We start from the raw sequence: 275,525 nt of genomic DNA on the forward strand, positions 1-275,525 counted from the left end.
TTTTCAACAGTGGAACTCAAACGATGGGAGGATGCTATCAGCAAAGTGCTGGAAGAAAAAGCAATTGTTGTTTAGTTACAGGCTCAGCAAATTTCTTTCAAATGCCCTTAGATTTTTATTTTTTATTTTTTAAATGTTCTTATTAGGGCCACATCTAGTGGCATATGGAAGTTCCCAGGCCAGGGGTTGAATCGGAGCTGCAGCTGCAGTCACAGCAATGCCAGATCCGAGCTGCGTCTCGCTGCACATCTTGAGGCAATGCTGGATCTTTAACCCACTGAGCAAGGTCAGGTATTGAACCCACATCCTCATGGATACCAGTTGGATTCTTAACCCACTGAACCACAAGGGGAACTCCTCTGCAAAAATTTTTTTTTCAAAAGAGAGGGCAAAATAAAGGCATTTCTGGACAAAACAGAATGATTTACCTTCATTTGACTAAAGAAGCTACTAAAGGTTAAGCATCTTTAGATGAAATAACATCTTCAGTAGTCATGAGGGAACTCTAAAGTCACAACGATACTGTTACACGCCCACTAGAATGGCTACAATTTTAAAAGACCGACCACATCAAGTGCTGAGGAGAAAGTGGAGCAGTGCCGACAGGAAACGCGAAGTGGTGCAGAACCACCTCGGAGAACAATTTGGCAGTTTCTTTAAAAGTTAAATAGGAGTTCCCTGGTGGCCTAGCAGTTAAGGATCTGGCATTTTCACTGCTGTGGCTTGTCGCTGCTGGGGCATAGGTTAGATCCCTGGCTCGGGCACTTCTCCATGCCATAGGCACAGCCAAAAAACAACAGTGAAGCATATATCCCACCATAAAACCCAGCCATTCCACTCCCTGGTACTTACATAAGAGAAAAGTGTATACATATGTTCATACAAAGACTTATACTGGTATTTATAGAAGCTTTGCAATAACAAAAAGCTGAAAACCATCCAAATTCATAAACAAGTGAATGGGTAGATAAATGGTGGATAGTTCTACAATGGGGTACCATCTAGCAATGAAAAAGAATGAGCGATTGGCAGTCTCACTGTGGCTCAAAGGGTTAAGAACCTGAGGTTATCTCTCTGAGGATGTGGGTTCAATCCCTGGCCTCGCTCAGTGGGTCGAGGATCTCGCACGGCCATAAGCTGCCGCATAGGTCACAGATGTGGCTCAGATCTTGTGTTCCCGTGGCTGTGGCATTGGCCTGCAGTTGGCTGCTCCGATTTGGCTCCTAGCCCGGGAACTTCCCTTTGCCACAGGGGCAGCCATAAAAAGAAAAAAAAAAGAAAGAGCTGTTGACGTACAAAGAATGGCTGCACACAACACGATCGTGGTGAAAGAAACCAGGCTGTACACTGCTGTTCCTTTTGTAGAAAACTCGAGAATATGGAAGCTAATCTTTAGTGACAGGGAAACAGATTAGTGGTTGGGGATGAGGCAAGGGAGGGGTGGGAGGGAGAGATCACCCAGGGTCACGAGGGAACACTTGTGGGGGATGGGGAGTTCACTATCTTGATTGTGGTGCTGGTGATGTCAGAACTTATCAGACGGGCACTTTAAATATACACGGTTTATTGCATGTCAATTACACCTGGATAAAGCTGTAAAAAAGAAGGCAGGAAGGTATGGGAAGGAGGAAGGGAGAAAGGCAGGCAGGCAGGAGGGAAGGAAAGAAAGAAGGAAGGAAGGAAAAGAAAAACTGAACTCCGTGGTGCGCTGGAGCTTGTAAAGCTTGACTGTCTCCTCCCACATGCACATTCAGCGAGGTTACACTGGCAGCTTGGAATAGACTGTGGTGGGAGTACATTTATTAACTACAAATCGGGGGTCCTCCCACCCCCGTTTTACTGCTTACCATTGGATGAATATGGGCAGAAGGAAACCAATTCCAGAAGGCGTGCCTTCAATGCAAGAAAAAAATTGTAAACAAAGAACATGAAAAACGCATGAATAAATTTAAAAATAAAATGTAAAAGGGTGTTAATAATCTCACTTCATGGGCTTGAAAACAACAAGGTAGATCTAACATACAAACCAGCGAGGGCCGCAACAGCGCGGGGGTCTGAAATAGGGCGGCTGGAAGGTCAAATGTCCCAAGATCCACGGATTCACTGGGAGGAGGATGGAGATACCAACTGCAGACCTTTTCAGGTGAAATATAAACGTTAAAATGTTTACAGTAACTACCAAATGCGTGTAAATCAAGCGTGCACTTTCAAAACTAGTAAAGGAGAAAAATGCAATGAAGGAAAAAAAAATCCGTACGTCCAAAAGAAGGCATGAAGTGGTGTGCTACAGACAGCGTGTACTAGCTCCCGAGAGCCAACTGCTCAACTGAAAATGTTCGGGAACCCGTTGTTAAACCAGTTTGTTAAACTTAGCTGTGATTAGAAATTAAATTAGGTAACTTACAATGAAACATACAAAGTTCATTCAAAATAAAGGTAATAAATATTCAAAATCCATCCCTTCCTCATTATGTTACTATTATCTGTGCTCCTGCAGTACTGACATGTATTTCATTGGTCGGGCAGACCTGCCATGTGCGCCATTGCCCATCTCTTCCAAACTCCGTACTTAGTGATATCCTGTTGGCAGCTTGCAATGAGCCATGATGGGAGTAATTGCAACCAGAAATCAGGAAACAATACAAATCAGGGCTTGGTTTGTTGTGCTGTTGATTACCTAGACTCAAAAAGTGATGGAGAAAAATGTTAACGCAGGTTAAACGTAAAAGTATGTTCCGCCTGTAGCCATTACCTTGCGAATAGCACACAAAATATTGAGGGAATATTCTTTTTAAAATTTGAAACATCAGCAAAGAAGATGTTCTCATTAATGTAAATAAAAATATTAGTTGGGTTCAGCGGTAATGAACCTGACTAACATCCATGAGGATGCAGGTTCGATCCCTGGCCTAAGGATCCAGTGTTGCCGCAAGCTGTGGTGTATGTCAGAGACACTGCTTGGATCTGGCGTTGCTGTGGCTGTGGCATAGGCTGGCAGCTGTAGCTCTGATTTAACCCCTAGTCTGGGAACGTACATATGCTGCGGGTGTGGCCCTAAAAAAAAAAAAATATATATATATATGTATATGCCAATATTGATGGCGGAACTACACTTAGAGAGTTGGTGGTTAAACTTTTCCTATTACACCCCTGGAAGAAGAGATATATATGTGTGTTTGTATTTGTGTGTGTATCTGTGTGTGTCTGTGTGCGCGCGTGAGCACGTGTATCTGCATAGCAGGACAAAGTGAAAGCACAAGACAAGAGCAGAAATTATTTCAACTATTTCAATAATCACAATAAAAGTAAAGGATTAGCCAGCCTATATTTAGAAACAAACAAAACCCAATAAATCCAGTTACACGATATTCATAAGAGACACACCTAAAACATAAGGACAAAGCAATGTTGGAAGTAATAAGATGGAAAAACACATAACAAACACTAATGAAAAGAAAGCCGGTATAGTTACATTAATATCTAAAACAAAGTAGACCTTAAGGTGAAAGAGGATGCCAAGAATAAAAACAATCAGATAAATATGATAAAATATTAAACTTGATAGAGATAACATTTCTAAATATATACGCATTAAATAACATAGGTTTATATTAAGCAAAAATCAACAAAACTACAAGGAAGAATAGATAAATCCATTATAATTGTGGAATTTTTTTTTCAAGATAGAATTTACTTTTTAAAAATTTTTTTATTTTTTCTGTTTTTGCCATTTCTAGGGCTGCTCCCATGACATATGGAGGTTCCCAGGCTAGGGGTCAAATCAGAGTCATAGCCGTCGGCCTACACCAGAGCCACAGCAACGAGGGATCCGAGCCTCGTCTGCGACCTACACCACAGCTCATGGCAACGCCGGATCCTTAACCCACTGAGCAAGGGTAGGGATCGAACCCGCAACCTCATGGTTCCTAGTCAGATTCATTAACCACTTCACCACGACAGGAACTCCTAGACTTTATTTTTTTTGGTTGTGTCCATGGCATGAAAAATTTCTGCTGCCAGGGATTGAATTTGTTCCATAGCTGTGACCTGAGCCACAGTGGTGACAATGCTGGATCCTTAACTCACTAAGCCACTGGGAAATGCCAAGATAGACTTTATTTTTTAGCACAAATTTTTATTTATATTTACGGAAAGCTTGAGAAGACATTATGGAGATTTCTTATATACCCCTTCATTCAGTTTCCCTTGTTAGCATATCAGTATGATACATTTTTTATCATTAGTGAACTGATATTGATACATTATTATTAAATAGTTTATTCATATTTCCTTCGTTTTTAACCTAATATCCCTTTTCTGTCCCAGAATCCTGTCCAGGATATGACACGACATTAGCAGTCATGTCTCCTTAGGTAGGCATTTCTTGGATGTGACAGTTTCTCAGATTTTACTTATTATTATTTTTTTTATGGCCACATCCATGGCATATGGAAGTTCCCAGGCCAGGGATTGAATCCAGGCTGCAGCTGCGACCTATGCCACGGCTGTGGCAATGTCAGATCATTTTAACCTACGGTGCGCAGGGCCAGGGATGGAACCCGTGCCTCCACAGTGACCTGAGCCGCTGCAGTTGGATTCTTAACCCACTGTGTCACAGAGGGGACTCCAGGCTTTCCCTCTTTTTGATGCCCTTGGCTGTATTGAGAAATACCATTAAAATATTTTGTAGGGTACGCCTCTGTTGGAATTTATCTAGTGTTTTCTCATGATTAGGTTGGTAATATGTTTGAAAGGAAGGCCACAGAGATGAAGTACCATTCTTATCATTTCAATCAAGGGTACGTACAACCAGCATGCCTGATGCCGCTGATCACGGGGGCCTTGACTTCTAGCTGAGTGAGTGTCGGTCGGGTTTCTCCCTCTGAAGTTACTCTCTCCCCTTCCCGTCTAACTCCGCTTCTTAGAATGAAGTCACCATGTACAGCTCAAGCCAAAACAATCAGGAATTATACTCCCCCTTTCTGAGGGTAGAATATCTACATAAATTATTTAGAATTCTGCAAGGGAGATTTCTCTCTTCTCCCTCATCTATTTACTCATTCAATTATTTATATCAGTACAGACTCATGGATATTTATTTTATACTTTGGGCTGTAATACAATGCTACTTAATTTTGTTGCTCATGTGGAAGATTTTCAACACAAATTTATTAAAATTTTAAAGATTGAATGGTCAGAAAATCAGTAAGGATAGAGAAGAGTTCAATAAAACAACGGATAGTTTGATCTTATGGACGCAATTAAAACATTGCACCCAGAGACTGGAGGATAAGAATATACAAATTATTTCGAAGCATACCTGGGACATTTATAAAACTAATCATGTGCTAAATCGTATATTAAGTCAGTAAATTTCAAAGAGGAGTTCCCTGAAGGCCTCGGAGGTTAAGGATCCGGTATCGTCTCTGCTGAGGTGTGGGTTCAATCCCCAGCCCAGGAACTTCTGCATGCCATGGGTGTGGCCAAAAAGCAAAACAAAACAAAGCAAAAATAAATTTCAGAGCACTGATAGCGTTCAGGGCCCATTCTTTGACCATGATACAATCACATAAAAAACTTTAAAATCCCATAAATTTGAAAATTTAAATGCATACATCTGAACAATTCCTTGGTCAAAGAGAAGATGAAAATGTAAATGAGGAAGTCTTTAGATCAAAATATAAAAGAAACACAACATACAAAAACTTGTGGGATGCTGCTAAAGGGAAATCTGGAGGGACCCGTAGAGATTTTATTTGGAAACCTGTACAAGAAAAGAAGAAAAGCCAGACATAAATGAGCTAACCATTTAACTTGGAAAAAAGAACAGAATAAGCCTAACGGAGCAGAAGGCAGTAATAAGGCAAAGAGCCAGTCTTACTGAAATAGAAAATAATGACACAATTGAAAAAAATCAAGACGGGTGAAATACTGTTCTTTAAAGATGACAATGAAAAGCAAGTTGGAAGCCGCCACTACCTCATCACAAGACCCCTTCAAAGGTGGTGTGATCAGGTCTGCGTGGCAGTGGAAAAAGGATGGGCGTATAGATGAACAGAAAAGAACAGAGTTCAGAGACGGACGGGCACACATGTGGGAAACATTTTGTACAAAGATGCAGATGCAGATTAGGAGGAAGGAAATTTGTTCAACAATCGGTGCTGGACTATCAACTGCTCATGGGCAGAAACGGAACCCTGAGCCTACCTTTCACTTTATACAGAAATGAACTCAAAACGGATTATAGGCCAAAGGTAACACAACCCAAAGCTACAAAACTTCTTGAAGAGAACGTACAGGAAAACCATGTCCGTAGAGTAGGCACAGATTTTTAACATATGACGCCAAACATACGCGTTCCCACTGTGGCACAGTGGGTTGAGGATCCAACTGCAGCAGCTCAGGTCGCTGCAGAGGCGTGGGTTCGATTCCCCAGCTCGCATAGTGGGTTGAGGATATATGGTGTTCCACGTGCTGTGAGTGCAGGCTCTCCTGTTTATGGTGACCTCAGTTTGAGTGCTGTGTCCTTTTCTTTCTTTCTTTTTCGTCTTTTTTTTTTTTTTTTTTTGGCTTTTGTCCTTTTAGGGCCGAACTCTCAGCATATGGAGGTTCCCAGGCTAGGGGTCAAATCGGAGCTGTAACTGCCCGTCTACACCACAGCCACAGCAACTTGGGATCTGAGCCTGTCTGCGACCCGCACCACAGCTCATGGCAACGCTGGTCCTTAACCCACTGAGTGAGGTCAGGGATCAAACCTGAAACCTCATGGTTCCTAGTCGGATTCGTTTGTGCGGAGCCACAGCAGGAACTCCTCTTTTTTTTTTTCGTTTTTTTTTTTTTTTTTCTTTTAAAGGGCTGCACCTGGGGCATAGTTCCCAAGTTAGGGGTCGAATGGTGGCTGCAGGATCCGAGTGGCGTCTTCAACCTACACCGCAGCTCACGGCAATGCCAGATCCTTAATCCACTGACCAGGGTCAGGGATTGAACCCATGACCTCAGGGATACTAGTTGGGTTCGTCATCATTGAGACACGATGGGAACTCCTTGATTGCTGTGTCTTTTTGACATAATGTCATATTTATTTATTTATTTGTTTTTAAATTAAATTATTGTTTTTTCCTTCTTTCTAGGGCTGCACCTGTGGCATATGGAAGTTCCCAGGCTAGGGGTTGAATCAGAGTTGCAGCTGCTGGCCTACGCCACAGCCACAGCAACGCCAGATCCGAGATGTGTCTGCGACCTACGCAGCAGCTTGCAGCAACACTGAATCTTTCAACCCACTGGGTGAGGCCGGGGATCAAACTTGCATCCTTTGGATAATTGTCAGGTTCTTAACTCTCTGAGCCAGGACGGAAACTCCATCATCTTTTTTTTTTAAAAGCACTTCTGCACTTTCGCAGCACGAGATGATTTAGGTTCATCTTACATATTTTCTGTCCCAATTTTAGTCAGCCATTGCTCCAAGGAGCCGTGGTTTCTTTGATTTGAGCATGGTATTAGAAACCACGGTCCGAGGAGTTCCGGTCGTGGCGCAGTGGAAGCAAATCCGACTGGGAACCATGAGGTTGTGGGTTCGATCCCTGGCTTCGCTCAGTGGGTTAAGGATCCGCCATTGCTGTGAGCTGTGGCGTAGGTCACAGACACAGCTCGGATCCTACGTTGCTGTGGCTGTGGTGTAGGCTGGCAGCGGTAGCTCCGATTGGATCCCTTGCCTGGGAACCTCCATGTGCCACAGGTGTGGCCCTAAAAAGCCAAAAGAATAAAATAAAGAGAAACCAGGGTCCTCGCGCCAGCTGTGCTTGCTGCTCATGGGGTGTGGTAACGTCCAGGCCCTCTCAGCTGCCAGAGTAAGGAAGCATATGTGTGTATCCCAGCCTGTGTACTCACACATATGTATGTATGTGTGTGTGTATGTAAATATTTATAAACATATCTTTCTATATCTGTATCTATATTAAGCTAAAAATGAGTTCATATGGATGTAAGGAGATAAATCCAGTCTCTATGGTAACCACTCGAAGAATAAGAAAATAATGTAAAACTGACAAGGTTGGAGGGGGAAACACGGAAAAATAAAAAATTATTAGTCCCAAAGCTGGCAAGAAAGGAGAAATAAGGGAACAAAAACTTGATGAGACAAATGGAAAACAAATAGCAAAACGGCGCATTTGGATGTAGAGAAAAATAAACAGTAAAAGGGTCAGAAAAAAACTAGCCGCATGGTCACCTCTCTGGATCCACCGCCTGCATTCGTCCACCCGGCTCTTTGCCTTGGGGCTGACCTTCGTGGCCCATGTCAATGAGTTCCTCAGCTTCTGGCTTCTCGGTGGGTTCAGCCAATGTGGATCCCCCAGCAAGACTTCTCCCATAGAAGTGTGCGTGGGCTGGCTCTGTCCTTCAGTCAAAAGTCATTGCTTCTGGGGGCACAGGCTTTTTTTTTTTTTTTTTTTTTTGGCTTTTTGCCTTTTCTAGGGCCGCTCCCCTGGCATATGGAGATTCCCAGGCTAGGGGTCCAATTGAAGCTGTAGCCACCGGCCTACACCACAGCCACAGCCACAGCAATGCGGGATCGGAGCCGCGTCTGCGACCTACACCACAGCTCACAGCAACACTGGATCCTTCACCCACTGAGCAAGGCCAGGGATCGAACCTGCAACCTCATGGTTCCTAGTCGGATTGGTTAACCACTGCACCACGACGGGAACTCCCTGGGGTCATAGTCTTTAAGGCATTCTGCTGTGGCCCCCTTTCCTGGCAAAAAGCAATCCAGCTTTCTTTTTCTCCTTCACCCCCCACCCACCCTCCCAAAGTCCTTGCTTCTTCCCAGTTGGTCGACTCTACCAGAATTTCCTTTTGGATTACAGAAAACCCTCCCTCACCTCATCCCTTCAGGCCTAGGGGTGTTAACAGCTCTGCTGTTTTTAGTTCTGGATTACTGTGTTCTCCCATGTGCGTCTTTTACACACGTACACTGCCCAAACCTTAATAAACAGGCCCTTTACAAAACCCTCCGCAGAGTTCCCGCTGTGGCTCAGTGGGTTAAAGACCCAGCGTTGACTCTGTGAAGATGCAGTTTTGATCCCTAGCCTTGCTCAGGGCTGAGGATCCAGCATTGCCGTGGCCGTGGTGTAGGTCAGAGCTGTAGCTCTGATTTAGCCCATGGCTCAGCAACGTCCATGTGCCACAGGTGCGGCCATAAAAAGAACAAAAAAAAAAAAAAAACAACCCTCCATGAATTATCCTAATTTCAGTGAGCCATCTGTTTCCTATTTGGACTCAAAATAATACAGTGATTGTGGAATTAGGGAAGAGTCCCTCAAAATGGGATCCTGGAGTTCAGTAGCTCACATATTTGAGGAGGGCAGTGGTAACTTTGCTGGGGAAGAATTAGGAAAGAAGCCTCGCATGTGGCCTGTGGCGGTATCGTCATGGCTGGAATGACCGACGGTGGCAGCACGTGATGCCACGCAGACGGAGGGCAAGGCGTCAAGTGAGCAAATGGCTGTGACACCTCACTGCTCTGGCGCGTGGCAAGAACAGAGCAGAACCAACTGGGTGCTTTTCACCACCCTGAAAAGTACATACAGGAAAAAGAGAAAATAAGAGCGACAGAAATACAACGAGAAAGACACTTGGAAAACCAAGACACCCGTGGCGGCGCTGCAGGAGTCCCCTGGGTCCAACAAGTGCAGAGGACATGTGCCTAAGAACCAGTCCCAGGGTGGGTGTAGGGACTGTGGATGTGCAGCACCCACTGACTGCGTGGCTCTGCCAGGGCTCTGACACCAGGTCAAGGCTGTTGGGCGAGGACTAAAACTCCGAGAAAGAAGTTTCCCTCCTTCCCACTGGAAGGGGAGGCATGACGTCCAAAGCGCACATACGACCTGGCTGAGCATTCTGACCCTCTGTACTCCTCTGCACCCCTTCTGCTGGCTGAAAAAAATAGCTCTCCTCTGTATAAAAGCCTTACCGTAATTGCACCCGGGGCACTGGCCTCATGAGCTGAGGTCCGTTCTCCTGAGCTTCCATCTCCTCATCTCTTATCATTCCCAGGCCCGTGACAAGGCCCGATGGAGAGGTGTGAGGCCCGCTCCAAAAGAAGATGGTTTATGCACTCAGAGAACGCCGAAGCTTTCCCAGGATGTGGAACCGAGAAGCGAGGGAAAGTGGGAGTTTCTGCTGTGGCGCGCTGGGATTGGCAGCGGCGTCTCTGGACCACCGGGGTGCAGTTTTGACCCCTGGCCTGGCGTAGCAGATTAAGGATCTGGCATTGAGGCAGCTGCGTGCAGTGTAGGTCAAAATGGCAGCTCGGATCTGATCCCTGGCCTGGGAACTCCATGTGCGGCTGGGTGGCCAAAAAAGGAAGAAGAAAAATGTTTTTAATTAAAAAAAAAATAAAAGAATCTAGGGAAAATGCACAGTAGCGGTTTATAAGGCTATTAGAGCGAGGGGAGGGGGAGGTGCGGGATGGACTGGGAAGCTGGGGTTAATAGATGCGAACCATTGCGAACCGTTGCCTTTGGATAAGCAATGAGAGCCTGCTGTGCAGCACTGGGAACTCTACCTAGTCACTTAGGATGGAGGATACTATGAGAAAAAAGAATGTATACATGTGTGTCTGACTGGGTCACTTTGCTGCACAGCAGAAAATCGACAGGACACTATACACCAGTGGGTTGAGGATGTGGCGTTGTCACTGCTGTGGCACAGGTTCGATCCCTGGCCTGAGAGATTCTGCGTGCTGTGGGGATGGCCAGAACAAAAAAGTAAATCTTTGCCAACTTTGGTGATGCCAATCACAACTAGGGCCACAAAGGAGGGAACTTGACTCTGGCAATTCGACACAGTCCGTGGCACCTGGCATGCAGCTTTTGACCTGGAACACGTTTTCTGTCCAGGAAAAGCTGAAGCAATTTGCACTACGGAGCAAGGAAAATAATATTCCTTAACATGCTCACAGGACAGTGGCAAATCCCATCCTCCCGTCATGGGAGCCCGGTCACCTTGACATTCCCACAGGGTGTCCTGGTTCCTCACTGATGACGTCGTGCTGACTGGACCTGTGAGCGGAGGTGCCCAGCCCTCTAGATGCCTTCGTTCAGACCAATATGTGCCCGAGGCTGAGGAGCCCACCATGTAGCGGGTATTCCCAGGGACCCTTTGGTCTGGGGCATCCTTCTGAAGGGAGAGACAAATTGCTGCCCCTTGAATTTCACGCCACGGACAAAGAGGCGCACGGGGTTGGAGGGAGGCCACTGTGGAGCCTCCGTCTGGGAGGCAGCGGAGCTTGGCTCTCATGGGGTAACTACATGTTCCAATTGTCTTCTCTGCCTGAAGTTCTTCCTCCAGAATCATTTGCAGACTTGCGGAATGTTTGCCCCTTCGTCACGCTATCAAGTGTAACATCACCTCTGACAAGGGGACAGCTACAGCCTAAGCAGTGTGGCAGCTGGCTCACGTCCATGAAATTCCCTGCTGTTATCCCGAGGCTCATCACCCCGAGCCCGCCAGCCTGAGAGGACGGGAGGTGGATTGCGAGGGGCTCGGTTGTAGCGCCAGCAGGAAGGAAGCACCTGCCAAACCGCGTCTGTTCTGAAGCCGTGGTCGGTTTGGGGTACCATCTCCCTCCGTGGCAGGATGCGAGCATGGTCAGAGCCTGGCGGCCCGCGGTGGGAGTGGCCCCCTGGCTACGGACCGTGATCCTTCGCTGGGAAAGTATTTGCCGTCCCTGTAACCCCAGGCTCAGTAGATCTGAAGGTTCTAGCGCTCACAGCAGTTATTCTTCCACGGGAAACCTGGTCCTCTTTCCAATGAACCAGACGCTGAGATGTACCCTCTGCCCTTGAGGCTCCTCATGCGACGAAATCACAGAGGAAAGGCTCTCCAGCTCGGCTGGGGTGGTCGATCCTGATCACTCAGGAAACTGTGCTGCTGCGACACCGCGGGAGGGCGAGGGGAACTTGGCTCGGATGCCTCTGACTCCTCTCTTGCGCTAAAGTGCTGCTCAGCGGCAAGTTGACCTCCGATCCCATGCAAAGGTATGAGTGGTTCCAGAAGGTAAAGACGCTCATCCAGCCGAGGTGCTGGGTGAGGACGCAGGGCGATGGAATAAGATGGCTGTGGTCGCCAGTTTGGGCCCTATTAGCAGCTGCAAAAATGGGGACCATAACAGCTGTGTCCGTGGTACTTTACGATTTGCCCCCCGAAGGGGCTTCTCTTGCTCCTTGATGAATTATCACAAATTTAGCAGCTTAAAACAATGCCCGTTTGGTAGCTCACAGTTCTCGAGAAGCCCAGGCGTGGCGTGCAGGACTGGGTTCTGTGCTCAAAGATTCCAAAGGCTGAAATCAAGGGGATGAGCTGCACGTCCCCATCTGGAGCTCCAGGTCCTCCTTCGAGCCCCAGGGTTGCGGCAGGACTGGGCTCCCTGTGGCCGGAGGACTGAGGCCTCCGTTTGCCTGCTGGCTGTCAGCCGGGGGCTAATCTCAGCCTCTAGGGCCACCTCCATTCCGTCTCCATCTTCAAAGCCACCAGTGGAGACCTTCTCATGCCTTAGCTTCGAAGCTCTCTCATCGGGAAGAACCCTGGCCCCTCTAAGGGCTCACCCGGCTTAATCTCCCTTTCCTAACAGATCTGGGACCTTCACAGCATCCGCGCAATCCCTGCATGGCAGCGCCTGGACCAGCGCTAGGCTGAATGACGGCAAGCAGGGGCGTGCCCCCCGCGAGCGGGACTTTGGGGAGGCCGTCTCGGGATTCTGCCTCTCCTCACTTTAACCTGACCCCTCATTGGTAGTGAAGCCTTAGGTTTCAGAGGGACCGTGGAGGTGGAGGTCACCCCGTGATAAACTGGGGTCCGTGCTTCTTTGAGCGTCCTGTGGCGGGGGGCACGGGTTCTCCCCCCAGGTGGAGGCTGAGCATGCGTACTGAGGGAAGAAAGAGGGGGCTCTGCCAGATATTTTCAGTTTGCCCTCATTTTGTCTTCCTCCTTGCCCTCGGCCCGAGAGGATGCAGGGATGGTGCCCCCGGCTCTGTTTAGCTTATCAGTGGCGGGGGGGGCGGGGGGGGGGGGGTGCGGCTTAGCTGATCTAGTGGAGGGAGGAGGAGAGTCAGGTAGGGCGTTCAGAGTAAATACCAGGCTTCCTCCCTACAGGCTGCTTCGAGCTGCCTGGGTCCTTCAGCAGAGGGCTTGTGCTCCTGGTAGGACAGCCGACTCTACACAACCCTTGCCTCCCGGATTTCAGCCCCCAGTCCCCCACCCCTTCACCCTTTGAGGCTGAGGCGTCGTAAGGGCTCTGCTGCCACTAGCCCTAGGCTGCTGCACCATGGCAGGCCTCTCTCCTCCTCGCTGCCCACGCCTTTGTAATAGTCCCTTTATTCAATCTTCTGAATTATCCTAATTTGAGTGTGCCATCTGTTTTCTGTTTGGACTCTGACTGATACAAGAACCTATTAAGAGATAGGCACGGGAGTGTGGCAGATGGAGATACAAATATTACCTTTCTTTCCACCACAATTGATACCGGGCAATATGGCTTAGGTCTGCTCGGCAAGCCGGCTGCTAATATGTCACCCCTGAGGTCGGCCCTGTGACGGCTGAGTCCTGAGAAACCTAGGCCACGGGGAGGCAGGGCAGGGATGCGATTTTCACAGACGGGAGAGGGGAGGGAACGGAGCTGAGCAACTGGCCCCTCCTTTCTGCCAAAGGAATCCCTCTCGGTCTCCTGGGGAAGACGACTGTGAGGCAGATGCCCGGGAGCCTTCTACAGAGGGCTGGCCTCCCCCAACACCGATGGCCAAGCCTGGTGGGAAGGCAACACTCCTCCAACACGCTGAACTGCAAAACGATACTTTCAGTAAAGCCAAAGATAAGCAAAAACAAAGACTTAACATCCAGAATTTCTTTTCTCTTTTTTTTCTTTCTTTCTTCTTTTAATTTTTTTTTTTTTTTTTTTTAATTTTTAGGGCCAAACCCAGGGCATATGGAGATTCCCAGGTTAGGGGTTGAATCGGAGCTGTAGCTGTTGACCTATCCGCCACAGCAACACAGGATCCAAGCCGCATCTGCCACCTACACCACAGCTCATGGCAACACTGGATCCTTAACCCACTGAGCGGGGCCAGGGATCAACCCTGCATCCTCAGGGATGCTGCTAGACAGATTAATTTCTGCTGAGCGATGACAGGAACTCCAACAACCAGCATTTCTATAAAGAACCCCTATGAACCGATCAATTAAAACATTAAGAGTCCGACTGATGCGTGGACAAAGACTGCAATTAAGCCCCGATTCGCAGCAGAGGCGCGGTTAACGGTAAACACCTGGAAAGGTGCTCCGCCTCGGAATCATCAAGGGCTGGGTTCTCTAAAATGCTCCTCCCCCCTTCAGACTGGCAAATATCCAATGTGGAAGGAGATGCGGGGAAGCTGGCACTCATAGGCTGTCAGCATGAATGTGGACTGAAAAAGGGTTTTGAAGGGCAATTTGGCAGCGAATTAGAGCTTTAAACGTGCACATCCTTCGGCCAAGCTAGTCCACTTCCAGGGGTCTACACACACTGGAGAAATACACACATTTGTACCTGCACAGGGAAGGCGTATAAAAGGATGTTTATTGCTGTACTAGTGACAAATTTGAAGCAGTCATTTGGTCTGCCAATAGAGGAATGATAAAATCTTTTTGGGGGGGGGGACTTTTTAGGGCCATACCTGCCACATATGGAGGTTCCCAGGCTAGGGGTCCAATTGGAGCTCAGCTGCCAGCCTACACCACAGCCACAGCAACACCAGATCTGAGCCGTGTCTGCAACCTACACCACAACTCACAGAGCCTTAGCCCACTGAGCGAGGCCAGGGATCGAACCTGTAACCTCATGGTTCCTAGTCGGGTTCGTTTCCGCTTCGCCACGATGGGAACCCCAGGAATGATAAAATCTTCATAGTCTGGAATGAAATGCAGTTAAAAGAATGGCCAGAGAAGAATTCTCTTGTGGCTCATCGGGTTAAGGATCCAGTGTTGTCACTGGAGCGGCTCAGGTCACTGCTGGGGCACAAGTTTGGTCCCTGGCCTGGGGAGAACAGTAAGGTAGCCTGAGTGTATACACACACACACACACACACACACACGCGCGCGCGCACACACACACACACACACACACACACATATTCCAAGGAAAGATATCCTATATATAGCGCTAAGTGGGGGAAAAAAAAGGTTGCAAAACATATATACCTAACACCATGGGTAGCATTCATGAGTGTAAAAATTAAATAAGGGAAGAATAAGATTCTGAAGTTCGGATTACTGAGATTTTTCAAAATTCCAAATGTGAAAAAAACCCTCTGACTATCCACACCGGTGCCCTTTGAGTCATCCATAGCCTGGTTGTACTTAACTAAGTTTAAAGACTGCATGTGGGTGGCTGTGTAACTAGTTGACACTCCGTTAACCAATACTTCGTGTGTTACTACCAACGTGCACATGCAGGGGAGGGCACGCGAAGCGTTTCTGGAGGGGATCCGGCCATTCAGCAGCAGAGACGAAACTAAGGATAAAGGGCCCCTTATGGGAGCCTCCTTTTAAAGATAAGGCTGGAGAACATGGAAGAGCAGATATTACTAGAGTCTTTCAAGAGTATAATGATCACTCGGGCAAGCACAAACTTTGTAAAGTGAATCAATCCTGTTTTGTGCAATGACGTTGTTACTCAGCGTACTGTGTGTGAGATGACTCTGTTTAAATGTGCTGAAATTTTATAGAGTCTTAATGCAGATGTACCATGGGTGTTCCTCTACGACATCCTTGGATACAAGAGAAACCCGTGAAAGAAAAATTTTACCGAAGATTCAGTTTCCTTTTTGACACAGTTACAAGCTATCATGAATCCATATGATATGGACTATTACTGGTAAAATTGAGTAAAGTGGGAACATTAAATTCCAAAGCCTCAGAAATGCAGGCTCAATGGCTCAAACAAATAATAATAATAGAGCGACACTCGATTCTTAAATCTAGGCAGCTGTAACCGAACACATGGTTGGAAGTGAAAATATGTAACATGACCAACGGCGTCTGATTCGAGCAGGCTATGCAAAAGTGGTAAAAAGAGTGGGAGCTCCAATGAGAAAGTTAAAAAAAAAATGCCCAAGGTTCAGGTCTTTAAACTGCTTTTTACCAAAAGAACCAAGTGGTTTTCTGAAACGTGCACAATACCAGATCTTGGGGTAGGAAACGCAAGTGGCTGCTGAGACGGCTCTTCTTCGGAAAGAGTTCCGATGAAGCAAGAAGACCAGCCTGGTGCTTCCCTTGCAGAGGTTCCAAGTGAGCACGATGCCTCCCTTGGCTTTTTCTGCCACGTCTCTCTGCGCATCAGCTTTATTCTCTACTCCCCAGGAGGTGTGCTTCTATCAAGAGGAGAAAAGAGGGGACCGCCTTGGGTCCGCAAACCGGCAACGCGTACAACAGGTGCCCACTCATTGACCCATCACTGAGTCTGGGTTGAGAAAAATCTTATGGTGGCAGCACCTATTTATACTTCAGAGGGAGGAGTGGTGAAAGTCGCATAAATTCCCCAAACAAGGGAAATGTTCCCAGAAAGAGAACCTCTTTATCTACTGCTGCTAACAAATGACCCCAAAGCTCAGGGGCTCAAAACCACAAATATTTACTATCGAGTAGTTTCCAGGTGGCACCCAGGAATCGGGGGTGTGGCCTAGCTGGATGTCCCCAACGCCAGCCTTGCCTGTGATGAGGCTGCCGTCAATGTGGTGGTTGGAGGTACAGTCATCTTAAGGCTCAACGAGAGTGGACTTGCTTCCAAGCTCACTCACAGGCTGGCCTCCGGTCCTCGCTGGCTGTTGGCAGGGGACGTCAGCCCACGGACACAGGCCTCCCATGGGGCCGCTCACAATAGGGCAGCTGGTTTTCCCCAGAGCTAGTGAGTGAGAGTGAGAGTGGGTACCCAAGACACCAGCCATCGCCTTTTTGCAACCTCATCTCGAAGGTGACATGGCACCATTTTTGCTAGGTTTGATTTGCTAGAAGTGAATTGCTAGGTCCAGCCCATATTCAAGGGGAGGGGGCAGGAAGACCAGGAGGTGGAGATCACTGGGGACCATCGGACAGGCTGCCCGCCACAGGTTCTGAGCAGGTGACGCAGCAACAGACCACTAGCCTGAGCCGTGGCACAGAGAATCTAAAAACTGCTATTGTCTAATAGAAACGAGCTGAGTCTGTAGAACATCCTTGAGGCGCTCAGGATGCTGCGACGATGGTAACATAAACCGTGTTGACAGGTGGTAATAATGCACACAGAACGTTTTACAATTTTGTTCTTAGTAAATACGGAACAGGGGTTCCTGCTGTGGCTCAGTGGTAATGAACCCGCCTAGAGTCCGTGAGGGTGTGGGTTAGGTCCCCGGCTTTGCTCAGTGGGTTAAGGATCCGGCATTGCCGTGAGCTGTGGCGTAGGTCACAGACGCGGCTCGGATCCTGCATTGCTGTGGCTGTGGTGCAGGCCGGCAGCTACAACTCCAATTCGACCCTTAGCCTGGGAGCCTCCATATGCCTTGGGTGTGGCCCTATTAAACACACACACACACATATATATGAAACTGATACAAAAATGATATTTAGAAAATACTTGTAAGATATAAAGAACAGGCATAAGACAAAGCTACATGATCAGCCACCCCCGGAAAAGGGATGGACTGTTACTTCCGAAGTCTCCAGTGCCATCCCCTCCCCGCCCCCTCCAGAGGTCGCTGTCATCCTGAATTTTGCGATCGTTGTCACTTGCTTTTTCTCTTCACAGTTTTACCACAGGTGTTTGTTTTCCTGGGCAAGAGATGGTTTGGCTTTCCCCGCTTTTGCCTGCCTGTAAATGGAATCACACCATGTAGATTTCTCTGGGACTTGCTTCTTTCACTCACGATTATGCTTCTGAGTTGATCCCTTTGATGTGTTCGTGCTGATGTTTTCGATTGGACCCCAACAACACGAAGCTCTTTCTGTGTTACTCTAATCCAAGAGCAAACTCACTTTCATCGTTTGAGCAGCCAGCTTTCTCTTCACTTTTATAAACAACACTATATGGCTCCACCATAACTCATCTGTATATGTACTGATGGGCATTTGAATTCATTCCATATTTGTGCAACATAAATGGGGCTGCTATGACATCACGGAACTTGTTTCCTGGCACACCTGTGCACAAGGTTCTCCAGGAGATAAGCCTGGACAAGGAGTGGCTGGATCAAAGTTCTGCGAATGTTCGGGTTTAAGAGGTCAAGGAGTTCCCACTGTGGCTCAGCAGTAAAAAATCCGACTAGTATCCATGAGGACGCAGGTTCGATCCCTGGCCTCCCGCTCAGTGGGTTAAGGATCTGGTGTTGCTGTGAGCTGTGGTGTAGGTTGCAGGCACCGCTCGGATACCACTTTGCTGTGGCTGTGGTGTAGGCTGACAGCTACAGCTCTGATTCAACCCCTAGCCTGGGAACTTCCATATGGCACACGTGGGGCCCTAAAAAGACAAAAAAAAAAAAAAAAGGTAATGTCAAATTATTTTCTAAAGTGGTTGTAGTGATTTACACTCCTATAAGCAGTGAATAAACGGTCCATTGTTCCAAATCCCTTCCAATATTTGGCATTGTCTGACTTTGAAGTTTTTGCCAATCTGGAAGGTATAAAATGAAATTTCATTGAGGTTTTGATTTGCATTTCACATGAGCCGTAACCTTTTTTACGAAGTTGGCAAGTGCAATCCAGTTCCTGCATGAGGCTCTGCCTCTACATGCACGTTTCAGCCACATCATCCACACACTCATTTAAAAGTCATTGTTACTTTAACCGATCATCATATATCTGTAACACATTTTTTTTTTTAGGGCCTCACCTGCGGCTTATGGAAGTTCCCTGGCTAGGGGTCGAATAGGAACTGCAGCTGCTGGACTACGCCACAGCCACAGCAACGCTGAATCCAAGCCACATCCACAACCTAGGCCGAAGCTTGTGGTAACACTGGATCCCTAACTGCTAAGTGAGGCCAGGGATTGAACCCACATCTTCATGGAGATTAGTCAGGTTCTTGACCGGCTGAGCCGCAACAGGAACTCCTCTGTACAAATTCTTTGATTAAAAGTTAAGTACAAAGCTAGTTTCTGCCGTGGCACAACAGGCTGAGGATCTGGCGTTGCTGCAGCTGTGGCTTGGATTTGATCCCTGGCCCTGGAACTTCCATGCTGCGGGTGTGGCCAAAAAAGAAAAAAAAATTTAATGCAAAGAATCAATATTTGTAATAACAACTTAGTGTAATGCTTATGTTGCAAAGTGGGATAAGGTATAGATAAATGGTGAATACACAAAATAATTCTCATGGGCATGGCCCTTCTCATGTGCACGTGTGAGGGTGGTTGCAAGGGAATTAAGGGGGAAAGTGAGTCGTGTACATCCAGTTGCTATATCAACTCTGCTGCCCTAAAGGGTATACAAGCAAAACAAGAGTGGGTCATTGGAGGCTGGGCAAATTTCGTGCCTACTACAGACCCCAGCAGATGGTGGGCTCCGAAATCCGCATGCTCAGCGATTTATCGTGAAGCGTCAATAAGGAGTTACCTGCCTTCCATGCTGCTCTGCTTTGGCAGCACTGGATTGTAAACATGCTGACGTTGGGACTGATTAAGATGGTACTTAGTGAGGTCACATCCTGATTGGACTGGAACCAAGGAGCACGTCAGCGTTCCAAGCATAAGGGGCAAGAAATCAGGTGATCAGTCATAGCTGGTGGCAGCCTGTGTTTGGAGGCGGAGCCGGAGAAACCGTACCTGCCGGGCACTTGGATGAACTCGGAGATCTGGACGCCAGATGTCGGGGTGGGCCTGATTTGGGACGCAGGCAAGGAGTGGCAGGAAGACAGTGGAGGCCAGGTGCCCCTGAGGCTGCACTTCGAGCTGCCTTCCGTCAAAGCAAGCACAGGAAGCAGGTCCAGCTGACTTCTATGCATGGATTGTCTCAGTGTAAACTTACTTTTTTTTTTTTTTTTGTCTTTTTGTCTTTTCTAGGGCCACATCGAGGCATATGGATGTTCCCAGGCTAAGCGTCTAATGGGAGCTGTAGCCGCCAGCCTGCACCACAGCCACAGCAACGTGGGATCCAAGTTGTGTCTGTGATCTACACCACAGCTCACGGCAACGCTGGATCCTTAACCCACTGAATGAGGCCAGGGATTGAACTCGCAACCTCATGGTTCCTAGCTGGATTCACTAACCACTGCACTGGGCCATGACGGGAACTCCTCAACTTACATTTTTGAGATGCCATCTAGCACAGTCGGCAAGAATTTAAGCATGCTCCTATTTTTTCACCATGTAACACCAATCTGGCATCTGCCCATTCAGTTGGGTTATTGGGGCTGAAATAAATCCATTTGAATGATCTCAAGAAACATTAAGAGGTTACAGACACGTGAACCATGGAAAGTCTAAACACTCCAGCCTTGAGAAGTGCAGGTCTGGGAGCAGCCATGAATTTGGCCAATCCTGGGAACGCTACAACAGTGGTGTCTCAACATGTGATTTCTACAGATAGTACTCCGTTCCCTGGTCTCTGCTCCAGCTTTTCTTTACCACCTGGCTCCTGCTTTTTCAGCTTCAACAGCCACCACCATCTCCTGGCAAACCCACATCTCAACTGACTCTCAGTCTTTCCTTGTTTGAATTCTCTAAACAGGGAATCTGGCCAGATGATCTTTCCAAACTAGGAAGGTAATGGATCTTGGGCCAGTCTATGGATTGGCTACCTTTGACTCAGATGTCCCTCTGTGGTCCAATCAGCTGGGACTAAGAGGGCCCAGCCTGTCCAGAGCCGCTCAGTGCAGAGTCCAGGGGTGGGGGCAGTTTTCCTATTAAAGGACTTTGGACCGGCCAAGTCCTCTGGACATCCCTACAAAAAGAACCTAGGGAGGTGACTCAGAGGTGGGCCAGGGGGCGCATTCAAGTGCTTTTCTAGCCCCCACACAGGTAGAAAACCCGCATGTCCAACGAGAGGGCAGTATGATAGATTCTGGGCTGAGTAGGAGTAGAACAGTGAGCAGCTAATCCAAGGTTTTCAAAGGAAAATGCTCACAAAATAATGAGAACGCAGGCCATAAACCGCATATACAGTACAATCAGGATTTCCTAAGAAAAGACCGCCCGTGTTCAGTTTTTGACTTGTAAGGGAAAGTTGACGGGTGTGTTAGACGTCCCTTTTTCGGACACACGGCTTTCAGTCGTTCCGTAGGGAAAAGACACTCTGCTTATAATAAGGGGAAAGCACTAAGCGTGCGTTAGCATCCACGCTCCTTCACGTTAACCCGGCCTCGGGGCGGCCGACTCGCCCACGCCCCCTTCCCCGCCGCCCTCTCCGGTCTGGAAAAGGTGCACTTTTTTGGCCTGTCCACAGTTTTCGCCACGACAGACGGCTTTTCTCCCCCGGGACGGCCGGCAGCCAGCTCGCGGCGGCTTGCGGGGCCAGCGCGCCCCCGCTCGGCCGGGCCGGGCTCCTCCGCGGCCGCCCCCGCCCCGCCCCTCCGCGACCGCCCCGCCCCACCCCCTCCGTGGCCTCCCGCGCCCCGCCCCGCCCCCTCCGCGGCCGCCCGCGCCCCGCCCTCCGCCCCCTCCCCGGCCCCGCCCGCTATCGCGTTCCGGCCTCACGGACTCTGCCCCGGGCGCGCGCGCTCCCGGCGGCCATGGCTCCGCTGCGCTTCTCGGCTAACGTGTCCTGGCTGTTCCCGGAGCTCGCCAGCCTCTCGGCGCGGCTCCGGGCCGCGGGCAGCTCGGGCTTTCAGGCAGCCGAGATCGGCTGGCCTTACGCGGAGCCACCCGAGGCACTGGCGCGCGCGGCGCGGGAAGCAGGGCTGCAGCTGGTGCTGATCAACACGCCCCCGGGTGCGCCGTGCGGGCCGGGCCGGGGCGGGGCGGGCTGGGGCCCCGAGCCGGGAGCTGAGGCCCGTTCTCCCCGCAGGAGACCGCGAGAAGGGGGAAATGGGGCTGGGGGCCGTTCCCGGGAGGCAGGCGGCCTTTCGAGAGGGGCTGGAGCAGGCCGTGCTGTACGCCAAGGCGCTGGGCTGTCCCAGGTATCCTCCCCTCCCCACCGCCCGCCCCTTCCCCTCGGTGACCCCGGGAAGAGGCTCACGGGCCCGAGCGCACTGGCCCTTCCCCGCCCCCTCAGTCCCAGTCTCGTAAAGTGCCTTTGGCATTTTATCTGTGGCGTCGCTCTCCGTTTACAACTCATTCTTGGCCATCTCTTGCTGGGAGTTCAGTCTGGCCGGGGAGATGCATTTGAGGACGGGTCAGTTCTAGGGGGCTCTGGGAGCCGAGACAGCTGCTTACAGTAGTGAGGCGGCACTGGGTCTCAGAGTGGACACTTGCTCATGGAAGGCGCATTCCAAAGAGGGGCTTGGTGTGTTCAGAGTTGATGAGGCGGATGTGGCCTGTCTGCGTTGAGGTGGCTGAGAAAGATCAGGCAGTGAAGGGAGGAGAGGTGGGGGCTCTAAGTGGGGCTGATCAGATAAATGTCAAACCCTGCAGCCTGCAAGCAGGCTGAGGAGGAACCGACAACGTGGGGTTACTGGGGGGTGGGTTCAGAAAACAGATGGGAAGAAGCTAAGAAACACTGTAAGGAGGAGAGACAATCTGTGGAATTGCTGGAAGGATAAGGGTTCAAGGTAATTTTCAGGTGAGACGAGCCTGTTCACGGGCTTGAGGGAAGGACCACGTCAAAGGAGAGGCTGCCCTTACAGGAGGGGCCAGGTGAGGGCCTGAGGCCCCAGGAGGGAGGATGGGTTGAGTCCCAGTCTCTAGGAAAAGGCTTGGCCTTTGGCGGACAGTGGAGCTGCTGGGGGGCCTGAGCATCACGGCCAAGTGGTCCTGACTCGAGACCTGGGGAGGTGGGAGGCCGGCACGGTTGGAGGGCAGCTGGAAGAGGTGCACTCAGGGAGCCTGGACCCCACAGCCCCCTCCAGTCCCGCTTCCCCCACAGGATTCATCTGATGGCTGGCCGGGTGCCCCAGGGGGCCGATCGAGCAGCAGTCAGGGGTGAAATGGAGACAGTTTTTCTGGAGAACTTGAGGCACGCAGCTGGGGTTCTGGCTCAGGTGAGACAGGGAAAAGTGAAGACACATCCAGACACACGTACGTCATGGATGTCTGTGTGTGGTGGGGGTGCTGTCAGGCACAAGGCTGGGCAGTGGCCCAGGTCAGGGGGACCTGACCGGTGATTGATGGAGGGGGACGGACCTGGGGAGAGCTTCCTCACGGACCCCGCGTGGCGCTAGGAGAACCTCGTGGGACTGCTGGAGCCCATCAACACCCGCGTCACGGACCCCCGGTACTTCCTGGATACGCCCCAGCAGGGTAGGACCCCCCCAGCCCGTGCCCTCTGCTGTCCCTCTGCTTCTGGTGCTGCCCTTGGTCTCACGGTCCCCGCCCCGGTCTGTCCCCAGCGGCAGCCATCTTACAGAAGGCTGGGAGCCCCAACCTCCAGTTACAGATGGTAAGTGGGGGAGCGGGAGCACTTCTCGGGCCCCTGGGGGGGGGATGGCGCGGCCCGCAGGGGCTGTGACGGTGATGTCGCTGCCCCAGGACATGTTCCACTGGCAGATCATGGATGGGAACCTGACTGGGAACATCCGGGAGTTCCTGCCCATTGTTGGTGAGGCCCCTTCCTAGTCCGCCCTGCTTCCTCTGTCTGCCCCCCCCCCCCGCCCCAATATCAGTGCCTCAGGCCTCAGCAGGAGCCGGAGCCTCACATCTGCCCACCTCTGTCCCCAGGGCACGTGCAGGTGGCCCAGGTCCCCGGCCGGGGGGAGCCCAGCAGCCCCGGAGAGCTGAATTTCCCTTATCTGTTCCAGCTGCTGGAAGAGGAAGGCTACAAAGGCTTTGTGGGCTGCGAGTACCAGCCTCAAGGTGACGGTGGGCAGAGGTCCCGGCAGGTCCTGGGGAAGGGGCTGTTCTCCTTGTGGGTTGTGGCTTGATGCCCGCCGCCCTCTCCCCTCAGGAGACACGGTAGAGGGCTTGAGTTGGCTGCGTTCGTACTGGGATAAGCGGGGCCACCCACGGGCTGGCCACTGAGGTCCCGCATTCCACCCACGCCTCCGGGACACTGATGGTGCATCCTGAGTCGGAATTAAAGACACCCTGCGGAGCATTTCCGTGTGTGTGTGTGTGTGTATGTTACTGGAGGGGGGGACAGGGACACACAGTGTCTCACTTTGCAGTTTCTTGGGGTCGCTTCCCTCCTGCAAAGAAGGGACGTGCAGCTCAGATTCAAGTCCTCCCATCTGCGCCAGGGTTGCTCTGGAGATGGGCGAGCTTCTGAGTCCGCCTCCTCATGTATGGATGACAAACCAAGGGTCGAGAGCAAAGGGCCACAGGTGCTTCGATGGCAGAGCTGGGATTGGAACCAGGGTGTCTTAGCTCAATGGCCACGTCCGGCAGTGAAGTCCCAGTGGGAAGTGAAGACCAGCGGACTCACTATGGGGGTGGCTGACAGCCATCCAAGACTTGGAGGCAGGATCCATGGAAGAGGAGCTCTAAAGGGCCTACGTGCCACCTGATGCGAAGAATTCCCAGACTCCCCCAGGAGAGCAGGAAGGAGGCGGCTCCTGGAAGGGCCCAGAGCCGGAAGAGACACGGGCACCTCAGGCAGAGCACTGGACCCTTTGGCGCCCTGGCTGGTCAGTGGCTGCACGTGTTTAGGCAGGGTGGCTCTTGCTACCAGCCTCCCAAGTCAGAGTCATAAAACCTTGGGCGTTCCTCAGGGTCTGCTCTTGCCCTGGTGCCCAGAAGGGCGGGTCAGTCCTGCTTCAGGTGGGCAATTACAGAGGACGCTCGGTGATCCATCCCTCAGAGGAGGCGGGTCCAGAGGGTGAAGCAGGCTGTGTTGATGACCGACTCCAGGTGGTGGTAGGTGGAGACCAGCTGGGCGGGGGGGCTCTCGCTGTCCTGCGGCTGTACTGGGAAGGGCTCTCGGAAAACTACCGTCAGAGACTGTGGGGAACACGGGGGCGCCGGGGGAGGGGGGTGATGGTGAGAGGAGGGCAAGCTGGGCCCAGGAAGCAGGCTCCTCCAGCCCAGCAGGCTGGGGTGGAGCACGTGGGGTACAGCCCTCACCCCCATTCTTACCGTCTTTCCCAAGTGGGAATCCAGAAACACTAACACGAAACAGTCTGTGAACTTCTGATTGAGCACAACCTGCAGCAAAAGACAAGGTGAGAGGGGGAGCGAGGCACTGACTGTCCCCGAGGGCCGCCTGGACGCGGGACCCGTCCAAGGGAGGCCCGCTCCCACCACCCCACTGGCCCCACCTGCGCTGCCCGGTCATCCAGACGGCTTCTCCACATCCCACCTCGGTCGTCATCCTCACTGGCTCCCATCAGCCTGTCCAGCCTCGTCAGAGTGGCGCAGTGCAGCCCACCAACGAAGGGGAGTTCTCTGCCCTTGACTCCTCCTTGCCCCTGGGTTTCGTATCCTTGGCCCCCCTTGGGACCCTCCCCTGATGTCTGTCCCTGGCGCTCAGCACTGCCATCTCCCCGGGCTGTTTCCTCTACGCCTGGGCCTTTAGTGACCACCTGTTCATAAAGACGCTCCTCCGTTTCTCTCCTGAGCTCCAGACGCCGCTGCCCGTACACCTCCTAGACCCCAGGTTCATGACCCGTCCCCCAAACCCACTCCTGCTTCAGTGTCCCCACCCCCCACAGAAGGACGCCCGACGTGCTGTCTGCGCTCTGTGGCCTGTGCCCGCTGGCCTTGGCTTCCCTGGGCGATGTCTCCTAACACCCTGAAACCGGTCCTCCCCACAAGTGCTCTGTCGCAGGACCCCCACCACGGACCGAGTGCTTTCACTCTGCGCTTGATCGTCTCGCTGGGCGCGTCCTTTAGCCTCTCCCTCCCCAGGCCGTGCCCACTGCACGGCTCTCTTCTCTACCTGCCCTGCCCTGCCCTGCCCAGCAGCGCTTTCAACCTCGGGTGTGCGGATCCGGCTGAAAGGCAGGTTCTGAGCCACAGGTCTCGAGGGGGCCCAGAGAGCTGCACTTTGGCCAGCCCCCGGGTGGTGCTGAGGCTGCTGGTGTAAGGACCACACTTTGGGTGAGAAGGCGTTAAAGCCCAAGATGTCCCTGCTGGGGCGTGAACCTCCCAAGACCAACCCACTCGCGAGGTTCCAGAGCTTGGCCCTCAGGATCCCGCGCCAAGATGTGTGCTTTTGCGAGCCCCTGAGGGCACAGCTCCTGGTTATTCTCAGAGATGCACGTGCCGTGGCTCCGTGCTTGAAGGCTTTGACCTCTGCCTTGTCCCGCTGTCCCAGCCTCCCTCCGGAGCGGAGCCTGGCCAGACAGGCTGGGGCTCCTGGGGGACCCTGTCCTCTCTCTGATGCGTATTTCTGTTGTCCCTCCCCTTTCAAAGGCAGGGCAAGGAGACTCACCAGGTACTGGGTTCCCAAGTCTGGGCTCTGGAAGTGGCGACAGCTCTGGGGAAAGCGGCTTAGGAGAACCTTGATCAGGCTCTGGTACCAGGAGACCGTCATGGACAGGAAGCAGTCCTGGGGGAGGGGCCACAGGTGTGGATGTGCTGCCCCAGAGCCCCCTCTGAGACCCCTGCAACCGCCTCCTGGCCTGCCGGTGGAATTCCTAGCATCTGTCCTGCTGCTTCTGGAACCCACAGCTGCTTACCAGCTGGGGGTCGATGTCCCCAATGGATTTGGCATGGACTGCTTCTAGGAGCTCCTCCAGCTCGGCCAGGGCCAGGCGCCCCCCTAGCCGCAGCCGATCAGGTCCTGCTGGTTCCAGCAAGAAGAGGCGCTTCCAAAGGGTGTCCCGGCGACAGTGCCCTCCAGCCAGCCGTACCAGCTGAGCCAGCCGTGCCCGTGCCACGCCCACCTCTGCAGCCAGTGGAGGGAAGAGGGGGGCTGGTCCAGGGGCCAGACCAACCCCGGAGACCTCCCCAGGGCCACCAGCTGAGCTCCCGGGAGCCTCTGGCTCAGGGGGCAGCCTGGGCGGCTTCCGGAACCGGCGCAGGTCAGCGGTGAGTCTGGGGAAGAGCTCTCGTTGGCTGGTGAGCACCACGAAGAACTGCAGCCTGGGGGCGGGGGGGGTGGTCACCAGTGCGATGGTCACAGGGCAAGGGCGGGGGCGCGGCTGGGCAGCGGGCTTGTTCAGTGGGGCGTGCTCACCGCAGAACGTGCCTCTCGGCTTCCCCTTGTTCCTCGAAGGGTGCAGCCCAGTGGCAGACAAGCAGAGACACGTCGAAGTCGTCCTGGTGGCGACGTCCCTCCGCGTCCAGGTAGGAGCCGGAGCTGCGGTGGCGGCGGGGCGGGGGATGCCGATCCTGAGGTTCCGGGGGAGCCCGCCCCACCCCTGCTGCTCCTTCCGCCCAAGAAAACACGGGTCTCCATCTGCAAGGACGGCCCGACCCCAGCTCCGCTGCCCCCTCACCTGTGCCACGCTGACACCAGGGCGTACTCGTTATGCTCGGGCCCCCCAGGCCGGGCCATCCGCAGCGGCTTCATGTGGTAGGAGCTGGCGTGGTCGGCCACGTAGTTGTACAGCTGGTGGGCGGCAATGAGTGGCGTGGGGAGCTCCAGGGTCCCTGAGGGGCGAGTTGCAGGAGACACTGAGCCTGGGACTTGCTGATCGGGGGGTCGGGGGGGGCGTCCCTGCGGCCCTGCCTGACAGGCAGATTGGCTCTGCCTTCCTGGAGGGCTCCTGTGGGACGTGGAGACGGGACAGAAGCGGCTCGGGACCCACAGGGGGCAGGTTCCCATGAGAGAGGATCTAGACTTTGCTGCAAAACAAGACTGGGAAGGACTCAGGACGGAGACAAGGTCCAGGTGATACGAGGCAACGGACAACGTGGGACAGGAGGGGCAGAGACAAGGCCTGGCCCCCAGCAACGGCCCCGCCTGCCCTGGCTTGCCCTTGGGCACCGACCTTGGTAAATGTGATTGCGGCCAAAGTGGGGCCCGTCAGGGTGGTGGGCCAGGAAGTGCCGCAGGAAGGTGGTGAGGTGGTAGCCGTGCCGCAGCACCAGGTGGGCGCCCAGCACGTGCTGGTGCACGAGGCGCAGGTGGAAGTCGTAGCTGAACGAGTGCACGTGCATCAGGTCCCGCACCTTGTCGCACTCCTCTGTGAACAGCATGGACAGCTGCGGGGGTGGCACAGGGCTGGGTCAGGGCCCAGGGCCAGGCTGCCCAGCACACCCCCACTCCCCTCCTCTGCCTGAAATGCTTCCGTGGGCAGTCTCGTAACATCGTCCTGTACTGGAACTCTCCGATACGCGAAACGGCCCGTTCTCAGGGACGGGCCTTCGCCCTCTGCAGCCCAGACGCCACGCGAGTCGGGCTCAGATTCATGGTGTAACACATACTCGCCGAGTGCCGGCCACCTGCCTGCCTGGTACTGTTCTGGATGCTGGGGGTACAAACCCCTGCCCTCAAGGAGCTTCCATCCCAGGAGTGGGGAGATAAGGCACTAGATACGAGACAGTGGTGAGCACACAGCGTGCTGGGACATGGTCGTGGAGGATCAACAGCTGAGTCCTTGTGGTTTTAAACAAGGTGGTCGGGGGCAGGGCAGGTGTGTCGTTATTTTCCGGCTCCTTCTCATTGATCCAGCATGATCTTCCCAGCACACTGCTCGCTCTTGCCAAGCACATCACATATTTTCTCTATGCTTCTGTACCTGCTCTTCTTTTTGCCTGAATGCTGCCTCCCTGACCGCCGCCCCCCAAGCTGGCTAGCTCCTCCTTGCTTGTAAAGCTTCATCTGGGGTATCTTGCCAAGGCTGGGCCAGGGTGGGCCTCCTCTAACTGGTCTGTGAATGAACCCCTGATGGAGGAAGAAAGGAAGGCAGAGACGCGGAGCTGGTGCTTCTCTTGGTGGAAGTAGCTTTGCTGAAAGTACGTTAACAGCTGGAGAGGTGATGCTGGAAGGGCGGAATCTACAGGCCCACTCCCTTGGGGACACTGGGCATAAACGTTAACAGGAAAGGAATTCAATGATGGTAGAAGAAGCAGTTGCCTGGGAGGCAGAGGAGCTGCGTGGCCTTGGGTAAAGTCAAAAGCTCTCTGCTTCGGTTTCGTCATTTACCATGAGAGAAAGGCAAGGGCCTCAAAGTTAGGGCCGTGTGAGAAAATGCAATAACCAAAGGATGAGCCTCCGAGTCAGAGACCAGACTCAGCCCCCGTACTGCCCCCAACTAGCTGTGCGCCTGGGGCACATCACTTAACCTCTGTAAGCCTCAGTTTTCCTTATCTGTACAGGAGGAGCCAACTCCGCACTTGGCTCAGCATGGAGACTAAGCACTTAATGATAATGACAATAATAAAGCACCTTCAAAAGCGAACGTAAGGTTAGAGGTTAGACACGTAGGGGCACAGAGAGCCAAGCTGGGTGGAGATCATGGGGCAGGGGAGTCAGAAGGACTCCAGGAAGCTCTAGAGAGCAGTGGGGGTGGGTGTTTTCACACAGCCAAGCGTGGAAGAGTACCCACCCGCCTGCACCGTCTCCCTTCTGAGCACGGCCGGGGCAGGCTCCTGCGCTGACGTCACCAAGCTCTGCTGGATCGCACCCTCCTGTGATGACCAGACCAGGCACCCACACCCAAGTCCAAGGCAACTACCGACGGGCTGGACCTGAGCTGGCCACATCTGGGAGGCGCCCCTGCTGCCTGTGCTGGAGGGTGGCAGACGGTGCCTGTCAGACCCTCATCTCTCAGAAACTCAGCGAGAGGCGCGAAGAAGACCGAGGCCCTGGTGCTGAAGGGGCGCATCTAACCTGAGTCCGAGGGCTTCCGGTCCCTGACTGCCCTCCGTCCTGACTCATGTTCATTCTCAACCCTCAGGGTGCAGCGGTTCTGCCTCGAGGCCGGCAGACAGGCACAAAAATGCTGACCACGTGACCCGTACGTCTGTGGATCTCGTCACGCTAGTCCCCATTCTAAGTGTGACGACACAGGCGATGCCAGGCCGTCCCCAGCTCTACCTTAGGCCCGGACTGCCCATGGCACCGACCTACCCGTGAGCACGTATGTACCCACCGTGCTCACAGGTCTTCACTGTCCCATCAGCTATGTCGCAGTGTGACCGCAATGCCAGGCTCCTGTCAGTGTCAGACCAGCCACCGTGCTACTCTGCCTCCCGCCCCCAGTGCCATGGCCGAGTACAGCCCTGGACTACCGTGGACGGGGACTGGTGGCGGTCCAATCACAGCACCAGAATGGCCCGGCCACCTGCAGCACCAGGTCATCTCTGGGGCAGCCTGCCACAGCACACTGGGGGCGGGGGGACTGACCACACCTGAGGCCCCACAGCCCTCTGTCCCTACCACACACCTGCGAGTTGACAGCTTGCCCCATGGGGATTCGGGAACATTCCAGAGCAAACTGTTTGACACAGAAGTAACAGCCCTGCAGAGAGAGTGAAGCCGAGGTCAGGAAGGCGAGAGACAGGTGGGTCTGGCTCTCCCCACTTCTCAGTGTCCTCCTGCTCACCTGGAAAGCCAGCTCCATGAGGATGATGCCCCCGGGCAGTGCCCGCTGCAGGTGGTATGTGGTGACTGGAGAGCCAGAGCTCTGAAGAGAGAAAAGAGACTGGGGTTCACAGGCAAGGGTCAGGGGCCCACCAGCCCCGGACCAGCAGGGAAGAAGTCTTCTGGGTCAGTGACTTCAGTGGTGCCAGGCTGGCATCAATGACCTCAGTCCTCACCCAGCATCCCTGACTCTAGGCCCTGGGCAGATAATTCAGGCTCAGTGATACGGGTGTCTGGGCAGCACTGATTTCTCTGATGGTGGTTACCTTGGGGCTCCCGTCGGCCTTGGCTTTCGGGCAGGAGAAGGAGCCCCGACCCTCTGTTCCAAGGATGGCCATGGCCCGCAGCCGGCTGGTGCTGCAGAACAGGGGGTGAGGCAGGCCGGTGGGTGAAGGGTTGCGGCTGTCAGATCGCGAGTGCAGTTCATGTGGGATAGTTTTGCAGGAGAGAGGACAGGCCCCGAGATGGAAGGACCTGCTCAGGGTGAGTGGGGCCCAGGGCTGGACTGCAGGGCAGGGCTCTCTCCACAGCAGCTGCTGCTTTGGGGGGAGGGGGAGGCCAGGCCCCTCTTCCAGCGGGAGGACGAGGGTAGGGCTGGCGAGGCTGCCAGGACTAAGGCGAGACCCCTGTGAGGGGCTGGAGGCATCTGCCTACTGGGGGCAGCAGAGGAGGGCAGGAGGGGAGAGGGGGACGTATGCCTGAGACTTCCTGGGGCAGATTCAAGGAGCTGCTTCTGCCCTGGTTAGGGGTGTTCCTCTGAGAGGGAAAAGGGGTCCTGTTTTGCTCTGGGAAGAGTAGTTGCAGCGTTCCATGGGCCTACTGTTCTTTACTTCTCAACCAGGAACTAAAGGGAAAAAAATATTGCAAACACAGACAAAACAGAAAGGGCCAGTGGGACCCACTCATTGTATCGGGAGCTATAAACTGCCAAACTTCTGCCAGGGGGCCAGTGTCCCACTGAATCCTCAGGGAAATAGGGACTAGACCCAAAGAGTGATTGGTGAGGAACGGAGGCCTGACTTCAAATCCTTCTCTGTAAATGTAGGTTTAAATCTAGTGTCTATGGTCTTAAAAGGGAATTCTGATTTCTGGGAAGAACATAACTGAATGGGAAAATGCAAACTCCAGAAAAACCCCGACAGCTAAGACCTGGCTGTGGAGGGCAGTGCAGGGCTCCTGGGCTCTGTCACTAAGAAGAGAGAGGGGCACCCACAGAAATGTCCCAGAGGCTCAAGCCAGTCCGTTCTTCTGAAGGCCTGGCCAAGGGTGGGAGGCCTGGGAGGTGGCGAGCTGGTTACAAAACACCAAGTAGTCGGAACTGGCTTTCTGCACCAAAGGGGGTCCTGAGTAAGGAGGCACAGCTTACGTTTGCCAGCCTGAAAAGGCATCAAACTGAGAACAGAGAGGAGGGAGAAAACAGACTCACGCATCGGGATACATGAACGTCAATGCATAAGCTGAGTGGACTTTCTCCCAGGCAGCCACGGGGAAGCGGCTAGAAACCCAGAACCTGCAGACTCAGATGCTGAGAGGGGCAGAGAGCATGGGCCACAGAAATGGGAACTTGAGACCTGGCGCAGGATGGGAAGGGTGGGTGCCGAGGCGTCACTGTGTGCCGGGGAGCCGGAAGGTGGGCCAGGGGAGCGTCTCCTAGCGCCCAGGACTCAGGCCAGTGAGTGAACATGACCGAGAACAGGCCAGAAGACAGGGATGGGAGGGGGCCCAGGGCAGGGTCCTTGGGGAGGAGAAAAACCAAGCACGGTGCGAAAAGGACTCTTCCCAGGCCAGGCGCCACACGGGGCTCAGGAGAGGTCAGGGAGCCATCGGGACAGCAGCTACGAAGGGCCAGGCCCAGGACTGCTGTGTCGGATGGACGTCAGCGTGGAAGCACAGAAGCCGCACGCGGGCATCAGCTCTGTGAGAAGGTGCGCGGCTTGTGTCTGAACGTGGCCGTGACTCCCACAGGGGGTGTGAGGCTTACAGAAGGAGCACGAGGGCGGCAGGCGCAGGGCCCGGGTCCTCATGTATGTGTGCGGGCCTGTGGGATGAACGCGCACGAGGCCCGAGCCGCCCAAGGGGGACCCAGGAGGAGGGCGCGTGGGGCCTCACCTGCCGTGGAGGAGGCGGGGAGGGCAGGAGAGGTGGGCTCACCTGCGGGCGGGTGAGGGGGGCCGCAGCGGCACCAGCACAAAGCCCATGCTCTGCAGGTACTGCACGTACTGCTGCAGGAAAGCCAAGCTCAGCTCCTTCAGCCAAGGCTCCTCCCGGGCGCCTGGCGGAGGCCCGTCCGAGGAGTCGCAGCTTGCGGGGCCCTCTCGGCTCCCAGACCCTGACTCAGGGCGATGGCGCCGCTGTGGGAGTGCAGATAAAGAGAGGCTCCAGCCCACAGTGGACTCCCCTCTGGGCCGTGGAGGAAAGGAGGGCCCCAGGGGGCAAAGGGAGGTCCCACAAGAGAAAGCCAGGCGTCTGGAGGCTCACCTGCCCCTCGGGGGGCCCAGAGGTCTCCGGGGGCCCGTGCAGCCAGGCCGCTGGGTCGAAGAGCAGGGCCGTCGCACAGTAATGCACCAGGCGGGACGACTGCTTCAGGGTCTCCAGCTCCCCGGCCTGGGGACGTGGGCAGTGAGCACTAGGCGGGTGGCCAGGGCGGGGTCAGGGGACGCTCCTGGCGGGCGCGGGTTGGGCCACTCACACTGATGGGCATGCTGGCTGGGGCGGAGCGCTGCTGCCACGTTACAAACAGGTTCTCCATCTTCATCTGGCGCTCCAGCTCTGGGGGTTGGAAGCATCAGGAGGGGCCCCCAGAAGCGGCCACCCCTCTCCCTGCCCGCTGCCCGGCCCGGCGCCCTCACCTCGGCGCTCTGCCATCTTGATCTCCAGGAACTGCTGTCCGTGGAAGGCGACGGGGTCGGGCGGTCTGGGCGCAGGGCCCAGGGAGGAGCTGGGGCGGGCGGCCGCGATGTCCCTCAGGGCCTCGTCGAAGGGGAACGTGTCCAGCGGAAGGGGGCCCCCGCCCCGAGAGGACCCGCTCAGCCGGCCCTGCTCGCGGCTCAGCGGGGGGCTTGCGCACCGGATGAGGGTCTCCGCTTCCACGGTCGGCAGCAGGAATGGGTTGGGCTCCTGAGCGAGACGGGGCCGCACAATGGGTTCCACAGGCTTTGCCCTCAGACCTCGCCTCCCCCCCAGCCTCCTCCCTCACACTCTCCCTCCCACCGCCTCTGCCCTCAGTCCGCCGCTCTCCTGCTTCCGAGCTGGTACTGCCTCTAACTGACCCCCGAGGAGAGGAGGGCCCCGAGCAGCAGGCACCTTTTCGTCCCGCACCGGGAAGTCCAGCTGGCCGTAGTGGTGGAAGAGCCCAAGCTTCTGGCTGAGGAGGCAGAAGATGAGGTGGGCCCGGGCGTTCTGCCACTGCACCAGGCGGACCAGTGCTCGGCCCAGTGCCGCCCCCAGGTCTGGAGCCCAGTTGTAGGTCAGCAGCTGGAGCTGGAAGTCAAGGCTCAGCGTCAGTGGGCTCAGGGCCCCCTCTCCCCCCCCCAGCTCCTGGCCCCACGACTACCTTCTTGTCCGTGACCTCCAGCAGCAAGAACCTCTGCCGGGGAGCACTCCGCCCCGAGCTCCCATCGCCTCCCGGCTCGAAGCGCTGCACGGCTTTGGCAGCTGTGGGGTCAGGGAGTGGCAAAATGGGGGGCTAGAGGCAGATCCCCCAGGATCCGTCACTCTGAGCACCCCCCCGCCCCAGGCTGTGCCCTCACCCTGCTGGGTGGGTCTCCTCCACTGCAAGAAGTTCCTTCCCAGAAGCAGCAGATGCCGCTTGGCTGCTGGGCGGGGCGCTGGGCCCAGCTGTCCAAGGGAACAAGGAATGAAGGTCTCTGGCTCAGAAGCCCTAGTGGGAGGGAGGGATGGACAGAAAGCAGACCGGGGATGGCCCCCTTCCCCGGCCACCTGCTCCCGGGCCTAGGCCGCCACCTCTCCTCGCTCAGCCTCCGCGAAACCCCAGACTCACAACTGCTGCTCAAAGATGCGGACCCTGGTGTCTCCAGCCATCGAGGTGACCAGGGCGGCGAACTCCGACAGGACCGATGGCAGGAGGAACCGTGACACCATGTGGGTGGAGCTCTTGGACACCGAGGCGCATCCTGGATCCAGGACACCGAGGTCACGGGGGGGGGGCTGCAGGACGCGGACCCGGCCACGGGGCTGAGGGTGGGAGAGGGCGCTGGGGTCTCACCAATCTGAACCATGAACTCCATCCAGCGCTGAGCGACCCAAGCAAACACAGGCTGCAGGGCCCCCACTTCGCCCTCCTCCAGCTGCGTGGTCCTGCGTCTGAAGACAGAGCAAGAGTAAGAGCCTCGCACCCACCCACCCACAAGATGTGTTCACACACACCCCATGCTGCCCGTGACTTCACACCACACACACACCTTTGTCTCTGGGCTCCGGACTCCGGGCCCACTGTCCGCTCAGTCCCACCGGGAGTCCGGACACTTTCTGTTTTATGGCGCCTCCGGCCCCGAGTGTCTTCTGGCCGATCCAGGACGATGTCATCCGTAGTTTTGGGGGAACCCAAGTCCCCACATTCTGTTTTACTCTGGGGGCAACGCAGTGAATGAGGAGGGGCTCTTGGGAAGGGGGATGGGGCAGAGGATGCAGGCATCATGGGCGGGTGACGCGAGCCTGGAGGATTTGGAGGCCTGGGTTCAGGCCCCGGAGGCTAACTGAGCAGCCCTGGGCAGCCTGCTCAACTTTCTGGAGCCTCAGCTGCCTCACTGGGAAAAGCCCAGCTGACGTCTTTGGCAGGCTGTAAGGACCTGCCAAGAGAAGTGGACGTGAAGGCGCTCAGTAAGCTGCGGCTCTCTCTGTGTCCGTGGGAACTTGTCACGTTCTGCAAGCTTCTACCCAAGAGACAGGGTAGTTTTATACAACAGGTGATCTGGGGCAGGGCCTGCAGGGGAGCGGAGGAGGAGACAGGAGGCAGGCAAGAAGGCAGATGTCACCTTCACCACCTCCCCTTGCTCCCATTACCAGCATGTCCCAGAAGCTACGGCGGCCGGCTTTGCTGGGGGGAGTCACAGGCTCGCCAGGGCCAGGGCCAGGGCCAGGGGGAAAGGTGCCAGCGCGGCCTGCAGGGCTCTTGGTCTCCAACGGCCCGCTCTTGAGACCTCCTGCGGGCACCAGAGAGTACAGATCTCCATCACTGACCATCGTCAACACCGCGAGCCCCAGGACTGGTGTCAGAGTGACGTGCCACTTACCCTACCTGCTGCCGAGGGCCAGTGTTTGCAAGTGACAGTGCGTGGCTGAGCGAGGGGAGCTCCCGATCGCACGCCCCCTCCCTAAGCGAGTGACCGATCGCGTGCGTACCTTTCTACCAAAGGTGTATCACTTTGCTGATGCCGGGAAGGGCACCGACAACTGTGAATGTGCGCTTCGGGGGGGACCCCGCAAGGTCTCCCACCCCCCCCCGAGCACCCTCACCTGCAACACTGTCCGGCCCGCATACCTGAGGCTGCGTCCTCGGAACAGAGCGAGGCTGGCAGCAGCCGGAACTCCATGACGGCGTCGGCCAGGGCCTGGCGGGCGGCTGCGCGGAGCTTCTCCTCCAGCTGCACGATGCTGATGTTCCCCTTGCCCCACACATCCAGTCGCAGCCGCGGGGCCCCGTCCGGAGCTGCAGGAGAGAGCCGGGGCTGCTTGAGTGTGTCCCTGTTTCCACGGCATTCACTGACCCCCCTGCCCCCCGTCCTACCTGAAGAATTGTCTGGCACAACCGAGCAGCGCGTGACTTGAGTCAGCTGCTCAAATTCCTCCTCCTGCAGTGAGTCTGGGGGTCCCGGAGAAGAGGGGGGCCACGATGCCAGTGAGATGGGGGCTCCTCCCTCATCCACCAAAGCTACAGTGATGCAGGCGACCCCTGGGGAGACATCCATGGGAAAGCTCAGGTCTGGGACTTCCAGGCGCTGCCCCTCCCCGCCCACCCTCCTCGGCCGCAAGGCCACGTAAGGGCCTCTCGGCCACAGGAACAGGCTGCCCGGGCCCTGCGCTGTACCTTTGCCCCCAGTGCCCTGTCCTCCAGGCTTGTTGTACAGGTAGATGTCCCAGTCAGGAAGGCCGCCCTGGGGTGGGAGTGGGTGCTGGGGAGAGAACGACCGCTGAGCACTAAGACCAGGCAAGGGGACCAAAGCCGTCAGGGAACAGGTGTCCCCCGCGGGGGATGGGGGACAGGTGTATGCGGAGGCATCGGCAGACACAGGTGGATAATAAAGTGGGGGCACAGGTGTGCCCAGGTCCATGGGCGAAGGTCGTGTGAGGCGGGGGGCATCTGTGGGAAACGGCGACACAGTAAGGGTGCAGAGGTGGGGGCCGTCGCACCTGGAAGTGGTTGCGGCTGTTGCTGTCCGTGTACTTGGGGGAGTGCAGGAAGACGAGCAGGTTCTGCCGCAGGTACCAGGCCAGCGCAGGGAGCCAGGGCCTGCAGGAGGCGGGCAGCGCCAGGTGCAGCACCTCTGAGGGGAGACTTCCGGGGGGCTGGATGAACTGCAGAGGGGGATGGGGGGTCAGCGCTGAAGGAGGCGGTCCCGGCAGAGACCGGCCCTGCGGCCGCGGCAGAGCCACGGAAGGACGCTGAGCCCGGGAGGAGCTGACCTCCACATCGGCTGGGGTCAGCTTGCAGTTCCGGACAAGCATGACTGTGATCACGTCCAGCGTGGCCTCGTCCAGGCGCCGACGCAGAACCCGCACCAGCTCGTCCGTGATCTCGGGACCTGGGTGCAGCCGTGGTGGGAAGGTGACCGAGGGTGCAGCTCGCCCATCCCAGCCCTTAGCGCCAGACGCAAACATCTCCCCACACGCCAGAGGCCGGCGCCGGGCGGATCATGTGACTGTGGACCAGTGGGAATTACTTCTCGGAGGCTCAGGGCCTCCTCAATTCATGGGAATGATGATGGCATTTACCTCAGAGGCACCCGTCTTAGCCCAAGACTAGGAAACATTAACTGAGCCATAAATAAATTAAGCGTGCCAGCCGCCTCCTAGACACCTCAGGTACAATACGTCCCACAGCCAACCCATCCGCTTCACCCTAAACCTGCCTTGTGGCTGGCCAGTGGGGCCGCCATCTAGCCCCAGGTGAGAGACCCCAGTGTCAACTCTTACGGCTCCTCTTTCCCAAGCTGCACTTCAGTCAGCCGCGGGTCCTACCCTCCGCATCACGGAGCCCGTCCTTTCCCAGCCGGCTCCTGCTGGAGGGGAGCCCGGAGCAGGGCACGAGCTAGGGCAGGAAGATGTTCCGGCGGATTTGGGGACCTCATCCGGTCACGCCCGGGCCCTCCCCGCAGCCTTACCTGCCTGCCCTACGCCGTGCACCAGCAGCTGGATGTGTCTGTCCACTTGGCCCACAGGACGAGCGGCGTCTGAACCGCGGCTGGAAGCCACGTCCAGGGGAGAACGAGGGCCCTGCAGGGAAATCCTGGTCAGGGCCCGGCTCCAGGGGGCATCGGGGAGCAGGGGCCACCAGGGAGCAGGGGGGATACGTGCCGAGGTGTCCTCCGAGTAGATGGGCTCCTGGCTTCGGGACAGAGCTAGAGACGGGGGCAGGGTGTCACTGTCCCACGAGCGTTCAGTGCAGGACGTCTCCAGGAGCCTGGGCAAGAGCGGCAAGGGCTTTGGCCACCGCCCCTCCGGCACCGTGTCTGACCCGAGCGGCAGCCCTTCGGCCCGGGGCCACTTACCGCAGGTAGTACACAGCCTTTGTTGCTCGCTCCTGATACACAAACATGTTCTTCCGGTTCACCACAGAGAAGGCGTTGAGCACGGAGCGCAGGGCTTGGATGGCTACGGGGGCACACGGGGGGCACACGGGCTCAGGAGGCTCCCTTCTCCAGAGGCCCCCCCCGACCCCCAAATCCACCTGCCCTCTGATGCCAACCACATACCCCGAGAGACCCCCATGCTGGGCCCCATTTTGAGGCGGGAATGGACCCGGATCACGGTTCCCCACACCACGTCACAGGAGAAATGGCCAGGGACAAACTGCATGGTGGCGGCCAGATAGCCTCGCGGTCCACAGCTGTCATCCGCAGCATAGTCTGGGGGGAGGGAGACGGCGGCTCAGGAAGGGGACACAGCCCTCTGCCCTCAGAGCCTTCTCAGCTGTCCTCACCCCCGGACTCCTCGGGCCTGTTACTCTGCAGAGGGCGAGACGGTCGTTTGGGGTAACAGGGCAGGACCATGCCCTGAGGAAGTCAGGTCACGGCACGAAGGTTTTCAGAACTATCTCAGGGAGACCTGGAGAAGCTAAGAAGCGGAGTCGGGACGGGCAGAGCATGCGCGGGTCCTGAAGATAAGGCCAAGACACCCTGAGCCTGACACAACGTAACGCGTAATGTATACCCTCCTGTGTATCCTTGGGACCTGCGTCAATAACCCCACTTGAACAAAAAGGGTGTGACCCTTACACACGCGCGCGGCAGAGTGCGGAAACTACGTCCTGTGCTTTGGAGGGCTGCTAACCCAGAGATAAGGGCGGCATGCCGCCATGCAAGAGCCCACGGCCTTGATGGACCCTTTCCCAATTTCCAGGTTGAGGAACCTTCCAGCAGGTCCAGGTGGCAATTTGGTTTCCCAGGGAAGCTGCTGTCAGATGCGAACAGGGGACTGGATCCCCAGGAGGCTGCAGAGTCTGGAATGGGATGCTGGTTGCTAAGGGTTTCAGTGAAACCATACGGAGACACTAAAATGAGGACGGGCTGGGTCTGGGTTCCGGCTGGGAGCCCTCGTGAAGTAGAGCGTTAGGCTGTCATAGCTCATTCCCAGTTTGCAGAGGGTGCCTTCAAAACCCTGGGAAGCCCCCAGTTACGGGGACTCGGCTTTGATACGAACGCATCCTAGGATGCGCTGAGGGACACACTCCCCGGATCTGTTAGGAACGTCTGTCTACAGACTTGCTAAGCATGTTAAAAATAAGGAGTGATCTGACGTTACTTTTAGACCAAAGACAGAACCGCACAGGAACGGCATGCTCTGGCTCTCCGCCGTGAGCGGGGTGAGAGGCCCTGAGGAGCAGGAGAAGGGAGCAGAAGCTGGAGACGGCAGTCACCGCCTGGAGTGGATGACCGCACCACCTAACCGCGGCCACAGGTCTCAGACATCCCCAAAGCTGCCGCGCCTGCCCGTCTGGAGGGACAGCCAATCAGAAGGCACATCCTCCTACCAGCCCTCAGGCTCCGCCCCCCTGGGTTTCTCACCTGGGACCTGGCCTACCTGTCCACCATCCCTGCCCCCTTCTCAGCCCTGTTACCCCGCAGGCAAAAGTGGTCCTTTTAGAGGACAAGGGAGGCCAGGGAGACGCCTGCCCTTAGGAAGGCAGGTCACGGCCGGTGCCCCTGTCTCCTGTTTTCCTCAACCTCCCCCCACCCCGTGGGGCATAAACGAACTCAAGTCTCTGCCTTGCTTTAAATTCCTGCCTTGCCTCCCATCTTCCTTTCGTTTCTGCCGTATCGACTTTGTCTCTCCCTTCACTGCCAGGCTACTTGAAAGAGAGTGACTGGCGGCTCCTCCTTTCATGATTCTATTTCCTCTGGCTTCTGCTCCCAACTCTCTGCCGACAGCCCTTTCACTAAAGTCACTGATGAACTCGCAGCAGCCAAATCCGGATCCTTCTCTGTCCTCTCCTCCATGCCTGCCCTGTGTCACCTGGCGCCGACGACCAAGCGACGGTGACTCTGCCCGCAGCGTCTCCCCCGGGTCCTGAGTAAAGGAAAGGGCAGCAGCATCCCTCTGTGCGGGGGGCTCCTGCGTGGGCCTTACCGTCGCTGGGCGGCGGCGCCCGCTGGCGGGAGTGGTAGGGGGTCTCGCTGCGCCACAGATCTTCCTCGCTCTCGGCCACCAGCAGAGAGTTACACACGTGACTGTCGTGAAGATCCTGGAGCAGCAGCCGCTGGTGGGGGTGGGGGGGCGAGGTCTCAGGGACGGAAACAGTCCCTGTCCTCGGGCGGTGGTGGTGAGGGGACGCCCAAGATCGCCGGGGTCAGAGGTCAAAGAGGGCATCCGGGAGCCCTGGGAGCCCAGCGGGGGTGTGTGAGCGTCGCTGGGCTTGGGGCCCTGGAGCCCAGTTAGGAGCGTGTCCCTCTTTGCCAGCGCCTGTTCACCATCCTTCGGGTCCCCGCCTCAACATCTCCTCTCCCGAAGCCCTTCCCTGAGCCTGCAGAGGGTCGGATCCCTGTCTTGGGCCCTCACAGCCCTCTCTGCTTTGCCTCTGGAGCAGCCTTCACAAGTGCGGCGGAAACAACTTGTGGGATTTAGTTGTTCCATGTCTATCCCCCCTCCGCACGAGCTCCAGAGTCAGGGTGTCCCTCTGTTTTGGTCACTGTCAGGTCCCTGATACCAGCAGAGTGCAATGAGAGGGGGCGCCTCGCGGCCACTGGGAGGAGAGGAGGGAGTAGCCCCTCTGGGGGTGGGTCAGGGAGCTCCCCAGGCTGCAGGGGGTCTGGGGAGAAGCAGCATCTCAGTAACTGGGTCAAAGAAAATGTCCGAGACGGAGCCGCAGCCTCTGAAGGTCGAGTTCCTGGGAACCCCTTCGGCCCCGGGCGTGTCTCTTGCCGGGAGAGCCCTGCCCCGGCTGCCTACCTGGTTGACCTCCCGGCAGATCTCCCCGACTCGCCGCACCAGGAGCTGCTGCAGGTGGCGACACTCGGTGCCTGGCCCCCCATCCTCCCGAACCAGGCTCCTGGGAGGGACAGACCACACAGCGGATTGCGGTGGGGGGTGGGGGGAGGGGCCGCGGGAGCTGGGTCGAGAGGAGCCATGAAAAGGAAGGGAGACTGGGCAAAGGGAAAGAAACATGACGGGAACTGGGAAATACGGACTTCTCAATAGCGACTCTGGAAGCCTGGCTCCACGCTCGCCTTACAGCGTCCATGTGGGTCCCGCACTGAGGCTTCCGTCGTGCAGCTTGCATCTTTTTTATCCTCACATCTTTTTTTTTTTTTTTTTTTTTTTTTTGCTTTTTAGGGCCACACCCACAGCATATGGACGTTCCCAGGCTAGGGGGTCCAATTGGAGCTGCAGCTGCTGGCCTACACCACAGCCACAGCAACACCAGCTCTGAGCTGCGTCTGCGGCCTACACCACAGCTCGTGGCAACGCCAGATCCTTAATCTGCTGAGTGGGGCCAGGGATTGAACCTACAACCTCATGGTACCTAGTCAGATTCGTTTCCCCTGCGCCACGACGGGAACTCCATATCCTCACATCTTCTTTCTCAGAATGGTAGTGCCCCCCTGCTCTCCAGCCCCCCAGTCCTGTGATGAGAGCAGTATTGAACCAGATGCCTAGGTATGAGTCCTGGTGCTGCCACTTGCAAACTGGGACCTTGGGCAAGTATTGAACTTATCTACGCTGGAGCTTCTTCACTCAGACCCAAGGATAACGCTTCGCAGGGCTGTCACAGATTAAGTAAGTTGATCCACGTGACACACTTAGAACAGTGCCTGACGACAGTAAGTCCTCATTCGATACTCTTTATTTTCACTCCGCAGCAGCTCCTGAAGCTGCTCCGATCTACAGATGTTTTAGTGCTCGGCCAGAAGCCCAAATCCTCGTCCACTCTTTGACTCCGTCAGGAGAGGGGAGTGATGGGCTTTGCTACTGGGGAAGTGGTCAGGAGCCCCCCCAACCGTAGAATACCGTCAGACCACCACCCAAACCCTCGGTCCCAAGTCTAGCCTTCCGACGACACGGAGGGGGAGCTGTGGGACCAGGGAGAGGAAGCTACTGTCAGGGTCAGGGTGCAGGGCCGGGCTTCTCCTTACCGCGCGTGCGCATACACTTCCACGCGGTCCTGCAGCACCCGGACGATGAGCCAGAAGTCAGGCAGGCAGGGCCCAGGGAGGCCCGTGAGCGAAGGCTGTGGAGGCGCCAGCCCAGGGGGGGTCCTCAGCGTGAAGGGGGCCTTCTCCCCCAGGGTCTCACTGGGACCCTCACTGTCTGAGCCGCTGCTGCCACCATCATAACCTGTGTCAAATGTGCTCAAGTTCAGCCTCATCTGCGCCCCCAAGTGCGCCAGCTTGGCGGCCCCTGCAGCTTAGTCCCTTCCCATGGCCCCGCCCAGACCTGCGCTGTGCAGCCCCGAGTCCCCTTCCCATCAGCTCAGTCCTCCACGCCCCCCCGCCCCCAGCTTACCTAGGTGGTCCGAATCCACACTGCCCTGACTGGACATGAGGCTGAGTCCCTGGCTGGGCCCAGGCTGGCTCCCTGGGAAGCGAAAGGACATACCTCTTTCAGTCCTGCCTAGGACGCCCTCTGGACCCAGAGGCAGGGCCAGGGAGGGGCAGGTCCTCTCTTACCTCCCTGAGACGGGCTGGGCAGACTGATGAGCAGGGGGCCCTCGGAATCCTCTGGGGAGCCAGGGACTTGGGGGCTGGCTGCCAGGGCCTGAGGGGCAGGAGGTCAGGATGGAGTATAGGCTCCACGGCCACCACCACTCGCTCCATGCCATGGTCAGCCCAGAAGAGACTCACCTCCCCTTCGACGCCTTCCGCCCTGTCCTCAGGGCTGTGCCAAGCCCAGGCTGCCGAAGGGGGCCCCCCGTGGGACCCGCCTGGCTGCTGGCCAGCTGCCACAAAGAAGAAGCCGCTGTCAGGGTCCTCGAGAAGAACGTGACCAGGGAGGTGGAGGCGGCGGAACTCCTGGGGGGCAGGAGCCAAGGGCAGAGTTGAGGCGGAGCAGCCCCCCCGTCCGTGGCAGCCCGCACATCCTCAAGAGACCCTCCCACCTGGTGAGGCAGACACGAGCATCCCCAAAAAGGTGCAACAGCTCCGGGGCAAGGAGGCGCTGGGTCTCTTCCCACTGAGTGGGGCTTCCAGGCACAGAGTGGGGGACAGACGGTGTGGGGAGGAGGTGGCCTTAAGAGAGGGCCTGCCAGTTCTGCAAGTGGATTCCAGCGAGGATGGGCCCCTGGGCCACCAGGGAGTGTTCGGAGGGTAGCATACCTCCTTGAACTGTGTTAGCGAACGCTCGGGCCCAAACACAAAACTCAGCGGCAGCGTCTGGCGTAGGCAGGTGGGGCGTCCGGGGGAGCCGTGGATGTGGGCGGCTGCGCGGTGCAGGGCAGGGCTCTGGGGGATGCCCCCTCTCCGCAGCGCCCCCACCATCTCGTCTTCCAGCAGCCAGCGGATCTACCGTCAGAGAGCAGTCCGGGAAGTGGCCAAGGACGCCTCCCACGCTGACTGGGCATCCCTCATTCCTAGACTAGAAGATCCCAGAAGCTGCCCTGCCTCAGAGACCGAGCGGGGCCTCAGCTGGGGCCCAGGGTACAGGCAGTGCCCAGCCCACCGTCTGAAGGAAAGGGCCTCAGAGCTGGGGGCTGTGACTTAGGCTGGCGGAGGGAAGGCCCTCACCTCACTCACGGTGGTCTCAATAGCCAACCTGTGCGGCCCGGCCAAGTTAGACAGTCCCGGGTGCCTACGTGGAAGAAAAGCCGAGAGACTGGTTTCCAGAAAACACAGCAGACGGGGAGCAAGGCACTCCGAGGGAGAGAAGGCAGCACCTGTCTTCTCCTGGAGGTGGCAGTGGAGGCCCCAGGCCATCATCCGACGGCTGCCCCGGAGATCGCGGGAAGGAAGCGCTGCTCTCAGACGTCGACCTGCACAGGGTGGGCGCGAGGTCAGAGGTCAGCAGCTGTCATCCTCCCGGGGCCTTCTCAGCACTCCTGTCTCAGAATCCTTCTGGTGCCCTTAGTCCCCAGGTGCCCTTAGACCCCTTCATAGTCCCCCTGCCCCAACGAAGCCCCAGACCCCCCACCAAACTTGCTGCCACACCGGTGGTGCTGAGGGTCTGAGGTCGGCGGCAGCTCCACTTCCAGGGGCAAGGTCAGCACGAAGACATCCAGAGTGACACTGAGGTCCCTCAGGGGAACTCGGCCTCCGACGAGGGGACCCTCCAGACTAGAAAGCACCTGGCCTGGGGGAGGGGGACCGTCAGGGGTTGCCGGGCGCCCCGGGACGAGCGCAGATTCCAAGTCTCCAGTGCACAAGAGTTATACTCGCAGGCTCCCTCCAGCCCCAGACTGGCCAGGACCTAGGGCCTTCCCGAGGTACCCCACACTCACCCAGGCAGGTGGGCAGGCTGCTCACGGGGACTGAGCTGTGCTGCCCGCGCAGCCGCACGGAGCACGTGAGGTGCAGGAAGAGGGGTGGCAGGTCATGAGCGAGGCTCTCGGGCCCGGTGGGTGAGTCGCCCCCCAGGACACTGAAGGAGTCCTCGTCGGGGTTCACGGTGTCTGCGTCCGACAGAGAGGCGGAGTCCAGCCCGGCAGGCCCCAGGTCTGCTTCCCGGCTCTCGCGGTATTCCACCTCCAGCTCCGGGTCACTCTCAGTGACCACACAGCAGGCAGATGTGTCTCCTAGAGGTGCATGTGGTGTGGTCAACGGGAGAGGCTGGCGGCGGGGGCCCCCAAACCCTGGCTGGAAGCAGTCTTCCCACCTCTAGCCCTGGCCTACACACCTTCTTCTCCCATGAGCTCAGCCTCTGAAAACTCCAGGTCGCTGACTTTTCTGTCTACTGTGTCCCGGGGGCCCTCGTCCTGGGCCAAAGAAAGAGACAGCTGGGCCCAGGGCGGCGCCTCAGGGAACCAGGAGTCAGGAGGATCTGGGCAGGCCGGGCGGGCCTCTGGGGCTGCAGGTCGAGGGCGGGAGGGGGGGAAGGGAGAGAGCCACTCACCTCGCGCCTGCTGGACGGGGGGCAATAGAAGAAGTAGTGGGGGTTGGAGGGCACTGTGCGGAAGTGGAGACCACTGATCTCCAGGAACTTCTCCTGTTTGGGCGTTGGAAAGAGGCTGTGTCCGCCACTGCTGGGCAGCACACGGCCCCGCCACCCTAGAACAGACACCCGCACCCCCCCCACCCCGGAGAGCCCGCTGCCCCCTCACCCTCCCCAAGCTTCGCACCTGGATGAGGCTGTGAAGGGCATCGTGTGCCTCCCCCCTGAGCTGACAGACGTCTGTCAGAGAGATCTCCAGGCCGGGGTCTGGATGGCCGGGGACTCGGCTGCTCTGAAACTCAGGCTCGCTCAGGTCCTCGGTCTCTATGCTGGGTGGTCGGGGTGGGGCGGGGGCGGAGAAGGGTGAGGAACCATCAAGGCCTAGAAGAGCCTGCTTCCCAGCTGGGGGCAGCACACGCCTGTCTCTGCCTCCAGGAGGGGAGCTCAGCACACAACGGGGGCAGGAAGAACTACCCCTGCCCCCCCACACCCCGTTTGGGCTCTAAGCGCCCCATTGGAGTGGTTCTCAGAGGACTGAGTCAGGATGGCTGGGCCCCGGGGAGAGGGAGCGTTCATTCACCGTGACGGAGGAGCCCAAGCAGGGAAGCAAGGTTTGGTGGGAAGAAAATGCAGCCGTCTAGCGGGCACGAGCGGCGGGGGATCGAGCCCTCGAGACAGAAGCGGGCTGGACTTCCTCCGTGTCCTCGGCCCTCCACTCTGCCGGCCTGTCTCTCTCCCTCCCTTCGAGAGTTTCGGCCTCCGTGAAAGTCAGGTAAGTTTGGGGGAATCATTGCTATTTTTCCATGAATGCCCTCAGAACACGGCTCTACTTTCACTGAGGCCACTGGCAACGCCCTGCCCAGTCCTGCTCAACACGCCACACCAGAACAGGAGAGCTGGGGGAGCCAGGGAGGGAGGCTGCCACCAGTGCCAAACGGGAGAGACGCCTGGGCGGAAGGCGGGAGGCTGGCGACAAAGCACGAGCGCCTCCGGGGTGCTGGGTCCCGCTGTGCCCAGCCACTGCCCTGGCTTGGAAGGCCCCAGCTTACAAGGACTTGGTCTGTGTGCCCCTTACACTCATTCAAGGCCCATCCCAACCTGGACTCGGAAGCCAGGACGGCTCGCTCCCGAGGCTCGGGGCCCTCCTCGACGCTGCTGCTGAAGAGCCCGGGGCTGAGAGGACCAGGGCTTGGGGGTGCATGAGGCAAACCCCGAGTGTGGCCGCACAGCGCGAGCAGGAAGGGGGTGATGTCTACTTCCTGCAGCAGCTCCTCACAGGCATCCACGGCTATTAGCAGGTCCTGGGAGGTCACGCTCTGGGCCTGCTGCAGGCTCCGGAACAGCCCTGGTGGGGACGGACGGGGCCACGAGGGTCATGCCCTGGAAGGGCCTTGCCAGGCTCCATCCCCGTAATCCCGCAAAGCCCCGCTCCTCCCCGGCCACCTGCTCCCGCACGGCTGCTCACCGCGGACGTAGCATCGCTGCGCGTGCTCCTGCAGCAAGGCACAATGGTTGGCCGCCTCCTTGTGCCTGGGCTCCATCCAGGCTGAGGCGGGGGAGGGCTGGTCGAGGAACTGCGTCCTGGGAATGGGAGGAAGGAGACAGCTCAGCCAGCCCCCCTCAGGGAGGTCTTGGACTCGCCGTCCCCCCGCTTCCCAGTGGATGGCCCCTCGCTCCCCTCCAAGTGTATTCACGGCCCAGTGAGTTCCACTGATGCGCTGAAGGAAGCCCAGCCAGGAGCCGGGAGGACATGGCAAAGGAGCTGAGCCCTGGCCACTGACCATCAGCTGGTCTGTCCCCTGAGTGTGTACCAGGGCCGCGGTTGGGGGCCGTGGTTGGGGGCCACGGCTGGCACAGGTCACCACAGGGGGCGCTCACCGGAAGACGAGGTCTCGGGGCGCCTGAGGGGGCTGCACGCCAACCAGCTGCTCCCTCAGCGCTTCCAGAGCACAGCTGTAGATGTAGACAGGACACCGGGGCCGGGGCCCATCGGCGGCCTCTGTCTGTGAAGCCTGACGCCCAGTGCAAGCCTGGACGTCGCGACGGAAGGGCGGGCTCAGCTCTCCTGGATGCTGGGCACTGTCTGTGGGCAAGAAGGAGCACGTGGCCTCGAGCCCTCTGCTCCCGTTTCCGCTGCTGCTTAACTGACCCCAGAGTCAGCAGCCTTACCGCCAGCCGGGGTGACACTGAGGATGGGGACCTGGGGCTCTGCAGCCTTGGCCCCAGCTCCTCCCAGACCTCTCAGGGTGGAGGCCCCGTGCCCGTCCCCGAACTTGGGCCTTGTCTCCTCTTGAGACGGCCCCTCCAGGCCATAGGCAGCCAGATGCTGGACATCTAGAGGGAAAAGGGGCCGAAATCAGCTGCCCGGCGGGCCGTGGACTGAGCCCCTCACCTGCGTCTGAGGGGCTTAAAGAGAGAGGCCGGTGGTTGGTACCTGGGAAGGTGGCGGGGAGAAACGTCAGAAACACGTGCTGGGGGTTCACGAGCCTTGCGTAGCAGCGCCACTGAGGGGGCTGGGCAGAGCTGGCCGGCCTCAGACTTTCGAGAGGGCCTGGCCTCTGTAAGAGAGAGACGCGAGCAGAGCTGTCTGTAAGGGACCGCCCAACGCCCGCCCCCTTCCTCCGCCCGAGGGTCCCTCCTGCGGGTGGCTTGCGCGAGCAGGGACCAAGGAGCGGTGGCCTCCTGTCAGGGGCAGGAGGCACTTCGTATCCCCAGGGATGGCGGCTGGGGTGTGACTGTGCCGGGACCGCAGGAGGTCACGGTGACAAAGGCCTCAAGGGGAGGAGGCACTAGCGCCGACCGGGGCAGGAAGAGCTGGATCTCCAGGCGCCTGGGCCCTGCTGCTCACCTGACCCTTCAGGGTCCCGCCGTCCTCCACTGGTAGCCCCTCTGCACCTACAGTGGGGTAGAAGGGGTGGGAGACAGCTGGGCCGGCAAGAGAGGCAGGGCTCGGAGGTGGAGAGAAGGGGAGGCCAAAAGCCCAGACGAAAGCCGCCTTGGGAGTGAGGGAAGGCGGCCGGGCTGGAGGCTGGCACCGGGAAGGGGGGCTCACCTGGACTGTAACACGTCCGCCGCAGCACCTCGCGCAGGAAGGCAGCCTGGTCGGCGGCGGACAGCGGGATCTCCCGGTCACTCAGCTCCTGCCCCAGGCAGCTGTGCAGCAGGCACAGCACCAGGTCGTTGGCGGGACAGGGCCCCTCGGCGACAGGGACGCCCTCCGGCTCTGCCCGACACACGCTCCACTCAGCACCAAGAGCCGCCTGCTGCCCGGCCAGCCCGGCCCCTCCCGCAGCCTCCGAGCCGCCTCCTGCCCCCGCTGCTCTTGCGCTCGCCCGTGGACACACGCTCTCGGTGCTCTAATAGTCCCGGCTGGCGGCCCGCTAGGCGCGGAGTTCACCCACCTCTGGCGAGCAGGAGGAAGAACATCTGCAGCTGCTGGCACTGAGGCAGCAGGCCCACGAGGTCAAAGCGGAAGGGGGTCTCGTGGACACAGCTGTCTCCACCCGGGTCCAGCCCTGGCGGCGGGGAAGGAGGACCGCAGCGCCCTGAGGCCCGGGATCCCTGCCCGTGGCTGCCGCCTCCTCCCTCCCAGTCTCCTGCTCCTCCCCAGGGCCCCTTCGCCACTGACCATCAGAGACCCTGGGCTCCGGGGGCAGGGGACTCCACTCCTTGCTCTGGCACAGCTGTATCAGGTACTCAAAGCTCAGCATGGAGCCTATGCAGGCAACGTCCCGAGGGTGGAGCTGGGGGACGAAGAGCAGAGGGCAGGGGTCAGCTCCCCTCGGCCCAGAGGACCCCGGCCTCCCGCTCTGAAGAAGCCCGCAGTCACAGACGTTCAGAACACAGAGACGCAGAGGGGCCGGGAAGCCCGCAGGCTGAGCCACGCCCCAGGGGCTGCCCCCCGGCCTGGTAAGAAGGGGTGGGGTACTTCTGAGGCCACTCACGGCGCCAGGGATCTCGGAGTAGGTCAAGTCCCGGAGGTGCCTCCAGCTCTCCGGGCCGGGTCCCACCCTTCCGTACTGGGGCTCCACCCACACCTCGGTCACCAGGTTGAGCTCTGAGTCTCCCTCCAGGGCCTCCACCTCCACGTCATTGTCATCGTCTGTTGAGAAGCTAAAGGAGGAAGGGCTCTGAGCCCGGGGCGGAGGAGAGCCCACCCGGCCCCACAAGGTCGGGGGTTGGCCCGCGGAGGCCGGGAGGCCAGGGCACCCAGGACGCGTGATTCTCACGGGGGCTTTCCACGTCTGCGGGGAAAAGGCCTCTAAGGCAGCCTCTCCGGCCTGGCTCTCGGGGCGGACGGAGGGGAGGGAGCGGGAGCGAGGCGGCTGGGAGGGCGGGGCCTCACCTGTCCTTGGTGGAGGTCGCGTGTGGGGGGAAGAGGATGTACTGGACCACGCACGTGTGCCTCTCTGCCGCCGCGGCCTGCCCCGGGGGCTCGTTCTGCCACAGAATGGAGGGCTTGGGCACACCCAGCCCAGGCAGAGATCTGGCCCAGCCCAGCGCTGCCTCTCAAAACGTCAGTCTGCTCACACCACGCTGCCCTGGGACGGGCCTCGGACCGCAGGACCCCTGCGAGGCCACCTTTCCAGGGGTCCCAGCCCGGCTCAGCCCTGACGACGGATCTGGGCGGCAGGTGTCACGAGGGATGGCACGTACCTGGATCGGCAGCTCCAGGACCATGTTGACGATTCCCTCCCCGCTGCAGGCGAAGTGGAACCCTTCGGAGAGTCGGACTCTGAGGGCCCACGAGAGTGGCGGAGGGGACAGGGTGAGGTGGGGGAGCGGCCCTCAGAGGACGGCCCCTGCCCCCTGCACCACTCACAGACCTTCTGGCAGCCCCCTGGGCACACCTGTCTGTGGGTGGCCCTGCTCAGACCACCGGTCCCTCGGGTGTGGCGGGGCCAGTAGGACCCGCGGTCAAGATAAATCGAGCGGGGGAGGGCAGCGGCTCGCGCCGCTCTGTCCTGGGCCCTCCGCATCACAGTGCAGTGGAGACGGGGGCCTAGAGAGGGCGGTGTCTGGCTCAGGCCTTCTGCCAGCTTCCAAACCCAAAGTCTGCACCTGCTCCCGCCTGCCCCAAGCAGCCTTGCAGGCTGGTGCTGGCCACGTACTCGGTGAGGATGGAGAGGAGCTGGGCGATGGCGCTGAGCGGCAGGGCGGGGGCCAGGCCCGGGGGGACGCTCCAGAGCCAGCGCTGATGGTAGAGGTAGCGGGACAGCGACGCTAGGCTAGAAGAGGCTGAGCGGCCCGACACCAAGGGCAGCGGCCCTGGTGGCTCCAAGGTCAGCAAGAAGGGCGCCCGGTAGTCCAGGGGCAGCTTCTCATACCTGGGCAACGGGGGTGGTTCCCAGTCGGTCTCTACTCCTACCCAGCGCAGCCACAGCCCCCCATGCGCTCCTGGCCCCCTCCCACCCTCTCTACCAACCTGATGAGCAGCTTGTCCAGGGGCTTATGCACGACCACAAGGCAGGGCCGGTCAGACAGGGCCTGCTGTGGCCCCAGCATGGGGGGCGACTTGGAGGGAGAGCTGCCCCCGCCGGCGCCCCCCAGCCCTTTCCGTTTCACCTTGGGCGTCGGCTCCTTGCTTTGTACCCGGTGGGGGAAACGCAGGCGCAGGATTTCCTCCTGCAAGTCTGAGACGATCTGAGGGGAAAATCGCACCAGACTCTCCTGCTCCCGCCTCCCACGAGGTGGACAATGGGCCCATGGACAAGGAGAGGGCCTTCCACCCCGAGCCTCGCTTGATCTAGAGGCTCCTCTCTACGGGCCCCAGCCCCTGGGGGTCTGCGGGGAAGGAGCCAGTGGGCGCCCCAAGGCTGCGTGGCCTGGGAGCGCGTCGGGGCCGGCTCACCTTGTGCCGAGCCTGTGCGGGCGTGCCGATGGGGAAGCCCAGGCGGAGCACCATGCAGGGGGCCTTGGAAATGATGCGGATCATGTAGAAGGAGGAGGGGGGCTGCTCTGGGCCCCTGGGGAGAGACCGGCGTCAGGCGCAGCCCTGGCTGGGCGCCGACGGGAGGAGGAGGAGGGCGGGTCTGGGACGAGGGGACAGCACCTGCCCACCTGGACAGCAGCTTCACATAGGAGTAGCCCTCGACGAGCACGAAGCTGCTCCAGTCGCGGAGCAGGGAGGTCAGCGAGGAGTGCGAGATCCTGCACTGGACCGTGCTGTAGCGGCCGTTGCTGCCCGGGGTGTGCAGGTGCTTGGGGGTCGGCCTGGGAAGAGGGCGCGCCCTGAGCCAGCCCTCCCCGCCAGGCCCCGCCACGGGGGCGAAGAACAGAGGCCGCCTCCCCCTTCAAGAACCCGCCCGAGGACGTGGGGGCTGATGAGCGGGAGGAAAGGGTCGGAGTTTGTCCGGCCCCAGGTCGCTCGGGGCGTCGCCGCCTCCTCCCCCTCACTCGCGCTCCTCCACCCCGACGACGGCCCGAGGAGAAAACCCACGTGTCGTGCTCCAGGATTAGCACCAGGCGATGCATGTGCAGCCAGCGCTGCCATGAGTTGGCATCCATGGAGAGCACTGGCTTCCAGTAGGCCGCAAACTGGGCGTGGGAGGAGTCGGAACCACTGTGCTGAAGGCTCAGCACCTGGGGACAGGAAGGATGGCCCTATGGGTGTATTCGTGAATAACCCCCGAACGGGACTTCCTGCTGTGGCGCAGCGGAAAGGAATCTGACTAGGAGCCATGGGGTTGCGGGTTCTATCCCTGGCCTCGCTCAGCGGGTTCAGGGTCCAGTGTTGCCGTGAGCTATGGTGTAGGTCGCAGACACGGCTTGGATCTGGCGTGGCTGTGGCTGAGGTGTAGGCCGGTGGCTTAGCTCCGATTAGACCCCTAGCCTGGGAACGTCCATACGCTGCGGGTGCGGCCCTAAAAAAGAAAATAAATAAATAAATAACCCCCGAACAGCAAGAGAACCACAGGGTTCGGGGGTTAGAGATGGCAGTGGTATAAGGCTAAAGAAACCCACGGTCCAGCCTGGGACGGAGGCAAAAACTGCCTCCGAAATGAAGCCTAGGGAGAATGAATGAGCCCAGGGACAGGCTGGGTGGCCCTTTAAAGCTGAATCCAGGCAAAGGATGGAACTTGCCCGGCGTCCAGCACTGACTTAGGAGGAAAGCTACTGGGTGACGGCGGGACCTCAGGACGAGAACATTGTACGCTCGCAGAAGCGCCTGCTGGGGCTGGGCGTGGAAAAGGCACGGGACAAAGGGAGCCAGGGTCTCCGGGAGGTGCCCAGTCCTCGGCGGTGGGCAGTGGTGGGAAATGGCTCATGGTGTGCCATGCGGAGAGCAGGCCGGGGGCTCACGGTTGGCTGGGAGACACCACCTGATGCTCTGCACGTCTTCACCTCTGACACCCGCGGCCTGCTGAGGAGCCTCTCGCTGCCGGGGTGCAGAGGTGCGAGGGGCTTCCAAGGCTAAAGCTCAGGGTCCTAGCTTGGGGCCTCAGAGTGAAGAGGGAGGAAAAGGAATCCCCTCAGAAGCCCTGTGGTTCTGGGCTCCGGACGTGGTGCCACTCCAACTCCAGGGGGCACAAGGTGCAGAGAAGGCGCGTCAGAGCCGCTCACCGGGGTGGTGGAGCCGGGCGGGATGTAGAAGAGAGGCACGCCGCTCTTGGTGCTGTCGGGGAGCGTGAAGTGCTCCGGGACCGAGGAGAAGGACTGCAGGTGGGCGAGCATCTGGTCCGTCTGGTTAATGCTGCAGCAAAGGCCAGCCCTGAGCCATGCCACACACGGGTGGGCGCAGCGGAGGGGAGCCCCGGGGGCGCATGGGACCCGGACATAAGCCTGGTGCTCAGGGTGACTCTGCCCGGCCTGCACTGCACGTGGTCCCTCTGCACACGAGACGGGGCTCCCCTCACCGAGCGGCGCCCTCACTCACCTCTGCAGTGTGTTCCAGAACCGCCGGATCACGTGGGTCCGATACAGCGAGCGGATGGGTTGCCTCAGGGCACAGGACACGTCATGCAGGATGTCATAGCCGCCTTCCATAGTCACTTCCACGCGGGTGACGCGAGGGCCCTCGGGTTCCAGGGGCCAGGGCGCCACAGCCACGTACTCGATGCGCATGTTGTGTTTCCACAGCAGCACCAGCTTCACCTCCAGCTGGGACCCTCCTTCGGGGAAAGCAGGGGGCTGGTTAGGGGCTGAGGCCTGCCCCAAGCTGCATCAGCCTCAGGGAACTCTAGCCCGGCCAAAGGTTCCCAGCATGGTTCCACAGGGTTCATGCCCAGAGTCTGCCAACTGACACACTCTGAAGTGTGCAGGGGGATCCGAATGCAAAGCCAAGTTCGGGACCACAACCCCTCAGCTGACTCATCCTGGGCACAGGGAGACGGACTCGGGAAGCTGAATGCTAAGAGACCTGAGCCCTGAGGGCAGCTCAGAACCCACTTGTGTCAGATGGCAGCAGCATCTGTCACTGTGACACGCTTTCATGCACGGGGCAGGAGTGTCTTCCGCTCTGCTCAGACTCAGGGGATACAACAGGGCCAGCGACCCCCACCTTTGGTCAGCGCGACCTCTCGGACGCTGTAGCCCTCTCGAAGCCGCACCGACACGGTGCTGACCAAGTCAGCCGCCACCTCCTTCTCAGTGTGCTTCTTGCGGCGCAGGGCCAGGGCGGGGTTGCTGCTCGCGGAGACCAGGTGCTCGTTAAACAGGCGGTGCTGAGAGCCTAGAGGAGCAGTGAGGACGGGGGAGGGGAAGCGCCTGTCGGTTAGCTGATGGGGGTGGGGATGCGGTGGGGGGGCAGGCTGAATCAATCACGGGAAGGAACAGCGCCCGAGCCCACAGCCCCGGTTAGACTCTCCGTCCCCTGGGACCCCAGCCCCAGGTGGAGTCCCGCATCATCTCTGGGCCCGGCTGCACTCCCCCACCTCCCCCAGGCCGCCCCTCACCGCAGTAATATTCAGGGTTCAGGGCTTCCCCACTGCGCAGGAAGGAGTAGAGGAGAAAGGCCCGGTGGTAAACAGTCAGACCCAGGTTGCCGGGCTCGGGCTCAGGACAAGTGGACAGGTAGGAGCCAAAGGTTGCCATTGCGATGAATTTCATCAATTCCACATTGGGCACGTGGCCAAAACTGCAGTCGTAAGAGTAAACTCCTCCCACCTGAAGAAAGGGAGCGCTTAGAGACCCAGCTCCAAAGGAGCCACCAGAGAAGCACGTACAACAAAAGACAGGGCTGCGCGGCTGCTGCCATGCCCGGCGCACAGTGGGAAGTGGGCCAGCGTCCTCCCAACACAGGCCACGGCTGGGCGGCTTTCCTGCCCTGAGTCCTTCTTCGGTCTGAAGCCCAGCACACCCTTCCTGTTCCACGTCAATGCCAGCCTGCCCCCGTTCACTCAAGATTTTGGCCACTGGTTCCCTGGATTCTTGTCATCATCTTGAGACTGCAGTGTTTAACCAAAGTGCTCCTCGAACTTTAGGGTGCAGACAAAACACCTGGGGATTTTATTATAACCCGCAGATCTGGGGTGTGGCCTGGGATTTTGCGTTTCTAACAGGCTCCCTGGTGATGCCAATGCTGCTTATCCAGAGACTGGCAAACTACCTGTGCCCAACTCTAGCCTATCACCTAATTCTTGTCTTTTGGGGGCTGCACTGGCAGCATATGGAGGTTCCCAGGTGAGGGGTTAAATAGGAGCTGTAGCTGCTGGCCTACGCCACAGCCAAAGCAACGTCAGATCTGAGCCACATCTGCGACCTACACCACAGCTCATGCAATGCGGGATCCTTAACCCACTAAGCGAGGCCAGGGATCGAACCTCGTGGATACCAGTCGGGTTCATTACCACTGAGCCATGACAGGAACTCCTCACCTGTTTTTGTAAATGAGGTTTTACTGGAACACAACCACCTCCATTCAGTTTTGTATTGTCTGTGTCTGTTTCCACGCTACACGAGTGCAGCAGGGTAGCTGTGACAACCACATGGCCCATAAAGCTCAAAATATTTACCAGCTAGCCCTTTACAGAAGCTGTGCAGATATACGCTAGATGGTAGACTTAATACCCTGGCCCCTAGACTCCCGAACCCTCATCTCCAGGAATTTCATCCACACACTTACCTGCTGGCTGCGCATTGGCCCTTGGCTTCACCAGGATGGAACCACTTCCTCTTGGCAATTTCAACTGCCACGTCCCCGATTACACACAATTGTGACCCTTTTTAAAGTTCCTTCCGTCCTTCTCCTGCTGCTGCTCTTTGACCTCGTTAAGGCTCCCAGGCCTTGAACCTTGGCTCCTTTCGAATCGATCCACGTCCCCCAAGCCCTCCTTTCGCAAGCCAGCCCGAACCCCGTGTTAAAGCAGCTTCATCCATGTTATTCTCAGCTTCCTAGCCCTCTTTCCTTTTTCTGCTTCCACCTGAAAACCCCAACTAGGATCACAAGCTCTATACCCAGATCCCATGTGGGAACCCAGTGGATCCCAAAGAGAGAAAACTGCAGTTGCGTAGGTTTGCACATCAAAACCCGCCACGCCCCACCCAGCGGGTCATCAGGGCCTCCCTCCTCCTCCTGCTGCTCTGTCGGCCCCTCCCTTACGGCAGCATCACCTCCTGCCACCTCAGAGAGACGTCAAAGCCCCCCGGCCCCGGGAGAGTTTATCTGTGTCTTCACTTCCATCCTGGTCCCAAAGGAGAAGAGACCCGCTCCTGCTCCAAGAGTTCCTCAATCTGTTTCTTGAGCCAACGCTCTCCTGTCAATTTAGGGACTTTACGCCATCTGGCTTCCTTTTCTTTCCCTTATTTTCAAACTCTGCTTCCCCACGGCTCCTCCGGACCCTGCTGAAGTCTCTAGCTTGAAAGACAAAACCGGACATCCCACGGTGGCGCAGCGGAAACGAATCCGACCAGGAACCAAGAGGTTGCGGGTTCGATCCCTGGCCTCGCTCCGTGGGTTGAGGATCCGGCATGGCCATGAGCTGTGGTGTAGGTCGCAGACTCAGCTCAGATCCCGCGTGGCTGTGGCTGTGGCGTAGGCCAGCAGCTGTAGCGCCGACGGACCCCTGGCCTGGTGGCCCTCCATATGCTGCGGGAGCAGCCCTAGAAAGCGAAATAAAAAAATAAATAAACAAACAAAACAGAAGAGAACACCCCCTCCTTCCAGCCTGTACTTTCCTCCGGCTGCCGTTCTCTCCCACTCCCCACCCGACTGGAACAACCAAATTCCACGCGTCAGCACTTGTCTCTACTTCCTTCTCTCTCTGCTCTTGGATCCTCTGCAATCACCCCCCTTGCCGCCTCTTCGCTGGAAAGGCCTGGAAAAGATCCCCGTGGCCTCCTAAGCAGCAAATCCAAGAGGCGCCTTTCCTTTCTCACTTGACATGATCTCACGCCGTGACGTGCTACTTTCTTCCCCAAACTCTGACCTCTGCGACGCCAGAAGCGCCTGGTTCTTGTCTGACGCTTTCCCTTCATTCTCTGCTGGGCACCTTTCCCACGAAGACCTTTAAACACTGGTGGCCCCAGGCTCTCTGAGGATCTCTGCTCTTTTCAATCAAATCCTAACTCTCTCTCTCTCAACTAGTGTTGTCTCCTGAGTATCAGATCTGCGCATCCAACTGCCGTGAAGAGCCGTCATTTATACGTCATCATGCACCATGCTGAGCGCTTTAAATATATGCCCGCACCCAGGGGGGTAGGTACCACTATAATCTCCCTTCATAGATGAATCCACCCCAGAAGGGAAGGGAAGCGCCCTAGGTCACACGGCCGGTAAGCGGAGCCAGGATTCAGGCCAGGCATGCCTAACTGCAACGGTGACGTCTTACTGCTATCCTGCTGACCCGCGGGCACCTCAAACACAGCACGCACACACCTGGATTCATCGTCCTGCCCTCACTCCACCCCAACTGCTCCTCTCTGTCTGCTTTGCTGGCCACTCAGTCATCGCTGGAGTCAGAAACTTAGAAACAGCCTTTACTTTTCCTCTCTCCCTTCCTTCCTTTTTTTTTTTTTTTTTGTTTTTTGTTTTTGTTTTTTATGGCCACACCTGAGCATACAGAAGTTCCCAGGCTAGGGGTCGAATTGGAGCTACAGTTGCCAGCCTACACCAGAGCCACAGCAATGCCAGATCTGAGCCCTGTCTGTGACCCAAGGCCGCAGCTCACAGCAACATTGGATCCTTAACCCACTGAACCAGGCCAGGGATCAAACCCACATCCTCATGGATACTAGTCGGATTCGTAACTCACGGAGCCACCACGGGAACCCCTAGCCCCTCTTTCTTGCTCACCCCGCTCATCTTGCTCATCATACATGTTGACTCTGTCCCCTCATTTCTCTGTCTCCAGTCCTGCCCCCTCTCTCTTACCCTGAGTTCCCTTCATTTAAGCCCTGATCCTCTCTCGCCTGACCACTGCAATTAGCAGCCTTCCTGCCTCCCTCTTGCCCTCTCCCCAGCAACAGGAGGGATCTTTATAAAACACAAATGCAACTTGTGGTTTTCCTTCTGTGTCCCTGCATCACCCACAGAACTATGCTGGAACTCCTACCACAGCAGAAGCAGCTTTCCGGGCCCATGCCTACCCTCCAGGCTGGTTTCCCACAGCTCTTTGCCTCCTACCCCGCAGTCCGTCCATCCAAACTGGCTGCAGGTCCCAGAATATTCCCACCCCTCCTTTGCTTACGCTAGTTGGAGCTGGGTTTTCTGGCCCCTGCAACCGAAACGGTAGTAACTAATCTAATAGGAGGCGTGGGACTGGAACCAACGGCCAGAATGTAAATCTTGCACTGTTCTCACTGTAACGTACTGCCTCTCACATCCTAGGGAGAGAGGACAAAGGCTTGGTCCTCTCCCACCACTGTACCCATCCTGTTCTAAACATGATGCCCCCAGCGCCCCCAGAACTGTGATTGGCTTTACCTGGGAAATCACTGCCTGCAAGAAAGCAACCAGCCACATCCCACTTTGTGAGGTACCACGCCTCCCTCTCCCCCTTCCCAGCAAGTCCTCACCTGCACAAAGGAACACGCCACAGTGCCGCTGCGAAGCTGGTTCAGCAGTGTCTCACAGACAGCAACATCAGGGACACTGGTCACCCCATCTGTGATCACAATGATGCCTGGAGCGGGAAACATCAGACTCAGACCTGGGACACTGTCCAGACCAAAGTCTCAGGGAGGCATCCAAGCGACGGGGCCCTAAGACCTCGGTGTCCAGCGAGCCCTTCTCCCCCCTCCCCCGCTCCTCCCTCCCGAGGCCTGGACCCTCCTAAGTGATTATATCCTTGGAGCTCTACTCCTCCCGCTCGGGTCCCTGACGGCTGTCGGGGCTGGGGTCCTGGAGGTACACACTGCTAACCCTCACCTTTCACAAACGAGGAAAAAGACACTCTTCCCTGGGCCCACCGACGCCTCCATCTTTGCTAATGACGGCCCCCCTTCCCGTGCCTCCCGTTTCCCCAACCCCACCAACATTCCTTCGACTGACCTGCACTAGAGTTGGAGGGCAGCAACTGCAGCGCCAAGATGCCCTGACGAATCATACTGACCAGCCCAAGATCAGCTGTCACCATGGAGACGCCCACTTTCCGGCCAGGGGGCTCCCCTGAGTCTGGGGACTGGTCCTCTGCCTGACCCAAGTTACAGAAAAGACAGAATGGGACAGATGGCATGGCTGCCCCATCCGCAGCCAAGGAAGAATCTATAGCTCAGCGTTACCCAGGCCCGACAGGCCTAGTCCTGTGAGGACCCTAAACCCCTACTGGGCAGCCACATCCTGATGTGTGTTCAGATACTGACCCTCCCCTAATGTGTGTTCAGATACTGACCCTCAGATGGGCACGGAGTCCAGCTCCACATGAAGCTCCAGACTGTACTGAGGCAGGGCTTCCCACCTGTTGCCAATAAGGTGCCCTGTCCATATTTTTCCATTGCCATGATGAAATATCTCATACATCAATCAAATTAAGTCTGCAGACACGAAACTGTCATCGGCCTGGCTATTTCTGAGATATCTCAAGGAACAAGAGCGAGCACTGCAGTGAGCCTCAGAAGCTTTATCCCTGACTCTGCAAAATCCCAGAGCCCAAAGCCGTCCACGGTCACCTTCTCAGATGCATAGGGGAGAAGAGCGGGACTGAAAAAACACAAGCAAATGGCCTTACATCTCTTCCCAGCAAGGATGCGTGCCGGGGCAGTGCATCTGAGCCCTGAGCCCTCTTCCAGTAGGAACCTGCTGTGTGCACCCACGAGCACTCCTTTCCTTGGCTCCATCTGCCCCTGGCCCTTGGCCCACTCCCTCCTATACTTCGCTTGTCCTCCTCCCCACCCTCTGTCCCTTAACAGCGCCCGTGGCACATGGAGGGTCCCCGGCCAGGGGTCGAACCGGAGCTGCAGCTGCCAGCCTGCGCCACAGCCACAGCAACGTGGGATCCGAGCCACGTCTGCGACCTACGCCACAGCGCATGGCAGCACTGGATCCTTAGCCCACCGAGCGAGGCCAGGGTTCGAATCTCCATCCTTGTGGGTACTAGTGAGGTTCGTAACCTGCTGAGCCACGGTGGGAACCCCCTAGAGCTCCTCCTCCAAAGCGGCCTCTACCCGCCTTCTCTCCCACATACCTGGCTCGGGGGGTCATACTGCTGCTGCAGCATTGTGGCCACCTTATCCTCGAAGAGACAGAGCTGCTCATACACCTGCTGCAGGAACACCTCCCTCTGGGAAGGGTCCAATAGGCAGCCCTGGACCAGCACCTGAGAAGCGCAGGGAGAGGGAGACATGGAGTTGGGGCGACACCGGGCAGTACCCCTCAGCTGTCCCTACTCATCCGCCTCGCAGGGCTTCCCCAAGCCCCCCGCATGGGGGCGCCATGAGACCTTCCAGCTGCTCCCATCTTGGCCCCTGGGACCTTATTTACAAGCTGCCCTATCTTGCCAGGCAGAGCCTTTTTCATTCTGACCCATACTTTTTTTTTAAATTTTAGTTGATATCTAAGCGCTGCACACAGAAGCTGGTCTGGACCTCTTCTTTCTTCAGCTCAACATCTTGTTCCTCCAATGAATGCTCCTCCCTTCCTTGTGCTACCCTCAAAGGATAACTCCCACCCCCTCTTCACAGAGAAAGGACCCCCCCACTCGCCGTAACCCTGAGGATGTGCGACTCTCCAGCCACTGAAAACGCCCTCGGCCTTGGCTGGGTGTTTACATCTATCGTGTTCTTGTCCCTCCTTTGAGGCTCAGAAAATTCCTCTTCCTCCCCCTTCTCCCTAAAGCTAAACGCTCCACCTAATCTTGGATCTTCTGTCTCTAGTATCTTCGTTCTCTCTCCACGGGTTCCTTTCCTTCTACTTCCAACATAAGTAAGTGCGCGTCCCATTAGACAGCCCCAGGGGCTCCTGTGCTGGCCTCGGGATCCCACCTCCCTCCCGCCCGCCCTCCCCACGTCAGACTCCTATGACCTGTCTACTTCTCCCCACCCCTGCCTCCCGTGCAACAGCTGCTCCTTCCCTCTCTAGTCAGAGCTGGGTGAGTGGGTAGGGACAGCCGGAAGACGAGAGAGCGGGATTCTGGACCACTTAAAGGCCTGACTGTGAGAAGAGAAACAGAATCAGAGAAGTAGCGGGAACGGGGACTATGGAAGGGTGAGAAAAATGTTCAGAGCTGTACTGTTTAGAAGAGTGAGAACTGGGTCAACCCAAGAGTCCAACAATAAGGGTTTGGCTAAATATATAAGGTCAGAATATGAGAAAATAGTTAAGTCAAGCAGCCATTAAAAATCCTATTTCCAACGAATATTTAGTGACACGGAAAAAGGCCCCTATTATACTTTAAAAAAGCAGGATGTGGCATTCCCGTTGTGACTCAGCAGTTATGAACCTGACTAGTATCCATGAGGATGCGGGTTCGATCCCTGGCCTTGCTCAGTGGGTTAAGGACCAGGAGTTGCTGTGAGGTGTGGTGTAGGTTGCGGACACGTTTCCGATGCCGCATTGCTGGGGCTGTGGCATGGACCGGCAGCTGCAGCTCCGATTCGACCCCTAGCCTGGGAACTTCCACAGGCCACAGGTGTGGCCCTTAAAAAAAGGCAAAAAAAAAAAAAGAAAAAGAAAAAGAAAGGCAGGATATAAAAAGGTGTGTCTGCAGGGAGCCTGACGTTTCTCTTCTCTCTGGATGGAGGGTCGGTGGTGAGGGAAATAAACACGTACCCAAAGACAAGAAAGGCATATTCGATAACAGGCCAATGACGGTTATTTCTGGGCGGTGTATGATGAGCGAGCTTTGTTTTTCTTTATATTTTATGTATTTTTCAAACCTCCTTCCATGGACAGGAATTATGAATGCGACAACGAGTTTTTCTGTTGGCTTTCTGTCTTTTGTTTGAGGACAGCAGGATCCGTCTCGAGGGAGCTCTAGAGCCAGTGAGGAAGGCACCTACCTACGCAGTGGACTTACTGACAGGCGGCCCTGGGGCTTCCCGACTTTCTCAGTCCTCGCCTTTTCCACGGCTGCCGTCCTTGTTCAGACCTTATCTCTTCTTCCATGTTGCAATAATCTTCTGTTCTCCTCAGTCCAGATTTGCCCTCAATCCATTTTCCTCACTGGCCTCAAACAAGTGTGAGCTTCCCAGGGTACACACCTGATCCTGTTCCTGGCATTCCAAACCTCCCACGGTTCTCTACGCCTGGGGCTGAGAGTTTTAATAGCTCGCATTTGCGTGTTTTCCACGTGGCAGGCACTATTTTCAGGGCCTGACGTGTAGTAATGCACTCGCCATACAATACTGGTCCTGTTGACACCCCATTTTGCAGAAAAGACCCAGATGCACAGAGAGGTTGAATAACTCTCATAAGGGCACACAGCCAGTAAGTGGTACAGCGAGGAAGCAGAGAAGGCGACGTGATGCCAGCTTCACTGCTCTTCATGACCCCACTAGACTCCCCACGGAATAAAGTACAAGTTCGGAGCCATGACCTTCGAGGCCCTTCCTAAACCTGCCCCGTCTCTCTCTCCAGTCTCCCCTTTACCACCCTCCTCCCCCTGCCTCCTCCCCGCGGAAACGTCATCGTGTCGAACTGAGTAACGGGAAGTTCCCTCCAACATCCCTGAGTGAGAGCACAGGCTCACGGCTCTAGTCTTGGCTTTTGCTGGCTCCTCTGCCCCGAAAGCCCATTTCCTTTTCTTTGAAGAGTTAACCTCACTTTATCTTCCAAGGCTCCGTTCAAGTGCTTCTTTGTGCAAAAAGTCTTTCCTGCTGCTCCCCAGGCTTGGCTGGGTTGCTCCCACAGCACCTGAGTCATACCTTATCAGTGTCCTGAGCACATTCAACTGAAATTACCTCTGTCGATATCTGTGTCCCCTACTAAACTCCCAACCCCTCCTATTGGGATAAGGGCCAGTACCTGATTCATCTGGGCCTCCAGGACCTGGCCCAGGCCTGGCATAGAGCAGGCATCAGTAAGTGTTTGTCAAACTGAACCAAGGGTCGAGAGATTACCTAATACCCAAGCTTTCCCCACCTTGACTGTGTGCACCTGCAAAGCTTGACCTCTGTCTGGGGAGGCAGACCACAACCACAGCCCCGACACGTGCACTAGAACACTTTAAACTAGGGCAGCGGGCTTGGATCCAGGCTTGCACCCATCGGCTTGTTGTATATTCCAGCCCCTTAGATGCTGTTCCTTGCATCCCCTTCTCTCAAAGGCAGTGTGACAGCTGTGGTGACAATGTCGCCATCAGGGACAGTTTCGGGGTAAGCCCCTACCAATGAGGGAAGGGTGGTGAAGGGCAGATGAGGGGAAACTGCGCCAATGCTTATCAAAGCCGAAAACAGATATTCCGGTAACAGACTTGGCCATTCTCCAAAAGGAGTGCCTTCTGATAGCCTGCTTGGTGCCGGATAAGCCCTGTAATTATCTGTATGGTCAGCATGACACCCGCCAGTTCACAGGGCTCAGAGAAAATGACCCTCCTCTAGCCTTGGAAGAAATTATTTTTCTAGGTCTTTGTTATGCTTCAAAATCATCAACCTATCCCAAAAGACCATCTCCTGGTGGTAGCGCCAGGAATTAGGACCTTAGCAACCCTTCTGACGGAATTCGAGGGGGTGGGGAGAGAACACGGACATTCAGGGGCCTGAACCAGAGACTTAGAGGAGCCGTGAGACGGGCATTTGTCCATCAGCGCTGCCCACCCTAAAGCTTATGGGAAGGCCCTTTAGGACCAGATCCAGATCCTCAAAAGGAGGAAGACTCACGGTGATGACCAGGGATCAGGTTCAAGAACAGCCGGGGACTTAGGGCACGGGGAGTAGAGATCGGACAAGGACTTGGTCAGTGGACTCTTGGCAACGAGGTCTGAGGATGCCAGCGCGGAGCAAGGATGCAATACCTGGTGGGACTGCAGGCCAATGATCGAGGAGTAGGCCTGGATGGTGACGTAGATCTCAGGCTGGAAGTCGATGCAAGACCCAGGCACTCGGAAGGGCCGGAGCAGCCCGCCCAGGCAGCGGGACAGGGCATGGAAAACTTCATCAAACAGGATCTCCCCTGTGGAATCGTCCTGAGGGCAACGCAGAGGAAGGTCTCGCAAGGGAAACCGAAGCAGCCCTGAGCTGAGGGCAGAAACGAGCAGCTTCCGTGGGCTCAGGGGGGCTCCTATGTTAAGGGTGATCACGCCCCCCAAACACACTGCCACAGATGGAACGGGATCTCTCTTCCACACACCCACGGCTCCTTCACATGCCGGGCTCCTGGCCACACTGAGAGGCCCCCATCCCAGCCCCTCCTTCCTACGTCCCGTCTCGCTATCCCCCCCGACCCCTTACCACAATGCCAGTGGATGGGCTGAGGTCCAGCTCGATGACAAATCGATACTGCCAAGCCAGGAAGGTGACCCGGGTGGAGGGTACAAGGAGGAACGGCCTGGGGACCACTGGTTCATCTGGCTGCCACCCAGGAGGCAGGACACTGAGGACTTCCAGCTCCTGCTCAGACTGAAGCTGCCCGTCCGGACAGAGAGAAAAGAAAGGAGTCGGGGAGGGATCGCCTCTTTCTTTCCAGGACCTGCCCTCCATGTCCAAAATGACACATGTGGGCTCTGTTTCCCACGACCCAACCACACACGCATCCTAGCTGGAGAAATGAGTAAACAAAACTTCCCCTGTGGAATCGCCTTGTGCGCACTCTAGGCCCCTCCGAGAATCGGATCTCTCAGAGTTAGTGTCCCTTCCAGTCTGTTTCTAGCAGCCTCCTAAAAACAGATCCTCAGACCCAGCCCCTCACATCTGGTGTGTCTCTGGGCCTCACCAGCATCTCCTGGGGTGTGGCCTGCACAGTCTGATGCAGGTGATTGAGGAACCAAGCCAGGCGAACATTTCGGGAGATTCGGTAATCCTTTTTCATCAGCAGGAACACATGCCCAGCTTCTTCCACCTGGGGACAAAGAGACATGGAACAAATCTAAAAAAGTGCATTGACTTCCTCGTACATACAGATCACGGCGCAAGGAACTTGTCAAAGAGTTCAGAATCCACACGGGAGAGGTAAGACAGCAGAACTAAAATCTCCCCCCGGCCACCTCCGTGCAAGGTGTCCCCAAGCTTTCACTTCTCAGCGCTCTGCTCCCATTCCTCCTAGAAAGACTTCTGTGTAGACCAAGTGACCTCTGCACATTCTGACACATATGTGAGTTTCTCCTACACACTCTAAGTTCCTTGAGCACAGGGACTGTGTCTTGCTCTGTTTTTGTGTCCCTGTGCTTAGCAAATTGCTTAATGCAGAATAGACACGCAATAAGCCCAGCAGGTCCTCCTAACAAGCCGTGATGACAGCAGGCACAACAACACTCACTGGGTGAATGACAAGCCTACTGGGGAACCTCAAAACCAGACGTATGTGGGTCACAATCTCCCGCTCCCATCCTTCTCAGTTGCCAGCACTCTAGTTCCTTCCACTGCCTCGTGGGCAGGCAGTTCAATAATGTCCTAACGAGCACCAGTTCCCTTGCCGGTGGCCTCATCTGCCGCGACCCGAGGCCAGCCAGATGTTGACTCGGGATGAATCCGACCTTTCCCCTTATCGACACAGAAGTCACGCCAGCTGCTCATTGGCAGAAACGTGTCACACTGCCAGTGGTGTCACCAAGGGTGGCCTTTACCAATCCTTTTCTTTTTCCTTGGTCACTAGCCTTCCCTATTCTGCTCGGGTTTTCCAGTCTCTCAAACCCCACAGTCCTGACAGATAAACTTCTCTACTGTTTGACAGGGAAAATAAGGGTCAACGGGTCTGAAGTCCCCCACGTTTCTCCCTGATTAATCTTCATCTGTAACATTTCTTCACTCACTTGCTCTTTTTCTTACTCTCCTCCTATTCTAGATAAACTGCAAATTTCTCCTCCTGGAAATGCGAGACTGTGAGGAAGTGAGCAAATTCAGTGACTGTCTGTTGAGAAATGTGGTATTGAAAGGAAGTAAAGTTTTGTTTTCGTTTTTTTTTTTTCTAATGATGGGGAAATATATCTGGAAAAGAGATGGGAAAAGTCCTGGAAAAGCAACAATGAAGCGTACCTGATGTTGGAGAAGAGTGTGGCGAGCAGAGATGCCACAACTAAAGATGAAGAAAGTCTCTCTTTTCTGAGACAGAAGGCAGGCATAAAGAGATATAGATGCAGAGGAGTTTCCACTGTGGCTCGGCAGTAAGGAACCTAACTTGTATCCATGAGGACGTGGATTCGATCCCTGGCCTCGCTCAGTGGGCTAAGGAGCTGGCATTGCCGTGAGCTGTGGTGTAGGTTGCAGACATGGCTCAGATCTGGCATTGGTGTAGCTCCGATTGAACCCCTAGCCTGGGAACTTCCATATGCCGCAGGTGTGGCCCTAAAAAGACACACACGCGCGCGCGCGCGCACACACACACACACACACACACACACACACAATATAGATGCAGATACTGGGAAATGACAGGGATGAGAGTAGAAGGAAAAAAGAGGGAAGGAACTCATGCTGATTGGGCACCTAAAATATATTCAATAGGACATTGTCAAGGCTAAGCACAAGAATTTCAGATTTCAGACAGCCTGGGTCTGAATCCCAAATCAGCCTCTTCTGAGCTGTGAGATCATGGGAAAGGTACTTATCCTACTTAAGCCTCAGTGTTCTCCTTTGTAAAAATGGAGATAAATCCTCACGCCAATCTAATTGTGCTGTTCTGTGGATGAAGGAAAACCATGCATTTGAAGTGCTTAGCACAGCACATGGCACTTAATAAGAACATAGTAACTGGAGTCCCCACCCTGGCTCAGTGGTTAATGAACCTGACTAGTATCCATGAGGATGTGGGTTCAATCCCTGGCCTTGCTCAGGGGGTTAAGGATCCAGCGTTGCCATGAGCTGTGGTGTAGGTCGCAGACTCAGCTAAGATCCTGGGTTGACGTGGCTGTGGTGTAGGCCGGCAGCTACAGCTCTGATTTGACCTCTAGCCTGGGAACCTCCATATGCTTTGGCCGCAGCCCTAAAAATATGACCAAAAAAAAAAAAAAAAAAAAAAAAGGAATACAGTAACTATTACAGGTTATTACCAGGCTCAATACTGGGCTCTTTATATAAATAACTGCATTCTGTCTTCACACAAAACATTTAACAAAAGGGGTTCCCTGATGGCTCAGCAGGTTAAGGATCCAGTGTTGCCATGGCAGTGGTGCAAGTTTGATCCCTGACCCACAAACTTCTGCATGCCATGGGCACAAACCCCCCCAAAAAAAAGTTTAACAGAAGAAAGCTGAGGTCCAAAAAAGTTAAGTGACGCAGCATAATTAGTAGGCATAGGGTCAGAAGTCAAATTCTTGTCTGATGAGTGGCTGCAAAGCTCACTCCTGGGCGTGACAAAAGGGTCAAACTGGGGACTTAAGAGCAGAAAATATTTCAAGTGGTCACAAGAATGAATATGACGGGGGTTTATAAATAGAACAGATGCTTTGACATAATCAGAAAGACAAAAGGACAATTTAAATATTGACATGATGTGATTCGATATTGAGTTATGTCTCTTTACCATCTGAAATCACACGGTGGAAAATACTATTCTCTCTTGCTGTTTCCCACACAGGGCTGAGGATTTGGGATTTTATCCAAGAGTTAGGTCAAGCTGCACTAAAAAAAAAATTTTCCCCCTCTGGCTACCACATGATTCAGAAAGATCCCCTAACAACCAGGGAAGGTGACAGTGGCCTAGGCCAGAGCTACACAAAGTAGCCGTCCTGTGAACTGTTTGAGATGCTTCCCCAATGAGACGACCAGCACTGCCTTTCACTGAGGCTTGGAAAAAGCCAGCTGAAGTAACCTTCAAGACAAGCGAACTTAGGTTGTGATGATGGCTATACAACTATAAATAAAATACATTGAATTGTTTTAAAAAAAGACAAGTGAGCGTGGTTGCGTTTAAAGGAATCTTTAGAATAAGATGGGTAAGAACCGGTGACTAATTTGAAGTGTGGAGGAAAGTAACCAAACCAACAGACGAAAGAGATGCTGAGGAGACTAAGTCATATCAGAAACTGGGAAGCAGCAGACGATTTTTCCCAGTTAGCTAGAGAAATCAGATAGTTATTTCCCATCATTGCTAACCACCACCCCCTTCAAAAGGTCCCATCCAATTGCATACTCTTATTGCCAAGCTCCTAAAAAGACAAGGGTCTACGGGCAAAGAAGGCAATTGCAGCAAATTACTTGCCCTCTTTCTCTGATCCTTGGTCTCAGGATGAGATAATCTCACAAACCAGGCAACCTCTCCCTCAGGATTGACTGGGCTGGCGTGAGTGTGATATCAGTGAGCTCTCTTGTCTGTGAGTTGACTATGCTGGATCCTTGCCAAGGCTCTTATCTAAAAAAGGATGGGCTGGGGCTCAATATTATCCGAATAGGAAGGATATCCCAGTTCTGCAGCCTTTTCTGTTTATCCTCTATCCCCAGAGCCTGAGGCACGGCCAGGCGATGGGATGCGCAACACAATTCTGCGGAAAACGTGAATTCCCTCTGTTTTAAGCAAAGCAAATTCGATATTTAAAACGAATCGTAAGCAGTACGCCTCCTCTCAAGGTGAGGCCATTTTAACACTGTTGTTTTCCTGTTGTTCTTTGGTAGTTAGCAAGACTTTTTCAAATGCCAGCCTGGCTCAGTTTCGCAAGGAAACATCAAGGAGAGGAGTCGTGGCCCATACTGCACCAGGATTAGAGAGGGAGGAAACAGGCCTCTCGCACTGGGTTAAGGATCTGGCACTGCTGCCTGGCACAGTGGGCTAAGAGTCTGGTGTTGCCTTGGCTGTGGGAGGTTGCAGCTGTGGCTTGGATCGGATCCCTGGCTAGGGAGCTCCATAGGCCGCAGGGCAGCCAAAACCAAAACAACAAAAAAACAAAAGAAGGAGGGGGAGCACATGTCCACAGTCCACCGGTCAGCACCACAGGGATTTGGGGGAATACTGGGTCACTTCAGCTAGGACGAAAATCTTGGCAATTGTGCATTCATTACTAAACGAACTTTTCAGTGACTCCCTGCACGGTGAGGCATCTGTTAGGCATGCACGAAGCAGCCTGGTCTTTATAGCACCCACCAAAGCTCATAACGAGGTATTTGACTTTTAACGTTCCCCCTACAAGTGTGCATGCTCTAAGGAAGTGGGGTGTCTACACATTGTTCTTTGCTGTAGCCCCAGCAAGTGGCACAGTGCCAAGACACACTAAGGGTTCAAGTAGTATTCGCTGAATGAATGAGGGAAACTCCCCTTGCAAACTGTATTTATTCTCTTTCAAGCTATGTTCTTAATGTCTCGCCAATGATTCCTAATTCTTCCCTTTCATCAACATCTGGTTTTTGTGGTTCAAGAATTCCCATCCTTCCTCATCCACTTTATGGAAAAACGACTCTATTGTTGGGATTTTTCCTTTGCCTCCATGAAAGTTGTTTTTACCAAGTTTCTGTCTCACGAGTACGTTCTTTCCCAGTATTATGTTCTTTTCCACGACCTGGAATCTGGGGAAGCAGGGTTCTGGGCTAAATTCCAATAGATTTATTTTAGACATAAGTATAGTATTATGGAAAGAAAACCGATGTGATGGCTGAGCCTCTGGGCTTGAACTTTAGTTTCCTCCTCTTCAGCTTTTTGTGCTCAGCCCCATAGAGTTGGCAGAGTTGGAAATTTCTTCATACTGAGCCAGGATCTGTCTTCTTGCAATTACCCTGATCTGCTCCCACAAAATTTACCTTATAATGGAGAAAAAAATTAATAATCACTCTAGTTAACATATTATTACAAATTGAGTAAGCGTGCCAAAGGATAAGAATGGGCTTTTTTGAAAGCATGTAACAAAGTAACCTGATTCAGGCTGGGGACTTAAGACAAAATGATCCTGGAGTTCCCGTCATGGCACAGCGGAAAACAAATCCCACAAGGAACCATGAGGTTGTGGGTTTGATCCCTGGCCTTGCTCTGTGGGTTAAGGATCCGGCATTGCCGTGAGCTGTGGTGTCGGTCGAAGACACAGCTCAGATCTGGCGTTGCTGTGGCTGTGGCACAGGCCGGCAGCTGTAGCTCCGATTTGACACCCGGCCTGGGAACCTCTACATGCCACTAATACAGCCCTAAAAAGCAAAAAAAGAGAGAGAGAGAGAGGGAGAGGGAGAGAAAACACTCCTGAGGGTTGAGCAGCAGGGTTTGCTAAGTGAGGAGGGAAAGGGGGATACACCCAGTGGAACGCATAGATGAGCTGTACTATTTGAAAACTTTTTTCGGACGATTTAATGGTAGGCTGCTTAATTTCACTACCGTGCAGCTTCCATTTCTCCACCTTGTCTTGAAGGTTTTGAATGATGGACTGGCACGGCAAGGCCAAACTGAGTCTAGTTCATCAATCGGGTCTTAGAGAAACCCAGGAGTTCCTGTCGTGGTGCAGTGGTTAATGAATCCAACTAGGAACCATGAGGTTTTGGGTTGGGTCCCTGGCCTTGCTAAATGGGTTAAGGATCCGGCGTTGCCATGGCTCTGGCGTAGGCCAGCGGCTACAGCTCCGATTAGACCCCTAGCCTCCATGTGCCATGGAAGCGGCCCTAGAAAAGGCAAAAAGACAAAACAAACAAGCAAACAAACAAAAAGAATCCATTCTCTTAAAACCAGGAACACTTCCTAACTTGGAAGACTCCCCCCTCAAACACGACACTTTAATAACTACATTTCTATAAACACCAGCTCCAAGTTTTCTTCGTATTCAAAATGTAATTTATCAGAACCAATAGACTCAAGGATTAAATTTAAGCACTTAGAATGGTATTTTTCAAAGTGTGATCCAAGGACCAGCTGGCATCAGAACCACCTGAGGTACTTGTTAAAATGCAGATTCCTGGGCACCACCCAAGACCAACTGAACTAAGCGTTGAGAGGGCTCAGCAGTCTATACGCAACAAGTCCCCCCAAGTGATGCTTCCACTCTACTGTCTGAGAATCCCCGAGTCAGGTTGTTCTCACAGCGCCCGCACTCACACGGACCTTTCATCCCTACTACTTAATCCTCCGGGGTCTGATGTGCACGGGAGGAGGCTGGCAAAGAGGAAGCAGGGTTTTCAAGTCAGAGGCCTGGATTCAAACCTGCCTCTACTTGCTGTCTAGGTGGGCTTGGTCAAGTTACTTTTTCCAGTTTCTTCATCGAATATCTACTTGACGGGGATATTGTGCCAGTTAATCAGGAGAGCCAGGACAGTGAAGAGGAAGCCTGTCACTCTTTGGAACATTCACAAGGCCTACATACCATTTACGGCAAGAGGAATAAAACACTGTTAGGCACCGTGCTGCATGCCATGTATGCCACGATGAAGGAAACGCCGCTCATCTCGTTAATCTGTGGCTGTTCGTTGCCCCCATCCCTTGGTGGGTGAGGTATGAATTACTTCTGGAACCCTTTCCAACCCCGTGCTCTTTTCTGCTGACGGAGTCCCACAGAATAACGCAGTTTCCACCTGCACCTGAACCACTGTGCTTACGCCAAAGTACTGAACCTCTGGCACGGCTTCAACCAGGATCTTCTCTGCCGGCCTTATCTCTCACCCATCTCCCGCTGATTTTGAGCGCCAGGAGCAAATGCTGGTTCTCCTGCTTGTTGTCTGGGGCCTTTGGTGAAATTACTTAACCTCTCTGTGCCTTAGTTCCTCATCTGTGAAACAGGTGAAAGAGTGTCTATTTCATGCGGATTTTCCCAGTATTAGCTGGGGCTCAGTAAGCACTCAGTGTTAGCTATTCTCATCTTTACTGCGTCTACACGAGCAGCTGCTTCCTCTCAGTTCTCTGAAGGCTCTAAGCTCCCCGCTTCAGGATCCTCACTATTCCCTTTGCCTGTAATGCGCTCGGCCTCTTCTCAAGGACACCTCCTGCTCCTTCTTCAGGCTTAAACGTCATTCCTCAGAGAAGGCTCTCTGATCCACCCCCACCACTTAACAAAAGTAGGTTAAGAACCCCTGTTAAACACTCGGTTCACTCTGTACTCTTTCTTCGAGGCACTTATTATCATAATTCATTGTTCATTCATTCCATTAAATAGGGAATGTGTCTTACCCTGCTCTGAATCCACCCTGATACTTAGCACAATTCTGAGCCCAGAGCAGCATACATAAAATAATTTAAGTATGTGAGGAATGAATGACTTCTTAAATCTGACTACGCCCAAACTTTCTCTCTTGGGGTTGTAATAACTTCTAACAATCAGTCACTGCCTAGGGCAGAACTCTTTAGTCCCTTTAGCTTCTGAGATAAAATTTTCAGAAATGCAAATCAAGAACTTGACAAATGAATTTCAGACCGAGTGAGACTTCCAGGAGTATATGTTTTGATGCCAAGTTACTTTAGGTTTGCAGTGCTCAATATGGTACCCACTGCCATACGAGGTTACCCAGCACTTGAAATGTTGCAAGTCCAAAGTGAGATACGCTCTAAGTATAAAATACACTCCGGGTTTTAAAGACTTGGTACAAAAAAAAGAATGTTAAATATCTCATGTGTTTTTAAATGTTTTGAAAAATGATGACACTGGGGGAATATGGGGTCAAATCAAATATATTAAAATTACTTTTACCTGTTTCTTTTTACCTTTCTAAATGTGGCTACCAGAAAACTCACATATATTTGGCTTGCACCAGACTGCTATTAGACAATGCTGTTTTAGATTATGTCTAAAAGGTATGCTGTATTTCACTACGACATCGCTCCATGTCCTCTCATTTTAATCCATAACAAAACATACTCCACATTCCTTCATGGATTTTTCTTATTACTGCTATTTCTGATGCATAGGCTACTCCGCCATTGATTCTTTTAAATAGGGTAGTTTCCTACAACCACGTTTAATCCTGGGTCTTGTTACATCACATGCCAAGGATCAGGAGATTTACCATCCTGTGGCAACTGTACTGCTTATACTGGAAACATTATGACCACCATACTACAGCAGACCACCTGTTTGGGAGTCTTAGCTCCGCTACTTAACTAGCTGTGTAACTTTGTTACCCTTAACATTTTGTGCCTCCGTCTCCTCAACTGAAAAATGGGGATAAATAATCACGTCTGCTTCTTCGGGTTGAGGGTATCAACTGATGGGGTAAAGCAGGACGACGCGGCACGCATTCGATATGTTATGACAACTCTTTTGTGTCATTTCATTTCACACGTCTCTCACCCTTCCCGTCTATCATATTCTAATACTGGGCACCTTTCCTGGTGATGTTCTTTTCAAACCAGATCTTCTAACTTCAAAACTTTGCTACTCCCTGGCTGAGGGTAGCACTTGGGTAAGGTACTTAACGTCTCTCACTTTCCAGTGTCTTACATATAAATGAAAGTGGACACAGCCACCTTCCTTGCACAAGTCTGAATAACACAATGCAGATCAAGTTCCTTGCATGGTCCTCAACAACTAAGGGATACCTCATGTGCATTTTCTGGTTTAAAATATGGGATCCTCACAAAACACCCTAAGACAGGTGTTTAAGAAGCAGGAAACAGTCAAGCCTTGCCCGAAGTTGCAGAGATGGCTACAGGGCAGCACCAAACGAAGTGAACGACGTTTCACTCCGAATCAAAAAAGAATCTATATATGTATTTTCCCCACGAAACCGAAGCTGCCTTTCAAAATCATGGCGCTGGAACTAAATTAATTCATGCTGATTATGTCATTCTAATACGTGAAGATATGAAGCACCAGCAAAGTAAAATCAAATTGCAAAATCAAAATAAAGGCTTTGTTAATACCATTAGGAAGTCGGAGAACCCGAGGGCCCCAGAGTTGGCGACGTGAATGAAATCTGAGCAAACAGAACAGAGCGACGAGCTTCTCCTCCAGCCCCCCAAGGAAAGTGCGGACCGCGGGGTGAGGAGATGCAACTGCCGGGCCTTCGGGGCGACCCCCGCCGCCCCCAGACCCGGAGGAGGCCACGGCCGCACCCGGCCGCCGGCCCCTCCCCCGCGGATCTCGGGGACCAGCGCTGCGCCCGCCCGCCCCTCACCTCCGGCTCCGGGCGCTCCGAGGCCATCACACAGCCCTCCCGCGCCGGCCCGGGCCAGAGAAGCCCTTCTGCTCGTGACCCCTGACCCGGCTGCCTCTCGCCCGAAGGAACCGGAAACGAATGGGAGGATCGAATCCCAACTTTCTGATTGGCTGACTTGGAAACCGGAAAAGGAAGTGGTTGACGCAACCTCTGCTCCCGCGATGCAGGTGAGGACCGGGTTGGCGCTCGTGACCGCTACTCAGCGTCGGGGTACCGGGACGGAGAGTGGGCTGGAGAAAGTGAGGAGCTGGAGCTGAGAGGAGTGGGTAGAGTCATCGGCCGACGGCTAAAGGGACGCGGGATGGAGGCGAGGCCCACTGGAGAGGGAGCGGCACTGATGACAGATGGGGGTGGAGCCCGGCTGGGAGACCGAGACGGCCCCTGAGTTGGGAGGGGGAAGGCGGCACCGACTTGCTGGGGGTGGGAAAGGGTCGGTCGTTTGGGAAGGTTAAGATGCAGTCCAACGAAGACAGCTCAAGAAGGTGCCGCATTGGCTCAGGTCCCGGCCCGGGCTGTTGAATGGCCGCTGTTGGCTGCCGACACAGCAGAGGATCGATAACTGGAGAGAAGCCCGAGAGTGGAAGGAATTGTGGGGCCGCAGTGACAAAAGCCAAACTAATATAGTCTGAGGCCAGTGGCTGGAACCCGGAATCAAGGCTACTGTCTTGTATATTGGCGAGTTCGCAAGGCAGTTCTACCTCCTTCCTAGCCTGTGCCCTGTGGTAGTTAAGGATGAAATGAAGTAAAGATGAAGAACCAAGATGGACAGGAAATGCTTGGCAGACAACCCCTCACCAGCATTTAAAATAGTTTAGTACTTAGGGGCATGTGCATTTTTGTTTTTGTTTTTCATTTGTCAGTTTCTTGCACCTGGTAGTCTGTCAGTAAATTTTTATAGCTTGACTAAGCTTGTGAAAGGGGCACAGGAATTTTGGCACAGAGATAAAATGAGTGCAGGTTAATGGAGTTCCTGTCGTGGCTCAGTGGTTAACGAATCCAACTAGGAACCATGAGATTGCGAGTTCGATTCCTGGCCTCGCTCAGTGGGTTAAGGATCCGGCGTTGCCATGAGCTGTGGTGTAGGTTGCAGATGAGTCTCGGATCTGGCGTTGCTGTGGCTCTGGCGCAGGCCAGTGGCTACAGCTCCTATTAGACCCCTAGCCTGGGAACCTCCATATGCCACAGGAGCAGCCCTAGAAAAGGCAAAAAGACCAAAAAAAAAAAAAAAAAAAAAAAAGAGTGCCGGTTAATTCAGCAAAGAGCTTGAAACAGCAAATGCTGAGGACAGAGGAAAGGGGGAAATGGCCGTGGTGGTGGCAGTGGCAGGTGTTCAAAGGAACCTTCACATGTAGGTAGATTTTTCAGAAATTGTGTCATTGGCAGGAACAGCCAGGCTCCCAAGGCAGGTTTAGGACAGCAGAAGTCAGAGTACCTATGCTGCAGAGTGGCACAAGAGATAATGACCCCGAGGCATTAGGTCTGCTGTGTCTGCTCAGTGAGTGAGAGTATAGTGTATGTGATAGGAAACCAAGCACGGATTAGGGGTGATGAGAGAAAGGAACCAGCAGGTAGGAGGAATTAGGCCAGGCGAGTGGGTTGAAAGGTCTGAGGGTTGGTGCTGTCTATAACCCTGATACCAAAGATAGAAAACAGCCTGGCTCTCCCTGTGCCAGTGAGATCCTGTGTCACATGACTGGTGTTGCGCACTGTCATCCTGGCTTTTCAGCCCGCCTCTGTGGGCACCACCCTCACCCTCATCTGAGTAACATCCTATTCCTGTTGGTGCAGAGGGAGGAGAAGCAGCTTGAGGCATCATTAGATGCACTCCTGAGTCAAGTGGCTGATCTGAAGAACTCACTGGGGAGTTTCATTTACAAGTTGGAGAACGAGTATGACCGGCTGACCTGGTAAGCAATGCCAGGGCAAGCTGGGGAGGGCTCCATGGGTGGGGGGGGCCAGGTCACCAGGTGGATAGGACATTGCCAGTGATGTAAACATTTATCAGTTTGCAAACATCTTTTGATTTAAAAAGAGCTGAGTTTCCCAACGTGTAACACTGAAGTTGGCTTTGGGCCTCCCTGGTAAGGAAGCAGAGAAATGCCCAGTTTTCCAACTCAGGGTCTTTCTAGCTTTTGATTCTCACCCTCTGATGTCTCTGGGAGGAGGTCCTCCCACTTCAGTATTCATATGGGATCTCTTGCCTTGGACGTGGCTGAGTCTTTTAGGTCCAGTCTACTTTGAAAATGTAGATCCTATATTTAGGTCGGAAAGGAGGCTTTTAGCTAGTTTCTGAAGTTTGAGTGATAACAGTGGAGCTATGGTTCCTGTTTTGCCGCTGTTCTCACCCCAGTCAAATACAGCAGCCCCCCTTTATTGGTGGGGGATAAGTTTTAAGACCCCCACTGGGTGCCTCAAACTGATAGTATCAAACCCTGTACTGCATATACTACTAACTGGATGGGTATTGTACCAGCAAAGATAGGCTGGGCAAAGCAATGATTAACATCCCAGCTGGGACAGAGCAGGATGAAGCCAGAATCCATCACACTACTCAGAACAGTGCCCAATTTAAAATTATAAATGGAGTTCCCGTCGTGGCGCAGTGGATAACGAATCCGACTAGGAACCATGAGGTTGTGGGTTCGGTCCCTGCCCTTGCTCCGTGGGTTAACGATCCGGCGTTGCCGTGAGCTGTGGTGTAGGTTGCAGACGCGGCTCAGATCCCGAGTTGCTGTGGCTCTGGTGATGGCCGGTGGCTACAGCTCCGATTGGACCCCTAGCCTGGGAAGCTCCATATGCCGCGGGAGCGGCCCAAAGAAATAGCAAAAAGACAAAAATAAAATAAAATAAAATTATAAACTGTTTACCTCTGGAATTTGCCATATGGTATTTTTGGACTGTGGTTGACCACAGGTAGATGGAACCTCAGCAAGTGAAACTGCAGATTGGGGGTTGCTGTTGTAATGCCCTGCCTTCTTTCTCCCATCTGTGTCAGAAAGTGAAAGTATGTCCCTCTTTCTTAACCCCATAATCGCTGTAGCCAGTCTGATTCCCATCCAGAGCAGCCAGAGGGCTGTGAGTCTTTTGGGGGTGGGTCTGGGTATTCCGGATCTGAAAGACCCCTTTGAGGCTACTTTCCTGAGCACGTTCTGACACCTTCTTACCACCACCAGGCCGTCTGTCCTGGACAGCTTTGCCTTGCTTTCCGGACAGTTAAACACTCTGAACAAAGTCTTGAAGCATGAAAAGACACCGCTGTTCCGTAACCAGGTCATCATCCCTCTGGTGCTGTCCCCAGACCGAGATGAAGACCTCATGGTAAGAGGCAGAGGGTGCAACTTGGGCAGTTGAATCCTTAGACGAGGACTTAGAGCACAGCTGTTGGGCGGCTCTTCTGGAAGTTCTGAATGTGCAGTAGGACGTCACCATGAGAAGTGAGACCTGGGAGTTCCCATCGTGGCTCAGTGGGTTAGGAACCCGACTGGCATCCATGAGGATGCGGGTTTGATCCCTGGCCTTGCTCTGGGTTAAGGATCTGCTGTTGCCGCGAGCTGTGGTGTAGGTTGCAGAGGCGCCTGGGATCTGGCGTGGCTGTGGCTGTGGCGTAGGCCAGCGGCTGTAGCTCTGATTGGACCCCTAGCCTGGGAACCTCTGTATGCCGTGGGTGCGGCCCTAGGAAGAAAAAAAGAAAATCAGTGAGGGCTGCATTTTGATTGTGGAGCCCTTGCTTTTTCCTTCTGGAGTTGGGAGAGCCACTCCTAAATAGCATTGAATTTACTCCAGGTCTGCATCACCAGGGCCGACACAGTTCTCGAACAAAAAGTATGTTCTTTTGTGACGTTCTCTCTTTCGGTCTTTGATGAAAGTGTGGCAGAGGGAGGTTTATCCCTGGGTCCCGTAGAGGTGGGGATGGGAGGAGACAGAAATGAAGGCTGGAGTGAGGGGAACAGTGTCCTGGAAAAAGCCGGATATTGTAAGTGTCTGGTTGTTTTCCCTGAAAGTGCAGTGTCTGTCTGGAGAAGGAACGATGTGTGTATCAGGCAAGAGGGAGCCTTCCTGGCCGGCACAGTAGATGAGTAAAATCTGTGTTACAGCGGCAGACGGAAGGACGGGTGCCTGTGTTTAGCCATGAGGTGGTCCCTGACCATCTGAGAACGAAGCCTGACCCTGAGGTGGAAGAGCAAGAGAAGCAGCTGACCACGGACGCTGCCCGCATCGGTGCTGATGCGGCTCAGGTGGGACTGGGTCACTGCCCTGCTGCCCCCTACCCCAGGTTTTATCCTGGGAAGCTGGGCGTTCTCCCTGCTCCTGGTAGGGATGTACAGTTGGTTTCACCCAGGTTGCCCTCGAAAGAGCACAAGGAAGAAACCTCCCTGGAATCATTTCTTGCTTGCCCTAATCTCTGCACACATTTATGTGTTTTACAGAAGCAGATCCAGAGCTTGAATAAAATGTGCTCAAACCTTCTGGAGAAAATCAGCAAAGAGGAACGAGAATCAGAGGGTGGAGGTACGGAGGGAGCGGCGGCAGAGCGGAGGAGGGAAGAGGGCTGAGGTCACTGGAGGAGGCAGGGTGGGTTTTTGTTTGTTTTTGTTTTTGTTTTTATTTGGCCACACCTGCAGCACACAGACGTTTCCGGGCCAGGGATGGAACCGGTGCCACAGCAGCGACCCAAGCCGCTGCGGTGACAACCCCGGATCCTGAACCCACTGTGCCACGGGAGAACTGTGGAAGGGCGGTTTCGGTCGTGGTGCAGGGGGGACGTCAGGCTGTGCTGCTTCGGAAAGAGCCTGCGTGCATTCGTCAGCCTTTTACACTCACGGCTGGCCTGGAGCAGGTGGAGGAGGTGGGCCCAGGGGGCAGGGAGGAGTCAGGTGGTCCGGGGGTCCTCCGGCTCTGCCTCGGAGCTGCCCGGGAGTCCAGGTGCTGCCGAAGTCAGAGCTCCGAGCCCCGGCACTCACACTGGTCTGTGCTGCTCAGTCCGTCCGGGCCAGAGGCGTACCTCAGGGTCCCCTCGCCTTTTGCTTCAGGTCTCCGGCCGAACAAGCAGACCTTTAACCCAGCAGACACTAACGCCTTAGTGGCAGCCGTTGCCTTTGGGAAGGGACTGTCTAACTGGAGGCCTTCAGGCAGCAGTGGTCCCGGCCAGCCGGGCCAGCCGGGCGCCGGGACAGTCCTCGCAGGAGCCTCAGGGTTACAGCAGGTGCAGATGGCCGGAGCGCCAAGTCAGCAGCAGCCGATGCTCAGTGGGGTGCAGATGGCCCAAGCAGGTCAGCCAGGTAAGGTGACAGGGGTTGGCATGGTGGCAGACCTTGGGCAGGGGATGGGAGTGAGCTGGGTTATCTAGGCCCCCAGCAGCTGGAGATGTTCTCCTCTCCTCCCTTGGACTGTGACCCAGAACAAGTTTGAGGAGTAAAGCTCTCATTCGAGCCTCCGTTTATAATAGGCAGCAGGCAGTGAGGAAGACCTCTGACTAGCAGAGATGGCTCTCACCTCGCACCCCACCTCAGACCTTTGTCTCAGCTGCGCTTCTGTCCCCTTCCCTCTGCCATGTGAGGTGTGTTATCCGTGTCGTGTCTTAAGTAGACCTCAGTGAGAACACTGGGTAGGTGCCCTGGGAATCGACAAGCCGGCAGGTCTTCCGGTGCTGTGGGTACTCTCGTCTGTGCACCTGTTTCTCCTGCTCACTTGCACTCCTCACAAGAATAGTCTAGAGGAGTTCAGAGGCCAGCACCTGGCAGAGGTGTCTTCTTCCAAGCAGCCCAGGCAAGGGGACAATGAAAGTAAGAGAGAACATGGCACTCCTTTTCCTGTGACATTAAATGGGGGGTCCCGTAGGTTTAGCTCTTTCTTTCCGGGAGGGGATGAGCAGGAACCTGCTGGGGTGCGTTCTGACCCCTCGCACTGGTCCTCCGCCTGGACGCCGTCAGGCAGAGGGCTGAGTGAGGAGCCGAGTCTCTGAGCTCTGCCACCCGGGGTCCTAGGCCACTGAGATTCTGAGCTGATGGGGGGAGTGACCGAAGGGGGCGTGAGAGACCACGTTTCCGATTTGCTGTGAACGTCTTGCGGTGCCTCAGTTATCCTCCTTCATATTCCTTTTAGGGAAAATGCCAAGTGGAATAAAAACCAACATCAAGTCAGCTTCAATGCATCCCTACCAGCGGTGAGTGTGGCTGGCAACCTCCACTCCCAGGTGCCTTTGCAGAGCTGGGCAGTGAGATTGCCTTCTGCCCAAAGCTGACCTGGATGGGTACGAGAAAAAGAACACGGGCTTTCAGCAGCAGACACCTCCCATCTCCCCTGCTGACTAGCTGTGTGACCTTGGGCAAGTGACCTCATTTTTCTGAGCCTGTTTCCTCATTTTTCAGTGGTGATGAGACCTACCTCATAGGGTTGTTGTGAGGATTAAAATGAGAAACTGAATGTTAAACACTTAGCACAGTCTCTGAAATGAGTATGCAATAAACGAGAGTATCCACAGCCACTTCTCCCCACCGCCCTCCTCGGGCCTCCACCCAGAACCTGCCCTCCTCTGATACTGTTTCACGTCTGTGGTGAGCTGATGGACCCAAAACCGTGGACCACTCAGCTCTGTTTGCAGGCCTGTGCTTATTTTGTGCTCTCAGAACCTGTGACTGTCTCTGTGTCCTTAGAGGCCTGCCGCCTCCCCAGGCCTTTCTGTCCAGGTTCCAGCCTGGCCATCTCCAAGCTGCCGGTGATGAGGCTTCTGGGCTGGGCTGGGCTGGGCTGTCCAGTTGCAGCTCTGGCGAAGCGTGGGCCTGCTCTCCTCTCCTCTGCTCTCCTCTGAGAAGCCCACTCAGCTCTTATCTGGGAAACAGTCTCAGAGTCCCTTCCCCTTTACCCTGACTCACACACATGAAGGAGGAATGCGAAGGCCCAGGAGGCTGGCGCTTCCTCAGGAAGTGGCTCTGCCAGGCAGGACTGTGTGAGAAAGGGTTTTTCTTAGCACATGAAAAAGCCCCTTGTTCCCCAGACTCTTGTCTCATTTTGAAGCGAGAGGGGAATTGCACCTCACACCATCTTTTGTCAGGGTCTAGTTATCCTCATGATATGCCTGGTTCCTGGGCTCCAGCCGGGATGGCTTTCCTCCAGTCCACTGAGCCCCTGTCTCCAGCAGGGGCCAGATGGAGAGTGGGAGGTGGCAGTCGTCAGGACCTTTGCCTGCTTTAATGGAGCTGGAGAGCAGCGTGGGCTTGGGTCTCCAGCATAAGCTGCCTTTCTTAACTCTAGGCAGGCAACGGCAGGGGTTGAGTCAGCAGAAATGGACCAGAGGGTTTCTCTGAATAAAGTTATTTAAGGAGTTCCCATCATGGCTCAGTGGTGAATGAATCCGACTGGCATCCATGAACTTGCAGGTTCGATCCCTGGGCTTGCTCAGAGGGTTAAGGATCCAGTGTTGCCACGAGTGTGGTGTGGGTCGCAGGTGAGGCTCGGATCTGGTGTGGCTGTGGCTAAGCTGTAGGCCGGCAGCTACAGCTCCAAAGAGACCCCTAGCCTGGGAACCTCCATATGGCTCGGGTGCGGCCCTTGAAAAAGGCAAAAAAAAAAAAAACCCAGGAAAGTTATTTTAAAATTGATGGCCACTATGTCAGGATTATCTGGCAGCAGATAAATTGAGAGAGCCATGTAGGGATTGGGTATCATATGTCAAAGGCTTTCAAGGTTGCTGCAAGGCAGTTGTGATTCGTTCGCCATGAAAAGTTTGCTCATCTTTCATTAGCTCTGATCTAAAAGCCCTGAGAGGTTGCAGGCGGGCCTGTTACCTTCCAGCTGCCTTTTTTCTGTTCTCTTCTGTCACACTCTGGTAGTTTGGCATTTGTTCAGTGCCAGGCAGAATTCTGCCAGGCTGTGGCAGCAAAGGACTAGAAAAATGGTCGCAGATGCCACATCCATTCCTGTTCCATCAAGATAAAAAATGGTATCCAGGAGTTCCCGTCGTGGCGCAGTGGTTAACGAATCCGACTGGGAACCATGAGGTTGCGGATTCGGTCCCTGGCCTTGCTCAGTGGGTTAATGATCCGGCGTTGCCGTGAGCTGTGGTGTAGATTGCAGACGCGGCTCAGATCCCGTGTTGCTGTGGCTCTGGCGTAGGCCGGTGGCTACAGCTCCGATTCAACCCCTAGCCTGGGAACCTCCATATGCCGCAGGAGCGGCCCAAAGAAATAGGAAAAAGACAAAAAAAAAAAAAAAAGGTATCCACACAAGCGCATGGAAAGTCATCAGCTCTGAGGCAATGTCAGACCTTTCCCCCACTCTCCCAGGGCTGCCTTGCAGGCCTGTCAGTCCCGTCCGGGTTTCCTCTCCTTCCCTCCTCTTTCCCCTGGAAAGTTCAAGGCGTGCTTCTTTAATTAACCCCTGCAGCGTCTCTTGGTCTCTGCTGCTCTTTTCCACACCAAAAGATTCCTGCCTAGTGAAAGCTTCTTGAAAACCTCTTGAACCTGCTGAAACCAACCCAGGTTTCGTTGTTGTCCCAGGCTTGTGCCGATGTGACTCCCAAAGTGCAGTTCGACCTGAATCCCTTTCCTCCCAGAAGGAAGATGCCCCCCGCCCCAACAGGAACACACATAAACGGTCCTTGCCCCGCAGGCACTCTCATTTCTGTGTTCACGCCGAGAGCATGTGTTCTCACTCCCGACCCCCCAACCGCAGATGCGCTGGAACACACAAGCCTGTGTGGCACTGCCAACTCCGGGGTCCACACAGCCCTGTAAATGCCCAGTAAACACTCACTCCCAAAGGAGGGAATGTACAGCGTTTCCTTTCGAGAAGAATTTGGTGACCTGCTCCCTTGCTCAGAGTTAAGGTTCGCAAGAGATGGCCCTCTTGCTCCACTCCTCTGTGTGGCTCTGTTTTCCCCGGGGCCTGTGCCGCCGCCTCCTCCTAGAGAATGGGATCAGGCCGCAGTCTCCCAGCTGTGTGTCTAGGAGGGAGAAAGAGGCCGCAGCTGAGAAACTTCTATTGATTACTGCACAGAGGTCGTCCCAGAGGCATCCGCTTGCTGCATCCGCGTTCCTGTGACTGGCCACTGCTAGGACCGCTCCCTCTCCAGCTTTGCCTGGAGGCCGGGACTCTGTCCTTGCCAGACTTCCCTTTTGTTCACCGCCTCAGTCACCCTGTTCCCTTGCCCTCCTGGTGTCTATTGCTGCCCTACTTAGGTGGGTCGTCTAACTTGTAGTTTCCTGGAAAACAGCCAGGGTAGGTGGGCTGTAGCTAAGCGCTCCTTCGAACTCCATGATCAGTCCTGGCCCTGGCACTGAGCTGGAGAGGGTGGGGTGCCCACCTTCTGTCCTGCTGTTGCAGGGAAGAAGCTGAACTCTGCAGGAATGCCCCAGTGCAAGGCTGGTCCCCTTTGCCACCCCCTTCTCACCTCCCCCAGGCAGCTGAGAACAACCTCTCCCTTTGTCTGAGCTACTTGTACAGAATAATCCTCCTTATGGACAATGTATTCTCTGTGCCTCATGGACACAGGAGCCGTGTGAGCCGATCCCAGCACCAGGCAGGACGGAGGCGGAATCCTTCCAAGTGCCCACCCTAGGTCAACTCCTGATTGCTGTCCAGAGAAACTACTGAGGGATGTACATTTTCTTCCATCTGTCTAGATTGGGAGGCTAGCCTGTTGAAATTTACCAATGGGCCAGGAGCCGGGGACTAGGGCACGTGGTCCCTTTTGGGTTCAGCCCTGAGGGTTTGCCATTCCATCCTATGGAGGCTTGATGTGGCTCTGGCCTGAGAGCCTCAAACACAGGGGCTGACGCTCGGGAAGGATTTGCCGCCCTGCAGGTGGGGCTTCTGATACAGAAGGCAGACTCTAACCCATCCGACAGGGCCTAGCCCCCGTCACTTCAAACCTACAGGACAAACTTCCTCTCTTTCTCCCTCCTTCTCTCTTGTCCTTGAGCGCCTGTGTGTCACTGAAGCAGCTCCTGGGTCTCTACTGCGGTCTCTTGGTGAGTTCCCATGCTCTCAGATGTCACCAACCGTTTGGACATGGCAGCTGCCCCAAGTACGTTAGGGACAAGGCACCTGACTCCCTGCCACTCCCTCTTCTCACCTGGGTGCTCCCAGGGACCCAGCCTAGCTTTAAAGTCTCCGGCAATGATTCTCCAGCCTGTTCATCCCTGAATATTTTTCGTTATCCTCCTTGAATGACTGTCATTATTATTACAGGCCAAGTTTTTCCTCCGCAACTCCTTGGGCCCCTACAAACTTCCGAGAGTTCCCTCTCTGTCACCTGCAGCTGGAAATACCTACATTCCTCTAGACCACTTTCCCAAAGTTGTTTCCTAGCCTTCACTAGTTCTTGGGCAGACATTCATCAGAGAGGTTGTAAGTTCCCACAGAGACACATGCATTGAAGGCCAGAAGTCAGCTTCCCACTCAGGCACCCTTCTTCCCCCACCCTGGGCAAGGTGTACCGGAGGGACGCCCCCAGGAAAAGCAGTGAATTGTACCTCAGCACGGTGATGTAACCTTTCCTATTGAATCAAATCCAAGGGGCCCTGGGCTGTTCCCCTTCTTGCTTTCCCTCTGCCAATGCACTGCCTCCCCTGGCTCACCCGATTCTCCCTGGTTTACGGTCCTAGTGATTCTGCGCCGCCTTTGGCTCCCACCCCTGCATGTAGACCATCCTTGCTCTTTTAACTGACTTCTCTGGGCTGCGGCGTTGTTGCGGCTCTGGTTCGGCTCTGGTTCGTGTCCTTCCACTTAATCCTTCTTGACCCCACATCATCCCCCCTCCTGGACTCACAGCCGAGCTTTCGAAAGAGCCTCTTGACCTGGCTGCTTCCACGCCTCCCACACTTCCCGTTCACTCTTCAGCCCCACGTCTGCCACTCCCCAGGAACTACCCCAGCTCAGGTCAGTGTTGACATGACAACTAAATCCGGACGTTTTTTCAGTCCTCTTCTTATTTACTTACCTCTGAGGTGTGTAGCAATACTGGCCATTACTTGTTCGCTCTTTCTCTTCACCACCCACCCACTCCGGCCATTCCTTCTCTGCAGCTTTTGGCCTTCTCTCCCTCTGCCTGCTTCTTGAATGGTGTCGTTCTCCTGGACTCTGGCTGTAACCCTCCTTTTTTATTTTACCTGCTGTGTCTGTGACCCATCACCTTTACACACGTAACTCAGGCAGGTTTTACTTGCAGCCCAGACCTCCCTGCTAACCTGCAGGTGCCTGTTGGGTATCCCTGCCCACATGATCCACAGGCACCTCAGGTCCTGTCTCTCTCTCAAACCTGTTTCTTTTCCAGTACCCTAGGGTTGACCAAAGCCAGATCTGTGGAAGATACCCTGAATTCTTCCCCACTTCTGGGTCCCAGTCCTCCCCACCCCCACCCAGGCAGACACCCAATCCTGTCCACTCTGTCTCCCCAGGATCCATTCGCGCTGCCCTGGGCCTTCTGTTTTAAAAGTATGCTTCAGACTTGCTGTGTCCAGTCTTAGGCCAACTCATCTTCCATGTGGCTGCCGGACAGATCTTTCTAAACCGCGGATCTGATCATGTTACTCCCTTGATTAAAGCCCTTTGGGGAGTTCCCATCATGGCTTGGCAGAAGCGAATCTGACTAGTATCCATGAGGACGCAGGTTCGATTCCTGGCCTCATTCAGTGGGTTAAGGATCCAGCGTTGCCATGAGGTGTGGTGTAGGTCGCAGACGTGGCTTGGATCTGGCACAGCTGTGGCTGTGGTGTAGGCCAGCGGCTGCAGCTCTGATTCAGCGCCTAGGCTGGGAACCTCTATGTGCTGCAGGTGTGGCCCTAAAAAGACAAAAAAGAAGAAAGAAAAAAAAGTATTTTTGATAGTTTCCTCCCCATAGTTCTCAAACTGGGGTCCACATACCTGGCAGGTTGGTAGGGGCAGTATGGCAGGTATACTGAAGGCCATAGGATAAAATCATCCAAGAACACCCATTTCACTCGAGGGTAAGTAATTTAAACTGGATACAAAATTATCATGCATGCGTGAAGAGAAAACAGACTTCAGAGAATTCCTGCTAGTCTGAACAACTTCATACTCGGCTACCAGATTCTCTGGGGATTTTTTTTTTTTTTTTTACATTTACTAGAGTGGAAGAGTTTGAAAAACGGCTTAGATTTCCTGGAACAAGTAGGCTTCCGTGTCATCTAGCTCCCTGACTTCTTCCTTATTTTCTGTATTGTCCTGCCCCCCACTCTATTCCCAAGCCATACAAACTGCTTGAAGTTTCCTGAATGCCGCAGCCTCTTTGGCCTCCATTCCTTTACTCCCAAAGTTCCCTCTTCATGGAACACTTCGCCTCATCATCTATGTGATGAGAACCCAATCCTCTTTCAAAACTCAGCTCACAAATCACTCTTCTGGGAAGCCTTCGGATAACGCAGGCTGTCCACAGCTCAGGGCCGCTCTCATCAGGTAAGGTCAACGATCTCGTTTATGCTCTACGTTGTACAAACGTATTCCAGCCCCTGCTGCTCTTTATGGTCCCCCAAGTTCAAGCACCCTGAGCTGCCAAGGTTTGAATCCAGTTCTTCCGTCTCAGAGCTGTATGATCTTTGGCAAGAAATGCGCGTGCCTGGTGTACCGTGGTGTCGGGCCCATCAAAAACACTCTAAGTGGTAGCTGCTGTCATTATTATTACTTTTATGATTTGGTTGACTTTGGACAGAGAGTATAATGGAGCATTTCTAATGCCAGACCGCCTGGGTTTAGATCTTAGCTGTGCCACTTACTAGCTGTGTGGCCTTAGGCAAGTTGATTTACCTCTCTGTGCCTCAGTTTCTTCATTTCTGGGGAAGATAATAATAGTGGCTATTTCAGAGGGTTGCTGTGAAGTGTAAATACATTAATACATATAAAGTGCTTAGAACAGGGTGCCTGGCAATAGTAGAAGCTCCGTGAATATTAGCTGCCCTCAGGGTAGTGTCTAGCACTCTGCCGACAGTCATTGTTGAAATCAATAGTTGGCCCGTCCTCGTATGAAAAGGTAACTGCCTTCCTCTGCTGCTCGTCTCTGTCTCCAGCTGTGCTTGCACTTCAGGAGCTCGGCCTCACAGAAGCCCCTCTGTGCACTTTCACCCCTCAGGGTCCTTGGCGCCTGGTTGCTCGCCTGCCTGGCGTGATGAGTCACTTTCACATCTAGTGTTGGGAACTTTCTTTCTCCCACTTGAGAGAGTGTAAGAGTTGTCCCTTATCCTCTTTTGTTAAAGCCCAGTTGGGTCTTTAAATCATGGGATTTTGATTTGGGACCGGATGACAAGCTCCCTCACCGGACATGTGCCTTTTCATCCCTTGCAAACTGTATCTGGCCCCTGTCCACACCAGCGAAGGACTCAGTTCCCCGGTCTGCCTACAGGCCGTCTCTAAAGGGGCCCCTCGCCTCTCAGAGGTCTCTCCGTGCACACTCGGGGCGTCTTCTCTCCTCTCTCGCCTCCTGTGACCGCGTTTCCTCGGGCGGGGCTCGGGTCTTCAGGCGGCCGTGCAAGTCACTGCGTATCGCAGGCCAGGGCTCCACGCTTGCCTCTCCTCCCCGCACACTCAACACCAGTCCTCTGGGCCTTGTGTTGTTATGGCAACTCCACCCTTCTGGCCACTGCACTCCAAGCACTCCAAGCTGTAGCCAGTACCTGCGGGTCACACCTCCATGCCGTACGCGTGCTCTGCCCTCTCCTTGGTAGGCAGGCCCTGTCTTTTTCCTGCCCCACCCCTCTGTTCCCTGTATGAACAATTCATCCTTCTGGAGGCACCCACCCCTGTGAAGCCTTTACCGCCTCCTCCCCTGTGCACTTGACCATGGGGCTAGAGCCCAGACCTCGAAAAGGTACCTTCCACTGAGCATCTTTAAAATTAAATTTCAGAGTTCCTGTTGTGGCTCAGTGGTTAACGAATCTGATGAGGAACCATGAGGATGCGGGTTCGATCCCTGGCCTTGCTCCATGGGTTTAGGTTCCGGCATTGCCGTGAGTTGTGCTGTAGGTTGCAGACATGGCTTGGATCCCACATTGCTGTGGCTGTGGTGTAGGCCGGCGGCTACAGCTGATTCGACCACTAGCCTGGGAACTTCCATGTGCCATGGGTGCGACCCTAAAGGTTAAATTAAATTTAAACCTTTATGTAGGTCTTAATTTTCTACAGAATAAAGGCCCAGGTTTTTAGCAGGGCATAGAAGGCCTCCAGCATATAGGGAACACTGAAGGCTATACTGTTCTCCTCTCCCTACTCGCTCCAGAGCTGTTTTGTTTTTATCACATGCTATATGAGTCTGTTTTGATTGCAACACATTGAACTTGCTTAACAGAAAACCAACGAAACAAAAGGGACCCCAGTGGCTTTGGGTTATGCAGAGGGGGGTTGAAGGGTGACTGGCTTCAGGCCTGCTCCAGGGCGCCAGTGTGGCCCAGGCTCTCTGCGTTCCTGCGCTGCGCACGGGCCAGCGCATCTCGTGGAAGACCTGATTGCTCTGCATCACTAGGAGTCTGCATCACTAGGAGCTCGGGCTGGGGGGAGTGGAGAGAACACTGCGATTAAAGGGCAGGTAGCGAGGGCGGGCATTCCTTAAGGAAGTGAAAGAAGGTGGATGGGAAAGTGCCTGCATGCCACCAAACCTAGGGCTCCTACCGTCCCCCTGGGTGGTTCCATCTCCGCAGGCCATCCTCTGATCCCCCACCCCGTCCCTGTCCTTTCTGATAGGGCCATGTGTCAGATTGCCCGTGGGATGTGCCATCTTTCCTCAAACCCAGGATGTCCCGCCCTGCTCGTCCTCGCTGCCAAGTCCAGTCCTCTCTCTGCTCCTCCCCCTCGTCTTCCTTCTCACCCCGTTGCTCTAGGCGAAGCCGTCACTGTGTTGCACCTGCGCCTCTGAGCTGCCCGCCACCCGGTCTCCTTTCCTCAGCTTTCCTCTTGAGAGTCTCACTGTTACTGGGCGTTCTTCGTAAATAACAATGGGGATCATACCAACCCCTTGAAAATCTCCAGGGACACCCCAGGACAAACAAAACTCCTTTCTTCTTTTCAAAACACTTCATGATTTGGGGCAAACCTACTTTTTTTTTAGGGCCACACCCGCAGCATATGGGGGTTCCCAGGCTAGGGGTCTAATCGGAGCTGTAGCCACCCGCCTACACCACAGCCACAGCAACACAGGATCCAAGCCGTGTCTGCGACCTACACCACAGCTCATGGCAATGCCGGATCCTTAACCCACTGAGCGAGGCCAGGGATCAAACCTGTGACCTCAAGGGTGCTAGTCAGATTGGTTTCCGCTGCACCACATCAGGAGCTCCCTCCAACCTACTACTTAATCTTCTAGCATGTGCCCGCCTTTCATCACCATACCCTTCAGCTAAACGGAATCACTTGCAATTTCCTCCTCCCACCCTGTGCGTTCCCTCCCTCCTTGTCCTTCAGCCTGGAATATCCCTGTTGCTTCTACCTGACTCACTGTGTGACCTTGAAAAATCCCTCCACCCTTTCTGATTGCATGTTTTCCACCTGTAGGCAGCGCTGCTAGCACTGACGGTGCAGGACTGGACCACAGAGCATATGGAAAGCAGCTGGTCCCATATGCTGCTGGAGCAAAAGTACTGATTAGTGAGCCATGCTTCCTCTTTCCCCTTTGGCCCTTCTCCCACATCTGCCAGACGGTGCTAACTCTCTTCCACCTTGATAACCGCCCCTTGGTTTGCCCCTAACCAAAAGCCGCCTTTTCCTCTCTCCAGAGCTCTTCCTGCACATTCTATCAGCCCTCTCCTCTCACCTGAGTGGCTTTACTTCAGGTCGGTGCACACCCACCGAGGAGACCCACAGCCGGTGGGCATTGGCTACCTGTGGAGGAAGCAGACCTCTCAGGGCTCCAGGCAAACTCCCAAATTCCAGGTGGTGTGATGGGTGTCTGCGTGCAGTCTCTTCCTTCTGCCGGCCGGCCGGCTTGCCCAGCCCAGTGTCCTCGGCCTGGGCTCGCTGACTAAGGCCCAGGGACGTGCCGAATGACTAACTGACAAACCCTTCGCCCTCATTCTCATTCCGCTGACCTGGAGGCCTCAGCCTCCCTCTGCTGCTCCGTGCGGGCCCTGTGTAGAAAGTGCCCTTTGTCCTTTACGGGATGGGCAACCGTGCGGGCTCTGTGTAGAAAGTACCCTTTGTCCTTTACGGGATGGGCAAGGGAGAAGCCTGACACAGGCCCCAAGATCCTGCTGCCCTTTCTCCCTGGCGCTGCTGCTGTCTTTCAGCCCAGACCCTCGGTGCCCCCCACGTCTCCCGCAGCCTGTCCCCTCTGCCGCTCCCCCTGCCCTTCCTCCGCCCCCCTTACACACACGGACACACCTCCTCCCATTGCCCTGCTTCTTCGGTCCCGTTTCCCTTTAACTTTTCTGTGGGACGCCGAAGCCGCAGAGGATCGTGGGAGCAGAGTCGTTGCCGTTCACACAGATGGTTTTCAGACAAACCCTTGGAGAAGGGAATCCGTGGCTTGTCTCCTGAGGGAAGAGGGTGATGGAGAAGGGCCCATGGGGAGCAGTGAGTGAGGCGTGAGTCATAGAGCGTGGGGCCCCGCTGTCACCTCGCTTCCCGCTGGTCCGTGCAGAGGGAATTCTAGCGGCGGGACTGGGTTCTTCCCCATCCACGCGCTCGCCTGGCCTTTGTCCTTGTCAGGACTGCGAGCTGCTGGACCCTTCAGTTCCTCCAGGTTATCAGCCTTCCGCTGCGGTAGGTGGCCTTCAGTGGGCCCTCTTACCACCAGGGCCTTCCAGCCCACTTCCCTGCAGGTCCCAGATGGTCCCATTCTCTCCCAGTCCACTGACAAACCTGCCCCTCTTTTCTGTGTATTTCACCTGTGAGGTGTGCTCCTGAGCCACAGGCTAATTCCTCCATGTGTACCCCGAGCCACAGACTAATCAGTGGGTGCTAGATCTCACTGCCTTCCGTAGAGCAAACAAAACAACAACCCTGCCCCCTTCGAATCAAGTCTCTGCCCAACAAAAACAACCCTGAGAATCCGCCTGGGGTGAGAGCCGGGCATTAGTAGTTTAAAAGCTCCCCCAGGTGATTCTAGCATGGAGCCTGGGCTAAAAAAAGATAAAGAATTGGCGTTCCTGTCGTGGCTCAGTGGTTAACCAATCCGACTAGGAACCATGAGGTTGCAGGTTTGATCCCTGGCCTTGCTCAGTGGGTTAAGAATCCGGCGTTGCCGTGAGCTGTGGTGTAGGTTGCAGATGCGGCTTGGATCTCTCGTTGCTGTGGTTCTGGCGTAGGCCGGCGGCTACAGCTCTGATGAGACCCCTAGCCTAGGAACCTCCATATGCCGTGGGAGCGGCCCAAGAAAGGCAAAAAGACCAAAAAAAAAAAAAAAAAAAAAAAAGATAAATAATTAAATCCAAACTCCTCATGCCCTCTGGGCCGAAGCTGCACCCAGCTACCCAGAACGCCCCAACCTTGCCTCATCTCCTCCTCTGTGCCTTCACACACGTGCTCCCCTCTGCCTGGGACACATTTCCCCACCTTCTAGAAAGCATCGTTTAATGCTCGGCTTTGGTGTCATTTCTGTGACACCTTCAAGAACTAAGCCTTCGAGAGCCCCTCCCGTGGTGCTCTCCTAGCTCTCTGGGTTTATCTCTGTAGGAACACTCACCCCGAGCTACTGTCATTGTTAATTTCCCTGGACTGTGAGTATTTTGCGGGAACCCAGGGCCACAGAGAGGCCTTTTGGTTGGACCTGGGCAGGTGGTGTGTATCAGAGAGATACTTGGAGCTGCTTTCTCCAGCACTAGGACAAGAACAGAAGGAAATGAGTCTTTGGCCGTGTTCATTCCTGGAGCCAGTGAGACTTTATTGAGGGCCTGCTGTGCCCGTTGACCAGTATGGTCTAGGCAACCAATGGATAAAGTTCTCTCTTCCCACTGTATTTGAACTCGGGGACTGTCTCGTCTGCTTTGTCTCTAGATGGACACTTAATCCAAAACCTCTCAGTGGTGCTCTCAGAACAGTGCTCTGCATACAGTAAACATTTAGGAGCTCTTTGTGAGTGAATGCTCATGAGTCTGCCTACAAACGTGTACTCTCTTGCTTCCCCTCTGGTCCACGAACTTTGGAGATGGAGTCCTCTCCTTTAATCTTCACAAGGACCCTCGAGACGGGTGCTGCTGTTCGCGTTTATGGCAGTTCAGCAGCTTTTACATAAAGTCATTATGTACTAACTGGAAGGCTGATTGATTGATTGATTTCTATAATTCCAGTTGCTAACTGGAAGATTTAAAGCCAGGCTTTTGGAGTCAGGTGTGATCCCAAAGCCACTACAGTAAACCTGGAACAGTTTAGGCTTTCAGTAAATATTTGTGGACCCAAGGACGGTAGGAAGGCTTCTGAATTCTTACTACTCCTCCCCACTTGACTCTGGGTCCCTCGGCTTCTCTCCCCTTTCTCAACTTCTCATTCACTCTAATGTTCACCCAGCAAACATCACGGAGGTCCGTTGAGCCAGACACCGGGCCAAACGCTAGTTATGCAGAGGCGACGAGAACATAGGTCTTGCTGAGAGGAATTACACTGAAGGGAGCTTGCATGTAATTGCATTGCAGTAAGACCGCAGGAGCGAAGGGGAGGGTGAACTGTTGCCTAGAAGAGCGGCTTGTACCTCGCGTTGAGTTAGCGGACAAGGCTTCAAGGCGTGGGGATGGGGGGCGTGTGAAAGATGCTGACAGCCTTGGAGAACAGCCAAAGCATAGGATGCGGCCCAGGAGACGAGCACAGGTAGAACAGGAAGCTGAGGCCAGACCAGGGAGGCCTTAATGTGCAGTGCTAAGAAGTTTGAGCCTTTTGAATGGTTGAATTCTTTTGCCGTTGCCTTTCAAGGGGAGGTACTGATGGCGAGATCACCGCTAGTCCACTGGCTCTGGCTGCTCAACCCGAGGACTAAACTCCCACAGAGGTACATCCCCCCTTGATGAACACACTGTTGCTTCCAAACCACCACCTCTTCTGAATTCCGCACGTACGCCAACAATCCTGCAGTCAGTTTTAGGATGACTCTACACACAGCACTGCTCCAGGAGCTGCTGGAGATACGGATTTCATCTTGCCGAGTCCTCATCCCCAGTCGTTCCGTTTCGTGAGGGAGGGAGACCGCAGAAAGCCAGCCAGACAGCTAAGTGTGCAGAGAGGGTCCTGTGACCCCAGGTCTTCGGCGTCTGCTTCTCCGGTCCCAGCGGTTTCCACCTTCTCTGGTCACGCTGCTCTCTCGCCTGGTCTTCCTCCAGGACCCTCATCACATTGGTTGCCAGAGCCAAGTGATTCCGCTCGTCAGTGAACCCCATGCAGCAGCGGCATCTGCCTTGTGCCTTCGCGTGTCACGGGCACTTAACCCCTTCTTGCACGCGGTAGGTCGTCGATAAATGTGTGATGAATATTTAATAATACAGGCCTGCCTGACTGCAGCCTCCTCAACACTCTTCAGTTCCTCCTCTGCTTCCAGCATAAACCAAACCACCAAACGGGGCCTTCAAGACGGACACCGAGCCACAGCTGGCTCCCTTTCCTTCCTACCCAGCGGCCCCTTTAGAGGCAGTGATTCACTAGCTTTCCACCCCAGGCGACGTGGTATTCTCCCACCTCCAGGCCACAGCATCCTCCTCATGCCAGGCTCAGCCAAGTTTATGGGCTTCCCACACAGCTGCTCCCCGGGGCCGAGCCCTCCCTGCTGCCCCACGTTCGCTCTCTGCACCCACAGCTGCCTGCAGCCCACCCCTGCGGCCCCACCGTCTAGAGAAGGAGCTCCGGGAGCGGAGGGCTGAGCCCTGGAACGTTCTCCTGGCTCCCCACCTAGACTGGGTGGGCCGGCCGCAAACAGAGGCCGGCCGGGTCGTGCGCGTGGTTGAAGCCCCGCAGGGCTCCGAACGAAGGCATCCAGGGGCCGAACGTCGGGGAGACGCGGGGTGCGCTCGCGCGGGCCGCACCGGCGCCAGGCCGCGCGCTGCTGCCCGCGGCGGGCTGCGGGGCGCCGCGGCGGGAAGGGGTGGGGAGCCGGGGCTGGGCGGGCTTCCTGCCGGCCCCGCGGCCGCCCCGCCCCCGCCCCCGCCCCCGGCCCCGCCGGGCCGGGCGGCACGGCCCCTCCCGCCTCGGGCCGTGGCCCAATCAGCAGGCGCCCCCCGCCCCGGCCCGCCCTCTCCCCCTCTGGTGACAGAAAGTCGGCCCAGCAGATGAGGAAGTGGCAGGCAGGCCGGCCCTGGGGACTCCTCTCTGGCCCTGCTCCCTCCGAGCCCTCCGCGACTGCCCGCCTGGCCCCCGCTGGTGAGTCGAGACCTCCCAGGGCGGGCCCGCCACGTGCCCGCGCCCCTGCCCCTGCTGGCCCGCCGGGCCCTGCCCTGCCCTGCCCTGCCCAGGCTGTGGGCGAGGCTGTTCCTGGGGCGAGGGGGTGGGAGGTCCCAGCTCTCTGGGGCTGGGCCTCCCCAGCAGCCTCCCTCCCGCGCCGGGCCCCCCTTTGCTTAACTCCAGGCCTCCCTCCGCCGGCTCCTGCTCTGGCCCCTCTCCCGCCTCTCAGCCCTCCCTCCGCTTGGCGCCCGTGTGCACCCCCGCCTCCCCCTCCCTTTGCCTGTCTCCCTTTCCCTTCCATCCCTCCGAAAGGAAGGAAGGGCCAGGCTGAATCCCCCCTGGGGACACACCCAGATATGCCTCGGACTTGGGGAGAGGTCCTTCCCGGAGCCTGGAGCCACCTCTGACCTCCGGAGTGCCTGCGTGTGGGGGTGGGGGAGGTGAACTTGGGGATGGCGGCTGAGAGCCGGGGAGATAACAAGCTGGCGAACTCACATGGGTCGGGGAGGAACTGTGGTTAGAGCCCACGCCTGCAGGTAGGCCCACAAAACGTCCGACTGTGAATGAATGAATGGCCGCCACCGGGAAACGAGGGCTGTCGGTCCACATGACCAGGGCAGGTGTACGTCTGCGCACCGTGGGGGTGACGCTGGGTTCATTCACCTGCAGGTGCTGCTGTGTGAGTTTCTGTATGGGACCGCACTTATCTGTGACTCACAGATGTGCGTGAGTAGGAGCATTTGCACATGGGGACGCGAGTCCTGGGAAGGAGCATGTTGTGTTTGGGTGTGTTTGTCAGCATGAACACAGTCGGGAGCAGACCTGGGTGTCAGAAACCGTGCACGTCAAAGTCCAGGGTGGCCTCTCAGAGGAGGGCACTTGCTGCAGGCAGGAGGCGGGCTCCGGGTGGGCACATGTTTGCTATGGCCACGGGCAGCGGATTCTCGGGCCGGGCCGGGGAGAGCTATGATGGGGAGGGGCGGCGTATGGGAGGACGTGGGGCCTGACTGCGGTGGGGCAGTTGTGGGTCGGCGTGGAGGTGAGCGGGGGGCATCTGCGAGACGTGTGTGTGAGGGGGCACGTGTGAGGCCTCTGCGGCGTTGCACCTGCACAGGTGGTTCTCTGGGCAGGGGGAGCCTGGCTGATGGGAGCATCCTCCATGCTAGCTGTTCAGGGACGCCTGGTCCCTTAGGGACTGTCTCTGAGTCCCAAGCTCTCCTCGGGTCTGGGCCCAGGCTTTTGTGTCCCTGTGAGCCCTCCTCCGACATTCCTTCTGGCTCTGAGGGGGAGGGGGCCTAGCCCATCGGGACCCCTCCCTGAGGGAGGGGAGGATTCCTGAGACTTCCCCACTCCCACCCCCTCACGTGCCACTGGCCTCTCTGCCCCTCCCTGGGAGAGAAGGGCGATGGATCAATCGTACCCATTCTGAGGTAGGACAAACTGAGAATTCATGGCTAGTTGAGGAGAGGATGCTGGGCGTGGGTTTTCAGCAGTTCTCCTTGGGCCAAGGCTCGGGTTGGGGATGGAGTCTCGGGGGTGGGGGGTTCCTGGCTCAAAACCTAGAACCTTAGCTTTTCTGACTGGTCCAGCGTGGGTGCAGCATGGGTGGATGGTGGGACTCAGGCATCACATGGCTTTCTCAATCCTGGTGGGTCCTCCAGGCGCTGACCTGTGGCCTGGACCCACCCTCCACCCCATGCGCAGTTCAGCGGGGCGGGCGGGCAGAGGCGGGGCTGTGCCAGATCTAGTCAGACAGGTGGAGCCGCCAGGGCAGGAGTCTCAAAGAGCCAGGCTCCCCGAGAGGAGAGTGACAGGAGAGCGCCGGGACCAGAGGAGAGGCTGGAGGTGAGAGCCCTGCCGGGCCGAGGAGAGCCTTGGCGGGGCCGGTGCCCAGCTGGGGAGAGGAGGAAAGGCCAGCGGGGACCAGGAGCTGAGGGTCCCCGAGGAGAGAGGAGGGACCGTCTGGGAGCGGAGCATCCTGAAATGGGGCTGGAGAGGTTGAAGTGGGGGGATCCCTGGAGAGAAGGAAGCCCCAGAGCTGGAGACTGAGAGGCTTTGGCGAGGCAGGGAGAGGAGTTCCTGCTGGTGAGAGCTGAGATTCTCTGGAAGGAGACCAGAAGTGGAGCGTCCTCTTGCGGAAGAAGCGGGGCAGCAGGGGCATCAGGAAGTGAAGATCCCTGGAGAGGAGCAGAGTGAGGAGAGGAGAGGAAGGGTGGGACAGCCCTTCCCAGCAGGCAGGATGTGTGGGAAGCAGATGCCCCGCCGAAGGGCCCCTCCTAGCCCGTCCTCAGCAATTGCTTCCTCTCACTGCCCCATCCTTTCTGCAGTGAGGTGGTGCTGTTGCCCATCTGGCCCTGTCCTGTCTGTGGGTCAGGGGTGAAGCTAGGGGGCGGGGAGGAAGGCAGTCGGCCCCGTCTGACACCCATCCCTCCATACCTCGCCAGAACCCTTAGCCGGGATGGAGGCTGTGGTGAACTTGTACCAGGAGATGATGAAGCACGCAGGTGAGATGCTGGCCCCCGGCGCGGCCTCCTTCCCACCCTGAGGCCCCTGGGTCTAGAGCCGTCTCCTAATGGAGAGCCCGGACCCTTCCTTTGTGACCTGACCTCATGTCTGCACACCTGGTGTGGGGGACTCTCGGGACCCTGTGACCTTTCCTGACTCCTCTGACCCTTATTCACAGATCCTCGGATCCAGAACTACCCTCTGATGGGGTCCCCCCTGCTAATGACCTCCATCCTCCTAAGCTACGTGTACTTCGTTCTCTCACTTGGGCCTCGCCTCATGGCCAATCGGAAGCCCTTCCAGCTCCGAGGCTTCATGGTTGTCTACAACTTCTCACTGGTGGCACTTTCCCTCTACATCGTCTATGAGGTGGGCCCCTGGGATGCCTAGGCTTTAATTCTTGCTGGCAGGAGAAGGGGCGGGCCGGAGGCCGGAGCCGGAGCGTGGCCTCTCCTTTGCCGAGAGCTTCAGATGCATTGCTCTGTCTAGAGAATGGGGGGAGGGGGCGGGAAGCCTGGCAGTCTAACCCACGTCCCTTTGTAGTTCCTGATGTCAGGCTGGCTGAGTACCTACACCTGGCGCTGCGATCCAGTGGACTTTTCCAACAGCCCGGAGGCCCTGAGGGTAAGTAGGGGCCGGAGGCCAGGTCCTAAGTAGCCTAGGGATAGGAGCAGTTCGGGTATTCTGCGTGCTCTTGGGAGTCCTAAGGCTGCTCTGACTTCTTGCAGATGGTTCGAGTGGCCTGGCTCTTCCTCTTCTCCAAGTTCATTGAGCTGATGGACACAGTGAGTCGTCACATGAGATTCGAGAACTTCTCGGGGAGAAAGGCGTGAGGCACCCCTGGCTCTGAAACTCCTCTCCCACTCTTCTCTCAGGTGATCTTTATTCTCCGGAAAAAGGACGGACAGGTGACCTTCCTCCACGTCTTCCACCACTCGGTGCTCCCCTGGAGCTGGTGGTGGGGCGTCAAAATTGCCCCAGGTGAGCGGCGAAGGCCCCTGCGGGAGGGGAGGAGGGACCCGCACTGGGGACCCGAGGCCCCACTCTCCTGACCCCGTTCACTGTCCGCGTGCAGGAGGAATGGGCTCTTTCCACGCCATGATAAACTCCTCTGTGCACGTCGTCATGTACCTGTACTACGGGTTGTCCGCCCTGGGCCCTGTGGCCCAGCCCTACCTTTGGTGGAAAAAGCACATGACAGCCATCCAGCTGGTAAGCGGCCCGGGCCCGAGCCGTGACCACCCCCCGCAGCTCGCCCGGTCTGTCCGACCGACCTCGCCTGCGACCCGGCCCTCCCCCCGGCAGCCTGTCTCTCTGCCCCCGGCCTGCGGTCCTCTCGCGGTGCCCCTGACGCTGGCCTTGTCTTAGGTCCAGTTCGTGCTGGTGTCCCTGCACGTCTCCCAGTACTACTTCGTGCCGGCCTGCGACTACCAGTTCCCGGTCATCATCCACCTCATCTGGGTGTACGGCACGGTCTTCTTCGCGCTCTTCTCCAACTTCTGGTATCAGGCGTACACCAAGGGCAAGCGGCTGCCCCGCGTCCTTCCGCAGAATGGAGCTCCAGGGACCGCCAGAGTCAAGGCCAACTGAGACACACGGCCGAGCTGGACGCCCACCTAAGTGCCTCAGGACTGCACCTCAGGCAGCATCTGTCATTGTCCACCCCAGCGACACCTGTGGCCAGGACGGAGCAGGGGACAGGCATCCACTCCCCACAGCTGGTACACAGGGACCACTGCTTCCGTTCCTCCCCACGTCTCCCAGCCAGCCCCAGGGATGTGGCTCATGGCCCTCGGCCACTCCAGAGCTGGGGACCGAAAGGGCTGGACACTTCCTCCCCCCTCCCTGCCTTACACTTGGGAGAGGAGCACTCAGGGCTGGCCCCCACCAGGGCCTCGTGGCCTTTTTCCTCACACTGAAGAGGGCAGCAATAACCTGTCACTGCGGACCCAGGCTCCTTCCATGTCCGCCCCACACTGAAGCAGGAGCTTCTTGGCCAAAGGTCAGGGTGGGTGGGGGGCCTGGGCATACAGCCTGTGGAGGCTGATTACTCCCCGTGTCTTCATTAAAGTGACAGAGGAAAGCGCTGAGGCTGTGTGTGTGTGTGAGTGTGTGAATGGAGCTGGGTCAAGCCTGCCAGCCTGTCTGCAAACAGGAGGCATGTTTCCAGCTCTCTGATCACAGAGATGGGAACCTCTGGGAGGCTGCTGGGACGGAGGTCGCGCAGGAGAAGAGGGTGAGACATGTGGCTTTATTAGAAAAGTAAAAAAAAAAAAAGACAGCACAAAAAAAACCGAGCTGATGCGGTGGTCCTCACCGGATGCCTTGGTGGATGAGGCTGCTTTTGGCTGCGCTGGCCTTCTCCCGCTCCCGCCGCCGTGCAGGGTCCAGCTCAAAGCAGCGCCACAGCCGCAGGGTCTCATCTGCTGCTGCTGATGCCACTGTGGCCCCGTCTGGGCTCATGGTCAGACTCAGGACCCGGGCTGTGTGACCTGGGCCACGAGGAGGGAACAGGTGAGAGCAGTACACACCAAGGTGGGTGGCCACACAGCCCTCCGCCTTTGAGAGCTACCACCTCTTTTGGGGGGTTGTTTGCTATTACGATAATTAACAGTTTACCCACTATCAACGTCATCCTTGCAGGGTACAGTGCATTGATTTTTGGCATATTCACACATTATGCAACCATCACAGCGGCAAGTCCAGAACATTTCCATCACCCCGTAAAGAAAGCCGCTCCTCCTCACCCTCCTCACAGCCCGCCAAGCAGTAATCGCTTTCCACGCTCTGCTTTCGCCGCTTCTGGACATTCCATAGGAGTGGTCACACGATGTGTGCCCCTCGTGTCTGGCTTCTGTCACTTAGCACCTACCTTTCAGCTCAGCCACCTTGGCCATGGTGGGGTACTTCCAAATAACCAGCTGGTTCTGGGCAAAGCCATGGCCTGAAATGAGCTCCTTGTAGTGGGGAGACCAGAGAATGGAGCACACCTGTGGAGAGGGCATGATGTGGGCATGACATGAAACCAGCCCTACTCAGATCAGAACCAGGTCCAGGCTGGTGGTGCCAGGCACCTCACCAGGTGCCACGGACTTAGACTTGAATGAGGTAGGCCTCACAAAAGCCTTTTGAGTTTGAACTTGGTTATTTTACAGATCAGGCAGAAGGAAGTTTAGCAAGTTGCCTAAGGTCACATGCCAGTTAAGTTAGGAGGGGATGGAGCCAGAATTTGAACTCTGGCTCCAGAGCCCAAGTCTAGAGTGGAGGCTGCATGCGCTGGGCGGGGGTGGGGGGAGGGGGGTGGGGTGTTGGGGGGAAAGGGGTGCGGAGGAGGGAAGCGTCAGGGCTCGCAGAGAGACCCACCAGCGAATGGATTTGGCTTACACGCCGTGGGGCCAGGGAGCCCTCGCAGGGTCTAAGGAAGACAGAAGCAGACCCCACTCAGACCAGTGGGTAGACAGACTGGGAGAGAGAAGAATGCTGAGACCTGTGCTGTGAGCCTGCTCCGGGAAGAAAGAAGGATGAGGCCGAGGGGAGGGACACGAGTGGCTGAGGGTCTCAGGAAACCCAATGCGGCCTGGGGACGAGGACAGTGGAAGACGCTAGGTAGGTTTTTCAGGTTCTGAGCAGCGCCCTTCGCACTCGACGCAGGAGGAGGGGGAGCACATTCCAGGAGGCAAAGGGGGGAGAAGTAAGTGTCATGTGGGACACGTCAGTGTGGAGCCACCTATAGGACACGGGGTTAGAGAGAAGCGGCCTGCGGCCTGTTGGAAACGCGGTTCTGGAGCGTCTGAGAGCCAAGTCAGAGGTTTGGAAGTCATCAGGGTATAACACTGGTGAAGCCGCTGGAGGGTTCGTGGTTGCCCAGGAAGACTATCCAGAATAACAAGGCATCTGGGGGAGTTCCCTTTGCGGCCCAGCGCTTAAGGAACCTGACTAGGATCCATGAGGATGTGGGTTTGATCCTTGGCTTCGCTCCGTGGGCTAAGGATCCGGCATTGCCGTGAGCTGTGGTGTAGGTTGCAGACGCCGCGTGGATCCGCGTTGCTGTGGCTGTGGGGCAGGCTGGCAGCTACGGCTCCGATGAGACCCCTGGCCTGGGAGCTTCCATATGCCGTAAGTGTGGCCCTAAAAAGCAAAAAAAAAAAAAAAAAAAAAAAGAGGGCATCTGGGACTGGGAGGCTGGGATAGGGAAGACTACCTGGGAATGGGCGTCCACGGCACTCAGACAGGCCCCAGAGCAGACGTTCCAGATTCGAATGTGTCGATCACTGGTGCCCCCTCCAGTTGCCAGGACATTGGACTGCCAGGGACACCAAGCTACAGCCTAGGTGGGAGAAAGGCAGGGTCAGCAGGTACTAGAGTTGGACAAGGAGCTCAGGGGTCACAGATTAACCCAGTGCGATCCCTCCCGCCCAGATCCCCTTAATGTCCCCAGGTTACGGGTGAGAGTCTGCAGAGCCCCAGCCCAGCCCTCTCACCTTGACAGCTCCTTGGTGCTGCGTGAATGTCTGCAGAGGAACCCAGCCACCCTCTCCAGGAGCACTAGGCCACACATTGACCAAGTTATCGTTGCCACCACTGGCTAGATGTCGACCGTCTGGGGCCCAGCGCAGCCCACACACTTCCTGGCTGTGGCCACTCAGTGTGGCCACATGGTGTTCTGCCACCCGAACATCATGGTGGTGGATGTGGCCGGAACGTGAGCCACTGCAGGAAGGGGAGAAAGGAATCAGGCCCAACACTGCCAGCAGGCCAGAGCTGCTTCCGTTCAGAGGCGTCCAGTTTGGCGAGAGTGGGCCAAAATAGTGGACGGATTTCACAAGAGACTGGCAAAACCCCACTGACCTGGACAGGATGTAGCTGTTCCAACAGAGGGAGCCCACTCGGGCAGAATGACTGGTCATGTTTCGAAGCCGTTTCTGCTGTTGCACATCCCAGAGCTACAGAGAGACCCCATTAGGATCAGAGATTAGGACTGGTGGGCAAGCGGCTGGGTCTGGGGGTCAACAGAGCTGCAGCACGGGGACAGATCTCACCTGGACCTCAGCACTGCTGGTGCCCACAGCCAGGTAGTTGCCCTCTTTGATCCAGGCCACAGAAGACACATAGTCCCCAGGCTGCTCCATCTGCAGCAGCTGCAGGATGTCACCAGAGCTGGCACTCCACAAGTACACGCTGTTGTCCAAGGCCACAGCCAGTACGTTCCCAGAGCTCCAGTCCACCAGGTTCAGGTCTGCCAGAGGGGGAAAGGAAGAGCCTGCGTCCCAGGGCCCTCTTTCTTATCCAGCGAGCAAGGGGAAGGCTGCACTCACAGTAGTCGTTGCGGATTTCAGGGGCATCCAGGATCCGGTCCGGCAGGGAAGGGATGTATCGGCAGGTCTTCCTGCTGGACCCGGGCGTGGCCTTCTGGCTGTAGAGTACTTTCAGTCTGTTCTGGTAACCTGTGGCAACAGAGTGGCTCTAGACACCTCCCCCTGCCCCTGGCCAGGAGGGCCAGAGCAGCCTCTCCCCTCCTCTGTCTCAGGTGGGAAGGGTGGCCAGCCACCTCAGCTCCCCGGAGCCCTGGGGTTGGAAGGACTGGACACCTCCCTCCAAGAGCTGAGAGCTCCGGGTCTTTACCCTCTGGGGCGTTCTGTGGTTTTCCACTGAGCCGGAGGATCTTGGCTTCCTCCACGTCAAAACCGTTCAGGTTCAGAGCCCAGGCCTTCTGATGTTCCTGGCACAGAAGGGTGGTGCTGAGGCAGGGCGGCCGCGTCCAGGAGGCACAGAGCCGTTTCCCGCCTTAAGCCCCTCCGCCGCATACCTTCTTGGTGGGCGTCTGGCTGTTGTCGGGCTGGTTCTCCTTGCTCAGGAGGAAGCTGGCCACCTCCATCTGGGAGGCACTGCGGTGGGGGATATAGCGATCGCCGCCAGGCTTGCTGGGAGTGGTCTGCATCTTGGAGTTGGATTTGCCTGGGGCGGCAAGGGGGAAGCCAGACGGTCCGACCGGGCTCCCGCGGGAGCAGGCACGAAGCTGCTCTCAGCCCTTTCCTCTCCCGCCCTCGACCCGCCGCCCCCGCCTCACCCGGCGTTCGGCCGGGGGTCCTGCCGGCGCTGTGGGATCGGTTGGCGGCCCGCATGGGCGAGGGGGCCGGCCCCGCGGCTTCCTTCGCTTTGCGCTGCCAGCGCGCGGGAGGTGCATTGGGGATGGGCGCATCCAGCTGCAGCAGGGAGTGCAGGTCGCTCTCGAACACGAACTGGGCCATGGGAGCGGCTGGAAGGGGAGGGGTGCTTGAGGCGGCCGCCCGCGAGCCCCAGGGAGACGCGACCGTGCTCGGCGACGGCCGACCACGCAGGGCCAGCCCTGCCGCAGCCTCTCCGGGCCCGGCACCCCAGCCGCCACCCTACCCCTGCCCCCTCGACGCAGCCGCCTCTCACCGTCCGCGCAGAACAGGCTCCGATCCCGGACCGGCCTCGGCAACGCTGACTTCGGCGTCTTAAACTCTCCGCTCCGAGCATTGATTGGTTCCTTCAAAACCCAACCGTCGCAACCGTCGCCCTCGCCCATTGGCCTCCGGGGCGTAGGGGGCGGGCCTTCCGGGGGAACGTTGAGATCTCACGGGAGTCCCGGAGCGGAGCGGGATTTGAAGGGTGAGAGACAGGCGGAGGCGGGTCGGGAGACCCGGCGTCGGGGGGCGGGGCGGGGCGGGGCTGGGCTCCCCGCGTTCCGCAGTCGCTTCCATTCATTCCTCCGCCTCCCCGCACCCGCCCTTCGCGCTTAAACCCGGCTTGCGGATCTCCTCCTGGATGCGTAAGTGCAGACGTCGGAAGGACCTGGAGCCCTGGAGCTGCTTAGAGGTTGTAGGCAGCGCACCGCCGGCCGGCGGGCAGAGGGGAGCGGGCAGGGCACGGAGAGGAGCGAGGAGTGGACTGAGAACGTGTAGATGCAGAAGGGCGGCCGGAGCGTCCACTGTTTGCTTCGTGCCGGCGGGGAGACCGCTGGGAAGGAAGTAGTGCATGTTTCTGGTTTTAAAAAGTTGTTTTGTTTGTTACCGTTTTACAAACAAGGAAAATGAGGCTTAAAAAGTGGTCCATTTCCGTAGGTCAGGGAAAAGGATCAGGATTCAGGATTGGACGGCTCTGTGAGGGAAACCGTGCCTTCCCCCCACGGGGCTTGAGAGGCGCCAGGGATTTTAGCGACCCCCTAGTCTAATCTGCGCATGGTGCACCCTGGTCTTCCCAGCCACACACCCATGTGTGATGAAGACCTCGAGGCTCCGGAAGGGATGTGTCCGAGGTCGCATGTTGGTGGGAGTCCAGATGCTCCAATACAGACTTGAATGGATTGCGTGATAGGCTTAGAAGCAACAGCAGTAAGAAATAATGAGGGTTATCATTGACGGGCCCTCTGCTGACGGCTGTGTTTACATCAACCTTCCGTCCAGTAAGGCGGAGAGATACTTCATCCCCTTTTTACAAAAAAAGAAATGGGGTCAGGAAGAGGTTAGAAACTTGCCCTAAGGCAAACAGCCACTAACAGCAAGTAGTGGAGCCCAAGTATCCGACTAACCCAAGCAATCTAACCATAAGCTACACCGTCCCAGAGAGAGGCTAGAAAAATCACCTTTTCCATCATTAGCCTAAGCACAACTCTGATGATGACAGAGATCATTTGGGGGCTCTTAACCCAAACTTAATATCGTTATTATCTTTGATTTTGAAGCATTCATGTTGTCTATTTCCCATTACCTTGGAAAACAAGGAGTTAAGTGTCCTAGGACTGGAAATGGGGATTCGTAGACACTAGAGAACACAGGAGTCAGGTTGGCCAGGGCCTTACTTTTTTTTTTTTTTTTCTTCCTCTTTTCTTTTGAGGGCTGCACCTGCAGCATATGGAAGTTCCCAGGTTAGGGGTTGAATCAAAACTACAGCTGCTGGCCTGTGCCACAGCCACTGCAATGCCAGCTCACAGCCACATCTGTGACCTACACCGCAGCTTGTAGCACCGCCAGATGCTTAACCCACTGAGCGAGGCCAGGGATCAAACCCGCATCCTCATGGATGCTAGTTGGGTTCCTAACCTGCTGAGCCACAATGGGAATTCTCAGGGACTTAAATGTTAAGCTAAGGAGTTTGGATTTTATTTGCCAGGCCTTGTAGAATCAGTGAGGGAAGGGTCAAAGCAAACATTTCTTTTTTTTTTCTTTCTTTTTTTTTTTTTTTTTGTCTTTTTGCCATTTCTTGGGCTGCTTCTGCGGCATATGGAGGTTCCCAGGCTAGGGGTTGAATCGGAGCCGTAGCCACCGGCCTACGCCAGAGCCACAGCAACGTGGGATCCGAGCCACATCTGTGACCTACACCACAGCTCATGGCAATGCCGGATCCTTAACCCACTGAGCAAGGCCAGGGATCGAACCCTCAACCTCATGGTTCCTAGTCAGATTCTTTAACCACTGAGCCACGACGGGAACACCCAAACACTTCTGAGGGCGGGACATGGCCAGCAATTTGCAGCTTCTGGAGTAAGTGTAATTGTAGAGGAAGAGAACAATAGGGTAGGACTTCCCTGGTGGCTCAGCAGGTTAAGGATCGGGCATTGTCACTGCTGTGGTGCAGGTTTGATCCCTGGCCCAGGAACTTCCACATGTCAGAGGGTGGCCAAAAAAAGGAGTTGCTGCTGTGGCACAACAGGATCAGAGGTGTCTCTGCAGCACCAGGATGCAGGTGCCGTCCTCAGCCGGGCACAGAGGGTTAAAGGATCCTTTGTTGCCTCAGCTGTGGCTTGGATCTGATCCCCTGGCCCAGGAGCTCCATATGCTTCAGGGTGGCCAAAAAACAAAACAAAAAAGAACAATATGGTAAATAAGGGTATTTGTACATTTAAAAATAAAGGCATAAAAGAAGCCAGTGGCGATTATACTGGCAAGGACCTTGAAGTGGGAGGAATTCTAATAAGATGCCAGATGATCAAGTAGCAGACTACTTGCGTGAGAAATTTGGGAGTGAGAAAGAGGGCAGTGCATGGGAGCTTGGACTGCCAGCCCCAAGATGCCTACGCATGGTTGAAGGAGAAGGCAAGAGAGCCAGGGGAGATGAAAGAGGACGGGCAAGGGCCTGCTGGTAGAACCAGGTGTCTGGATACCTTGCCCAGGAAGAAAGGGGAGAAAACACGGGAAGCCTTTTCCGTCTAGAAAAGATAGATCGCTCCCTCTTAAGCTGGAGGGAAGGAGAACAAGGCTTTAGAGATAGATAATTAAGCGGCTGAGGAGCTGCTTAGATGGGGGAACTCCCACTTGAGGGATCTGAATCTAGGGAAGTAAAGGGCAGAAGGGGCTAAAACAGAGGTGGTATTCAGAGGTCGGAACAGTGATCCAAGTAAGTCACTGAACACCGCATCCTTCCCTGTGCTTGGCATTATGTTAACGTGCTCAGTCCTCATCCTTAGAAATAGTGGAAGAGCAAGACATCCGTTTCTGGAGAGTCAAGGCTAAAGATTTCGAGGCAGGGCGTGAGCAAGGTGTGAGAGGAGTAGACAGACCAGTCTGGAGGCAGCACTGGGTTGGATTTAAGGAGAGAGGTTGGAGGCAGAGACGTTAGGTAGAGACTCGTCGTAGCTCAGTGGGGATGGAGGAGACAGAACTTGGGAAGCGAGAGTGGTCAGGACGTGATGGCGCAGTGGGCATAAAGGGGAGAGATTCCGTGGTTTGGCTCTCGTCCCTAGTCTGGAGTCCCTCAGAGTAGAGTTGGCGCCTTGCTCATGGCTGGGGGAGGAATCACGGAACGTGAGTACCCTGGCTGTCATCCGTTTGTCCCATCCACACCCACTCTCCATCCTTCTCTGCTCTGCCCTGCGCCCTGCGAGGCTGACTCAGAGCCTGCATCGGTGGATTCCCTCAGGCTCTGGTTTCCGTGTATTCCACCAGTGGGAGAATGTTACGTGTTAAATTGTGCCCCCCCCCCATTTTTACGTTGAATACTTAGGCCCCAGTACTTCAGAGAGTCACTCCAGGTATAATTCGCTCCGATGAGATCATTGGGTGGGTCCTGATCCAGTATGACTGGTGTCTTTGCTGAACTTCAATTAAAAAACAAAACCAGGGAGTTCCCACTGAGGCTCAGCTAACAAGCCTGACTAGTATCCAGGAGGATGTGAGTTCAATCCCTGGCCTTGCTCAGTGGGTTAAGGATCCGGCACTGCCATGAGCTGTGCTGTAGGTCACAGACAAGGCTCAGATCCCACATTGCTGTGGCTGTGGCGCAGGCCGGCAGCTATAGCTCTGATTTGACCCCTAACCTGGGGCCTCCGTATGCCACACACGTGGCCCTAAAAAAAAAAAGAAGAAAGAAAAGAAAACAGAAGCAAAAAAATGGATTGTTTAAGCCCCCAAGTTTGTGGTACATGGTTATGGGCAGCCCTAGCAAAATAATACAGAGGAGATCGGGGGGTGGGGGGAGCAGGCAGGAACTTTTACTCCCCTGGCTTGTACCTGCCACATCCTCTTTGCCACAGCTCCTCCAGGCAGCCCCCTCTGTAGCTGCTGTGTCCAGCTCTCATAGCCACTCTCCCCTTGCCCCTTGATACGGAGGGTGGGTGAGGGTACCAGCACCCAGCTGTTGTTAGCCCTGGGATACTGCCCTAGTCCTTGATGGCTTTCTGAAATCCTGCCTCATCTTTATAAATATGCCCTTTATTAAACTCTTATCCAGACACCCAGATTGAGTGTGTCATCTATTTCTGCCAAGACCCTGACTAACATAGTGGGTATGTTTGGAGTCAGCAAAAAATGCCATTTGTTTAAGAATTTGAATGGGTCAGGGGCCTCCGTAATCAGAACGGCCTAAGCACACTTAGCGCCGCACGTGAATGGCATAGAGGATGAGGGAGGTTGGCACTGGAGCTAAGGTGGCATTGTCCAGAAAGATCTCCTTCCTTTAGAAAAACATTTATTGAAGGCCAACTACCATGCACCAAGCACTACTCTAGGTGCCAGCGGGGGTGGGGGGGTTGGGGGGGCGGAAAGTGTGGGGAAAGACAAATAAATCCCAGCCCTTGCCCTCAGGGAGCTCACAATCTAGTAACAGAAGACGGACATGTAAATGGCTACCTGCATAAAGCATTGCAGGTGCTGTGATGGAACCATGAGCTGGAGATAAGAACTTTGGAATGATCAGCATACAGGAAAGGCAATGAGAGTGGGTGGGATTGGAGACAATTAAGAATGGACTCTTGAGACGGCAGTAATTAAGGACTGGACGAAATGCCAAGATAAGCGATTAGGAAGCAATAATTACCATAGTTTAGATGTATTAAATACTTGCTATGTCCTAGTCACTGTGCTTTATTTAGATTATCTCACTAAGTGCTCTTTATAACTTTACGAGGTTCTGTTATCCGTGCTTTACAGATAAGAAAAGTTAAGGCTCAAAGACTTTCAGTTATTTGCTCAAGGTCACACAGCTAGCAAGTGGGAAAGACAGGAATTGAACTTAGCTTTGACACCAGAGTTTATGCTCTTAACTGTTGACATACACAGAGAGGCCTGAGCCAGGAGAGATGGTGAGAGATGGTGAGGTTTGCAGGCCATGCAAAGAGAGAATTTCAAGGAGACACGCACTGCCGCCACGACAGGTGCCAAAAGGGAGATCGAATAAATTGAGGATTAGCAGGATCGTTTTGGATCTCGCGCAATGAGAAGGTTTGAGGCGGAGGTTGCCGCGTAGTTCCATTAGCAGAGTGATGGTCGGAGAACAAATCGAAGGAGTCTGAGGAGCAAATGGGAGTGGAGAAGTGGAGGAGTTTGGCATTAAACAGGAGCGAGAGGGAGTTCCCGTTGTGGCTCAGGGGTAATGAACCTGACTACTAACCCCGAGGATGTGGGTTCGATCCCTGGCCTCACTCAGCAGGTTAAGGATCTGGCGTGGCTGTGGCTGGGGTGGAGGCTGGCAGCTGCAACTCCGACTCGACCCCTAGCCTGGGAACTTCCCTATGCCACACATGCAGCCCTAAAAAAAGCAAAAAGAGAGAGAGAGAAAGGAGGTGAAAGTTAAGAGGCACTTAGTCAAATGAGCCTACTCTGAGGAGAGAGGGTCCTGGATTTTTGTCAGCAGCAGTACTGAAGGCTCAGTGCTCTGAAGCCCAGCTGGGAGAGGAGACACCGGGGAAGGAGGTGAGGTCTGCGATGGCTGTGCTGTTGGGATGGGGTGGGCGGAGAAGGTGGGAAGGACTAGAGGGTTTGGATCTGCCCTGGGTACTGGGAGCCAGGGGCCTGCCAGCAGCTGAGCGGTAGGTAGGAATGGTTGGCGATGTGAGTGGTGCAGTAGGACCCCGCCTCAGCCATGGTGGGCACACAGACAGGGGCAGGGTCCCCAGGCAAGAAGGCTGCCATCCTCGGTAGTCCGTCTGGGCCTGGGAGGAACACAGGGGCAAGGGAGTCTTCTCCGAGGACTTAGGTAGGATTTCAAGGAGGCCGGGTTCCACTTCCTCATAGGCGTCTGAGACTGCAGCCTTGGGCTGGGAGAGATGCAGGCAAAGGGGTCTGGATTAGAGCAGGTCCTCTGGGAGCAGGACCTGGACTGTGCAGGAAAGAGAGCTGGGCTGGACATAGGGCCCAGGGATGGCAGGCTGGTGCACGAGGGCCTCGGAGAGGTGGGGGGCTGGGGCTGGGGCTGGGAGCCAGCTCCAGGGAGGGCTGGTGGGGGCTGGTGGGGAGAGGGGTGCACTCACCGGACTCAGGGCTGCAGCATCCCTGAGGTACTGGCCTAGGACCCGGTGCAGGTCTGGAAGGGAGGGCCACAGCGCATGCCTCAGGCTCCTGGGGGAGAAGGAAAAGAAGGAGACTGAGCTGCGGGCGGGAGTCGGGAGGGGGCAGTGGGGGGGGGGTAAGGCTTGGAGAGGTCCCAGTGCAGTCAGGGCAGTAAAGGAAGGTAGAGGAGCAAAGGAAACCTCAGGTGGTGGAGGGTCAGAAAGGGTGGCTGGGTGTCCGCCAACATTCCTGCCTCGGGCATTCGCACTTTCTGTTCTGTCTGGAACACTCAGTCGTTAGGTTTCTACTCATCCTGACAGAGAGGCCTTACCTGACGAACCTGTCTAAAACAGAACCACTTCCCTTCCCCATCACTCTGTCTCCCGTTCTGCCTATTTTTCTTTACAGCACTCGACTTACTGGGTATTTATTAGAGTATTATTTGTATATGTGTATCTAGTACACATACTAGAATATAAACTCCATGAGAGCAAAGGGTGTATCTGTTTGGTCATTCCCGCATTTCCAGGGTGTAGAACAGTGTCTGGCTTATAAGAGGTGCTCAAGTAATTAGAAGAACAAATGAATGAAGAGAACCGACGGGGCTTTTATTAAGTTACTGAGGAAGGTGGTCCATTTGGGAAGAACACGGATGAAGGTGTGTTGGGGGAAACTCCAATTCTTTAGGCTCCTGTTTCCACATGGAGGGACTTCAGCTGAGCAGTATTTCAAGGCCTCTTCTGACCTCACATCTCTCCAGGGAAGGAGGAGTGATGTGTCGGGTAAACTGTGGAGCAGGAACTGAGTATGCCTGGTTCAGAAGCACCACCTCCCTCTTCTCTTCTCCCCCAACTTTTTTTTTTTTTTTTTGTCTTTTTAAATTTTTTTAGGGTTGCGCCTGCGGCATATGGAGGTTCCCAAGCTAGGGGTTGAATGGAGCTGTGGCCACTGGCCTATGTCACAGCCACAGCCACGCCAGATCCGAGCCTCGTCTGGGACCTACACCACAGCTCACAGCAACGCTGGATCCTTAACCCACTGAGCGAGGCCAGGGATCGAACCTGTGTCCTCATGGATACTCGTCAGATTTATGTCAGCTGCGCCACAACAGGAAGTCCTGCCTCCAACTTTTTTGTTGGATCTGGCTACCTGCAGAGAGGCTACATTCCAGTCTGCTCATATATATGAGCAGATTAAAAGATCAAAGACATGCTCAAGGGGAGATGAGAGCACGGAAGAGGAGCATCTAATCCAGCTTAGGGCCATCAAAAGAGGCCGCCTGGAGGAGGTGCCTTCTGAGCCGAGTCTTCAGGAATTGAGAGATGGTACCAGCCAAAGGACTGAGGTGGCATGGATTCTGTCCTTTGTGTTTACGACTTTCAATGACATTTCTCTGCAGCCTTAGGCTTTCCACATAAACAAGTCATTCATTAATAACATTTATTTAAGGGTGTGCTGTTAGGCAGGCACTGTTTTGAAGGATGACCAAGTAAGGCATAGGGAACACATACAAAGAAAGGAAAGCAGTGAGATGCTTCTGGTACGATGACAGAAGGCTGTACTGGGGCCCAAAGAGAGCAGCCAGTAGGGCAGGGTCAGGGAAGGTTTCCTAGGAGTTGGTGAAGAAAGTTATTTAAAGCTAAATGGGTATTAGTCATCCAGGGAGGATATTCCTGGCAGAGGGGACATTATGCTCAAAGGCCCCGAGCAGTAAAGCTGCTTGACTTGTGGAAGAAATCACCAACAGTTTGGCAAGGCTGATGCACAGGGTGGGTCCAGGATGAAATGCTGGCAGTGGCCAGATTTTGCACAGTCTTGCTTGTCATTCTAGAGTCTGGATTTTATCCTGGGGAGCTAGTAATGAGACTTAGGGAGGCAGAGAGACAAGTTCATGTGTGCATTTTAGAAGATTCTGATGGCTCCCTGCGGAGGGAGCAGGGGCTTGTCTTGGTGAGTTAGGTAAGAGGAAGGGGCTATTGTTTGAACAAGGTTAAGGGGTGGAATAACTGGACCAGCCTGGATGGGGGGGAGGTGCCTGAGTGTCTTGGCTTGGGTGACAGGTGGACGGTAGCCTTGTTATTGAGATGAGGAGCCAGAAGGTGGGGCTGTTTGAGGTGTCCCGTACAGTGGACATGAAAGAGTGTAAGCAGGTGGTGCAAGGAGCAGCTGACCCCGGGTGTGGGCCCGGGTGGGTGTGGATGTGGGGCTGTCCCGAGCGGCGGTCATAAAATGTCCCGGGGAATTCTTTAGAGGCCGCCGGCCCCGCCCGGACTACCGCCCGGTCTCCCGCCTGGCCAGAGCGGTACCTGTAGTGCTCGGGAAACTGCCACCTCAGCAGCAGCAGGCCCAGGAGGGCGCTGAGGCCCAGCACCAGAAGCAGAGCGGTCACCAAGGTGATCCAGGCTAGGGGACAAAGGCAGTTAGACCGCCCCAGGCCGGAGCCCCGCCCAGGCCCCGCCCCCAGCCCCGCCAGGCCCCGCCCCTCGCCGCCCTGGGGCTCAGGGTTTGTCTGCGCAGCCGCGGCCCCTAGAGCTCGAAGCCACGCCCCTCGCTGCGCCGGCGGCCGCCACCCCCCACTCGCGCAGCCGCAGACCGTGTTTTCCCCCCACCCGCCCTTCACCGGTGTCGGAGGCGGTCTCCACCCTCAGCGGGTCGGACCAGGCGCTCCAGGGGCCTTGGAAGGTGGGGCCGTGGAGCCTGGCGCGCAGCTGTATACGGTAGCGGGAGCGCGGGCGCAGCTCCAGCGTCTCTCCTTGGGCCCCGAGAGGTGGCTCCAGCACCTGCGCGGAGGAGAAGCGAGCAGGTGGTCAGGCTCTGGGCCCCGGTGGGCCGGCGCTGGGGACTTGAGAGCTCGGCGTTTGACTCCCCAGGGATGCCCAGGGAGCCTCACTGGCAGAAAACACGCATCCTGACGGGAACTGGGCAGAGAGCACCTCGCCCTCAAGCCTCACCCTGCCTGGCCCGATACACTTGACACACTGACTCATCTACACACAGAACTACCCTCATCCTGACACACGTCCATGCGATACACCCTCTGGCAGAGATCCTGGTGCACACACTGACCAGGTGCACACCAGAACTCCAGGTCGGGCGGTGGAAACCCCAGACACTCAGAGCCGTGTAGACCCGGCCACAGATAACACGCAGTCTGTTGAGGATGCCAGCACTGGGTTAGGTGCCGAGGGTACCAGGACAGATTCCAAGCGGAGGCAACAAACATCGTGTGTATGAGCATGGAGCCATTACTGACTTAATCAGTTAGCAAACATTTGTGAACAGCTTTCGAGATGCTAAGCGCTGGCCTCTGCACGGGGTGGAGCCGGGGGGGAAAGATAAATGAAACACGGTCTGACATGACTCAGGAGGAAAACATCCAAACAAGAAAATAATTAAAGGAAATAGTTAGTGCATTAGTAATGATGTAAGTAAGGTTCTGTGGGAGCATCAGGAAGAGTGCAATGCCGCCCAGGTTGCCGGATGGGAGGTTCCAGAGTGTCCAGTGTATTAAGAGCATGGATGGACTGGCTGGCTGGCTACAGATGAGGCTAAGACAGTGGTAGTAGGGACATCAGGCCTCTGAGTACAATAAACTCAATTTATAAACAGAGGGAAGGGACAAGGGAAATGGGAGGAGTCAAGGATAATTCCAGGTTGGGGTAACTGGGTAAGTGTTGGTGCCATTGGCAGAGACAAGGAACAGGAGAAGTAAGTGTGAGGAAGAAATCCTGTGTGGTTCTATTTTATTAAGTTCAACAACAGCCAACACTTATCAGTGGGAGTGTTGGAACAGCGATTACCTTGGAGGGTGTGCGTGTGTGACTAGGGGCACCAGGCCCTTCCTAGGTTCTGGCTGGAAATAACCTGTGTCTTGATGTGCTTCATGGTTACATGGGTGTGTACTCGTGCGCAAATCAATCAATTGTGTGTTTAAGGTTTGTGTACTTGATGTAACTTATCCCGCAGTAAAAAAAAGTAGAATAACTTTGAGGAGGAAGAGGAGTACAGTTTTGGATATATTGTGTCTGAAATGCCCTGGAGAGCTTTTAGGTAGAGCTGTCGGATAAGAAGTTGTATCTACATGTGGTAAATGAGAGTAAAAGTAGAGAAAGAAACTTAATATTTAATGGCTGTTGAGTACCTTCTGTCTCCCAGGCAGTGTGCTATTTATATCTTTAATGTTTACTGTAACCCTAGCAAGTACGTAGCACCAGTGAGAAAACTGAGATCTCAGAAGTTTGGGTAATTCCCTTAAGGTCTTGAAGTTCCTTTCCTAATGGGTATTGAAATGATAAAGTTGGGGTGGTTCATGTACAGTCATTGAAACCGTGGAGTCGGAGCACCCACCGAGGGAGAGCATATGTATTTCTTTAGAGGGAACAAGAGTCTAGTAGGGAACTGTAGGAAGCACAGCCTATTCCGGAAGAGTGGAAAAGGAGGAGGAGCCGGGAAAGAGTGAGGAGGTTCAGTCTGAGAGGAGGTCTGAGAATCAGGAGAGACTGATGGCCCCCAAACAAAGGGAAGATAAAGGTTTGAATTGGAGTCGTGGGCAACAGACGTCAAAGAGAGATTAGATCACATAAACAGAGATAAAGAGCCCAGACGGAGATACAGGGACACCTTCCCTCCTGATAGGCCGTAATAGTCTGAGGCTGAGGTCTGTTTCTCCACTGTACCTTCCAGTCCTGATGGCCTTCTCTGATGTATCGGAGCTGATAGCAGGTCTCTTGGGCTGCCCAGGATGATGGGTGCTGCCATGCCACTTCCAGCTGCCCGCTGGAGACCTCCCTCCAGTGGAAGTTTGGAGTGGGGATGAGCACTGCAGGGATGTCAGCAGGGACTGGCCTAAGCCCATCTGCGCATGAGGCGTCATGTCACCAGGGCCATGGGCCAGAAGTAGCAGAGTTGGTGATCCTGGGCATGGGGTCAGACGTGGCAGGGGTGGGCGCTATGTGGGAGGAGAAGGAAAGAACGTTCTTACCAGCCTGGTGGATCCAGAAAGGGGAGCCCAGGTAGCTGTGAACAGCACCCTGGGCTGTGGTCACCTCCACGAGGATGTGAATAACACTGTCATTTCGTGACTTGAAGTGGCAGCGGGAGAGCCGGGAGGGCTGTGGTCCTGGATTTTGGTCCTCCTCTTCGCACTTCTCCCAGATGGGGTCCCTAAAAATCAGCCCCGTAGAGTCTTTGAATCCGGCCAGTCTCAGAGCCTAATTCTGCTATTTCCCATCCTACAGGGGACTGGATTATAATCCAACTCCTCTCTTGCATGAACCTCCAGGGCTTTCTGTCTTCATGTCAAAATGAGCAAGATGAGATGTGAAGATACCACGGGCTATAGAGTTCATGTCTTATCGGCATGTAACTCTGGGCTAATTACTTGAGTTTGATTTACCTCTGCCCCAGTTTCCTCATTTGTGATTTTTCTTTGGCTGCCGAGTGCAGCAGCTGAATGTGGGATCTCAGGTCCCGGACCAGGCAGGGATTGAACCTGGGCTGCGGTGATGGAAGTGCAGAGTCCTAAGCACTAGACTGCCGGGGAACTCCTGAAATGTGTTAACATAACAATACCTGCTTCGAACAGGTTGGTTACAAAGATGAAAGGTTTCCTCTTTCTGGAGGGAAGGTCTTCATGTTTTTAATCTGTTTTCACTAGGCAGTCCTCTTAGCCACCGCTATGTGTTATTTACTAAGAGGGTGTTATGACAGCCTTCTAACGGGCTTTTCTGCTCCCATTTTCACCACTTTCTGTAATCTGTTCTCCACACAGCAACCCGAATTTAGATCCAAAGTGTTGATCTGATAACAGCCAGAATAGAAGACAGATCTGTCCGTTTATTTGGATCTTTACTCCTGCTGCGTTAGCATTAGATGAAGGCAACTTTCTAACTGATGATCCTGCTTCCACTCTTACTCCTTCTTAATTGCACAGAGAAATACCTTTTTAAAATGTACATCATCTCATTGCTCTCTTTCGCTTAAAACCCATCAAGGGTTCCCCGTACGTACCTACCGCTTGGCATAAAATCCAGGCTCCATATCAGGCCCTGCAGGACTTTGAATGGTTTATAGTTCCTCCCAGCCTCGCCATTCTCATCTCCTACAGTTCTCACACCCTTCATCCCCGGGGCCTCCTCCCTGTGCTGCAACACCAGATGCGTTGTCTTTGCATCTCACCTTGCCCGATGGCCCTGCCTCCAGAGCTCACCTGCCTCCTTCCTCCTTGCTGCTTGGGTCTCAGCTCACCTGTCACCTCCTCAGCAAAGCTTTCTCTGACCACTCAGTCTAAATTAGCACCCGTTCCCCCATCCTCCCACTTAGTCGCTATCCTATAATCTTGTTCCTTTATTTCTTGACTTGCTTGTCACCTGCTCTTCCCCTCCCCCAACTAAAATATAAGCTCCAACAAAGGTGTAAGCTTTTCTCTTTTGTCCCTCTATCCCCAGTGCCTGTACCTCGTCCCTTCGATAACGGTTTATTGAACGAATAAATCATGTCCCTTCCCGATTATAAGCCCTAAATGGCGAGCTATTACTAAAATTATTGATCATTTTATGTATTTGTTCAACAAAGAGTCAATATTATGTGCCAGGCACTGCGATAGGGCCAACGAATACGTAAAGGAGTAATTTTCAAGGAACTCTCATTTCAGTGGGCAAGGCAGAAAAACAAACGGATGGGATTTTTCTGCGGTGTGCACAGGCTGGCTTGAAATTATCAAGGAGGATCATCTAACCCAGCCTGGGAAGGTCAGAGGACAGTTCCTGTACAAGGCAGTGGGTAGACTGAGGCTTGGACTATAAATAGGACAGGCACAGGGAACAAACACAGGCTTGTGCACAGATAAGAGATGCGGTGCTTTGAGGGAGATTCTGAGGGGTGCAGAATGCTTTCCATACAGAGGGCCTGGTGGTGACGGCAAATGGAAGACAGCAGACCAAGGTCATGGGTGCCTTACTGCCTTTTTAAGAAGCTTGCCCTTAATTTTGCAGTAATGACGGAGACATTTCAGGATTTCAAATGGGGACCTGTCGTGATTAGCTTTGTACTTTGGTCCCTCTGCGGTTTGTAGGAAAGGACTGTGAAGGGGACTAGAAGCAGAGACATTTACTAGGACACTGTTATGGTATTTCACGTGCAAAGGACGCGTGGGATTGTGGCGGTGGGGGCAGAGGGAGCTGGACGGACTCCAGTGATGCCGAAGAGGCAGAAAGGACAAGTGTTTCCGACTGGAGGTGGAGGGGGAGACATGGCAGAGGTCCAGGGTGGACACCTGAGCTGGCGGCGGGATGGACAAGAAGAGGAGGAGCAGGTCTCAGAAGGGGAAACGATGGCTTCAGCTTTGCTACTCTTTGATCCTTCATGGCACCTCCGTACCATGGAAATCGGTCACTAAAAAGAACGAGTTACGTCTTTTTGTAATGATCTCCTAGACATATTTTTGAGTAGAAATATGTTAAATCATATATATAATGCAACCCAATTTACACTGAAAATTAAATATTGTGTATAGACATGTAAATGCGTAGAAAAACTGGAGGAATACATTGAAAACTGTTAGTGGTTTTTTTCATTATTCATTCATTCAACATTCTTTTAAGTGAGCATCTACTGTGTGCCAGGAACTGTGGTAGGTAAGAATACATGGGTGAGTAGAAGCAGATGCTGACTAATTTTTTTTTTGGTCACACCCGCAGCGCACGGAATTTCCTGTGCCAGCATGCCATACCAGTGACCCAAGCCGCAACAGTGACAACACCAGATCCTTAACCCACTAGGCCGCCAGGGAACTCCAAACAGACACTGACTTTGCCCTCATGGATTATGTATAGTCAAGATCAGCCTTTCTCAACTGGAGCTCTGACAGGGAATTTTACCGGCTATCAAATAACCACATAAAATATAAAAGAAAATCATAGCTATAGTAAGTATTTAAGAATGGCACAACAAGGATACATAATAGTGCCATCACCTAAGGAGGAAGGTCAGGGGAGGGTTCCCTGAGGAGCTGACATTTGAGTTGTGCTCTAAAGGATAAACAGAAGTTAAGTAAAGACAGGAGAGCTGGGTAAACAGCACGTGCAAAGGCCCAGAGGCAGGAGGGAATATGGCAGGTAGGAGGGAAGCAAAGAAGGCCAGTACCGGAGCTCAGAACACAAAAGGCAGCAGAGTGCAAGAGGAAGCTGAAGGCATTGGTAGGGCTGAGCAATCGAGCACAGTATGAGGCCATGATCGAGTTCTTCTCTTTGTCCTGAAGTCACCGGAAGCTATCGATCTTGGAAGAGATTTAAGCAGGGAATGTTGTATTTATTTTTGCATGTTAAAAAGTCCCTCCGGAGTTCCGTCGTGGCGCGGCGCAGTGGTTAACGAATCTGACTAGGAACCATGAGGTTGTGGGTTCGATCCCTGGCCTTGCTCAGTGGGTTAAGGATCCGGCGTTGCCGTGAGCTGTGGTGTGGGTCGCAGACGCGGCTTGGATCCCGCGTGGCTGTGGCTCTGGTGTAGGCCAGTGGCTACAGCTCTGATTCGACCCCTAGCCTGGGAACCTCCATATGCCGCGGGAGCGGCCCAAGAAATGGCAAAAAGACAAAAAAAAAAAAAAAAAAAAAAAGTCCCTCCAGCTCCTGTGTGGCGTGTGTTTTGGAGGATCCCAGAAGGGATCCGTTAACTAGTCTTCTCGGTAGCCTAAGCGAGCGATGACGATGGCGTATACCAGGGTAAGGGTATACATACTTATGCTAGTGGTGAACAAATGCGGATTAACAAGCCTTGGTTATATGCTTGATAAGAAGGAGGTGCCAGATCAGTGAGGTGTTTAGTGGAGGTTCTTGAAGGCCAGGCCAAGTTTTGTTTGGATCTGCTATAGAGGGCAAAAAGTCGCAGCATATGTTTGAGAAGGGGAAGGCCATGCAAAGTTCGAGTTTAACAGAGGTCAGTGTGTCAGCAGCATGGACAATTGGAGGTGGGTGAGAATGGCAGCTGTCGTGGTGTTCTAGGTGACATGATTAAGGGTGAATTAAACCAAGGCCTTTCCAGGGGGTGTGAAGAGACACTGGAACGGGAAATACCCACTGGAGGCTGAGTACACGGAGGCCCTTTTGTCCTGGGGACAAGGCAGGGGGGTGAGGCCGACCCAAATCCATCTCTCCCCTCTTTCTGCACAGTTGTGCTTCTCCCCCATGACGTCACGCTCCAGCAGCCGTTCAGTCCTCACCTGTCTCTGGGACAGCACCGCGTCCTGCTGTGGTAGAAGAAGCCCTGGGAGCTAGCATGGTCCTGTTGCTGCCACTGACAGGTAACATTCTTCAGGTCCAAGGTGAAGCACTGCAGGCCGATTTCCACTGGGGTCGGAGAAGGAAATGCCATCAGAGCCCGTGTGCTCCTCCTCTGTAAGGTGTCCCGGTCATCTTTACACACATAGCTGGGGACACGCACTCCTGTTCTCTCGTCCCTCCCTGAGCATAGCTCACTCTGTCCAGTGGCAGATTCGAGGTCATCAGGAAGGACCACGAGCTTCCACATCCAGCCCAGGCCTCTCTAGACACCTTTTCGCTGTCCTCCGCATCGCCCCACCCCTTCGCTGACTCACCTGCATCCTCAGGCAGGTCCACGGTTACAGGCAGGGACCAGGATCCCCAGGAGCCATGGAGGGAGACCCCGTCAGGTTGGCTGCGTAGCTGGAGCCAGTAGGAGTTACCAGGCTGGAGCCCTGAGATGAGGCAGCGTCCACCCTTCACTGTCAGAGAGGGGGCCTTGGGAGAAGAACCCCAGCCTCAGAATCTAGGTCGGCCTCTCAGTCAAGAGAGCCTCCATCTCTTGTATCTGAAGCCCCACAACGTGTGTGGAGTGACCCCCGGTTCCTCACTGGATAAGATGCACACAGACTGGGGTCCAGGTCAGTGGGTTTCAGTGCCGTCCAGGGCTTTTCAGGGAGATTCCCATTAACCTGGGGGCCTGAAGCTCTCAATTTTGTTGTTATGAATGACCCAAAGTAACACGGCTCCTGCGAGCTAATCAGAGCCCCTACTGACTCTCAAAGGACCAGCTCAGTCCAGAATCCCCCAAAGTACGGCCTGTCCTTTCTGGGGGCACAACTGGGGATAGGAAATAGGAGGTGGAGCAGAGGAAGGCCAAGATACTTCTCTAGTTGGGGAGGTCTGCTCTGGTCCGTCCTGTCGGAGCATCATGGGCTGAGCACAGGGAGGCCGGTCCAGAGCTGGGGCTGAGTTTGGTCTCTGCAGAGCTGGGCAGCAGGTTTCTGTGGACAGCAGCTGCGTGACTGTGGGGCCCGTGGCGTTCCTGGCATCCTTGGGGCCATAGCGGAGTTCATGCCTCAGAAATTCACTGAATTCAGGAGCTGGGGCCTCCCAGCTGATCTGAAGTTCCCCTGGCTGGCTCCCACCCTTGGCCTTGATGAGACTGGGAGGAGCTGGCAGGCCTGAGGGCGAGACAGGGCACATCAGAACTCCTTGAGTGCCTCAGTCTACGTTCCACCCGTGGGCGGTAAGAGAGCGCTGCTGGGGGCTGGGTTGAGGGCAGCTGCTGCGGTGGGGGCAGGGAGGCTCTTTAGCCTATTGTTCTTTCCTCAGGACCTCACCGCAGGGGTGGGAGGTCCTGTGCTCCCCAAGAGCAGGGACCTCGCCATCTGTGCATCCTTGTCAGCTAGCATGGTGCCCGGCACATGGTGAGTGTTCTGTAACCAGTGGATGAGTGAGGAAATGAACAGGTTAGCCATGGGAGGGCGAGTCTGGTGTGAAATGAAGTCTAGCTCTAGATGCTGAGGCTGAGAGGAACGAGACGAGGGCCCTGGGGTGCCTCTGGGGTCTGGTAGTGGACAGCATCCTTGCTGTCGTGAAAGAGCACAGAGCAGTCTGGTCCTGGGAGCTGGCCTGGGGGCAGCAAGCGGAGGGGCCGGAATGACAGGAGGATGGCCCTTACCCACGCTGTCCACGAAGAGCTCCCGCTGGGACAGAGTCTGGTTCCGAAGCACGTTCTTCACCCAAAGGTGCAGCTGAGAGAAGAGGCGCACTTCATCCTGGGCTGGAAACTGGCACACATATCGGGTTCCGAAGGGCAGCACACGCTGGGAACTCAGGGGGCAGGCACGGGGCTTCTCCCTGTGGGCACAGAAGGAGTCCCGCCTACCTACAGGGCCCGAGGACTGGGTCTGTTTCCTTTACCACCATTTTTCTTCTCAGGGCCTGGGAAGGATGGGGTGGGATTGGGGGTTGTGTCGGGGCGTGAGCTGAGCATCTCCAAAGCACATCTGCTCATGAAGTGGCTACTTAGGGCGTGTCCTTGGAGTGGTTCTCTGATAGGGCCAAAGGCAGGGAAGCTGCTGGAACGGGGCTCCGCGGAGGGGCGTCCAGGACCAATACAAGGGAGCTGCGTGTGCATGACATACCCGTAGGCTAGGCGGTGTGTACGGTACAGCACATACCCTGGGTAGGCGTACAGCAGCTGATAGATTCCACTGGGCGCTGCCTCTTCCGCATCCCAGAAGCAAGTGAGGTCCTCAAATGTTCGAGAGAAACATTTCAGAGACTCTGAGTCCGAGGCCAGCAAGGAGGCATCTGAGGAACAGCTGGAGCGTCGGGCTCTGGGTCCTCCCGGGCGTGTTTGTGGGCAAGGGCAGGGGACCAGCGGGAGCCTCCCACCTTGCACCCCTCCCAGGGCTCCCTCGGCCTGGGTATCGGTGATCGCCCCCTCCACACACCTCACCTTGGCTGGTGACTTGCACCAGGTGTTGGGGGGCCGGGAGGAGGCAGGAGATGACCACCGAGAGGGCCCAGAAGGGCATCTTCTCCGGCAGAGTGAGCCTGCCTTAGCCCATCCTCCCTTCAGGAAGCCGGGCCCCAGTCCCCTCCCGGGCCAGCCCCTCAGGTTCCTGTCAGATACAGCCCCACGTCCTGTCCCTGTCCCTGCCCCTGTGGGGCCCATCCAGACCACACAGGGGCCGGGGGCCAGGGGCGGGGGTGGGTGGGAGTGGGCAGGAGGGTAGGAGGAATTCAGAAGAGAGGATACAGGCCTTTAGGTGGGAGGAAGATGGGGGTCACACTTCTGATCAGGTACCAAACGCAGAGTAAGCTTGTGTGTGTCCGTGTCCCGCGTGGTGGAGGGCATGTGGTGAGCCCGGGTTGCACACTGAGTGCTCACGTGTGCTGCCACGCGTGAAGCCCTTGATGTAGCCTTGACTCCGCTAATCCTACAATAGTCTTATTCTCTCCATTGCAGTGATGAGCCAACTGAGATGCGGAGAAATTAAAGGTTTGCCTAAGATGACACACCTGCTCCGAGGTGAAACTCAAGACATTAAGCTTTAGAACCCAAGTGCGTCACGAGCCCCCCAGTGCTGCTGGAAGGTGTAGTGTGCAGAGACGTGACTGTCTGCCTCGCACCCGGACAAATGGTGGCAGTTTCTGCCGTAATGGGTTCTATAACCTCGTGCACACAGAAACACACTCTCCCTGGAACCGTCCCCCCACGTGGGCCCTCCGCTGCGGGACCTCCACCACTGCCTGTCACCCTTTGCTACTCAGTGTGGTCCTCGGAGCAGCAGCAGCAGCGGCATCACCTGGGAGCTTCTTAGAAAGACAGAACGTGGGCCCCGCCCCAGACCTCCTGACACAGAATCTGCACTGTCTCCGAGTCCCCAGATGCTGCGAATACATCTTAAGGTTTTGGACGCTCTGGTCTTTAGTGCTTTTGTCTGGTTGGCTCAGAATCAAGGGCTGGTTGGTCTCGGCTCTCCAGCTCGCCCTCGCCTTCGCCATGAGCAGAAGGGTGGGTACGCTCCCTTCTCTGAAGCCCGGGCCGCCGCCTCCGACTGCTGTAACTGTGGTGGCTTTTAGGCCGACTCTCAGGAGCTTTGACTCTTGCAGGGCCTGGGGCCAGAGCAGGCCGTGTTGACTCCCACACTTAGCCTGTCTGGCCTCAGGTGGGGCTCCCCTTGCTGGCTCTACAGACTAAGCATTCTCACTATCACCTTCCTCTCTTCCTCCTGAATTGATGTGACTAACAGAGAATTCTTGGGGGTGGGGGGGAGCTGGAGGGGGGACAGGGAACCTTTGGCCCCCCTGTGAGGGCTTAGCTTCTCTGGCACCATTTCTCTGCATGCATTTGTCCTGACTTCTGCCCAGAGCTCAAGCTACGAGGACTGGCTTTCTCTGCCCAATGGAGGTGACTCTGGATGCTTCCCCAAGCCCCCAGTCAAAGGCCACCAGCCCCTGTCCGCCTGGTGAGAAGGGAAACAGCTTTAATTTCACGTGGCCCCGTGGCTCGGCGGCTGTGTGTGTGCTGATGACTTCCTAATTAATGTTGCCAGCTGAGACTCCCCCTACGGGGCTCCCGATTTCGATCATCGGCGGCCTACTTGGCATCTCTCCTTGCCTGCCTAACGGGCATCTTAGACTGAGGACGGCCAAAATGAAACTCTCGATGCTGGCTCCCACCCCTAAACCTGAGCCCCCCAGTCCGCTCAGTCGATCCAAGCCCACACCTCGGTGCGCTGGATTCCGGTCTTCCTCTTACCCCGCGTTCCCTTCATGAGCAAGTCCTGCCAGATGGCGTTTAAAAAAGTACCGTAAATCCGAACCCGTCACCACCCCCACTCCTCCCACCCCGGTCCAAGTCTGGGTCTCTGAGTAGCTTCTAACTCTCTCCACTCTTAACCCCGTCCATGAAAATCAGATTTCCTCACTCCCCTGCTTAAAACTCCAGATGGTTTCCTACTACACTTAGAATAAAGTCTGAACCCTTGCTAAAGGAACGCGAGGTTCGGCCAGATCGGACCCCGGCTGACTTCGGTCCCATCTCCTATCCTTGTCTTCTTCACGCTGGACCAGCCGCAATAACCTCACTGTGTCTCTCATCTTTTTTTTTTTGGCCCAACCAGTGGCATATGGAAGTTCCCAGGCTAGGGGCTGAATCGGCGGACCTACACTACAGCTCATGGCAATGCCAGATCCCCGATGCATGGAGTGAGGCCAGGGATCGAACCCGCATCCTCATGGATACTGGTCGGATTCGTTTCTGCTGCGCCACGACAGGAGCTCCCATGTGTCTCATCTTAATCGTTTGTGGTCTACCTTCCTGCAGTGCTTGGTGCCTGCCTCCTCCTGGAGTTCTGCTGTGTGTCACATGCTCCTTTTTTCCTCCTGCTCTTGTTATTTTCCCCCTTCCCTTTTTCTTTCTTTCCTTTCTTTTAGCCACATAGGCAGCATGGGGAAGTTCCAGGGCCAGGGACTGAACCCATGGCATAGCAGGAACCAGAGGCCCAGGAGTGACAATGCTGGATCCTTAATGCACTAAGCCACCAGGGAACTCCCCAGTTTTTCTCTTTGCTCTTTCTCTTAAATGTGGCTGTTCCCCAGATGTCCTTGCTTCTCCCTTTGTATTCCCTAAGTGGTCTCATGGCTTCTATCTATCTACCAGTAACTCCCAGGATTTTTTTTTTTTTTTTTTTTTGGCTTTTTAGGGCTACACGCATGGCATATGGAGGTTCCCAGGCTAGGGGTCTAATTGGAGCCACAGCTGCCAGCCTACACCAGAGCCACAGCAACGCCAGATCCAAACCATGTCTGCCACCTATTCACAGCTCACAGCAACGCCGGATCCTCAACCCACTGAGCAAGGCCAGGGATCGAACCTGCAACCTCATGGTTCCTAGTTGGAGTCGTTTCTGCTGTGCCACGATAGGAACTCCTTTCCTTCTTTCTTTTTTTTTTTTAGGCATATGGAAGTTCCCAGGCTAGGGGCTGAATTGGAGCTGAAGCTGCTGGCTTACACCGCAGCTCTTGGCAATGCCAGATCCTTAACCCACTGAGCAGAGCCAGGGAGGGAACCCACAATCTCATGGATACTAGTTGGGTTCGTTACTGCTGAGCCGCAATGGGAACTCCCCTGAGAGTTTATCACTCTCTTGAACTCCAAATTCTTGCTACTTATTAGACATCGCGATTTGTTATTCCATAGGCCCTTCGAGCTCACAAGTCCCAAACAGAGCTATTATCATCTCCACGCACACTCCCGGATCTTCCCTCCCTACCTTCACATCTCACCGTGGAAACCTGGAACCTGAATGTTATCTCCAAATTTTCATTCTCTCTCCACCTGTGCATCCAAGTCTTACCAAGTCCTGTGGTTTCTACAGAGAGGCAGCATACTGGTGGTTAGGAAGTTGCTGCTGTGCTGCAGCAGGTTGAGGATCTGGCATTGTCTCTGTGGCAGCAAGGGTTCCTCCCCAGTGGGGTAAGGATCTGGCATTGCTGCAGCTGTGGCCTAGGCTGCGGCGGTGGCTCAGATATGATCCCTGGCCTGAAACTTCCATATGATGCAGGTTTGGAAAAAAAAAAAAAAGGTGAGGGGTGCAGAGCCTGCAAGATAAGGGGTGGGGGTTGTAACCATTGGAGAGTTGAGGTCGGGGCTTTCTGCTCCTGCGTACAAGGAGGTCCAACTCCCTGTCCCTGTCCTTTTGCCATTTTTTCTGCTTCTGCACAGCTGGAAAAACGAGGCCTTTCCCAGTTCTTTGCTTCTTTTTTCTTTTTTTTTTTAGGATTTTTATTTTTTCCATTATAGTTGATTTACATGTCCTTTGCTTCTTTAGAAGCATCAAACAGGGACCGGATTAGCCCTAGGGAAGGGAGACCACTTAGCTTTGCTCCTCTCCGGCCAAAGAGGTCAGTGTGTCCAGCTCCGGTCAGCAGACTTTTCTGTGGGGATATAAGGCCAAAGCCCTGGCTCATGAAAGCCTGTATTTGAGCTCTGTGCAGCCTTTGCTGAGGAGTTCCAGGGGTGGCTCAGGCCACAGTGTCCTGCTGGATTACTCTCTGGGGGTAGGGTGCAGGGAGGGGGAGCCCTGTTTGTAGCATTTGCTGCTCTTGGTGGGGGAAATATTCAAGCAAGGCCAATTTCAAGCTACTCGTGTGACGTCATGAATGGCAACTGGGAATTGGGTTCTCAGGGTCCATGCTGGGGCCTCGCCCTCTCCCAATTTCCCTGGATTTCCTGGCACCTGCCATTTCTATCCAGTCAGAAAGCCCGGAGGAGGCAGCTCTGGGCACTGGGTTCTCCTTCTCCCTCTGTCTTTCCCACTGCTGCTAAGCTTCTCTCCAGAACCACTGTTCCATCGGCTTCTCGAGCAGCGTGTGAGAACACTGTATTTCCCCACGCCTGTGTCTGCGGTAACACGCTTGCCATTCTTAGAGGTGACAAATGGTACCTTCTTCAGTGCTTTTTCAGAAGCTCAAATTTGCTTTTATTCTTTCCCTGTTTAAAATCGTTTATGGGTCCACGTGATCCTTTGGTTCCATCGAGGCTCATCTCTCGATGCTGGAATGGTCCTTACACCTCTCATCTTCCTGTTCCTGGACTCTCTTCCTAATGAGCTTCCCCTTGCTCTTTCCCAAACCCAACCCCCATTTCTGCCACAGGCTCCTTGCTTCCTCAAGCACGGAACCTTCCAGACTTTCAGCCCGTTGGAACTTTGTGATTTAAGACTTAGCCCAAGTGATTGCTTCTTGGGAGTTTTTTTGTTTTTTGGTTCTTGGTTGTTTTTTTTTTTTTTTTTTTTTAGGGCCACGCATGTGGCACATGGAATTTCCCAGGCTAGGGGTTGAACTGGAGCTGTAGCTGCTGGCTTACATACCACAGCCACAGCCACACGGGATCTGAGCTGCATCTGCGACCTACACCACAGCCCATGGCAACGCCAGATCCCTGACCTACTGAGTGAGGCCACGGATTGAACCTGTATCCTCATGGATACTAGCTGTATTCGTTTCTGCTGAGCCACAACGGGGACTCCCACATCTTGGGAGTTCTTATCATCTAACTATATATGATGGGAGAGAAGGCTATTTTAAAAAGAAAAATGCAATTTCACATTCCTTTCAGAAGCCTCATAGCTCTTTTGTGATCAGGAGCAAGTTGGTGAGCCTTTGGGCATGGCTTTGATAAGTATGAAATTTTACTTTTTGCCAAGTATGAATTTGACGAGAATTTTGGATTGTACAGTGGTAACTCCGGAGAAAAAGGAGGCGCTAGAAAGTGAAAGATAACAACCCGAGGAAAAGACATCTTCACCCGTGAGAAACTCCAGGGGAAAACTCTTGGAGGAAAATTCCAGAACAGTGATGCCTAATACTCAGCTTTAAGTTTACTCTCGATTCTGTGAGAGCTTAGCTTTCCCAAACCTTCCGTAAGGGCCTTTTAGACACAAATCGTATATTCCTGGTGTTCTAGGAACAGAGGGAGAAAGGCGAGCACACCCACGGAGGTGAGAGGATAGCGGGCAGCGCGGGGATCGGCATTTAGCAAGAGCGGGAATTCAGGGTGAAGGGCGGTCCCGGGGGGGGGCGGGGAGGAATCAGAGTCCTGGTGAAAACAGGAGGGCCTGGGCTTCCCGGAGCACGTGGAATGGGGCTGGGCCCTTCCGACTGGATGTAAAGGAAAACGTGACCCCAAAGTGTTGTGGGACGTGGGGACACGTGTGTTACACACACACTCTTTCCTTCCTTGAACACTCCCCCCCAGTTGTGTGCCTCTGTTGGAGTCTTTTACACATAAACAGCCACGCATGCCCCTGCCTTAGCTAGACAAGATGTGAACCCTGCCAAGAGGGGATTGGATTGTCATTTTTTTTTTTTTTCAGGGCTGCATCTATGGCATATGGAAGTTCCCCGGGCCAAGGGTCGAATTGGAGCTGCAGCTGCCGGCCTATGCCACAGCCACAGCAATGCAGGATCTGAGGTGCATCTGTGACCTAAGCTTCAGCTTGCAGCAACGCCAGATCCTTAGCCCACTGAGAGAGGCCAGGGATCGAACCTGCATCCTCATGGATACTAGCTGGGTTCTTCACTCACTGAGCCACAGTGGGAATTCCTGTCATCCTTTTCTTTTTTTTTTTTTTTTTTTTTTTTAGGGAGATCCCGTTGTGGCTCAGTGGTGATGAGCCCGACTAGCATCCATGAGGATGTGGGTTCGATCCCTGGCATCGCTCAGTCGGTTAAGGATCTGGTCTTGCGGGGAGCTGTGGTGTAGGCCACAGACATGACTTGGATCTGGCATTGCGGTGGCTGTGGCGTAGGCTGGCAGCTGCAGCTCCGATTCAACCCCTAGCCTGGGAACCTCCATATGTGGCCCTAAAAAAAAAAAGTTTTAAAGTATAGTTGATTTACATCGATCTGTTGTTTTCGGCTGTACAGCAAAGTGAGCCAGTCCTACATATGTATTCATTCTTTCTCTCATGTAGGACTGTCATCTTAGCTCACTTCTCCGGGGGTAAAAGTTGGGTGGGAGTAGGCATCTGTTTACTCTCTGAGTCCTTATCCCACCAGCTACCATTACAGAGCAGCTGCTCTCCGCCTGCCCTCTGCCAATGCATTGTCTCATTTCATCACATTATGTGCCCTTACCTGACAGAAGAGCCATGGAGGCTGAGATGGACCCACTGAGCTGTCCCAAACCACTATGAGTGGGTAGAGCTGAGGTGGGAATTCAGGTGTTTGACTCCAAGCCTGTTCTGCCAACTATTACATGGACGCCTCTGACTGGGACTGCTCTTTCCTCCGCTTCACTCACTTTTTCAAAACGTATGTGCCTGGCACAGGGCTGTACGCGGGGTGAAGCTGGATTCAAAACAGGCATCAGGAGAGGCTTTATTCCTGTGAATGGGGAAAGGACCCCTACGTGCCCAGCGGTGATCCCCAGTGCGAGAGCGACGGGGCCCCCGCTTGGTCAGCCCTCTGTTGCCCTGAGCTGCTGGGTTCGCTCTGACCTCTGAGTCCTCGCTTCCCATGGAGGCCACACACGGACTGGACTCTGGGAGAGAGATAAGGAGATGCAGGGCCGGTGGGAGGAGCCTGAGCTGCCCAGAGGGCCAGGCAGGAAATCACCCCTTCCTTGGGGCCGAGAGGGGAATGACTCGGCTGATGGGTGGGGGTTCCGTTTTTGCAGCTGAGCGGGCTGCAGCGAGGCCTCTGGGGCAAAGCATCTGGGTTCTCCTTCCCTGCCACCGATGGCAGCCTAATGAGGCTTCAAGAGGTGGGCCTGGGCCTTCCCTCTTCATTTATCCATCATCTCCTTGGAAACGAGTTTGTGCTGCTGGGCTGGTCTCTTGCGCCAACCCTTGCCCAACCCAGGGCATCCCCTGTGAGAACACAGCTGCAGAGTGAGGCAGTGAGGAGGGAAGCGAGACAGGCGGGGGCAGGTGAGGTCTCTGCCATTTCTGAGCTGCCCAATTTGGGCTACGTTACTTCTCCTCTCTGCCTTCTCGTCTGTAAAATGGGAATGAGAATAAGAGTACCTACCCAAGAGGGTGGTTGAGCAGTAAAGGAATTAATATGTGCCAACAGTACCAGCCACTTTTGTTCGTTTAGTGACTGGCACTTCCACCAGCCCGGGCATCCGAACAGAAGTGTGGCATTAGCTCTCGACTGCTTCTTCCCTCTCCTGCATGCCCATGTTGAAGGCCATCCATGCTTTCAGCTCATCACCCCACAATCACTTACCTCTTCATGCTCTTTTTTTTTTTTTTTTTTTAAACACTGTCTTGGGTTGTAATTCACACCTCATACAATGTACCCAAGTAAAGTATGCAATTCTATGGTTTTTAGTGTAGTCACAGCTACAGGAAATCACAGTCAATTTGAGGTCATTTTTATCTCCTCAAAAAGAAATCCTGTATCATTCCCTTCTTACCCTCCACCCTCCATCCTTCTCCCAGCCCCACACAACCTGCCATTTATTCCTATCCCTAAAGACTTGTCTGTTCTGAACCTTTCATGTAAATGAAATCCAAATACAACATGTGGTCTTTTGGGACTGCTTCTCTCCTGGCGTGGTATTTTCTTTCTTTCTTTCTTTTTTTTTTTTTTTAGTCTTTTTGCCTTTTCTAGGGCCGCTCCCGAGGCGTATGGAGATTCCCAGGCTAGGGGTCCAATCGGAGCTGTAGCCCCAGGCCTACGCTAGAGCCACAGCAACGCGGGATCCAAGCCACGTCTGCAAACTGCACCACAGCTCACGGCAACGACAGATCCTTAACCCATGGAGCAAGGCCAGGGATCGAACCCACAACCTCATGGTTCCTAGTCGGGTTCATTAACCACTGTGTCCTGGCATGGCAGTTTCCGTTTTTTGTTTTTTGTTTTTTTTGTTTTTGTTTTTTTTGTCTTTTTGCTATTTCTTGGGCCGCTCCTGTGGCACATGGAGGTTCCCAGGCTAGGGGTCGAATCAGAGCGGTAGCCACCGGCCTACGCCAGAGCCACAGCAACGCGGGATCTGAGCCGCGTCTGCAACCTACACCATAGCTCACGGCAACGCCGGATCCTTAACCCACTGAGCAAGGGCAGGGACCGAACCCGCAACCTCATGGTTCCTATTCGGATTCATCAACCACTGCGCCACGACGGGAACTCCAGGCGTGGCATTTTCGAGAATCGTGCATGTGGTAGCGTGTGTCAGTACTTCACTTCCTTTTAATAGTTGGGTCATACTCAGTTGTATGGGTAGGTCCCATGCTGTTGATCCATTCATCAGCTGATAGACACTGGGTTGTTTCCACTTTTTGGCTCTTGTAAGTAATGCGTCTGTAAACATTTATGTACAATTTTGTGTGGACATATGCTTTCATTTCTTCTGGGTCTATACCCAGGAATGGACGTGTGCGGTGCTACGGGGATTTTATGTTTAATTGTTGCAGGAACAGTCAGACCATTTTCCAGAGAGGCTGCACCATGTTACATTCCACCAGCACTGCCTGAGCATATTCCTATTTCTTCTTGCCGCCACTTATTATCTGACTTTTGATTGCAGCCGTCTTAGTGGGTATGAGGTGGTATCTCCTCACAGTTTTGATTTGCATTTTCCTGATGACTAAGAATGTTGACTGTCCTTTCTTATGCTTAGTGGCCACCTGTATCCATGTCTTCTTTGGAGAAATATCTATCCGGATCCTTCGTTCGTTTTTAAAAATTGGATTATTTGTCTTTATCGTTGAGTTGTAAGCCTTCTTTACATATTCTAGATAGAAGTCCCCTATCATAGACTTTTTTCTTTTTATTTATTCTTGAGTATTTTATTTTGTAACGCTACTGGAATTGCTTTCTTATTTTCATTTTCAAATTGTTCATTGCAAGTGTGCAAAAGAAAACTACTTTTTAAATACAAATCTGTGTCTTGCAATCTTGCTAAACTCATTCTAATACTTCTCATAGTTTTTTGGTGGATTCCTTAGGCTTTCCTGGATACATAATCATGTTATCTGCAAACAGAGACAGTTTTGCTTCTTCCTTTTCAGTCTGGATGTTGTTTATTTGTCTTGCAGCTGTTTTGGCTAGAACCTCCCGTGCAGTGTTGAATAGAAGTGGTGAGACAGATATCTTTGTTTTGTTCCTTCCTGTATCAAGTTGATGAAGTTTCCTTCTATTCTTAGTTTTAGGTTTTTTGAGGCAACGCTGAATCCTTAATCCACAGTCCACTGAACGAGGCCAGGGGTGGAACCCACAACCGCATGGTTACTCATCGGATTCGTTTCCACTGAGCCCCAGCGGGAACTCCTCAGCTCCATTCTTTAGCCACTCAAGTCTGTTTGGAACAGAGTCTGATAATCGCCCTCCCCCAGCTTCGGGCATGTGTGTGTAATACCAGGCGACACTGAACATGCCCGATGTGCAGGGTCTGGTGTGGTGAAAAGTGTTCCCGTGGGATCTTATTTAGTGCTAACAAGAGTGGGGTAGCTGTTCCTAACTCACCTGAAGCTCAGAGAGGTTAAGTAACTGGACCAAGGTCACAGAGATATAGCTATATCACACAGTGATATAGCACAGACTTGGACATGGGTCTGTGTGATTCCAGAATCTGGTGTTTTGTTTTTTGTTTTTTGTTTTTTGTTTTTTTTTTTTTTGTCTTTTTAGGCACCTGTGGCATATGGAAGTTCCCAGGCTAGGGGTCAAAACAGAGCTGTAACTGCTGGCCTACCTAGGCCACAGCCACAGCAATGCCATATCTGAGCCGCGTCTGAGACCTAAGCTGCAGCTCTCGGCACTGCTGAATCCTTAACCCATGGAAAGAGGACAGGGACTGAACCCACATCCTCAGGGACACTAGTCAGGTTCGTTACCACTGGGCCGCAATGGAAACTCCAGAATCTTTGCTCTTCACCACAATGTCACACTATGTTATGTCTTCGATTTTATCTGATTCACTGAAAAAATGTGAGACGTGAGACAAGTCTTAGTTCTCAAGGACCATGGGAGAGAGATCTGTGGCCAGTGGTAACAAATCCAAAGGATACCAACCCGAAGGCCACACGGCAGCGGGGGGTGAGGAGGGGGCAGCTTTCGGGACAGAGAGCATCTCCCCAGACACTACGGGAGCTCCTGGGGAAGGCAGAGGACCGCTGCTGTGGCCGAAGTTGGAAGTGACCTCTGCCTTATTCCTTTGGGGCCCACAAACCAGATAATAAGGTGGCTACCAAGACAGGAAAGGTCACCCAGAGACGCAAGGAAAATGGGAGCTCACGACGGGCCTCCATCCAGTGGAGGTGTCACTTGGGCTGAGGCTGGGCTAGACCTGATCCTGGGATGGACACTTTGGACAGAGAAAAGAATCTAGCCTGGCCGCTACCTAGAGATACAGGGAGGCATATTGGTGAGAGAGACGGGACTGCAGGGGAGGGACCAGGGGAAAGCTGGACTTGTCGGTACGACAGGGAGGCACTGGGGAGGCGGGTGTACGTGTGCAATGGGCTTTGTTGAGCATCTGCCATCATGGAGAAGCAACCCCAGAAGAGGGCTTGCAAGAATGCCAGTGTGATAGGGCTAACATCGCGTTTCCTGGCAAGTCCAGGTTCTCCCTCTTTGGTTTAGCTTTTCTCTGGGATGGGCCAGCAGTAAAAGCAACCATTGAACGGAGCGTCTCAGGACATTTATTTGTTCTGATTACAAGGCTGGGGGTGGGGCGCAGCGGAACAGGACTTGTTAGGGGTGTGAGGGCTGGCTTGGCTGGAGGGGCTGAAGCAGCAGGGGTTCGAGTGCAGGGAGCTGAAGAGCACAAACGTGCAGCAGCTGAACTAGGAGGAGAGGTGTGAGGGGAGGGGTAAGCAATGCGGGGGCAGCAGGAGCAATGGCAAAGGTTGAGGCCCCAACGCCCCCCATCCCATCCCATCCCCAGATCCCTCTTTTTTTCCCTTAAGTTAAAAAACAATTCCTTGAGGCAGTTCAGGCGACAAGGAGCAGAAGTCACAGGTTGGAGAGCCGAGTCTGCTCTGGCCAGCAGAGCCAGGTTCTGGCCTGACAGCGGCTCAGGCCTCCTCCGCCGTGGCATCGATGCCCGCGTACGTGAAGTTCTCAAACAGTGACATGTTTACGTAGGCCTGGGGAGCAGAGCAAGCTTTAGTGGGGGCCGGGGGTGCTGGAGCGCCTGGCTCGGGGGTCCTTGACGTCCACGTGGTTGGGGTAGGTGAAGAGACCCTGCTTTGCTCTGGAGACTCAGGGCGACCTCAGGGCACGGTGGTCCCCACCAGCCCAGAGCAGCAAGGTCATCCGACCACAGTTGCAGGCTCACGTGAGAGATTTTTTTTTTTCTTTTCCTTGTGGCATATGGAGGTTTCCAGGCTAGGGGTCGCATCAGAGCTACAGTGCCAGCCTACACCACGGCCACAGCAACGCCAGAGCCGAGCCCTGTCTGTGACCTACAGCACAGCTCACAGCAATGCTGGATCCTTAACCCATTGAGCAAGGCCAGGGATCGAACCCACATCCTCATGGATCCTAGTCAGGTTCGTTAACTGCTGAGCCACGAAGGGAACACCGTGCGAGAGATTTTGACACAGCTGTTAGATAGGAGGTTTTTCCTGCCCTCAGGCAATAAACTGACTGTGCATGCGCTCATTCGTTCATTTCCTTATTCATCTATTCATAAGACTATTTTTGATAATTTACCCATTTGTATGGTTATTTGATCATTTCTTCATTCTTAAGATAGTTTAATAATTTCCGTAACTATGTTATTAATTAAGTCACAGGAAGAACTCTTTTCACATTACTCATTTAGATGTATTTGTTCATTTATAGTTATTTGAAATTCATTTATTTATATGGTTATTAGATTCAGTTTGTATTGATTATATTTAAATTTTTTATTGACCTTTGCTGATTTACAATGTTGTATCAATTTCTGCTGTATAATAAAATGATTCCTATATATATATATATATATATGGGACACAAAGCTAACCTATATATATATATTATGAATATATATATATATACACTCACATCTGGAAGTTCCTGGGCCAGGGATTGAACCCAAGCCCCAGCTGTGACAATGCCAGCTCTTTAATGCACTGAGCCGCCAGGGAACTCCCTGCACTCCTTTTTTAGTATTCTTTTCCCCTATGGGTTATCACAGGACGTTGCATGTGGTTCTCTGTGCTGTGCAGTAGGACCTCGTTGATCGAGTCAGTTATTTCATTACTGCTTATTTGGATGATTATTGTATCATCCGTCCACTAATTCTGTTCATTCATTCATTCACTCCGTTCTGTCTCATTCATTCATCCATCCATCCGTTTGGCGAGGGGAGGGGTGGGTCCTAGATGAGAATGGGCTGATGGCCCCAAGTAGAGGAGGACAGGCAGGGAGTCTGGGACCCAGGATCCAGGGGAAAGGACTGGCTGCTGAGGCTGACTTTACAAGGGTCTAGCATCCAACCCATTGAGAGCTGGAAAGGGGGGCTGCATGCCCAGGCCTGGCCCAGCTAGGCTGCAGCTAGTGGGGGGGACAGGGACCCAGAGGCTCCTGTTAGGAGACCCTCCCAGTCTCCTGGGGAACACAAAGGTGCTGCCCCGCGGCCGTGAGCTTGGTGAGCCCCGGCTCCGTCACCCCAGTCTCCTCACCTTCCTGGCTTCCAGCATTCGGCCCAGCTGCAGCGCGATCTGGGCAAAGGGAGGTCGCTCGTAGGGACGGTCCCGCCAGCACTGGCGCATCAGCTCGTACCTGCCAGGGGGCAATTGCTGAGATGAGCGGTCGGGGCGTTTGGCGGGGCGGGGCCGCGGGGCTCAGGGCTGCGGGCACTCACACTTCATCGTCACAGTTGCGAGGCTGCTCCATGCGGTAGCCCTGTGGCAGCTTCTCGTAGAGCTCGGCGCAGGTCATGCCGCAGTACGGGGTGCCCCCTGTGGGCGGGGCCAAGCTCTCTCAGCCCCGCCCCGCCGGGGCGGGGGCGGGCGAGGTGGGCGGGCGAGGTGGGCGGGTGGGGGAGGGGGACCCTCTGCGGAATGGGGGGGCGGTCAGGGACTCACCGAGGCTCACGATCTCCCAGAGGAGGACCCCAAAGGACCAACTGAAATGAGGAGGGTGCACTTAGTTACCTTCCAGGCCCCCAGGCCCAGCAGCTTCGCGTCTACCTAGCCCAGCGGCGCAGCCCGGCCCAACCGCGGCCTGTCTGCTCTGCAAGGATCTGGCCTTGGCCAGCTCTTGTCTCTGCTCCAAGGAGATTCCTTCACGGCCCTCCCAGGATCGAGATAATCATTGCTCGCATAGCTCACATTTGTACTGAATACTTACCGTGGCCCAGGCACTGATCCTTTCATGGATATGTTAATTCGTTTAACCCTCACACCTGCCCAGAGATATAGGTGCTATTATTATCCCCATTTTACAGATGGAGACAGGGAGGCACTGAGATAGTGCCCAAAGTCACGCAGGAAGTGACAGAGCTGGGAGGCAAACCCTGGCAGCCTGACTTCAAAGCCCTGGCTCTTAACCGCCTCTTACACTGTAACAACACCTGCACAGATAAGAAGCCGAGAGACCAGGGTGGGAGTTCTCATCATCGGGGGAGAGAAGCAGGAAGTGGGCAAGCAGTGGTCAGAGGGATGGTTGGTGTTGTGACAGTGAGCCAGGCAGGCCAAGGGCTTGGGGCAGAGCTAGGGCAGGCCAGGTTCCCTGGAGAGAGGGGCAGGGGTGTGCCAAGGTGGCCACGTGGAGGAGGGAGTGCCGAGAGGGCGTCTTGGGGGTCGCCCTCTGGTCGGTCCTCAGGTGGGGTGACCTGCCCTTCGGAGAGGAAGGTGGGAGCATCCTTCCAGAGGTGTCTCCATTCACCCAGGCGTTATCTGCCAGCATTCTCAACCTTCTCCAAGGTATCCCTCCGACTCTTAGTCAAGCACAGCCCTAAACCACCTCTACTCCCATCCCAACCCTGAGACACCTCCTGAGACAAAGCTTCCTTCCAGCCGGCCCCCCGTCTTCCCACTCATATGCTGGGCATGGCCAAGGTATGGCCGGGACCCATCCGTGTCACACCTGTGTCACACCTGGAGCACACTCTAGGGATGGCCAAGTCCTGCCTTGGACTACCTGAGACATGTCACACCTAGAAGCATCCTCGGGGACCCAAACCCTCCCGCCCTCCCCATCTCACCCTCCCCCCACTCACACGTCACTCTTGGTGGTATAGACGCTGTAGTTCAGGGACTCGATGGCCATCCAGCGCACGGGGAGACGCCCCTGGGAGGGAGTGGGTTTGAGGGGTCGGGTGAGGAGGCAGGGCCTGGTTAGCAGGTTGTCGGGGGCAGGGCCAGGCGCAGGCACCGACGGCATGAGACTCACCATCGTCTTCTTCACGTAAACCTCCTCCCCTCGAGAAAGGCCGAAGTCTGCGATCTTGGAGGCCAGGTTCTCTCCAACCAGCACATTCCGGGCAGCCAGGTCCCTGTGGATGAACTTCAAGCAGTGTCAGAAGTCAGGGAAGCCTGAGATGACGAGCAGGCTCTGGTCTCCAGGGCCGGCGAGGGGTCCAGCCCCATGGCTGGCTGCGTGGGGCCCTCCATGCCTTTAAGGAGCCCCTTCCTCTTCTTCCCACCCACTCAGACCTCATCCTGGGTCAGGGACTCCTGCCTAAGAAAAGACACGAAGCTGGCTGTCATCCCTTCCTGCTGGTGACCATGGCCATGGCCAAGTTCTGGCTGGATCCCTCTCCTGGGACAGCAGTGCTTTTCCCCAGTGACCACACTACACCTTCTACTCTGGATGCTCCTGGACCCTGTCGCTTCTGACCTCTCCTCCACCCTGACCCCAGGGATGAGAGTGGAAAGGCCCTTCTCTCTCAAAGGGACCTTCTCCCTTGAGTTGCAGGCCCTCCCCCTGGGCTCCCCGCTTCTTCAGAGACCTCTCTCCACCTTGGCTCCTTCCCCTCTGCTTTCAAAGACATTAGAGGCTTAACCAACTTCAGAATATGCCTCCTCTCAGTCTCACATCCCCTCCTGCTACTGTCGCCTCTCTTTTCCTTCAGGCACGGTGTCCTTGAACTTGGGCTTGGGCCTCCCCTGTCTGCTCCACCATCCAGATTCTCCTGGTGAGTCTCACCTACTCCCTGGCCACTAGCACCACCATCTGTGAAGTGGCAGCTCCCAGACGGTTGTCTCCGGCCCAGGCCTCCCTCCTGAGTCCTCGGCTGGCATCTACAACCGCTAAGCCAACACCTCCACCATGACGACCCACGGATGCGTCCAACGCAACACCTTCTCCAGACTTGCTTCTCATCCTGTGTTCTCTCACCTACTCGCCCGGGCCAGCAACTTGGGGGGTCACATCCTTCTGTTCACTCCTCAATCCCACATCCAATCAGAGCCTGCTGATTTTAGCTCCCCAAGTCGGCCCTCGGGTCTCCCCTCCTTGCTCTAGTCCACCTTCCCCCAACACACACGCACACACACCTGTTTCTCACTCAGGTACTGCATGCCATTGGCAGCATCACTGGCAAAACGCAGCAGCTGCCGGGAGCTGAGGGTGGAGGCTGTTCCATGTTCCCGGGCAAAAGCTGGGTCAGTTTCCAGAACGCGGCTCTTCCGCAGAAAATCGAGCAGGTTCCCATAGGGGGCATATTCGATAGCGATATACAAGTAACCTGGGAGGTGAGGGGTATGGGGCGGTGGCTTATACTCGGGCAACTTAGGGTGGCAGCCGGCACCCCATGGCACTAGGCACGGAACCTGACGCACGAAGGGGAGTCGTTCGTGACTTTCCGTGTTCTGAAGCCCCGCCCAAGCTACTGATGTGGAGGTGACAGCTGATGATGCGGCTTGGGTAGAAGGGGTAGGTGATGACTCGGGGTCTCACCTCGGTTCTCACAGGCTCCCAGAAGGTTGATGATGTTGGGGTGATGCCCCAATTTGCACAGTACTTCCAGTTCTCCCGCGAAGTCACGATGGTCATTTTCAGAGGCGTACTCTGTGTAGATAAATATCACTTTTGCCAGAAATAGCGCTAGAGAAAAGGGCATGGGCTGCTGAGGGCTGGGGTCAGTTGCCAGGGGGATCTGCGGGGCACAGGAGGGGGTCCCGGCTGGGGCGGGGCCACTCCCGGCGGACCTTTCAGCATCTTGATGGCCGCGTTCATCTTGAGCCCGTCCTTCTTGATCATGGCCCGGATGACCTGGCCGAAGTTGCCCTCCCCAATGAGGTCCTCAAAGGTGATGTCCTCCCACTCCAGCACCGGGTAACTCAGGGGCTCAGGCGGTGGTTTTGGCCGCCGGGTCAGTGTCAAGGTGCCTGAGCTGAACTGCAGGATGGTCTCCTCGCCCTTCATAGGATGGGACAAGAGGGCAGACAGTCCATAAAGAGACGGGGCAGCAAGATGCACAGACAGGCAAGGAGCGAGGCCACGAACGCACGGAGACCCAGACAGAGGGCACCCTGGTGGCCAGCCAGGGATAGACAGACAGAGGACGCATACTGAGACAGAATCACATGAGATGGAGCTGCAGGGGGGCCGTTGGGTGGACAGACGTCCACATGCAGCAGCCGCAGCCGGGGATCAGGTGTGGGGGCTCTGGAAGAACAAGGAGTGGGTGAGCCTGCCAGAAGCCATGACATGGGTCCATGGAAGGACGCTCCTTCTAACATTTACAGCAGAAAGGAACTGGAATGAGCTCTCGTGGGGAGCAATGGGCTTCTCATCACTGTGCTGACCCCACAACAAGGCGTTGGTTTTGTCGTCAGCGATGCTCTGGAGGGGATTCCAGCCCAGGGCGGAGGCACACTGTACACTGGTTGAGCACCCACTCCATGCTAAGCCCTGAGCTGCTGGGAGCCAGGGGCAGGGGTTTTCTTTTTCACTGCAGCAGAAATAGAGATTGCCACTGTCCACTCACCTCGGCCACCCACAGCTCTCAAACCACCTGAAACCTGAAGCCTAACAAAGAGGAACACCTGCTCCCCCACCTGTGTCAGAGCTGGGCCACCTGGGCCGGGCTGATAGCAAGAAAAGGAAACAGGTGAACCGGACCACAGGTGCGGCCCATGGGAGAACCAGAAGAAGGCTTGGGACAGACCCGGTTGGGGGGGGGGCTCCCTATGTGAGCTGCAGCCCAGCTTGATGGGCGGGGGCTGAGGACACAGGTCCTTGGATTCGCTCGAACCGTGGACAGCTGAAGGCGCAGGCCAGCGTGCACATGCTTGTTTTAGTGGCGGCCAGTGTGCAGGGGCACCCGTGAGGGGGACACATGGACATGTGCGGGTGGGGAGCACAAGCAGAGGGAGCCAGGCGTACCTACGTGGGGGGCACTCACAGGGATATACAGGCACACTCACATCCGGCGTATGCGTTCACACGCACGCACACCTGCACGCAGGTGCAGAGAGCGGTACATCCCGATATACATTACGGGCTGCTTTTCCACTGCTTCCCTCCACATTCGTCCCGTGACCCTCCCCCACCACAGCAGGGGCTGCTTTCTGCACACACTGACCTCAGAGGGAGGCCAGCGCAGCGGGGAACAAGGAGGCCGATTGAATCTCTGAATCTAAAGGGAGTTTTTTTTTTTTAAAGGCAGGGCAGAGACAATAGCCTGGGACACTAGGCTTTTCTATCACAAGGATCAGCCCTTGAGCGAGAAGAGGGTTTTTTTCTTTGAAATGCCAAAGCCTGGCTGTAAATAGCAGGAGCCCAGGCGTGGAGAAGTAAGGGCAGAGTTCAGACCTTAAGTGACCACATTCGGGACGATCCAGAGGAGAGGGAGATGGGAGGAGGTGACCAGATGAGGGGAGGCCGGGTCCCTGAAGAGGAGCCAGGACCCCCACCCCCACCCCCACCCTTCAGTGTGAGCCTGCGGCTGGAGGGGCATGGACCACAGAGGAATAGAAAACCCAGGTTTAAGGGAAGCCAAGAAAAGTGGAGGCCGGGCGTCTTCTCTCAAGGAGGGACAGGTGAAGCTGCAGGCCCGGCTCAACGTGAGGGTACAAACAGCGGTAGGAGGGGCTGCAGCCATGGGTCTGAGGGCCACAGAATATGCTGCCCTCTGCAGGGGACAGGGAAGCACCTCGCAGGGAAGCACCTCGCAGGGAAGCACCTCGCAGGGAAGCACCTCGCAAGGAAGCACCTCGCAGGGAAGCACCTCGCAGGGAAGCACCTCGCAGGGAAGCACCTCGCAAGGAAGCACCTCGCAGGGAAGCACCTCGCAGTCTCCCCAAGGAGGCCCTGGGATTTGCAAGGATGGAGGCTGGATGAGAAGCCGCAGGGTGGGAGTTCCCTTAGTGGCTCAGCGGTTAACGAACCCGACCAGGATCCATAAGGATGTGGGTTCGATCCCTGGCCTTGCTCAGTGGGTTAAGGATCCGGTGTTGCCGTGAGCTGTGGTGTAGGCTGGTGGCTACAGCTCCGATTTGAGCCCTAGCCTGGAAAGTTCCGTATGCATGGGTGTGGCCCTAAAAAGAAAAAAAAAAAAAAAAAGCAAAAAAACATTGCCTGAGTGCCCTGCTGGCAGGAGGCCACAGGAGGGCTGAGGACCTCAGACAGGGATGCGGATGTGTGCACATGGAGGCTGGCTCGCAGGTGCAGGAGGCCCTGCCAGGACAGAGGCCGGCATGAGCCCAGGTGCTCCCCATGCAGCACAGGCTCCTAGGCTTCCTTGAGCCCTGGGGAAAAGGGGGAGAATTCTGAATCGACCGTGGTGAAATGTGGACATCAATGAGGGATTCTGAACTGGGAATATGAAACATTTCACCACTGGCATAACTGGCCTCTGAGTTGAGTTCGAGTCTAGAGAAATAAAACGATACATTGCTCCCTGTGCATGTTATTGAGCGTGGTGTGACATATACACACATATGCCCCTCACACACACACTCGCACACACACTCGCAGTGTGTACCTAGGTGGAAGCAGAGAGACACAGAGTGTGCACACAGGGGCCCGGCAGTGGGCACAGAGGACTGACCGATCCCGACTGGTAGGTGAAGGTGCGTCTGCGATGCAGGCAGCTCCTGCGGATGCACGCCAGGGTTAAGAGGGCAGCCAGGATGGTGAGGCAGGTGGCGGACACCGAGCCCACCACAGCCAGGACCAGCTGCGGATCCAGGCCCTCTTCCACGGCCTGCACCTCCTGGACGGGACGCTCGCTCTGCAGCCCTGGACATGAGAAGAGGGCAGATCACAGGGACGCCAGTGTCAGGAACTCAGAGGCCACCGTGGGATCACGCGGAGGGAGAGGTCAGAGATCTCAGCACAGGGAGGGGCGTGGAGGTCAGGTCTAGGGCCCGGTGGGTTGCTGGCATGACACGTGCCATTTCCCCAGCGCTAGGATAAGGGGTCATTAAAAAGGGAAGGGTCAGGGTCCCTAGTACCGGCCTTGTGTCACTTGTTGGGAGGGGCCGGGGATGCCCTGGCTCCGAGGCAGGGCATCAAGCGGCAGGGAGAGCACGGAGCCCGACCGTGTGGCCGGGGGGTCCCTCTGCACCCCGCCCTCTCACCGTTGCCCAACGTGGACTCCTCTACCACGTTGCTCCAGTCACCGGGGCCCTGGACGCTGGCCCGCACGCGGAACAGGTAGCGCGTGCTGGCGTTGAGGCCGCGGACGATGGTGCTCGTCTCCTCGGGCCTGTCCACGTCCATCCACAGCGGGTCTCCTGAGCCCCCGGCCACCTGCACCTCCACGATGTACTTGGATATAGGCCCAGCCGGAGCCTCTGGGCGCTGCCACACCAGCTGGATCTCCGAGTCTGAAAGCGCCTGGGCGTGGAGGTGTCGGGGGCTGGGGGTCCTGGGGAGATGGGGGTGGGAAGGCAGATGGGACCAGGCTGTGTGGCCGCGGGGTCAGAGAGAGTCCCTCTAGCTGTGTCCCCGGCTCTGTGGACCCCGGAGTGGCAGCCACCTGCCAACCTCCTCCTGCCTCTCCCGATGGCCTCCTTCGCCCCTGAGCTTCCACTTCCCCGGTTCTCCCTTCATCCCAAGTCTTCCCGGGTCCTCCGCACATCTTCCCCAAGTGCCATGTGCTCCACGGCCCCGCATCCTCGCCATGACACCTGCTCTCCACATGAGCCCTGACCTCCCGTGCTCCCTTGTCCTGCAGGCTCCTGGTGGCCTGGACCCTCCCCTGTGTCACCTCTGCCTGACATCCTAGGTCCTCCTTGTGCCCCTGTTTTCGTGCCCTGCGTTCTCTCCGCGTCCGTCCGGGCTCCCATAACCTCCCACGTCCTTCTGGGTCTCCTGTGGTCCTGCGTCCCCTATCCTCCCGTGTCTTGAGCCCGCCACCCCTTCCCGAGCATACCGCTGGGGGGCAGAAGCACGCGCGCAGGGGGTGAGGCTGGGCCCAGGAGGGTACAGTGGTACAGCCGCACGTCCAGCTGGTAGTGGGTCCCAGGCGTGAGTCCCGTCAGGAGGGCGGTGCGGGCCTGGGGGGACGAGACGTTCTCCCGCCGCTCCTGTCCCCGGGCCCCGTCCCACAGGCGCAGCAGGAAACCATCGCCCACCAGTGGCCCCGGCACCGAGGGTAAGGACCAGCTCACTCGCAGCCGGTCGGGGCCCTCCACATGCCAGCCCTCTAGCCGTGGCTGCAACAGGGGCTCTGGGGCCAGAGGTCAGGGGTCAGAACGGTCCGGCGGGTCCCTGGCTGGATGGGATAGTGATCCCCAGGGTACAGCGGGGGGGGGGGGGGGGACACCCCTCAGCGGGAAAGGCAGGGGCCCCTGGGGTGGACAGGACTTGACAACCCTGCGTGCACAGGACAGTAACCCCTGGGGGCGGGGAGAGGGATGGGTCTTGGCTCCTCACCAGGACAGTCGGTGGTCATGAGGGCGGGAGGCCCCCAGGCCCCCTCCCCGCCTTCCCCTGGCCGGTTCAGCTGCGCGCGGACGCTGTAGCCTGTCTTCGGCCTCAGGTTCACCAAGGTCACGTTCTCACTGGGGTCCACTGGGGGCGGGGCGTGCAGCACACTCTGCTCAGCCCCAGCCCCCTCCAGAAGCCACCACTCCCCCTTCAGCCCCTCTCTCTTCTCCCTCCCTTTCCACCCCCTCTCCCCTCATCGCTACCTGACACCCCATCCTGCCCCAGCCCCCCCTCGCCCCAGCCCCCCTCACCCACGATGGTGGACCAGGCCATGGTGCTGTCCTGGGGCCGGTAGTGCAGGCGGACGGAGGCGATGGGTCCGTCCCCAGAGAAGGAGACCAGCGGCGAGACCAAGAGCTGGCGGCTCTGCTTGGCCAGGAGCCGGGGGGCGCTCAGGGGCACTGGGGGCACTGCCAGGAGACTTGGGGTAAGGCAGGGCCCAGACGGCCCACCCGGTCCTCAGAAACATGGGGGGCTCTGTGCTCCGGGCATCGAAGACACTTCTAGGTCTTGGTTTAGATCTCGGGACCCCCTGGGCTGCGGAGGGGTCAAGTTCAACAGATGGCCAGAGCGGCCAGGGCCTGCAGGGACAGCTCGCGGCACAGGGACTCAGCAATAAGGACACGAGGGGGTCCCAAGAGATTTGTGTGTGTGTGTGTGTGTGTGTGTGTGTGCGTGCCTTTTTGTCTTTTCTAGGGCTGCACTCGCGGCATATGGAAGTTCCTGGACCAGGGGTCTAATCGGAGCCGTAGCCACTGGCCTACACCACAGCCTCAGCAACGCGGGATCCGAGCCGCATGTGTGACCTACCCCACAGCTCAGGCAATGCCAGATACTTGACACAATGAGTGAGGTCAGGGATCGAACCCTCCACCTCATGGTTCCTAGTCGGATTTGTTAACCACCAAGCCACGATGGGAACTCCCCAAGAGATTTTTTTTTTTTAATAATTTTTTTATGGCCACACCCATGATACATGGAGTTGCTGAGCCAGGGATTGAATCCAAATGGCAACTGCAACTGACACTGTAGCTGCGGCAACGCTGGATCCTTTAACCCACGTTCCTGGGCTGATCAAACCGCATCCTGGAGCTGCAGAGACGCTGCTGATCCTGTTGTGCCACAGCAGGAACTCCTGCAGTTGGATTCTTAATGCACTGTGTCACAGCGGGAACTCCCAAAAGATGTTAAGTGAGGGAGTGCCATGGCCAAACAGGGGCTTGGGGGAGAGCACCCCGCCCGTGCAATGCAGGGATGGACAGAGGGGTTGAAACCCTAGGCAGTGTCACCTTGCTCTCTGCTCCACCCTCGTCACTTATCACTCTCTCAATTTAACAAAAAAATGTAGGGAGTTCCCGCTGTGTTCCAGTGGTAATGAACCTGACTAGTATCCATGGGGCTGCAGGTTCGATCCCTGGCCCCACTCAGTGGGTTAAGGATCCAGCACTGACATGAGCTGTGGTGTAGGTTGCAGATGCAGCTCAGATCTGGCGTTGCTGTGGCTGTGGTGCAGGCTGGTGACTACAGCTCCGATTCAACCCCTAGCCTGGGAACTTGCATAGGACACAAGTGTGGCTCTAAAAAAAAAAAAAAAAGGTAGCATGTAATGAAGTACCTGCTTTACCTGGAGAGTTTACAGGCATGGCCTCTAATTCTGACAAGTGCCTTCAGGCAGGGCTCATGCCCATCTTAGGAATGATGAAACTGAGGCATAAAGACAAGGAACAACTGGCCTAAGGACACACGACCAGGGTTTGAACGAGGTCTGTCTGACCAGGACCACTTAAAATCGGTCCATTCTCCCCCCAAAGCTTCAGTGTGCCTGCTTGGCTCCCTCACCGGGACCACTGCCTTGACCTGCCTTAGCTTTTCTCCCCGGATTTTTGCATTAAAGCCTTAACTGGTTCCCTCGCCTCTTCCAAACATTTTCCAGACTGATTTTCTAAGAGGAATGGATGGATGGGCAAACGGATGAATGGGGCAGTGGGGCGGTGCGGGGGGAGGTCGAGGAGGACGCAGGGGTGTGGCTGAGGTGGGGGGAGAAGAGAGGCGTCAAGCAGGAATAAGCCCATCGGGAGGAAGGGCTGGTCTGGAGGAGACGAAAGTCCCACGTGGCGCCCACGGAGCCCCAGGGCCTGAGGCTCATGCATGGGGTTAGAGGTCCTGCAGGTGGCTGGGCACACAGGGGGCTCCTGAGTCACGAACCACGTAGCGTCCTCGCTGACTTCAGAACCAGACCTCCGTGACCATGGAGGCCCCACCAAATGAGTCTGGAGCCCAGGAGAGGGGTCCGGGCTGCAGGTCATACTTGGGAGTTGCTAAGGAGCAGCTGAAATCTTAGGATAGATGACGTTTTAACTAATGACAGCAATAAATGTCAACATGACACTGAGCACAGACCCTGCGCCAGGCACTGTGCTAAATGCTTAAATGCATCATTGAATTTCACCTTCACAGCAGCACCTATCAAGGGAGTGCTAATATCCTCATGTGACAGAGAGACCAGCCCCGACGGGGCTACGTAACTTCCTTAGGCAGTGGAGCTAGAATGTGTGGTGAGGATTCAAAGCCAAGTTGTCTGTGTTCAAAGCCTGGGAAGAGAGCGCAATGAAAGGCTGGAGATAGGACCCTGGGGCCACACGGGTACTCCCTGGTGGCGGAGGGGGCGGCAGAGTAGTGGGAGAGGGAGGGGAGCAGACTGAGACTGAGAAGAAGGGAAGGTGAGCCGGGGTGGGGTGGGGTGGGTGGGAGTCAGGAGCACAGGGAAAGAGGAGCCTGGGGGCCGGGGGGTTGGGGGGTGAGTGTCCAAGGCTTGCAGTGCTGGAGAAGTTGAGGGACACCTAGACCGGGGTGGGGGTGCCCTGCTCTGAGCACTCCCGGGCACTGGCAGCTCCCTGCTTATTTGCCAGGAAGCACCGCTGGGGAATGGCGCAGGTCACCCTCTGAGCTGCCCAGCCCCAGGCGCTCCCCTGTTCTAGCACTGAGTGCCCTGCGGTGTGACCCAGGGTGGCAAGTGGAGAATGTGGCATGCCAGGGGCAGAGTGACAGGCACCAAGAGTCTGCAGGGCTGGCTTTTGGGGACGTAGAGAGCAGAAGCATCACCCTGGCAAGGCTGGAGGGGGTCCCACTTCTGGGGCACAGGATGCACTTTCAGATGGGACTGAGCTGTGCTCCAGCCTGGGCACTGCCTGGCCAAGGCCTCGGGGTGATGGTAAGCCCTCCTCTCTGCCAGGGCTGTGACCTTCGACACCCTCGCCCTTCCTGCTACAAGGCCCGGACGGAGCGGGATCCGCTCGTGCCCGCTCTCGTGCCCGCTGTCCACCCTCCGTGCCTCAGGACGCACTCACCTTTAACACTGACCCTGAAGCGTCGGCTGTCTTGGCCACCAGACGTGGACACGCGGCACTCCCAGAGCCCACTGTCCTGAAGAGCCAAGCGGGGCACCTCAAACTCGGCTGTGGTCCTATCTGGCTCCACAATGGCCTTGGTGGACTGCAAGAGACAGGGGAGGGGACAGACCACTGAGAATGTGCAGCGTGGGGCAGGCACAAGTGTGTTTGTCCAGGCTGATGAAGGGACAGAGGCTGGGTGGCGGTGCCCCGACCATCAGCCTGACCCCAGTTGAGCGGTGCTTATGCCGGTGGGCAGGGCCTGCAGGAAACCTGGAGGGGCGGGGGCCGTGGGCTGGGGCGGCGGGCTGACCGGGAGCACCGTGCCGTCCGGCTTGCGGAGCTGCATGCTGCCCCGTCCTGGGAAGGGGTTCCCCGCGGCCGCACAGCTGATCCGGGGCGTCGTCTCCAAATTGAACTCCAGGTCTGAAACCATGTCCAGGATCTGGGGGATCCGGTCTGGGGAGAGAGGCCACACTCATCCTGGAGGCCCGGCAAGGGCAGACGTGTGACCGAGTTCTGCACCTTAGCCGAGGCACTATTAGTGGCCCGTCACCCAGGCCTGAAGGCCAGTGAGGTCCTGGGTGACTCCTCCAGGGCCCTCGGGCCACCTCTGATGGCCCCCAAGTCTCCCCCAGGGCCCTCCACCTCCTCCTATCCTCCCACCCCAAGACCAGCCCCCCCACCAGTCTCACAGCTGGGACGCGGGTTCGGGCCTGGATGGTTCTGGGCCCTGCTACAGAGCCTTTCGTTTCCCCTGCTTCCATGGCCCACCCAGCAGCTGGGCGCCTCTCTCAATCACGTATGTGACAGTCCTGTGCCTTTCCAACAACTCCTCGCCAGCCTATCATGGTAAGCGCCAACCTTATCTACAGCTTGCCATTCCAAGGCCCCTTGATGTGACCTCTCCTGACCCCCAGCCTCGGCTCACTGCACTGTCGGGTACCCGGGCCCAAGCCCTCAGCCTCCACCCTCTGCCCAGACTCTCTTCCCAGCCATCTTTCTCCTATCCTTCATATCCCATCTGGGATCACGCCTCTTCCCAGAAGCCCTCCCTGATCCACTCAGCCTGGTTGGGGGCCTCCTGTGGATTCCCCGCTGCTCTGGCCTGCGGCCCATCCCTAGGGACGATGTGGGCTGGGGGTAAGAACGTCCAGACCACGCGCTTCCTGGGGGCGGGACCTCGAGCCGGGAAGATGCGGTGTCTGGCGAAGGCTGACCTGTTCTGTGGGATCTCAGGGACCCATGTGCTCATACCTGACTTCTCGCAGTGCATTCCATGCCACCCCGAGGGGCAGACGCAGCCGCTGAAGCGGTCACAGGTGCCGCCGTTCTGACACTGGCACTGGAGGCGGCAGTCGGCCCCAAAGCGACCTGGGGCACAGGCTGGGGGGAGGGGCACGGGTCAGGGGGCAACGAGGGCATAGCTGGGGCCTGGATAGTGACAGGCTGGGTAGACAGGGCACCGGTCAGGTGAACAGGGGACCGTGGAGGCCTTGGCGTGTGAGTCAGGGCCCGCCTGAAGGGTCAGGGTCGAGTGTACAGATGGCTCTCTGGGTCAGGGACCGTGGAGGGTGAGTTCGTCCATACCTTCCTGGCACTGGCTTCCTCTCCAGCCAGATCCGCAAGAACAGCCATAGGGGTCCGGGAGGCAGAAGGTGAGGCCCCGGCAGCCTGATGTGCCCGGGCACTGCTCCTGGCAGCTCTGCCCAAAACGGCCCTCTCTGCAGGCTAGAAAGAGAGCATGTGGGTGGAGGGGCCTCTGTTGGGCCCCAGGGTGCCAAACCTATTTGGCACATTCACCCTGCAAGCTCCAGCCCCACGGTCTGTCTTCCCCCAGCCAGGCTGCCTCTCCTGCCCAGGTCCTAGCACAATCCTCTCCTTACCCTGCTCACAGCGGGTACCAGTGAATCCAGGGGGGCACACACACTCGCCGTCCTGGTCGTGGCAGACACCTCCATGCAGGCAGCCTGGGCATTCCTTGCTACAGTCTTGTCCCCAGCGCCCTGCTCCACAGCCTGCGGGAATGCGCTTTCAGCCTCCGACCCCCGCCCACCTGACCCTTACTATTGAGGGCAGGGGCAGCCCCAGGGGCCCAGGAAGGATCCACAGGAAGTACCCACCAGCCACCCAGCCTCCCCTCTCATCCACCACCTCTGCCCTCTGCTCCTGACCTCGCACAATGAGCCGAAAGAAGGCACTGCCCAGGGGGCTGACTTCCAGGTAGGTGGCACTGTAGATGCCGCTCGCTGATGGCTGCACCTCTGGGAGCTGCAGGAGGAACCGCCCGTCCTGGGCCTCGTGCCAGTCCAGGGTATAGAAATAGGATCCTGGGGGCATAAATGGGACAGGGGCCTCAGCATCCCATGAGAGCTGGTGTCCCCTCCCTCTGCCCACCTCTGCCCAAGTCATATCAAGGTGCGTCCTGCAGAGCCATCAGACCTGGGGCTGGGCACCAGCCTGTACCCAAGCCAGCAAGCTGGGAGGCATCCTCTTCTCCACGCACCACGAGCCACTCAGGACATCACCACGTCCTGTGCAGTCGTCCCCCCTCTGTCTCCTAAAGCTCCACTTCTCTCCGCACCCAAGGCCGTCACGCTGCTCCTCGCCTCCCGCAGCATTGCGGGCGGTCTTTCTGCCTCCAGCCTCCCCGCCTCCCACCTGTCCTCCACTCAGCAGCCCAGGAGGTTTTTCTCCCACAGACTCCTTGGCCCCTCCTCGGCTTAAGCTCTTCCATAGTGGTTCTCCATTGTCCTCGGGACAGCACCCGACCCCTTCGCACCTCATTTTCACCATCTTGGCCACTGCTTAGACCTCTGGCCCCCACACCTCTCCACACCCTGCCTGATCCTAACCTTCCTGAATTCCTGAATTCCTTGTATTTCTAGAGCAAACCTGCGGTATCTCACAGCTTCCTGCCTTTGCTCTTAGAGCTCCTCCTCCTGGGCCGTTCTCCTCCTCCTCTTTGTGTGGCTAATTCCCAGGAGCCTTTCCCTGGGGGGCCGGTGGACCCTAAATATCGGGGTCCTTGTCCCTGCCCTCCCCCTTCCTGCCTCTCTGCTCCAGAACGAACAGAGATGCTAGGGCACGCGGGGTCTGCCTGACTCCACATCTCTCATCAATTCACCGGCTGGAGCTTGGAGACAAACCCCTTGGCCCGAGAGGAGCCCTGGGACACAAGAGGCAGCCAAGGGTGTGAGAGCTGAGGCAGGAATCTTGGGGCAACACAGGAAACGGCCTCCTCCCAAGTCTGCCCAGGCCCCGGCACGTGTCTGAACAAATCTCAGGAAGAGGCCGAACCTCCCTTGCCTGTGCTGGGACGTGTGACCAGGTCTCTTCTTCCCCACGGGGACTGCAGCTCCCGGCCAGGTGGCCTAGGTGACAGCACCTGCCTCACTCTCCCAGGGGAGAATCGAGGGTGAGAGGCTAACATGGTGCTGATTTGGGGGTGATCGGGATGGAGGCAGCTGATTGTGAGGCTGCGGGTCCTCTGGGGACAGGAGGGGGACAGCTCAGAGCTAGAGATGACCCCATGCAGGTGCTTCCCACCGATCTGGTCCAGGAGAGAGGACACGCGCTGGAGGTTGGCCAGAGAGGGTACCAGGGGGAGGAAGGCCGGTGTCAGGGGCCACAGCTGGGAAATGCCGAGGGCCACGGAGGTGCTGGGGTGTCAGCGGCATGCAGCTTTCGCTGCCCACCCACTTCGGATGCCCCCCTCACCGTTACTCTTCCAGAGCACATCTGTCTGCTTCTCCTTGCGCACACGTGCCGAAAGCACAGCCGTGTCCCCCCTGTTCACCGTGTGTGTGACCTTGTCCGGGAACAGGTGCGCTGCGGGGAGGGCGGGGGGAGCGGAGGGGGCGGGGTCAAGGGCAGCTGGCCCCGCCCCCTCCACCCCCCGCCCCGCCCCCGGCGCGGCCAAACGCACCTCCCGGGCTGTTGTGCACGTAGAGGACGCGCGTGCGCCGCGGCCCCGCGCCGCCCACGCAGGAGAAGACGCCCACCAGGTCCGAGGGCTGCGAGAAGCCGCGCAGGGTCACCTGGCGCGAGCCGTTGCGGGCCAGGTGCGGGGGCTGCCAGGGCCGGGGCGTGCGCACGATGCGGTCGTCCTTCTCCAGCAGCAGCGGGGGCTCCCAGGCGTCCGAGCCCCGGCTCGCCCCGGCCTCCCCGGACACGCAGGTCAGGAAGAAGCGCTGGGGCTCGGTCAGGCGCAGGTCGGCCAGCAGCGTCAGGTCCACCGCGGCGCCTGGGCCGGGACACCGGGCTCTGATCTGGCAGGGTCCCCGCTCCCCCCTCCTCCCTCTTTGCCCCCCCACGTCCGTCCCCCTCCCTTTCTGCCCCTTTCCCCTTCCCGGCGCACTGGCCTCTTTCCCTCAAGCCTCTTCATCCTAAAAGAACAAAAACAAAAACAGACCCCCCTCTCTGGCCTCCTCATCCCCTCCCTTCTCCTGCCAGATGGCTTCCCTTTCCAGCCCAGCCCAAAGAAAGAATGATCTATGCTCCCCGGCTCCGTTTCCTCGCTTTATTCCTGGCAGACCCCTTTCCTGACCTGTCTCTGCAGCCGTGCAGCATCCAGCGAAGGGGAGCCGCCGTCCCTGCCCCCCACCACTAGGAGAGCCCCAGGAAACGGAAGTGTCTTGGAGGGACCCCCTCCTCTCACTTGGGAAATCTAGACCTGTTTACTGGGCTGGGATGGAGGGCGGGAGGGGCAGGGTTCTGCAGCCACGTGGTTGGGGAGCAGAAGGGAAGAGAGCTCTGGGCCCAGCAAAAGGCCAGAAGCCGGGAGGGCAGGCCCTGGGGCATACTTGCCCCCCCCCCTCCAACACACACGCAGACACCTTGGTCTTTGCCTCCCAAAGAGCTCCCAGGCCAATGGGGAAAGAGATGTGGACATGCAGGGCGCGGTGGACGAGCGCAGAGAAGGGACACCTAGCCCATCATGGGGGCGGGGAGGCAGGGGATGAAGAGGTGCCTCCTGGGAGATGTAGCTGGAGGGTCTTCAAGCTGAGTGGGAAACAGTGGGGCTGAGAATGGGGATGGCGAGAGGTCAGTGGGAGGAAGGGCAGTCTAGGCAGAGGCTGCAGCCTGAGGAAAGGCATGGAATGAAAACTGTCGTGGTGTGGACAAGGGGGTTGTCCAGGCTCAGTGTGGCTGGGCACACAGTGTGAGGCAGCAGCACAGAGGGACCAGGAAGGGCTCCTCAGCCCCAGGATGGATCCCGTGCCTTCCCAAGCCCTTCCTACTCTGTCCCTGCCTGGTCACTGCCAAGTGGTTTACATGCTGCTTGGCTTATCAATGGGTATTCCTTGAAAGCCGGCCAGGAGTAAATGAAGCTGGCGTTTGCCGACTGCCTGATCTGGGCTGAGCACCTCTTTGTCCACTGGATCCTCACAGCCTCCGAAAGCGAATGTCTCCCCATCCACAGAGGAGGTGGTAGTAATTATTGTTAAGGCTCATCTCTTCCCCCAACTTTTCACTATCACTTCTTTTTTTATCTTTTTAGGGCCGCACCTGCAGCATATGGAGGTTCCCAGGCTAGGGGTCGAATTGGAGCAGCAGTTGCCGGCCAACCAACCGCACAGCCATGCCAGATCCAAGCCGAGTCTGCGACCTCCATCACAGCTTACGGCAACACCAGATCCTGAACCCACTGAGGGAGGCCAGGGATCGAACCCTCATCCTCATGCATACTTGTTGGGTTCATTACTGCCGAGCCACAGCAGAAACTCCCACCATCACATCTGAGTCAGTATCCTTGGGATGCTGGACCTCTCAGCTTGGGCCTGTGTTTCCATCAGCATTCCCCAGACCTGCTCCTCGCGGCTCCCTGTCTTCGTAGACGGCAAAAGCCATCTGTGATACAAGCTTTGGAGCCACCTCCTACTCCCGCTGTCATAATAATGAATGTTTACGGGAGGTCGATTGTATGCCGAGTCCTTTACCCGTGTTGTCTGATTTTATCAGCCCAGCTCTCCTGGGAGGTGGCTGTTATTATCCCAGTTTTATAGCTGGCGAATGAAGGCTCAGACAAATAACGTGCCCAAGATCATGCAGTTAATGACTGGCAGAGCCAGGCTGTGGACTCTGAGGTCCACCCCTCGAAGCACTGCACTGGCTGCCTGGTCAATTACAAAATTCCGCAAACTCTACTTCCTCAAAGCCTCTTGACTTCATCCCCAGCTCCAAGCTCGCCCTCGTTAATTAACCCTCGCCCTTCCTCCCCTGCACTGTCCCCAGATGGCCACCCCCCCTTCCTCAACTCTCCTCCAGAGTGATCCATCTAAGACCTCGTGACTGGCTGGCTACAACCTTCCATGGCTCCCCATTGCTCTCAAGATGCAGTGCTTGCTCTAGAGTCCCCTTGCTGCTCACACTGTCCCTCCTGCTGCATCCCCCGCAGGAACCTTCTCTCCCGTGCGCTTCCACGCCTCTGAGACTTGCATCTATTGTTCTGGCCGCCTGGAATGAAGATCGCCCATCTCAGCCGAGTCTTTCCAAATCTCTCATCGTCTCCTAAGTAGCATTGGTGGTATAGTGGTGGCATAGCTGCCTTCCTTGTCACCTCCTGTCCTGAGACAGTAGGCTGACTCCTCACAGCTCCTCTGGAGCTCCCTGTGTCTATCCGTGCGGCCCTCACCCCGTGGCTCGTGTCCCCTGCTGTACGGTTCTAATCCTCTTTGGGCAGCTAGCCACTTGCTCCGAAGCCCTTACCAAGCGCTCTGTGTAAATCACCCCCCTTAAGCCCCTGTAACAGCCCTAGGAGGGCAGCATCATCGAATCTGTTGTGCAGATCTGGAGGCTGTCTGCCTCTCAGCTACTGGCCTGTCACTTAGCACAGCTCCTGGAATCTTGTTGGCCCTTGAGAAATGTTTGTCAAGCAAGTAATCGAGTGAGTGTCACACACTGAAATCTTACTGGGGCCCGGAGACCCCATGCTCCCCACTGATGTTAAAATCTGATGCAGTCAGTCAATGGCTGCTCCCCTCCCCCAAGCCCTAGTGCCCGCCTGGGTTTTCCACTTTTGAGCGGGTCAGGGTGTGGATGAAAGTGATGGCAAAAACGGTAGGGTTTTCTGTGTGTGTGTGTGTGTGTGTGTGTGAGAGAGAGAGAGAGAGAGAGAGAGAGACAGAGAGAGAGGTAGGGGGGTCAGGTTCTTGGGGGCTGGATGGCAGGGAGGTTTGGGGGAGACTTACCAACATGAGAAGCCAGGAAGAAGATGCGGAGCAGCCAAGGGGGTCCCAGCCAGACCATACTCCGGAGGCTGGCCAGGCCAGCCAGGACAAGCGGGGCCCACGGTCAGTCACTCTGGGGCTGGCTGCGCAGCCTGTACGGTCAGTGCGTGTTGGTGTGGGAGGAAGAGGAAATGAGTTAGCTTGGGTGGGAGGGGTGGCAGGGGAGACGGGTGGGGAGGACCTGTCCTGCTCTGGGCCTCTGGGCCCCCTAGACCGGCCCCCACCGGGCTGGGGATGGGTGTGGCCTGGAAGGTCCTGGAATGGGGGGGGTCCCTTGAGGTGGGGGAGGGTGTGGTAAGGGCAGACCTGGGGACTGTTGGACTGGTTCTCTTCCCCTCTCTCCCCACTGTCCTCAATCTTGCCAGCGCGCAGGAGGCAGGAGGCAGGAAAGGGAGGAAGCCAGTGGCTTCCTCCTATTGAGACCGAGTGGGGGAAGGATATTGTCCTGGGGTCTCCCCTCCCCCACCACATGCACACGCTGACTCGCGTGTGCACCCAGGACACGGCTACATGGCGGTCCTGGAGAGCGGCATATATGTGTAACACAGGATCTTTGTGGTTCCAGGCATGTGCACAAAGGAACAAAAGAACTCACATTCAGGGCAAAAAAGTCCCTTTGATTCTGTCTTGAGGAACGCTCTCATTTCACAGATGGGAACACTGAGGCCTGCAGGATCTGAGGGCTTTCTGAGGTCATGGCGAGGATGGGACTTGAACTTCTGACTTGGTGGCTCCTCAAGGGCTCGTGCTAAGCAGAGCAACAGAATGCACAGGGGGTGGGGTGAGGCTCTTGCATGTACAGCCTGTAGCTTAAGCCACTAACAGAGGCTTTAGCCCATGGCCTGCCTGATTGTCATTGTCCCGGGCACTGGGGCAGCAGCGGCCCCGCCCAGGAACTGCCCTGAGGGCTGACAGCAGCCTGGGAGCCATCCCAGCCCCTTGACAAAGGCGCCAAAGCCCCCTGGATCTTGCCTCTTTTGTGTCCCTCTCCCTGTCCTGGCGCCGCCGTACCCCTGGCAGTTCTCAGAGCAGGACACGACCTGTGGGGACAGAATGCCTGCTGGTGGCAGGGTGGCGGTGGGGTGTCTGTCCTTGCGGGAGCAGAGGGAGACCATCACATGTTGGGGGCCGTCAGATGGCGGGGCTCGCCTGTGCAGACTGTGCCTCCTCTGGCCTGGACTCGAGTGGTTGGAGTACGGTGACACCTGATGCCAGCTTAGGTGACTGGTTTCCACATCCTCCCTTTGGGGCTGGGACATCTTTCTAGTCTGTTCCTGGCTGAAGGCCAGATGCTCCTCTGGACCCACCGGGCTCTAATTCGCCGTCGGGGGAAGCTGGACTCTAATTCACTGTCAGGGGAAGCTGAGCTGGTTTATGCCTGGGGGTCTTCTCAAAACCCCTGAAAACTCCCGGCAGGGACCGTGGCTCCTGGTGAAGCGTGATAAACAGAGCAGGGGAGACCCCACCCCGCCCCCACCCCCACCCCGGAGGCCTGCAGACACTCCCTTCCTAGATGCAAAGCTGGGGAGAGCTTTCTGTGGACAGGACTCAGGTGGAAGTGGGGCCGTTGGTGCCTTAGTCTTCAGCTCATCTTGGTGCCAAGAGCCTTGACTCTGGCATGAGCAGGAGCTGGAAGACGCTGGGGCAGAGGACACGTGTGTGGGACTCCCCCCGGGTTCTGGGAGAGCCCGGGGGGCCTCGTGTCGTTTTGCATACAAGCAGAGAGCACCTGGGCAGCGTCTGTTCCGGAAAAGGACAGATACTGACACAGGTGCTTGCTGGGAATGACATCTAAGGCTCTGTGACACTGTAACATGACCGAGACGGCCGTCCCAGCTGCCCTCCCCACCCTCACCTGGAAAACACAACTCCGTGGTAGTGATTTGTAGACACACACAAGGCGCATCTTGCAGCGTTTGTCTACAAGGATTTGTGTTCCAGTACAGTGTCCTCCAAGTGTAGAGGTATATTTTTACATGTGTTGAGATTATGTTGCGAGTAACTTAAACAGCATCTGTTTACCAACAGCGTGTCACAATTGAGCTCTCACTGCACAGACAGATTTTGAGCGGGTTGTGTATACAGCTGCTATTGCAAAAGGAATATTTACACCATAACGTATAGCTTAAAGTCTCAGTCCCTGGAACGCTACAGGCCAAGAATTACGTTAATTCGGCTCTGCGGTTCCACACATCGTGACCTCAACTCTCCAATCCGAAACAAAGCTGATAATGATAGAGCTAAAGCAAAGGGAATTTATTAAAAAAAAAAAAAAAAAAAAGCAAGAATAGCAGCATGATCAACGCCACACAAGGTTAATCATTCCTGCTGCCGAAGCTGCCTTCCTGCAAATAGCGGGCATTCCAGCTCTTGGCACGTGGGCACATACAGGAGTTTTGCCAGCTCGCCAGGGGTTCAGGGCCATCAGGCCTCCTAGTGGAACTCCGAAGCAGAGATTTTTATAACTCTCCATGCCACTTTACTTTCCAAATGCCATTTTTTTTTTTTTTTCTTTTTAGGGCCACACCTGCAGCATATGGAAGTTCCCAGGCTGGAGGTCGAATCAGAGCTAAAGCTGCTAGCCTACACCACAGGCACGGCAACTCAGGATCCGAGCCGCATCTTCGACCTACACCCCAGCTCACAGCAATGCCGGGTCCCTGCTGAATGAAGCCAGGGATCGAAGCCCCATCCTCGTGTCTGTGAGGATACAGCTTCAATCCCTGGCCTCACTCAGTGGGTCAAGGTTCAGCCGCTCATCAGATGCGTTTCTGCTGTGCCACGGTGGGAACTCCCCAAACGCTAAATTTTAGACGCCTTCAATTAGAGTATTGCTAGTAAGGAGCCTCAGTTGGACCTTTCCGAAAAAAGAAAGGTGCTGAAATTAGTTATCGTGTGCCCATAACAAGTGAAAAAGGACGTGTGATTTTGGACTGTCCAGGACCCAGTGCGGGGGGGCAGCCTGGTGCCCACTGTGGGCCCTGGAGCTAAAGAGATCTGTGTGTCCTCCATGGTGTCAAGGGCTTTTCATGATCCTGAGAATGGCTATATATTTTTCACAGCTAATTTACAGTTTGGGGGCTGCAGGGTTGGAGAAACTGTCTGTCTTGGTCCCTTGGGTCTGCCATCACAAAATACCGCAAGCTAGGTGGCTTATAAACAACAAATGTTTATTTCTCACAGTTCTGGAGGCTGGGCATCTGCGGTCAGGGTGCCAGCATGGTCGGTGAGGGTCCTCTGTCAGGTCACAGGTCCTTATCGGGCCGAAGGGCAGGGGCGCGCTCTCCAGCCTCATTTATAGAGGTACTAAAGGCAGACCTTGGAGATACTGTGGGTTCAGCCCCAGGCCACTGCAATAAAGCGAATAACACAATAGTGAGTAACACAAAATGTTTTCGGTCGCCTCAGTGCATATCAAAATTACGTATAGGCGTCCCCACTGTGGCGTGGCGTCTCTATAGCCCCAGAACCCGGCTTCCATCCCAGGATCCGGCATTGTCATGGTCGTGGCATAGGTCTTAACAGCGGCTCAGATCTTCTCCCTGGCCTGGGAACTCTGCATGCCACCGGGCAGCCAAAAAAGGAAAAATACTTTTTAAAAGTTCCGTTTACACTATACTGCGGTCTGTTAAGTTTGCAATAGCACTATGTCTAAAACTTGTACATGCCTTAAATAGGAAATACTTTATTGGTCCATCATTGTAATCATTTTGCTGTTGGAGGGTTTTGCCTTTGATATTGGCGGCTGCAGACTGATCTGGGCTGTGGCTGCTGAAGGCTGGGGTGGCTGAGGCAATTTCTTAAAATAAGACAACAATGAAATCTGCATCAATTAACTCTTCCTTTCACGTGAACTCTTAGAGGCCATTGTAGGGTTATTCATTGGCTTATTTTCAATGTTGTTGTGTCTCAGGAAATAGGGAGGCCCAAGAAAAGGTAGAGAGATGGGGGACTGGCCAGCCAGTCAGTGGAGCAGTCAGAACACACAGCATTTAGCAATTAGGGGTTCTTATTGCGGCTCAGCAGGTTAAAATCCCAGCATGCTGTCTGGGAGGATACAGGTTCAAGCCTTGGCCTCGATCAGTGGGTTAGGGTTTCTGGCATTGCCACGGCTGTGTAGACTGCAGATGTGGCTCAGATTTGGTGTTGCTGTGGCTGTGGTGTAGCCTGGCAGCTGCAGCTCCCACTTGACCCCTAGCCTGGGAACTTCCTTCTGCCGGTATGGCTGTAAAAAGAAAAAAAAATTATCAATTAAGTTTGCCATCTTATATGGGTGCAGTTCGTGGTACCCCCAAACAATTATAACAGTAACGTCGAAGGTCACTGATCAGAGGTCACCATAACATAAATAATAATGAAAATGTTTGGAAAGTTGTGCGAATTGCCAAACTGTGACACAGAGACACAAGTGAGCAAATGCTGTTGGAAAAAATGGCACCGATTGACTTGCCTGATGCAGGGTGGCCCCAAACCTTCAATTTGAAAAAAAAGGCAACATCTGTGACGCACAATAAAGCAAAGCACGATCAATGAGGAATGTTTATAATGTCGCTCTCATGACCTAATCACTCCAAAGGCCCCCACCTTCTAGTACCATCGCACTGGGCGTTAGGGTTTCCATGTTTGAAGTCTGGGGGCCACACGCATCCAGGCCATGGCACAGTCCTCTAGGAGCAGGTTAACGGAAGCAGGGTTTTCGCCCTTATTTCTGTGAATAGCTGTCCGAGTGCTGCCCCACCGGCCTCATTTTGAGTAGCATTGATCTCATGGGGTTGGGGAACACATGGCTGAACTCCGAATCAAGGTCTAAATATGGGAATTACTCATGTCCCCCACTTTTCACTTTAAGTCACTTCGCTTTTACAAGAGACTTGCGTTTTTCGGACCGAGAGAAATCCAAGGAGGAGTTTTGCTTTCATGCTAAAAGGTGAAAAGTGAAAATAGCATCGAGCATTTGTTTTGCAGGGAGTTATTACCGAGGCAGCTCACCCCCGGAGCAGCTAGAGGGCTGGACCCCCAAGCTCCTTCCTCTGAAACTGCACTCAGCATCTCAGCATCAAGCCACCAGCACTTTGAACTGTGTCTGTGAGCAGCTTAATCTTGGCTTGTTTTGTGCACCCATTAGTGAGAGGTGTCCAGAATGGTTGCTTCTTTGCTTTATGCCATTTTGGCTTCAAGTTTTCCTAGGAACGCTCTCCTGTCAGAGAGCAGGGAGACCCGTGGAGCATTTCTGGGTTATGGTGGAGTCTGTGGTGTGGTGCAAGGAGGTGAAGGCCACAGGAGATGACGAAGTCCAACAGGGGTTTGGAAGGGTCATTAAAAAGGACCCCCCCCAATCATTCAGAACACACTGTGTCTTTGCATAGATGCAGGCACATAAAACCCTGCCCCGGGCATTTCCAAATGAAGCCTTCCCGACCTCTGTACCATCTGCACATCGTCTGCAGCACATCAAGACTCTTAAACTACCTCAAAATGGAATTCTGTTTTTCCTACAGAGCGATTCTAAGCTTTTGGGGGTGGCGATGGGAAGGACAGACCTCTGAATAAAGGGGGCAGGTAGGGTGGCTGTGCTGGCCTCCTTTGCCATGTATGACCAATGGGTGTCTCCCTTGACCCCTGGGTGCCTAGAGGACCCCAGCCCATGGGAGACCTGCTGTGTTTGCTTATTTGGGGCTGGGGACTCCTTTTCTCCATGTTGAACCATCCCCCTTCCCTCCACCTGGCCTCTCCCATTCTCTTCTGTGAGCGGAGGCTGGGACGGGGGAAGGAGAAGAGTTGAGGGGACGGGGAGCAGCAGATGATGCTGGAGAGTGGCTGGGAGGCTGGGTGGGAGCTCCCGCTTAGGGAGGGCTGGCCAGCCAAGGCCCCACTTAGTTTGTACTTTGGATGGTGGTGGTCCTGGGCAAAAAATCCCTTTCTCACATCCTAGGTTTGTTTGTTTGTTTGTTTGTTTATTTTGCCTTTTTTTAAGGTCGCCCTGCAGCCTATGCAGGTTCCCAGGCTGGGGGTCGAATCAGAGCTATAGTTGCTGGTCTACACCACAGCCACAGCCACGTCAGATCTGAGATGCATCTGTGATCTACGTCAGCTCGCGGCAATGTTGGATCCTTAACCCACTGAGAGAGGCCAGGGATCGAACCCACAACCTCGTGGTTCCTAGTCGGATTCGTTTCCGCTGTGCTACTACGGGAACTCCCATACCACCTTCTTTGAAGTCACTATACGCAGCCCACACTTAAGCACCGGGACTCTCCCGCTCTATGAGGCTTTATCTGCAAAAATGAATCAGAATTCTTCTGAAAGGGAGCTATGTCTTCATTCTCCAGCATTTATTTATCTAGTCAATCATTTGTTTATATCGCTGTGAACTCACAGATATTTATTTCATCCTTTGGGTTGTAATCCAATACTACTTATTTTCTTGCTCAAATTGTTGCCGCCATGGCTGGTGGGACTTCTTTCAGTTGGTTCCCGTGTTCCTTTGACAAATCCCCACAAGCGTTACTGGTGTTTTAGGCTGTCATTTGTTCTTTAACCCTTCCTTACTTCCTGGGCGCACAAGATACTCCAGGCTCATCTTGCATATTTCCTATGCCGTTTCTTAGAATGAGCCCCCTCTCCAAGCAGCCCTGGTTGTTTGTTGAGAATGATATTAGAAACCAAAACCTGGGGGACCCCTAGCCTGGGAACCTCCATATGCCGAGGGTGAGGCCCTGAAAAGACAAAAAAAAAAAAAAAGAAAGAAAGAAAGAAAGAAAAAGGATAAAAGGGGCCCTCAAAAGAAAAGAAAAAAAAGAGAGAGAGAGAGAGAGAAGAATGCAACTGCAGAGCTTGGGTTGCTGTGGAGGTAAGGGTTCCATCCCTGGCTTGGTGCAGTGGGTTAAAGGATCTGGTGTTGCCACAGCTGTGGTATAGGTCACAGCTGTGGCTTGGATTTAATCCCTGGCCCACGAACTTCCATATGCCATGAGCGCGGCAATTAAAAAAAGTTAATGTTACTGGAACACAAATAGATCAGTGGAAGAGAAACATCCAGAAAGGGACCCAAATGCAAACAGGAAATTAGTATGCATAAAAAGTGGCATTTTGAATCAGTGAGAAAAATTGGTCCTTTCAATAAATGATGATGTTGCAACAATTAGTAACAGTAAAAAATAAAGTTGGATCCATACTTTATATCATATATCAAAATAAACTCCAAATAGGTCTAAGATTTAAACATCAAAAATCAAGTCCAGAGTTCCCGTCATGGCTCCGTGGAAATGAATCTGACTAGTCTCCATGAGGACACAGTTTTGATTCCTGGCCTTGCTCAGTGGGTTAAGGATCTGGCATTGCCATGAGCTGTGATGTAGGTTGCAGACACAGCTCGGATCTGGCTGGCATTGCTGTAACTGTGGTGTAGGCTGGTGACTGCAGCTCTGATTTGATCCCTAGCCTGGGAACCTCCATGTCCCTCGGATGCCACCCTAAAAAGACAAAAGACAAAAAAAAAAAAAAAAAAAAAAAAAAATCCACAAAAGAACTAGAACACAACGTAGATAAATTCTCTTTTAACTTTGGATTGAGTAATATTTCCAACTAAGTTTTAAAATCCACAGGCCTTAAGAGTTCCCTGGTGGCTCAGCAGCTTAAGGATCTGGTGTTTTCACTGCTGTGGCTCAGGTTGCTGCTGTGGCACGAGTTTGATCCCTGGCTTGGGAACTTCCACATGCCTCAGGTGTGGCCAAAAAGAAAAAAATCCCCAGACCTTAAAAGATTAATTGAATTTACTAAATATAAATAACCCAAAAGGCAAAAATAAGAGGCAAATGTCAAAAATATGTGTAACTCGGAGTTCCCGTCGTGGCACAGTGGTTAATGAATTCGACTAGGAACCATGAGGTTGCGGGTTCGGTCCCTGCCCTTGCTCAGTGGGTTAACGATCCGGCGTTGCCGTGAGCTGTGGTGTAGGTTGCAGACGCAGCTCGGATCCTGCGTTGCTGTGGCTCTGGTGTAGGCCGGCGGCTACAGCTCCGATTCAACCCCTAGCCTGGGAACCTCCATATGCCTCGGGAGTGGCCCAAGAAATAGCAACAACAACAACAACAAAAAGACAAAAAAAGACAAAAAAAAAATGTGTAACTCATTATTACATATTAGAAATCAATAAGGACTTATAAAATCCAATATTTAAATGGGTGAAGATTATGAAAAAGATTGCACGTTAACACACAAGTTCATGGTTCAGAAAGTTTATAGAAAAGTAGATACAAATGGCCCTTGAAACATACTGAACCTCACAGTAAGAGTGATACGAGTTCCTTGGTGGCTTGACGGGTTAAGGATCCAGGGTTGTCACTGCTATGGCTTGGATCGCTGCTCTGGGGCTAGTTTGATCCTTGGTCTGGAAAGTTTTGCATGCTGTGGGTCTGGCCAAAGGAAAAAAAAAGAGGAATACAAAATAAAATTCTTCCAAGCCACCATTTTCACCCATCGATTTGGCAAAAATCCGCGTTTTACAACACGCAGCCTTGATGGGGTGGTGGGGCAGCAGGCATGCTCAAACTCCCAGGGAGGGCGATCTGGGAATATCATCAAAATCACGAATACATTTACTCTTTGACTCGCAATCTTGGGACTACGTCCTACAGATATGCGTGCGTGTGTGCGTGCGTGGTGTAAAGAGTTGGTGGCTATTTGTTGCAGTTCTGTAGGTTATGGCAGAAGACAGGAGACAACCAAATGTCCCTCAGCACAGGGCGGGTTACATAAAGTTTCATGTAGCCAAAGGAAGGAATATCCTGCAGCTGCAAAAATGGTTAGAGCAACTCTCTAAGTCTATATACTGATTTTCCAGAGCTCTCCAAGACGCACTAATTAGTAAGTGAAAAAGAAAACAAGATGCAGAACAGTCTGTATAGCATGTCAGCTTTTGCCTAAGAAAGGAAAAGATAAGAACACATATTCAGGAGTTCCCGTGGTGGTGCACCGGAAACGAATCTGACCAGGAACCGTGAGGTTGCAGGTTTGATCCCTGGCCACGCTCAGTGGGTTAAGGATCTGGTGCTGCTGTGGCTGTGATGTAGGCCAGCAGCTGTAGCTCCAGTTAGTCCCCTAGCCTGGGAACCTCCATATGCTGCGGGTGCAGCCCCTCCCCCCCAAAAAGAACATATATTCATAAGGCTTGTATGTGCCTATGGAAACCGGAAAGATACAACAGAAATTAATAAAGGCACGTTGTTACTTGGGATGAAGGGAGTAAGGTGGGCAGGAGTGAGAATTTTCAGTGTATATCTTTTTCTGATTTCTGACTCATTATTACTATTATTTTTTTTTATGGCCACACTGGCAGCTTATCGAAGTTTGGCCAGGGATCGAATCTGAGCTGTGTCAACACTGGATCCTTTATCCCACCGCATCTGGCCCGGGTTCGAACCCGCACTTCCGCAATGACCCGAGCTGCTGCGGTTGGATTCTTAACCCACTGTGCCACTGTGTGAACTCCATATTATCTTCTTGAGAATAAAACAGACCGAATTTGAAAGAGTGGTAATTCAGCTCCTCATATTTATTTCCGCGGTTTGAAAAAGGCAAAAAGCCCTCTCCTGCATCCAGGAGAGCTCTGGAACATGACCGGTTATGGTGTTAAGGGCCACTTTGGAGGGAGTGCTCAGAAAACATCACTTTACTGATGCTTCTTTTGTTTGGGGAAAGTGAAGTCCCATTCCCTAGTGGCTTAACGGGTGGCTCAGACAACCGACTGATTTATCCCCCTTCCCTGGTCTTAGATTGCAGGCAAATATCTGTGCAGACATCAGACAGGCCCTTCTGGAAAATGTGTATGAATTCGATTTAATGTTTTATGTAGAAAAGTTCCGCTCTCTTCCTGCGGAAATGATGGACTCAAGACACCTCTGGGTGAAATTGGTATGCAAATTATGCACACACACACACACACACACACACACACACACACACACACGCTTGTGAAATGTAGTGCGGGGTCAGTAGAGGGGGGAAGAAAGTCTCTTCAAGTTGCCCGTCCACACTGATAATCAAGGCCATCTCCGTAAAGGTGTCAAACTGATCCTCTTCTAAGCAACAGGAATAAACTCCTCCCAGGGGAACCTGCCAGCCAAGGGTGGATTACCTAGGTGTCTGCACAATTATTCTTCAAAATAAACGGAGTGAGGGCTCCATCTTTGCTTCTAGGATTTAAGTCGAGCTATTTTATATAAACTGTATAAAGTCAGTAGGTGAAGCTGAATGCGGCTTTGTTTTCCTTGGTGATTTTAAAGGAAACGCGTAGTTTCCACATCCCTCCCCCCCAGCTCACATTCCTTTGTTCTCCTAAAGCATGCCCTTGTGTCTCGGCTCCTAGAATATTTTGAAAAACATTTAAGATATTTCTTTGATATGCGCAACCCCGCATGCCGGTGTCTGTATACCCACAAGTGCTCGAGTCTCCGCTGTGCGTCATCATTGCTTTTGGAAGAACCGAGTGAAATGCCGCCCCGTCAACGTTATGATGTTTTCTGGTTTTGAACTAAGTACCGGAGGCGCCCAAGTCCCACGTCCTATCTTTGCTTGAAAACGACTTACCAGTAAGTCATTCTTCATGTTGATCAGAAAAAAAAAAAAAAAAAAGAAGAAAGGAAGAAAAAGTAATTCTTTTAAGGTTTTTTTTTTTTTTTTTTTTTTTTTAAGGTAAGTATTTGCTAACAATGGTATTTTCACTTACCTTCAGCGGCAACTAAGGCCATGTTGTCAAGTCAAAACAATTTTTTTTTTTTTTTTTTGCGGTTCTTCCAGGAAATAACTAGAGTGAGAGGAAGTTTGTCAGCAGATGCTTTTGGAATGTCAGGCTGGAGCTGTCGTCCCGAAGTTAGTGAGGGAGGGAGCGTGTGTTTGCACCCTGGGCTGAAAAGATGTGCCAGGTGTTTGCGACAAGCTGTGATGAGGACGGAGATTACTTGGAATCCATCGTGGTCTCCTTCCTTGTTGAAAAGAGGAAGCTTCTGAAAACAAGCCCTTCGTTAAAGGAAGCCCCACTTAATTCAAGAGGACTTGAATGAAGTCCCTTTTATGAAAACTGCTTGGCAAAAGCTATTTGGCCCTGATGTTGGGGACATGGCTCGGGTCGTCAGTGCCGAAAAACGAGACGCACGAACACGGGGAGATCTCGACAAGGCTCCTCCAAAAAGCACGCGCCGAGCAAAGGACCCCCCCCTGTGTATCCCTAACGTGATGTCCCTGTCCCCTTCCCATGGGTCAGGTCAGGACGCACGTGCTTCCCAGTTGGCTCATTGAAGCAAATTGCTGCTGGGAAAAGAGGGCAAGAGGAAGGGGGTCGCAGGGGGGTTTTGGTTGAAACTGGAGCAAGATGGAGTCACCAAGATTTCCTTTGATAGAAAAGATATTATGTTACTTTCCACCCGGAGGAAGCCTGTGAAGCCAGAAACTAGAATCAACACCTCCTAGAAGGTTCAGATAGTTCAAACTTCAAGGCTCCCTTAAAGCATAGCAGACTTTTTAACTGACTTTGATTAGGATGAAATTTACCCAGGACTGCAAGCAGAGGTCTCATGGAGAGCACGACACACCTGCATGAGAGTGACTAATCGTTAGTGAACATCTGCAGGTGCCGGGAACAGGTGTCGACACCTCCTCATAGGCTCCCTGCCTCTTGAGGCAGCTTTCGTTATAATCACCCCATTTTGCTGATGAGGGAACTAATGCTTCCTTGGGTTAGTTAGGTGGGGGAGCTCAGTTCTGACCCCAGACAATTCGATCCACAGCCAGAGAGCTGAACTAACTTTGCTTTGAGTCTGCTCACCGGTCCCACGAAGAGAACGAGCCGAAGAGAACGAGCCGGAAAACGTCTCTGCCAGCAATCACAGGGCGTGGCTCTGATCTGCATGTCCTCTCCAAAGTCTTAACAATGATTTTAGAAAGCCAACCCTTATGTGCTCAGAAAGCTTTAGAGGTTTTATTCTGGAAAAATAATGAGCTCATCTCTATGCTGTGTCACGATCGAGCAGGGGCACTTTGCAGGCAAAGGTGGGCGGGCAGAGATGAGCAGGCTGGAGTTTCCAGGGCGTCTTGCCTTTAATGTACACCAGGTCCTTTTGCTTCACCCCAGGTCACTCTGCAATCCTAGAACCAGTAGCAGCCTGACACAAATGACTCATTGTCCTTGGCCTCAAACAACAGCAAGGCTACTTAGAATACAAAGCGCATTTTATGAAAGCAAGCTGCCACCACTGGCCACGGCCACTTGGTTCTTGCAGGATCCACAGCCTGGCTGGACCAAGGGAATGGCTTCTTGGCTGTTCAGTCTCACTTCAGATGCTATTTGAGGATAAGGAGCATTGACAACACAAGCTCATTAGCCCTCATGACTCATTTGTGGTGACATAGGGATGTCACCGATGTCACAAAGAGGTCCCACCCTTTTTAAAACCCTTTTCCCCTGAAGGCAAGTGGGTGCTCCATCCTTGCCCTCACCCTGAGAAAGGGATGCTTGTTTTAGTTGCAGATCAGAGCGGGTGTGCGTGCAAGGGCATGCAGGAGTGGGCTCTCTTGCCACTGCAGAGAGGGGTGCCTCCTCCCAGGAATGGGCGGTGCCAGCCACCAGAGAATTTCCATCTGGGAATGTCCCCAAAGGTACCCCGGTCTCAGGTAGGACTGACTCTTTCTCTTTCCAGACCCCAGGAGAAAGTGAGAATGTGGGATGGCTGACCGTTCCTATGGCAGGGCGCCCCAGGGAGGCAGGGCTGGGAGGGAGCAGCCTCGGGGTTTGCTGTGTCCAGCTGTTCCGCCACCTCTGGCCATTTGCAGGGGCGTTAAACATCCCTCAGGAGAGGATGCAGTTGTCCTCTACCGGGTCTGCTGTGTTCCGTTCCTCCAAGATTGGGTTTCCTTGGAGATAACTAATCACAGGGGCCACAGATGGCTACTCATTACCTTGGGCACATGGGATGTCGAATTATAAATCCAGGGTGGCAGGGACTTCCCGTCATGGCTCAGGGGTTAATGAACCTGACTAGAATCCACGGATACTTGGGTTTGATCCCTGGCCTCGCTCTGTGGGTTAAGGATCCGGCGTTGCTGTGGCTGTGGTGTAGGCTGGACCCCTAGCCTGGGAACCTCCATATGCCATGGGTACAGCCCTAAAAAGTAAAACAAAAACACCCCAAACAAACAAACAAAAAACCCCATATAAATCCAGGGTGGCAAGATGGAGCTGGCAGCTTGGGAAGAAGTTGTCCGGCGAACCCGGATGTTCGATGGGGTGACACATGAGGCACCAAAACTGGAGGTTCCGGGTGGCGTGGTCGGGATAGAGGAGGCTTAGGAAGCTCTCCCTCAGGGCTTTGCACGATGTCCCATGGCCCCAGATAGGCCGGTCCGCCTCGAGGAAGTGAGGGAACACTATAAGCGCTGATCTCCAGGCATATCCCTTATATCAGGTGCAGGTCCGGGCAGCGCTGCTGGGGACATGTCCTTTGACCTTGCTTCCATGAGGACCAGCTCACAGAGCTCGTTCTCACTGAGTTGCAAGCCCTATCCCCTCAGGGACTGCTCCGAATGCTGGGCGAGTCCAGGAAGTTGGCGCTGGCAGAACAGGAGTGGGCGAGGCCAGCCTCCAGGCGGGGTGGGGGGGGGTGTTGAATGAAGGAAGAAGAGGGCAGGGTGGTGCTGCCTCCACCTCTGGGAGGCTGGACGTGACCGCGAGCAGGAAATGGGCGGCCAGTCTCCAGAGATTTGCAAAGAAGAGGCCCGGTACCTGTTCAAAGGGGCACCTGTGTATAACCAAAGAGAGGTTCCTGAACACAGCGTGTGAAGGGTTAGCGCCGGTTCTTAACCCCAAGAGAGGAAGGGAGCCCCCTGGAATTCCAACCATTCATTCATTCAACATTTTACTGAGCACTTACTCCCTGCCAGGCCTGCGAGCATATTTGCGACTGGGTGTGCACATGCATTTCCCTGCCCTCATCGTCTTTCCTTCTTTTCCTCCTCTTCCCCCTCTCCGCCCCCCTCCTCCTCCTCCTCCTCTTCTTCTTAGGGCAGCACCCGTGGCATACGGAAATTCCCAGGCTCGGGGCTGAATCAGAGCTGTAGCTGTAGCCACGGGCCTACGCCACAGCCACAGCAACGCAGGATCCGGGCCGCGTCTGCTACCTACACCACAGCTCACGGCAACACCGGATCCTGAACCCACTGAGCGAGGCCGGGGATCTGATGCTAAGTGTTACTCATAGGAGCAGAGGGGTGGAATTGGGGTGTAACTGGAAACGGGCTGGACCTAGTGTCACAAGACCTGGGCTGAGCTTTTGGCACATAGTCGTTAGACCTCTGCTTCAGAAGCTTGAGTTCACATGCTTCAGTACCGCTCCATGCTTCATGTCCTAGGCCTTGTCTGTGTCAAGACCTGCACCTAGAGCTTCACGGGGCTCCAGTGGGTAAGCTCCATTTCCATATGCCACCATCTCCCCAACACCTCCTATTTTTTCGACTTTCTCTAGTATGCCAGCAGTCGATCCTACGCATCCCTCAGTCCTACCACCTTTTTCAGGACTCCTCCCAGCTCCCGACCCCGTTCTCACTTCCCTGGGCTATCATGGCAACCCCTCCCTCGCTTAGGGCTTGGCCCGCTTGCCCCCCTCTGGCTTTCTCAGACTTGCCCGGCCCCCCATCCTCATTAATTTCCAGTCTCCATCTTCTCCCACTGATGCTGCCTGGCACGCCTCCCACCCACCACTGTTTCTCCAAAGCCCCGGGAGGATGAACTTTCATCGTATCTTTTCTGTCGGAACCCCAGCAGCCCTCCCCACTCTTCACCCTTCGCGGATGACATGGCTTCCCTATGTCTCTGGAAAAACAGAAGCCACGGGAAGAAGACTCCCTAAGGCTCATCATTCACCTGAGGCTCTGTGTCCTCGGAGGGACTCTCCCCGCTCCCGCCCAAGGCCAGCCCTCCGCCTGTGTGCTTGAAGTCACGTGCCTGCGTGGTCCTCACCCCATCGTGCCTTCTCTCTTCCTTTGGCATCATCAGTGTCCCCCTCTCCTGGATTATCCTGACAAGCCCACACACTTGGTCTAAAAACTCCTAGCCTTAAACATTTTTTCCCCTTGATCCCACATCCACCTCCCACGCCGGCCCCATTTTTCTGTTCCTTTTACAGCAAACTTCCTTGGAGGAATCGTTTCTGCCTCTTCTGCTCCCTTATCCACGCAGCACTCCAGCTGGGCATTTGTTCCCGACACGCCAGTGAAACTGCTCTCATCTCAGTCCCCAGTGACCTCTACACGGCCAAATGCAATGTCAGTTTTCAGTTCATGTTATCTTAGATTGCCTATCCTCAGCATTTGACATAGCTGGTGAAGCCCTTGCCCTTGAAACTCTTTCTTCTCTGACCTCCAGAGCACCTCTCTCACAGGTCTGCTTCTTACTCTGCTGGCCCCTTCCCAGTCTCTTTTCCCGCTTGTGCCCCCTGACCAATCTCTGCTCTCCAAGTGCGCCAGGGCCCAGGCCTCAGCCCTCTTCTCTCTCTGCCCTTCTCTTTGGGGTCTCACCCTAGATGACCAGCTTTAAAAACCATGCACATTTGACTGGTTTCCCTAATTTATATTTCTAGCCTTCCTTACTCTCTGTGGCCTCCAGTCTAGTTCATGCTACCACCTGTTGGGTATGCTGCCTGGGTGTCTCATGGGCATCTCACGAGTGACATCCAAAGCCGAGGTCCCGATTGTCCTCCCAAATCTGTCCCCTCCAGCGTCTCCCCACAACTCCACCGTCCTAGTTGCTCAGGTCCAAACTTTGGAGTTATTCTGGCTTTCTGTCTGTTTCTCACACCCACAGCCAGTCAGCAAATCGTGTTAGCTTCACTTTCAAAATACATCCAGAATTGGAGTTCCCATTGTGGCTCAGTGGGTTAAGGACCCAACATTGTCTCTGTGAGGATGCGGTTTCGATCCCTAGCCTGGCTCAGTGGGTTAAGGATCCGGTGTTGCTGTGGCTGTGGTATAGGTTGTTGCAGCTGCAGCTCTGATTCGACACCTGGCCTGGGAACTGCCATATGCTGCTGCTGCAGCCGTAAAAAGAAAAACAAAACAAAACAAAACAAAAACCCGCTCAGAATCGAGCTCCTCCCTGCATTTCTGCCACATTCTCCTTCTCCTGGATGTTGGCAACAGCCCTTAACTGGCCTTGCTGCTTCTGCCCTGGCTTCTTATCCAATCTTCACACAGAAGCTAAAGAAAACCAGTCCTTCGGTCCCTACGCTGGTCATCAGTGGCGTCCCATCACACAGAGGAAGGATCTGGCGTGGCCCCCTGCTGAGCTGGCCCCGGACAGGCCCCTCCGGCAGCTTCTCCCATCTTTCCCCACTTACCGACCTTTTTACAGCCAACCTCCTTCTGTTGTGCGAACAAGCCATGCTCTTGCTTCTCCAGCTGTTCCCTCTTTCTAGAACGCTCTTCCCCCAGATGTTGGCATATTGCTAATGCTATTCAGACCTCAGCTCAAACATCCCCTCTTCAGCAAGTCTCCTCTTTCTCCGACGAGCTAATGTAAAGTAACAGCCCCTCCCCAACCCCGTTACTTGAATTTTATTTTACTCCATTTTACTTTCTCCATATTATGAACCATCATCTGGAATGGCTGCATTTCTTTCTTCCCTTGTGTATTGTCTCTCTTCACCACCAGAATGAAAGCTGCATGGTGGCAGGAACTCGGTCCCCGGCTGCAAGCACAGAGCCCGCCACACGGTTGCCAGGCTGCCCTGGAAGGTTGTAAAGGTTGTTCACTGCATCAGAGCTCTTGGCTGAGGGGCTGGCAGGTACTCATATTTAGCTTGCCCCTTGCTGTCCATGCTGCAGGGGCATTTAGCAAGTTGCCTTCTGCTATTTTCCAGTGTGTGCTGTATGGGCTGGCTGTGGCTCTGTGGTGGGCATGTGATAAATAGTCATAGACTAAATGGCTGGCCGATGGATGTGCAGACCTTTGCTTGTTTTGTTCTGTGGGGCTTCATGCAAATTACCTTCTGATGGCCTCATTTTCCTCATTTGTTAGGGGAGTAATTACCATCTAGCTTGGGGTACAGTTTAGGAGCATTACATGAACTGGTTTATTAAAAAGCTGGTGCAAATGTGATTACATTGGCGTGGCATATCCAGAATAGGCAAATCTGTAGAGACACAAAGCAGATTTGAGGTTGCTGGAAGATGGAGAAATGAGGAGTGGCTGCTTGATGAGTAGGGGGAGTCCCTTCTGCGTGATGAAAATGTTTAAGAACTAGCTAAGTGCGGGTTGTGCAGCATTCGGCATGTACGAAATGTCACTACCTTGTGAGCTGAAAATGACTAATTGACTGATATGGTGAATTTTTTGTTATGTGAACCAGATTATGCTATATGAATACTTCAATTTAAAAACAAATAAAAGAAACGCCAGACCCAGAGCTGAGGACGTGGTAGGCGTTCAGAGGATGTCTTCTGAATCCTATGATTTCCCTGCTTCAAAATCAAACCAAAACCCTAGGGGTTCCTATCACGGCTCAGTGATAACCAACCCGACTAGTATCCATGAGGACTCAGGTTCGATCCCTGGCCTCGCTCAGTCGGTTAAGGATCCGGCATTGCCGTGAGCTGTGGTGAGGTGGCAGACGTGGCTCAGATCTGGTGTTGCTGTGGCTGTGGTGTAGGCCGGCAGCTGTAGCTCTGATTTGACTCCTGGCCTGGGAACTTCCATATGCCACAGGTGTGGCCCTCGAAAGCAAAACAAAACAAAAAAAACAAAACCCCAAACCCTAAACCTCCCTCGGCTCTTCACGCCTCATCCAGGGTATATTCACGTTCCTCCCATTCATTTATTTCAGGAGTATTTTTTGTTGTCATTTTAGATATAAGGGATATGAAGGGAACAAGATAGACACAGACCCTACCCCCAGAGTTTATAGGCTCACAGGGGACTCTGCCCAGTAAAGAGAAAACACCATACTGTGTAGTCAGGGTTATGAAGGAGAAGGGCCAGGGTCTTCCAGGGGCATAAAAGAAGGAGAGAATCTAGAAGGGGTCTAGGGAGTTCCCAGCGTGCCTCAACGGAAACGAATCTGACTAGCATCCATGACGACGCAGGTTTGATCCCTGGCCTCACTTGGTGGGTTAAGGATCTGGCGTTGTCACGAGCCATGTTGTCGTTTGCAGATGTGGCTCAGATCCGGCGTTGCCGTGAGCCGTGGTGAGGTGGCAGACGTGGCTCAGATCTGGCTGTGGTGTAGGTCGGCAGGTGCAGCTCCCTGCCTGGGAACCTCCATATACCCTAGGTGTGGCCCTAAAAGTACAAAAAATGGGGGAGAGGTCGTCTAGATAAAGAGGGATCTAATCTAATCTAATCTGGGGCCTGAATGATAAGGGGGCCTGGGAGGCACCGTCAGCCAGGGGGAGGTGGACATGTTGGGGGGGGTGTTGGAGGAAAGCAGGGGTCCCAGGAAGAGTGCAGGCAAAGCCTGGAAGATGAGAGCCTGGTGGGTTCTAGGAGTAGAGAGCAGTTTGGTGTGGCTGCAGCACACAGTGTGACGTGTAGAGTACGCGGTCAAGGTCGGTGCCAAGATCTTCAAGGTCCTGCATGAACCGGTCTCTGCACTGCAGCCGCAGTAGTACCGTGGCCACTTGCAGACCCTTGGCCGCAGGCCTTGCTCCCCTGTGCCCTGCGAACTCCTGGGCCAGCGTGGCTAAGCTCCTGGAACACTTCCCCTAGACGCTTACTGAGAACCTCCCCAGTGTCAGGAGCTGGGAATCCAGAGGCTCAAACTTGGCCCCATCCTGGGAGAGCTCCCCGGCTCACAGGGGAGGCAGCAAGGGGAAGAAATATTTACAAGATATTTACAAGATAATGAGAAAAGAGCTGTGATAGGTGGAGCTAGTGGGGAGGCGTGGCTTGTGGGGTGGAGGTGGAGCTTGCCAAGGGGAGGCGGGGCTTGCTGGGGGATGAGCGCTCTGGGAAGGTGACTCCCTGAGGGTCTAAAAAAAACAGGGAGGCACTAGACTTGGGGAAGAGGGAAAAGGCAGAAGGCAGAAGTTCAGGGAGTTCCCGCCGTGGCTCAGCGGTTAGTGAATACGACTAGCCTCCATGAGGACGCGGGTTCGATCCCTGGCCTCCCTCAGAGATTAAGGCTCCTGCGCTGCCGTGAGCTGTGGTGTAGGTGGAAGACGCGGCTGGGATCACGCGTTGCTGTAGCTCTGGTGCAGGTTGGCAGCTGCAGCTCCGACTGGACCCCTAGCCTGGGAACCTTTTTTTCCTAAAAAGACCAAAAAAAAAAAAAAAAAAAAAAAAAAAGAAGAATTCAGAGCCTAGATTTGTGGGGTCACAGAATCCTTGAGATCCAGACGGGGGCTCCTACTCAAAAGACCTCTGAACTCACACTATTCAGTGACCTCCACATCCCTACAAACACACACACACTAACACACACACACGCACACACCCATTTTGGCAGCAGTTCCGAGTGTCCTTGGTCCCTCTGGCTTTGCCCGGAGCATGCCTGCCCCCTCCCCTCCGGTTCCGGTCCGCCGCCTTCACAGGCCTGCAGAGCTCCCGCTTCAAGTCTGGACTTTGTACCTGTTACCGGAAATTCACTTGTTTATCAGGGCCGCCCGCCGGAGCGGCTGCCTGCCGAAGACTGCCCCTCCTAGGGTCCGTGGGCCCCCTCTCTGGATCCCAGCTGCACGAGCCCCTCGCCCCAGCACCGGAGGTGGGGAAGAGGCCTGCGCCAGAAGGTTCTCGGCAAAAGCTGGGAAGATGTAGAATTAGTCCTCCCGATTGGAGGCGCTGCCCTCCGCCCTCACCTGCGGCTTAGGCCCCGCCTGCCCGCTGCGTCCCCAGGTGAGTCAAGCGACAGTTCTGGCCCGCCCCCTCACCTGGTCCTGCCGGCCCTAACCGGAAGCTCCTCCGCGGACTGTGCACAGTTCCTCCAGGTGGGGAGCAGAAGGGAAGACATTGGGGGGCTGGGAGGGGGAACCCGCAGATCTCCTGGGGCTCCTCGGAGCAGGAAAGGAGCCACAAATCAGGGTGGGGGTGTGTTTGTCGGTGGAAGAAATGGGACCAGAAGGGGTGCAGTGATAGCATGTGTGCCTGTGTGTTTGTGTGTTTTGTTGGCAAGAATTCAGAGGGACAGGGCGGGAAGGAAAGGAGTCCAAGTGAAATCTTAGAAATAGCAGGTTCAATTCAACTCATTTCAATTTAGCAATTTGTTCTGAGGACCCAGTGCCTAGTGTGGGGCCCACAGTGCACACCCAGTGAATGTTTGTTGATGAGTGGATGAGTGAATGATTTACCTCTCGTTTCTAAGCCCTCCCACCCCCGTATTCTCACGTCTCACAAACATGCACTGAGCAGCTGACTGCCAAGTTCTCTGCCAGCCCCTGGGCACACATTCACCTGTCCAGCCCCTGCCCAGAGAGCTCCCGTCTAGGAGCTGGCCGACTGTGACTGACAGGGCAGGACGGTGAGGGGGTGAGGAGGGGGTCCTGGGACAACGTCACAGGCAGGTATGGGGGATGGGGGACTCCACAGCTGAGGAGGGGGAGGCTGGGGAACAAGAGGGTGAGGCGAGGCGTGTGTGTGTGTGTGTGTGTGTGTGTGTGTGTGTGTGTGTGTGTGTAGGGAACTGAGGGAGGGAATGAATGCTGGACTGCAAGGGCCTGGGGAGCTCTCGAAGGATTTTTGAGCAGGGGGCTGATGGGGTCCGATTTGGGTCCCAGACCCGTCATCCCTCTGAGGAAGGGGTGAGAGACGTGTTCGGAGGCTGTTGCAAGAGTTGAGATGGAAGACGAAGCTGGTTTGGGTGGGCGGTGGGGTCAGGGTGCAGGGGAGGGCCACAGGCCTTCAAGGGATATCGAGAGGAAGAGCTCCCGGGGCTCAGGGACCGCTGGGAGGCAGGAGGAGGCTGGCGTGAGGACGGCCATATGAGAGAATATGACCGCTGTCCCCTAAAGTCGGCGCGTCTCTCCTAGGTCCTTCCCTCGCTTGGATGCTCCTCCCAGAACCCCCTCTGATTCAGTCGCTCTGCCCACAGCTTGTCTCCAGCCCGGCTGTTCACCCTCCAGGTACTTCCCTAACTCAGACGCTCTTCCTCTGGGTATTCCCCAGGTTCGAGTGCTGCTCCCCCAGCTGCTCCTCTGACTCCGATGCTCTTCCTCCAGTTAGTCCCTTAATTCAGCTGCTCCTCCAGATCCTCCCCAGCCCCGGAGACTCTCAGCCAGAGAACTTCCTGATGCAGTTGACCTGCCTTTAGCTACTCCCTGAAGGCAGCGCCCCACCCCCTGGGACAGAGGTGAATGGACAGGGGCGCTGCCTGGTGGGGGAGCAGGGCTCCTGACTCAGGGGCAGGGCCAGGGCTGCCCTGACTGTGTCTGGGGGCTCCTGTCCGTGTGGGGACTGGCGCCGTCATCCATGCATGGGCTCCGCTTTGGCCCCTTCGCTCCAAGCAAATGCAGTTGTCCCACCTCTGGAAGCCTGGACTGCCTCTGCCCCCACCTCCCAGCCTCAGTTTCCCAAGCCCAGGAGCAGCCTGGGGGCTGAGACCTGGGTTCAGATCCTGGGCCGTCGACTGAGTGAGCGCACCTCTCAGAGGCCTCACCTGTAGGTGGGCGTAACGTTTGTACCCACATTACAGGGTTCTGGGAGCACATTCTGATGCCCGAATCATCAGTTGTGTTCAGTGAGTTCCAGCCGTGAGTTCTTTCCCCAGCCACTTCCTGATGCTGCCTTACCAACAGCCGGTTTCCATGGTCCGGCTTGTTTTGCTCCTGTGTGGGCCACTGGTTATGGTCAGTGGCCCGGTCTCCAGCGTTTGTGCAGCGTCTCAGCACGGCTGTGAGCGTGGCCTGTGGCCGTCCCTGACACCCGCACGTGTGTGTATGTTCTAGAACTCTGTGCTCCGGGGCTGCCTGGCAGCTGGGAGTCTCCTTAGAGTCTGGGCTCTTCTGGCAGAGGCTGAGGCTCACCAGTGTCTTCTGGCCCCTCCATGAGTGAGGCAAACGGAAGTGAGTGACAGCGGGAGGGAGGCCGAGGCGGGGGTCGGAGGGAGGACCTGGCCCCCTCTCCTCCCGGGTTTCCCAGGGAGCCGATCCAGGGCCCCGTCTGTCATGCCGTCCCTTTCTTTGCAGCCCTTGTGGGGCCCTCGGAGCTCCCCACAACATCAGCGGTGGCCCCTGGACCGGGCGGCGGGGCCCGGGCGTGGCCTGTGCTGGTAGGGGTTGTGTTGGGAGCCGTGGTCCTCTCTCTGCTCATTGCACTTGCTGCCAAATGCCACCTCTGCCGCAAATACCGCGCCAGCTACCAGCACCGCCCGCTGTCTGGGACGGGCAAGGGGAACCGCCCCCAGGTGGGTGAAGAGGAGGATGATGGCTTCATCGAGGACAATTACATTCAGCCCGGGGCTGGCGGGCTGGGGCTGGAGGGAAGCAGGGATCACTTCTCCCTCTGAGCCCTGTCGTTGGCCCTGCCCACCCCCACCCCGAAGCCTGAGAGCTTAAGGCTGGCAGATACTCCTCGGTGGGACCACAAGTCTCAGGGATTGGTGGCCAGGGCTTCAGGGCTGACCGGGAGGAGAGCAGTGTCCCTTCCTTGATGCTAGGCACCAAAGTGAACCACGCATGACCATCCCTTGCTCAGTAGCCCTCAATGGCTCCCTGCCGCCCTCAGGATACTGCCCACCAAGGGCCTGACCGTGAAATCAGGTCTCTGCCAGCCCTTGGTTTCCTTTGTCACTGGTCCCTGACTTCCTCCCTACTGAGCCAATTCCTTCGGATTCCTCCCCCTCCTACGCTGCTGTTTCTTTTGCTCCTCTGCCTCTCTGCCCTCTTGTTCTCCCTAACATAGAGGATGCGCTCATCCTCTGTAACAGTGATGAAAATCCCTGGCCAGTCGACCCTGTGTGGCCTGCCCACCTGCCAGCATTTCAGATGCGCTCAGACGGTCCCATTTCAGCAGATGAAAACCAGGGTGCCAAGTTTCTTACTGAGATTGTTTTCCCATCAATAAAGTGGGTAATCGAAATGGTTATAATATATTCTGTTTCCACAGGTATTAATAAATTTATTTTCACTTTAAACAAGAATAAAAGGAAGTCACTCATTTTTTATTTTCCCGAACTGAAATTTGTGCATGAAAATGTTGCGCGACTCTCAAAGCTGTGACCCTGCCTGGACATCCCCTCCCTGAGAGACTTTTCCAGAGCCCCTGGCTCCCATAACACTTGAGTTTCTCTATCAGTCCCTTGTCATGTTTAATTTTGATCTTATTTAGTTTTTTTGCTATTATTTTTCTTTTTTATGGCTGCACCTGCAGCATATGGAAGTTCCTGGGCTAGGGATGGAAGTGGAGCTGCAGCTGCAGGCCTACGCCACAGCCACAGCAACTTGGGATCTGAGCTGCATCTGCAACCTATACCACAGCTCAAGGCAACACCGGATCCTTAACCCACTGAGGGAGGCCAGGGATCGAACCCACATACTCATGGATACTAGTCGAGTTTGTTACCACTAAGCCACGATGGGAACTCCGCATCTTGATCTTTTTGAAAGTAAATGTGTGGGTTTTAAAAATTGAAGTATAATTGATTTACAATGTTGTCTTACTTTCAAGAATACAGCATAGTGATTCGATTACACACACACACATATATATTTTTCTTTTTCAGATTGATTTCCCTTATGGGTTATTAGAAAATATTGAGTGTGGTTCCCTGTGCTATAGAGTCGGTCCCTATTGATGATCTATTTTATGTGCATGTGCTCATCCCAATCTCCTAGTTTATCCCTCTTTTGCCGCCGCTCCCCTCTGGTAACTGTACGTTTGTTGTTTATGTCTGTGGGTCTGTTTCTGTTTTACAAATAAGTTTATTTGTATCAATTTTTTAGATTCCACATATAAGTGATATCGTTTATTTGTCATTCTCTGACTGACTTCACGTAGTGTGATAATCTCTAAATCCATCCGGGTTGCTGAAAATGGCATTATTTCATTTTTATGGCTGAGTAATATTCCATTGTGTGTGTGTGTGTGTGTGTGTGTGTGTGTGTATGCGCACCACGTCTTCTTTATTCATTCCTCTGTCCATAGGCATCTAGATTGCTGCTGTGTCGTGGCTGCTGTAAATAATTTGCCATGAACATTGAGGTGCATGCATATTTTCAAATTACGGTTTTCTCTAAGTATCTACCCAGGGGTGGGATTGCAGAATCATAGGGAAGCTCTATTTTCGGTTTTTTAAATTTTTAATCAAAAAGTGTTTAAAGATTTTATGGCCCCATCCACGGCATATGGACGTTCCCAGGCTAGGGACTGAATCTGAGCCAGAGCTGCAACTTATGCCACACCTTCGGCAATGCCAGATCCTTTAACCCACTGCCCCCTGACGGCAACTCCTATTTTTGTTTCTTTAAGAAAGCTTCATATTGTTCTCCAAAGTGGCTGTACCAATACTTTAATCTTTATTCAAATTCGCATTTACCCCATACTGGGCTAAAGGGTGAATTCTTTGAGGCCACAGGCGGCCCCTCATTCTTAGGGTCTCACACACAGCTGATGCCATGTCAATATTTGTTGACTTTGTTGAATTACCACGGGCTGAGGGTGAGTGGATGAAAGGTGAGGGGGTGGAGTTAGACGTGAGAGACTTTGTCAAGAACCTTGGCAGAGAGAAGAAGGACCGGGACGTAGTTGCTGATGGGGAGTTTGGGGCAAGGGAGGCAGTTTCCTTTCCTTTCTTTCTTCTTTCCTACCTTCTTTTTCCTTTTTAAATTTTTTTGGCTGCCCATCAGCACACGGAATTCCCGGGCCAGGGATCAGATCTGAGCTGCAGCTGTGCATCCTTTGACCCAGAGTGCCGGGCCGGGGATTAAACCCGGGTCCTTGGGCTGCACAGACGCCAATGATCTCGCTTCGTCCCAGCGGGAACTCCGGGAAGGCAGTTTCAGGATGGCAGAGACCTGAGTTAAGCTCCTTTTGGTTATAAGCAAAGGAGAGGAATCTGGGGGAGAATTAAAGAGACAGCTGACTCAGGATGGCAGGAAGCAGGAGGGCACAGCCACCTGAGGTCAGGCATGGGACCTCTAGTGCTCTGTCATTCATGGGCATTTATAAGACTCCATGCCTGGGGAGTTCCCATTGTGGTGCAGCGGAAACAAATCCGACTAGGAACCAGGAGGTTGCAGGTTCAATCCCTGGCCTCGCTCAGTGGGTTAAGGAACCAGCACTGCCATGAGCTGTGGTGTAGGTCGTAGATGTGGCTCAGAACTGGCGTTGCTGTGGCTGTGGTGTAGACCGGTGGCTACAGCTCTGACTGGACCCCCTAGCCTGGGAACCTCCACATGCTGCAGGTGGTGGCCCTAAAAAAAGACAAAAGATAAATAAATAAATAAATAAATAAATAAATAAAAGACTCCATGCCCAGGATTCGAAAACTCTCTCTCTCTCTCTCTTTTTTTAAGGACTGCACTCGTGGCATATGTAAGTTCCCAGGCTAGGGGTCGAACCGGAGCTGTAGCTGCAGGTCTATGCTACAGCCACAGCGACGGAGGATCCTAGCCGTGTCTGCGACCTGCACCACAGCTCATGGCAATGCTGGATCCTTAACCCACTGAATGAGGCCAGGGATCGAACATGTGTCCTCATGGATACTAGTTGGGTTTGTTACCACTGAGTCACAACGGACACTCCCAAACTCTTGATTCTGGGTTTCAAGTACTGAGGAGATAGACTCTGATGGGCCTATAGCTTGGGTCAAGCTTGGGGTGAGTATCTGACCAGGGGGGGCAAGGCTCCTGCAGCCCGTTTGTGGTTTGGGGAGCCCACCTCTTCGTTCCAGGTCAGTCCCGGCCAGACAAGGGGAAGTGGTCAGGACCTGGGCGGCCATGCGCATCCGTCCACTGGATGCAGTGTTAGCCTTTGAGGAAAGAGCCAGCAGAGAGAGAAAGCGAGGGCGGACTGAGGTGGGGGTGGGTGCTTGGGAAAAAGGCAGGAGCTCAAGGAAGCCTACAGTGGAGGTGTGAGGGTGCCCGCGGCAGTGCCGAAAAAGAGGGTGATGCTGCGTGGGGGTGGATTAGAGAGAGAGGTGATTAGATGTAACTAAGGTGTGGCACAGGGAACCGAGATTCCAGAGATGGGACAGGGGCAGAGTTGACAGGTCTTTTGGCTGCTGGATGTGGGGAGTAGGGGTCAAAGAAGGTGCCCTGGTTTCTAGTTGGCTGGGTGCTTAAGGAGGAGCTGGCTTTGGGGGCGCGAGGATTCAATGCCGGAAGTGGGATTTCCAGGGGGCGCTCCCAGGGCAGCTGGATTCACGGGGCAAAGTCCCGTCTATAGACATGGGTTTGGCAGTTACCGGCCGTAGGGTCACTGGGCCCTGGGAGTGAATAAGACCCCCAGGGAGGGGGCAGCGGATGGAGCAGGAAACACTGTCCACAGAGGGAGACGCAGCAGGAGAGCTTGGGGAGAAGCAGCCAGGGAGGCGGGGAGCTCAGCTCTAGCAATTGTTCCCCAGGCCAGAGACGGCTGACCCTCGCAGGCCCAGGAAGTCCCTGTGGGGGGGACAACGGCAGAGGCTGCCCTCGCCTGAGACCCTGGAGAGGACCCTGAATAGCAGAGTGAGTCCTGGCCTCTTGGGGGGAGGAGCTGCTGGGAAGACAGCTGGGTCTGTCCCCTGCCTTCCTGTGCACCGCCAAGGCCCACCCGGAGGGGCTGCGCTGCCTGCAGGTCTGCGCCAGGAAGGTTACAGCTTTGGGACTGGAGTCAGATCCAAGTGGAGGGATGGGCCCCCGCCCAGATGAGAAGTCACTTTTCCCAAGCCCAGCGCCAAGGAGGGCTGGCAGGGAAGGGCTCCTCTCAGAAGCTGCTGTGGACAGCATGCCTGCCTGGCTGCGCAGGGTGTCGGGGTCACGAGAACCTGGGGCCGTGAGAGAGGCCCTGCTGGACTCCCCTGAGAAGTGCTTCCTGCTGTTCTCTGCACACCTGGTGCCAGTCACGAGGAGGGGGCACCTGTAGGGTCCAGATTCAGAGGCCCAGGGATGCTGGGACCAGCTGGAAGGCTGGGGACTCAGCCAGGGCTCCCTCTGGTCTGCCCTCCTCTGGCTTCAGACTCTGGCCCCCCTCTGTCCCCTGCCCTGCATCCCGTCCTCACCCCTCAGCAGCTGTCACTACCTTCTCTTCCCTGGGACCCCAACCCAGATCTGACTGCAGGGGACAGCCCAGCCACCGCTGCCGCATCCTGCTGCTCCCAAAGCAAAGCCTCATCCTATGTCCCTTTGTCCTTGCGTGGAGGCCGAAGGCAGGGGTCGCACAAGCCACAGACATGATGTCAAAGAAGCTGAGTTGAGAGCACAGAGTACCTGGATTCAAACCCCAGCTCTGCCACTTACATCCTGTGTGGCCTCGGGCAGGTTACCTACCCCCTCGGTGCTCCCATTTCTTCTCAGGAAAAGGAGGCTTGTAACAGTCCTTGCCTCACACAGCTGTGGGATTACATGAGTGACACGTGAACAGAGCAAAGCAACGGCAAGCATTAGCCATATCCTCACGGGCACACTCCAGGGCACCGTCCAGGGCAATTTTCCCAACAACAGATCAGTCTTAACTCTGAAGAAAGAGTTGCCAAGCCTCCTCCCTCCTAATTCGATGTGGGCTGGGATTCAAATGGTAGTTTCCCAGGACTCAGGTCAGAAAAGATTCGGTCCGCACACTGAAAGACATACGGAGGTTCCCAGACTAGGGGTCTAATCAGAGCTACGGCTTGCTGACCTACACCACAGCCACAGCAACGCAGGATCCGAGCCGCATCCATGACCTACACCACAGCTCACGGCAACACCGGATCCTTAGCCCACTGAGCGAGGCCAGGGATTGAACCTGAAACCTCATGGTTCCTAGACAGATTCGTTAACCACTGAGCCCCGACAGGAACTCCTAGAGCTTCTAATTCATGTCTTTCAGTGTGCCTCATCCTATGAGGGGGGTGACTAGATGGGATGGAAGGGCCACCTGGACCGGAACTGATCTGGAAGTTTCCGGAACATGTTCTTTCAGTATCCAGACACCCAGACGACCCAGGAGGAACAAGTGGTCTGTCTCCGTCTGTCCACCTCATCCGCTACCCAGTGGTGCTTCTTCTTCTTTTCCTTGTTTTTTCTTTTTTTGTCTTTTTAGGGCTGTGCCCGCATCATATGGAGGTTCCCAGGCTAGGGGTCAATTGGAGCTGCAGCCGCCGGCCTACGCCACAGCCACAGCAACGCGAGATCCAAGCCATGTCTGTGACCTACAGCACAGGTCATGGCAACACCAGATCCTTAACCCACTGAGCGAGGCCAAGGATTGAACACTCATTGTTCCCAGTGGGATTTGTTTCCACTGCACTACGATGGGAATTCCCTCCTTCTCCTTCTTCTTTTCCTTCTCCTTCTTTCAGCTGTGCCTTTTTGGCATGGGAAGTTCCTGAGCCAGGAATTGAACCTGTGCCACAGCAGTGACCTGAGCTTCTGCAGTGAAAACGCCGGATCCTTAACCCACTGAGCCACAAGGGAACTCTCCCCAAGGGAGCCTCTAGGAGGTCCAGACCATTCTACACTCTCTCTGTCAGTTCCTTGTTTTTCCTCTTCACCCAACACCACTTTAGGTTACAGGGCCCTTTGTATCAACCTCTCTGTTGCCGTTCCCCTCGGCTTTCCTGCCCTATCATGTCACCATTGCACACTCCAGGTGACACCCCAGCCCGAGGTCTGCATCCGGCCCTTGGTGTGCTGTTGAGGCAACCCCGCCATGGCCCAGGCCATGCCCCATTCATGCAGGGTCTCCAGCCTCCCGTGGGCTCACAAGGCCTCCGGCAATCTTGCTGTTTTCTTGGTCCATCTCCACATCGGCTCCTTAGAATGGCCTCTACCTCACGCAGAGGGTCATTATTGGTCAGTTTCCTTCTACAAAACCCACAAACTTACCCGTGTCCACATTCCTCCTTCTCTCCTATCAAACGAAGGACAGGAGATCGGTGAGCCCAGTCCCCCCACTGGGGGCCTGGATCCGCCCTCCCTTCCTCCCCACTCAGGGGCGTTTAAGAGACTCTACCTTGTATCTTAAAATTCTCTTTCTATCAACAAGGACCCATCGCATCTGTCCCATCCTAAAGAAGCTCCTCTGGTCAGTCACAAAGACCCGTCAGTCCCATCGAACCTGTGCTGTTTGTCCCCCCCCAGGTCTGAGAAGCTCCTCCCTTGTCATCTCACATCCCGAGGTGGCACCAACCAACCGATTCCCCGCCTCCATCTTTGCCCCTTCCAATGAATTCTCTCTGCGGGAGGCAGAATCATTGTCCTAAAATAGAGTTCTGGCCAGGCCATTCCTTGGCTTGCAATTCTTCACTGGCTTCCTCACGGCCTTAAGAAACCGTGCCACGCGCTAGGGAGGCCCTGAAGCCCAGGAGAGACCCAAAGGGCCGCTTCTCTTGTCTCGGGGCCCCTCTGCCATTCCTTCTTTCTGGAATCCTCTTCCCAACCTCCCTAGCTTGGCCAGCTCTCTCTCACCCCTCGGGGGCCAGCCGAGACGGCCCTTCTGGGGACTCTTTGGCCCTTTCTTCTTACTCTTGTTTCTCCTAAGACCAATCCTGGCTTCACACAGCAGCCAGCGAGGCCACCGTTCTATGCTGGTCAGAGTCCTCCCCTAATTAAAGTCTTCCTGTTTCTTGGCGTCCTGGGGACAAAGTCTAAATTCCTCAGCTGGGACTCTTTGACAGATGGAAGTAGAGGGAGGGATGTCGCGGAGGCACGTGGAGGCTTCCCGCCCCACGGCTCTCATTTTCTCACCACGAGGGAGGCCAAGTCGTCTGCAGAGAGCAGCGATGGGGGCTGCGGAGGGGGGATGCTGGGGTGCGAAGGGAGTGGAGAGAAGCCGAGGGCCGTGTAGGAGCAGAAGCCGGCCAGGGAGACCCGGCGTAACAGAGGAGCTGAGCTTCAGACCTGGATGAGATGGCTGATGGGGCATCAGGGTGACACCAGGCTGTGTGGGTTTCTCTAGCACCTGCTGCGCCGAGGCGGCAGGTACCGTGAAGGAAGATGGAGGGGTTCATCCACACCGAGGTTTGTTTTGAGGGGTGGGACCAAAGGTTGGGGCAGCGGGCTAAGGGGTTGTGGACTCTGCCAAGAAGTGGGTGAACTGATGGATTTTTTGTTTGTTTGCTTATTTGTTTGCCTTTTAGGGCTGCACATATGGCATATGGTAGTTCCCAGGCTAGGGGTCGAATTGGAGCTGCAGCTGCTGGCCTACACCACAGCCACAGCAACATGGGATGCAAGCCACGTCTGCAACCCACACCACAGCTCACGGCAACGCTGGAGCCTTAACCCCCTGAGTGGGGCCAGGGATCGAACCTGGGTCCTCATGGGTACTAGTCGGGTTCGTAACCAGCTGAGCCACAGCGAGAACTCCTGGGTCACAGAACCTTAATCAGATGGGAGACAGAAGGGGCTGCTTTAGAGAGAGAGCAGAGGGGCCGGTGGTGACTGGTTGCGACGGGGACCAAGATGAGGTTTAGTGAGAGATGCTTTGAGCAAACAGGCTGGAGGTGGGAGGTCATGGGTCGGCTTTGGTGAATGAGGAAGTAGTTGCCTTTCTGCCCTACCTGGGGCCTCCGCCCAGCTCTTAGCACTCAGCTCGTGTTACGGCTGGGTGTGTAGATGCCGACTGCCACTGCCCTTTGGAATAGGTCCTCTGTGGGCAGGAACCATGCTCTCCTTCCCGGGTGAGCCTGACAAGGGCCGGACCCACAGTAGCGGCTCCTTCAGACGTTATCCTGTGGTCCCCTTCCCCTTCCCAAGTTTTCGGCCTCTGTGTTTCTGTTTTCTCTTAGAAATCTTGTGAAAGCGTTCAATCCCATCTCCATGGAAACGAGGCTCCATTCCTGTTTCATAGGATGGAGAGGGATCTGTGGTCCTCGAATGGCCCAGGAGTTGGGTGATGGATGGAGAGCTCCCTCTGGGGAGCCCAGGAAGGATGCGAGTTTCTGGGGCAGAGAGTGTGGGACCTCAGGAGGGAAAGATTCAGGGCCAGCAGCAGACAGCGGGCTCCCTTCCCTCCTCTTCCCAGTTGCAGGTGGGTCTCAGCCGGCTGAGTCCTTCCTCCACCCGCCCGCGTCCTACCGTGCGCCAGGTCCGTGTCAGGAGCTAGGTGACACACAGAGCAGGACGCAGACCCAGCCAGGAGGTGCTCCCTGCCTGGAGAAGGAGACCAGCAGCCAAAGAAGCGCAGATGGGCGTCTACGTGGAGGGCTTGGGCATAGCAAAGGGGCAAATTGCTGGCTCAGGGGGAGAGGGTCAGGGAAGAGCACCTGAGAAGGTGGCTTGAGCGCAGGGTCTTAAAGAGAATGAAGGCAGGAGAGGAGAGCACAGGCGCCCACGAGAAGTGGGAGAGCGTGGTGGGCCCCACACAGTGGGTGGGGTGGGTTGAGGGGAGAGGAAAGCCAGGGGTGTTGGGGGGTCTGCACCGTAGCCTGCAAAAGGAGGGGGGACCTCAGCACCTGTGGTCTCTACCCTGATGCTGGGCGAAGGGAGGGTCTCGTTCGAGGTGGAGAGGAGAGGGGCTCCCCTTTGAACACGTGAAGGCTGGAGAGCTGTGGAATTCCCAGCGACACGGGACATGCCCTCTTCCTTCTACCCATGCGGCCCCTCTCAGGGTTGGCAACACCCTTCCCCCCATCCACCAGCTCAGTGTTTTCTCCAAGAAACTGCATTGATCTTGGCAGCTTAATGCAGTTTTTTCCCGAGAGCCTCTGCAGCTCAACAGCCCTTAGGCGACATGGCTGCCTGGCGTCCCTGCCTCTCTTGGTGACCTCCGTGGGGCTTCCTGTAATCTGCTTCTTGAAGCAGGAAGTGATGCGACAGTAATTAAGGCTCTTGGGTGCTTCTCCAGTGGAACTCTATTCTTGCCTCCACCCCAGGAGGGGAGACACCTTCCTGGGGTGACTCCAAGCAGGAAGGGACTCTTACGTCTAAGCGGGGGTCAAACACCCCTCCCCTGCCTGAGAGCGCAGAGGCAGGCCAGCTGGTGCAGCGACGACGACACAGACCAGGAGGTGCCAGTTTCAGAGGTGGGGTGGGGAGCCACAGCCTCCAGAGAACCAGCTGATAAAACCCCAATACTTCAGGCTTCTTGAATCAGCACGTGAGAAAAGCTAGGACTCCGCCTCTTCCCTGCCGGCGCCACCCTCTCCCTGGGATCAGAGACCCACCGGCGTCCTTAGGCTGAGCGTCCTTCTACCTCCTCTCCCTCCAGCTTCCTAGCGCCTCTGAGGAGAAGCCCCAGGCCTGACTAAGGACACCTTCAGGGCACTTTATTTGCTATTTTTTTGGTCGTGCTCACGGTATGTGGAAGTTCCCAGGCTAGGGATCCAGCCACTGCAGCGGCAATGCCAGATCCTTAACCTGTGGCACCATAAGAAAACTCCTCAAGGCACCTGTTGTCAGCCTGAGCCGGGCAGGAGATGTTCAGGAGATGTTCGCCTTGGAAGGGGCGGCTGTGGGGGGCGGTGGCTGTCGGGGGAGGGAGGGGAGGTGGTTGGATAAAGGCAGCACCAGCAACAGCAGCCACTACTTTTATTGCACATCTGCCATGTGCCTGGACCTTCTACACGTGAGATCGTCCGATCCTAACGATGGATGACCACGAGCACACCCACGACTCTTGAGAAACCGGGTCTCAGAGAGGTTGAGACGCTTGCCCAAGGCCCCCAGCTGCTGAGTGGTGGAGGGGAGACTCAGGCCCGCCACTCCGGAGCCTGTGTAATTTTCACTTTGCCACCACTCAGCCTCCTCGATGAAGGGGGCTCACTGGGGCAGTCTGGTGTGGGCAGTGGCCTCCCCTGGGGAAAGCCGTGGCGGGTGTTACAGAGTTGGCTTTGAGGGGTGTTAGGAAGAGGGGCCAAGGATCTTCAGGGATCCCAGACCCTTCTCTGCCCCGAGGCCAGATGGGCAGACTCTGAGGGTTCCGGGAGCCCCAGGGAGGAGCAGTCCCCTCTCCGTGGTGTGGTGTGTGGGTGCATGCTGGCTCCTCATCACACAGTCCCTTGGAGGGCTGGGCAGTCCTGGGGACACGCATATACATAGAGTCACTCTCCCTCCATGAGTGTGCACACACACACTTGCACACACACTCACTCGCACCCAGGCACGGTTCTGTGGAGGCTGAGGCAGGCTCGGGCTTGGTCAGATGAGGCTGGCGATGCTGGATGTGGTCTCGTGACGCTGACCAGTGGACAACTGTCCTGAGATGCTGAAGACACTGCTGTTGGCACTGAGGCCACTGTGGGTGGAGGGGGCGGCCGCACGCGTCGGGGGGCAGTGTCCACTCACGGCCACCTGATACAGCAGCAGGCCCAGCAGCAAGAGCCCGCCCGAGGCAGCCAGGGTGATGCCCACGGACAGCATGGCCGCCAGCGGCCGGGCAGGGGCAGGCGCCGTGGCCAGCCCCGCCAGTGTCAGGCCGGTGACCAGTAGCACCAGGCCGCTGAGCAGCACGACCAGGGCGTCGGCACCTCCGCCGCTGCGCAGCAGGGCCACGTGGTGGGGCTGGCGGAGGCAGTTCATGTCCTGCACGGCTGAGCTCATCAGCTGCTTAACCAGGACCAGCAGGGCCAGCAGGCAGAGCACTGTGCCCACCGCCAGGCGCCACTCGCCCGAGCGACTGCTGGTGGAGGACAGCAGGGCCACTCCACCCGCCCCACAGCCCGCCACGAGGCCCACAGCCACAGCAAAGCAGAGTGCCGAGCGCCGCGGCTGCTGGGACCACCACAGCTCCACCTGCTCGGCCAGCACATCCGGGGGCAGCCTCCGGCCCAGTGGGGCCTGAGCCTCTCTTCCAGGCATGGCTGAGCTGGCACCGCTAGAAGGGCAGAGGGCAGCGTCAGGGGTCAGAGGTACGGATCATGGCCTGGAGCCCCCCCCACCTGCGTGGCAGCTAGAGGCCCAGAGTCCTGTTCCTCGGACGGTCCAGGGGATGGTCACCACCGCCTGCAGGGGGAGAATCGGACTCGCTGTCTCCCCAGCCCACCTGTCCCTCGTGGTGTCTCCTGGCCGCCTCGGGGATGGTCCCTGGGGATCCTCCCATGTCCCCTGCCATCCCCACCCCCACCCCTGAAAAGCCCCTCCCTAGCACTGCTCTTGGGGAATGCCTGCCCAGTGACCCCAGGAGGGCTCCCTCCATGCAGGGTACCCCCGCCCCTCCAGGGACCCCCTGCCCAGCCGCTGACCTTTCTGGCTCTGGCTCTCTCAGTTGCCTGTCCCATCCCGGCTGGCCGAGGGAGCTGGTGCCACGGTGGACGAGGGCACTGGATGCAGGCTCGGATAAAGCCTCATTCAGGACTCACATGGCCTCAGCTGTCACCGCTGGCTCCTGGGGGGAGGGTCGTGGGGGGGGAGGGGGCTGATGACTTAACCCTTCTGGAGCCAGCGGCCTGACCCTGAATCGTCTCTCTTTGGCGCTGCGGCTCCTTCTCTGAGTCAGGATCCGATCTCTGACACCCTTCCCCCCTAACTTCCCATCCTGTCTCTCAGCCGTGGCGGCTGGTTTCCAAATCCCTCTCTTTCTCAAGCCCGGTTCCCCTCCTGAGCGCCTGCCTCCTCAGGCAGTTGTCTCCTTGACGTCCCACAGGCACCTCCGGTGCAGCAGGTCCCAACCCAAGCTTGTCCTCTCACCCCGAGCCTGCTCCTCCCCTGGTATGCCTTGCTTGTGCAGGTCCCGGATGCCGCTTGAAATATTTCTCCATCCCGTTCCCTGCCCCCCGTCCCACCGCCTCTGCCCTTCAACCGCCATCCCCCCAACTTCCCCCCTGGTCTCCCCACTGCCCCCGCCCCCCATCCTCCTCCACGGTCTCTCTAAAGTGGTGCAAAGGGAAGGAAGGCTCTGGACTGGACCCCCGGCTTCAGTCCCTGCCACCGTGGGAACCCGGCCGAGGGCCCTCACAGTGGTTCCTCATTGAGTGGGTCCTCCAGAGGCCAGTCAGCCGGACTCCCACGGGGCAACATACAGCAGCCCGGCCCCAGCATGCCAGGAGCCCCAGTTCACACGGTGTGTTCCTGTGAAGAGGGCTGGCTGTGGGTTAGTCAGCAGCGGGGCTGGGGGGCCGTCGGAGAATCCCCCAAAGAGTTCACCTCTTGCAGCCTCAGCCTCCTCACCTGACAAGTGAGGACAATAGGCTTTATCTTGAGGGGTGGGGGCATTAAAATCTCCAGGCCAGAGGTCCGGTGGGCATTCTCGGGCCCGCACAGATGCCCCGAGCATGCTTTTTGAATAAAAGGACACAGGCGGAACCCCTAGTCATGCCCCCTGCTCCCTCTCCTCCTGGTGCGTATGAAATAGGCAAGAAAAACAAAATCAGTGTTCTCTCCTCGAATTCAGGATGGGACTCTGGCTTCGCACATGGGACACAAGTCCTGGGTCATCCCGGGAATATGACTTCAGTGGCTGTACGCGGGTTACACCTCTGATGAGGTATTTGTTCTCCTCAACCAGGCGGGGGCTGCCTGGCACACAGGGTGGGAGGGGCAGGGGCAGGTGCCCCCGAGGGGGGAGGGGCCCTGGGATCCGTCCCAGCATTCCCCAGGGCTGTGACTTTGCTGGTCGGGAAGGTGCTTGCACAGGTGTGCTGGGACTGCAGGCCTGGGCTGGGGGTGGCCTGGAGGTTCTCGGGGGAAGAAATGCTGGGAGGAAGTCGGGGGGTGGGAGTGGGGGGGCCATGGGGCACTCACAAGAAGTCTGGCAGTGCTGGATCCGATCTGAGCTAGCAGGGCCGTCAGGTGGGGCGCTCCAGCTCCGTTTCCGGGGGAGGTGCTTCATCTGCCTCACCTGCGCCTAGGTGAGCCCGAGGGAGGGAGGGGGAGGGGGACCAACAGGTGTTTTCAAGGCAGGGCCTGAGCCGATTGGCTGACGTGGCAGTGCTCCTTCAGCTGGGCTGAGGCATTCCTGGGAAGGGAGGGGCTTCTGGCTGCCGCTGTTAGGGCTCGAACACAATTCCCAGATCTGGGCAGCGGGAGGAATGCTGTCCATCAGCCCCAGCGCCTGGGCCCGAACCCATCCCCCAGCTCCAGCCCCTGTTTAGCCTTCGCTCCAGCCCTAAACGCAATCCCAACTGCAGTTTTAAACACTAACCAGAATTCCTAGCTCCAACCGAGGCCCCTACCCACATCTCAGCTGAACCCTGAATCTCAAATGCCAACCTTCTCCCCCAGCCCCATTTCCAAATCCCATTCTGGTCCCAGCCCTGGATCTCAACCCCCAGTCTGGCTTGAAACTTCAATTCTAAATTCTGGAATTAGGTCTCAGACTGCAACCTCGTCCTCCTCGGCCTTGACCCTTGTTCCTGAATGCAGCCCCCAAATCCCCACTCCAAAACTCATATCCTGCCTTAGCCTCAGATTCCAACACCAGCTGACCCCTGGACCCAGCCCCAGTACCTCCATCCCTTGGTGCTTCCCCTGGGCCAGAGCCCACAAGCCCCTCGCCCATTCTCCTTTGAACCTCAAGTGTCTGCCCAGGGGAGTCTGGCCCACCTGGGGAGGTGGGTTTTGAGCTTACAGGGAGGAGGAGGGGGGGAGGCTTTTCGGAGGAGAAATAGGAGCTCCCTTGCTTAAAACACGTGCAGAATGAACCCTTTGGGACAAACTCCACACTCCTTTGCAGGGCTTACAAAACCCCTGCCACCCACAGTAGGCCAGTCATTTGCCCCTGGCCCCTGCCCTCTCGCTGGAATGTGCATCGTTCAGTTATGCAGGCTCTGCCCTGCTCTGCCCTTCCGGTCGGTTTTTGAACTCACAGTTCCCTCTCCCTGGGATATTTACCATCCCCCAGCCTCAGTCTGGTTAACTCAGCTTCTTCAACAGAGATGTCACCTCCTCCAGGAAGCCCTCCTTGAGCTCCAGACTGGTTTAGGTACCTCTTTGGGGCATCCATGCCCCCTACCCCACCCCGTGCTTCCCTCACCACCACTCTCACCGCATGCGCTCTCATGGTCCTTCTTTTCTTACCTGGCGTTACCCCCCAGACACAGGGTTCCCGGTGAGTACAAGCTTAGCGCCTGTTTTCTAACTATCGTGGTGACCTCGGCAGGCAGCCCTGTGCCTGGCTCATGGGAAGTAATCAACCAGTAAATGCTGAATAAATGTGTCAACAGCACGGTGTAGGGTGTAAAGCAGGGAGCCTGTGAGATGAAGCTGGAAAAACAAATTTGGCTCACGTGGCACAGGGCCTTGAATGCCTTGGTGAGGCATTTGAAGGGTTCTGGAGTATAACAAGGTCTGCCTCTAACAGGTGAAGCTGGCACCACACCCCACACAGTGGCGAGGGGGGCTGGGTGGAGGTGGTCCCAGGCTGGGTGGAACCCCTGGTCGGGCCTCCTGCTCCCGCTCCTCCTGGTGTGTATGAAATCGGCAAGAAAACAAAATCGTAGGTGTCAGTCCATCATCAGCACACGAAATAATTATGCTGGACCGTCCAGGTTTCTCCTTGCTCTGTGGAGGTGACTGCGGGGGCTGGTGACAACTAGAGCAGGACCGTCCATCTAACAGAAAGGTTACACGAGCCACACTACGTAATTTAAAATTGTCTAGTAACCAGGTTAAAAAAGTAAAAAGAGACAGGTGAAACTGATACAATAACATTTTTCTTTACACCCCTTTCATGACATACACATAAGACACGACACCATAAAACTCCTAGGAGAGAACGTAAAACATTCTCTGTAGAAACTGCACAAAGGCTTTCTTGGGTCAGTCTCCCAAGGCAATCAAAATAAAAACAAAAATAAACAAACGAGACTTAAACATGCAAGCTTTTGCACAGCAAAGGAAATCATGAAAAAAAAAAAAAAAAAAAACAACCCTGAAAAGACGTGTCCATTGACAGATGAATGGATTAAGAAGATGTGGTATATATACACAATGGAATACTACTCGGCCATAAAAAGAACAAAATAATGGCATTTGCAGCCACATGGATGCAACTAGAGGTTCTCATACTAAGTCAGAAAGAGAAAAAGGCAAATACCATACGACGTCCCTTATATATGGAATTTAAACATGGCGCAAATGAACCTGTCTACGAAACAGACTCACAGACATGGAGAACACGCTTGTGGTTGTCGAGGAGGAGGAAAGAGGAAGTGGTGTGGACTGGGTGTTTGGCGCTAGTGGAGGCAAACCATTGCCTTTAGAAAGCATAAACCTTAAGGTCTTACTGTATGGCACGGGGAACCATATCCACTCTCCTGGGACAGACCATCATGGAAGATAATATAACAAAGAATGTAAAATCATTTTCTTTTAGCCACAAATATTTTCATTTTAACATGCAAATCATTAATGAGCTCTTTGCCTTTTATTTATTTATTTATTTATTTATTTTTGTCTTTTTGCCTTTTCTAGGGCCGTTCCCGCGGCATATGGAGGTTCCCAGGCTAGGGGTTGAATTGGAGCTGTAGCCACCGGCCTACACCAGAGCCACAGCCACGCGGGATCCGAGCCGAGTCTGCAACCTACACCACAGCTCACGGCAACGCCAGATCCTTAACCCACTGAGCAAGGCCAGGGATCAAACCCGCGACCTCATGGTTCCTAGTTGGATTCGGTAACCACTGCGCCACGACGGGAACTCCCTATTTGCCTTTTATTTTGTCCTGGAAATTCGCTGTGTTTTATACTTGCAGGTCTTCTCTGCTCAGTCCGGCCACAGGCGGCGGGCAGCTGCCTCACTGGACGGTGCAGCTCTAGGTGACTTCTCCCTCAAGGGTAAGTTGGGGCAGGCTGGATTTTGGGGACAACCACGTGGAGGTGTGCCCCTTGGCAAAGCATTATAAAGGAGTTCCCTGTCCCGGGACAAACGAGGGCAGGGGCCTGGCAGGGCCCGGCCGCCGGGTACTCCTCTGGCACGTCTGATGTTTATTTTTCCTCCGGGTCCGAGGAGGGACTGCTCCCAAACAGACCCTCGGGTCAGCTGCCCAGATAGAGCTGGGCAGGGGAAGGCATGCCATCCCCCCTTCTCCGGCTTCCCCTGGGGGTTCGAAGGGAACTTTTTGGGTGGAGGGAACAACGCCGAAAAGCTCTCTGCGTTTAAACATTGACTGAGGACGACTTTGCACTCACTCTGGATCTTGTCAAATACCTTGGAGCGAACGTGGTCAGGCAGGCTCCCGCAGGGCTGTTGAACTCTGTCCCCAAAGCAGAGGCTGTTGGTGCAGCTCAGATGGACGGTAGTGAAGGCGGGGGTGGGGTGGGGTTCTCGGGGTGGAAAGGCAGCAGCAGGCAGGGAGCGCAGATTCTAACTGGTCCCTTCACCCTGCAGCCTAGCTTCCCTGCTCCTACCACATTCCCAGCTCAGACTCTTCTCCACCTGGAAGCTATTGCAGTCCGGTTATAAGGTGGAGCAGGTGACGTCCCTGCTGGGCTCGAGTCCCCCACGCAGTGGCCAGAGTCCTCCCGCCCTCTCTAAGACCTCTCTGTCACCCCTGCTGTCCCTCTGTTGCCTGCGCTGGCTCTGAGACTTTGCCCTGGCTGTTCCCTCTGCCGGGAATGCTTCCTCCCACGTGGCTCCCTCCCTCGCTGTCCCTCTGGAAAGGGCTCGCATGGCACCTTCTCCGTGAGACTTCCCAGCAGTTCGGTGGAACATCACAGGCTTCCCCTCCTTCCTGCCTCCCCGCCCTCAGTTCTTTGACTTCCTTCATTCTCCTGTGCTTCTCCCTAGCATGTGTCGCTGTCTACATGCTGCATGTTTTTCTCATCTGTCTGGAATATTGTCTGACTAGCCCCGCGGAAGATGAGCTTCACACAGGGAGGGAGTTGTGCATCCTAGCTCCTAGAACAGGCCCAGCATAACATAGGTGTTCAGTGAATGCTTGTTGAATGAATAATAGAGAGAATACTGAGTTTGGAACTACATGCACCTTGAAGGACCCCATCCCAGCTCTAGCTCTGCAACCTTAGAAAAATGTCATTTTTTAAAAAAGAGTTAGATTTTATTTTTAATTTAATTAATTAATTAATTTATTTATTTTGCTTTTTAGGGCCACACCCACGGCATATGGAGGTTCCCAGGCTAGGGGTCAAATCGGAGCTACAGCTGCTGGCCTACACCACAGTCACAGCACAGTGATGCCCAATCCGAGCCGTGTCTTTGATCTACACCACAGCTCATGGCAACACTGGATCCTTAACCCACTGAATGAGGCCTGGGATCGAACCCGCCACCTCGTGGTTGCTAGTCGGATTTGTTTATGCTGCTCCACAACGGGAACTCCAGAAAAATGTCTTAATGTCCCCGTGTCCTAGTCTCTTCATTTGTAAAATGGGGACAATAGAACTTGCTCTAAATAGATTGGGGGGGGGAATTAAATAATACAATCGTCCAGCAAACATTTACTGTCTCCCTTCTCTGGACCAGGGATTGTGCAGGTACGGGAGGTACAGTGTTGAGCAAAAGAGTCCGGTCTCCGCCGCCCTGAAGGGCAGCTGGAGGATAAAGGGCTTACAGGACAGGTGCCACAGTAGGTCTTCAATGGCTCCAGGCCCCTCGCCCCCACCCCATGTTCCACGAATGACAGGCGTCTGAGAGTGACATCTTCTGGAGTATTTGCCCCACCCTCAATGACCAACCTCACTCTAGGGCTGAACCCCAGGAACCAGGATTATATTCTGTGACCCCCTTCTGTGGGTACAGTTGATGGGATAGAGGTGGGCCCCAGACTCAAGCTAAGCCCTTCTGGCAGTTTAAAGTCAGACTAGCAATCGCATGTCAGCCTGGGGGCTTCTACTCATGGGATGCCAAGGGTCCCCTCAGCCAGCCGAACTCTCCAGCTGAACAGAGAGGCAAGAACAAAAGAGGGGGGGGGAGGTCCAGCTATGTCCCTGGCCTTGGTTCAAGTCCTTCTTAAGGCCTGGTGGTATCTCTGCCCTAAGATTCCGTGAGGGCACCTCCCCTCCCGGACCTAAATCCAGATAATAAACTTCTCCTTTTTAGCTTAAAATGGGTGGACTTGGTTTCTGTTATTTGTTTTTTGTTTGTTTGTTTGTTTTCAGCCACGCCCACAGCAGGTGGACATTCCCAGGCCATAGATTGAACCTGCATCACACCGGTGACCCGAGCTGCCACAATGGCAATGCCAGATCTTTAACCCACTGTGCCGCAAGGGAACTCCCGACTCCCAGTTTCTAAGCACAGTAGGTGCCGCTGCGTATGTTCTGGCCGACACTCGCTGCCCTGCCAAATCCCAGCACGTGACACATAGTAGATGCGCAAGAACTACAAATGCTTATACGTGACGGGTCATCGTGGCTGATCAGCCATCCTTGCCTTCCTGCTGCCTGGCACAGAGCGCAATTACTTCCTTGTGAAGCTGCTCCCCAGGCCCGCTCAGCTCAGGGGCGTCTGATGGCATCTCAGACACAGCCAGAGCATAAGCAGACCCCAGAACCTCTGAGGTCTAGGGGAGCTCGCCCCAACAGAGCTCAGGGAGAATGAGCTGGTCCTGGCATGCCTTCTCTCTCACCTCTCACTCCAAACCTAGAGCAATGATTGCTGGGGGTCTGAGCTGGACACACGGATATTCCCAGGCTCACCAGGCCCCTTGCAGCCCTTGCTGGGAGCAGCCGGTTGGTGATGGCTGGTCATGCTTTGAGTAAGAGGCAGTGGCCGGGGGACAGGGGTCTCTGCCTCCTCTCTTGGAGGCTTGGGTGGCTTCTAAGACTACTTTGACCCATAGAATATGGAAAAAGTTATAATGTTGCATTTCCGGGCCTAGGACTAAAGAGAGTGGCAACTTAAACTCCCCTAGGAGTTGAAACCCAGCCTCATTCTCTGAGAAGGGCTATGCCCTGCCTGTTAAGAAGTCCTTGTTTCTAGTTGAGCTCGGAGCTGATGGCCACTAAAATGTGCCAGCCCTGTGAGGAGCTTCCTTTGGAGTCCACCCTTCAGCCTCAGTCACCCTCCCCAGCTGATGCGACGTAGAGCTGAGATCAAGGACCAAGGGAAGTCCTTCTGGAACTCCCCACTTATAAAATGATAAGCCAAGTCAGACTCTTGCTTTAAGCCACAAAGTGTTGGTGTAGTTTTTGGGTTTTGTTTTTTTTTTGTTCTTGCTTTTTAGGGCCGCACCCTCGGCTTATGGAGGTTCCCAGGCTGGGCACTAATTAGAGCCGCAGCTGCCAGCCTACGCCAGAGCCACAGCCATGCCAGATCCGAGCCATGTCTGTGACCTACACCACAGCTCACGGCAATGCCAGATCCTTAATCCACGGAGCGAGGCCAGGGATCAAACCCTCAACCTCATGGCTCCTAGTCGGATTCGTTACCTGAGGAACATGGAATTTCCCAGCCTAGGGGTCAAAGCAGAGCTACAGCTGCCAGGCACAGCCACAGCCACAGCGACATGGGATCTGAGCCATGTCTGTGACCTACACCACAGCTCATGGCAACGTTGGTCCTTAGTCCACTGGTTGTGGCCAGGGATCGAACCCAAGTCCTCATGGATACTAGTTGGGTTTGCCACCACTGAGCCATGATGGGAACTCCCAGAATTTTCTAAATAAGATGGAGGAATTTTATTCTTGCAAAGGAAGGGACTATTGAAAGGAGATGAAAACTCAGACTAGAAAACTGTGCTAGGAGTTTCCCAGTGGCCTAGCGGTTAAGGATTTGGTGTCATTGCTGTGGCTGGGGTTTGATCCCTGGCCCAGGAACTTAAGCATGCCATAGGTATTGCCAACAAACAAACAAACAAAAAAACAAAAAGCAACTCTTCTAGGCTGAAGATTATTCATTACTCTCGAAACATCTGAAAATAGGAGTTCCCTTGTGGCACCGCAAGTTAAGGATCTTGCATTGCCACTGCAGTGGCTTGGGTCACTGCTGAGTTGTGGTTCCATGCTTGGCCTGGGAACTTCTGCATGCCTTGGGTGCAGCCAAACACCCCTCCCAATTCAGAAAATATTTTATAGTACATACTATGAAATATTGATAATATTTATTAATAATAGATAAAAATACATAACAATGACTATACATATCTAATATAATGCAACTTGTATAACAGTGGGAGTCATAATTTTAGAATATTTAATCCTACATTGTAAGAAAAGAATGCAAATAATTTGTCTCATTTCTGTAAATCCATTAAAAATTAAAGAAACCATGGACGAACAATAAACTGAAGCAATAAACCAATACTATTTGCGTTGCTAAGATGAATTTTAACAGAATGGCAGAATAATAAACCTTATCTGTGGGGAAACGTGGGAGGTTAAAAACTTCAGCAAATCCTTGTCTTTTCTTCCGGAAAACCTTTCTAGGAAGCAGGCTTTCATTACCCAAAAGAAATGCACTGCTTAAATGGAAGATGCGTGCAGGGTCAGCGGTTCCTTAGTCACACTAGTCCTTTAGTTTTGAGAATAATAGCAGGGATCCCGAGAAGCCTGTTGTCTCTCCTTGTTTTGAAGCCGCATTTAGTTTCCTTGACACCTCCGTCCTTCATGACGATTGTCGTCTGACTCTGGAGGAGTGACACTCAGATGCTTCCATTTTTCTCAAACATGTTTTTCTAGCAGCTCCATGAAGCCAAAATATTTGTATTCTTCTAGAGCCGTAACCGAACAGGACCCTGGGAGGCCTCCCCTGAGGGGACCCCGACTCATGTCCTCCACCAGCCTTTTATCTATAGAAAAACTTGAGTCAAAGAACCCATCTAATCAGAGTAGTGAAAAAGTGCAGCGAAAAAAGCAAACAGTGATCGTAATTCAGCCATTCAAAAGAGTCAAGGACTTCACTTCCTCAAAGACGATAGATCATATTCTGAGCCGTGTCCTTGAAGCTGTTTCGCAGGTGCCGAAGCCCCCGCCAGGGGGCTTGGATGCTGGATGCTGCCCACCAGCAATGGAGACCCCAGACCAGCTGGAACCAGAAGGTTGATGACACTGACTCCCAGTGACCTCACCTCCCACCCATCCGGAAAAGGCCCATGAGCTGATCAGCCCGGCTCCTCAGATGCTGAAGACTCCTCACGACCCGCTCTGTGCCTGGTGATGAAACTGCTTTTTCTGTTTCCTCCAACTCTGCCTCTGGTTTCTATTTGGCATCGGCGTACAGAGGCAGCCGCGATTTTGGCAACAGGGTTGCACTTACACTAATTGTCATGGGCGTTTATCCCTTCTCATTGGATGTCTCATCCCAAGTCTAGGTTCGATTAATATAGATTTTCCTCCCAATGCGGCAGTGTTATCTCGTGCCCCGTCCCTGTGCCGCCTCTGAGACTCTAATACAACCTAATGTTAATGTGTGAAACAGAGAAAGAAGAGAAGCCCTGGGGAGAGGTAGACACTGAAGTCAGAACTTCTGCGGGGCAGGGTTTTCAGTGCTGGGAGGACAGGAGGGTGGAGGAGGCTCAGCTGGGCAGCTCACACTGCCAGCCACAGCCGACGCCAAGACTCTAGAAGAACAGGAGGAGAGCCAAAGAATGTCTGGGGCCCAGCGAAAGGGCAGCGCCAAAGGGACAGCTGTCACACCAGCACTGACTCAGTCCCAGAGATCAGCAGTGGACTGTACCCAGAAGAACAAGAGTCCCTCTGCCAATGCCTGGGCCCTTGGGTGACCAGCAGGAGGAGGTGGCTGCCCAGCCCACCCCATCAGTGCGGGGTTAACTGGCCCGAGGAGCCTGGAAAGGAGGAGGTGGTACCAGTGGGGTGAGAACCTTGCCATGAGGTCAGGACAGGCAAAGTGAGGAGGTGCAGCAGCCACCCAACCAACACGACCTGGCAGGTTGCCATGGGAACAGATATGCTAGCAAGAAGCTGTGCTCACCCCTGCGCCTCTGAGAAAGCATCCTGCCGACCTGCTGGCTTAGGTGCCAGTCTTTGCTCGTGTGGGGCTCTCCCTTGGCCCACCTCATCCGCACCAGCTGGACCACAGCCAGCCACTGGCTTAGGCACTGGGTTCTCCTTTCATTTCTGGTTTAGACCCTGCTGGCCTCACACTCCTGTGACCTCCCCTGACACCCCCCCCCAACCCCTGCCCCAACTTGGCCCAGTGTTCTGTTGAGACTCCCTGCAGGGCTGGCTTTAGAGCCTGGGATGTGGATGCTATGAGGCAAATGGAGCTGCAGTCCTGGTCCCACTGTGACCCCATACCAGCTGCTTCACTCCTCCTTGGTTTTGGTTGCCTCCTTGGCAATCTAAGGCCCACTTTGTAGGTGAAATGTGAGATCTTCATCCTAAGGCTTTTATTTTTTTTTATTTAAAAAATTTTTTTATGGCCCTACCTGCGGCATATGGAGGTTCCCAGGCTAGGGGCTGAATGAGAGCTGCAGCTGCAGGCCTACGCCAGAGCCACAGCATCGCGGGATCTGAGCCGCACCTCGTGGCAACACCAGATCTTTAATCCACTGTGTGAGGCCAAGGATGGAACCTGCATCCTCATGGAGACTATATCAGGTTCTTAACCCACTGAGCCACAATGGGAACTCCTAAGGCCTTTTTAAGTTGAACAATCTGTCATTTGAACGTTGCTGCTTCCCAGCCAGTGAATTTCCTTCAGACTCACAGGAGCCCCAGTTTCCCTGCATGTTCCCTCTTCTTGGGTCCCTCTCTCTCCCCCTTGCGAGGCTAACTCCTTCCAGTCCTTAGGTCAGAACTCTCTGCCCCGCATCTCTGCGGCCACCATCTCGGCCTCAGCACTGACCCTCTCACATGTGGTCAGCCAGTGGCCTCCTGACGGACCCTCAGGCCCCCTAGGCCAGTGTCCCAGGCAGACATCCGAGCTGAGCTTAGATAACAGTCACAACCCCTGCCCGGGGAACTGAGAGCCTAGGAGGAGAGGCGGCATCAAGCTGAACGGACAAATTACAGTGACGGTTAGGAAGGAAAAGAACGAGGTGAGGCTCGATGGGGAGGAAGGATCAAGAATGCCTCTTTTCTTCTTTTTCTGTTTTTGTTTTTTTAGGGCCGCACCCGCGGCATATGGAGGTTCCCAGGCTAGGGGTCTAATCGGAGCTGTAGCCGCCAGCCTACACCACAGCCACAGCAAAACGCGGGATCCGAGCCGCATCTGCGACCCACACCACTGAGCGAGGCCAGGGATCGAACCTGCAACCTCATGGTTCCCAGTCGGATTCGTTTCCGCTGCACCAAGAGAGTTTTTTCTGAGGAAGTGACTTTTGGTTACGATCTGAAGGAGGAGGAGAGGTTCACTGAGGGAAGGGTGATGGTGAGAGCCTTTCAGGCAAAGGGTATATGTGGAAAGACCTAGAGGCAAGAAAGAACTTAGCTTCTCTTAGAACTGAAAGGAGCCTGCGTGGCAAGAGCTTGGGGAAGTGGTGGGGAGTGACTCTCGGTGGCTCAGGACTGGCCTCTGGACAGTCTCCTATCTGTCATGTACCTTCATGACCTTGTGCCACCTGGACCCACTGGCCTCCCTCGCCTCATTCGGAGTCAGTTTCTTCTGCAAAGGGTCAAAGTCTGGGATGGAGAAGCCTGAGTTCCGGGGGGGCCCCGTCTTCTCGGCTCGGTCATGTCCTGGGCGACTGCGGTGGCTGAATCGGTCAGAGGATACTGAACTTCTTCCTGCTCCTGGGCCGGTCTCCCAGTGGGCAGAGGACATAGAAGGGGGCACACTGCTCTGGAGGGGACAAGCTGGCCACTGCGACAGGGTGTGGGCGGGGTGGGAGGTTGCTAAGGAGCAAGAGTCCTATATAGACTTTGCTTCGTGGTCTCTGCCCTGCATCTTTGCTGTCCCCAGCCTTCAGGGGGCCCTTGCCTCATGTGACAGCTATGTCTCAGCTCTCACTGAGAAAACGAGCCCACGACCAGTGGCCAGAGTTGGGATAAAGCAGACTGGGGAAGGTGGGGGACGCCTCGGAGATGCCAGGTTTAAGAGAGCCAGCAGGGACCAGTAGAGACCCGGAGCCTAATTGTTATTTGGTTATTAGAAGGGTGTCTGACTTCTGCGGGTGGGAGAAGACAGAGACAGCCGGGTTCTAGTCCTTCGTTCTTAGTGCACAAAACCCCACCTTTGCCGGTACTTATGTCTGGGCCACCCAGGCTGGGGTCCAGAGGAAGAGGTTCCCCCCACCCCCTGAAGTGGAGCTGCAAGGCAGGGCCCTGCAGACGGAGGATAAGTCTAGAGAGGCAGGGTGGCAACAGAAAGAAGGGCAGAGCTTCGCTTTCAGTCCTGATACCAGGGTCCGCAGACAATGGACGACGTGGGAGAGCTCTGACTTTGTTGTGTTCATGATTTTACCCTCACCTTCTGAGATCCCCAGAAAATTTCACTTGTTTCATAACTCAGAAGAAAACATAGGAGGCTTTGTCTGGTCCTCATGTGGCTGGCAGAGGAGCAAGTGGGTCAGAAGAGGCAGGCAGCCCTGCCCTACAGGCCCAGGGAGGAAAGGGGGCGCGGGAATCTCTGCAGTGACAGGCAGCCCCGAGCCAGGACGGGGACCAGCAGCAGTGGCTCTGGATGAGCAACGCCCCCAGGCCTCAGGGTCCCTCTCTCTTTTCCCCTGTCCCTGGCTCCTGGGCTAAGCAGAGAATCAAATGCAGTTGTGGGCAAACCCCTTTATTCTGCCCAAGTCCCACATTCCCTGGAGCAAGGCTGGTGTGGTCAGAGCTCAGGGGCCGCAGCCCAGAGTCAGTCTGGGGACCGGAGCATGGCGCTTCTTCTGGGGTGGCTGGAGACGGCTCACCGGACCCGATCACTTGGTCTGCACCTCAAAGTCCACTTCCGACCTGAGCAGGGAAGGCAGCCGCATCCCGGCCAGCGGGTGTAACCCGGGGACCGGCTCTTGCTCTTGGATCTGGTCTCGGAGGCGCTGGATCTCCAGGCGTTGCATCTCGATGATTCTCCCCGTTTCTTCTTGCGCGTTCAGTCTCATGGTAGGAGGGATGCCAGGCAGGTCCTCGCCGGACACTGCAGGGGACAGAGCAGGACTAGCAGCGGTCTGTTATGGGACTGCTGCAAAGCTTGGCTGAAAGCGGCTCCCCCTCCCTTCCCCCTCCAAGCCCTGCCCCCACACACGCTTACAGAGCAGCTCCCGGGCGGGGACCCCTCACTAGCGCTTCTGGGGCGGAAGCTCACTCCGTGAGTTCCCTGAGGCCGTCCTCCCATCCCAGGGCCACCCTCGTCCTGGGCCTCAGCCTGGGCGATGCTGGTGTCTCCGAGGGTCCACAGCTCATCCCGCTCCCTGACCTGCCAAGGCTCACCTCTCAGCACTGAAGTGCTGGGCCTCCACGCCAGCTCAGCACCCACTCTGCGGCTGCCCCTCTCTCCTCACACCCAGGAGCTTTCATTCCAGAGCATCGTTTGCCTCTTTTTGACTGAATTTAGACCTCATCTGCCGGGTTTTACCTACCAAAGGGGTTCCTCTGAGATTTACTTCCTTTTCTGCCCAGTTAGGCCCACAGTGAATTTCTCCTGCCACCTCGTTGGCACCCTCGGTACTCGAAATGCCTCCACCCGCTGCCCCAGGCAGCCTGCACAGCCCAAACCGGAAATAACCCAGCAGCCCAGGGTCCTCATGGCCCACTGAGTGCTCCTGAAAAGAGGAGCATGAGATTCAAGTTCTGGGTTTTTCCATCTCCGGACAGAGGTTCGGCCCAGAGGCGGCAAACTCTCATTCCTCCAGCTCAGGACCATCAATCGTTACTCCAACTGCTCTTCCGCACTTAGAAAAAAAGTCGTGGTAAAATCTATATAACGTGGCTGCAACGAGAGATTCTCATCCTCGGAGAGGTTCAGTCAGAAAGAGAAAGACACATACCACGTGGTGCCACTCACATGTCGAATCTAAACTATGGCACAGACCAACTTACCCACTGACACACGGACATAGAAAACAGACCCGTGGTTGCCAAGGGGGAGGGGGCAGGGCATGGGAGGCACTGGGAGTTTGGGCTCAGGAGATGCAACCTCTTGCATTTAGAATGGATAAACAACAAGGTCCCCCTGCCCGGCGCAGGGATCTATAGCTGCTCTCCTGGGACAGACCATGACGGGAGATGACACAAGAAGCGGAATGTATATATGCACGACCCGGTCACTGCGCTGTGCGGCAGAGACGGGCACACCACTGTAAATCAACTCTAATAAACAAAATCTATGTAACCTAACATTCCCCAGCTTAGCCCCTTTCAAGTGGAGGGTGAGTGGTATTAAGGACACTCGGCCTCTTGTGCAACCCACCTCCCACAGTCTTCTCATTTTGAAAAACCCCACACCCACTAAACGACCTCCCATTTCTTTGCTCCCAGCTCCTAGAAGCCAGCAGGCTACTTCCTGTCTCTATGAATGTGGCTCCAGGAACCTTAGATAAGTGGAGTCTCACAGTATCTGTCCTTTGGTGTCTGGCTTGCTTCACTTAGCATAGGGTTCTCAAGGCTCATCTATGCTGTATCATGTCAGAAGGTCCTTCTTTTTAAGACCAAATAATCTTTCATCACGTGTATATGCCCCTTTTTGCTTACCCCTCATCTATTGATGGAAATCAGGCCAGCTTCCACTTTTTGGCGGCTGTGAATATTGCTGCTATGAATATGGAAGTACAAACATCTCTGAGACGCTGTGTTGACTTTTGGGTTTAAACCCAGAAGTGCAATATCTATTTCATATAGTGATTCTATTTTTAATTTTTGGATGAAACACCTTACTGTTTTCCACAGTGATTGTATCATTTTGCATTCTGATCAACAGTGCACCCAGGCTTCCAGTTTCTCCAGGTCCTTGCTAGCATTTGTTATGTTCTGGTTTCGTTTTGTTTTTTCTTTTTGGTTTGATTCATTTTAATAGTAACCATTCTAATGCGTGTGAGGCACTCATGGTTTTGATTTCACTGTGGTTTGGATTTCATTTACCTAATGATTGTTAGTAATGCTGAGTTTTTTTTTTTTTTTTGCTTTTTAGGGCTGCACCTGCTGCCTGTGGAAGTTCCCAGGCTAGGAGGTGATGGGAGCGGTAGCTGCTGGCCTACGCCACGGCCACAGCAACACTGGATCTGAGCCACATCTGTGACCCACATCACAGCTCACAGTAATGCTGGAACTCTAACCCACTGAGCGAGGCCAGGGATCCAACCTACGTCCTCATGGATGCTGGTTGGGTTCGCTACTGCTGAGCCGAAATGGGAACTCCAATGCTGAGCATTTCTGTGTGCTCGTTGGCCATCTGTATATCTTCTTTGGAGAAATGTTTATTCAAGTGCTTTGCCCATTTTTAAATCTCTTTTTTTGGGGGGGAGGGAGGAGAAGTTATAGGAGTTCTGTATATATTCTAGACATTAACCCCTTATTATGTGTATGATTTGCAAATATTTTTCTCTCATTCCATAGGTTGCCTTTCACTCTGCTGATTGTGTCCTTCGAGAGATACACAGAAGGTTTTGTGTGTGTGTGTGTGTGTGTGTGTGTGTTTAAAATAGTCACACTTGTGGCATATGTACGTTCCCAGGCAAGGGGTTGAATTGGAGCTACACCTGCAGGCCTACGCCACAGCAACACCAGATCTGAGCCACATCCGTGACCTCACTGCAGCTTGTGGCAACACTGGATCCTTAATCCACTGAGTGAGGCCAGGGGTCAAACTCACATCCAGGAGTCAAACTCGTGGAGACTGTGTTGGATTCTGAACCCACTGAGCCACAGTGGAAACTCCTACAGTTTTAGCTCTTAAGTCCGTGGTCCATTTTGAGTTAAATTTTGTATATGAGGTAAGTGAGGGTCCAGCTTCACTCCTCTGCGTGTGAACATCTAGTTTCCCAGCTCCATCTGTTGAAAAGATTTCCCTTTCCTCATTGGGTGGTCTTGGATCTCATGCTGAAAATCATTGGACCATAGACGTGAACATTTATTTCTGGGCTCTGTGTTCTATTCCGTTGGTCTTGGTCTTTATGCCAGTACTATACTGTTTTGATTACCATGGCTTTGCTATAAGTTTTGAAATAGGAAGTGTGAGGCCTCCAACTTTGTTCTTTTTCAAGAGTTTTTGGCTATTTGGGGAGTACCTTGAGACTTCCGGTGAATTTTAGAATGGATTTTCTATTTCTGTGAAAAGTGGGATTTTGATAAGGGATGGCATTGAATCTAGAATGTCAGTACTCCCCAAAGTGATTTGTTTCCACTGTGCCATGATGCAAACTCCAGATAAAGAATTCTTAAAAAAAAAAACCAAGGAGTTCCCGTCATGGTTCAGTGGTTAACGAACCTGACTAGGAACCAGGAAGTTGTGGGTTCGATCCCTGGCCTTGCTCAGTGGGTTAAGGATCCGGCATTACTGTGAGCTGTGGTGTAGGTCGCAGATGTGGCTTGGCTCCTGAATTGCTGTGGCTCTGGCGTAGGCCAGCTCTGATTTGACCCCTAGCCTGGGAACCTCCATGTGCCTTGGGTGCGGCCCTCAACAAAACAAAATAAAATAAAATATAATAAAAGAATTCTTAAAAAAATAAAAAAAAAAAACTGAATTGGAAGATCCCCCGGTGCAAGGGGTTAAGGATCTGGGGTTGTCACTGCTGTGGCTTGAGTCAAAGTTGCGGCTTGGGTTCAATCCTTGGCCCCAGAACTTCTGAAGGCTGTGTATGTGCTTCCTGCCCCCCTCAAAAAAAAAAAAAAAAAAAAAAAAAAGAAAAAGAAAATAACTGAATTGGTCAATTTTAAACAATTTGGGCGATATATATTTTAGGCGAACTTGTTTTGGTGGCCTCATGGTCAAAGTCAAAATCGGACTTAAGTTCATCATCAGGGCAGACACCTGTCTTCACATGTTACAGGTGAAATCTTCTTGCCTAAAGCTCTGTCGCTCCAATGACATGATGTTTGAATCGCTTCGGAATAATCTACTGAGTGTTTGGGAGGAGACAGCTGGGGGCACTGCGGGTATGGATGAAGCAAGAGTGACAGGCATGGATACTTGCTCAAGCTGGGGAATGGATTCATGGGAATTCGTTCGATTTTTCTTTCAATTTTTATATACGTCTGACCATTTCCCTCGTAGTAATGAGAAGAACCTACCTGTACCGCACAGAACCCTGAGGCCGTTTCAACTGATTATTTGCTAGGCTGCTTGGACGTTTTTGAAATATCTTTGAAAGCGAAGTTTCGCAACTGTTCATGGACATGTCTATGCTTCGTCTCCAAACAAAGACGGTTTCGCCTCCCGGAAGTCAGGTCCTCAACTCTTTATAACACGTGCTGCGCTCCTGCGTCAGTTCTTTAGAGCTGGTACTGGGTCTACTCAGAACGGGTACTCAGTTCGACTTCCCCTCAACTCTAACCAAAACTGCATGTGAGACCATTATGTATATGTATTTATACGTGTGTAAAATTTGTCATAATTTAAAACTCAGAAGCAGTCACAGAAATAGCGCAAGGAGTTCCTACGTATCCTTCAGCCACCCTCCCCCAGTGACAGTCCCCTGCGCACGCATGGCACATGAAGGGACTGGCATTTGAAAGCCCTGGTTTGCAGCTGTGGAATGTTTCAGTTCATCACGGTTTCCGAGCTTTAGTCCCGAATGTAAACCATCAGAAGACAATATACCCCAACGATGCTGGCTTAATTCGCCACAGCCATACCTTACACCCTGGGTTTTTATAGACTGTCCGGATGAGAAAGGGACACCTGAAGAAAGTTTCTATTGTCTGAAAACCTAAAGACTGCCAGTTATGCTGTTCGAGACGCCGTTTGTCAGGCTCCACGCATGAAGTTTCTCGTAGAATTGAGTGCTGGGAGAGGTCAGTTTCTTCCGAAAAAGAAACTTCCTTTCTCTGTAGAAGAGCTACGTAAACCATCGCATTTGCCCCCCTCTCGCCTTGGTTATCAGCATCTCAGAGGGACTTTATCCCTGCGGTGACTGACGCAGTTAACGTTTCTAGTGTAAATTTCCCCTCTCCTTTCCATCCTTCTTTTGCCTTTGTTTTGATTGTACAGGTGGATCATCCCTTATCCACCGCTGCGAAATGCAAAAAGCTCTAAAAATGGAAAGCATTTTAAAAATCAGGTAGGTTGGTGTGATATTCATATGGTTCACGCTAGAAACAACAGTGTATTTGATTTCAGATTTCTAGGGATGTTATATAGTGTGTAGTGTGTATAGTGTGTTCTTCCTAAGATCGGAAAGATTCTGAATTCTGAAACTCGAGCTAACGCCAAGGATTTTGGATTTGCAAGGGTTTGAATGTGTTGGGGCCCTCACACATCCTTTGGCGAGCAGGTGAGTGGCATGGAGAGGTGCCCAGGAGGCCAGGGGGTGGATGTGACCCATCACAGGAGGAAACTCAGGAGAGGCAGCTTTGGAAGCCAAAGAGAGACCTGCTCGTGACTGCCACTGGTCCCTGGACCCGATGCCCATCTTTCCGGGCCACGAGGGGAATTACCTTTCTCTGTCACATCCTGAGGTTGGGTTTTCTTGGTCAGTTTCAGAGCTGCTTCAAGGTCGTAGACTTGGGAGCGGGTGAGCTTCAGCTCTCGGCGGAGCTCATTAATCTCCTTGATCAGCAAGACATTTTCCTGAAGAAAGGGAGGGGGAGAGAGTGAGGGCAGATGGACGAGGGATGAGTGGGCACAGGACCTGCCCTGGCCTGGGGAAGAGGGTGTGGAGAACCGTCAGGGTTGGTCTGGGACCCACACTGAGTCTTTGGTTTCTCCCTTGTGGCCTGAGTCCTTCCCCTGGCTCATGGGTCAGCCTCTCGAGGTACCAGCTGACCTCCCTCCAGGTAGACTCTGGCAAGGTAAGATACAGACAGCGTGCACCACTCCCATCCATCCAGGCTCTTTCTATGAGCAGGAACAATAATGCTAGTCTAAGCACTTTTTATGAACCTAAAGCACGGAGGCATCATAATAACACAATGGGTAGATTCTATTACAGAAGAGAAAACTGAGGCACAGAGAAGTTATGTCACTTACCCAAATTACACAGCTAGCAAGTGACAGCCAGTGTTCGGACCCAGTTTTGCTCCAAAGCTCTGAGCTCGTAAGTACTGTGCTATACTTTATTCACTTCCCCCCATTCATTTGCTGAACTATATATATATTTATGATATTGTATGGTATCTGCGACCTCTCTGGGATGCAGGCAGAAGTAAGACATGGCTTCCGCTCTCAGCAGCACACTTTTTAGTGAGGAACACAGAGAAATAAAGGCACAATTAACACTAACTGCATCCATCGGAAGTTCACTTCTCTCGTTAGTGTTCGGCAAATATCCATCCGTCCAACATTTACTGAGGGCTTATCATGGGCCAGGCACTGCCCTGGACCCGAGCTCTATTTATCGAAAGGAAGACGTGGCCTCTGCTCCCGAGCAGCTGCGGTTGTAGTGAGGGATCTGGGCACCGTTTAGGGAGGGGGCGACCTTGCCGGGATGGGGGCGTGGGGCACGGAGGAGAGGCACTTAGCCCTGTGCAAGTGACCAGCACGGATTCCTAGGGACGGACCTCCGGGCGGAGGCTTGACGGAGGTACCAAGGAGAGGGTGGAGGGGGTCCCGGATGACTGGAACAGCGGGAGAAAGGCACAAAAGGACCTGGCTGGTGTGTGGGGTGGCCTGCGGCAGCTCTGGACCACCAAGGAGAGGTGAGAAGAGAGAGAGGAGGGCGGGGCAGGGCCTGCTGCCCGCCAGGGGGAGGGGCTCTGTGCCCCTGGACCAAGCAGTTTCTTCTCTCTTGCCTCGCTGGCCTTTTCACACTCAGCCCAAGGCCCCGAGGGAGGCCCCACAGAGGCGCTCCTGTCGCCAGAGGCCACTCTGTTCTTGGAGCCCACGGCCTCAGAACTCAGCGCGTCCACCCCAGCAGCTCTCACACAACGGCGCACATGAGTCACCCGAGGGGCCTGTTCAAGGTGACTTCTGACTCGGTGGGTCTGGAGCCGCTCCTGAGATGCTGAATTTCTACCGGCTCCCAGGAGACACTGAGTGGCAGGCCCCTGCCAGGGGCGGGAGCCGGGCCCCTGGGCGTCGGAGCAGCGACAGAGGCAGACATGGGCTACATCTACCAAAGACCGGCCTGTGCCAGAAACAAGCAGGGCTTCCACGCGGGCCTCTCTCTGCAGTCCCGGGGGTGGAGTCTGGGCCGGAGGACAGGCGGATCCCGAGCCCTGCTGTCAGCGAGACCGACAAGCCTCCTCTGTTAGGGAACACGCACGGGGACACCCCGACAGTCCTGCCCCTGGAGCCTCTTTATCTGAGCAGGTCAGACATACCTTCCGATTTTCAGTCTATCATTTAGCCTCCCCATCCTGCATTTACAAACGTGGTTCCCTCTTGGATGCAATGCCCAATTATTGCCAACCGCTCGTTCGCCGGCTAGGCTTTGTACCTACTTTTCTATAAAGTCACCTTTTCCTCCTGATTTTTGACCCTAGTGACCAACCTAGGCCTTGGGGATGCAATTCCCACATTTCCTGTGCGCAGGCTCCGTTTCCTCCCACCTGACCTTCTCTGACTTTGTTTCGCGACTCGATCCGTGAAATACGTATTCATTGCGTTCTAAGACCTTGGACTCGGCCTGGCCTGTAAGAAGGGCTCAGTAAATATTTGTGGAAGGGAAAAGCAAATGAATGAGGAAAGCCATGGATTCCAGGCTGAGTAAGAGGACATGAGCAACCAGGGGCCAAGGGCTGAGCAGGGAAGACCAGACAGGAGGTCTTGGGAGGGCTGCGGGGACCCCCTGGGCCCACGGGCTCACCAGGGGCCCCCTCGACTCCTCCGAGCTGGCGTCACTTTGCCTCACTCCCTGCCTGATTCACTAAAGTGACAGTAATCCGTATAAGACGAGTGACTGAAAAAGCCAGTTCTCTCCAGAAACACTTCAGACGCTTCCTCCTGGTCAGTCGGTCATTCCGTCACTCAACCCTGTGGACTTTGGGTCTGGACTGAATCTCGTTGGCCCTCACCAGCTCCCAGCATCGCTCCCCTTCATGACTGTAGTGGCCTCAAGGGGAGCCCCTGCCACCACGACTGGGGCTTCTGGCTCCTGGTGCCATTGATATGAATGCCTGTTTCCGACCCCACCGGCAGCCCTGGGCACCTCCGTGAAGCTGGCCTCCTCAACGGGTCTCCGGAACACGCCTCACCTGCCTGAGAGTGTGATTGAGGCCCAGGACTCAATGCAGCCCGATTCCTCTGTTCTGTTCATTCGCTCGTTCATAAAAATCACCCGAGAGCCAGACCCTGAACGCCTAGCAGGCACCTACTGTGCCAGACATGGGAGGGCGAGCTTGGATCCAGGGCAGGGAGAGGCCACGGGAGTGTGAAGGGGGGTGCCGGCCAGGGTGAGGAGGGCTCCCCGTGGAGGCAGGGCACGGGGACAGGGTTCCAGGCCCAGAGCCAGGAGGGAGCAAGGCGCCAAAGGCTGGATGGTGATGATAACGAGACGATAACCGCCAGGATTGGCGAGATTCCTGCCCTGCATCAAATATTTTGCATGTGTGACCTCGTTTCATCCCTACCGCCACCTTATGCAGAAGGGCTTACTAGGTTCAGTTTCATAGGAGGAAACCATGGCCACGGGGGGAGGGACAGCTGGGATCCCGGCCTGCTGACCCCCAGGCTCTCGCCTCTCACCCCTTACGCCGCCTCCATCCCAACACCTCACATAGTATGAGGGCCCCGAAGCCCCTGAAAAGTACAGGTGGGGCTCCCTTAAGAGTGCTTTCTGGGGCGCTTCAGAGGTCACACTGAGGCCAACTCTGCGCACGTGCCTTGGGTAGTCAGGTGAAGCTCAGTGAACGCAACGAGTGTGCTAAGCTTTCTGTTCCTGATCCGTCCTTGGTCAGCATGGCCTACGAACGCCCCTCCAACCCTCCAGGCCCCCACCCAGCTCCTCCGTGGCAGGGGGGCTGTGACCTGGGTTCCTCAAATGGCAGGTCTTGGGGTAAGTGAGAGAGCCTGGCTCGAGGATGCCAAGGTCAGGCTTTATAGAAAGCCTGCTGAGCACAGAGGCCATGCCAAGCTGTCCAAGACTGCCTTTGGTCAAGGGCAATGCCAGCAAGCCCCAGGCAGGCACCCACGGACAGAACTTCATTCTGGGAGGGAGGAGGGCACAGCGAGGAAATGCCTATAGCACCCCCTACTGGCCTGCCTTGAATTGACACCTTTAAGAACCTGGCAGGGACTGTTCGTGCGGCAAGAGAGGGGCCCCAGATTTATTTCCACAACTTGGGAGCCCCACATCAGGGGCATCTTTGTGGAGCCCACAGTTGGTGGGATCGTTACCTGCCTAACTGCGCAGATGAACCACTTCCTGCCCCCCTTCCACCTTTCTTTCCCATCCAAGCCGAGGCTCCCACTCGTCGTCTCGATGCTGAAATGCCTGTGGACATCCCGACTTTCCCTTCCAAGGCCTGTCATCTCCCTTTAACATGGGACTCATATTCTGAAGGGCTTTCCTGCCACCTGCCTTCCCTCCCGGCCTTTCCACCTTGCCCATCCAGGTAACCTTTCCAGCGCAGCTAACATCCCTACCTACTTAAGAAACCTTGGGTGGCACCCGTTTGTAAGAGAAACTGCACGCTTCTTGGTGCAACACAGAAAGCGCTTTCAACATGACCCCAAGCTAACCGCCCGTCCAGAGGGCCCTTCGTCCCCACCCCATGCTCTGCAGGAAAGTTAGGTTGGTGGATTCCTGGGCCCTCGAACACACCACAGGCTTCTCTTTTCTCTGACTCTTCTCCGGTTGTGCCCTCCGTCTGAAGGCTCTTCCTCATCTGGCGCCCAGCCCTCCTACCCACCTTTTAAGGCCCGGCTCAAATGCCACTCCTCTAACCGAGGCCCGCCTCTCTAGGCGCAACCACATTCACCTTGGAGGCTCAGAGCTTGGCATGGAAGAAGCCTGAAAAATACATGTCCTGAACAAAGAAGGTATGTGTCCTAGATGTCTGCATTCCATGGCAGCTCTTATTTTCCTATCTGCAAGCTTGCTGGAGAAGGACTGAGGAGGCCCAGCGCTCCTGTCTGAGCATACAAATGAGACGGTGACCTTATTTTCTGTGTGTTCTAATGAGTTTCTCTCGGGTGCCATGTCTGCCCCAGCCTCTCTTGGCCTTTGGAGACTTAAGAGTCAGGGCCTTGGCACCTGAAGATGCAGCTCCTCACAAATGCATATCAAGGCAGCAGGTGCCTCGGGCCACCAGCCCGGGGGTCCAGAATCAGCTATACAGGCCCCATGCCCATGTCCCCAGCCCGCGGACACCCCTGGCTTGTGCTGTGATGGCCTTCCAGGCTGTCCTACTCTGGATTTCCCCTTGGTTCTTTTTGTTTTTTTGCTTTTTAGAGCCGCACCTGTAGCGTACGGAAGTTCCCAGGCTAGGGGATCGAATCAGAGCTACAGCTGCCAGCCTATATCACAGCCACGGCAACGTGGAATCTGGGCTGCGTCTGCGACCTATGCTGCAGCTCATGGCAAAAACGGATTCTTAACCCACGGGGTGAGGCCAGAGACTGAACCTGCATCGTCATGGATACTAGTCGGGTTCATTACCCCTGTGCCGCAATGGGAACTCCTTGCCTTGGTTCTTGAATTAATCCTTAGCTTGGAAGAAGGGAAGGGAAACAGTATTTCTTTGGAGCATCTATTCTGTACAGGGCCGGTGCCGGATGCCTTGCATTGCTTATCTCCTTCCATCCTCCCAGGAACTTGCTGAAGTTGTTACTTCCCCTTTCACAGGCTGACAGGAGGATAAACCAGGTCTGTAGGGAGATAGGGCTGCGCTCTTTGCACCTGCCCTGACACCTCGCCTGGCCCTTGAGATCAAAGAATTAAGGAAACAATTTTTACCATCCAGGACAGTGGCTTTGAAAGTTTTTCTTTTTTTAAGTCTTCCAAAAACCACCTTACAAGAGCCCACTTTAATAAACAAAGGGGCACCCTGTTTGAGGGTGGGGACCCAGGGCCCTGCCTCCCGACCCTTCTTGCCCCTGCAGTTGCCTGTGGCACATCTCTGCACCCACAGGGCTCTGCAGCACACTGACTCTCGGGGAGGTCTCCCTGTTGGTGGCTGCCTCTGCCGGCCATCAGGGAGTGGCAGGGTTGGGAAGAGGCCCTGCTTGGGTCTCTGCTCCCTTCAGCCCTGGCCCAGCAGCGGGGGGGGGGGGCATGTGGCCTCTGGAGTCTGGGGGGAGCAAAAGAGGACCTTCTGCCTGCCCCGAACAGCCTCATGCTGAAGCTCGTGCTCGCACCCTCTGCACTCTCTTCCCTTTTCCTTCTTCTCCTAGGCTTGACATTTTCCTTTCGGGGTGTCTGCTTGGCATGGAGAGAGGGACCCAGCCCTCACAGGACCCCTCAAGGTCTGTGCTCTGGTGGCAAGTCACAGATGAGAGCTCAGCAATGTCACCAGCTGACAACCACTCCTGTAGCCACCCTGGCCCCCTGCCCAGCTTGCAGCACTGCAGTGCCCCTGAGGGTTATCCACACTTGGGGACGCTCCAGACCCTTGGCGATGGCTCTGCGCATCAGCTGCTGGTGCCTGAGGGTCGGTCCCACCAATGGGACCCACTCCTTCTATGGGTCTCTGACTGCTTTCATGGCCCGGGAGCAGGGCCGTGGGTTGCCTGATGGTGTGGGCCGCTTCTAAGCAGGGGCTGGTTATAAGGTGGCACGAGACCCGCCATGCCTGGGTCTGGCCTGAATTGCACTGTGCTCTGCCCATCTGTGTTTGGAACTGGTTTGTTTCCACCCAACTGCAGCTCGTCCCCATTCCAGCATTTTAATTATGGCATTAAAGGCATACGAACATAAAAAGGTATGTGCCTTATAAATGGGATTCCGATGTTCTCTAATTGCCTCAGATGATACTGACACCCAAGCAGAAGTTGGCAGCAGAATTCCGCTTGGCAGTCTGGATAACGCGCTTAAGCGGAGGCAGCAGTAATGGGGTCGAGCTCTCGGAACAGCCCTCTGCAGTCTCCTGGGAGGTGGTCGTGCGAGCTCATTAAATCACAGGGAGGCCAGCTCTTAGGGTGGATGTGGTTGGCTCCGGACCCAAGCCATAACAGTAGGGACCCGAGGCACCAGAAAAGCCAGAGGAGGTGGAGGAGGAGAAAAGGCGGCTGGCAGGGACCATGCGATTCACGTTGCAGAATAAAAAGCAGCCAAACAAAGGACGGTGAGAGGAGCGTTGGAGACAGAGGAGAGGAGAAGGCAGAGAGTGACCCAGAGAGCTGAAGTCACGTGGATGAAGGTCCAGAGTGGACAGGGGTCAAGGAAAGGCATGGGGCAGGACACAAGGGTGCTTTGGCGGAAGATGGGATAGAAAAAAGAAACAGGTGCCTGGTGAAGTGAGATGGGGCAGAAATGAATGGGCGCTGGTGGGGAAAGAGCGGGCATGGAAATGCCTAGAGAGGCCCCTCGGTGGGGCTCTGGGCCATGGTCACCCCCAGGATGAGCTCTGGGAGGTCAGAGGAGAGAGTCGAAGAGAAAGCTCTGGGGAAAGCTGGCGGGGACATCTGGAGACCCTGAGGAGGACAGGTGGTCTCAGAGGGGCCCTTGACAGGCTGTCTCATCTCTGACAGCTCAGCCTCCCAGGGAGCCGAGGCGCGCGTGCAGGTACCTGCATGATGCGGACGTAATCGGTGCGGTGCAGCTCACTCTCCTTGACCACCTTCTTCTTGATGGTGGCCAGGTTCCTCTCCAGGTGCTCCCGCTGCCGGGCGTACTCCTGCTGCAGGTCCGAGTTCAGCCCTGCGATCTCCACCTGACGGGCAGATGGGCTCGCCGTGAGGGAGGGGAGGCCCGGGGGGCCGGGGAGGGTGGGAATGGGAGGCAGAGCTCACCATGTCTGCCCGCTGCACGTACTTCTCAAAGAGAGCTCGGACCTTCCCCTTCAGCAGCCGGGGTTCCTGGATGTAAGCCACGCAGTTATGCAGGTCCATCTTAAACCGTTTGACCAGTGCCTCCAAGTCCCGCTCCTGCAACCAGAGGCATTGATTTCTGGCCCTGCAGGGACTCTCCAGGGGCAGGGGCTGCAGCCTTGGGGCTTCAGAAAGGGACAGGAGACACAGCATCTGGGACACACAGTGACAGCCAGGGGCTAGAAGCCGCCGCGAGACCTGGATGAGCACACAGCCTGGAGGTGGATGCACTAAAACTCCTGTGCTCCTGGCTTGAACAGCTGCATCTTTTAAGAAGCCACCACACTGATTCACTTATTTATTTATTGTCTTTTGGGGATGGCACCTGCGCATATGGAAGTTCCCAGGCTAGGGGCTGAATCAGAGCTGCAGCTGCCGGCCTACACCACAGCCACAGCCACGCCAGATCCAAACCACATCTGTGACCTACAACACAGCTCACAGCAACGCCGGATCCTCAACTCGCTGAGCAAGGCCAGGGATCGAACCTGCGCCCTCATGGATACTAGTTGGGTTCATTAACCACTGAGCCACAACGGGAACTCCCCGGTTCCCTTATTGACTCTGGGCGTCTTTCAGGACCACAGGCCTTAAAGGACCAAAGGAGTCACAAGTGGGCACCTACTCCTTTTTGAGCCAAGGTGGAGCGTATGGATCCTTTCCTGCACATCCCCGGGCCGGGGCTTCCAGGCCCCCTTACAGCTCATCCGGTGTTTCTCCTTCCTGAGGGCTGCTGTGAGTGGGCAGGACGATAAGGACAAAACTGGGCAGACTGGTTCATCTGCACACAGGGGCTGCATCCTCCGTCTCCCATCATGCTTTCTCGGACACCCACCCTCCCCTGCCCCTGGCCTAGAGACCCCTCCTTCCTTTCGCTTTGCTCCCATGGTCTTTTATTGACATTCCACACATTTCTACCTTAAATGATAATGGTTATGCACGGGCCACAGATCACCTGCCAGCCCTTTCGGTGCGTGAAGGGCAGACTCTGTGTCAGTGCACGTTGATAGCTCTGCAGCGTCTAGAATCACACGGTCCAGAGTCAGTGCTTAATGTGGGGGATGGAAACGTCAGTCGGATTCTACCGACCTCACAAGGGGCCCTGTGCCAGGGGGTGAGGGTGCAGTCAAGTTCTGGCCCAGGACCAGAAGACTGGGTTCCCAGTACTGGCTCTGTATGGGCTAAGGAGCCATGGGAGCCGGGTGAAGTTTCTAACCTCTTGCTCTCTCTGACCTTGCTTCCCTGTTTATCACACGGAGAGACTGGGATAGGTGATCTCTGAGGTCCCCCTGGTGGGACTGTTTCAGGAGTCAAGCCTTTAACCACCGACTACAGATGCTCTCTCTGAAATGTTCCTTCCCAGGCCAAACAAGCTAAGCTTATGAGAATTCCTTTAATACTGGTTTCCCACCCCCTCCATCACTTTACCCAAAGTCGTTTTATAGTCTCAGATGGATTCAGTCGTGTAAATTTACATGGGCCTGAAATAGGGCAGTGCTGTGAGCAAGCAAAGAAGGCGAATTAAAACGGGAATGTATCTTAGCAATGGGCTGGCTCTGTCTCCTAGAAGCCAGCTGCCCCTTGCAGACAGGTGCCAGCTCCTGAATCCAAGAGCTGCCAGACTCTGAAAATGCTCACACCTTCTGTCTCTCTCTGCGCATCTCCTGATCCGTGGCTCGCAATTTCTGCCACAGCTCCGTGATGTTCAGCTCCAGCTGGGTGTTCTGCTTATGGAAACGCCCCAGTTCAGCTTCCATCTGCAGAGAACAAGGGGAAAAGAGTCGAGAACAAGAAAGTAAGCCAAAGAAGACATGCAGATGGCCAACGGGCACACGAAAAGATGGCCATTGTCAGTAATTAGGGAAATGCACATCAAAACTACAATGAGATAGTACCTCATGCCTATTAGAATGGTTATTATCAGAAAAGCAAGATATAACCAGGGTTGAGGAGGATGTGGGTGAGGAAAGGGGCACTTCTGATGGGAATGTAAACTGGGCAGCCGCTGTGGAAACCAGTATGGAGGTTCCTAAAAAGTTCAGAAGTTCCACGGGCTCCAGCTGGCCCACTTCTGGGTATTCACCCAAAGAACACCCAAACACTAATTTGAAAAGATACTCGCACTCCTGTGTTTGTTGCAGCATTATCTACAATAGCTAAGATATGGAAGCAACCTAAGGGCCCACCGGCAGATGAACAAATGAAGAAGATGTGGTACTGGAGTTTCCACTGTGGTGCAGCAGGGTTGACGGCATCTCCAGAGCACTGGCCCGGCACCGTGGGCTCAGGGTCCAGCGTTGCTGCTGCTGTGCGGTGGGTCACAACTGTGGCTGGGATTGGTTCTCTGGCCTGGGAACTCCACATGCCCTGGGGTGGCCAAAAAAGAAAGAAAGAAAGAAAAAACACAAAAAGAAGTTGTGGTACCCACATACACAGCGAAATACTACACAGCCATAAAAAAGAATGAAATTTGCCATTTGCGGCAATGTGGATTGATGCCCAGGGTATCACGCTAAGTGAAATAAGTCAAAGAAAGACAAATATGGTATGATTTCACTCATATTCAGAATAGAAAAAAAAAGCAAACAAAAGAAATGAAACAACCAAACACAGAGACACAGAGAACGGAGCAGAGGTTACTAGTGAGGGAAGGGGGCTGAGGGCAACATGAGCAAAGGGGATGCTGACAAATGGAAGCCAACAGGAGCAGGAGTAGAAATATGCACACGTGAAAGTCTTTATTGAGGTAACAGTATGTTTCTAGTCCTTCTGCACTGCCGCAGTGTAATTATTTTCCATTTGTGTGGGTTTTTTTTTGGGGGGGGTACTGCTGCCTTTATTATTTTTATTTTGGTTTATATGATTTTTATTAGTTCCATTATAGCTGATTTACAGTGTTCTGTCAATTTCTATTGTACAGCAAAGTGACTCCGTCATATAAATACATATATACAATTCTCACATTCTCCTCCATCATGTTCCGTCACAAGTGACTGGAGAGAGTTCCCTGTGCTGTACGCCAGGATCTCATGGCTTATCCGCTCCAGATGCAATGGTTTGCATCTACTAACCCCAGACGCCCAGTCCATCCCACTCCCGCCCCCTCCCCCTTGGCAACCACAAGTCTGACCTCCAAGTCCCTGAGTTTCTTTTCTGTGGAAAGTTTCACTTGTCTTTCAGTGGGAATGTTTCTCCTGCCTGCAGGGCACTTCCCTTCTAGTTTCCACTCTGGGGTGAAACCCTTTCTTTTTTCCTCGTCTTTTTGTTTTTTAGGGCCACACCCACAGCACATGGAGGTTCCCAGGCTAGGGGTCCAATCGGAGCTGAGGCCGCTGGCCTACACCACAGCAACGCCAGATCGGAGCCACGTCTGTGAGCTACACCACAGCTCATGGCAACGCCCAACCCTCAACTCCTGAGTGAGGCCAGGGATTGAACCTGCGACCTCATGGTTCCTGGTTGGATTTGTTCCCGCTGCGCCACCACGGGAACTCTGAAGCCCTTTCTTCTTACTCCTGGGCATCCCCAAAGCCCACCACCCCCTTGGCTGATGTTAGCCCAGATCACGTGTGTCAACAGCCAGGCTATGAATCTTCCCTCTCAGTCTCCCTATTCCTGCGAGCTTGCTCATGACCTTTGCTCCAATTCCTTATAACTGAAAACCCTGCGCACTGGAACCTGGAGCCCGAGGCAAAGTTGTGCAGGAAACACTTTCATGGTCTACACTGTGAAGCTGTGGAAATGGATCTTGACCCTCTGGGGCCACGAGGCATCAGGGCCGACGCTAAAGCAGAAGGTTTTCAGGGATCGGCAAGCATGTGGCATGAAAGAGGAGGCCGAGAAGGAATCTTTGCTTCATCATTGTGTTGAAAGGCCTTAAAAAGTATAACTGAGAATCTCATCTTCAAAAGAAAAAGCGAAGTCACCAGTGAGCTTCTGAAAGACATTTTATTCATCGTTGCATTTGCATTAACCAAAGACTATCGGAGCTTCCGATGAGGATGAGACCAGCTGCAGTGAGCTCTCAGTTGATGTGATTCCCATCAAACGCAAAGGAGTGACGTCCGATTGACACACCAAAGTCCCTCAGAGGCTTCCCCTGATCCCTTTGTTACAAAGGCACCAGCCCCGCCACCTGTGAGCCTGCTTTATGTCATTTCTGACCTTCTGACATATTGTGTGTGTTTGCCCTTCCCGCTGGAGTGTTCTGACAATGGAGAGGTTTACTGACTGTGACTGTTTTGGGGGGATGGGGAAGTTCACTGAGTTTTTTTCATGGCTGGGTGGAGTAGCCACTCCAGCCAATCCAGGCTCTTCGGTTGGATTTCACGGCCAGCTTCTAGGGACCAGGAGCCCCTAACGACCACATCCTGGTTCTGGACAGGAAGGGGCGGTGTTTAAAAGAAGGTTAGCCTAGTGACTGGGCAGCACTTTGTACAGACAGAGCAGCCCTCTGACCCAAGGCCTGGCATAACGGTGGCACTCAGTACACATGCACAGGACGCATGATGCATCACAGATGTCGAAGACCAGAGGACGCAACCGTGCGGGAAGGAAGGGGGGCCTGAAACAACCTGCCCTCTGGAAGAAGACTAAGATAAAGGTGCCATGTTGGCAGAGCCGTGTGGAGCCCCCGGGTCGAGGATACGCAGCGCATGCGGGTATGTGCAGAGCTAAGGAAAGAATGTATCCCCTAGAAAGGGCTGGCAGCTGTCATGGGCAGAGGGATGCAGACCTCACTGAGAGGTAGATTCTGTCTTCAAGAAGCCCCAGGTCCAGAGGGACTGGAGGGAAGTGAAGGAGGTCAGGTGGAGGAGGATAAGCACTGCCTGCGGTCAACGGAGAAGGGCCCTGTGTGCACACAGGAGGTGAGGGTGGCACCCGGGGAAGGGACACTCAGGCGGGATGCGTGGGAGGAGCGGGGATTAGAGGACAAATCAGGAAGGAGAGTTTCAGGCAGAGAGAACAGCCAAGCACGGAAAGGACCCGAGGCGTGGGCAGCCTGGCGCATCTCTGCAGGCTGTGAGTGGTCCAGCCACCCTTGGAGAGGAGATGGAGGGGCCAGCTGACCTGGGTCATACAGGACCCCAATGGCGAGAAGCTCGGCCTTTATCATGGCCAGAAGTCTAAACTGGTCAGAAGTTTGGCCTTTATCCTGAAAGTTCAGGGAGCCACTGACAGGTCTTAGCCAAGGAGTGGCCTGATCTGATGTGCACCTCAGGAGGCCCGATGCAGAGGCTCGACTGGAGAGAGCAAGAGAGAAGCCAGGCAGCCTGGCCAGGAGGCTGCCGCCGTGGCCCAGGAGAGAGGCTGGTGCCCTGGACCGAGAACATGGCAGCTGCAAGACAGAAAGGGGCTTCTCCAAGGTCCATCTGCGTGTCTGCCGCTGGCTGGGCCTCTCTTGCCACAATCTTCACATCAGCAATGACGGATGAGTTTAGAAAGAAGTGACACAAGCAAAGCCTCAGACTACACTGAGAATAAAAATAACCCGTTTCACTTTTCTGTACAGCCGAAATGGACACGACGTTGTAAACCAACTATCCTTTAATAAAAAATTTAAAAAAATCCTGTTTCATAGAAAAATTGTGAAATATGTCAAATCTGAGTAGCTGGAGGGACGGCCAGGAGACCGGCCAGTACCTGGGACGGAGCATCGTTCCCTGGTGTTGAAATTCCATCTCCTCTTCCATGTGTTACTTATCACATTCAGCAATTCTCACGGGGGGCGGGGGGCAGAGGAGAAGCATCTTGTCCCCCAGGGGATATCTGGCAATATCTCAGAGACGTTTTTCTTGTCACATCTGGGGGAGGGGCGGGAGAGGGTTGCTACTGACATCTAGTGGGTAGAGACCAGCGATGCGGCTAAATACCCTGCAATGCCCCGGCCAGCGCCCGCAACAAAGAATTACCCACCACAGAGGGCTAATAGTGCTGAGGAGGAGAAATGCTCACTAGACAAAGACATAAAAGAGTGTGAAGTAAAAGGTTCTGGAAACTTCTGCTGCAGGAAGGGGACAGTCTTGTCTCATCAAAGAGAAGGTGGAAGAGTGTCTGTGCGGGAGCTCCCGGGGTCAGGAACGCGGTCTCTTTCCAGGCACCGAGGCTCGGCACCAATGAGCCCAGGGCTGGCAGCTTTCTTCTTGCAGGGAAAGGAATTTCACAGCCTAATCTGTCCGACCTCAGAGGGGAGCCTGCAGGCCAGAGGCCCCTGCAGAAGGCACTGGACCCAGATATCAGCCCTGGCAGCCACTAGCGCGTGGGCTGGGGCAGGAAGGCTTCTGCTGGAATCATGCCCCAGGTGTGACACATTCCCTGGTGAGGGTCAAAGCCATGGTTGGACCAGTTACAGAAGAGAAAGTAAACAATCTCTCAGACGCATCACTGTGGAAAGTAACTGGCCTGACCTTAAATGCAGTTGACAAACACGTCAACTGAGGAGCAGGAAGGGGCAGCGACTGCCAGGGGCCTGCAGCGCATGGGCGTTCTAGGCAGGTGGGGCCTCTGCTCCTTCTCATCTTCTCAGGTTGCCATTCTTGGGCCCTGAAGTCATTCAAGAATGGCAGGAGGCCCCGAGGAGGCAGCTCGGTGGTCAGCTGGGAATCTCCTGCCTTATCCCAGAGGCCAGGGAGAAAGTCACCGTCACAAGGACAGAGCGTCTCTGGCTGCCCCGGGCCTGGACTGATCCTGCTGGCTGGCTTCTTTCCTGGGCCTCCTGGAGAAAAGGCTTTGCTTTCCTCCACCAGAGCGCTTGTGGAACCAGTTCCAGTTGTGCCATCGGTACCGCCTGGTACTCTTTTACTTTCAGTCTTGGGCAGCACAGTTAGGGAAGATGGAGGGGGGGCAGGAGGCTATTTTGGATAGGGAGGTGGGGAGGGGGAGCCTCCCCGAAGAGGTGACACGTGTGCTGAGATGCGAAAGACTCGAAGAAGCCAGACATGTGAAGACCGGGGAGCCTTCCGGGCGGGGGAGCAGCACTGCCAAGGTCCCAGGACGGGAAAGCCTGTCCAGGGAACCAAGAGGAGGCTGCAGGCTGGAGTGGGGGAGGGAGCCCGGAGACGCTGCTGGAGAGGCAGCTGGCGGTGGGGTCACACAGGGCCTCAGGGGCCTCTGTGAGGAGTCTGGGCTTTATTCTAGGTGGGATGGGACACCATCAGCGGTTGGCTGGGGCCTCTGTGTGGGGACCAAACCAGAGGCTGGAGTCAAGTCCAGAAGAAAAATAACGGAGGCTTTTCCCGGGTGACGGCCGCGGAGGGGGAAGGAGGGTTGGATGGGAGACAGGCCTCGGGGATCTGGACAGAGGAGTGAGGCGAAGGGAGGAACCAAGAAGGCTTCTCCACATCCACCTGCAGACCCCGGGGGTGGGGGGCTGTATGCCACCGCCCGAGACGGGGGAAACTGGGGGAGGGGAAGGCGGAGTTCGGGCTTAGATCAAGTGTGGACCCGACGGTCAGCTGCTCTCTGGCCAGTGTGGGCAGCCTGACAGGTAAACCCAGGTCTTCAGGAAATGCAAGGTGTAGGTGGCAGAGGAGCTGAAGGGGACCACTTGAACCCCGCTCTCAGAAGCCCTTGTCCCCTGCTTCTAATCTCTCTCCTCTCTGCCTTCGTCCTGTTTGCTTCCCAGAGCACACACACTTTGCCACTCTCCTGCTCGAAAGCCTTTGATGGCTTCTCCCTCCTTATCAGGTGAAGTCCAAGCAGCATGGCCTCGCGGAGGGGCCCCTTCAATATTTTTAGTCTGAGAAAATAAATGTTGAATCCGGGGCACTGGACTCTGGTGGCGACGCTGGTGGCCGAGTACACACCGCCCCCTGGTGGCTGAAGGCCCTGCAGCCGCGGGTTCCCGTGGAGGGCCCAGAGCATGCGCACTGTGTCGGGTGGGGGAAAAGGGCGAAAGCGGCCCCCTCCCCCCTCCGCCGCCCAAGGCCCAAAGCGTTTCACTTGTGCACCACTGAACGGCCCTTGAGCCTTCCCCGTGGCCTCCTCTGCGGAGTGGAGGCTGCTCACACCTTGGGAGCAGGGAGGGGCTGTGAGGGAGCTCGCCCCCGCCCCGCCCGCCAGCCAGCAGGGTCGGAGAGGGGGCGCCGGTGTCCAGATGGCTCCTCACCTCTTGAATCTGTTCCTTCATCACCTTGATCTCATTCTCCCGAGGTTCTATTTGCTTCTTCAGCTCCTTTATTTTGTAGTCGAGCACAAACTTGAATTTCTCTAGTTCTTGATTTTTCTTTTTAAGATCATAGATTCGCTTCTCCTGTGGGGGAGAGGAAAGAGCCATCAGGGGGCCCAGGTATGGAACCTCTTTAAGGCCAAGAGTACATACAATCCTGTGACCTGACTGAGGAGGCCATGGACTGCTCTCCTCACTGGGGGGACACAAAGGCTGGCTCCCCCCACCGGGGCGGGGGGCAGGGGCAGCACGGAGTCCTCGGCTTCTGTGCCAGGAGTTCATTCATTCACTTGCCCGTTCAGATTTGGGTTGTGACCGACTTTTCCACAGCTCTCCCAGACAGCACCTCTCCCACAGGCTCTCCTACAATGTGACTTTATGCTTCTCCATCAGGAGGTAGGGTCTGAGTCCCTCCCCTTGCATCTGGCTGGACTTACGGTTTGCTTGTAATCCAAAGAATGCAGCTCAAGGGACGCTGCATGGCTTCCCAGACTAGATCAGAAGAGGCCAAGCAGCCTCCCCCCAGTTCACCTGGAACACGGGCTCTGGTCAACAGTCCCAGATGAGCCCAACCTCTCAGCTATCCTGGCCCCAGGGGCTGGAGATGTAGACAAAGAAGCCACTTTGGATGCTGGCCTCCCAGCCCCCAGCTGCTGGAGTCACCCGACTGAGAGCCCCAGTAGGACCCAGACATCGGGGACAAAGATAGGCCAGCTCCGTCCAAATTCCAGACCCACAATATCTGCAAGTGTAATAAAACCGTTGTTGTTTTTCACCACTAAGTTCTGGGGTAATTTGTCGCAAGGTAAGAGTCATTGGAATGTAGGTCTGTCCAGTATCAAACATTTACTGAACGGAGACCTTTTGCCAAGGTCAGCGAGTCCAAATAGAAGTATGCCACCGCTACGGCCCTTAAGGAGAAACACCCCAGCTGGGAAAGCAGATGTATCAAGAATGGACTAGTACATTGGGACAGGTGTGGCAGAGGCGGCAGGAAGGTGTCATACGTCCTGAGGATGCTGAGAGTAACGCATGTGAGTTCAGGTGGTGGTTCACGGGGGCAGTGAGGAGAGAGGCTGGAGGGGAGGGAGGCAAGGGTCTTGTCTGTTGGGTTCGAGGTGAGAATTCATCCAGGAGGCCAGGAGTTGGCGAGCTCCAGCCCATGGGTCAAATCTGACCTGCTGCCTGTCTTCCTAAAGTTTTGCTGGACCATAGCCAAGCCCGTTTATTCCTGTCTTGTCCACGGCTGGCGTTTCGCTCAGCAGCAGAACAGAGCAGGTGTGTTGGAGACCACACTGTCCACAAAGACGAAAATATTTACCACCGAGGCCTTTGCCGAAGAACAGCTGTTGGCCCTTGCCCCCGGCAACTGGGAGCCCCAAAAGGATTTTAAGTGGGAGAGTGATACCACTCCAGAGTGCGGTGGCAGGGAGCCCAGACGGGAAGTGGGAAGGAAGGGCTGCTGGAGTGCTAGGAGCCTGGTGTGATTTTCTAGGTCAGCAGGTCTCCACTCTTGCTGGCCCACCCTCCCCCGACCCCTTGAGGCTCCGCAGGGAGCTCTGGCTTCTCCCTAAAAAATGCCCAGATGCAAACACAGACACTCACTTGCTGAACTTAAGTTTAGGCCCTGTCTCATTTCATCCTTATCAGGGGCCCCGAGGGCCCCGTGTCACAGGTGAGAAAACAAAGCTTGGATTAGTTGCCCGAGGTCCTGTGGTCAGTGGAAGAGCCTGCGCTGGCCAGGCTGAAGCTGGGATTCTCAAACACCCGGAGTTATGTCTGACGAAGGCAGGAAGAGCAGAGGGGAAGGGGGGAGGGGACGGAGCCTGGATTTGCTCGGGAGGATGAGAGGAGATTTTGGGACACTGAGGTGGTGAGCCTCACAAAGTGTCATGTGTCTGTCTCAGTGTTTTGGGGGAAAGTGATACCGCTTTTGGGGGCAGCCAGCAGTTACAGGGCCAACTGCAGGGGTCTCCTCTCCCACCAGGGGGAACACACGGGCGATGGGGTGGGGGAGCTGTCCCCAGCCCATGGGATGGTCCCTCTGGGATGCCTGGCGCAGTGGCGAGCAGAGGCTGGGCAGTCAGCACTGAGTTCTCATCCCAAAGCTGTCACCTACAAGCTGTGCGACGCTGGGCAAGACACTTAACCCTTGGAACTCAGGTTCCTGAGCTTCGCACCTGGCTCAATCATGGTCCCCGGGATTGTTGGCGGAATTGAATGAGATGTGTTTGCAGCAATCAGCCCAGTGCCAGGCACACAGTAGGCACTTCGCTAGCTGCTCACGCCCACCAAGTTGGATCAGTAGGTTCCGGGAAGGCAGGGACCCTGTCTCTGCAGCCTGGTCCTCGCCGCCGGGGCCCATCGGGGCTGGAGTGGGGGGAGGACATGGGATGTGCCCTCACCTTGTCTTGGATCGTCTCGTCTCTTTCCTGGATCTCCCGCTTAAGGCCCAGGATGTCCTTCTCCAGGGACTTGATGACCCCCTGCAGCTTCACCTGCTCTCCCTTCAGGAGCTCAATGTCGTTGGTTCGCTCTTCGATCTCCTTCTGCAGGCTGCTGAACTAGAGGCACAAAGAGCAGCAACAGAGACCCCCAAAGTCTTGGAACTCATCCCCCTTCCTCCCGACTGTCTGTAGATTTTAAGACTCCCCGTCAGAATTCAGGACGGCCGGGACCTCCCCAGGCCAAATGGACAATGTTGTCTTCCGTCCGAGAAGATCCAGCCCCTCCCCTTATGTGACGAAGGACTATCTGCCTTGAGAGGCCTCAGAGACCAGCTCCCCCAGGGGATCCAGAGTCTTCCATGACCACACTGACCTTGAAAGGTTGGAATCCACGCCCCATCAAGGTCACAGAGATTGGCCCCGAAGAGCCATCTTAGTCACGGCAAAGAAGGGAAGATATTGGAGTTCCCATCATGGCTCGGTGGAAACGAATCTGACTGGCATCCATGAGGACGCAGGATCCCTGGCCTCACTCAGTGGGTTAGGGATCTGGGTTTGCTGTGAGCTGTGGTGTAGACTGCAGACATGGCTCGGATCCCATGTTGCTATAGCTGTAGTGTAAGCTGGTGGCTACAGTCCTGATTCATCCCTTAGCCTGGGAACCTCCATACGCTGTGGGTGTGGCACTAAAAAAAAAAAAAAAGAAAGATATCAATCCCTCTGGACTGACTAGGAGTGTTCTTTTTTCTTTTTTTAAAAACATTTAATGTTATTTTTATTTATTTATTTATTTATTTTGCCATGGCTGTGGCAGGCAGAAGTTATTTGGAAGTTCCTGGGCCAAGGACTGAACCTGTGCCACAGCAGTAACAATGCTAGATCCTTAACCGCTAGGCCACCAGGGAACTCCAGTAGTGTGATTTCTAATAGGAAGGCAGGTGAGCTCGTTTTGGAGTTGGTTCCTTAAAAGTGAAGCTGGTTTTTGGGCAATTTTGTAAGGATCTGTGAATTTTTTTTTTTTTTTTTTTTTTTTTAATGGCTGCACCCACAGCATATAGAAGTTCCTGCACCAGGGATTGAATCCAAGCCACAGTGGGTTGGATCCTTTAACCCACTGTGCCGGGCCAGGGATCAAACCTGTACCTCTGCAGCAACCTGAGCTACAGCAGTTGGATTCTTAGGCCACTGTGCCACGGTGGGAACTCCAGGATCTGTGAATTGAACGCCTCCTCATTCAACCATCAGTGACTGCAGACACCTCCCCTGCCTTGTAAACTAAGCTCCCTATACCCCCAAATCTTGTCCCACCCACATAATCTTGTTTTTTTTTTTTTTTTCTTTTAGGGCTGCACCCGCAGCATATGGAGGTTCCCAGGCTAGGGTCTAATCGGAGCTACAGCTGCCAGCCTACGCCACAGCCACAGCAACGCCAGATCTGAGCCATGTCTGTGACCTACACCGCAGCTCATGGCAACACCAGATCCTTAACCCACTGAGCGAGGCCAGGGATCGAACCTGCAACCTCATGGTTCCTAGCCGGATTCGTTAACCACTGGGCCACGACGGGAACTGCCCATGCACATAATCTTAACAGGAGTGCCCGACTGCACCGAGAACCTGAGGACACCTCCAGGCCGACTTGGTATCTCTCTCACCTCCAAAGACCTCCGTTCCTCTCTAAAGGCTTAGCTCTGGAAACTCTAAATCCCACCTGCTACTAAATGAAAGCCCAGGTCATGGTGAACCTTACCGCCCCTATAAACGGGAAAGAGGGGGGCCTGACGGTTACCCCCACAGAGGATGTGGCAGGGATCTGCCTGCCTGTCCCTGCGGGGGGCGGGGGGCGCCCTCACAGCAGCCAGCGCTCCTTTCCAAACCCCCTTGGGGGACACCTGTTCCAGGCCACGCGAGGCAGACCCGCGCCAGCTGGCTCCGTCTGTCCACCCAGCCTGTGCCTCCTCTGCCCGCCCCAGCCTCTCAGGAAGAGCCTGGTACCTTCTTCCTCATGATGCCCGTTTCTCCTTTAAGCCGCAGGTTCGATTCCTTTTCATCCCGCAGCTTCTTTTCATATTTGGTTTTGATATCTTGGATCTCCCGGTCTTCATCTTCTTCGATCTGCTTCTTGGTCTCTTCAAACTCTCGCAGCTGCTGCCTGACATCTTCCTGTGCCTGGTTCAGAGAGAGGGAGGGAGAGTGTGGGCCCGGGGGCAGGGCGCACGCAGCACCTTTGTGCTCAGAGCACCTGCGACGAGATGAGCATCCAGGGCCTACCGTGGGGGAGGGAGACCGAGGGTTAGTACGCAAGCTCCCGCTCTTGGTCTGGGAGATGCTGCTAAAAAGTGAAAGATTCCCAGCCAGGTTAACAAGACGGCACTCGGGGGCCGAAATCTCCCCAGGAAAGTTCTGAGCGGAAATCTTACTGACTCAAAATTGTCATCACTACGGGAGGTCCTGGGGGGAAGGCAGCCCTCTCTCCCCTCTGGGAGGATGCATTTGCCCTAAAAATAGACTCTAGCAAACCATGATGTTGCTGTGCAAGCCACGTGGGCAACAGGGGTCTGGGGACCCTGGGCACACAAGGAAGAGGCTTGGTCCTGTGTCTGGAGGGGGAGGGTCAGGGACGAATTCTTCAAGGAGGCGACTCTTGTCCTGAGTCTGCGAGGTGCACACGTGTGGCCGGGTGACAAAGAGTCAGCCCGAGCAGAGGCTCAGAGGTTGTGGAGCAAACTCCCAGGGGCTCCGCATGGCAGGATGTGGGGGAGCTGGATGGGGCCGCAGGAAATGGGACGAAGGAAGTGGGTGGGGCAGCTAAGGAACATCCCTCACACCCCGGCCCTGGACCCGGCAGGGCTCAGGTGGGGGTGGTATCCCCTCAGCTCCCACTCTGCTGGGTCAGAGCTCAACCTCTGCAGAGTCTGCGGGGCCTCCGTCTCTCCTCCTTACCGCCTCCAGTCCCCCCGCCCGGTCATCTTCCCAGTTTACTGAAGACGCCCGGATGTCGCCGTCTTCCTTGCCATCGTCAGGCTGGTTATAGAGAATCCCAGAGCCTCTCCTGGGGCTTTGACCTCTGTCTTCCTGCACCCACTCTCAGGCCCGTCCCCTGGAAGGGCCACCTCTGAAGTCTTACAACACAGGTCCTGCTCTCCGAGCACAGGTGACGTCTCTGTAGGACCCTAGGCATGCCACCCCAGCTCTCGGCCTCACGACGTCCCCTGGCCAGGTCTTGATTCCTCCACAGGCTCTCAGATCCTCACCGACCCTCCGTGGCCTGGACCCAGTGGCTGGTCGCCAGCCAACCTTTACTTCCTGTGGTGCCACCCAGTGCAGCCCCAGCTCGGAGTCAGGGCTGCTCCATGACTTCCTGGCTGATGCACCTACCTGCCGAGCCTGTGATGGGAAAGCACCCAGCCTGGAGGATGAAGGCTGCCGGAATCCGTGTCCCAAACCTCGGCTGGGCCTTCAGCTACAGACCTGCCTGTCCGCTTCTTGGTCTTCCCCCCTGCTCATTCCCTTCAAAATTTCCTCCATAGCTTCCTGGCTCTCCTGCCCCCTCATTCTCAGCACACCATCTACCAGCATTCCACGCCTAAAAGGGGACCACCTGGCCTCTCTCAGTTTCTCCTTCGTCTGGGAAACGACGTTTTGGCAAAACCCAAACTGCCGCAACATCCCATGACTTTCTCTGCCTGGATGCTCTTAACCTCCTGCGTCTCCCCGCCTCCTGGTCACTCCAGCTTACGTGTCTCCTGCATCTCAGTAGCTCCTGTAAGCCTGTCCTGGCCTTGCAGGCCGGGGAGGGACCCTTTGTCCACTTTCCCTGGTGGTCCCGCATACACCCGGTTGACTATCGGGGTCTATGACTGCCTCTCTCACCCGACGGAGGGCCAGGCCCCGTGTTTTTTTCTTTTTTTGTCTTTTTGCCATTTCTTGGGCCACTCCCGCGGCATATGGAGGTTCCCAGGCTAGGGGTCCAATCGGAGCTGTAGCTGCCGGCCTACGCTAGAGCCACAGCAACACGGGATCCGAGCCGCGTCTGTGACCTACACCACAGCTCACGGCAACGCTGGATCATTAACCCACTGAGCAAGGGCAGGGACCGAACCTGCAACCTCATGGTTCCTAGTCGGATTCGTTAACCACTGTGCCACGACGGGAACTCCCAGGCCCCGTGTTTGACTTCGCTTGACTGCCCAGCACTCAGGCTGGTAAACCAAGAAGACACAGCTTGTGTGTGCTGAGTCGTGAGGGACTGGGTTCATCTTGTAGAAGTCCAGGCAACCACTTTCCCCATCATTCAGGGCCCCAGTTCCTCTCCAGGTTCTTCTAGAAAGCTCTTCCCAGTGTTTAAGGCTCGAAGGTACAGTTAGGAGAGAACAATGGGTAGGAACTTGGTCCTGGTGAATTTCAGTCTCAAAAGCTGAGCACCTTCCAGCTCAGCTACAGGACTGCAGGGAAGCAAATAGAAAAACAGTACCTAATGAGGCTGACTGAAGCACCCTCGGAAAGAAAGGCGGGGAAGGAAAAGAAGGCCAGGCGAGGCGCCCCGGTGCTTTGGGCTGCTCCCCGGCCTGCTCTGCAGAGTGGCACCATGAGAGGGAGGCCCAGCTCGGTTTCCTGTGAGTACCTCTTCAAGAAGGCTGATTTTCTCCTGCAGTTTGGCCTCGTAAAACTCAGTCAGCTCCTCTAGGGCCTGGCTCTTGGTCTCGTCGTTATCCCGAAGCTGTTTCTCATACTCCTCCTGCATCCTCTGGGACTTGAGCTGCAACTCCTGGTACTTCTCGTATTCTAGAAGCAGCTTTTGGTTGCTGCAACATTCTGGAGAGGAGCAAGGAAGGTTATTTTGGGAGGGACAGTAGCACCAAGCTCAAGGACAGCCAAGAGCCTTGGCTGCCTTTCCGCCCCCTTCCAGCACCGGCTGGAGCCTCTACCTGTGGAGTCAAGATTCAAATGACCATCATTTTGCTCCTCTGCCCCGTGCCATCGCCTCCCCAGGCAGCCCCATTCCTTCCCTTCGATGTCGAGGCAGAAAGGCTTCCAGCAACGTGCAGAGGGGTGTTTGGGGGCTCCGGGCCAAAAAGAATGCCCGAGTGTGCAAAACAGGTACCAGCACTCCCATTTTATGGAAGAGTTAACGGAGGCTTGGTGAGGTCAGGGGATTCCCTAGAGCAGCCAGCAAAGTCCAAGTGAGTTTGGGGCCCCAGGCGGTCTATCCCAACCTGTCATTTTCTGTATCTTCCACTGGCATGCAGTAGGTGTTTAATACATGCGGAGTGTGTAAATACACAGGAGTAAAAACTACAGTGAGTTCCAGGGGATAAACAGACCGCAGCTTCTGCTGAATCTGGAGGCTGCTCAGACGTTTGCCCGAACGCCCCTGCCCGCCCTCTGCCCAGTGGCCTCCAGGATGGCCTCACCCAGGTCCTGCAGCTCCCGGCTCTGTTTGTCCAGGAGGTCGTCTATGCGCTCACGATGGAGGATGTCCTGCTTTTCTTTTTCCGTTCTTAAAACCTAAGACACAGAGTCAAATGTTCTCACGTCCAGCCATCTGCTGGAAGCAGCACTACGAGAAGAACCAGTCACACAAGGGAGAGGCTCCTTCACCCCAGACATTCCCCAAGCCCTTATTTTGCACCCAGCTCATATTGTGCTCTGAAAGTTCTGCACGGTCTGTACTTCGAAGCTTCTACTAAACGGGTCTTGTCAGTGATGAGTTTTGTTTGGGACAGGTACCAAATGGATTTCCAGGTGGAAAGATAAAGATCCATTTGATTTGAACCCTCTGTTGCCAGTACATTGCTCTCAACTAAATCCATGGGTACATTAATGTGTCAGCTTCTAAGAAAGTGTTCTCTTATTTTTTTTTTCTTTTTTTCTTTTTAGGGCCGCACCCTGGCATATGGAAATTCCCAGGCTAAGGGCTGAATCGGAGCTGCAGCTGCTGGCCTATGCCACAGCCACAGCCACAGCCGTATGGGATCAGAGCTGCATCTGTGACCGATGCTGCAACTTGTGGCAATGCCAGAGCCTTAACCCACTGAGTGGGGCCAGGGATAAAACCGGCAGCCGGCATCCTCATGCATCCTAGTCAGGTTCTGAACCCACTGAGCCACAACAGGAACTCTGGGAGTTTTATATTCAGCTTATTCCCCACTTAGCACTGCCTTGTAAGCATTTCCGATGTCATCAGCTACGCTTTAAAATCACACATTATCGTATGTCTTATTGTTTGAGCACGTGCCAGTTGTCTTGAGCGAAGAGGAAATTTCATGCTATTTGTGGTTGTTGGTTCAACAGACCTGGTTCTTCGTTTTCAAGGACTCCATTTCCTGGAGGAACTTGTCTGTCAGCTCCTTAATCTTCTCAGAATAGTTCATATCCTTTAGTCGAAGCTGATACTCGTTCTCCATTTTTAACTCTTCCACACGAGTCTTTAGCTCCAACATAATCTGAGCCTTTGGGAAGAGGACACCGAATTAAGAACGCTCACAGTACAGGTGAACCGGACTATTGACACCTGTGGCCCTGAGCGACCTGAGACCTGTAGCTCTGCACAGACTCAAAGTTAGGTGTCATCTCTCTGAGCAAGACGCACAGACCAGAAACGAAGGGACATATGAGCTCCTTCCTCAAAACGTGTATTTGGCAAGCTCTGCTATGTAACAGGCTTTATGCTAAAACTCACGTCTTCAAATATGCCTAAATGTCACCTGGACCACATGATTAATCCTGCTTCCTTCCCCTTCCCAGCACTCCTGACTCCCCCACCCCCGCTGCCCTTACTCTGCTCCACTTTTTATTATTATTTCCTTAGAGCTTGGCACTTTTTAATATTACCTAGTATTTTGTGTATTGTCTTCTGTCTTCATTCCCCACTAGCTATAAGTTTATCCATTTTTGGGCCACCCCAGCAGCATGTGGAGGTTCCCAGGCTAGGGGTCAAAGCAGAGCTATAGCCACTGGCCTACACCACAGCCACAGCAACGCCAGATCCAGGCCGCATCTGTGACCTACACCACAGCTCATGGCAATGCCGGATCCTTAACCCATCGAGTGAGGCCAGGTATCGAACTTGCTCAGATTCGTTTCCGCTAAGCCACTAGGGGAACGTCAGAATTTTTTTTTTAAAGAAGGTTCTAAAAACCAGCAGTTATTTTCACAGTTACAACTAGACTATTCAGTTTGTCACTTTAATGCTGTAAATAGGACTGTCTCCCATGTGCCTAGCACGTGCTGGAAACTGCAGGTTATACAAGCGGATTAAATGTCATGGTTCCTGCCCTTCAAGAGTCAGAGAGGAGAGGCAGTTCACGGGCTAAGAGCACAGTGTTATGTCAAGATGACCATGTGGCTGAATGACAGGCAGGGTAGGGAGGGCTCAGAATGCGGTGGCAGCAAGGACAGCACGGGGGCGTGGGTGGGGACCTGCAGAGGGCTGTGGGCATCTGCGCTGGGCAGAGGTGAAGCCAGGCTGTGGAGGGGCTCGAAGGCTGGTCCCAGGACTTTGGGCAGCCTGGTAAGGAAGTTCTCTGTCCTTTTCACTAGATCCAATTCTTACCTTCTCCTCCATGTCTGTTTTGGTAACAAGCACCTCTTCGGCAAAGCCCACCTCCCTCTCTCGCTTGATTCCCCGACCATCCTTATCAAAGACCTTCCAGGTAAACAGGCAGCCATCCTCGGCGACAGTCAGCAGGAATTGGTCATCAAAGGTGAGCGACATCTGAGGAGAAAGGGCACGGAGAGGAGGGCTGAGCCAGCCGTGCTGCAAGACCTCCTTCTAGGCAAGGCTGGGCACGGCCTCCTGGGGAGGAAACTTGATCTTAGAAAAGAATGAGACAGGAAACCTCACGGGCTTCCGGTAACGAAGAAAAGAATTAGACTCTATGTTCTCTGTGGATTTGGAATCTTTAGAGTCAATTATTATCTACACTATATAAAGAGCTCTTAAAACTCAACAAGAAGAAAACCAGTAATCCAACTAGAAAGTGGGCAAAAGATACAGAGATGTTTCACTGAAGAAGTAATACAGAAGGCAAATAAGAACACGAAAAGATGTTCAACATTATTAGCCATTAGGGAAATGCAAATTAAGACTATGATGCCATGTCACTACATACCTATTAGAACAGCTAAAATAAAAAATAGTGATAATACCAAATGCTGGCAATGATGCAGAGACCGGATCTCTCATGCACTGCTGGTAGGAATGGAAAACAGCTTGGCCATTCCTTAAAAACTTAAACAAACACACTTATAATCTGATCCAGAAGAGTAGTCTTAGGCAGTTTATCCTAGAGAATAAAAACTTTTAGGTCCACACCAAAGCCAGGACATGGTTGTTCATAGCAGTTTCATTGTAATAGCCCCGAACTGGGAAGAACTCAAATAGCCAACAAGAGGTAGAAGGTTAAACAAATCATGGTATGTCCTTACCATGGAATACTGCTCAGCAAAAAAGGAATAAAATATTGATAAATGAAATAACCTGCATGGAGCTCAAGGGTATTATGCTGAGTGAAAAAAACGCTCCTCTCAAATGGTCACATACTATAGGACCCCATTTATACAAAATTCTCAAGGCGTCAAAATGATATAACAATAGAAAACAAATTAGTGGTTGCCAAGGACGAGGCAAGGTGGTGGGTGACTACAAAGGGGAGCACGTGGGAGCTCCTTGCGGTGCTGGAATAGTCCTGTGTCCTGTGTGTGGTGGTGGTTCCACAAATCTGTGCATGTGAAAAATGACACAGGACCCCACACCCACATGTACCAGTGTCGATTCTCTGGTTTGACATTGTACTATGGTTGCATGAGGCGTGCCTACCGGGGGAAACGGGGACAGACACCCAGGGCCTTTACACTCTCTTTCAACTTCCCTGTGAACCTATAATGACTTCAAAACAAAAAGTGGGAGTTCCCGTCGTGGCGCAGTAGTTGATGAATCCGACTAGGAACCATGAGGTTGCAGGTTCAATCCCTGCCCTTGCTCAGTGGGTTAACAATCCGGCGTTGCCATGAGTTGTGGTGTGAGTCGCAGACGTGGCTCAGATCCCAAGTTGCTGTGGCTCTGGCGTAGGCTGGCAGCTCAGCTCCGATTGGACCCCTAGCCTGGGAACCTCCATACGCCACGGGAGTGGCCCAAGAAATGGCCAAAAAAAAAAAAGACAGACCAAAAAAACCCACAAAACAAAACAATAAGAGAACCCTAAAGAATCAATGGTGGAAACTGTCTTCTTGTAATTAGCAACTTGGGTCAAGGACCTTAAAAATGGTGGTGCTGGGAGTTCCCTGGTGGTCTAAGGGTTAGGATTTGGTGCTTTCACTGCTGCAGCCTGAGTTTAACCTCTGGTCTGGGAACTGAGATCCCAGATCAAGCCACTGCATGCTGCAGCCAAAAAAAGAAAAAAAAAAGAAAAAAAAAAAAAAAAGCCATGTTCTTTCCCTCAGGGACTTGCTCTTTGTCTGGCATTTAGCCTTGGGAAATAATCAGAGATGCTCATAGAGACCTATGGACTAAGATGCTCATTGGAGGTCACAGGATAACCTAAATGATGAAGTGTAAGAGAAGAGTTAAGTTATGGTCCCTTATGTGATAGAATATTTGCATGGCTACTGAAACCATGCATTTGAGGAACATTTAATTACATGGGAAAATGCTCACAACATTCACTTTTTAAAAAGCAAAGGAATATACATGGAGTATGATCTTAATATCTTTAAAACATACGTACAAAAAGGTAGAAGAAAATGCATCAATGTACTAACGATAACGCTATCGTGAAGATTTTTTTTTTTTGTGGTTGCACCTGTGGCATATGGACGTTCCCCGGCCAGCGGTTGAAATGGAGCTGCAGCTGCTGGCCTCCACCACAGCCACAATAATACTGGATCCAAGCTGCATCTGCGCCCTGCACCGCAGCTCGTGGCAATGCCAGATCCTGAACCCCTGAGCAAGGCCAGGGATGGAACCCTCATCCTCATGGACACGACGTCGAGTTCTTAACCCTCTGAGCCGCAGCGAGAACTATGAGGACTTTAACTCCTAAAATACACATGCGTCGCTTTATAATCAGAAAAGTAAACACCCACAAAACTCAGTGGTTCTGAAGCAAATACGAATATGTTCATAGTAATTTACTTTGGACCCAAGACCCAGGCCCGGTACAGGAATGTTCCAGTTTATAATGAAAAATCCTTTCTTTATAAGGATGGTGTCTGCAGGCAAACTGATGTAGAGTTTGGGGCATAACCTCAGGTGTCAGTGGTGTTCAGTCGGGATAAGAGAGGGGAGGAGAGAGGCAGACGTTTGCCCAGGGCTTGATTGGCAGGGTTGCATGTAAACACCGACCCGCTTTCTCACAGGGGGGATGGAAGGGCAATTTACAAAAATGTGTGCCTGTGTTTTTACTCCCAGGGAGGGCACGGGCTCAGGACTCCTTTTGGTCCAGGGCGACTCTGGACCAAAGGGGAGCCCAGAGTCATTAGCAGCCAACACCCAGCAGCTGGGAGTCGAGGATGGGCCTGAGGGCAGCTGGGGCGGCAGGGCCCACAGCCTCTCTCAAAGGGCCCAACAGTATGCAAAGTAATGTGGCAAACGACCCTGTATGTAAATCTTTAGGTGTATCTCTGAGTATTTCTCTTCTTCTTTTTTTTTTACTATGTAGGATGTGAAAAAATCTTTTTTTTGCAATTAATTTTTATTTATTAATTTTTTTTTTGTCTTTTGTCTTTTGTTGTTGTTGCTATTTCTTGGCCGTTCCCGCGCATATGGAGTTTCCCAGGCTAGGGGTTGAATCGGAGCTGTAGCCACCGGCCTACGCCAGAGCCACAGCAACACGGGATCCGAGCCGCATCTGTGACTTACACCACAGCTCACGGCAACGCTGGATCATTAACCCACTGAGCAAGGGCAGGGACCGAACCCGCAACCTCATGGTTCCTAATCGGATTCGTTAACCACTGCGCCACGACGGGAACTCCTAAATATTTTCAAATTAATTAATTTTATTACATTTATAGTTGTACAACGATCATCGCAACCCAATTTTATAGCATTTCCATCCAAACCTCCAGCGCACCCCCCACCCCCAACCTGTCTCACTTGGAAACCTTTAAGTTTTTCAAAGTCTCTGAGTCAGTGTCCGCTCATTGTGTCTTTTTAAGATTCCACATGTGAGTGCAGCATATGATGTTGGTGTCTCACTGTGTTTAGTATATTGTCTCGGATAGAGGATGTGTCAGATATTAAACCGATAAGAACAGCTACTCCACTTGATCTTAGCTGAAAGGCCGAGAAGCGATCTGATTACTTCTTAGGCTAAATTCCCGGGAATCATTTAAACAAGACTCTTAAGAGCCGGTGAATGTTTACGGACCATCGGTTGGATGGATAAATAAGGGGAGGCTGAAGGGAGGCAGCAGGTGTGTGGAGGGCAGGACCGGGTGGCTCTATCGAGACTGGGTCTGGGCCCTGAGCAGAGGTCCCCTCACTTGGTGACAGGACCGGCATGGGCCTGGTACTCGTTGAATTCTTTCTGCAGAGGCAGCGGGTACTTCATTGCACGAATGGTTCCCACCGACGTGCCACGAACATCATGCGCCCGGAATGCGAGATGACAACCGCTGTGTAGGTGACATCGAACGCTGGCATCTCTCGAAGGACCTGGAACACAGCCGGCTCTGTTCGGCGGGCGGGCGGGGCTGAGCCACGTCCCCAGTGTCTCTGCGTCATCTCTCTCTTCTAACGGCAATATTAGGGCCAGTTCTGGATTTAAAATGTATTTTTTCCCATTCCTTTTGGCATCTGCCATAGTAACCAGCGCATCAAGGGCACAAACTACGTATTTCTGGGCCGCCTGACCAATGAGGAAACAGCTCTGGGAGTCAGGAATGACACTGAAACAGGAACCTCCGTCCAGAACCTACGTGTCCAACACTGTCCTATGGCTTTACAGGTTGTCACGTGTTCAATCTCACAAAAACCTTTGAGGTAGTTGCTGTGGTCCCTATTTTAAAAATGATGAAACAGGATTCCTGGCACAGCAGAGATGAATCCGACTAGGAACCATGAGGTTGCGGGTTTGATCCCTGGCCTCACTCAGTGGTGAAGGATCTGCCGTTGCCATGAGCTGTGGTGCAGGTCACAGACAGGCTCGGATTTGGTGTTGCTATGGCTGTGGCGCAGGCCAGCAGCTGTAGCTCCGATGGACCCCTAGCCTGGAACCTCCATATGCGTGGATGCGCCCTAAAAGCAAAAAGCAAAAAACCCAAAAAACAAAAGATGGTGAAACAGAGTTATAGAGCTACTAGTAAGTGCCTCACTCACCCACCTATAGGTGGTGGTCAGGCCCGAGACTACAGGCTTTTGAACTGCTCTGCTACCGTGTATCAAACTATTATTGGGATGTGGATCATAAATTCATTCAGCAAACATTTATTAATATCCATTATATAAACAAAACTATACTATTGGAGAACGCGTTCACTCTTTACCAGTAATCTCACGGTTACAGTCGGATTCATTTCTGCTGCGCACAACGGGAACACCCTCATTCTTTTTCTTTTCTTTTCTTTTCTCTCTCTCTCTTTTTTTTGTCTTTTTGCCTTTTCTAGGGCCACTTCCCGCGGCATATGGAGGTTCCCAGGCTAAGGGTCCAATCGGAGCTACAGCCACCGGCCTATGCCAGAGCCACAGCAACTTGGGATCCGAGCCATGTCTGCACCTACACCACAGCTCACGGCAATGCCGGATCCTTAACCCACTGAGCAAGGCCAGGGATCAAACCCACAACCTCATGGTTCCTAGTCGGATTTGTTAACCACTGCACCACGACGGGAACTCTTTTCTTTTCTTTCTTTTTTTTTAGTGCCACCCCGTGATATATGGAGGTTCCCAGGCTAGGGGTCGAATCAGAGCTGCAGCCTACGCCACAGCCACAGCAACGCAGATCTGAGCCGCGTCTTCAACCTACACCACAGCTCTCGGCAACACCAGATGTTTAACCTGCTGAGCAAGGTCAGGATTGACCTGCATCCTCATGGATGCTACTCAGATTCGTTAACCGCTGAGCCACGATGGATATCCCTCATTCTTTTACTCTTTGGCTCACTCATCCACCATCCGTCGCCTATCCATCCACACTACCATCCATCAACCCACCCATTTACCTAGCACCAATATTTACTGAATGTTTGCTGTGGGCCATGCACTGCGCCAGCTGGTAGGGATACCAAGACATGTGAGCCATGGCCTGTCTGAAGGAGCTTCGTCCTGATGATGCACATAGGAACCATGCAGAATTAGGACGAGCTCTAAGGGGAACATTGAAAGATGCTCTGCCCCAAGCTGGCCTTGTGGAGAAGGACACAGCCACATTGCTGGAAGGGTTCCTGCTGTGTTCTTCCCCCCTCCCTCACTCTTTGGAGCCAATGTGGTAATTCTAAGATTTCAGAGTTTGGGATGTCCAACAAATATGGTGGCAAGCTCAGGTGACAGCAATAACTGGAGTTCTGTTTGACCCATGCAAGTATGTGCAGATCAAAGATCAGATGCAGTTTAGAGAAGCACTAACCTCCATCCTGCAGGGTGGGAGAGAAGTTACAGACGCAAGCAAAGGAGAAATGGAAAAGGGCCCACGATTTGCCCCAGGCAGGTGGGCACCGGGTAGGAAATGCCAGAAGCAACAATATCTGGGCTGGTCCTGGAGGAATGAGGAGCCAGGTATTATCCCAAGAAGAAGGGCTCTTCTTCTCCGAGGCTCTCCCTCCCTCACACTTTATGCTCTAAACACAGGAGGCTGTTTTCTGCAGATCCAAAGAGCAGCTGGGAGGCAAGGCAGGGGCAGACTCACCGAAGAATCTGCGATCTCCTTGAGAGTCTGGTCTGATCCAACAGCAAAGATGATTTTGCCATCAGGGGAGATGGTGACACAGTTGTAGCTGCAGGACTTGAGCACACATTCTGTCTCTCTCTTTCCTGAGGACAGATTCCATTCATACACAGCACCGTCTGTGCCACAAGAAATCAGTTTGCTGTCATCCGTGTTCCATGCAATGGAACGAATCTACAGGGGATGAAGACATACCTAGTTAGGGTGTACACACACACACACACACACACACACAACACACACACACACACACACACCTCCCATGGAAAAGAGGGTAACCTCTTATGCGTCCCGCTAGAACGAAGCAGAGCGTCCTTTGCTGGTACGTGCCCTTCAGTTAACACAAACCACAGCTTCGCGGATGTTAACATTCCCTTTGCCCAGGTGCTTACAAATACTGTAGAAGAGATGCTCCCATTCCCATGAAAAAAATTTTTTTAATGGCTGTACCTGTGGCACACAGACATTCCTGGGCTAGGGGTCAAGTCAGAGCTGCAGCTGAGGCCCTCGCCACAGCCATGACAACACCGGATCCAAGCCACATCTGCGACCTACGCTGCAGCTTGTGGCCATGCTGGATCCTTAACCCACTGAGTCACAATGGGAACGCCTTCATTTTACTTCATGGACGTAAAGGCTGAATCACAATAGTTCCTATAATGCTACAATCATTTCTATGTTCAAAAATTTTTGTACTTTGAAATAATTATATATTCACAGGAAGCTGCCAAAAAAAAAAGAAGAAAGAAAAGATAGAGGATACTTGCAAATGGCAGAGTAAGGCCCTCAGCTGACCTATCCCCCATAAAATAGTTAACAGCTACTGTACAGCACAGGGAACTATATCCAGTCTATTAGGATAGACCACAATGCAAGATAACATAAGAAAGGGAATGTGTATATGACTGGGTCACTTTTGCTGTACAGCATAAAGTGTCACAGCAATGTAAATCAACTATAACTTTCATAAAAGCATTTATTTAAAGTCTCTAGAAATGGCCCTAAGGGCATATAGCAAATGTAGAAACATTCATTGAAGAAAGTCCATTCAATCTCAGCAGGAACAGAGTGTGGCATGTAAGCCACAACCTGCTCCTTTACCCTCCGCAGCTGTAGGCGTCACTCCTGCGTAGTCTGGGTAGGTGTGGCCAAAAGACAGGGCTCCCTCTCTGCCTAGATCTCAATCTTTGGTTACGTTTACACCCTGGGAAACCTGATGTATTTCTTATCCCCACCCAGAAGCTCTCTTCCGCGCAGGTGTGGCCAAGAGGACCTCATCCTGCATCTCTGTTCCCCAGCCGGTGCCCCCGTGTTGGTGTGAGCTCCATGCCACGAGAACCCTGGTGCCCCAGCGAACTCAGAGGGTGGAGGTCCCATACCAAGAGGGGAGAGCTGAAAAGATGAGGGATCCCACCCTCTTCCTCCTGCAAGTGCCATTCACAGAGTAGGAATGTCACTCCTGGAAAAGAATGTCCTTTCCCTCAGTTCAGGTGGAGCAGGGGTTCTTCTCAGGGGGGAGTCAGCCATCAGACACGGAGCTCCACAGCTCTGCTTGAGGAAACTGCCTTATTTGGAACAGAGCATGGAGAATTCCATCCTATGGGCATCATATAAACCGAAGGAGATCTAGGTGGAGGGCCATTTAGAGAAGGCTGGTACTCCCTGATAGAAGCAGAATACCAGAGCAACAGGATTTTTAACAGAACAAGGGAAAGAGACAGTCAAGCCCTCTGTGATCCTGGACAATCTGGGTATTAGGAAGGTGATGCGTACGTGCTAGGCTGCACCCAAATCAACAGCCATCAGAGCAGGACATGGGAACACTTGAAAGCATCTCCTAGGCTGCACAACGATCCCTTAACAAAGGGCAGAAGCCTCAAAGGCACAAGGGGTTTCAACACAACATATGACCAAACACTAACTGAATAATAAGCTCCTGACCCAGGGCATTTCCCAGGAAGTCAGGCTTAGAGATAAAATCATGCTCATGCCCGGCAGCCTGGAAAGCTGTGTGCATGCCAAGGCTACACTCTCTCAGGTGCAATCAGAGAGAAACCTCCAAATGACTAATCTATGGCTAAACATGGAGCAAAAACATAAACTCCATGAACTGTGAATAGCAGCCTCTAAGCCACACAACCAGGAGTAAAGGGTGCAAATCTAACTGGCTAAGGGGCTTCAGCATAATCTATGCTAATAAGTGACTTAGGTCAACCCAGGGCAAGCCTAGGTGGCCAGGATAAAAGGTCAAAAAAGAAAAAATATCTGAGCAGAGACATCCCAGACTGCACACTGCAAAGAAAAAAGACTTCTCAGAATTAGTTCAGCAAGTCACTAAACAAAACAACCAAATAAAAACATCATTCTAGCCTTTCCCCTTTCCATATTTATAACTCCCTTTTCTAATAGTGAAAGACTGGCTTCTGTGATCTCCAACATATTTACATATTTCTCAATTTCCTTATAAGCAACCAGTCTTCTGACCCACAGGCTACCTCTTTGGGTGTCTCCATGACTCCTGTCAGCCATGTCCTCGCCACCTCTCAGCCTCCTCTCCACCTCTTAAAGTGCATTTTCTAATTGTCTGTCATTATTATATAAAAGTGCACTTAAATATACTTTTTCCACAAAAATATTCCTAGATTCACTAATTTTAATAGTGAATGTATCTGCAAATTTGATGAATTTTCTATATACCCAATTATTTTGTCTATGGTGATAGCTTTATTTTTCCTTTTCAACCTTCACGCCTTTAATTTTTGCTGTGGTCTGAATGTTTGAGTTTCTCACCACCCAACCCCAATTCATAAGTTGAAATCCTGACCCCAAAGATAATGGTATTAGGAAGTGAGGCCTTTGGAAGGTTATTAGGTCCTGAGTGCTCCCCTCATGAATGGGCCGAATGTCCTTAGGAAAGAGGCCCAGAGAGCTAGCTCGCCCTTCCACCATGTGAAGATATAAGAAATCTGCAACCAGGAATAGGACCCTCTCCTGACGATGCTGGCACCTTGATCTTGGACTTCCCACCCTCCAAACTGAGAAGAATTTTCTGTTGTTTATAAGCTGCCCAGTCTGTGCTATTTGTTATGACAGCCTCATGGATAGGTGTATTCATTTTCTTGCCTTATTGCATTGGATAGGATCAGGACAAGACTAACAGAAGTTGTTGAGTTTTGTCCTCTATCTCAGAGAATGCTTTCATAATTTCATGATCAAGTGTGCTATTTGTTATAGTTGCTATGTAAATGTCTTATGTTTTCCTTCCTTCTTCCTTTCCTTCCTCCTCCTCCCTCCTTCCTTCCTTCCTTCTTCTTCCTCCTTCTTCTCTCCTTTGCTTTTGGCTGCTACGTGCAGTAGCTTGATGTGGGACTCTCAGTTCCAAACTACAGATAAACCCGGACATGGCAATGAAAGCACCAAATCCTAACCACTAGACCACCAGGAAACTCCCTTGTGAATGTTTTCTTTTCATTAACTTCTGCTTTTATTCTATTATTTCCTTTATTTTCTTTGAATTAATTTGCCATTCTAATTTCTTGAGATGGATGGTTATATCATAGATTTTCATTTTCCCAATATATGTATGTATTTAATGTTATAAATTTCCCTGTATGCGTGGCTTTAGCTACACGCTCATCTGTACTTTCTTTTACTATTACACACATAAGCCTAACATATCCCGATTAGAAACAAGTGTTATTAAATCTTGTAAAGTGATGAAGCAAATGGCTGCTCTCCTGGGTTGGTGAGGTAGGGCCTCCTTTGGGGATGTGCATAGTCCTAAAAGGAACATGACATTACTTGGTGTGCTTCATCTGCATCTCCACAGTCACGCTGTTGGAGCCAAGGCAGCTCAGCAGCTCTCAATACTGCTTGTACTTCATAGCACTTTCACTTATGACCTGCTAATTGCTACAGTCAATGGTTACGTTTGGACTCGCAGCAGCTTTTTCTGGCATTTAATACACTGACTACCTTATCCTTTTGGAAAATAGTTCCCTGGCTTCTATGATACCTTTCCTTGACTCCAGATTCTCTTTGTATCTTCATTGGCAGACTTTCTCTTTTTTACCAGATCCTAAATGTTGGTCACCTGTCTCCTGCCCAAGACCTCGATTCCATGTGAGCCCATGGTGACCTAATCTATGCCTCTGACTTCCACTACCTACACCTAATCCCCTAGGTCATAATTTTTAGCCTTGACTTCTTTATGACTTACATTATATAGCATACTCCTAGACACACAAATTAACATGTCAAAATGAATTAATAGCTTTTTCTCTCTGTCCTACTATCAAGCCATGGCTTAGTTTCTTTTCCTCCTTCACCCTCACTTCTCGGCTGTCTCCTCCATTCCAACTCACCTCTCATCTAACCATCTCATCCTGCTTGAGAATTATCTTCCTCATCCATTACTCTTTCTTAAATCCTTCCAATAGTCTCTCATCGCCTGTGGACTAATGTCCAATTCCTTACACATTCTATGATGCAGCCAACTTCCCCGGCGCCTTCTTCTACGACGCCTCAAATGTGCTCAGTGTTCCAGCCCTATAAACCACAAGCCACCATCATATTTATACCCCATTCCGATCCCCGTCACCTGTCCTTCTCCTAGAATGTCTCTCCCCTATCCCTTTCCTCCAATCACCTGCTTTTCTCTTAACTCTTGCAATCTTGCCGCTCACTCTATCTCAGAACTACTTACCTCCAATAATTGTATCCACCATTCTTCCTGTAGTACCACTCGTCTAGTCCCAACACTCCATCTATTGTGCAGACATTAACAGTTCCTCACCATTCCCACTCTGGTCTCCAGTGCAATCTCTACTCTGCAAAAAATCTTTTAAAGGCAAACTGTCATACCATTTCCTGAAAGTTCAATGATTTCAAGAAAGGATAAAGTATAAACTCTAAAAGGCCTACAAGTTTCATGAACTCGGCCCTGCTAACCTCACCAGTCTCGGCTTGTGCCAAATTCATTCCTGCTGCCCATGTTTCAGCCCCACAGATAGTTCTCTACCCCGATGATCTCCATCCCAGCTCTCTGGTCCCTATAAAAATCTTCCCCACCAGCACTGTCACTGTCTGGTTAATTCCTAACCACTCCTGAGGACCAAGCCTTTGTGAACGCCCCAATCTAACTTCATCGTTCCATGCCAACTCCTTATCACGTATTTTCATGACAACTGATGTGCTTCTTTCATTGAATTGACTACAATTAGTAATTGAATTTGTTTGTGCATTTGTTGTATGGTCTTTTCCCCCCAAGTAAGTCAGGGACCTCCGAGAGGGAAGGAATCACTCCTCTTTTGTTCACTTGTACCCACTGGCTGGCCTGATGCTTGGCTCTCTGCCTCTGTGTCTCTGGACACTGGACACTCCACTTACCTTCCCTGTGTGTCCTTTCAGTTCAAGACATTCTCCAGGCTTGTGGTGGAAAAAATGTGATCACATTCCACTGGCTGCAGCAAACAGGTGGCCTCCGTTGCTAAAGGAAGACTACAAGGAAATACGGGAAGAGAGGAGGACGAAAGTAGAGCAGCCTCTTTGGCGGTTTATCATCAAGAGCGCCTTGCCTAAAGAGTTTAGGCTGAAACCATGTGTAGCATTGGGAAACCGGGGAGAGGTGACAACAGCACTGAGAACTGGCCGACGTCTGAACTTCACTAGTCCTGTGGCTCATCCTGGCCAAGATACTGACATTACCAGTGCATTAGTCACGAAGCTGCTTGGATCAGAGGTAGAGCACTTGTTCTGAATGCGGAAGAAGTTTCGGGCAGGAAGCAATTCCTAACACCACTCTTGATTCCGATGTCCATCACGGGGAAAATCTGATGGACTGCGACCACCTCTCATGGTTGTTCATTTCCCCTGGCCACTCCCCATTGCCCACCTTGCCTTCCAGCTGTGACTCTGATTCTGTGATAACTTTCTTTTCGATGTTTTAAAAAAAAATTACTCACAGTCCCAGGGTGGACTAATGGAAGGTGGACCTCACAAGTTTAGTTCAGTCAAACATTCTGGTGGCATTAAGAAAAAGGGGGTAGAACCAATCAATATTCAATAAGTTGGTGGGAGAATTGATTTTTTTTTTAAAAGCCACTAACATTCTCTAAGACAGTCTTCCGTCCGACCTACCCAGGTGGGTTAGTTCCTGATATTTCAGCTTTGGCTTTCCAGGAAACTGGACCTTTATCTCCAGCGGGCAGTTCTTACCTCTCTGCACCTCTGACAGAGTATTCTTTGAAAGAACGTATATCATCAATGAGTTAGATTCATAAGGCGTAGTTTGTCAGCAAACCCTACTACAATGAAGTGTCCAGATGGGTGAAGGCTGATGTATATGCTTTTCTTGGTATTCCTTAAATAGTTCCAGAGTGCTGTGAAAAGAGAATTATCGAACATAAGTCTAGCCACTAAGTCCATTAGGGCTCAGGGCCCTCTTGTATCCAGTACATACTTTTATCATAGCATTTGAGATACTTTATTACTTTCAATTACTGATGCCTCTTATTCTTTAGATTTTGGTTACTTGAGGATAGTGTCCAGCAATGAGTATGCAAGTTGGGGATGATCAAGGAATTGTTCAGTGATGTTGAAGGCACAGCTCATTTAGATTCCCAGATCAGAAGTATTGCACAATTTTTTTTTTTTTCTAGCAGCCCAGCAACTACATACAAGAGCAAAGGAGTTACATCGTGGGCAGTCTAGGTTGGCGCATCTCAGGGAAGCTATGTCAGGAGAGGGAGATCAGCTAGGGAGCTGCACGTGGTGGGGCGGTGATGCCGGTTGAAAAGCAGGCATCCAATCTGGAGAGCTCACGAGGCAACAGCAGATCTAGTGGGATGAGGGCAGAGGAGAGCTAGAAGGACACAGGAGGGTATGCAAGGAGTGAGTATGGAGTGTTTCTTTACGTCCCTGGCTTCTAGCATAGTGTCTAGCACAAAGCAAACATAAAGTACCAAGTGATTTTTCTAGCTCACATAAGAGTGAAAAGAAAGAAACAAAAGTGGTTTGGCTGACGATTAAAAAAAACTTTTCCAACTGAAAGCTTCAGCGATTAAAATTAAAACTCCTCATTAAATAGTTCACATGAAAAAAATTAACAACCAAGTCCTGCACACCGCAGTAGCAAAGCCTTTCATTCCTTACTTGGACTCGTAATTCCAGATGCGAACGGACCGATCCACAGAAGGCAGGTGGCAATGAGGGGGTTTGCGGATGCAAGTGGCTAGACCAGTGATGGATGCTGAGTGTAACGGGTACATCAGATACTCAAAGTGGCAGGCTCCCCCTGGAGAAATCACACAGAATGAGCTGGGGCAGAGGAAGCGAAAGGCTGGGCTACACATTCTAGCTCGCATACCACTTAAGGAGTTAATTACCGGGCGCAGGACAGGCCGGAGCAGATTCCTTCACATTATGCATATTTCCTATGCTTTATTATTTTAAAATATCATTTGATGGCATAAAAATTCTGCTTGAACATACCAGAGTTTAATCTGGCCATTTTCTCTATGTGGGTACAGTGACATTCTCCATTTTTATTTCGGGTAACGATACCACCATCTTGATTATTCCTCAGACACCGGGGTACCTGACATTAAGCTTTTGAGTCTTAAGGCATCTGTTCAATGTACATCGGTCTTGAATAAGATATCGCCAGTTGTATGACACAGCTACTAGCAAACAATCCCACAAACACGGAATTAAGCCCCCCCACCCTTGAAGATCTCTTTTTCAGAAAGCCTGGATAACTAAATAACCGACTGCTTTAGTGACCCCACTTTTTTCTTTCTGTGCCCTAATTCCCACTCTTCATGCTAAATTCTCATAAATAAATGGTGAACTCTCCAAACCCTAGACACCCCACCCTCAAACCCTAATTAAAAGCAGAACCCAGATCTGCCTCTCTCTACCCACGACCTCACTATGTGGCCTGTGGGCGTCTGTGTACCCTCCAGAACCCGTGAGCAAGAGATCCTGTCCCAAAGTTCCCTGATGGTTTAGGCTAACGTGCATCCTGCAATCGTAATAAAATGGAAAGGGCTGGTCCACCACAGCCACGGGCCCTGGTAGGGGAACGCCCGGGGCGCCTGCTGGAGATATAACACCGGCCCCTGTGGCTTTCCTCGCTGCTGGCTCACTATCAGCAGGCTGGGGCCCACACAGCAGATGCATTTCAGAAGTGGAATACAGGGCAAAAAAGAATGAGTTGAGGATCTGCGAGAACTTCCAAACTCCTCTCCTGAGAGACTGTATTACTCTACAGCAGTGGCGGAGAGTGGGTAGATGATTTTAAGTGAAACTGCATCCTATCGCACAAGTTGTGTAGATTCACGGTGTCTGTTCATCAGGGCCATTATTCTGGGACATCTGATGAGCAGTGACGATGGGGAGGTTTATTTATTATTTTATTATTTTATTTTTTGTCTTTTTAGGGCCACACTCATGGCATATGGAAGTTCCCAGGCGAGGGGTCAAATCAGAGCTACAGCTGGCTTATGCCACAGCCACCACGCAATACAGGATCCGAGCCTTATCTGCGACCTACACAACAGGTCGTGGGCTACGCTGGATCTTAACCCATTGAGCGAGGCCAGGGATCGAACCCGCATCCTCATGGATGCTAGTTGGATTTTGCTTCTGCTGTGCCACAGTGGGACTCCCAGGACTGGGAGATTTACTAATTTTTTTTTTTTTTTTGTCTTTTTGCTATTTCTTGGGCCGCTCCCGCAGCATATGGAGGTTTCCCAGGCTAGGGGTCCAATCGGAGCTGTAGCCACTGACCTACACCAGAGCCACAGCAACTCGGGATCCAACCGCGTCTGCGACCTCACCACAGCTCCTGGCAATGCCGGATCGTTACCCACTGAGCAAGGGCAGGGACCGAACCCGAAACTATGTTCTAGTCGGATTGTTAACACTGCGCCACGAGGGACTCCAGGATGGGGAATTTAATAATGTACTACTTTGTTCACAACCAAGGCAAGCTGAGCTGGAATTTCCTCAACTCAATTCAGACCCCTCCCCCACTTATACATCCTGTGTTCCCCCATCCTTATCTATGTCAATAAAGGTGCTGTGCTGGGGTAGGGGACAGGCCAGATTATTGCCATTTGCTCCATCTCCTATTCCTTCTTCTCCAATGTCCCAACCTCCCATCTCTACTCTCACATTCCGTAGCTTCTTCCCCTGAAGGAGAGCAAGATAAAGTGGGAAGGCGAGGGTATAAGAGTGCTCCAGGCAGAGGGAGAGTGTGGGCTGAAGCTGTGTGGCAGAAAGAAGATGCTGATTCACGGTGGTCGGAAAGCCCAGTCCTGGGAGTTCCCCCTGTGGCACAGTGGGTTAAGAATCCAATTGCAGCAGCTCAGGTCTCTGTGGAGGTGCAAGTTTGATCCTCAGCACAGCACAGTGGGTTAAAGGGACCCAGTGTTGCTGCAGCTGTGGTGTAGATCACAGCTGTGGCTCAGATTCAATCCCTAGCCCAGGAACTTCCATATGCCTTGGGTGCAGCCATTAAAAAAAAAAAAAATCCAGTAACAAGTGATGGCAAAAATACAGAGAAATCAGAACACTCATACATGCTGATGGGAATATAAAATAGTACAGCACTTTGGAAGACGATCTGGAAGTTCCTTAAATGGTTAAATATGGAGTTACTATGTTACTCAGCAATTCCACTCCTAGGTATATACCCAAGATGAATGGAAATATACATCCATACAAAAATCTGTGCACAAATGTTTGCAGTGGCAGTATGTATAACATCTAAAATGTGTAAACCACGGAAATGTTCCCCAACTGATGATTAGATCAACAAAGTGGTATATCCACACAATGGAATACTATTTGGCCATGAAAAGGAATGGAGTACTGATCCATGCCACAACATGGATGAAACATGAAAACATTATGCTAAGTGAAAGAAACCAGCCACATATTGGTATGAAATGTTCAGAAAAGGCAAACCAGTGAGACACAAAGATATGACTGGTTGGCTATAGCTAGGAAGGGGGCAGGTGGCATGGAGGGAGCATAATAGGTAAAGGGCATACTTTTTTTTGAAGCGATGAGAATGTTCTAAAATTGACTGTGGTGATGGCTGCACTGCTCTGTGAATGCCACCAAACCCCCTGAATTGCACACTTTACGTAGGTGAATTGTATATGAATTATAACTCGATACAACTGTTATTCTAAAAAAAACATTACTGAGGAATATACATAAAACTCCCCTGTTATGATTGTAGGTGGTTTATTTTCCTTTCCTTTGGTTCTGCCAAAGTCTGCTTGGTCTATTTTGAGTCCATGCTATCAGGTGCATAGGAATTTAAAACTGTAACGTCTGCTTTATGAAGTGAGCCTTTTACGAGTGCACATTCACTTATCCTTTTTTTTTTTTTCTTTTTTTAGCCACCCCTTCAGCATAAGTAAGTTCCTGGGCCAGGGGTGGAAGTGCAGCTACAGCAGCCAGCCTACACCACAGCCACAGCCACAGCCACGCTGGATCCAAGCCACCTCTGCAACTCACACTGCACCTCGTGGCAAAGCTGGATCCGTAGCCCATTGAGCGAGGCCAGGGATCAAACCCGTATCCTCATGAGACAATGTCAGGTCCTTAACCCTGCTGAGCCACAACGGGAACTCCATTTGCTTTATCTTGAATGTGGCTTTTTGGTTGCAATGTCTGTAGTGTATTTATACTGCCTTCCTTTGTCATTTAAAAGAAAAAAGCAACAAGCAACAACCAAACATCTCTGAGCAGAGAGAGCCGTGCATGAAGCTCCCCAAGGGTATGTGCTGAGTGAAAGACACGTACAAGCTGACAGACAGCTCCAAGGCGTCCATCGAAGAGGCAGAGGCCGCAGCCCGCACCTCCCCCACCCCCGCCCCGGCTATCAGTGTGCTTCCACCCGGACGTCTCGAAATTAGAGTTTCTAGTGCTCTGCTATGAAGGGGTGAATGAGCTCACACTAGGAACTGGGTGGAAATGTGCCCCTGGTAAGCACTCCCCGAGCAGGAAGCGAGCGCTGCCGGGGCGACGCACCTTGCTGATCTCCGTGAGGGACATGGTGATGCCGTAGAGCTGGTTCTTGCTGGTGCTGGCGATCAGCGTCTCCTCAGAGGGGCTGAAGCACATGCAGAGGACATCCTGCTTGTCGGACTGACTTGGGTCATTGCTCTGAGGGTCCACAGGAATCTGCCCAGGACACGGGACAGCGCTCAGCAATGGCCACGCACTATCGGGGTGTCCTTGGGCTTTTGGAGCCTCTCATACGTGCAGCTCACAGACTCCTGGCTCTGCTTCCTGGCTCCTCTTTAGGTGAGGAGAAGGGGGGGCTGGGGTGCCTCCTCTTCCGTGGGCTTCATACTCACCTCTAAGTCATTAGTGGCGGAATGATAAGGCAGCAGGGGCACAGGTGAAACTGGTAAATTTGTGCCTTTCAACTTGAGACCCCCCTCAGGACAGGTGTTAGTCTAACTCCCACTCTCCCCCGGCTGTTGGGGGTCCAGTGCAGGCGCCCACCTGCACCAGGTGCACAGTGAGCTTCAGGGCAGCAGAGGGGAAGGTGGCAGCCCTTCTACCACGTGGGCTGGGTGACAGGGCAGAGAACAGAAGGGGTCCCACAGCTCCTGCCAGCAGTCTCGGGGCCTGGAGTTCCCAGTGGACATTAGAAAACCAGATTTCCTTTTCCCTGCTCTTGCTCTCTTTCCACTAGCAACCAAACTTCCCAAAAGGCGGGTCTGCATGTACCACCTCCGCTTCCTTGTCTTCCACCCCGTTCTTAACCTCTTATAACGTGGTTTCCAAGGCGTCAGGTATTGAAATTGTCCTCGTGACCATTAGAAATTTCTTTATCACCACAGCCCAATGCCCTGCTCGGCCCTCACCTTCTGGGCTTTCTTAGCACCTACGGCAGTGACCTAGGCACCCACCTCCCTAGAAGGCCCTGGGCTCCTGTGCTGCCCTCCCTCTGCCTGGAGCTCTGTCTGCTATATAGCTCCTAACCTGTCTTCATGAAGTCAACTCCCCGGGACAGCAAGGGCTCTGGGAAGCCTTCCCTGACGGCTCTGGGCTGGGTGGGCCCTGACAGTCTCTCAATGTGCCCTCAGCACCCGGGGTCCCCTCGGTTGTCACATGCATCACACCGCGGTAAAGTAGAACGGGAGCCTGCAGCCTGAGGACCTGGTGTGTGCCCACATCCACCTCCTGGCGCCTGGCACACAGCAGTGAACGGATGGTGTTGCCTCCTGGTCCTCCTCCAAGGAGGTGCAGGAGGGGAGTGGCCACGACTGATTCTCCCACCGCAGGCCGCAGCATGGAGCCCGGCCTGTGGTTGAGGCAAGACAGACATGTGTTGAATGAATGAGTGGGGGATCTTCTCAGTGTCCTGCTGGGTTCTCCTCTTGTCTCACTCCTGAAATTTGGAAATGCTAAGTTTTGTCCTCAGGACACTGTTGTTTTCCTCGCTCAGTGATTTTAAACTAACATGAGGGTTCAAAGACACAACAGTAGTAAAGTAATTACAACAATAAACATTTAAAGTAGTGAAAATAAAGCAGAGTCTATGTGCGAGACAGAAGGCAAGCACTACGTGTGTGTGTGTGTGTGTGTGTATGTGTGTGAGTGTGAGAGAGAGACAGAGAGAGAGAGAGAGATGGACAGACCGATCTCACGCACAAGGTCTAAACCACATTTCCAACTGCTTCAATTTATCCTGGGCTCTGGTCAAAAGTCAGCACTCCTCAGCGAGGTCTCCCCTGGACACTGGCTCTAGAACAGACGCCCTCTTGCTCCCTGTGCCTTCCTGGCTTGATTTTCTTCACACCATTGGTCTCATCGGACAAGCTGTTCATATTTGTTTGCTTGTTGATTGAGCTCTAAGGACAAGTCTTACTGTGGTTGCTTCCCTACTGTATCCCAGCCCTGAGCACAGAGCCCGAGACAGAGGAAACACTCAATAAACATCTGTTAAGTGAATAAACACACAAAAGAATGAATTACAGGCAAGTAAACTCACCGTGCTCCTTCCCCGACACCGCCTGCCTTGCTCTCACCCACCCCTCATCCTGGCGTCTTTTCCCGGCATGCAGCACACAGCCTGCGCATCCTCTCTGAGAGCTGCTCATCTCTGGGCTCCTGCATCTGCTCAGGGAACGTCCTATGGACTTAAGCTTTGCAAAGGCTCTCTGTGCGCCTCACTGCCGAGCCCTCACCTGAAAGCCTCAGAACTAACTCCTGATCGTGGCAAGGATAGCTACTAATGCATTTATCGAGCACAGGCAGTACACAGAGTGATTACATGGCTGTTGTTCCATTCTTTTGATAACCAGCAGGGATGCGCCATTATCTTACGAGTGTTCTAGATTCTGCAACCCATGTGAAGTCACTCAGCCAGTAAAAGTGAGTCAGGTCTAACTCATTCCATGGGTAATTAACCACTTCGCATCCAATGCCCCCAAATCACCCGCACCAGGCAACACAGGCAGGTTACTTTTCTGAAGCATAATGCTTCTCCACGGACACAGGACACCTGCCGAATTACACACACGCTCTCCAGGCTGGCGTTTCTATTTGCCACCTTTCACCATTCGCAGCTCCTCTCTCTCCCTTTAAGTGACTTCAGGCCCCTCCACTGGGCAACGGACCTCCCCAAACACAGCACCTGCTCTCCATCACTGGTGACTTTGCCTAATTTGTCCCTTCCCCTTGGAATTCCTGACTCTTTCCTCCTGTCAAATGTCACCCACCCTCTACGACCCCTCCTCAAAGATTAGCCTCAAACACCTGAGGCCTTCCCGGTTCTTCCCCAAACAGATAAGCTCTCCCTCCACCGTCTGTGTCATTTCTTCCACGAACGTTCCTGGATGCTCGCACCAGGCAGTGTTCTCGACATGAAGTGTCAGAGACATCATAATCACACAAGTTTATGGGAACACGGATCTTCAAAGAGAAAAACCGAATTTGCCACAGTCCTCTCCCAGGATTCAGAGCCAGATCTCCCTGATTCTAACCTCGATTCTGCCCAGCCCATCCTAAAACTCCCCGCAGGCAAATGTCTCAAGTCCCTTTCTGCTCAGCACCCCGGCCTCTCCCCATCCAACGCCCGCCCTGTCGGTGCCCTGCTGCCCCCGAACAAATGCCAGTCGGGCCCCAGCTTTGCCCCGCCTCCCCCCCTTACCCGGATTTCCCTGCTCTCACGGTACGACTCCTTGTCGTCCACCTTCTCGTACAGTAGAACCCTCCTGGCCCGGCGGAACAGGCGAATCCCTTAGAATAGGCTGCAATGGCAAACACCTGGGGCGGGGACAGCTGGCTGCGGCTGCTGGCCATCGTGACCTGCTCGCAGGAAGGGACTGGGGAAGTGAGCGTTGGAAACTGGATCAGGCTGGAAAAGAAAACAGCACAGAGAGTTAACAGAGACAATCCCAAGGAGGTGAGTTCTGCTGGGGATGAGGAAGAGGGCCGTCCTTGGGTGTGGGAGAAAACCAGCCAGTGTCAGAGGCTTTCCATGACCCACCTGCTCCCCTCTGGCTGGGAAGGCTGGCCCCTCCATGGAAGACGGAGGGCCACACATTTGGGTGGACGTCTTGCGACCCTGGGCAGTCACTGTTACTATCTCACTTCTTTGGTTGTTTGGGGGAAAAGTGGCTCGGAGGGGTTGAGTTCTAAATGAGTAAGCGGAAGAGCTGAATCTGAATCTAGGTTTCCATTCCCGTCCTTCCCACCTTCCTTTCCCACTGTTTTCTTTCCTTCTTTCCTTTCTTCCTCTCTCCCTCCCTTTCCAACCTCCTTCCTCCCTCCCCCTCTTCCTCCTTCATTCTTTCGTACATCGTTTACTGGAGTTAGGCTGTGTTAACGACTCCATCAAACAGTGGTAGATGAGATTGACTCAGTTCATGCCCTGAGACGCCGAGAGCCTACAGGGCGTGTGATGAGCACTCTTAGGGGCTTCTGAGTAGGATGGAAGCTGCTGGTCAGAGGTGACAGGATGTTCTGAGGGCAGTCAGAGAGGAGGACCACCTGCCTGAGATGCGCAGAGGCTGAGGCTCCCAGCTGAGACCCAAGGACAAAGAGGAATAGTGACCAAGCCCAGAAGCAGGAGCGTGCATGTGGCACGTGGGGAGAGAGGCGGGAGAGGATGCCCCAGATTAAAGGTGGGTCAGGGCAGGGGGACGTGTGGGCCAAGTTCAGGAGTTTGTTTATTCTTGGAGCCCTGGACCCTCTGAAAGAGGGCGAACACAGCAAACTGGATGGCATAGGATCTTACTGAGAATTTCTCAACATCATCACGACCAAAAAGCCGTGTCATCATCACGGGGGTGGGGGAGTGAAAACTGGGTGACGCCAAAGTCATTGAGGAGGAAGAGCCTACAGTGCGCCATGGTGGCCGAGGCGCAGGCTCCGGGGTTAGACAGGTCTCAGTCTGAGTCCTGACCTGTCACTTCACAGTGCTGTGATCCGGGGTGAGTCAACCTCCTGGAGCCTCTGTTTCCTTGTCTCTAAAGTGGGCGTGATAATAATATGTACCGTAAAGCACGGGTTAGACTCAGATGGGAATACACATGAAGTGTGTAAGGCAGGGTCTAGAACCACGGCGGTACTTTCCAACACGCATGGGTATGGCTCTCACTGGCTGCAGCAGGGCTAAAAGTGCCAGCTCCATCCTGGTCGCACTCTAGCTCATGTGCTTCTGTCAGGCTGACTGACAGCATCTCCTCGCGTCTCCTGAGGCCTCCTACCCAACTCCAAGGTCCTGAGGACCCCGACCCCAAGCACAGAGCCTGCACACTGCAAGGGCTCGGGGGACGTTATGATAGATTCAGTACACCAGGCAGGCGCTAGCTAGAAAACACAGTTTTGAAAATCTGTTGTTTTGAAGACTGCTTCTACTAAAATGCACATAGAAAGAGGTCAGGTAGAAAAATAAAAAGAACTGTATCTAAGCCATGGTCATGACTGTCAAATTTGCCTCTGAATGGGGATGACCCCTAGGAGGGGGATAGGCGTGGCTCTTCCAGAAGGCCGCTGCCCTGTGCTGTGATGAGCGCCATGAGCGTAATCCTGAGAGCCCCGCCCACGGGGGGGCCATTACCTCTCAGACTCCTGGATCACCCCCAGGTTCTTGGTCTCGCTGGTGGGCTCCTTGACCGCGATACTTGTCTCCCAGCGCTGATCTCCAGACTCGAAGAGGAAGAGCCTGCCCGCGTCAGTGCCAACAACTATCTTGTCCTCAGACACCCAGGTGTGGGCGAGATAGTTTGGGGTTCTCCCCTCTGAAAATTAGTTTGCTTCAGGGTCCCCTCAGCAAAACGGAGAAGCTTAAACATCCCATTGCCGGTGACACAAACCTGAGTGTTATCCTGGGGACTGAAGCTCACCTGTCAAATGGGAACGATTAAAAGGAAAAGGTATGTAAGACTAAACTCAATGGAGTTACTTCCCAGGTTACTAATTACTAGTGATTCCAGGAAGCTCACAGGAGCCTTTAAACATCACTCGATGGTACTGTTTTGGGACCATGTTTGACAAGGGCACAACTCCCCATCCATTATGTTTGTAGGGCAGGACTCAAACTAGGAAACCTTCACGTCATCTGACAAAGGCCCCAAAGCAGGATGAGCAGGTCTTGACAATCACCAAACTCTGTGCCAACAAAAGGGAGTGAAGGTTCCGCTAAACACACAGAAAAATAAGAGCCTGGCAGGTTTACAAGTCCTGTCCAGGGGGAAGGAACCGCATGTCAGAGACCGAGTCTAGGATCCAGTGCTAGTTTTACAAGTTCAAGAACTCAGTTCTGTTCATGTTTCCTTTATTTCTACCCTCACCCCAAAGTGCAGTCCTGGGCGGTGGACGGTCAGCCCCCCCGGATGGAGAGCTGCTGGAGGGGCTGGGCTTTTTCGTCTCTGGATTCCCAGTGCCGAGTTCATTGCAGGTGTCCAGTGAATGCGTCCTGAGTCTGTTTGAGAGGAGGTGCTCCCTGCTCTGAGCAAGAAGCCGCATCACACCTCATCACGGCCTGGATGAGGTAATTTTCAGATTCCACCTGCCTTTGCTCTGATTCTGTGATCACCAGGCAACCTCCTGATTACTAATTTCACCTCCCAAGGGTTCTATGACACTAGAGAAGTGATGTGTGTTCAGCTGCGACACGCCGATTCACACGCCAGCTGCTGTGAGAAAAACGGAGTCTATGACTGAGACCCTTTCTGGCCAGTATCTCTGAACACGAACAGATCTGAGTTCTTGAACTTGTAAAACTAGCACTAGATCCTAGACTGGGTTGACTGCTCCAAGATGACGCCTCCTTGGGACCCAACCAGCTTCCTGACATGTCCTCTTCATTTTGCCCTCAAGCCATGACAGAAGCCTCTGCTCTCCGTGTGAGTGTGATTTCATGTAACTACAACTTCCCATCACCTTCCTGAAGTCTTCACCGCCCAGCGATGCTGCTCAGAAGAGGCCAGGGCCAGGCAGAGAGGGCAAGTTTGATCCACCACCTCTGGGCCTGACGTGTAACCCGTGAGCGGTTCTGGGCCAGAGTAGGGAACACGGGCCCCAGGGGCAGGAAGCCCTGGCCTTTGCCAAAATCTTGGGGCCTTGGTTCCCTCATCTGTAAAATAGGAGCAATAATTTTGAATACCTTATGTGGCACTGTTAGGCTAAACTTAACAATGCATGTTATGAAAATAGCACTCTTCCTGGTACTTAGAACGCATTCAGTAAGAGACAGCTCGTAGTATTTTCTATAACGAGGGGGGGGGAGGAATATTTGTTATGCTGGAAGGCACCTGGTAGATGGCGTTGCTCTGAGTGTCGATTCTAATGATGGCCATTACTTTCTGTTTTTCCCACAACCAGTAGACAAGGTTTGACTCTGGAGGTGATGTTTGAGTCAAGAGGTATTTGGAGTCTGGAGAAAAAGCCATGGAAATAAACCTCTGAACTGGAAAGTCAAAATTATTGAGTATTTTACGTTTCCGGCAAGGGATGGACGACAGTTCGTAAATGGTGATGACGGGCTTTTCCTGCACAGTCTCGGAGACAGCGAGGTATCGCCGATTGGACTGATGGACAAGGCCAGCATGCCCTGGCTCTTGTCTGAGCCTGCGAACAAAGGAGAGGTGGTGATGAGGGGAGATCACGCTTTCATCACCACTCGGCATGACCAGGCACAGCGGGACCTGCTCACGCAATCAGAGAAAGTGAGAGACAGAGAATTGTCCATTCCTGCGTCCCTTGGTACCGCTGTGTCTGGGCTAGTATGAAAATAAGTAGGATGGGCCCCTCGCTGAGGCTGTGATGGGAGGAGAAGTCGGGGAAGGATGCCTGTGGCGGACACGGTGGGATGGGGTGAGGGGGCAGGACAGGAAGGGCCGAGGTGGGGATGTGAGAAGGTCACGGATGGCGAGGCAGTCATACACAGTGGGAGATGGATGAGCATCCTCTGCGAGCCGGGCATGACCAAAGGTGGGTCTGGAGGGTGGAGGAACGTCAGATCACAGAGGCCTTTATGGCCTGAGCAGCCAGCACTGAGTACTCTTCCTCCATTTTCCAGTCTGAGATGCTAACTAGTGGATTCCGCAGCCTCCCCTGCAGTTAGGTGACCCATGTGACATTCTGGCTGTCACAGGGATGCAGAGGTCACCTGGACAGGCTTCATGGTAAAGCTTATACTGTTTTGAAAAACAGGATGGATGCACTGTGACCCCTTTTCTTGGACTATAGGGGTGATCTCTGGCGATCGAGCAGTCTTCTTGTAACCATGAGGTAACAAGCATGAGAATGAAAGCAAAGGACCTTTAGAAAGCAGAGCCTGACATGAAGATTAAAGTGCAAATACTTTGTTTGGGTAATGTAATCAGGTCTGTGTTACAATTTTCCTGAGCCCTAGGCACTTAGGCACTTTTGCTTTCATGGGCCCCTTCCTCCATTAAAAAGTGGTAAAAATTGTATTTTATGACCTATTTGCTTAAAGAGGAATATAACCCGTGCTGGATTCATTAGTATTCATTTTTTTCTGATTTTAAAATAAATTAAAATTAAAATATTTTCTTGGGTCCCTGAAGTGCCTTGGTGCCCAGGCTGTGTCTCCTGGTAATCTGGCCTGACACAAGCCCATGGCCAGAGAGTGAAGGCAGCAAGGGAAGCTGTGCTAGAAAGTGACAGGATGGGCCCCTGCTGCTGTGCCACACAGGCTGCAGCAATTTGCAGCTGCCTGCGGGGCTTCCCTGGAAGGGCTGCAAGGTGTAACTGTGCCTCTGAGAAGAACCAAGGGCTTGGGTCCCCGAGAGCCTTGCGCAAGAGTTTGGACTTTACCAGGAGGTCAAAGGGAGAGCTCCGGGAGAGTTTAGGAAGGGTCCGATGTGGGCTGGAGAAAGATCCCTCTGACAACTGCGTGGAAGACAGCACAGGAAGGAAGGAAACCTCAGCAGCTTAGTTCAAAAACCAGGAGACACGGTGGCAACATGTAACAGGAGGCAGCAGGGCGATGGGATGGGGAGGTTGCAGAAATGCTCAGGGGCAAAACCAGGAGGACTCAGTGAGGCCGGGATGAGGGGCTGATGGAGAGAAAAGAGCAATGAAAGACCTTCAGGTTTCTGGCTTGGGCGATGGGAGTGGCGTGACACCTGGGATGGGCACAGCCTGGGGGGTTAGGGTTATGGTGAAGATGGCATCCACGAGTTTTCGCTGAAAACAGCCCTTCCAAAGAGCTGTGATTTATTCATGCTTATTTGCTTCCAGTGTTTTATGATTTCTATTTTTTTTTACACTGAAGTCTTTAATCCCTCTCAGCTTCATGACAGTAACAGGTTTGAAGTGAGGATTTAAATGGATTCCTATTTCCCAAATGCCTAACTAGTTGTCCTAGCACTATTACTAATGCCACATTCTGTTGCATTGAATGCATTTATATATTCATTTATACACTGAAATTCATTTACATATGTACTACTGGGTTTCTGGGATATTTGTCCTAGGTCTACATTATTTTTGTAATCACATCTTTATCATGTGTTTGGATATCTGGCAAGGTGGGGTCCCACGGAAAGAGGGCAAAAAAGGAAGTGATAAATTCCATCCTGGGTCTATTGCTGGTGAGGTACACACTGTGGAACATTCAAGTGGAGAAGTCCAGCAGGCAGCGGGAGGCGATGAAAGCTGGGGGAGATGCTCGGACTGAAATACAGATTCCAGGTAAAGGTCACAGTGGGGACTGGGACGTGTGCATGTAGATGAGGTCGCTTGGAGGAAGCACAGTTTCCTCCCCGCTCTGTGCTTTTGCGCCAGGGCTGTGCCTGGCATAGCACATGACCTGCTCATTTACACAGTCCTGCTCATGTGACTACAGACCTGCCCCCACTACAATACTGAGAGCTCCTGGAGGCTGGGGCCCCTGGCTTTGTTGCTTACTCAGTCTTTCAATCAGCATGCCTGGCACCCAGTGGGTGCTTCACATAGGCTGACTTCTTGCAGGGTTTGTAAATGATTTCCCATTGTTTTAACCCAGTTACGACTGACCCTTCCTTGAAATCTGTTCATCTCTTTTACGGACTTCCTCTCATCTTTCTGGCTGCTCCCTCAAAGACTCTTGCAGGTTCTTCCTCATTTCCCCAGCATGAAATGTAGGAGGTTTAGGCTTCTTCTCTTTCATAAACATATTCCCTCCCTGGGGGAACCAGATCCATTCGAAGCACTTGATATTTTGTCTCTATGCTGATGGCCCTGAAATGTCTACCCTCAGCCTGGACCTCTCTCCCTTGAATCCAGACCTGACACCAAAGTGCTCATTTAAGAGTCCATCTGCACATCTATGAGGCACCTCAGTCTTACCAAGCCCAAACTACCCTCTGGATGTGCTCCACAAAACCTGCTCCTTCTCCAGTCTTTTCTGTCTCCGTTTACAGCAACTCCATCCTTCCGGTTGCTCAGGCCAAAACCCTGCTTCTTCCTTTTCTCTTCCAGGTGAAACCTGTCACCACCACCTTCAAAATACAGCTTTGATCTCTTCTCACCATCCCTCTTGCCTACCACCTGCTCCAAGCCAGCATGTTCTCTCACCTGGACTATAGCCCTAGTCTCTCAGCTGACCTCCTGCTTCCTCCCTTGCCCGCTCCTTAAATCTATTCTCTGTACAGTAGCCAGAAGGCACCTGCTGAAACATAAGTCAGATCATGTCGCTTTGCCCAGAATCCCCCATGTCTCCTCATCTCGCATAGAGTAGGAGCTCTGACCTCAAAGTCCATGGGATGCTGCTTCCATTACTTCTCTGCCTCACCTTTTGCTCCTCCATTCACCAACTCCAGCCACACTGATCTCCTTGCTATCCCCCTCATAGACTTACTACCCGCCTAACCCAGAGCCTAGAAGGCAAAAGGCAAAAGTGTAAAGCATCAAAGAGATAATATAGGACATATATTAATAGTTTGGGGTAAGGGATAATTCCTTAACAAGACATGAAGAGGAAAAGATTGATAAATTTGACTTCATTAAGGAGCTCCCGTCATGGCTCAGTGGTTAACAAATCTGACTAGCATCCATGAGGATGTAGGTTTGATCCCCAGCCTTGCTCAGTGGTTTAAGGATCCAGCATTGCTGTGAGCTGTGGTGTGGGTTGCCGACGAGGCTTGGATCTGGGGCTGCTGTGGCTGTGGTGTAGGCTGGCAGCTACAAGTCCAAATCGACCCCTGGTCTGGGAACCTCCATGTGCCATGTGTGCGGCCCTAAAAAAAGCAAAAAAAAAAAAAAATTGACTTCATTAAGGCCAAGAATTTCTGTCCATCAAGATATCATAAGGAGGAAGAAAACATAAGCCCTAAACTGGGAGAAATTATTTGGAATATACATATCTAGCAAAGGATTAGTATACAGAATATATAAAGTGTGTCCATAAATCACTAGAAATATTACCACCCCTGAAACGTGGAAAATAATTAAAAAAAAAAAGATAAGACATTTCCTAGAAAAGTAAATAGGAGTAGCCCCTTACCTGTGTGAAAATATTCATCCTCATTAGTATGAGATAAATACACGTTAAAACCACAGTAAGATACCCCTTCTCAAGCACTAGGCAAGCAAAAACTTAGGAAGTAAAATAACAGCAAAGGGTGGTGAGGCCCTGGCGGAGGCATGGCCTCCTCCTGCCACGGCCTTTTGGTGGAGTGTGGATTGGTGCTACCACGTGAGCCAGTAATTTCAGCCCTGGTGCATGTCCTGGAGCATCTTTGCACAAGGAGATGCGTACACATGAAGGCAAGAATGTTTGTAGCAGCGTGGTTAGTAACAGTGACAAATGCTGGTTCTGAAATGGCCATCGACACTAGGATGGATAAATACGTTTGAGATACTAGAGTCATATGACAGAATGCTGTACAGTAATAATATAAACGCAGTTAATATGTATCGAGATGCATGAATTTCAAAAGCATACTGTTGAGCAAAAGAAGCGAGTCACAGAATACATACACTATGATTACATGTAAATAAAGTTGGCAAACAGCACAGACTAAAAAAAGCGGCATCTTACCTAAAGCCACACAGATAGGCGTGTAAAACTACACAGAGGAATAAGGGAATAATAGCAAAGTCCAGGGTGGGGTGAGAGTGGGCATGCACGTGGGAAGAATGCAATCAGGGAGAAACGCTGGAACTGGTAATGTTCTGTTTCCTATCCTACGGGCAGGCTCAAAGATCTTTTGTACGCAAAAGTCTTTTGTACGCATTTGTCACAATAAGACCTGCTGCATGCAAAAAAGGAGTCGGAAAAAGAGCAGGTGGTTAAATGGTGGAAACCACGGAAATCAATAGCAGGACCACTGTGAACACACCAGGGATGGTTATTTGTGATTTGGGATAAAACCTCCAGGGTCGTCATCACACATAGACTCAAAAGGTGCTGTAATGAAAGTGGTGTACTCTGGAAAACTGTTGTAAAACTCAAAGACAGCGATATTGAAGATGCATGAAACTCTTCCAAATATTTCTTTCATTAAATCACAGTTTAAAAAGTGCATTAATATTAACATGATTTTACATGTAATCTTAGCTGTGTATGTGCGACTCATTAATCTATACATCAAATAAGGCACGTAGACCCATATTTCTTTCACATTTATAAAACCACAGGTATATCCCAAGTTGGTCAAAGAGGTTTCCTTCTCAATCGTCGGGATGGGATTATGGGATTATATTTGGCACACATGGTTACGTATGTCAGACTGGAAAGTGTTTTACCTGGAATGAATTTTTGCCACTTTTGATCCACATTGTATTTCACACAATGATTTCCTGAAGGAAATATGATGATCTGTTCATCGAAGAAGAAGACATTGTTGGCCACGTGGGATCGAAAACCAAAAACATGCAGCGACTGAGCTACCACGGTGGACATGGTCCCGGGTAAAGAGTTCTGCTGAAGATGAAGCGCAGGTGGGGAGCTCGGAGACACGCGTCACCCCCCACCGAGCCCCCCCCGCCCCCCCGCCCCCCGCCCCCGCGACGCGCCTCTGACCCCGCCCCTGACCCCGCCCCTGAGCCAGACCCCGCCCCCAGGGCCTTCTCCGCCCACCTCCCTTCAGCAGCCTCCTTCCGCGCCCTCGACCCGGCTCCTGCTTCTCCTCTTTCCTTTGCCTTCGCGGCTCCCTGTTCCGGACGATCCCCAGAGCCCCGTCCCACCTGTCGCTTCTGCTCTGCGGATCACCAGACCGCTCGTGGATGCAGGGTACTACCCAGGGATCCTAAGCAGCCCCGCACTTTCCGACGCCGGAGCGGTTCCTATAGCGACGGCAAACCGGAAGTGTGTCTTCGGCTGGAAGCGGAAGTCCCGCTCAGAGGGTTGAGTGGCGGCGGGGAGTTGAGGGCCCTGGTGGTGTTCGGATACACGTGGAGCTGCGGTGGGCGGGCAGCGGCCGGACAGCCGGAGGCGGCGGCGGCGGCGAGGGGCACCCTTTTGTAGCCGCGGAGACCTAGGGCTCCGCTGCCTCCTCCGGCGGGTGTGGACGTGCGCTTTGCGAGATGGATACTCCCCCGCTCTCAGGTTCGGATTCCGATTCTGATGACTCTCTGGTCACCGACCGAGAGGTAGGTGTCCGCCGAGCTTGCTGGGCTGCGCACGGGAGAGGGGTCCTGGTTCTCCGGTACTGACTGCCGGTCGTGCCTGTAGTTGCAGGACGCGTTTTCCCGGGGCCTCTTGAAGCCAGGCCTCAACGTGGTGTTAGAGGGGCCGAAGAAGGCCGTGAACGACGTGGTGAGCTCGGGCGCCGGGCGGGAGGGGCTGGGCGTGGGGTGCGCACGAGGCACGGTTGTGCCCGGGAGACTGCGTTCTAGTCCCAGAGAAGACGCAGCCTGCGCATTGCCAGGGGGGTCCACGACCTGTCGGGGTCTCGAGGGCTAACGCTTGGTTTGTTGGCCTGTTTCCTCCCTGTGAGCTTCGTGTCTGGATTTCCTAGAATGGCCTGAAGCAGTGTCTGGGCGAATTTAAGCGGGATCTGGAGTGGGTTGAAAGGCTCGACGTGACCCTGGGTCCGGTGCCGGAAGTCACTGCCCCTCAGTCAGCCTCCCAGAGCAAGGATCCGAAAGCTGTTGATCCAGAAGACGACTTCCAGCGTGAGATGAGCTTGTACGTCTGTTTTCAAGTGGCAGAGGTTGTGGGTCCCCGAGAACGTGCTGGAGAGTGAGGAGGGGGGAGGCCGTGAGCCAGTAGGGATTTCCTAACCCTGGGAGCCGGGAGGAGGGCTTCTTTGGACCAAAGAGCTAGGAGAGTCTCCCTGGTTGAGAGAAGAGCCCCTTGGTCCAGCAGTCACAGCTTAAAGTCCAGTGTGTTCAGATATTCAGTTTTAAAGTTTTTTGTGTGTGTGCAATTGATTTTAGAATAAGAATTTCCTTATGGGCGGTCCCTGTGGGCTTTTTTTAGTGACTTAATAAGAATATGTAATTGGAATTCGTAAATTGATGGGTTCTTCTAAAGTGGTCGTTCTCAAACGGCTAATTTCTTTTTAGCAGTCCTCCCCACCCCCTTTATTTATTTGTGCATTTGTTTATAATATAGTTGATTTACAATGTTCTGCCAATTTCTTCTGTACAGCAAGGTGACCCTGTTAGACATGCATAGAAATTCTGTTTCTCATGTTATCCTCCATCCTGATCCATCACAAGGGATTGGATATAGTTCCCTGTGCTACATGGCAGGATCCCATTGCCCATCCATCCAAATGTAACAGTCTTCATCCCCACCCCCTTTAAAAAGAGTGTACATCTAAATTTCTCCTAAAAAGTTAGTGAGGTTTTATTGCTGTTTCTGTTTGCATGTGTGTTCTTGCTGGTGCAGCTCAGGTGTTGAGAGGCTCTCTGACCTTAGGTGACTCATGAGAGACAGTGGGGAGGATTTCAGGTCTCTCTCCCTTAGCCTCTCACACTTGGTCCTGTATCTTCAGCTACCGTCAGGCCCAGGCAGCAGTGCTTGCGGTACTGCCCCGCCTCCATCAGCTCAAAGTCCCTACCAAGCGGCCCACGGACTATTTTGCAGAGATGGCCAAGACCGATCAGCAGATGCAGAAGGTGAGAAACAGGGAAGGTGTTCTCTGGGAAACTGAGGCTTTGTGCTTAAGTGCACTCAGCTGGCTTATTTCATTTAGTATTTAAATGAACACAGGCCTAAGTCCATTAATAGGGAGCCACTTGTCAGAGGAAAATGATCTGTTATCTACTTCAGATTCATGCCGTTGACCACCGACTGGATACATATAAGGATGACTTTTTTCTAGGTTAAACAGTTAGGAAAGGGGAGGAAGGTCCTTGAAGAAGTGCGGTCCCTGAGGTAAAGATGGCCTTTTGCGTTTCCTGGCTGGCACGGTCATGGCATAGTGTGTGGCAAAGACAGCAGTTCTTTTTTTTCTTGGTTTGTTTTATTTAAGTACAGTCGATTTACAGTGTTGTGTACAGCGAAGTGACTCAGTTGCACATTTTCATATTCTTTTCCATTGCGGTTTATTACTGGATGCTGCGTATAGTTCCCTGTGCTCTACAATAGGACCCTGTGGTTTACCCACTTTGTATAACAGTTTGCAACTGCTGATCCCACAACCACAGGCCTGTTCTCTGTGAACGACAGTAGTTCTTTCCTGCCCTTTCCTTGGGGAGCCGGGCTGTAACTTGTAGACAGTTAACTTTTTTCTGGGCCTCAGTTTTATCTTTGAGAAAATGAGGGATTAATATACGGCTCAGATTTGGTGTAATTTGGAGTTAGGTAGATCTCGGTTCCCCACTCAACTTTGGGAGGAAGAAAATTACCAACCCCTAACCCAAGATACACTTAAATAGTTCCCTCGGGTCTCAAGCTGGATTTGGGGGAGCTCCTGTCTCTGTGGTACTCGGGGGAGCTAATCTGGAGGTGAGCGCAGACCGATCTCATTCAAACTGGCAGCTGCTCATCCTTTAACTAAAATGTGTATGTTTAATGCAGACCTCCAGGTACCTGATAGCTGTTTGAGGTTTTATTGTGTATGTGGTGTATTGAGCACGGGGGCCGAGGCCACACACCAGTTTAACCACAGTTTGTAGACGTATGAGTGGAGAGAAGTCTTCTTTCCTGGCACAGTAGCAGGCGGGCTGTTTTGTTTAATGGATCAAACAGCACGCTGGGTAGGACCGTTGCTTTGAAGTTCTGGCTCCAAGGCTGAGACTTTCGGTGTCTGGGACAAAGCGGTCACCCCTTGGACCGTCTTGTCCTTGGGTGTGAAGCACAGGGCTGGAAATAGATGATTTACAAGGTTCTTTTGAGCCTTACAGCTTGCAGAACTGGCATTGCCTGGTCTCTGCCGCGGCGCACTCTAAGCAGCCGTCATCTCGTTTTCAAATAACGTGAGTGGACAACATTTTCTGTTTTAGATTCGACAGAAGCTGCAGGCTAAACAGGCGGCCATGGAGAAGTCAGAAAAGGCTAAGCAACTGCGAGCACTCAGGAAATACGGAAAGAAGGTGGGAAGGAAAACGGGCACGGATGGGATGGGGCCAAGGGTGTTTGTCAGCCGGATTGCCGAGCGTGTTTCTGTCACGTGTTTACTACCTCACAGTGGCGTGTGTGCCGGTGTCCATGAGCCTGGTCCCTCCTGGACACCTGCGTGTCCCCAGAGGAAGGGTGGTCACTCCGGTTGAGTCGTGCACCTCTCTGGGCTGCAGTTTGCATAGCTGTGCAGTGAAGGGTTGCATCCAGATCAGTGGTTTTGAAACCTGACCTCACAGCACAGTCACCTGGGGAAACTTTTCTTTCTTTCTTTTGGTTTTTTAAAATTCTTTTTTATGCTGTTTCTTTTTTATGCGGCATATGGAGGTTCCCAGGCTAAGGGTCAAATGGGAGCTGTAGCTGCCAGCCTACACCGCAGCCACAGCAACGTGGGATCCAAGCCTCATCTGCGACCTACACCACAGCTCATGGCAATGCCAGATCCTTAACCCACTGAGTGAGGTCGGGGATCAAACCTGCGTCCTCCTGGATGCTAGTCAGATTCTTTAACTGCTGAGCCATGACAGGAACTCCTGGGGAAACTTTTCAAAATGGATTTCTAGGCTTCAGAATCTCTGGGAATTTGCGTATTTTCCTTCCTTTCCCGTGAAGCTCCTCAGATGTTTCCAGTACACACCCTGGTTTGGTGACCACTGGCCTAGGTGATTGTAAAGTCCTTGGAGGAATCCGTCATGTTATTGATTGTTATCCGGTCAGAGAAAAAAGTGACACCAGTATGTTTGAACTGCGGCTGAATTTCAGTGTAAAACCGGAAGGCATACCATGAAACTTTTTTTCCCTCTTTTCTTTTTATGGCTGCACCTGCAGCATGTGGAAGTTCCCCAGCTCGGGGTGAATCGGAGCTGCAGCTGCCGGCCTTCGCCACAGCCACAGCCATGCTGGATCCAAGCCACATCTGCAACCTGTGCCACAGCTCACGGCCATGCTGGGTCCTTAACCCGTTGAGTGAGGCCAGGGATCAAACCCACATCCTCACAGACACTGTGTCGGGTTCTGACCCTGCTGAGCCACAGTGGCAACTCCTCCTTGAAACTTCTCTTGATTTTCTTATTTATTTCGTGGTCACCTGAGAAGGACGATGCCCGGAATTAAATAGGGGGCTGTGGGAAGAAAAGTGTTTTTGGAGGATGAACCTGGGTGCTAAGACTTTGCCAACATTTTGGACATGAACACTTGTGGTCTGGGCGCTGGGCTGACGTCCGCTCGTTGAGTCATGGCACGGACGGCCCCTCAGCAGCACGGAGTGAGCCAAAGAGCGTGCTGGGCTCTGCACGAGGGCATCTGCGGATCTAGTGGATGGACGTGGTTGTGGATGGTTGAGATCAACTCGGAGACCTGGGCCATGGGTTTAACATAAAATAATTGCCAAGAGCAAAGAAGAGCTTAATCGGGCCTGCCAGCCCCAGGGTTCTAATTTGAGGAAACCGCCGGGCTCTCTCACTGGGGGAGAGTTTTGCTCACCAGGGACCACGTGGTGATGTCTGGAGACATTTTTTTGTTGTCACATCTTGGCGGGGAGTGTGCTGGTGGCGGTAGCGGGTGGGAGGATGTCAGGCCTTCGACAGTGCTCAGGACAGGCTTTCCCCTGACGGAGCGTGATCCTGTCCAGACTGAGCTGGAAAACCCTACCTTGGAGCTGAAGCCTCTCCTTTTGTCCTTAAGAACTTTTTTTTTCTGGTTTGAGGGGAGATTGTTTTCTCTGTTCACACTTTCATGCCTACCCGCAGGAAGTTAGATATTTAATCTGCCCCAGTATAATTAGTGGGAGAATTGGATGTTGGCATAGACATGGTTTGCGTGGTTTCGTAGGCAGGTTGTGGCAGGGGATAAGAGTGCAGATTGCCCCCGGGTGTGAATTTTATTTAGCTCCGCACGTTTCTCGCTGTGTGACTCAGCCAAGTTATGTAACCTCTCTGTGCCTCTACTTCACCGGATTGTTGAAGCGACATATAGAGAAGACACCCAGAGCCTTAGCGTGGTTGTGGCGCGGAGTCGATGTTCAGGAGTGGTGCCGTTGCCCCAGCCCAGTCACTGGGAGAACGGAGGCGCCTGCAGTGCTGCCCAGGAGTGGGTCTAACATCCCGTGTCCACGTCCAGGTGCAAACAGAGGTCCTTCAGAAGCGGCAGCGGGAGAAAGCCCACATGATGAGCGCCATCAAGAAGTACCAGAAAGGTGAGCACATGCTCTCCTAGGGATGCAGGGGAGCGGGGGTACCTGCAAGGCCTCACAGACAGGTGGGGCTCTGGAGCCTGGACGGAAGGTTTGGGAAGAGTGTGGGAGACAGGGTGTGCCTCCCAACACGGATTCCATCACATCCCTCTTTGGAAATTTAATCTTTTCTTAAAACGTGACGGTGCTGATCGGAGGTCTTCTTCACTCCCAGGCTTCTCTGACAAGCTGGACTTCCTCGAGGGAGATCAGAAGCCTGTTGCGCGGAGCACGAAGGACGGAGCCAAGGGCCAGCAGATGAAGAGGGGGTACGTGTGTTCGGTTCTGTCTTGGCGGTGGTGTGTGCGGGGCCCTGCCCAGGAGCGGCCTCGGGGTAGAGAGAGAGTGCGGCTTTGCCTGTGGACAGACTTACAGGCCCTGTGATGGGCCCGTTCAGCCACATCTGTCTTTGAAGGTTAAAGTGAGGTGCTTTCAGGATCTGGCGAATTTTAAGTGGGTGCTTGGTAGACGCTGACTCCTCGTGCCACCATGTGATGTCTGGCAGTGCAGACCTGGGGTGCCGGTCTGGACTCTGCTGCCCATTAGGAGGGTCGCTTGGAGCAAGTTCCTTCATCTTTTAAATGTTAATTACCTCGTCCATGAAAGGGAGCAAACTGTCAGTGCCGAGCAATGTCAGGGGGATTAAAAGAGATGACGTTGGCTGTTATTAGTGGTCTCGTTAGTTTATCTCTGTGTTTCTGGACACTCGTCCTGGGGAAGCGGTCATTTCAGTATAACCCAGTACCCGCGGTGATCGAGGCGCTGAGGGAGTAAAATGGAAGCGCATTTTAGAAATTCGGGCTGGGGTCAGGGTCAGGGGATGGCTCTCTTGGAGGAGGGTCCACCTGGGCTCAGCCTAAAGGATGAGTAGGAATTGACGAGGCAAACAAGAGAGATGTGTGGGTTTTAGGAAGAATGAAGACCCTGATGAGCAAAAGCATAGAGATGAGAACAGCAGGTTTGCGTGTGAGGCACGGCCAGCGTTGACTGTCACGGGGGTGGGGGGTACAGGGTGAGGCTAGGAGTGCTGGGTTGTAGCCGGGGGCCTGGGCTGAGTACAGGGTAGTGTTTGTTGGCCCTGTGAGGAGCTTGGGCTGTATCCAGCAGTCAGTGGGGAGATGCTGGCCTTTCTCAAAACAGTGAGCTGGTCATATTCATGCTTTAAATGTTACAGTGGTACTTGTATAAACACTGGAGGCATTTGTGTAAGTGAGGCAGGCAGGGAAATTGACCAGGCGCTGTCAGAAAAGTCCAGAGATCAAGGATAATGATCCGAAAGTGGTCGTGGAGGCAGAGAAGAGAAGATGGATTGAAAGGAATAGCCAAGCGGTTAGATTAGCAGGACTCGGTTATTGCGTTGAGTGTGGACAGTGAAAGAAGAAGAATCAAGGCCAACCCCAGGTTCCTGACCTGGGTGGCTGAGTGGCTGGCAGGACCACCGACCTCAAGTTAGCGCATAGATCCGGGAGGTGAAACCCGTCGGAAGGGAGATGACGTGTGGCTTTGCGTACGCTGGGTGGCGACTCCGTGGGATGACCGGTTTTCAAATGGGTGACGGCTAGACGTTAGCCATGTTTATGGAGAGGGAGAGACACAACAGGGTGATTCCGAGAAATTTAAAACCTGTAAATTGAAAAGATAAGTGGGGAGCCACGTGGTGTATCTGGGTTTTTTCCTGCTTGTTGCTTTGTTTGCCTGCTCTGGTGGCTGAAACAGTAAATAGGCCAGCTGGCCGGGGAATGTGAGGAGCAGACAGAGGGCCGAGAGTGAGATTTGGGCAACACGCGTGCTGAGGGGCCTTGATTACAGACCGGGAGCGGAGGGTGTTGCAGGTGAGTCCATCAGGATTTGCAGAGCTGAGGGTAACCTGTAAGACCCCTTTGTTGCAGGCCCAATGCCAAACGACGCTATAAAAACCAGAAGTTTGGTTACGGTGGGAAGAAGAAAGGCTCCAAGTGGAATACTCGCGAGAGCTATGACGATGTGTCCAGCTTCCGGGCCAGGACTGCTCACGGCAAGGGCCTCAAGAGGCCTGGAAAGAAAGGGTCAAATGTAAGTGGGCCGGGGGATCGGCCAGGGGCCGGGGCGATCACCGAGGGGCCGGGGCTGCCTCCTCCCCACCCGCCCCGCAGGTGCTCCCCTCCTTCCCTCTGTCCCGGCCCCGGGGCGGAAGGCCAGCTGCCCTCACCTCACCGTGCTGTTTCTTTTTCTGCAGAAGAGACCTGGAAAGCGGACACGGGAGAAAATGAAGAGCAAGAACAGAAGCCGCTGAGTAAAGAGCGCGTTTATATGGAGAGACCAGGAGAAAGGGGTGGAGACTTGGGCTTTCACTGTACAGTTGGTCTCCTTCTGTTGGTTTCTTGTTGTAAAAATTCCTTCGATAAATGAAAGAAAAGTTTTTGGAAGAAATCTGTGTTCTTGGTTAAAAACTCAGGACTAAAGATGTAGACGTGACCCTTACATATTAAATAACACTGCCGGTGATCCATCGTCAACACCTGAGTAGTGTGAACGTCGAGAAGATGGACCCGGGCCGGACCGCTGGGCCTGACCCCTCGCTCTGCGGCTTCCTTGCACTGTGACGAGGGGCAAGCTGAGTTTTCCGTGCTTTGTTGCCTTTCTGTAGACATGATAAACAAACCCAGGAGGGGTCCCGTCAGCCTTGAGTTAATGTCTGTAAATGCTAGAGCGCCGCCTGCTGTGGAGTGAGAGTGTACACCTGCGTGGGATTTCTTTGCTGGGTGGGGAGGCTTTCCTTCATGTCTTTGGAACTGTGGTGGTGGTCCCTAAGCAGAGGTTCTTGTCTCAGAGCAGAAGGAATTCACCAGCGATGGAGTTCCAGGACGAGGGGTCGATCCCTGGCCTCGCTCAGTGGGCTAAGGATCCGGCGTTGCCGTGAGCTGTGGTGTAGGTCGAAGAGGAGGCTCGGATCCCAAGTTGCCGTGGCTGTGGCGTAGGCCTGCGGCTACAGCTCCAATTGGACCCCTAGCCTGGGAACCAAACGAGACGGACATTGAGAAAGAAAATTGAGGATTTATTTAGGGGATAAATAGACCTCTTAAGGAGAGGCGGGCAGCTGCCCTGCGTTTTTTGGCACACCGGTTATACCGGGCATCTAATTGTATGGGCGGGATGTTCGCTGGGAAGGTGGGGTTGGGGGTCATATTCCTTAATTTTCATCCCAGCTTCACCTTCCCGAAAGGAGAGGGGATTTTTGTCTTTTTATCGAAAGGGTCGCGGTGTCGGTGTATGATGGCTGTTCTTACCTGCACAGCTGATTTTACTGTAACGAAGGCACAGTGAGCAGCAGGGTACATCTGAACATCGGAGATTCACACCCTTTTCCACCTTCTTTGTCTGCCCTCAGGGCCCTTATCACCCCAGAAGGTACGGTTTCCTGTCAGTGTGACGGTTCTGGCTTTTCTCTGTCCACCCGTGGACCCTGCTGTTTGCATGACATATGGTTTTCTGCCAGCTGGCCCCATGCCCCCCTTTTCTGCTCATGCCTAACTGTCTGCCTGCTGGAGCAGTGGGACATAGTCGAGAGTTCCCCAGTGCTGGCTGGGAGCTGAGCACAGGTTAGATGTGGTGGGCAGGCCATGTGAAGTGAGTTGTGTGAAAGTCGAGGGGTTCCTGTCAGCCTTGAGTTACATGTTGGGCTCCCCCCGTCTTGAAAAGTGGAAAGGGACGGCAGCGTACCAGCCTTCCCTCTAGTCCGGTTTCAAAACCATCTGTCAAGGAGGCCACAGATACCTGAGCACTGTTTATTGGCAGAAAAACTCATTTTCGCTTCGGTTCCTTGTAGCATCGTACATTAAAAAAAGGTTCTCTCTGGTTTCATAATGAATGATACTGAAATTGTAGACCGAAAAGAATGAATTTAGTTTTGTTTTTTTTTTTTTTTTTTTTTTTTTTTTTTTGTTTTTGTTTTTTTTTTTTTTTGCTTTTTAGGGCCACATCTGTGACATATAGAAGTTTCCAGGCCAGGGGTTGAATTGGAGCTGTAGCTGCTGGCCTACGCCACAGCCACAGCTTCAGGATCCAAGACACAGGTCATGGCAACACCCGATCCTTAACCCACTGAGCGAGGCCAGGGATGGAACTTGCATCCTCATGGATCCTAGTTGTTAACTGCTGAGCGGTGAAGGGAACTCCCTGAATTTAGTTTTTGTGTACTAGTTCTAATGAACAAAATTCAGAGCAAACAGATCATGTTTTCAGAAGACCCCAGTGTTTTACTCTGACCTATTTTGGCAACTGTACAACAGTAGTGAATGGGGTAATGTAATTCCAGTAAGGACCCTCAGCTCAGAGACTTTGAATTATGTTTGGGACATAACTGAATTTTAAGAAAGGAAAACAAGTTGAGAGCAATTCACACTGGTGGGCAAAGGCGTGTTAGTGACTGGAGAACTTTTAAAGGTCTTGAAAGCTTTCTCCTCCTTCCTTCCTTCCCTTTCTCTTTCCCTCCCTCCATCCCTCCCTCCCTTTTTGTAGTAAATGGACTAATTTCCCTTAATTCCAGAGGTGCACATTGTGGAACTCCTCCCTTCCTCTTACCATGCCATCCCTTAAAGTAGTAATCAGGCTGCAAGCGGTATTAGCCCTCGTGTTGATTTCAAATGCAGTTGCATGCACTGAAAGGTAGGCAGGAGCTAGCAGTTCTCATTACCAAGTCCAGGGGGTTCTTGCTTTGCTCAGGGCCCGTGTGCACGGACTTGAGTTGTGCAAGTGCAGTTGGAACAGCAGTTTCTCAACAACACTCTTCACATTTCAGTTACAAAATGCCATTAACCCAGTAATTGCACAGAGTAGAAACTTGACTGCAGCTCCATAAACCACTGCATAAAAGATACATCATGATTGGTGACCAAAAAATCACTTTTGATGTATGTGGGTGATTGGTCTCTGCTCATCTGTTACTCACGCACAGGTGACAAAGGGTACAGCTGTGTGGCCGCCTCATCTCCGGTGATAAACCCACATGGCATTTTACAAAAATGTAGATAATGAAAAGAGAGAATTGACCAACAGAGACAAAAGTACCACAGAGAAAAGGAAACGTGAAGAGGTTGGAAGGAAAATTGAATAGAACAGATATGGAGTTCTGGGAGAAACAGGTGGCAGGGGAACCAGTGACGCGGCTGCTGTTCTAGAGACTAGACAGATATGCAGCCAGAGCAACAGTGGACGTGCACTTAGCAGCATAGGAGGGAAATGACGGAGAGGCTGGTGGTGTCAGGGTAGTGACACTGGCAGCAAACTTCACATTAAAGGGACTCTTGGAGATGTTTCGTGGCATTCAAAGTACAAGTGATGAAGTGTCGGGAGTGAATTCAGACTTTTTAGAAAAGTAAAGCAGTTTGCCAAGACATAGGAAAGACGTTTGCTCCTTATCAGGTTGTACAAGAAGAAGGAGGCATGCACTGATTTTTATAAAGAAACCAAAGATGGGTTTCTTACTATTTTAAATTTTGGTCTACTAAGTAAACATTTTTACTTTTTTTTTTTTCTTCCCATTTTCTTCTACTCTGACAAAATGTAAAAATTCATCCATCATCACAAGTCTGGTATCTTTGAGGAGGGCATCAGAAGTAGATGAGTTGATGTGCAGAGATGTGAGCCTGATTTTATGATCTGGTATAATTTTTCAAATAGATTAAGTCCCGGATTCTTTTTCATCACAAAATTGTTTGCTCGGCAAGTGGTCCTGTGCGCTTGCAGGTCTGTACCTTGAAACAGCAACCGTCTTTCTTCTGCTTTCACCTCCTTCCCAACATTGTACCACCCCCCCACCCCCCCAAAAAGAGAAAGCTGTTACTTTGCAACTTTGCACTTTGCTTAGGAGCGCAGGACCATAAAAACGACCTGCTTGCTGAGATCATGCCAAGCCATCTCAATAAATTTTGACAAAATTTGCTACAGGTGTGTGTGTAGGGTGCACAGAGCCTCTGTCCCTCTTCAGGCCTGCCACCCTCCCAGCACCCTGCTGGGTTCACTTACCTGGAAGCTCTCCAAACCCTGCACTCTAGGAATTTTATGGAGATTTCCCTCCAGCATGATGGGCCAGATTGTTGGCCATTGGTGGTTGACTCGATCTCGAGCGCCTCTTCTCTCCCCAGAAATTGGGTGGTGGGGCTGAAAGTTGCAAGTTTCAAAGCAAGGCTTGGTCTTCTGGGGAGCAGCCCCCATCCTGGAACTGTCTAGAAGCTGCTAAGGGTCACCTCATTAGAACAAAAGATGTCCTACCACCCCTGTCACTTAGGACATTGCTGGGCATTTAGGAGCTCTGTCAGGAACCAGGACAGAGACCAGATCTTTCAGTGATATCACAGGTCACCCCCTGGTCATTGACCGTGGATCCTTTGTAGCAAAATGATTGAAAGAGTATGAGATACTGGTACACGTCTAGATTCGATGTGGTCATTCATAATTCAGCTGGCTCATCATTTATTGTATAAAGATGTTTGCCAGCGTGAGGCCACTCAGGTTTGCAGGCTTCCACTTAATCCTGTCTGGTGCCCAAAGCAGGAGTGACCTCAGCAGTTTGTGGCCTCACCTTTCAGAGCATAACTCAGGAACAGCCAAATGGGAGAGACACAGAGCACAGGGGAGTCGGGGTGGGTGCACAGAGCATCCTTGCTCTTCCCTGTGTGAGCAGCTCTCCCAGCAGCCTGCAGTTCCCTGGCTGTTTCTTTCCCGGACCTTCAGGTAGTACCATCTGGGGGTCTTTTTTTCCCTCTTTGGCTGAGCCCACAGTATGCAGAAGTTCCAGGGCCAGGGATCGAACCCTTGCCACAGCAGCGACCCAAGGCACAGCAGAAGCAACCCTGGATCCTTAACCACTGAGCCACCAGACAAGGCCATGGGGGTCTTGTCTTTACAGCTGTTTTCGTTTTCCTAGAAAGGAGCCCTCCAGCGCCAAACCCAGGGTGCAAATTCGGCATATATGGGCGAGGCGTTCTCTCTTCCTTTCCCAGATGCTCCCGGACTGTCTTCAGTCTCCCATCTCTCTCCCATCCCATGTCTGCTTAGTGTCCCTGAACCCTGGGCTTTTCCCACTTCTCCAAGAGTAAGCCTCCAGCTTGGGAGATGTTACATGCCTGGTGCTGGGGTGTGTGGGTGACTCTTCCTGCAGCTCACTTCCCAGCGCCCATGTCCGGTGTCCTCCCCACCCTCCAGAGTCCTGACCTCTCTCCAGAGCTCCGGGAGGGGGGGCTCTATGCCCAGAGGTGCCCCACTGGGCTCGTGTTTCGCATTTTCCTCCACCCCTTCCGTCATCTCTCCACCTTCTAAACGTGCCTTGGTTGCTCATGTTTCTCTCTGTTTTCTCTGTTGTGGGTTCATACCTTTAAAAAATTCATTTATTTTCCTTTATCGGGGTCTGGAAGGCACGTAGTGGGCCGTCTTTAACTGGAATTCTCCCACTCGTTTATAGGATTAAGAATCGGAACCAGCGGACGAGGGCGGAAGGAGACATGTGAGATCCAGGATAGGATGTGTCAGAGCCAGGCTTTGACAATCTGGATTTATCTGGGGAGCAGAGACTTCGGGCGTTCCGGACAAGGACTGCCGGCACTGCTGACGTCCTATTTGTGGCGATCTTTTTCTCCCAAGCTCCACATTTTGGCCTTGTACAGGGTGATGTCATTGTAGACCCGGAAGTGGTTCAGCCTGCGGTCATCACGTGCCGGGTTGACCTAGAGAGGGGGAGGCAGGTGTCAGAAAGAAGCCTGTGGGAAGGGGGAAGACCTGGGTTTGCAGGGCCCCGGGCTTGAATCAGGCCCCAGTTTCCGAAATGACCAGGACATTTACATCAAAAGACCTG

The 275,525-nt window shown here is 54.0% G+C and overlaps 11 protein-coding genes and 4 long non-coding RNA genes across 65 annotated transcripts in view; 7 read left to right on the forward strand and 8 right to left on the reverse strand.

The window, feature by feature from the left end:
* On the forward strand, positions 21,658-24,183 carry HYI (hydroxypyruvate isomerase (putative)). Of its 5 annotated transcripts, none has more exons than XM_003128063.4 (8): positions 21,658-21,923; positions 22,000-22,111; positions 23,017-23,131; positions 23,312-23,390; positions 23,480-23,529; positions 23,619-23,688; positions 23,808-23,942; positions 24,034-24,183. In XM_003128063.4, the coding sequence occupies exons 1-8, from the start codon at positions 21,725-21,727 to the stop codon at positions 24,105-24,107; spliced, it is 834 nt and encodes a 277-aa protein (XP_003128111.2). In that variant the 5' UTR covers positions 21,658-21,724; the 3' UTR covers positions 24,108-24,183. The 5 variants fall into 5 exon arrangements, with proteins under 5 accessions (XP_003128111.2, XP_003128112.2, XP_013844371.2 ...); XM_003128064.3 differs by having other exon boundaries at positions 21,670-21,923; positions 23,888-23,942; XM_013988917.2 differs by having other exon boundaries at positions 21,670-21,923; positions 23,637-23,688.
* SZT2 (seizure threshold 2 homolog (mouse)) lies at positions 24,184-73,916 on the reverse strand. Of its 5 annotated transcripts, none has more exons than XR_002345234.1 (73): positions 73,786-73,916; positions 64,556-64,681; positions 64,075-64,248; positions 63,639-63,809; positions 59,874-60,005; positions 59,082-59,147; positions 58,742-58,883; positions 58,267-58,373; positions 54,207-54,417; positions 53,813-53,983; positions 53,189-53,423; positions 52,876-53,005; positions 51,752-51,894; positions 51,373-51,525; positions 51,164-51,278; positions 50,738-50,955; positions 50,424-50,639; positions 49,969-50,047; positions 49,658-49,752; positions 49,257-49,425; positions 48,941-49,055; positions 48,714-48,827; positions 48,365-48,535; positions 48,161-48,207; positions 47,747-47,870; positions 47,482-47,646; positions 47,191-47,395; positions 46,778-46,893; positions 46,411-46,657; positions 45,500-45,641; positions 45,274-45,366; positions 45,058-45,136; positions 44,663-44,956; positions 44,373-44,514; positions 44,102-44,197; positions 43,953-44,016; positions 43,545-43,730; positions 43,074-43,241; positions 42,900-42,987; positions 42,736-42,807; positions 42,366-42,567; positions 41,182-41,281; positions 40,363-40,492; positions 38,490-38,642; positions 38,286-38,388; positions 38,092-38,197; positions 37,899-38,010; positions 37,201-37,319; positions 36,928-37,092; positions 36,605-36,689; positions 36,305-36,469; positions 36,059-36,226; positions 35,581-35,720; positions 34,980-35,146; positions 34,784-34,881; positions 34,559-34,691; positions 34,308-34,438; positions 34,112-34,212; positions 33,862-34,038; positions 33,408-33,675; positions 33,248-33,327; positions 33,037-33,162; positions 32,710-32,909; positions 30,825-30,915; positions 30,521-30,601; positions 30,362-30,436; positions 27,962-28,175; positions 27,467-27,620; positions 27,205-27,327; positions 26,705-27,110; positions 25,343-26,574; positions 25,161-25,229; positions 24,184-25,025 (listed from the first exon to the last, which is right to left on the reverse strand). XR_002345234.1 is itself a non-coding variant. In XM_021096875.1 (73 exons), exons 1-73 carry the CDS (start codon positions 73,810-73,812, stop codon positions 24,882-24,884), a joined length of 10,311 nt encoding a protein of 3,436 aa, XP_020952534.1. In that variant the 5' UTR covers positions 73,813-73,916; the 3' UTR covers positions 24,184-24,881. The 5 variants fall into 5 exon arrangements, 2 of the variants coding, with proteins under 2 accessions (XP_020952534.1, XP_020952535.1); XM_021096875.1 differs by having other exon boundaries at positions 26,458-26,574; XR_002345236.1 differs by having other exon boundaries at positions 24,234-25,025; positions 26,458-26,574; positions 30,825-32,473.
* LOC110261243 lies at positions 69,288-73,779 on the reverse strand. Its single transcript, XR_002345237.1, has 2 exons — positions 73,532-73,779; positions 69,288-69,504 (listed from the first exon to the last, which is right to left on the reverse strand). It is a non-coding gene; the product is annotated as an uncharacterized LOC110261243 (long non-coding RNA).
* Positions 73,944-81,155, forward strand: MED8 (mediator complex subunit 8). 11 transcript variants are annotated; one of them, XM_005665484.3, is made up of 8 exons: positions 73,944-73,994; positions 75,616-75,734; positions 77,001-77,145; positions 77,611-77,649; positions 77,922-78,062; positions 78,255-78,336; positions 78,858-79,106; positions 79,930-81,155. In XM_005665484.3, the coding sequence occupies exons 1-8, from the start codon at positions 73,989-73,991 to the stop codon at positions 79,992-79,994; spliced, it is 846 nt and encodes a 281-aa protein (XP_005665541.1). In that variant the 5' UTR covers positions 73,944-73,988; the 3' UTR covers positions 79,995-81,155. The 11 variants fall into 11 exon arrangements, with proteins under 11 accessions (XP_005665541.1, XP_003128113.1, XP_005665543.2 ...); XM_005665486.3 differs by having other exon boundaries at positions 73,958-74,066; XM_005665485.3 differs by lacking the exon at positions 73,944-73,994 and adding an exon at positions 74,001-74,134.
* On the forward strand, positions 93,952-98,720 carry ELOVL1 (ELOVL fatty acid elongase 1). Of its 6 annotated transcripts, none has more exons than XM_021093271.1 (8): positions 93,952-94,104; positions 96,570-96,629; positions 96,809-96,999; positions 97,174-97,254; positions 97,359-97,415; positions 97,506-97,611; positions 97,706-97,842; positions 97,999-98,720. In XM_021093271.1, exons 1-8 carry the CDS (start codon positions 94,014-94,016, stop codon positions 98,218-98,220), a joined length of 945 nt encoding a protein of 314 aa, XP_020948930.1. In that variant the 5' UTR covers positions 93,952-94,013; the 3' UTR covers positions 98,221-98,720.
* Positions 98,861-103,182, reverse strand: CDC20 (cell division cycle 20). 3 transcript variants are annotated; one of them, XM_021093551.1, is made up of 12 exons: positions 103,051-103,182; positions 102,698-102,886; positions 102,437-102,585; positions 102,253-102,349; positions 101,946-102,074; positions 101,670-101,866; positions 101,479-101,573; positions 101,112-101,340; positions 100,832-100,957; positions 100,015-100,130; positions 99,503-99,620; positions 98,861-99,122 (listed from the first exon to the last, which is right to left on the reverse strand). In XM_021093551.1, the coding sequence occupies exons 1-11, from the start codon at positions 103,178-103,180 to the stop codon at positions 99,506-99,508; spliced, it is 1,572 nt and encodes a 523-aa protein (XP_020949210.1). In that variant the 5' UTR covers positions 103,181-103,182; the 3' UTR covers positions 98,861-99,122; positions 99,503-99,505.
* On the forward strand, positions 103,272-122,040 carry LOC102158889. Its single transcript, XR_002345238.1, has 3 exons — positions 103,272-103,423; positions 118,520-118,650; positions 121,590-122,040. It is a non-coding gene; the product is annotated as an uncharacterized LOC102158889 (long non-coding RNA).
* MPL (MPL proto-oncogene, thrombopoietin receptor) lies at positions 108,786-121,583 on the reverse strand. Its single transcript, XM_013999453.2, is given in 13 exon segments — positions 108,786-108,949; positions 108,952-109,123; positions 109,337-109,424; positions 111,662-111,758; positions 111,976-112,135; positions 114,032-114,174; positions 114,337-114,518; positions 118,570-118,696; positions 118,945-119,107; positions 119,495-119,793; positions 120,294-120,472; positions 120,796-120,928; positions 121,077-121,583. Coding segments are annotated over 13 exon segments (1,935 nt in total). The 5' UTR covers positions 121,156-121,583; the 3' UTR covers positions 108,786-108,836.
* Positions 132,257-159,848, reverse strand: TIE1 (tyrosine kinase with immunoglobulin like and EGF like domains 1). 8 transcript variants are annotated; one of them, XM_021096883.1, is made up of 25 exons: positions 153,384-159,848; positions 153,039-153,169; positions 152,218-152,304; positions 149,774-150,091; positions 149,566-149,676; positions 148,020-148,175; positions 147,732-147,863; positions 147,436-147,576; positions 147,103-147,231; positions 146,159-146,304; positions 145,804-145,948; positions 142,708-142,866; positions 142,403-142,540; positions 141,900-142,023; positions 141,103-141,392; positions 140,571-140,761; positions 137,725-137,935; positions 137,474-137,584; positions 137,071-137,261; positions 135,965-136,078; positions 135,792-135,862; positions 134,656-134,696; positions 134,433-134,529; positions 134,251-134,350; positions 132,257-132,726 (listed from the first exon to the last, which is right to left on the reverse strand). In XM_021096883.1, the coding sequence occupies exons 2-25, from the start codon at positions 153,094-153,096 to the stop codon at positions 132,655-132,657; spliced, it is 3,333 nt and encodes a 1,110-aa protein (XP_020952542.1). In that variant the 5' UTR covers positions 153,097-153,169; positions 153,384-159,848; the 3' UTR covers positions 132,257-132,654. The 8 variants fall into 8 exon arrangements, with proteins under 8 accessions (XP_020952542.1, XP_020952544.1, XP_020952548.1 ...); XM_021096885.1 differs by lacking the exon at positions 152,218-152,304; XM_021096889.1 differs by lacking the exon at positions 152,218-152,304 and having other exon boundaries at positions 141,884-142,196.
* LOC110261244 lies at positions 163,777-170,535 on the forward strand. Its single transcript, XR_002345240.1, has 3 exons — positions 163,777-165,743; positions 167,478-167,527; positions 168,251-170,535. It is a non-coding gene; the product is annotated as an uncharacterized LOC110261244 (long non-coding RNA).
* Positions 170,916-172,849, reverse strand: LOC110261245. The gene is made up of 2 exons (XR_002345241.1): positions 172,687-172,849; positions 170,916-172,366 (listed from the first exon to the last, which is right to left on the reverse strand). It is a non-coding gene; the product is annotated as an uncharacterized LOC110261245 (long non-coding RNA).
* Positions 172,440-176,205, forward strand: C6H1orf210 (chromosome 6 C1orf210 homolog). 9 transcript variants are annotated; one of them, XM_013977348.2, is made up of 5 exons: positions 172,709-172,950; positions 174,081-174,173; positions 174,270-174,400; positions 174,996-175,112; positions 175,236-176,205. In XM_013977348.2, the coding sequence occupies exons 4-5, from the start codon at positions 175,094-175,096 to the stop codon at positions 175,553-175,555; spliced, it is 339 nt and encodes a 112-aa protein (XP_013832802.1). In that variant the 5' UTR covers positions 172,709-172,950; positions 174,081-174,173; positions 174,270-174,400; positions 174,996-175,093; the 3' UTR covers positions 175,556-176,205. The 9 variants fall into 9 exon arrangements, 8 of the variants coding, with proteins under 8 accessions (XP_003128123.1, XP_020952549.1, XP_013832802.1 ...); XM_003128075.4 differs by lacking the exon at positions 174,270-174,400 and having other exon boundaries at positions 172,440-172,950; XM_003128076.4 differs by lacking the exon at positions 174,270-174,400 and having other exon boundaries at positions 172,709-173,042.
* Positions 185,683-190,926, reverse strand: TMEM125 (transmembrane protein 125). 11 transcript variants are annotated; one of them, XM_021096899.1, is made up of 5 exons: positions 188,850-189,197; positions 188,277-188,442; positions 188,065-188,177; positions 187,352-187,494; positions 185,683-187,112 (listed from the first exon to the last, which is right to left on the reverse strand). In XM_021096899.1, exon 5 carries the CDS (start codon positions 186,966-186,968, stop codon positions 186,309-186,311), a length of 660 nt encoding a protein of 219 aa, XP_020952558.1. In that variant the 5' UTR covers positions 186,969-187,112; positions 187,352-187,494; positions 188,065-188,177; positions 188,277-188,442; positions 188,850-189,197; the 3' UTR covers positions 185,683-186,308. The 11 variants fall into 11 exon arrangements, with proteins under 11 accessions (XP_020952558.1, XP_020952557.1, XP_020952556.1 ...); XM_021096898.1 differs by lacking the exons at positions 188,065-188,177; positions 188,277-188,442 and adding an exon at positions 190,125-190,926 and having other exon boundaries at positions 188,850-188,952; XM_021096897.1 differs by lacking the exons at positions 188,065-188,177; positions 188,277-188,442 and adding an exon at positions 190,125-190,926 and having other exon boundaries at positions 188,850-189,120.
* On the forward strand, positions 262,081-270,356 carry EBNA1BP2 (EBNA1 binding protein 2). The gene is made up of 9 exons (XM_003128081.4): positions 262,081-262,547; positions 262,630-262,713; positions 262,916-263,085; positions 263,900-264,023; positions 265,353-265,442; positions 267,586-267,661; positions 267,873-267,966; positions 269,587-269,749; positions 269,913-270,356. Exons 1-9 carry the CDS (start codon positions 262,482-262,484, stop codon positions 269,967-269,969), a joined length of 924 nt encoding a protein of 307 aa, XP_003128129.1. The 5' UTR covers positions 262,081-262,481; the 3' UTR covers positions 269,970-270,356.
* The window catches only part of FAM183A (family with sequence similarity 183 member A), a 10,390-nt gene continuing 9,970 nt past the window's right edge, over positions 275,106-275,525 (reverse strand). Inside the window, exon 4 of the mRNA XM_003128082.4 lies at positions 275,106-275,397. Within this exon, the coding sequence (XP_003128130.1) occupies positions 275,287-275,397 (111 nt within the window). The 3' untranslated portion in view covers positions 275,106-275,286. The remainder of the gene's footprint in view (positions 275,398-275,525) is intronic.

This window comes from Sus scrofa, chromosome 6 (assembly GCF_000003025.6).
Source record: "Sus scrofa isolate TJ Tabasco breed Duroc chromosome 6, Sscrofa11.1, whole genome shotgun sequence".
NCBI lineage: Eukaryota > Metazoa > Chordata > Mammalia > Artiodactyla > Suidae > Sus > Sus scrofa.

Excerpts from the sequence above, each read along its gene's own strand:
- HYI (XM_003128063.4), top strand. The coding sequence starts at position 21,725 with ATGGCTCCGCTGCGCTTCTCGGCTAACGTGTCCTGGCTGTTCCCGGAG. Across the intron at positions 23,391-23,479 it reads CCTGGATACGCCCCAGCAGG|CGGCAGCCATCTTACAGAAG; the intron begins GTAGGACCCCCC and ends GTCTGTCCCCAG. Across the intron at positions 23,530-23,618 it reads CCAACCTCCAGTTACAGATG|GACATGTTCCACTGGCAGAT; the intron begins GTAAGTGGGGGA and ends TCGCTGCCCCAG.
- SZT2 (XM_021096875.1), bottom strand. The coding sequence starts at position 73,812 with ATGGCCTCGGAGCGCCCGGAGCCGGAG. Across the intron at positions 45,137-45,273 it reads CCCCGTCCAGCAGGCGCGAG|GACGAGGGCCCCCGGGACAC; the intron begins GTGAGTGGCTCT and ends TCTTTGGCCCAG. Across the intron at positions 44,198-44,372 it reads TCAGACCCTCAGCACCACCG|GTCGACGTCTGAGAGCAGCG; the intron begins GTGTGGCAGCAA and ends CACCCTGTGCAG.
- MED8 (XM_005665486.3), top strand. The coding sequence starts at position 73,989 with ATGCAGGTGAGGACCGGGTTGGCGCTCGTGACCGCTACTCAGCGTCGG. Across the intron at positions 74,067-75,615 it reads CGGAGAGTGGGCTGGAGAAA|AGGGAGGAGAAGCAGCTTGA; the intron begins GTGAGGAGCTGG and ends CTGTTGGTGCAG. Across the intron at positions 78,337-78,857 it reads ACGAGAATCAGAGGGTGGAG|GTCTCCGGCCGAACAAGCAG; the intron begins GTACGGAGGGAG and ends CTTTTGCTTCAG.
- ELOVL1 (XM_021093271.1), top strand. The coding sequence starts at position 94,014 with ATGAGGAAGTGGCAGGCAGGCCGGCCCTGGGGACTCCTCTCTGGCCCT. Across the intron at positions 97,000-97,173 it reads CCCTCTACATCGTCTATGAG|TTCCTGATGTCAGGCTGGCT; the intron begins GTGGGCCCCTGG and ends GTCCCTTTGTAG. Across the intron at positions 97,416-97,505 it reads TCATTGAGCTGATGGACACA|GTGATCTTTATTCTCCGGAA; the intron begins GTGAGTCGTCAC and ends CTCTTCTCTCAG.
- CDC20 (XM_021093549.1), bottom strand. The coding sequence starts at position 103,180 with ATGGGCGAGGGCGACGGTTGCGACGGTTGGGTTTTGAAGGAACCAATC. Across the intron at positions 100,958-101,111 it reads AGCACCAAGGAGCTGTCAAG|GCTGTAGCTTGGTGTCCCTG; the intron begins GTGAGAGGGCTG and ends TCTCCCACCTAG. Across the intron at positions 99,621-100,831 it reads CCGTGGACGCCCATTCCCAG|GTGTGCTCCATTCTCTGGTC; the intron begins GTAGTCTTCCCT and ends CCCTCTCCACAG.
- TIE1 (XM_021096889.1), bottom strand. The coding sequence starts at position 153,096 with ATGGTCTGGCTGGGACCCCCTTGGCTGCTCCGCATCTTCTTCCTGGCT. Across the intron at positions 147,864-148,019 it reads CTTTCGGCTCATTGTGCGAG|GCTGTGGAGCAGGGCGCTGG; the intron begins GTCAGGAGCAGA and ends GCATTCCCGCAG. Across the intron at positions 136,079-137,070 it reads AGTACCTGAGTGAGAAACAG|TTCATCCACAGGGACCTGGC; the intron begins GTGTGTGTGCGT and ends CACTGCTTGAAG.
- C6H1orf210 (XM_021096890.1), top strand. The coding sequence starts at position 174,098 with ATGCTCCTCCCAGAACCCCCTCTGATTCAGTCGCTCTGCCCACAGCTT. Across the intron at positions 174,174-175,235 it reads CCCGGCTGTTCACCCTCCAG|CCCTTGTGGGGCCCTCGGAG; the intron begins GTACTTCCCTAA and ends CTTTCTTTGCAG.
- TMEM125 (XM_021096898.1), bottom strand. The coding sequence starts at position 186,968 with ATGCCTGGAAGAGAGGCTCAGGCCCCACTGGGCCGGAGGCTGCCCCCG.
- EBNA1BP2 (XM_003128081.4), top strand. The coding sequence starts at position 262,482 with ATGGATACTCCCCCGCTCTCAGGTTCGGATTCCGATTCTGATGACTCT. Across the intron at positions 262,548-262,629 it reads CTCTGGTCACCGACCGAGAG|TTGCAGGACGCGTTTTCCCG; the intron begins GTAGGTGTCCGC and ends TCGTGCCTGTAG. Across the intron at positions 267,967-269,586 it reads GGCCAGCAGATGAAGAGGGG|GCCCAATGCCAAACGACGCT; the intron begins GTACGTGTGTTC and ends CCTTTGTTGCAG.